The sequence below is a fragment of the Rhinopithecus roxellana genome, chromosome 15 (assembly GCF_007565055.1).
Source record: "Rhinopithecus roxellana isolate Shanxi Qingling chromosome 15, ASM756505v1, whole genome shotgun sequence".
NCBI classification, from domain to species: domain Eukaryota; kingdom Metazoa; phylum Chordata; class Mammalia; order Primates; family Cercopithecidae; genus Rhinopithecus; species Rhinopithecus roxellana.
Genome location: NC_044563.1, coordinates 48,792,737 through 49,081,094, shown reverse-complemented (window position 1 = coordinate 49,081,094; position 288,358 = coordinate 48,792,737). Strand labels below are relative to the sequence as shown.

Genomic DNA, 288,358 nt, shown 5'->3' with positions numbered 1-288,358 from the left:
TTCACACTGTGGGCAGCACTTGCAATGCTTTCGCAGCTGACTAGATCGTAGTACCATCATAATGACTGCCATTTATTAAGCATCAACCATGTATTACATAGATGGAAGTTACACACATATCACAAAGATTAAATAAATTGTGCATGCAAAGCACACAGCCCAGGATTTGGCACATATTAATTATTCCATTAATAGCAACTTTTGGTATTATTTCTAATTCATGCAACTCTATAATCAATGAATTTTATCTCCATTTTTCAAATGAGGAAACTGAGGATCAAAAAAGCTAGGTAACATGTCCAAGCCCACATAATCAGAAAGTAGCAGAACCCAGGATTCCAGCTCAAGTTTGACCAACGCCAGAGCCCCTTTGTCACTGGGACTTTCTCTGATGCAGAAAGTCAGAGTATGCACATTTAAAAAAAAAGAGAAGTATGCTATTAAAAATTATGAGAGGACATTTTCCTATTACCTTGATAGGCCAAGCAGGCAAAGGCTGTAAAAAGTTTGATACATAAGGATAGTCCACCATTGCCAGATTCACCCAGGTTTCAGAGATCCAGTCTTTCAAATGTTGGATGTCCTGAGAAGTTAATGGGCTGCATAAGTGAAGGGCTCCAGTAAGCCACTGCAAACCACTGCCTGGGAATAGAATCACATTATTGGAATCTAAAAAGTACTGGTCAACAGATGGCTTTACAGATAATTTATTCTTCACATAGTATTTTCGAAAACTCAATCTTTTATACCCCTTCTCCCAGGATATTTTTAGAGCAACTGGAGAATCCCATGACAGACAAGTTGCCTATCCTCATAGAGTTTACCAGAATTAGTATGCAGAATTATTCTCCCTTTTTAAGATACTACTAAAATGAATAAATAGGAACACCATAGAACAAGACTATATAAACTACAACTAAGTAAAACAAATGGATGTATCTATCAAACAGTGCTGAGCAAAAGACAGTAGACACAAAAAAAGACATGCTATGTAATTCCAATTACTAAAACATTTAAGAACAAGTAAAAATTAACCTATGGTTCTAGAAGTGAGGATGTTTTTGCTGGGTAGGTATGGAGGTCGTGACTGAAAAGGCATAAGGAGATTTCTGAGATGCTGGCAATGCCCTTTATTGATTTAAATGCTAATTACACTGTGTCCTTGTTTTGTGAAAATTCATCAAGCTATGCATTTTGATTTGTATAATTTTCTGTATGTACATTATACTTTAATAAAATGTTTACTTAAAAAGTGACAACTACTGAATTTAACAAATGAAAGGCTAAATAAACACACAATTCCATTCTCTTAATTAAAGCTTACCAGTATTTGAGAGTCGATTAATGGCATCCCAGGACCTGCGGATGCTCTCTGAACAATGTGGACCACTTTTCCTAAAATCTGTAGTTACAATCTTCATAAATACACCACAAGGTACTAAATCCTCAAACTGCCAGATAGGGGCAGAAGCTGCAAGAGCTCTAAATGACAAGAAAATCAAAGAAGGAAAAAAGAAAAGAAAAAAAAAAAAATATATATATATATATGTCATCTAAATCAAGTTTTACAGTTGAAACTTATAATAAAAATAGTGAGAAAAATAACACAGCTGTTAATGAGACAGAAGCCAGAAATCTCAGTGTAATAGAATGAAACATGTTTCACCCAAAATGAATCTCTACGTTTCCCTTGATAATCATTAAGAAACACTCATGTCCAGTATAAATGCACTTACCCAACTGCCATATGAGGATATTTCATCCTAAACCAGGCTGCAAGCATGCCACCATAGGAGCCTCCTATGGCAATGACAGGTTGATTTTCAGCTCCTGGGATTGTTCTTTTCAAGTGTTTGATTAACTCTGCAAAATCAGCCAGAGCTTGTTCTGATGTCAGAAAATTCAAGTGTCTGGAATCCTAAAGAAAAATAACAAAGAACATGGGTATAAATGTGCACAGAATAGCAGCTTAGGAATAGCATGGATCCAGAAGAGAGCCAGTGTCAGATAAGCTTTTCTCCAAATAGAATTTCTAGGCGGCCGGGCGTGGTGGCTCAAGCCTGTAATCCCAGCACTTTGGGAGGCCGAGACGGGCGGATCACGAGGTCAGGAGATAGAGACCATCCTGGCTAACACAGTGAAACCTCGTCTCTACTAAAAATACAAAAAACTAGCCAGGCGAGGTGGCAGGCGCCTGTAGTCCCAGCTACTCGGGAGGCTGAGGCAGGAGAATGGCGTGAACCCAGGAGGTAGAGCTTGCAGTGAGCTGAGATCCGGCCACTGTACTCCAGCCCGGGCAACAGAGCCAGACTCTGTCTCAAAAAAAAAAAAAAAAAAAAAAAAGAATTTCTAGGCAATTGTACTAAAACGCCTAGTCAAAGCAAGAGCTGTGTGGATTTAAACTCAGGAAAATGATTTTAAGTTTGTGGAAGAACATAATGTACTTTGCATGCAAGTGTAATTTCTATTAAATGCTATTTACCAAAGACTTTGTTTAAGGTTGTAGAAACAATAGAAACAAATTGTAGGTAAAATTTAATAGCAAATATGATAGAATATAAACTAAGCTTAATAACTGTTGTAACTTTTGTTTTAAATCTTGGCACATTTAAAATGTCTACCACATAGGCAAATATAAACTAAATCTAGTGGACAATTGAGGTAAGAATCACCAGTAAAAATAAAACTCACCCTTCTTTATCGGAAAGATTATGTATGACCTAAGCAATATCAACAACTGAAACAAAGTAGCCTACCTATTTTAAACAACTATAAAATTGGAAAGAAAAAAACTATTTTCAGGTATTGGAAAACAGGCAACACAAGACATTGATCTTTGAGAAAAGGAAAACTCATAATGTTAAGTTTGATAATCGTCCTGCTCTCTACATGAAGACAATTTCCCTACTGCAGAAGGTGAAGCTTAGTGTCCTGCTGAGCTGAGAAGGCTAAGAAGGTCTTTTAAAATATGTCTGCAAATTTTTGACACTCCTTCCTTTAAAAGGTGAAGCTTAATTCCACTCCCTTTGAACTTGAATGGGATTTAATGACTTGCTTCTAATTAACAGAATGGGGCAGACGTAATGATACGTGACTACGAAGGTTAGGTCATTAAAAAAACACTGCAGCTTCCACCTTGCTCTCCTGCACTGCCAACTTTGAGGGAAATTAGTTGCCTTGTAATGAACTCAAGTAGGCCCTTAACTGCAGCCTCTTGTCAACATCCAGTACCAGTTTTATCTCTTATGTGAATGATCTACCATATGAGTAGAAAGGCTCTCCAGCCCCAGTCAAGCCTTCAGATGACTGCAGCATCAGCTGATATCCTAACCTCATGAGACCCCCTGAAGCAGAAACACCTAGCTAAACTACTCCTAATTCTTCACCCATGGAAACTATAAACTAATAGATGTTTATTGCTGTTTTAAGCCATAAGGTTTGAGGTACATCTTTACATAGCAATAGATAACTAATACAGCTACATAACTCTATTAGGCTACCCTGTTTGACTTTCATGCTTTGGTCTCACCATTCTGATTCCTTCCATCATCTGGCATATTACTGAATCACACAGATCCCATCTTTCCTATCTCCTGTATATGCCTCCTACTCCTTTAGCTTTCCCCCCTCTTCCAAGATATATGCCTTCTTACCTCCTCTCTCCCTGTCTGTCACTATCCTTTACTTCTAGTTTTTGTGGCACTCTGTACAGTTGAGTGCATTTTTTTTCTAATCCTTGCATAATATCTGTAATATCCCTCATGCTACTGACATATTCTGTGAGCACACAAAGGGAAAGAAGTATATCAAAAAGAGCCCCTGGCTCCATTTTGCTAACACAGTATCAATCACAGAAACCTAGGAGAAGAAGTTATGTTTCTATCTATAACAAGCTAACTGCTTCCCAAGGTTTCAGGACCTGTCAAGTCCCTTAATCAGATATTTATGCAAAATATCAAGCTAAAGAATGAATTTCCCATACAGCCCAACAAATATCAGCAAATTATCCCACTTTCTATTTACAACACAACACATTTACTTATTTTTACTCATGTATTTATTTATAATATGAGATAGTAAAACCTCCCTTTTAAAAATAAAAAACTCCTTTCAAAACAGGCAGCCGAGTAAAGGACTGGCCCCAAGTCCTTATAGCTGAGAGTTCCCAAAAGCATATGTATATACTGGTGGTCTTAGGAAGCACACAAACATTTTTAATGGAACATTTATTGCTTCATTTTAGTGTAATTTGGAAAGAATAACCAGTACATAGAGCCCTTGGTTAAGATAATGCTAAGTTTAAAAAGTGAGTTGATTAAAGAAAAATATTAAGTAAATAATAGTACATGTGGCAAATTAATGTAGCCAAAGTCACAAGGGTAGAAGTACGTGAATGACTCCATTGAAGAAAAAGTCTCCTGGCTTATTAGATACAGAGTCTATGACAAAGGCCAAAGCTCCTGTGAGAACAGGAAATGTTCAAAGGGAATCCAAGGGGCCAGTTGGCCTTAATGCATCATACAGCTTATTTGTCCTTATTTTATTGATTTTATTCTATTAAAAACATCAGATAAATTTGTTATGCCATTTTATTTTTTCCAGTGGCAGGCTCAATAATTTAAGTGTACAATTTATAAAGCGGAATTGTTTACTGATATTTTTGAAATAGTAAAAAGCTCCCTGTACTGTCTCCGCACCACAGAGTAAAATTTAACTTCCTGAGGCACACCAAGTTAAAAACTGATTAACATTAAGAATTATAATAAAATGGCTTTAAAAAAAAACCTCAATCTGTTCAAATTGTATCTAAAAAGAAACTACTAAATATAAACTATTGAGCTTTTAGGCATTTCAAATTAAAGTTATCTCACAGTGGGGCATGTAATTTAGAAACTATTCTAAAATGAAAACAAAAAACTTGTAACTTAACAGTAAAAAGTATCTTTACCTTGAATGAGTTGTCACCAAAGGGGAGAGACTCTCCATAGTATCGATGTTCAGCAAACACCAACATAGCTTTCAGTTCCTCAGCCACATCCCACATGAACCCCTAAGAAGAGTTTACAAAATCACAGGATAAAATCAGTATGTGAAAGTCACTGAACCTTTTGGCAAACCATATGAAATACGTGTTAAGCCAGACCAAAAAGAGCACTCTAAAAAGTTGCACAATTTATGTTTGTTCTACAAATAAATGACATAATTGCTGTCTTACTGTTACGTATCAATCTCACACTTTATGAGTGAAACAATTAAAAATAATCCCAGGTTGCTCATCCACTAGTCATCCATGTCTTTTTATCCTGACACTCTAGCCCTAGAATCAATATTATGTATAAAATGGTCTTCATGTACAAAGAGCCAGTACAAATCCTACTGAAATTATTTTTAAATAAGGAGGAGGGACTCTTCCCTAATTCATTCTATGAAGCTAGCATCATTACAATACAAAACCTGGCAGGGACACAATGAAACAAGAAAACTTCAGGCCAATATCCCTGATGAAAATAGTTGTAAAAACCCTCAACCAAAAACTAGCAAACAAAAATCCAGCAGCATCAAGAAGTTAATTTACCAGAATCATATAGGCTTTATTCCTGGATGCAAGGTTGGTTCAACATACACAAATCAATAAATGGAATTCGCCACATAAACAGAATTAAAAAATAAAAACCACGTGATCATCTCAATAGATGCAGAAAAGGCCTTCGATAAAATTCAACATCCCTTCATGGTAAAAATTCTCAATAAACTAGGTACTGCAGGAATATACTGCAACATAATAAGAGCCATTTACGACAAACCCATAGTGAATGGGCGAAAGCTAGAAGCATTCCCCTTGAGAAGTAAGACAAGGCAAGGATGCTCTGTCTCAGCACTCTTATTCAACATAGGACTGGAAGTTCTAGCCAGTGCAATCAGGCAAGAGAAAGAAATAAAAGGCATCCAAAGAGGAAAAGAGGACATCAAACTATCTTTTTTTCACAGATGAGATGATGCTACACCTAGAAAACCCCACAGACTCTGCCAAAAGGCTTCTAAAAGAGACAAAACAACTTCATGTTTATACATCAAATTCCATGTATAAAAATCAGTAGCATGTCTATACACCAATAACAATCAAGCTAACAGCCAAATCAAAAACACAATCCCATTTACAATAGCCACAAAAAGAATGACATATCCAGGAATACAGCTAACCAAGGAAGTGAAGCATCTCTACAATGAGAATTACAAACCACTGCTGAAAGGCATCAGAGACAACACAAACAAATGGAAAGACATTCCATGTTCATACATAGGAAGAATCAATATTGTTAAAATGGCCATACTCCCCAAAGCAATTTACAGATTCAATACTATTGCTATCAAACTACCAACATCATTTTTCACAGAGTTAGGAAAAATAAACAAATAAACTCTTGAAATCCATATAGAACAACAACAACAACAACAGCAAAAACTTGACTCGCCAAAGCAATCCTAAGCAAGAAAAACAAAGCCAGAGGCATCACACTACCTGACTTCAAACTATACTGCAAGGCCACAATAACCAAAACATCAGGTACTAGTACAAAAATAGGCATGCAGACCAATGTAACAGGATAGAGAATCCAGAAATAAAGCCACACACCTGCAACCACCTGATCTAAAATAAAGTCAACAATAACAAGCAATGGGAAAAGGACTCCCTATTCTATAAAATGGTGCTTGGATAACTGGCAAGCCATATGCAGAAGATTGAAACTGGACCCCTTCCTTTCACCATATACAAAAACCAACTCAAGATGGATAAAAGACTTAAATGTAAAACTGGAAACTATAAAAAGCCCAAAAGCCCTGGAAGAAAACCTAGGAAATACCATTCTGGACATCAGCCTTGGCAAAGAATTTATGACTAAGTCCCAGAAAGTAACTGCAACAAAAACAAAAACTGACAAGTGGGACCTAATTAAACTAAGGAGCTCCTGCACGGCAAAAGACACTATCAACAGGGTAAACAGAAAACCTACAGAATAAGAGCAAATATTTGTAAACTATGCATCTGACAAAGGCCTAATGTCTAGAATCTATAAGGAACTTAAATTTACAATAAAAGGGCCGGGCGTGGTGTCTTATGCCTGTAATCCCAGCACTTTGGGAGGCTGAGGCAGGCGGATCACGAGGTCAGGAGATCGAGACCATTCTGGCTAACACAGTGAAACCCCGTCTCTACTAAAAATGCAAAAAAATTAGCCAGGCGTGGTGGCGGGCGCGTGTAGTCCCAGCTACTCAGGAGGCTGAGGCAGGAGAATGGCGTGAACCCGGGAGGCGGAGCTTGCAGCAAGCCAAGATCACACCACTGCACTCCAGCCTGGGTGACAGAGCGAGACTCTGTCTCAAAAATAATAATAATAAAATAAATAAATTTACAAGAAAAAACAAACAACCCCATTAAAAAGTGAGAAAAAGACATGAACATACACTTTTCAAAAGAAGACATACACAAGGCCAACAAACATGAACAAATGCTCAACATCATTAATCATCAGAGAAATGCAAATTAAAACCACAATGAGATACCATCTCATACCAGTTAGAATGCCTATTATCTAAAAAGAGTCAAAAAATAACAAGATATTGGTGAGGTTGTGGAGAAAAGGGAACGCTTATAAACTGTTAGTAGGATATAAATTAGTTCAGCCACTATGGAAAGCAGTTTGGAGATTTCCCAAATAACTTGAAATAGAACTATCACTCAGACCACCAATCCTCACTACTGGGTATACACCTGAAGAAAAATAGGCCAGGTGTGGTGGTTCATGCATGTAATCTTAGCACTTTGGGAGGCCAAGGCAGGTGGATCACTTGAGTCCAGGAGTTCGAGACCAGCCTGGGCAACATAGTGAAACCCTTTTCTCTACAAAAAATAAAATTAAAAAGTAAATAAAAATTTAAAATAAAAATAAAAATAAACCATTCTACCAAAAAGACACATGCACTTGCATGTTCATCTTAGCACTGTTTGCAATATCAAAGACACAGAATCAACCTAGATACCCTTCAACAGTGGACTGGATAAAGACAATGTGGTCTATACACACCATAGAATACTACATAGCCATTAAAAAGAACAAAATCATATCCTTTGCAGTAACATGGATGTAGCTGGAAGTCATTATCCTAAGTGACCTAATAGAGCAACAGAAAACCAAACACTGCATGTTCTCACTTATAAGCAGGAGCTAAACACTGAATACACATGGCCACAAAGAAGGGAACAATAGACACTGCATGACTACTAGAGGGGCTGGGGGCTAACAGTGCAGGGGGTGTGGGCGTGGAGCATGAGTTCAACAACTACGTATCAGGTACTATGCTTACTACCTAGGTGATGGGATCATTCATACACCAAATCTCAGTACACACAATTTACCCAAGTTAACAAACCTGCACATGTACCCCCTAAACCTAAAATAAAAGTCAAGAAAAAAAAACCATAATGGAGAGAAAACAAATTAAATAAAAATAAAAGGCAACGTCAACTTTAAAAAAAAAATGGTCTTCAAATTGCACTGTTTGCCAAATCTTCTAGGAAAGAGCTAAAGATATCTAAAGCAGCTGTCTACTCAGAGGCATTGACAACATAAAAGAGAAAACAAAACAAACAAGCATACTAAACTCCCTAGGGTTTTCAATTAATCTTATTTATTAGAAAATAAATAGTAGCTCACAATGGCTAAAATAACTCAGTGTTTATAATGTGTCAGGCACTGTTCTAAGCATTTTATATGTATTAATTCACTTAAATATTACAGCAATCTATGAAATAGGCACTTTGATTAATCCCATTTTATAGACAAGAACATTGAGGCACAAGAGTTTAAATAACCTTCAACATTCACACAGCTAGTAAGCAGCAGAGCCATGATTCAAACATAGGTGTCTGGCTCCAGAGCACCATCATCAAGAACTGTTAGATCTCCTTGCTAGAATCATCTATATCTGGTCATTAGCCAATCACTTCATTTTTTCACTTACTCAGTTGTGGCCTCAGAATCTTTTCTCAACAAAGCATTCTAGGTAATTAGCATCAAAGGATTAGATTTAGATTTAGCACAGATTAAAACTATTTGTCATTCCTAGTGCACACTGTTGCTATTTAGTGAGTTCCTGCTCCCTAACAAAGACTAAGAACCTCAAGTGTTTTTGTTTGTTTTGATCAATAAATGAACAATTAGAAGAGTTATACACATGTAAGGATAGAGAATTTAACCAGATATTTGTGATGGTTTCAATAACCCCCACTTTCTCTCTTAAGAATCTACTCATTCCCTGCCATGTAACTACAAATCCTGCAACCACCCAGCTCAAGCATGCCCACCTCTGCTGGCCCCACCTTGGCAGTGCTGATCACTCCCCCTTCTCAACACCACTGTGCTAGGTATATGTCCCTGGTACTGTGCCGCAAATTTTGCTTACATGTATGTCACACACACACCAGACCATGAGTATCTTAAGAGTAAAGATCATCCATTAAAATGTCCAGACCTCTGTGCAATTGACTTCAGGCTTTGAGAGGAGGCAATTTCATTGAACTAGTTCACAAAGTAATAAGTGATCCATTTCAGGAGTATTCTTATTTTTCAAAAGAGGTTCATGTAATATATCAACATCTTTTAACATTATGTGCTTGCAAGTCCCTTAATCTTCTCTAAGTCTTTACACAACTCCATGAACTATTATTACTGTATCCATTTAACAGATGAGACAACTGAGGCACAGAACAAGAAACTTACCCAAAGTCACACAGCAAAGTAGCAAAATCAGCATTCAAACCTTGTCAATCTGGCTGAAGCCTTCACTTTTGACCACTGTGTGATTGCTGCCTCTCAACAAATTAATGTCCAGAAGTGAATGTGCACTGGAACATTTTGGTGTGTAAAGGAAGGTCTCTGGGCCTGGAGACGGGCCAGGATCTGCTCCTCTATGACCTGCCTCTAATCAGTTCTTTGGAACTGTTCCTACACTGAATATCTCTTCCTTTCCACCACTTCTGAGAACAGAGATACCCCAGCAAACCTTAAGTTCTGCCACAGTGTCTGTCAGAGTAATGCCTAGTGAAGGCAGGAACAGCTACCTGCCTATAATAAAAGAGAATGGAAACTGGAAAAATCACTGGAGAGGAGAAGTTACCCTATGGCCTTCACATAAAACGAAAGTCACACTAAAAGGAGAAAAGAGACAAGGCAGCCTCTGTTATTTCACAGAATAACAGAATGGGAATCTGATGGAAAGGAGGTCCTGATTTCACTTGCCACTGATCTAAAAGAAATAGGCATCCTAGGATCTCATTTCTCTGGGAATTATTTTATTTCAGCTAACTTACTTAGATTCTTAACATTCCTAAGGAAATAATCAGAAATGAGAAATGCAATAACAATGTAATTGGGTTCATATCTTTACTTTAAATTCATATATCAGTTCAACAAACATTTACTGAGACCTCCTGACTACCAAGCATCATGCCAGACATTGGCATTGGGGATAAGACATAATTCATTCCCCACTTTAAGGTAGTTCACAACTAATTTTTTGGTAGAAAGTTGACATTTTCTCGTCACAGCACTGACACGTTGAAAAGGGGCATTTCTTCCTTTCACATATCTTTCGAAATTAAGTTTTGTTCATGGATTTCAGCATTATAAAAGGCGATAGAAAATATAGTCAGGGAAGCAAGCTAACAGGCTATATACTATTTTTAACCCTCACAAATAAAAGAAAATGGTAGAACAGGAAAGCTAAACTAAAATGTAGCTACACCTTTACCTTTTCCCATCCTTATTTGTATATTTTTTTCTCATTTGCATTGGTTTTGTTTAGGTTTTATTCACTCATTCATTTCACAGATGTTTATCACCTTCTATATGTCCTGGACACTGACACTATAACACTAAACATAGAAAAATTCCTGCCCTTGTTTTTACCTTCTAGAGACCATAATCAAAATAAACTGTACACAGTAACATTCTTATCTCTGTTTCCTTTATATCCTTGTTCACTCTAGAAATAAGCTGGGATTTTAAAAACAAAACAAAGCCAAACAAAAACAAAAAACTTGCAAAATTCAATTCTCTGGGATGTTCAGGCAGTCCATGAAAAATAAAATAAAATAAAATAAAATAATTCAATTATCCAAAAATTGTACATTATCCTTTTCATTTGTAATTCTTGAAGGCTGAATATGTAGACTTATTGGATATCTGTATTTAATTCTTTTGTGAACTTTCTATTCATGTACTTTTGCTATTTTTCTATTATTAGTGAGTTAATTTTTTTGTTATTTTTTATAGAACTTTACAATTAAGAACAGTAATGCTTGGTCATATACACTGCAAAACATTTCTTCCAAGTTATCATAATAAAAGTCTAATTGAGCACTGGAATGTCATGAATCTGCACATACCGTGTTATTACAAAACCAGATGATGTCCCCTTCATTACCAGTGTAGAAAAGTATCGATCCACCATTTTTCTTCCAGTATTTATCAGCTACTAGGTACCGCTGATTAAAAGTTTTCACAGTATTAAATCCAAAATGATCAACCTGTGATAAAAACAAAACAAACAAAACATATTTCAAAGGAAAGTAATAAAATGAGATCAACACAAAGGTAATTAATTCTTCCATTAAAATCAATCTATACTACAAAAATAATCACAAGAAATTTTAAACTTCATTGTTTTATTATTAATAGTAATACTGATAATATTATTTTGAAATCATTTTCTTTGTATTATAAAATAAAGCAGTGTCTGCTATTGGTAGTCCAGATTTTCAATGTAAAAGAAAAAATACAATTATAAAGTCAAGTAGCTACTTAAAAACATAATGTTAAAATTGAATCATTAATACAATGTGAACCCTTTTTTAATTTTTAATGCATTTTTAATTGACAAAATTTTACATATGGTGTATATAACACAGTGTTCTGAAATACGTATACACTGTAGAATGGCCAAATTGAGCTAATTCACATAAGTATTACCTCACATATTTATCATTTTTTGTGGTAAGAACACTTAAAATCTACTCCCTTAGCAATTTTTAAGTATATAATACATCCTATTATTTTTCAAAATACAGTTTTCCCCTACTATCTGAATTTTCATTATATACAGTTTTAATATTAAAAATTCATGAACTAAGTAGACTACTGAAAAGGTCCATAAACCTTGTCATCCCAGCACACCACAGATATTCTAAGTTATAAGATTTTCATGTCTATACCATTCCCACCAAAAGAAACTAGGGCTTATTAGTGAAGTGGCTGAGTGACATTTGGGACAAGGAAGCTGCAAGATAAGCCTATGCATTTTGCTGTGCAAGGAAGCAAGAAAGTGCTCAGAATTAATGGAGAGTTATATTTAAAGAACATAGGAACCAACTACAAGGGACTATCACTGGCAATCGTTTTAATAAATTGAATGTAAAACAAAAACAAATTAAACATAAAAAGAATAATCACTGTAGTTAACTGAAACATTCAATTCATGAAACTCCATTCGTCCACAAAAATATTTTTAAAAAGGAAAGAAAGGAAAAAGTTCATTTGCCACCATTGAAGTTGTCTATGAAATCAACTCCTTACTTTGAAATTGGGAATTAAAAAGTAAAAAATTCAACATTTAACCTGCCTGTCCAACAGAACTGTATTTGATGGCAGCGAATAGTCCCAGTTAATAAAGAAGAGCTGTGTTTAGTCAAATGACAGCTAATGTAGAAGGAATGACAGAGTTAGAATAATGACAGTTCTGTAAATTTACCGATTCAGGCAATAATTATCAATTGGTGTTAAAAGCATTAGGAAAACAGATAATATGAAAATGAACATTCATATAGCATCAAAATAATACCATAGAGAATACTCTCTTGTCACAAGGGGAAAATATAACTACAATGGAAGGATCAGGCTGTCATCACTTTAATCTAGTAATCAATTTTGTTAGCATCATCAATGGTAGAGCAGGCAAGGATTATGTATCTCCTCATGTGGCACAACATGAAGCCCATATCACCCATGATGTGTTCCTGGCAAAAATGTTCCATTTTATCTTAATCCAGCCTTTAGATCTAATTTCCAGGTTCCAGGAAATATAAAGGTAAAAGAGCAAGTTGAATATACTTTAAACGGACAACAGATACTGAAGGCAGGACATTTTACAAGACAATTGACAAGGCAATATCATGAGAAAGCACTATTTTAGATTAAATGAATTTTAAGGAACATAATAACCAGACATAATACGTGACCCTGGACTGGATCCTAGTTTGAACAAACAATATATAAATAAAGATGTAGGGACAAATGTGTACTTTTAATATGGACTAGTTATTAAATGATACAGGTTGAGCATCCCTAATCCAAAACTCCAAAATCCAAATGCTCCAAATCTGAAACTTTTGAGCACCAACATGATACTCAAGGGAAAGGCTCATTAGAGAATTTCAAATTTTGGATTTTCAGATTAGGTATATTCAATCAGTAACTACAATATGACTATTACATAATCAAAAAAAATCCAAAATCTGAAATGCTTCTGGTCCTAAGCATTTCAGAGAACAAATACTCAATTTGTACTAAAGACTTGTTGATTTTGTCAAAAATGATCATATTGTTTTGACTACATAAGAAAATGATTTCTTAAACTGAACTTTAAATATATTTTTGAGATTTTTTTTACTCTGTGATTTTTTAACTTAATATTGAAAATGTAATTATCAAATACTATAACATGGTAAGATTCCTGTACAACTATCTGAATTTACAGAGTTACCCTGCAGTACAGTCTCACTGAGTCTTTAGCATCATGGGGGCTGAATTCCTCAGTGCTTTGGAAGGACAGAAATGAGAAAGCAGCACCCAGTCTGGATTAGACATATGCTGTTCCAGTGCTGCTCCAGTCTCCCAGGAACAGTGCTTAGTTCTGACCTAAACCAGACTGTAAACCCTGTAAGACTTGCCTAGGTCATTCTAAAACAGATGAGACTTCCTGCACCCAGCTCTATCTACATACACAGTTCCCATTCACACCACAGGTTCCAAAACGCAAGTGTCTCAAAACTTTACCTAACTGCATACTTCCTGGTATCTATGATCATCACCATATGTAGTCCTAAAATATAATATTCTGATCTAAAGACTGTCTACTTTTCAGGAAAATAAGCAGTTTTTATGGACTAGGTATGTAATAATGGTGTCCATGTGCTGTAAACCCTTCCATTATACATGTTAATTTACTCAATCATTCACTCAACAAGAATCTATTGAACTCCTATTCTGGGCCAAATACTAAGCTAAGCAGTGGGATAAAGAGTTGGCTGAGCTACAGTCCCTGAATTTAACTTAAACTAACTCAACTATATCCACTCAGCCTAAAAATGAAAGGGCAAGAAAGGCAGACAGACAGTGAAAGGAAGACGGACAAGTGATTCCACCTGCTTCCATTCAATTAGTACAGTAGTTCTCCATGTGACGTCCCCGGACCAGCAGTATCATCTTCACCTGGGAACTTGTTGGAACTGCAATCCCAGAAACCGTGGGGGTAAAACCCAGTAAACTGTGCTTTAACAGGTCCTACAGGTGATTCTGTAAAGTTCTGAAAACCACTGAGTTAGAATAAGCACCAAAATAAGACATTAATTTGTTATTCCTTCTCTTGTTCTAGGTTTCAGAATAGCTAAAATACTGTAAGCATCTCACCATGCTGAATAAGACTCTGGTGTCTAAAGATTTGAATTACCACTGAACATACCCCCAAATATAAGCTAACTGTATCATTTGAAACTCAACATGAGAAACCACCACAGGAACGCCTTTTGAAGCTCAGCAGGTTTCAACAGGGGAGGAAAAACTGTGTTGGACTTAAAGAAAGGAAGCTCATGGCTCTCTAACAAGATGCCTTCCCATGAGATTCTTGAAGATAATTTTGTCCTAATGATTTTCACCTCACCCACTAACTACAGAACTGAGTCTTCATGTAAACTGAGATATTGCTGTAACCTTTAAAAGCATCCCACAAAGAAAAACATTAATAATCCAGTTTAAAATTTTCAAATTTGAAAACATGGGTATGTGTTTGTATATGTCATGCTAAATATTACTGATAAAAAGTTCTTGCCAGAGAAACACTTCCATCTAGAATCACAAGGGCCACAAGAACTTTAGAACCAGAGAAAGCCAAATTCCCTTGTGTGGCCGTGCCCAAGGTACTCCTGCTCCTAGCAATAGCCTTGATTGTTAAGACTAGGGAAAAGAGAGAGAAACCCTGGCAAGAAAGCAGACTTGGGAGTTAACAGACCTGAACTTGAATCTCTTCTAACTGTGAAGACTCGGGCAAATCACTTAACCTCTCTGAACCTTAGTATCTTCCTGTATAAAATAAGGATAACCACATATAATTCAAAGGATTGCTGTGAGGATAGGGAAAATGTACCTAAAGTACTAGGCATAGTTCCTGATATATACATGCTTAAAAGATGTTAGTTCTCTCCATCCCATCTGCACACCAATCCTAAGCACAGAGTACTTAGGTGGGAGACAGATTAAGTTCTTCATAGAATTACAGGACCTTAGAATGTCAAAATCTCCTATTTTTTTAGTGTTTCACCTAGGTACTAAACAACTGGAAATATGTAGTGAAATGTCCTTTGCATAACATGAATTTACAGAATTTCCTTGGCTCCTTCCTATCATCAAGGATATCAACTTCTGGCTAGATAACTAGATAGTTTTCAATACACAATGGCCAGGCACATTAGGGGCAGTATGCCCTCTGCTGTTGAGAAGTGGGACCCACATGCCACTTCCTGTTCTGGGCTCCTGAATAAAGATGTTATGAAGCACAACACAAAAAGGTGACAAGGGCCTTAGAAACCATTCCATCTGTGTTTCTCAACTGAAGAAATTAGGCTCGAAGAGGTCACATGACTTGGCCATGGTCACAAGGCAGAAGCAGAGCTAGAACTTTATTTTTGCAATTTGGTTTATTGAACCAATTAAAATAAATAATAGCACTGTAAAGACAACACAGTATGACCTCGGAAAGGAAACAAACCTCTCTAGTCAGGCACAGCAGTTCTTTCTAGCATATGGCTCAAGAAATTTCATTTTTTTCTTTTTTTAAATTTTTTTATGGTCCAAGAAATTTCAAAACATGCTTCCCCACTTTACCATGTGGAGGAGAAATAGATCTGTGAGAATGGGTAGGCAAGAAGAAAAGAGACCATTCTTCAAATGATGTTTATTGTACAAAAGTAATTATTTGGACTTTAAAACCGCTCAAGAATAAAGTTTGCATACAGAAAAATCAGTAGCAACATTACATCTGTTAGTTTTGCTGGCAACTTGGGGACAGCGTGGGTGGAAGAGGTGGGGATGGGAGAGAATAACACAGCGCACCTACCACGTGTCTGCCACAGCGCTGTTGCTTTACACAGATCCCTTCGCCATCTCGTCAGTTACCCTCTGGGGCACTTTCATCACCCAGTTTTAAAATAAGAAGGCTAATGCTCAGAGAGGTCAGATAGCTTGCCCAAGGGAATGTAACTAATAATTAGGAATCAAATGTAATTCTTTTCATATGCTTTTAACCCTACCCAATCCCACCTCCAAGAAAACTCAGATCTTTATACTCATTGCATTATAACATGTTCATGCAGGTAAAACTGACTATAAACTTCAATGCTCAGTAGGGGACACTCGGAGTGAGTATCTTTCTCCTAAATTTGCAAAATGAAGGACAAATCTCCCAGCCATTTACCAACAGTTACATTGCAGAATATGTGGAATGTTGGTCTTTTCACTGACCTGACAATAATTGTTACTACACTACTATTGCTAACTCCATTAGGCACTGATAAAACCAAAATCACATTGGCTCCTTCTCAGCAGCCTTTGGTTTTAGAAAATTCAGTTTGCAGTTGGATTTATTCAGGCACCCAAATATCTAATAACAGTTAACTAAAATTTTACTAAACATACAAAAAGTATACCCAGAGATATACATGACCAAAAAAATTAACTAATGCCTCCAATAAATTAAAGCACCTTAAAGGAGTTTTTCATGTGCTCTGGTTTTCAACTCTAATGCAGAAATGCTAAAATAAAATAAGACCTTCTTACTCCCATTTGATGTGTGTGTCCTATATTAATTTGGGGATTGTGGGGTTACATTCCATTAGAGTTCTTAAATGGAGACTGACAACCTTCGGGGCAAGCTTGATATCCCCTGAAAGGATAGACACCTTTATGTTAGAAGAACACAGGTTCCCAAAGAAGGACTAAAACGTGGCAGGAAGGTGGAGTTTAGACAAGCCCTAGATCTACAGTTGGAGAAGGATGGATGTCTAGGAGTGCGTTCCTACTAGGTTGTCCCTCACACATGGGCACCCTAGAGCTAGGACAAGATCAGAGAGCAAGTCACACCCTATGATTCAGATCCCTGGCTCTTGGATGACTCCTGGTTCATTTCTTCTTTATTATGTCAAGGCCTTTCAAAAACCCTGCTTAAATGTTCTAGCTTTACTCATCCATAAAATGAGGATACCAGAAAGTACTGGAGATTAAATTTGACTTAAAGAATTAAAGGGGAAACAGTATCCCCCAGAAAGTGTGGTGGTGGCAAAGGAAATGTTAACAAGTCCCTCCAAGAGGAAAGTGAGTCCAAGAAGGAACTGTCCTCCCTTCCCACAAAGATGCTCTCGTCATTGCCAACCTTAGCGGGTCAAGCTTCCATCTTAACAAAAGGGGGGAAGTCCTCTCAGAGATATCCTTCAAAGGCAATCATCTTTGTATGTAATAAGACACTGCTCCTCTTTACATGCCCTACTATAAGTGTTAACCAGGAGAGAGAACTGCATTCCCTGACTCCTTTGCTTTTTTTCCTAATATGCCTCTAATCTTAAAAATGAGACTCTTAGAAATAAATTTTTGTAAAGAGAAAATGGTAAATGAGAAAGGGAAGAAAATAAATGATAATGGGAGAATCCATCATGGACAAAATTTGGTGCCCCAGCCTCCTATACTCAGATAGTTTGAAAGGCAAGAACACAATAGCTACCGCAGTGGCCTTGTACATGGCAGATACTTTATAGATGTGATGTATGACATGGCATGGTATGGTATGGTATGGTATGGTATTTTATTTTTGGAGCCGGAGTCTTGCTCTGTCGCCCAGGCTGGAGTGCAGTGGCATGATCTCAGCTCACTGCAACCTCCGCCTCCCGGGTTCAAGTAATTCTCCTGCCTCAGCCTCACAAGTGGCTGGGATTACAGGTGTCCACCACTACACCCGGCTAGTTTTTGTATGTTTAGCAGAGACAGGGTTTCACTATGTTGGCCAGGCTGGTCTCGAACTCCTGACCTTAAGTGATCCGCCTGCCTCGGCCTCCCAAAGTGCTGGGATTACAGGCATGAACCACTGTGCCCAGCCATAGATAATTGTTCAATTGATGCAGTTCAAACCTTCTAAGTAAGTGGTTCTTGTGTTTCTGATTATGAGGTTCCCTTGTTAATGTTAAAATTATCACAGATGTGTTATATATTAGTAGCCAGTGCTTGAGAAAATGAGAAGCTATTATAAATTCAATAATGGTATAAATAAATATCACAATAGCATCTATCTACGTGAAAAAAAAAAAATGTGCTTAGTAACCAAATGGGGAGGGAAAACACTCTCTCGAAAAATTCTGCAGTGCTTAATAACCTTTCTTTCCTCAAACCAAGAACTCTGTGCCCCAGAGGGGGAATCGCTAAGTCATCAAAATGCTGTGAAACCAAAACACTCTTTGCTTTACTGCTAAAACAGAGGTGAAAATATCCTGCCCTTGAGAATACCTAAAATGCTCCAGTAAATCGAGAAGTAACATGTCTTATCAAATAACAGTTAAGTGTTTCATTAGAGGGAGATTCTATCTGTTGGCCAAACAGCTCTGTGAAAGCACCACATAATCAATGCCTTCCCATGGCTCAGGAAGCTTTGTACTAAGAGAATTAGCTGGCCACAGCTCAAGCTCCCAAATTAGAGAAAAAGTGCTGCTGTAATCAAGTACTGCATATAAATTTTAGGAAATGTTACACCACTAGAGGGCGCCCTTATATAAGTAGTAAAGTCGGAAAGCCCATTAGGTTTTTTGTTTGTTTGTTCTTTAAGAGACGGGGTCTCCCTCTGTGGCCCAGGCAAAGTGGAGTGGTCCGATCACAGCTCACTGCAGCCTCGAACTCCTGGGCTCAGGCGATCCTCCTTCCTAGGCTCAAGAGTAGCTGGAACTAAAGGCGCACACCACCACACCCGGTTCGTTAAGTTTTAAATTAAGTTTCATAAAATCTTAGGACAGAAAGGGAACTTAGATCTCAAGTCCAAACTCTTGGATAAAAAACAGACGAGGGGATGCCAGTTATTTTAAATCTTTCTTTTCTAAGTAAATATATGTTCACATAATTGAAACATAACAATCATCTCCCTTCTTTTTAAAGTCAGGATTCAAAATCTGTGCTGTCAGAAACCAGGATATTGGTTACCATTGCAGGGGAAAAGTGACTGTAAAAGAGAATAAGGGGATTCTGGAGTTCGGATAATGCATTGTTCTGTATGTATAATAAGATAATTCAAAAGCACATTGATAAACATTTAAAATCTCATTGAAGATATATATTATTTTACAAGGTACATGTTTATATTTCTATTTCACTATATAGTCATATGTAAATTATATTGCACTAAATCACATTAATATTAAATTTTTCTTTCATTTAAAAATACTTATTGAGTACTCACTAAAAGGCAGGTATTAAGAAAAAAACTAAGATACAATTCCATTTCTCAAGTTCTGGGGAATCTAAGAGAAATGATTCATGTGCTAGTAAACAACCAAGCAAGCAGTGGTGTAGTTAAGTTCTGTATACAAAGCACTGTGGGAGCTCAGAAGCCAAAGCCACCACCCTGCCCGTGGAAATTACAGAGGGCTGCACCAAGGAGGTAATATCTGAGCTGAACTTTGACACAGAGAAGAATTTTTTTTTTTCAGGTACAAAAGAGCATTTCAAGCAAAGGAAGAAAAACATGTGCAAGGCTATGATGAGCTATACAGAATGAGCATAAATTCAGGAGCTGTTGTTTTACGGCAAGAGGTTTATGAGGGGAAGACATGGGAGATGAGATTAGACTCACTGGGTGCCACGGTGGCTCACACCTATAATCCCAGTGCTTTGGGAGGCTGAGGTGGGAGGATCAAATTGAGGCCAGGAGTTTGAGACCAGCCTGGCCAACATGCAAAACCTCTTCTCTACAAAAACACAAAAAAATTAGCCGGGTGTGGTGATGCATGCCTATAATCCCAGCTACTTGGGAGTCTAAGGCCTGAGAATCACTTGAACCTGGGAGGCAGAGGTTGCAGTAAGCCAAGATCACACCACTGCATTCCCACTCGGGTGACAGAGCAAGACTCTGTCTCAAAAAAAAGGAAAAAGAAAAACCTAGGCCAGGCTCACTGGCTCACACCTGTAATTCCAATACTTCAGGAGGCCAAGGCAGTAGGATCACTTGAGCCCAGGAGTTCAAGACCAGCCTGGGCAACATAGCAAGACCCTGTCTCTACAAAAAATAAAAATATTAGCTGGGTGTGGTGGTACATGCCTGTAGTCCTAGCTACTCAGGATGCTGAGATCAGAGGATCCCTTGAGCCCAGAAGTTTGAGGTTACAGTGAACTATGATCATGCCACTGCACTCCAGCCTGGGTGATAGAGCGAGACCCCATCTCAAAAAAAGAAGAAAGAAGAAAGAAGAAGGAGAAGAAGAAGAAGAAGAGGAGGAGGAGGAGGAGGAGGAGGAGGAGGAGGAGGAGGAAGAAGAAGAAGAAGAAGAAGAGAAGGAAGAAGAAGAAGAGAAAGAAGGAAGAAAGGAAGGAAGGAAAGAAAAAAAGCAGTATAGAGAGACAGAAGAAAGGGAAGGAAGGGAAGGGAAAGGAGGAAGGAAAGAAGGAAGAAGGAGAGGAAGGGAGGGAGAAAGGGAGGAAAGAAACCTAGCTGAAATCCAAGATTGTTTCTCTAAACCAACAGTGAATGAAAAACATCCACTGGAAATAGACTCAACTAGGCAGGGACATTTTTCTGTTTTGTCCAGTGACTGGAATAAAGCCTGGCATGTAGTAGAAGACCAATGAATATATAGAGAGTAAATGAATGCATGCATGTATCGTGGCTATGCAGTTGGTATACAAACAAAACTGAGAATGGAAAGAATGTTCCCAAGAAGGTCAAGTTTGTGCAGGTTCATTTACTGGGTGGGTCTGTTCCCAGCTTTGGAAGAGTTGCACAACACTGTAGTTGGATGTGCCTTTTGCCCAGTGACAAATCACATGCCTAAGGGAGAACCCAAGCCTTAAATCTAAGGGCAACGCACAACAGTTTGGTCTGCTGAGGAAGTAGGAAATGCATGCCTTCTGCTGGGTGGAGAAACAGTTATAAATAACTACAAATAATACAGACAGAAGGCCATCTTTGCAAGGGGTGCAAGAGAAGGGCTAATCAGCATTTTACCAAAGTATATTACCTAAAACATAATTGATCTTGGTGACAGGGTTATAAGTCAAAGTTTTTAAGACTGGAAAGGACTTTAAAGTCATGGCTGTCAGCCAGGACACAATAACTTTACCTGAGCAACAGCTTTCTGTAAAATGTACAACATAGTAGCTCGTTCAGCAGCCTACTAGTGTTTGGTGAACCCACATGTGCTGCAAAATGTTGATTTGATCAATGTGTAAAATATGTGTTTCCAACAACAGAGTTTTAAGGAAGAAACAGGGGAGAGGTGTAATGCCCTAGGACAAAAAGTAATTGGAGGGAATAGTTGAGACTATAAGTAAGTGAGGGATATGTGATGCAGCCAGATCCCAAGGAGGGAATGGGGTCAATAGCACCAACAGAAAGATCTGACTTGGGCCGAACAAGGAACCGCTTCTCCACTGGGAAACAGAGGATGCAGGAGTTATCTTTCTAATTATCGAGGGAGGAAACTAAAAGGGTTCTAGTTAAAATGCCTGTCATATAACATCTTAGTTTTTAGTCAATGAAGTAAAGAGACAAGGTAATCTATTAAAAGAGATAGTAAAAGAGAGCCCAGGATGGCAATGATTTAAAGACAGGTAAAAGTGCAGCATGGAAGAAAAAACTGATGCCTAGCCCTCCATAAAGTTCCTGAGGTTGGAGATTGAATTGGTAGGCACCATAATCTGCCTATGTATGGGCTTGCTTAGCAGATATTCACAACCCAGGAGCAGAGAAGTTCGATGGTTGGATAAAACCAGGATGAGAACGTCATAAAGGGGTTGTGAGAGGACGGGGGCAAGAGAATTAAGGTCATTCCTGTCTTCATGCAGCCTGAATATATCCAGAGCTATGAGGTCCTGTCCACCACAGACAAATGCTGCCATAATCTGTTAGCTGATTTGCAAGGTAATCTAAACTATGCTGTATGTATTCTATTTTAAGGAGTAAATAATCTTGCCAGAACTCATATATATGATATATAAGCATTTCAATAATAATCTTATAAAAATAATGTAAGGCTGCATATCATCAAGGCCTTACAAGTTTATATTCTTCTGTTTTGCTAAACATAAGATGATGTGTTACTGTTTTTCTTCCTTTATAATCTACTGTTCTAAATCTTTTTCCTTTTTTTTTTTTTTTTTTTTTTTTTTTTTTGAGACAGAATCTGACTCTGTCACCCAGGCTGGAGTGCCGTGCCATGATTTGGCTCCTACAACCTTCACCTCCTGGGTTCAAGTGATTCTCCTGCCTCAGCCTCCCAAGTAGCTGGGACTACGGGCGTGCCCCGCCATGCCCAGCTACTTTTTGTATTTTTAGTAGACACAGGGTTTTGCCATGTTGCCCAGGCTGGTCTTGAACTCCTGACCTCAAGTGATCCACCCGCCTGGGCCTCCCAAAGTGCCGGGATTATAGGCATAAGCCATTGCACCTGGCCTGTTCTGAATGTTTCTTCTATATATACAAAATGATCTCCTGATACCACTGATATAACTACATCACATCTTCTGAGAGATAGAGGCTGGTATCTGATAGTATAATGTAAAAGGACAAAGACCCTTCAACCTCCAAAAAAGGGCAAAAATCACATTTCTCATGAACAGGAGTTCAGACCTGTGATCTATGTAACTCACAATCCAATCCTGCATACTACTTCTCCTGCAAAGAGCTGTGATGACCTCACAAATCTTCTGTTCTCCAACTGAGCAACCCCAGTTCTTACTATTTCCCATATAACACTATATTCTAAAGTCCTCCTAACCCTGCTCCCACTCTGGATTAATTAACATTCCCTCTTACAGATGGTGTGCCCAGAGCTGAGTACAATATATAACATGTGGTCTAATAAAGTGCCTTGCTCATCACTGGCCAGGAATAAATAACCAGTGTGTTTATAGACCTTATCCATGGTTTTGCTTTCTGCAGTTTCAGTTACCCATGGTCAACCATCGTCAGAAATGAGGTGAGTACAGTACAACAAGATATTTTGAGAGAGAGAAAGAGACTGTGTGTTCACATAATGTGTCATAATTGTTTATTATTCATTAAAATGAATCTCTTATTAATCTATTATTGTGCCTAATTTATAAATAAAACTTTATCATAGGTATGTATGTATAGGAAAAAAACATAGTATATATAGTGTTCAGTACTAACCAATGTCTCTGGCATCCACAGGGGGTCTTGGAACTTATCCCCCATGAAGAAGGGAGGACTACTGTATAGCTCCAATAACACAGCCTACTTTTAATTGAAAGTCATGTAGGTATACTGGGTTGAATAGCATCCCCCCAAAATTTATGTCCTTCCTAGAACCTCAGAATGTGACTTTATTTAGAAATAGGATCATTGCAGATGTCATTAGTTAAGATGAGGTCATGCTGGAGAGGGGTGGGCCCTTAATCCAATATGACTGGTGTTCTTGTAAGAAAAGAAGAGACAAAGAGGCACAGAGAGAAGAATGCCATGTTAAGACACAGACGCACAAAAGCAAGATGGCCACGTGACAATGGAAGCAGAGATTGGAATCAAGCAGCTTCCAGCAAAAGAATGCCAAGGACTGCCAACAGCCAGCAGAAGCTTAGCAAAGGACACAGACCAGACTCTCCCTCGGAGCCCAGACCAGGCTCTCCCTCGGAGTCCCCAAGAAGTAACTAATCCTGCTGACACCCTGACTTTGGACTTCTGGTCTCTGGAAGTGAGAGGATAAATTTCTATTGTTTTAAACCTCGTAGTTTGTGATACTCTGCAGCCCAAAGCAACTAATACAGAAGGTCTCTCTATGGAGGTGGCAGTGGAACTGAAGCCTGAAGGAGGCAGACAAGGAAAGAACTCTAGAAAGAAGAAACAGAAAATATAAAGAGCTAGAGGCCAGAAAGAGCTTAATGTGGAAACAGAGATGAGACCAGTGGTGAACAAGACAGAGAATGGTACTAGATGAGGCTTAGAGCTAAGTGGGCTGTGATAGGGAGTCTGAAAGTCTGAACTTAAGGGCAGTACGAAGCCTTCAAAAGTTTTAAAACTTATTCTGATTTAAAAAAAAAAAAAAAAAAAAAAAAAAAAAAAAAAAAAAGATCAGTTTACCTGTTCTGTGGAAGATGGCCTAGAGGAAATTTTTTAAAAAGAAAAAAAAAAGAAAGTGAGAAGAAAGCAGAAGGCTATTGAAAGGTTCACATGGCACATAATTATGAGAACAAGTCAGGCTTTAAGCCAAGGTAGGTCCCTCTTAAATTGCTATATATTTAACATATATAATAATGTTTACTCTCGGCCGGGCGCGGTGGCTCAAGCCTGTAATCCCAGCACTTTGGGAGGCCGAGACGGGCGGATCACGAGGTCAGGAGATCGAGACCATCCTGGCTAACATGGTGAAACCCCGTCTCTACTAAAAAAAAAAAAACACAAAAGCTAGCCGGGCGAGGTGGCTGGCGCCTGTAGTCCCAGCTACTCGGGAGGCTGAGGCAGGAGAATGGCGTAAACCCGGGAGGCGGAGCTTGCAGTGAGCTGAGATCCGGCCACTGCACTCCAGCCTGGGCGACAGAGCGAGACTCCGTCTCAAAAAAAAAAAAAAAGAAAAAAAAAAGAAAAAAAAGAAAAAAAAAAAATAATGTTTACTCTCCAAAGTTGTAATACACCCAAGAAAGATCTTAATGAAGAAGGACTCAATATATGACATCAGCAGTATTCGTTTAACAACAATCAACAAAAGGAAGTCTTTTGAACAGTTGTAGTCACGTATAACAGATTCTGCACTGGTCCTGACTGTGGGCATTGTAAACACTAAACACCCCACTAAATTGGCAAAAGAGTTCCAAGGCCATCAGGCTCCCCCCAGCATTTAGTAGAAGTCAATAAAGCATATTCTATTGCTACCCTTTTCTCCAAAACCTATTAAAGAAATTGATAGAAGGTAATCAACGAATTGTTCTCAAACATTTCGGTCCTGTTCCACCCTGGTGAGATAAAAGACATCAACAGCCACAATCTTCACTGGTTACCTCTGATGAATTAATAAACTACATTTTTAAAAAAGAAAAAGCACATACAAACATAGTATTACAACATAATGCTAAAATACAACTCTTCCTCCCCCATGGAGAATCTTCTGTGAATGATACCGTGAGAACCATTGAAACAGAAAACTTACAACCTCTTTTCAGAGACTGCTTTAAAATAATTTTTTATCGCATTGAAAAATACATGATATTAAAGCACTCTGGAAAATTAAACTTTACAAAATCCCCACATGAATAGCATCCACAAAAGGAAGCAGCTGAGGAAAGTAATGTCTAAGTTTTTTCCTCCTGGAAACTCCAACATCAAATTTGCAGTCCTGATTTCACTATAAAATGTCCTCCAGGGACTTTTTATCATTATCTTAAAGACACACTCTACAGACTACTCATTGTTTTGCACATTCATCCGGTCTAAATGATAACGGCACTGTAAAAAAGATAAAGGAAGGGAAAAGGATATCCTCAGCAGAAACCAAAAAGCTCAGAACAATAACAGCAAGTTGAAATGTAACCAAGTGGCTTCCTTTGATTACTTTCAGGTGGTTCTGCCACCACATCACCAGATAATCAACAACTTCCCAGAGCTAGTAGGATGTGTGAGTATTCCTTGAGTGCCTACCATGGGATAAGTACTAGAGTTACAACAGTGAACAAGCTAGATATGGTCACTCCCCTCACAGGGCTTACAGTCTGGCAACAGACAACAAGAAACAGAAAACAAACAAGCAAACACACAAATAAGAACTTAAAAACTAATTGTACAGGTTTTACCTGGGTGTGGTGGCTCACACCTGTGATCCCAGGACTTTGGGAGGCCAAGGATGGCAGATCACTTGAGCCAAGGAGTTCGAGACCAGCCTGGGAAATGTGGCAAAACCCCATCTCTTCAAAAAATACAAAAACTAGCATGGCATAATGGCATGCACCTGTGCTACCAGTCACTCAGGAGGATGAAGTGGGAGGATCACCTGAGCCCAGGAGGTTGAGGCTGCAACGAGCTATGATCATGCCACTGGACTCCAGCCTGGGCAACAGAGTGAGATCCTGTTTCAAAAAAAAAAAAAAGGAAACTAGTTGTACAGGTTTTATTTTGATAAAGAATAACAGAGGCAGATCAACTTTTAATAGGGTGGTCAGAAAAGAAGTCTTGGAGCAGACAATAGTTAAGCCTTTAATCCACACAGCTGTCTACCCTGTGAAAGGTCCTGGGGGTTCTATTCAATGCCACTCCCTTCATGAAGCATTCCTGCCTTCTTTGTGCTTTCATGGTATTTTAGCTATATTATAATCTTTTCAAATGTAGCCTTGCACTGTAGTTATTTATACATACGTGTCTTATAACCTTCATACTACTATAAACTGTAAAACTGTAAAAAACCCAGATAAAAAAGTTAGAATCTATTGAACACACCACGTATGTTATTTCCTCCTGCCCCTGTGAATAGTGTAAGGGCTGAACTACGGCTATAGGTAAATAATCTCAACTGTTCTTCAGAGGAACCCTATGGAGTAGAGAGGCTGTGTTTTCCTCCCCATGCCCTATTGTCTCTCCCTTTCTGGCTAATCTCTGTACCCACAAAGCGCAAAGCACAATGTGCACAGGCCTTGCTACATCAATGACTCCTGAGTTGAACCGGGAGAGGTGAGAAGTGTGATGTGACACCTGAAGACCAAGTGACCTCACCCAAACTTAGACTACACCAGTTAACTCTGCTCTAGGCCTGTGGGGCTACCAGCAAGACTGTTTTCTTTCTATCAGAGATGTGTTAGCCTCAGGAAATGTGAACAGATACTTCAATTATCCAGTTAAAATCCAACTCAACCTTGAAAAGTAGAAAAGTTGTAAACACATAGGTGACTATAATTAATACTGAGACTCCTCAGCAAAGACAAGGTTCTTTCACTGTCCCACCATTTCCCGAGTGCTTACGCTGTGTGCCTGGCTACATTGGGTACAAGGATAAAAGCCTTATTTTTTGCTCTCAAGGAGGCCACAGTCTACCAGAGGAGACAAGCAAGCAAAGAAATTATTTCCATACAAGGAATGCACATTATGAATGTGGGTGAGAAAAGGGTGATTGTTATGGCAGCAAAGAGGAGACACCACCCAACTAACCAGTGGTACACAAGGCGGTAGTGAAGGCAAGCTCAGAGAAGCTGATAATGTCCATCCTGGCACCCCGCTCACCTCTTTTCCAGCCTCACTTCTACCACATGGCCCTCTCCCACTTCATATTCCAGAAATGCTCTGGACATACGCTTTCTCAAGTCTCCAGGCTTCTCTACATGGATTTCCTCCTGCCCGGAATGCCTTCCTGTCTCGCATCATTACAAAAAAAATTACTACCTCATCCTCAAAATGTTAATTCAAGTGTGTCCCTTCTGCAAAGTTTTCTAGGACAACCCCAAGCCCAAAGGAGAATGCTCCTTCTCTGATTCTATGACAGCTTCCAGAATAGTCACCACCACACTGTGCTGTCACTGTTTTGAAGGTTGGCTCAGCACAGTGAAAACAGCCCAGCTCTATAACCTGGAAGTCCCACGTTGAAATGCTGACTGTGCCACTTTCCAGCTAGGTGATTTCCAGAAAACTCTTTCATATCTCAGTACCTCAGTTGCTTCATCTATAAAAGGGAAAACTAGTAACTTCCTTACAAGGTTGCAAGGATTCAAGGTGGTATGTGTACAAGCCCGACCACAGCAAAGGCTGAAAAAATACTCCCAATGACTGATAACCAACAATTTTATATTGTGGTATTAAACAAAACACACATAACAGCATATTACAACCATATGTGTATTTTTACATTTGGCACGTAATATGGTTTTGCTGTGTCCCCACCCAAATCTCAGCTTGAATTGTATCTCCCAGAATTCCCATGTGTCGTGGGAGAGACCCAGGGGGAGCTTATTGAATCATGGGGGCCAGTCTTTCCTGTGCTAGTCTCATGATAGTGAATAAGTCTCACAAGATCTGATAGGTTTATCAGGGGTTTCCACTTTTGCTTCTTCCTCATTTTCTCTTGCCACCACCTTGTAAGAAGTGCCTTTCGCCTCCTGTCATGATTCTGAGGGCCCCCAGCCCTGTAGATCTGTAAGTCCAATTAAACTTCTTTTTCTTCCCAGTCTCGGGTATGTCTCAATCAGTTGCATGAAAACCAACTAATACAGTAAATTGGTATGAGTAGAGTGGGGCATTGCTGAAAGGATATCTGAAAATGTGAAAGCAACTTTGGAACTGGGTAACAGACAGAGGTTGGAACAGTTTGGAGGGCTGAGAATAAGATAGGAAAATGTGGAAAAGTTTGGAACCTCCTAGAGACTTGTTCAATGGCTTTGACAAAAAATGTTGATAGTGATATGAACAACAAGGTCCAGGCTGAGGTACTCTCAGATGGAGATGAGGAACTTGTTGGGAACTGAAGCAAAGGTGACTCTTGTTATGTTTTAGCAAGAGACTGGTGACATTTTGCCCCGCCCTAGAGATTTGTGGGGCTTTGAACTTGAGAGAGATGATTTAGGGTATCTGGCGGAAGAAATTTCTAAGCAGCAAAGCATTCAAAATGTGACTTGGGTGCTGTTAAAACATTCCGTTTTAAAAGGGAAACAGCATAAAAGTTCAGAAAATTTGCAGCCTGACGATGCAGTAGAAAAGAAAAACCTACTTTCTGAGGAGAAATTCAAGCCGACTGCAGAAATTTGCATAAGTAGCAAGGAGCCTGATGTTAATCCCCAAGGCCATGGGGAAAATGTCTCCAGGCCATGTCAGATACCACAGGGCAGCCCCTCCCATCACAGGCCTGGAGCCCCAGGAGGAAAAAGTGGTTTCATGGGCTGAGCCCAGGGTCCCCATGCTGTGTGCAGCCTAGGGACTGGATGCCCCGTGTCCCAGCCACTCTAGCCATGGCTTAAAGGGGCCAACATAGAGCTCAGGCTGTGACTTCGGAGGGTGGGAGCCCCAAGCCTTAGCAGCTTCCACATGGTGTTGAGCCTGCAGGTGCATAGAAGTCAAGAATTGAGGTTTGGGAACCTCTGTCTAGATTTCAGAAGACGTATGGAAATGCCTGGATGCCCAGGCAAAAGTTTGCTGCAGGGGTTGAGCCCTCATGGAGAACCTCTTCTAGGACAGTCTGGAAGGGAATGTGGGGTCAGAGCTCCAACACAGAGTCTCTACTGGGGCAATGCCTAGTGGAGCTGTGAGATGAGGGCCAACATCCTCCAGACCCCATAATGGTAGACCCACCGACAGCTTGTACTGTGAGCCTGGAAAAGCCACAGACACTCAATGCCAGCCACTGAAAGCAGCTGGGAGGGAGGCTGGACCCTGCAAAGCCACAGGGATGGAGCTGCCCAAGACCATGGGAACCCACCTCTTGCATCAGTGTGACCTGGATGTGAGACCTGGAGTCAAAGGAGATCATTTTGGACCTTTAAAATTTGACTGCCTGCTGGATTTCAGACTTGCATGGGGCCTGTAACCCCTTTGTTTTGGCCAATTTCTCCCATTTGGAATGGCTATATTTACCCAATACCTGAACGTACATTGTATCTAGGAAGTAACTAACTTGCTTTTGATTTTATAGGCTCATAAGCAGAAAGGACTTGCCTTGTCTCAGATGAGACTTTGGGCTGTGGACTTTTGGGTTAATGCTGAAATGAGTTAAGACTTTGGGGGATTGCTATGAAGGCATGATTGTTTTTGAAATGTGAGGACATGAAATTTGGTGGGGTCGGGGTGGTAGGATATGGTTTAGCTGTGTCTCCACTCAAATCTCAACTTGAACTATATCTCCCAGAATTCCCACATGTTGTGGGAGGGACCCATGGGGAGGTAATTGAATCATGGGGGTCGTTTCCCATGCTATTCCCATGATAGTGAATGAGTCTCAAGAGATCTGATGGGTTTATCAGGGATTTCCACTTTTGCTTCTTCCCCATTTTCTCTTGCTGCCTCCATGTAAGAAGTGCCTTTCACGTCCCACCATGATTCTGTGGCCTCCCCAGCCATGTGGAACTGTAAGTCCAATTAAACCTCCTTTTCTTCCTAGTCTCAGGTATGTTCTTTATCAGCTGCATGAAAACAGACTAATACGGCATGTGACCCTGAAGAATGTAAAAAGCTGTTTGATGATCCATTTTCCCCAGATACAATTCTGTCCTGATTTAAGCAATAAAAATAATTTCATACAGCCTTTAAATAAAGGATCTTCTACAAGGGAAAATTGCCACAAAGAATATAACTGAGAAAAGATTTACCACAAAGGCTCATTTCACTAAGAAAAAAAATAATCAGTGGAAAACCAAACAGCACATTTGGAGAGAAACTGACTCAGGGGTAATAATTATAATCTGCCACTACTATTTACTACAGGACATTCCTTCCCTTTAAAACCATAATGTTAGCAGCCTACAATTAAAAGATAATTATAACCATTTGCAAGTGATGGTGTTTTCATCCCATAGCCTCGTACCTTCTAGAACTCCCTATTTTTAAATTGTTCTTTTTTGATCATCCCAAAATGGATGAATATTAAACAAAAGATAAATCTCTTTTATATTATCTCACTTTGCTCTTTTATTATTATTATTATTATTATTATTATTATTATTATTATACTTTAACTTCTAGGGCACGTGTGCACAACATGCAGGTTTGTTACACATGTATACATGAGACATGTTGGTGTGCTGCACCTGTTAACTCGTCATTTACATTAGGTATATCTCCTAATGCTATCGCTCCCCCTCCCCCCACCCCACGACAGGCCCGGGTGTGTGATGTTCCCCACACTGTGTCCAAGTGTTCTCATTGTTCAGTTCCCACCTATGAGTGAGAATATGCGGTGTTTGGTTTTCTGTCCATGCGATGGTTTGCTCAGAATTATGGTTTCCAGCTTCATCCATGTCCCTACAAAGGACATGAACTCATCCTTTTTTATGGCCGCGTAGAATTCCATGGTGTATATGTGCCACATTTTCTTAATCCAGTCTATCATTGATGGACATTTGGTTTGGTTCCAAGTCTTTGCTATTGTGAATAGTGCCGCAATAACCATACGTGTGCCTGTGCTTTATAGCAGCATGATTTATAATCTTTTGTGTATATACCCAGTAATGGGATGGCTGGGTCAAATGATATTTCTAGTTCCAGATCCTTGAGGAATCGCCACACTGTCTTCCAAAATGGTTGAACTAGTTTACTTTCCCACCAACAGTGTAAAAGTGTTCCTATTTCTCCACATCCTCTCCAGCACCTGTTGTTTCCTGACTTTTTAATGATTGTGATTCTAACTGATGTAATATGGTATCTCATTGTGGTTTTGATTTGCATTTCTCTGATAGCCAGTGATGACGAGCATTTTTCAATGTGTCTGTTAGCTGCATAAATGTCTTCTTGGCCAGGCGTGGTGGCTCACGCCTGTAATCCCAGCACTTTGGGAGGCCGAGGCAGGTGGATCACAAGGTCGGGAGATTAAGACCATCCTGGCTAAGACAGTGAAACCCCGTCTCTACTTAAAAAATACAAAAAATCAGCCAGGCTTGGTGGCCGGTGCCTGTAGTCCCAGCTACTCAGGAGGCTGAGGCAGGAGAATGGTGTGCACCCAGGAGGCAGAGCTTGCAGTGAGCCGAGATCATGCCACTGCACTTCAGCCTGGGTGAAAGAGCAAGACTCTGCCTCAAAAAAAAAAAAAAAAAAAAAAAAAAAGTCTTCTTTTAAGAAGTATCTGTTCATATCCCTTGCCCACTTTTTGATGGGGTTGTTTGATTTTTTCTTGTAAATTTGTTTAAGTTATTTGTAGATTCTGAATATTAGCCCTTTGTCAGACAGTTAGATTGCAAAAATTTTCTCCCATTCTGTACGTTGTCTGTTCACTCTGATGGTAGTTTCTTTTGCTGTGCAGAAGCTCTTTAGTTTAATTAGAATCCATTTGTCTATTTTGGCTTTTGTTGCCATTGCTTTTAGTGTTTTAGTCATGAAGTCCTTGCCCATGCCTATATCCTGAATAGTATTGCCTAGGTTTTCTTCTAGGGTTTTTATGGTTTTAGGTCTAACATTTAAGTCTCTAATCCATCTTGAATTAATTTTCGTATAAGGAGTAAGGAAAGGATCCAGTTTCAGCTTTCTACTTATGGCTAGCCAGTTTTCCCAGCACCATTTATTAAATAAGGAATCCTTTCCCCATTTCTTGTTTCTCTCAGGTTTGTCAAAGATCAGATGGCTGTAGATGTGTGGTAGTACTTCTGAGGACTCTGTTCTGTTCCATTGGTCTATATCTCTGTTTTGGTACCAGTTCTATGCCTTTTTGGTTACTGTAGCCTTGTAGTCTAGTTTGAAGTCAGGTAGCGTGACGCCTCCAGCTTTGTTCTTTTGGCTTAGGATTGTCTTGGCAATGCAGGCTCTTTTTTGGTTCCATATGAACTTTAAAGTAGTTTTTTCCAATTCTGTGAAGAAAGTCATTGGTAGCTTGATGGGGATGGCATTGAATCTATAAATTACCTTGGGCAGTGTGGCCACTTTCACAATATTGATTCTTCCTATCCATGAGCATGGAATTTTCTTCTATGTGTTTGTGTCCTCTTTTATTTCGTTGAGCAGTGGTTTGTAGTTCTCCCTGAAGAGGTCCTTCACATCCCTTGTAAGTTGAAGTACTAGGTATTTTATTCTTTTTGAAGCAATTGTGAATGGGAGTTCACTCATGATTTGGCTCTCTGTCTGTTATTGGTGTATAAGAATGCTTGTGATTTTTGCACATGGATTTTGTATCCTGAGACTTTGCTGAAGTTGTTTATCAGCTTAAGGAGATTTTGGGTTTTCTAAATATACAATCTGCAAACAGGGACAATTTGACTTCCTCTTTTCCTAATTGAATATCCTTTATTTCTTTCTCCTGCCTGATTGCCCTGGCCAGAAATTCCAACACTATGTTGAATGGGAGTGGTGAGAGAGTCCATCCCTGTTTTGTGCCAGTTTTCAAAGGGAATGCCTCTGGTTTTTGCCCATTCAGTACAATATTGGCTGTGGGTTTGTCATAAATAGCTCTTATTATTTTGAGACATGTCCCATTAATACCTAGTTTATAGAGAGGTTTTATCATGAAGGGCTGTTGAATTTTGTTGAAGGTCTTTTCTCCATCTATTGAGATAATCATGTGGTTTTTGTCTTTAGTTCTGTTTATATGATGGATTATATTTATTGATTTGCATATGTTGAACCAGCCTTGCATCCCAGGGATGAAGTCAACTTGATCGTGGTGGATAAGCTTTTTGATGTTCTGCTGGATTTGGTTTGCCAGTATTTCATTCAGGATTTTTGCATCGAGGTTCATCAGGGATATTGGTCTAAAATTCTCTTTTTTGTGTGTCTCTGCCAGGCTTTGGTATCAGGATGATGCTGGCCTCATGAAATGAGTTAGGGAGGATTCCCTCTTCTTTTATTGATTGGAATAGTTTCAGAAGGAATAGTACCAGCTCCTCTTTGTACCTCTGGTAGAATTCAGCTGTGAATCCATCTGGTCCTGGACTTTTTTTGGTTGGTAGGCTATTAATTATTGCCTCAACTTCAGAGCCTGTTATTGGACTATTCAGGGATTCAACTTCTTCCTGGTTTACTCTTCGGAGGGTATATATGTCCAGGAATTTATCCATTTCTTCCACATTTTCTAGTTTATTTGCGTAGAGGTGTTTATAGTATTCTTTGATGGTAGTTTGTATTTCTGTGGGATCGGTGGTGATATCCCCTTTATCATTTTTTATTGCATCTATTTGATTCTTCTCTCTTTTCTTCTTTATTGATCTTGCTAGTGGTCTATCAATTTTGTTGATCTTTTCAAAAAATCAGCTCCTGGATTCATTGGTTTTTTGAAGGGTTTTTTGTGTCTCTATCTCCTTCAGTTCTGCTCTGATCTTAGTTATTTCTTGCCTTCTGCTAGCTTTTGAATGTGTTTGCTCTTGCTTCTCTAGTTCTTTTAATTGTGATGTTAGGGTGTCAATTTTAGATCTTTCCAACTTTCTCTTTTGGGCATTTAGTGCTATAAATTTCCCTCTACACACTGCTTTAAATGTGTCCCAGAGATTCTGGTATGTTGTGTCTTTGTTCTCATTGGTTTCAAAGAACATCTTTATTTCTGCCTTCATTTTGTTATGTTCTCACGAGTCATTCAGAGCAGGTTTTTCAGTTTCCATGTAGTTGAGCAGTTCTGAGTGAGTTTCTTAATCCTGAGTTCTAGTTTGATTGCACTGTGGTCTGAGAGACAGTTTGCTATAATTTCTGTTCTTTTACATTTGCTGAGGAGTGCTTTACTTCCAGTTATGTGATCAGTTTGAGAATAAGTGTGATGTGGTGCTGAAAAGAATGTATATTCTGTTGATTTGTGGTGGAGAGTTCTGTAGATGTCTATTAGGTGCGCTTGGTGCAGAGATGAGTTCAATTCCTGGATATCCTTGTTAACTTTCTGTCTCGTTGATCTGTCTAATGTTGATCAACAGACAGTGGGATGTTAAAGTCTCCCATTATTATTGTGTGGGAGTCTAAGTCTCCTTGTAGGTCCCTAAGGACTTACTTTATGAATCTGGGTTCTCCTGTATTGGGTGCATATATATTTAGGATAGTTAGCTCTTCTTGTTGAATTGATCCCTTTACCATTATGTAATGGCCTTGTCTCTTTTGATCTTTGTTGGTTTAAATCAGAGACTAGGATTTTATCAGAGACTAGGATTGCAACCCCAGCTTTTTTTTGTTTACCATTTGCTTGGTAGATCTTCCTCCATTCCTTTATTTTGAACCTATGTGTGCCTCTGCACATGACATGGGTGTCCTGAATACAGCACACTGATGGGTCTTGACTCTTTATCCAATTTGCCAGTCTGTGTCTTTTAATTGGAGCATTTCACCCATTTACATTTAAGGTTAATATTGTTAAGTGTGAATTTGATCCTGTCATTATGATATTAGCTGGTTATTTTGCTCATTAGTTGATGTAGTTTCTTCCTAGCATCGATGGTCTATTACAATTTGGCATGTTTCTGCAGTGGCAGTACCAGTTGCTCCTTTCCATGTTTAGTGCTTCCTTCAGGAGCTCCTGTAAGGCAGGCCTGGTGGTGACAAAATCTCTCAGCATTTGCCTGTCTGTAAAGGATTTTATTTCTCCTTCACTTATGAAGCTTAGTTTCGCTGGATATGAAATTCTGGGTTGAAAATTCTTTTCTTTAAGAATGTTGAATATTGGCCCCCACTCTTGCAGGGTTTCTGCTGAGAGATCCGCTGTTAGTCTGATGGGCTTCCCTTTGTGGGTTACCCAACCTTTCTCTCTTGCTGCCCTTAATATTTTTTCCTTCATTTCAACTTTGGTGAATCTGACAAGTATGTGTCTTGGAGTTGCTCTTCTCGAAGAGTATCTTTGTGGTGTTCTCTGTATTTCCTGAATTTGAATGTTGGCCTGCCTTGCTAGGTTGGGGAAGTTCTCTTGGATAATATCCTGAAGAGTGTTTTCCAACTTGGTTCCATTCTCCCCATCACTTTCAGGTACACCAATCAGACGTAGATTTGGTCTTTTCACATAGTCCCCTATTTCTTGGAGGCTTTGTTCACTTCTTTTTACTCTTTTTTCTCTAAACTTATCTTCTCACTTCATTTCATTCATTTGATCTTCGATCACTGATACCCTTTCTTCCACTTGATCGACTCGGCTGCTGAAGCTTGTGCATGTGTCACATAGTTCTTGTGCCATGGTTTTCGGCTCCATCAGGTCATTTCAGGTCTTCTCTATGCTGTTTATCCTAGTTAGCCATTCGTCTAATCTTTTTTCAAGGTTTTCAGCTTCTTTGCAATGGGTTTGAACATCCTTCTTTAGCTCAGAGAAGTTTATTATTACCAATCATCTGAAGCCTTCTTCTCTCAACTTGTCAAAGTCATTCTCCGTCCAGCTTTGTTCCATTGCTGGCAAGAAGCTGCATTCCTTTGGATGAGAAGAGGCACTCTGATTTTTAGAATTTTCAGCTTTCCTGCTCTGGTTTCTCCCCATCTTTGTGGTTTTATCTATCTTTGGTCTTTGATGATGGTGAAGTACAGATGGGGTTTTGGTGTGGATGTCCTTTCTGTTTGTTAGTTTTCCTTCTAACAGTCGGGACCCTCAGCTGCAGGTCTGTTTGCTGGAGGTCCACTTCAGACCCTGTTTGCCTGGGTATCACCAGCAGAGGCTGCAGTACAGCAAATATTGCAGAACGGAAAATGTTGCTGCCTGATCCTTCCTCTGGAAGCTTCATCTCAGAGGGGCACCCAGTTGTATGAGGTGTCAATTGGCCCCTACTGAGAGGTGTCTCCCAGTTAGGCTACTTGGGGGTCAGGGACCCACTTGAGGAGGCAGTCTGTCTGTTTTCAGATCTCAAACTCCATGCTGGGAGAACCACTACTCTCTTCAAAGCTGTCAGACAGGGACATTTAAGTCTGCATAAGTTTCTGCTGCCTTTTGTTCAGCTATGCCCTGCCCCCAGAGGTGGAGTCTACAGAGGCAGGCAGGCCTCCTTGAGCTGCGATGGGCTCCACCCAGTTCGAGTTTCCTGGCTGCTTTGTTTACCTACTCAAGCCCCAGCAATGGTGGACGCCCCTCCTCTTGCCTCGCTGCCACCTTGCAGTTCAATCTCAGACTGCTGTGCTAGCAGTGAGCAAGGCTCTGTGGGCGTGGGACCCTCCAAGCCAGGCGTGGGATATAATCTCCTGGTGTGCCATTTGCTAAGACTGTTGGAAAAGCCCAGTATTAGGGTGGGAGTGTCCCAATTTTCCAGGTACCATCTGTCATGGCTTCCCTTGGCTAGGAAAGGGAATTCCCCAACCCCTTGTGCTTCCCGGGTAAGGCAATGCCCCACCTGCTCCATGGGCTGCACCCACTGTCTGACAAGCCCCAGTGAAATGAACCTGGTACCTCAGTTGGAAATGCAGAAATCACCCGTCTTCTGCATCACTCATGCTGGGAGCTGTAGACTGGAGTTGTTCCTATTTGGCCATCTTGGAACCTCCTCACTTTGCTCATTTTAGTGTTTAGAAACACAGTTCAAATCAGAAAATCTCACCAAGCCCTGCTATTAGGCAAGAGCAAAAATATTGAGAAGGAAAACAAAATGGTGAATAAATAAAAGCCTAAGGAAAACTAGAGAGGAGGAAATGCGTGTTTTTCCCATCTGCCCTTGTGGAGGCAAAACAAAAACAAACAAAAAAACAAAAAACAAACAAAAAAAACCCTCTGCAATGAATGACTTAATTTTCAAGGGAAAATCTATAAACTGCTAAGCCACTGCCAAGTCCCTTCTCCCACAAACAGAACCATCTTCCTACAATAGGAAGTCATTTTCACCGTGCAATTTTCCCTCCTCTAAACCTGCATACTTTATGCTTCTCTTGCAATACTTTATACTCATAGTAAAGGCTTTTGCTTCCAGGTCTTACCCTTCCATTATGAGAGAAACATTCTTCTTTTTAAGGCCTTTGTGGTCTAGATCAGGGTTTTATAAAATGGAGGTTGTGATCCATTTGTAGGTTAGGAATTCATTTAGTGGGTCATAGTCAGAATTTTTCTTTTAACAAAATTTCGTGCTATTCAGCAACCAAGCTACAGAATTTGAAATTATTTCTATTAAGAAATCTTAAAAATCTAAGTGGCCTGAACCATTATGCCCCGGTGAGGGTCTTAATTCTCACTTAACGGCAGTGTGTGTTCTCTACTTGAGGGACAACCACCTGTTCAATGTCATTTGAAGATGTAATTACAGTTCAGGCAGTCTCACAAAGTACAGCACAATTAACATCCAAATGAGTGCTACAGACAGTAAGTACTAGGGCACCTGGGGGTAGGACAGCCCCTGATGGGCTGAGTCAGCAGAGGAAGGTTTCTCTAAAGATGTGGGGTTTAAGCAGGGCCCTGTAAAGCCTGGATTGGACAAAAGGAGAGAAGAAAAAAACCATGGTGCCAGCTGGCCTGGACTGAAGCTAAAAGAACAGAGGGACTGAAGGGGGTATTATAATAAGTTAGCCTGGAATTAAATGGTACAAACTGGTAACCCTGGGAAAGCAAAGAAGGGGCAGAAACTAGGAAGGAATCTTGGAAAGGTCTTGGCGATTGACTGGATTTTGGTTTGGATGTGAAGGTGAGAGGACCAGAAAATTCCAAAGTTTTCTATCCCATGTGAACAGGAGAGTACAACTGACCCTTGAACAACGGGGTGATTAGGGGCACCAACCCACCCTCCACAACCCACAAACAGTCAAAAACCTGCCTATAACCTTTGACTCCCAAAAACTTAGTAGAGCATACTATTGACCAGAAGCCTTACAGATAACATAAAGTCAATTAACACATATTTTGTATATGTATTATATTCTGTACTCTTACAATAAAATAAGCTAGGTAAAAATGTTATTAAGAAAATCTTAAGGAAGAGAAAATATATTTATTATTCATTAAAGTGGAAGTGGATCATCATAAAGCTCTTTATCCTCATCTTCACTTTGAGAAGGCTGAACAGGAGGAGGAGAAAGAGAAGGGGGTTGCTCTTGCTGTCTCAGGGGTGGCAGAGGCAGACGAAGTGGAGGAGATGAAAGGGGAGACAGAAGAGATGTATTAAAAATAGAAACATGTATAAGTGGACACGTGCAGTTCAAACCCACATTGTTCCAGGGTCAACTGTTGCACCATTAACAGTAATGTGAAAAATTCGGAGAAGTTTTAAAAAGAAGTGTTATGTAATAACATTAACATTTGCTGTAGAAGTTTAACCTGTTTTGGACACTTGAGTTGCACTGAGATATCCATATTAGGGACACTAAGCAGTACAGGCCGAATCCCATTCTTTAGGCACTCACTACCTGGGAAGACCAAAGCTGATATTGAGCCAGTTATTAAAATACTGAAATATTTCATACAAGTTGGAGAAAAACTACCTGTGCAACACCCCCATACACACACATACACACACACACACACTCTCTGCCCTACTGCCCCAGACCCTTTTTTAGATCTCCAGACCTAAAGAACCATGGTACTTCAAAAGGCCTCAACTCCATGACTAGCTTCTGTTCTGACTGGCCAGTGTCTATGCCATATTGGTAGTACAATACTGGCAGACTGTTCACAAAACCAAGTACTAATGGTAGAAGAATAATTTCAGCTTGAGCCAGTTATTTGTCTGAAAAGCTGATGAAAGCACACACTGAGATACACTGACGGGTGTAGTCCCAGCACTCAGGCTGCTCACAGTCCCAACAGGATACCAACATACAAATAAAGCAATGCAATCCAGAGTAGCAGCATCGAAGTAACTATAAAATACAGTAAGAGGCACAAAGAGGAAAGTAGTCAGTTACCTAGCCCATGGGAGGGAGGCAAAGCAGTTCCTAACAAGAAAAGGTGATACAAGACCTGAGCAGTGAAAGATGAACAAGATTTTGCTAGGGAGAGAAAGGAAGACAAACCATTCCAAGCTGACAGATAGCAGCACTATGTAAGCCACAACTCAACATACCGTGTACAAAATAATGAGATGACGAATGTATAATGTCTGGCACACAGTGTCAATAATAAATCACAATAAATAATAAATACTAGAGTTTTTCTGGCAGATTTATTTATCTGATGATGTTTTTAAAGGTTGATCCTAAAATATATTTGCATTGTCTAAGCCTACACTAGCTAAGCAAGGGATGGGCATTCAAGATATCCTGGGAGGCAGGGGTCAGTCAGTTTGGAATTTAAAAATAAAGCACGTAAAAATAAATTCACAACATCAATTAGTGTTGACTGCACTTGTTAGATGTGTGTAAGCAAACATGAGACTTGGTGCTGCTGCAGTCCTCTCAGATGCACAGATAAGTGTGACCCAAGGTTGCTTAATGAAATCACAGAAAGGTGGTTGGTAAGTATAAATTCCCATCTCTTTTAAAGGATTGTTGTTTTTTAGAAATTAGACTACATAAAAAGGCAAACCAACAGCCTGTTTTAGTCTGCACTGGTCACTGTCATCTAGAGCCAATTGTTCAAGAGGAAGGAACCACTCAACGCCAAGGAGAAGGGAGTCATCACCGCTGCTTTCCAAAATTGTTGTATGAGCTGCTCCCTCAAAGGAAGAGGCCATCAGTGCTCAGGAAGAGGCAGAGATTTCCGACAGTTTTAAAGGACAGTGTCTGCAGCGTGACCCACAGTTCAAACTGCATAAAAATATAAATTCACTGACAAACGATAACAAGTACTTCCTTACTTTCCTATCTGCTGAATCACAGCCATTGTTTGGGTTGTAGTTCCTGGTTTAAATTAGGTTATTCAATCACAATGATGCTGGCCAAACATGCTAGTCACATGCCATCAGGAAAACTTATCAAAAATGTCATTCGTGCTGGGCACGGTGGCTCAGGCCTGTAATCCCAGAACTTTGGGAGGCTGAGATAGGAGGATCACTTGAGCCCAGGAATTTGAGACCAACTGGGCAACCTGTAGAAACCCCACCTCTACAAAAAAATACAAAAATTAGCCAGGCATGATGAGCATACCTGGAGTCAAACTACTCAGGAAGCTGAGATGGGAGAATCGATTGAGCCCGGGACGTCGAGGCTGCAGTGGGCCATGATCACACCACTGCACTCCCACCTGGGAGACACAGTGAGACCCTGTCTCAACAACAACTACAAAAAATCCAGTTGTATCAAGTCTTAAGCACATAAACAACATACTTTTGCACTAATAAAATTTAATATATACCAAGGACACCTTTTAAAACCCTGTTTTTTCTCCTTCTGAAGATCACAAATGTTCTGATGTAGTGGAAAGAGAAGGGAATTTGCAGACAGATCTGACTTTCAGTGCCATCTTGGCCATTTATTAGCTACTTAACCAAGCTCATGGCTTTGGGCTTGTTTTCTCAAATGCAGAATGAAAAAAATAACACCTACCAGAGGAGTCTTGGAACGATTTAGTTGGATAATACATGTGTGCAAGTGCCCAGCAAGAGCCTGCAGGAAGTAAGGGCTTGATTTATTACTAATATATTTTGCAAGGTATTACTAGCACACACCTCCCAGTTCAAACAATGTATGTCATCAGTGCCCAATATTATCATGTGAAAGAAAAAATATGATATAAAACTTCAGCAATTTGTTCTGAGTGGTCACTTAAGAAACCATGACTTGCAAAGTAAAATTACTTTTTTAATGGCAGCTATCTTAGAACAGATAACAGAAACAGAGTGGTGTCTTGGTGACAGTAAGAACCTCTTATACACCAAATATGATGTAGCCCGGTAAATGACATGCTTTTCTTTTTCCTTTCTGTTCAGTTACAGTCACCAATGCTGTGACATGTGTAATATATATTTAATATTGTGGGGAAAAGAGAGATCAGACTGTTACTCTGTCTATGTTGAAAGAAGTAGACATAAGAGACTCCATTTCGTTCTGTACTAAGAAAAATTATTCTGCCTTGACATGCTGTTAATCTGTAACCCTACCCCCAACCCTGTCCTTGAAGAGACAAGTGCTGTGTCCAATCAAGGTTTAATGGATTCAGGGCTGTGCAGCCTGTGCTTTGTTAAACAAGTGCCTGAAGGCAGTATGCTTGTTAAAAGTCATCACCATTCTCTAATCTCAAGTACCCAGGGACATAAACACTGCGGAAGGCCTCAGGGACCTCTGCCTAGGGAAGCTAGGTATTGTCCAAGGTTTCTCCCCATGTGATAGTCTGAAATACGGCCTCGTGGGAAGGGAAAGACCTGATCATCCCCTAGCCCGACACCCGTAAAGGGTCTGTGCTAAGGAGGATTAGCAAAAGAGGAAGGATGGCCTCTTTGCAGTTGAGATAGAGGAAGGCATCTGTGTCCTGCCCATCCCTGGGCAATGGAATGTCTTGGTGTAAAACCCGATTGTATGTTCTATTTGCTGAGATAGGAGAAAAACACTTTAGGGCGGGAGGTGGGATATGCTAGCGGCAACGCAGCTCTTTATGCACTGAAAATGTTTATGGAGATGTTTGCATATATGCACATCAAAGGACAGCACTTTTCCTTAAACTTATTCATGACACAGAGATCTTTATTCACATGTCTTCTTGCTGACCTTCTCCCTACTATGACCCTATTGTCCTGCCACTTCCCCCTCTCTGAGATGGTAAAGACAATGATCAATAAATACTGAGGGAACTCAGAGAACGGTGCTGGCGCAGGTCCTCCGTATGCTGAGCGCCAGTCCCCGGGGCCGACTTTTCTTTCTCTATACTTTGTCTCTGTGTCTCTTTCTTGTCTCAAGTTTCCCGTTCCACACCTGATGAGAAACGCCCACAGGTGTGGAGGGGCAGGCCACCCCTTCAAATATACATTTATCATTGTATAAATAACTGAGCTATGAGGAATGGTACATATTGCAGAAATATAACATGAGTGCTTTGGATATTTTATTTTTTAAATAATCTGTGACATCACTTTTATTGTTCCATATACTGAAGATTATAAATCCACTTCTCAAGGGACTATTTATTTCCCCTTAGATGACAGAATAATACAACTACAATCATGGTCCAAACAGCCAGTCTTCTCATAAATGTGGTTAAGGAGACTAGCTTAAATTTTCAGTCTAATATCCTTTTAAATTATATACTTTATTAAATAGAATGATGTATTTTTATTCTAAACAACATGCTAAAAATAAGACCAGTCTCCAGGCTTTTAAAGAAAATAAAATGCTTAGGTACAGTTAACTAGATTTGACTCCCTAATCTAAGAGCTGGTAGACTTTCAAAAGCAGAATGCAAGAGAGGGACATGCAAGGACCTTCCACTCTTCCAAGAGTGAAAGATGAATACATGTCAGTGACCAGTCCAGCAGCTTGGATTAGAGACTTTTACACAAACTCTATAACTTATTCCAAACCAAATTTTATACACAAACTGTTGGGAAAGCTTAAAATGGATAATTTGCTCATGGACTGAGCACCAAGCTTCAGGAGACAAAGTTCTATAGTAGTGACTTCACTCTTGCCTCACCAATGATGCATCCTCCTTTATTCCCTTGAATAGGACATTTTTGTGATGGTCAATGGAGGTCTCTTAACATCCTTTACTCAATGAATTTATGGAGCTACCCAAAATAACTCATAGTGTTATTTTAGAAGTTTTCATAGTCCCCTTCTGATGCTAACATAGTTCCCATTAATTTAAACCTCTTCTTTCTGTAACACAAAGTCAAAGTCAGAAGAAAGTTCTGTATAATTTAAATCTCCATTATATTTTTGCTGTCCAAAATTATCCAACCCAGTATTAGGAGAATTAAAATTCTGCTTATTCTTCAACTTTATTACTGTCTAATATGGGTTAATATCTCTAAATCAGCCATGAACTACCTGAATTTTTTAATTCTTAAATTTTTTGACAGGGTCTTGTTCTGTCGCCCATGCTGGAGTATAGTGGTGCAATCAGCTCACTGCAGCCTTGACCTCCAAGGCTCAAGTGATCCTCCTGCCCCAGCCTCCCAAGTAGCTGAGACCACAGGTGCACACCACCATGCCTGGCTAATTTTTGTATTTTTTTTAAAGACAGGGTCTTGCTTTCTTCCTCATGCTAGTCTCAAACTCCTGGTCTCAAGTTATCCTCCTACTTTAGCCTCTCAAAATGCCGTAATTATAGATGTGAACCACTCTTGGTTGAACTACATGAATTAAATATAAGCCATGAACTGTAAAACCTTCTATTTCTGAAATATAGAGGCAACATAGTACAAGGGCTGTGATGTTGACAGAGACAGGTTTAAATCCTGGCTCTATCACTTATCAGCTATGCAAACATGCATAAATCACTTCAGCCTCTGAGCCCTTTTTCCTCTATAAAACTGTAGTAACTCCCCACAGGGTAAAAGATAAACGTGCATTTATTCAGTGCCATCACAAGATGAATACAAAACAACCATACTCTGATCAACTGTGTTCTATCCCACAGCATCTCAACACCAAGCTATGCTCTTAAAGTCAATGAAAGCTACAAAGAAGGAATATCCACACCGTGTATATGCAAATGGAAATAATGACAATACTGACCTCACAGTGTTGGAAGCCCACCTCCAAGGTCATCATCTTTGATGCCCCCATCTCAGTCTTACTGATCTCTTTTCAGTTCCTCCAACACAGCCTGGTCTTTCCTACCTTAGGATCTTGTACATGATATACCTTCTACCTTGACAGAAATCTTTATCATCTCCCTTCTTCTAGCTCACTCCTAATTATCTTTCTGGTCTCTCCTTTAACATCATTGCCATCTACAGGATTCCCTAATACTCCAGACTTAGGACCTCATTATAGACATCTCGTACTTTCTTAAAGCATACATCACACTTATAATTACTTATGACTATCTTCTTTCTCAGTAAACTGTAAGTTGCATGAGGCCTATGTTTGCTTTCCATTTATCCCTAGCTATTAACTCGGAGTATGGCACAAAGGAAGAGTTCAACAAACATTTTTAAATGAATGTATGACTGTGCTGTTTTACTGTGTAACTGTTATATCAACTATCATAGAGTAATACTTCACTGTTATCTGTTGGGGCTCAGAAAACAATACCCCAAAGTATTGATATGATGTCAACTATCATAGGGTGATACTTCATTGTTATCAAAGTATTGTTCCTTGGGAGTACTTTGAACTGAAGAACACTGGAAGAGTCTCAGAAGCGAAGTCTCCTTCTGGCCCTCTTCTGTCTTTCTCTCTCCTGCTCCTCTTTCTCCACCAAGGCAGGTAATAGAAACTAGGACCCTTCCTCCCGAAAGCCAGTCATGAAGCCCAGAAAAATGAAATTTAACCTTCCCCTTCCTTTCTGTGTAGGAGCTGGCTAAAAAGAAATTATCTGACCTACCTTGTCTCATAGCTGATCTTAGGACCTTTATTCTGAAAGGGGTCTGACACTACATACAGGGAGAAAGAATGCCACACAAAGAGACCAAGAAGAATCAGAACAGATAGACTTTGCTGAGTTTCCCCATTCAGACTATTATCACTAGGATCATTCCCTTTTTGTTCCATCACATTTCTACAGGACTGTCCATTCTTCATCAATCGTAAGCCTAAAAATGAAGATTTTTCCCTGAGTTTTTTGGGTCTTCATTTCTGAAGACTCCCATGTCACATAAAACTGTGCTTAAATAAACTTGTTACGCTTTTCTCTTGTTAACCTGTAATTTATTATAGGAATGTTGACCATGACCCTTATGATGGGTGAGAAAAAGTATTGCACCTTTCTGCCCATACATATCATACAACCAAATTGCAGGGCTGCTCAGAGAAAGCTTCCAAGGAAATCTGCCTTTAACAAATCTGTTTTCTCCTAACCCATATGGGCAATCTCCACAACATGAGCAGCAGGGAAGATAGCATCATGGGCTTGACAGAGACACAGCTGCTGCTTCTCTCCAGCTGCAGCACCACAGGGCAACTTGAACTAACATGTATGCCATAGAAAGTAAGGATTTATAAATAGACACAGTTAAGTGGCTTCCATTTGCAAATAAAAAACCAAAATCATAAAAAGCTTACTGTAACACTCTAATAATAAATACAGGTGGTACACAATTACCACAAAAGTGGCCTGTAAGGAACATTTTTCTCATTGTGTTCATTCTTCATCCCAGCCCTCACCCATACACAAAACAAAGAAAAAGCAAGATAGGCAGCATTCCCTCCCTTAATCCTTTCTCTGTATACATGTTGGAAGAAGGAAAAGCACAAACTTCTAGCCACAGCTTCCAGATCACCAAAATAAGAAAATTAAAACAGGTAGGGGTGTCTTTATCTGACATTCTATCGTGCTCTCCAAAGGATGTGAGACAGCTAGGATTCAAGTTTCCTTACCCTTCCCCTCCTCCATATACACATACCTTCCTTACCTCAGTGCGTAGAAAAATGGGAGAGAAGGAGGGGGAAAGATAGAGATTCATCAGATTTGTGAAAACAATACTCTAGGAAAAACAATGTCACATGTGCTATGGAGAAGTATGGATGTTTACAAGACAGGATTCCTGCTTTAAATGTAGAATAAGAGAGGAGTATAAAAGATTATATATAACACAGGCTAGAATAAGACATGTGCCATAAAAGTATAAAAAAAGATTTGACCAATCACACACTGTCCAGGAGATTTAAAAACGGGCTGGATGCAGTGACTCCCACCTGTAATCCCAACACTTTGTGAGGTGGAGATGGAAAGCTCACTTGAGGCCAGAAGTTCAAGACCAGCCTGGGCAACACAGCAAGACCCCATTTCTTTCAAAAAAAAAAAAAAAAATAGCCAGGCATGGTGGCACATGCCTTTAGTCTCAGCTACTCAAGAGCCTGAGGCAGGAGGTTCACCTGCGCCCAGGAGTTTGAGGCCAAGTCTGCAATGAGCTACGATCACACCACTGCACTGCAGCCTGGGTGACAGAGCAAGACTCTGTCTCAAAAAAAAAAAAAAAGAGGAAGAAGGAGGAGGAAGAGGGAAGGAGGAAGGAGGGGGAGGAAGAGAAAGAAAGAAGAGGAAGTGAGAAGAAGAAGGAGGAGGAGGAGGAAGAGGAGGAGGATGACGCCAGCTCCTGGAGGAGGCAGAGGCAGAAGCAGAGGCAGAAGCAGCAGAGGAAGCTGCAGGAGCAGCCAAAGACGATGCAGCAGCAGGAGCAGCAGAAGCAGAAGAAAAAAAAAAAACAGCTCCTGAAGGAGGCAGTGTTAGAGGCAGGGGTTAAAAAACGGAATGGGATTGATAAAAGAGGTAAGACCCATGGGAGAGAGAGATTCCAGGCAAAGGGAACAATGTGGATTAACTCATAGACAGGAAAGAAATGGGCATATGTGGTGAATAGATTAGCAAAATGGAAAGGCAGTTAGGGCCATAGATTGCAAGGCCTTAAATGCTACAGGATTTTGTTCTTAATAAAGCAAACAATAAAGAGTTGTTGCAGTTTCTGAACAGAACAGTGATTTAACTGGAGGGAGAGGTGATTTATGTGACAACCCATGGGAGCTGTACTGGAGGGGGAACTGCAGGAAGCTAGGAGGACCAACTGGTTTACTCTTCTAGCTGTCAGGGGAGGCAGTAACAGGGGCTGCAACAAGGGGCTTTAATCACTCCCTTGCATGCAGTTCTCACTATCCAGGCCTCTCTCACCTTGTTCTCCACTTGGCAAAAGTGAAATTCACCAACTCCACAACCACACCCAAGAAACTGAATGTAGCTAGAGAAACATACAGCCACATCAAATGGCCTTACTAACTTACATGACAGTTACATCAAATGGCCTTACAAAGTTACAAAAGCTGCCCTGCAATCAAACCATATGTCTCTAGTGCATTTACTTTCCTTCTCTGCTAGAGGAGCATTTTTGTCCTCTCCCTTTCTCATTCTCAGCTGATGACCTTCCATCTTATTTCACTGGGAAAAGAGAAGCATTCTGAAAAACAGCACACAAGCTCTCACTACCATACCACTTTCTTACCTTCATCTGTGCATATATGATGTGCCTAACCCAGTTTGACTATGGTCAAACTGTTCATGTTCTTGTTTTTTCAACTAGATCCCATTTCCTCTCACCTAAGATCTCCCACTAGCATTTCTATTTCTTTCTTGTTCCATCACTTTCTCACGCTTGCGGCTCATTTCCCTTAGTATACATTCCATTATTTCTCCCATCTTAAAAATGGGAACCCTCTTCCCCTCCATCTGTCGCACCATATTTCTGCTCCCCTTCGCAGCAAAATTCCTCAAAAGATTACCACACCCGTGGTCTCAATACAGCTTCTCCCACTCTCTCTTGCATGCACTCCAATGAGGCTTTCGCCTCCACCTACCCTCCAAGGAAATTGCTGTCAAGGTCACCATAACCTCCCTCCACATTGCTAAATCAAGTGGCCAATTCCCAGTCATTTATTTAGGCACTATTGGTTACCTTCTTATTGAAATGCTTTCTTCATTAAGTAATCAGGGTATCACAGCCTCCTGGTTTTCCTCCTCCAACTGTTCCTTCTCAGTCTCCTTAACTGGTTCCCCATTTCCCTGACTTCTAAATAGGCAGTGTTGAGAAGATCACCTTTAAAAGAAAAGACCATCTTCACTAACTCCTTTGTTGCTCTCTTCAATCTCATGGTTTTACATATCATCTGTATACTGACAGCTTCAAATTTGTATTACTTGCCCCACCTTTTTTCTAAATTCTTGATTCAATATCATTCCTGAAACCAAGTTCCTCTTCTCCTTGCTTCCCCAAACCTACTCCTTCTGCAGCCTTCCCCATCTTAGTAAATGACAACTCCAACCTTTTAACTGCTCAGGCCAAAAACCTTGGAGTCATCTTCGACTCTTTATCTCACACCCTACATCTACTTCATCAACTACACCTCAGCTACACCTTCAAAAATATCCAGAATCTGAGCACTTCTCAGCCTCCACCGCTACCACACTAATCCAAACCACCATCGTCTCTAATCTGAACTTTTGCAACAACCTGGTCTTTCTGTTTTCCCCCTTTCCCCTCCATAGTCTATTCTCAACACAATAGCCAAAGTGTTTCCTAAGACTTATTAATCAGAGTATGTCATTCTTCTGGCCCTAAAGCTCCAAAGGCTTCTCATCTCATTTTGATTTGTGGCCAAATTCCTTACAATGGCCCAGATGTCCTCGCATTATCTGGCCCCCTGAACCTCCCTTCTGTGCTCCTCTATTACTTTCTCCCTTGGGCATGTCCCTCCAGACATACCGTCCTCCCTACAGTTCCTCCCACCGGGCGCACACCTACCTCAGGGTTTTTGCACTTGATCTTCCCTGTCTAGACATTTCCTGTGCCTAGAATGTTTTTCCCCATGCCTAGAATGCTCTTTCCCCAATGCTTCGAATATAGTAGGCACCTAATAAAAAATTCGGTAAATGAATTTAGACACACATTGAACATTCATTTTCTATTTTGCTTTTTTCATTTATTATTAATGCATAAACATTTTATCACATTGTCAAAATACTTTAAGACCATAATTTCTGGAGCTAACAATATTCCATTTTAGAGACATACCACAAGTTATTTGCAGTTTGGGACTGAAAAACCAGGATATTTACAAATGGGATATTTTTGGATGTTTCTTCCTTTGATATTTCTGTAAGGATATGTACCTCACAGGATTGCTGTAAAGGCTGACTATGAACTAATAAGTGGACACAGAGACATCAGTTTTGTTACTACTGCTTAGATTACAGAGGCATCATGATGTCAATGAAGATCATAGATCTTGAAAGAAACAGATAAAAACGTGACTCACAATATTGTCGTTTAATAGCTTGATTAAGACACTTAAACCTCTATGAGCTTCAATTAAACCATCTATTTCAAAAAGCGATTATATTAATAATAATTTTAAAAAGATGTAAAAGAGTTTAGCATAATATTGAGCTCAGAGTAGATAATCAATAAATGTTCATTCATTCGCTACTCATAAACAATACCTAGGATTTTTTAAATTATGAACCAGAAAGAAAAAATATTTTTACAAAATTATAATTATAAATTATCCAATTACATACATATTTTTAAACAGATTTTAAATACATAATAAAAATTTTCAACATAGAATTATTCTTTTTAATTAACAATTACTCAACACTTACCAAAATTTTCAGTGCTAGATATAAGTTTGAGTATATGCAATTGGAATGGTCAACAAGTACAATTTGAGCTCCTTCAGGATATAGTCATCTCTGCCTGGCCAGGACCTAGCCCAGTGCCTGACACAGAAAAGATACTGGATCGGCACACTTACCAAAGCACACTTAAGATTACAAAAATCTCTAAATCAATTTTGTTTCTTTTATTATAATAAAGATAGGCAAAATAATTATTTTTAATTACTGAATGATGGTATTAATAAATAAGTTCCTTTTTATCATGTGCTTTAATGTATATACACAACAGGTCAGTAAACTATTATAATGATGACAAGTTAAGCAAGAAAACATTTTAAAAATTCACCTCACTTCGGGGCTATTTCTTAAAGCAATCTGTGTGTTGGAGTCAGATGAATGCCAAGACATTACAAAATCTTCAGTGCTAGATATAAGTTGGAGTATATGCAATTGGAATGGTCAACAGGTACAATTTGAGCTCCTTCAGGATACAGTCATCTCTGCCTGGCCAGGACCTAGCCCAGTGCCTGACATATAAAAGATACTGGATCAGCACTGAGTAGGTAGGTAGGTAGGTAGGTAGGTAGGTAGGTAGGTAGGTGGGTGGGTGGGTAAGTGACTGACTGAGTATGGTAGTCATTAGTCCTGTCTGTCTAGGCACTACAAAGCCAAGACTTTTTGTCTCCTTATCCTGTGATTGGGTACAGTCATTTAACCAGTTCTAGCCAAGGAATTGTGAGAAGTGACATAAGTAATTTAATTTCCATTTTGGAGCATTTATATAAGATCTTCCATGTTCTTTTTCCACTGTTAAGTGTTCATGAAAGCATATGCTAAAAAGGAAACCCCGAACAACCACTTAGTCCCTGAGTGAAAGCAGGAGCACAGCCCCCTGCTCATTCAATTGGAAGTTTATGACAGTAAGGGTCATATACTTTGTTAGGTTAAGTGACCGAAATTTATACATTTTACTATAGCAGCAAAACCTAACCTTTCCTGGATAATGCAAGCAAGGTAATGGCATTCATTTCAGAACTAGAAATTCATCAGTTTAATTTCAGAAAAACAAAATGGTACAGATAAGCAGTATAGCTCAGTAAAATAATTTAACCTCTCTATATGATAGTTCTCTTGCTCACCGAGTTTGACGGCACATGCCTGGAATCCTAGCACTTTGGGACACCAAGCTAGGAGGACAGCTTGAGAACAAGAGTTCAAGACCAGCCTGGGCAACATAACGAGATCCCATCTCTACAAAAAGATTCAAAAATTAGCCAGGCATTGCGGTGTACACCTTTAGTCCCAGCTACCCAGGATGCTGAGGTGGAAGGATCACTTGAGCTCAGAAGTTCAAGGCTGTAGTGAGCTATGATCACATGGCTATACTCCATCCTGAGTGACAGAGCAAGATCCTGTCTAAAAACAAACAAACAAAAAGGATCGTTCTCTTGCCTACAAAATGGAATAATAGCATCTACCTCACAGAACAGTAATAAGGATTAAATAAGTGAATGTCTATTAAGTACTTAGGATAATATTTAGGGTACAATTCAATAAATTGTAGTAAATTATTATCATTAATAATGCATTAGACACATTTACACTACATATGTCATTTTACTTTCATCTCTTACTCCTTATTCATTTTAATTTACAGTCAATTTTTTCAATTCATAATATCTTTATTAAGAAGTACCATATTCTGTCAGAACCACATAAAAAAAGTAAAAAGAAGTACCATCCAAAGCACTAGGAACGAAGACAAACAAGATCTACCATCAAGGTATTCTCCTTACCTATGATGCTCCTTTCTTCTCCAATAGACCCACAACCAAGCAAACTTCAAAATCATAAACACAATGTTCTATTATATTATAAAATAGATCAACTATGCAACGTTATAAATATTGTATCAATTGAAGAGGTGACTACTTTTTAATTTAAAAACACTTTATATGTTATGGGTCTGTGTCTTCTTCAAAGTCAAGACAGTAAAGTTGTTTAGGTCCAATTCACCAAAGACAATTAATGTTCTGGCAAAAAACAAAACTTGTACCTGCATTGCCACTGCTCCTCATGCAGTGCCCAATAAACAGGAGGCACTCAGTGAACAGAATACTAGGTATATCAGAGATTAGCAGATCCAATCCATTTAGCTTACAAATTAGTACAATGAGATCTAGAGGGTTAAGCAACTTGCCCAAGAGTATGATGTGAATTACTGGCAGGGTTGATCCTAGAACCCAAACTTTGAAAATGTTTTAAAAGTCTAAATTCTCTAAAGCACAAAGTCCCTGCAATGTGCTGACAGAGGAATATAAACAAGACAGTGAATAACTTAAAGTTAATTTTTACTGAAATTAAATTTTAGCATTAGTTAGCAAGAAATTTAAAACTCAGCTATCAGAAAGACAGTGTTAGATTTACTATTATTATCAAGAGAAGCAGCTACTTCCAAAAACCTAAAAGGGTAAATTCATTATTTCCCCCCAACACTTTATCAACACTTAAAATAGCATAGAAAGAAAAATAGAAATAGTTTCATATGCTTCTTTTTATGTACAGAATTTTGTGTGAAAAGAATGATTTCAAGCAAGAAAAAAGGTTAATTCCTAGGCCACAAGTCTGTTAAAGTATTGATTATTGTAATCCTATTGATTTAAAAAAAGTGAAGGGGTTAATTAAAACCATGTACATTAGGAAACGGCAAAATAAAAATGTTTATCATTTATAGTTTACTAAGTGTTATGCACTGTGCTAAATAAGCACTTTACACATACCACCTCTTTTTACAACAAAATTATGGGATAGGTAATATAATTATCTCCATTTTGCTGATTATGAAAATAGGAGCTGCCTCTGAGTAACTTACTCAGGTAGTGGCAGAAACAGAACTTGTTCTCAAACCTGTTTGCCTCTAAATGATATGCTTTGGGTTTTGTTGTTGTTTTTTATTTTTTTGTAGAGATAGGGTCTCACTATGTTGCCCAACCTGGTCGCTAGCTCCTGGCCTCATGTGATCCTCCCGACCTCTCAAAATGCTAGGATTTCAGGGGTGAGCCACCACACCCAACACTAAAAGCTGTGCTTTGAACCACCCTCCTATTCAAGCTCTATCAAGTTTCTGACGCTCTATAATTTAGATCAAGGTCAATCCATCATATCTAAGGGGGAGGCTACATATTCACTAAGGCCCCTTCTAAAATGATTCTGTATCACCAAACACATAAATCGGTTCTGAATTCACATAATATTTCCGACAGGATACTCCAGGCCTAAGGGGAAGGCCATCAGTAGATGAACAGACAAGAAGAGGAGAAACGGGAAGAAAAATTTAAAGAAGGAGGAACAAGATCTTTATCAACATGGCCTTCCAAGGTGCCTAACATAGCTAGACATAACATTTTACTAGACATCAGGGCCACTGTGACAAAAGTGGGAAAGGGGAACCTAGAACAGGAATTGAAAGCAGAATTATAAAGGACGTATGTAAATTTAAATAGCTTAGCCCACTGATGTGATCCCCTCATAGCAGATGAGGAAGGAGCTGCAGGAGTCAGTGACCATGAGCTCAATGCTGGGCCAAAACACAGACTTCTAACAGAAACAATGATCAGCAGTTAAATAGGAATGGTGGGGTACTCAGTTTTCAGAAGAGCCTTTACCACTATTGTCATGCATTTGGATGAGAGTGAATTTTCAGGACACAGTTGTAAAGGAACTAACATTTGTTCCATTAAGTTGTTTAAATTCCTACCATGTTCTTTTTTTTTTTTTTTTTTTTTGAGACGGAATCTTGCTCTGTCGCCCAGGCTGGAGTGCAGTGGCTGGATCTCAGCTCACTGCAAGCTCCGCTGCAAGCTCCGCCTCCCGGGTTCACGCCATTCTCCTGCCTCAGCCTCCCAAGTAGCTAGGACTACAGGCACCCACCACCACGCCCGGCTAGTTTTTTGTATTTTTTAGTAGAGACAGGGTTTCACCGTGTTAGCCAGGATGGTCTCAATCTCCTGACCTCATGATCCGCCCGTCTCGGCCTCCCAAAATACTGGGATTACAGGCTTGAGCCACCGCGCCCGGCCTAAATTCCTACCATGTTCTATGCACCATCCATGTGGCTTTCATGGGTTACCACACTGAACTCTGACAACAACTTTGGTGGATGTGATGATTAATTTTACATGCCAACTTTATAGGCCATGGTGCCCAGCTATTTGGTCAACCATCACTCTAGATGTTTTTGTGAAGGTATTTTTTGGATGAGATTAACATTTAAATCAGTGGACTTTAAATCAATGGACTTTACCCTCCATAATTTGGGTGGGCCTTATCTAATCAGTTTAAGGCTTTAATAGAACAAAGTTTGACTTCCCCTGACTTTGGGAGGCTGAGGCAGGTGGATCACTTGAGGTCAGGGGGTCAAGAACAGCCTGGCCAACATGGTAAAACCCTGTCTGTATTTTTAAAACTGCAAAAATTAGCCAGGCGTGGTGGCAAGCACCTGTAATCCTAGCTACTCGGGAGGCTAAGGCAGGAGAATTGCTTGAACCCGGGAGGCAGAGGCTGCAGTGAGCCGAGATCTCGCCACTGCACCCCAGCCTGGGCAACAGAGCTAAACTCCAACTCAAAAAAAAAAAAAGACTGACTTCCCCTAAGCAAGAAGAAATTCTGCCAGCAGAATGCCTGTGCATCCAAACTGCAACTCTCCCCTGGGTTTCCAGCCTACCAACCTTCCCTGAAGATTTTGGACTTACTAAGCCTCCACAATTGCATGAGCCAATTCCTTAATAAAAATCTCTCTTGTAGAGAGAGAAACACACAGACACACACCCTGACAATATAATAGATATTGCTCCCAATTTTACCACTGAGAAAAAAAGATGGCCTGACAAGGACCCATTCTCCCTCTTGACTATATCACACACTAAAATGTGTGATTCGGGACTCACATTCTAGCCTGAGGGGCTCAGGTGGGAGGTACAAGATAATAAGCATGCAACATTGTAACCACAAGCCACACATTCCAGAGAGCCCTTTATGACACTGATACCACACATACTACACATGTACCCAGAGCCTTGATGTGCCCAAGTGATGTACTATCCTTTCTCTGGTCTCCTAATTCAGTTATGTCAGGTAAAAGAAATCAAATATTCCTACCTAAATCAATATTTGAAGACTTTGAAAAAGGAGGAAAAAGTAATTAATAAAGAACTAAAGTAAAAGATAAAAAAAAATAAAAAATGATTTGTGACAATTAAATGATGGTAGCCTTTGTTTAGGTTCTTTTTGGATAATCATGCATTCAGTTTCTCAACAGCTATTTTGTGCTTTATACTTTTTTATAGGCTCTTCTAGGTATTGTAGAGTACTAACTAGCTAGAGGGACACCTACAATATAGAAATGAGCAGGATGAAAAAAGATCAACTAAATTGCCTTAAAATAGTCAGATTCACAGAAGAGGTGACATTTCTGCAGGAATAGAAGTATGAGTTTAAATAGTGGAGAAGAGGGATGTTATTCCAAACAATTTCTGACACAGTAAAAGTCACTTGAGTCTGTTAGGTTGCTAAAAGTGGGAGCTGGGATGGGGGATTATGGCAGAATATAAAGTTGGAATGACCAGCTAGGGTTTCATAGTAAGGAACAATGGATTCCCATGCCAAGGTGTTTGAATTGTATTTCTAAGGAGTGTGGTGGCCAAGAAAGGAATCTACAATAAAGGAACATAAAGTAGGAACTAAGGTACTAACAAATAATTTGTTCCCTTCCACCCTTTCACTCTTTCACTCTCTCCTTTTCTGCTGATAGCTCTCTTTTTCACCAATCCCAATGGGATTTTAGAGATCTTCCATTCCAATAGTCCTCTCCCCATTTTACTTTAGCAGTTGAGCTCTGCAAATAGTTGTATATAAAATCCCAGCATATAAAACAGATAAAAGCCAAAAGAGATCCAAGAGGGGGGTATTGGAACACCTAATTTGGCCTCCGCTTCAGCCTTCATCCACTTTCCCTCTGAAACAGCTCCCCAAAGAGCCCTTAATTTTCCTCAGTAAAGTGTGAAACACATTGGTCTTTGTCCCAACCCTCCCAATTTACAAATGAGGGAATCATGCCTAGAGAATTAATTTAAGGGAGTTGCCTGAGAAAAAAGACTATTTCCTGGTATCCCTGGTAAAATTAAAATGTTTTATCTTCCTCATAAACTTGAACTCAAATGTCTGGGTTAAAAATTGTTTCTTGGCTGCACACAGTGGCACATGCCTGCAATCCCAGCCCTTTGGGACATAGCTTGAGCCCAGGAGTTCAAGACCAGCCTAGGCAACATGGCAAAACTCCATCTCTATTTTTAAAAATAAAAAAATTTTTAAAATTATTTCTAAGTTATTCTGGAAGTCTATGACATCCCTCTACCACAAATTCCCATTCAAAATTCATATAAGGGCTGGGCTCAGTGGCTCAAGCCTGTAATCCCAACACTTTGGGAGGCTGATGCAGAAGGATTATTGAGTCCACAAGTTTAAGACTAGCCTGGGCAACATAGTGAGCCTCGTCTCTACACAATCAACAACAACAAAATTTCACGTAGGTCTATAACCACATATTATATGAGTGCCTACTTGAGGCCAGATACTCTGCTAGGAACACGTTATCTGCTCTCACTTAACCATCACCACAAACCCCAAGAGATCAAGGAACTAGGCTCAGAGAAGTACTGTAACCTGCCCAAGGTCATAGAGCTAGCAGGGTGGAATCTGGTTCTACCTGACCCCTAAAGCCAAGCTTCAGACCCTTGCACTCTTTCTAATCCCAACCCTTTCCAAATCTTTTCCTATTTTTACACAGGCTTTCAGAAATGCTGAACTGTAAGGATTCCTCGTCATTTCACAGAGGATGTACTTTTCCATCAAGACCTGTGGGGGAATGCCTCATGCTGCAGCCAAGCACAAAGGCATTAAGCCTAAAAACCTCTAAAATCACGTTACAAAGCATAGAAAGGCTAATCCCCACCCCCACCACAAGCTCCTACAACTCCTTTTACAACCATAGGCTACACACGTTCAGTCTTATGGGGAATAGGGATTTCAACAATTCTTAATAATAGGGCTACAAAATCAGCTCTGAGCTGACCTCTTATGAGAGGCTGGTTTTTAGGATGGATAACTATCCAATATTATCTAATAGGTAAAGATACTAGAATTTGTATTTAGGGCAGCCTTGGGGCAAAGGATGACTATCACCGCAGACTAGGTAGCAGAGCTGGCATTTAATAATTTGAATTTGAGGGAAGATCAAGGGAGTTCGGATTGGGGCACCCTATGGGAGCAGGCGGAGTTGAAGTGACGGCCGTGTCCAATTGCAGAACAGCCTGAATCAAGAGTACGGAGCCAGAACTACTACCAAATTATTGGTAATGGGAGGAGAAAAATTCAACAAAACTGGGATTTGAGACCACCTTCTGGAAGACATGAGCCAAAGACCGAAGAGATTCCAGGCATCAAGGGGTGTGAATTTCGAGGTAGGCTCCGTTGCCCGGGCTCTGAGGGTTCCCGGCGGTTGGGCCGGGGAAGGCGAAGCCCCCACTCCCCCTTACCTTCTGTTGGAAGTAGAGAACCGAATAGTTCTTGGCTACAGCCGGGAGGGATGTGGGGTTTGTTGGCAAGTGTAGGCTGCCGAGGGCCCTTAAGGCCGGCCGGAGGGCCTTGGTGGCCCAGGGCGCCAGAAAAGACAGAAGCAGGAGCAAGAAGGCTCGGGGGCCCATAGCTCAGGCTGGCGGCTGCAGTGCGGGTGGGAGGGCGAAAAGGAGGCCAGCAGCAGCGCATAGGCTAAGCCCTGCCCAGCCTACAGCTCCGCCTGCCGCAAAACGGCTCCTCCCGGGGGAAACCCAAAGCCAGCCAGCTCCTCAGACACCTCCCAAACCAGGTCACCACAGCCACTCCGCCCCCATCCCCGAGGGCACCGCCTCCACTCCACTTTCATCTCGTGCCGTCTGCTTCTTAGCACTCACCGTCATTGCGGTCACATCCCAAGTCGGCCTTTATCATGCTAGGGCCTCTTCCTACCTCATCGCTGTAGCCCATGCTTTATCTATAGCGCCCCCGAAGCCCACCTGTCCTTCAGGTCACCCTATATCCCCACCATTATAATCACCGCCAAACTCTGCCCTGGCTGCCTCAATTCCATTGCTACACCTCCTGCCCTCCGCAAATCCCACATAAAGGCAATAACAGCTTCCATGACAATTTATTGAAGGTTCACTACAGGCCAGTATATCAGGAGGCAGGGAGGCACAAGCATCATCTCCTCTAACTCAATCGTCACAGCAATCTTGTGCATCGTATTTGATTGTTATTTCCATCTACAGATGTGGAAACGGACGCTCAGAGAGGTGCGGGAACTTGCACTAGATCACTCAGTAGTAAGCGGAGCACGTCGTCGCAGACCGCTGGGTCCATCTCCAAAGACTGTGCTCCTTGCACCCACCTCCATCATGGAGCCTAACCACTCCCTATGATACTCCGTTCTTTGGTAACCCCAAAACTGTGTTGCTTGCACAACCCATCAATTACAGAGGTCGCCCCGGGTCCACATCGTCCCTAAATCCCGCCAAGTCCCGGTCCTTTCTTTCAAGTAACCCCCCTTTCTTCTCCGGCACCCGAAAACCCACTCCGCGCTCCACCTCCCTCCTGCCTCCTGCCAAAGCCCCCTTCCCCCCTCCGCCCCTCGGTAGTGCTAGCCCCTAGGACAGCGCCGGGTCTGGCTTCCAAAGCTCCCTCAACCCTCTTCATCCGGCTTCCATTCCCTCTTTCAGTTACCCCGCCAGACCCCAGGGCGCGCAGGCTTGCTCCACACTTTCCCGGGATCCCTACGCCCATGAGGCTCAGCGCCGCCAAAACCAACTTTACGGACTGTACTACTGATCCACAGACTCTACCCGCAGTTTGACGAAAATGGTCGTTCCCACAAGCTTGTAGGATTTCTTGGCTAAGCGCCACCCTCTGCGGCGCCTTCTTCTGATTGGCTCTGAGTAAACCCAGCCAAAGCGTTACTTCCGGCGGAAAAGGACGCGGGAGATTCGATTGGAAGGCTGCCGGCGAACTGCTGAGTCGGGACGGTCTGAGTCACTGTGTGTCGCCTGGGCCCGCTCCTGGTCTTCTTCCTCAGGTGAGCTGGGTAAAGGGGTTCTCGGGAAGCCTAAGGGCCGGAGACTCCCAAGGAGGCTCTTAACTTCATTATGAATGAGACCCACCCAGAGCCCGGCACTTGTTTTTTCACGAGTTATTCTCTGTAAACGGGCGGACATGAGGGTAAAATATATAAACGTCAGTTATTTTATTTTAGACTCAATGCAGTTGCAATCACCTAACGAACGTTTATTGAACACTTACAGTGCCATCGAGCTAGACTCGGAGTGAGCTTTTAGAATCGGAGATAGAGTGGAAAAGGCGCGACTCTTGCTTCTGTGATGTGCAAATACGTATTCAGCCGGCCACTGTGCAGAGTAGTACGTGCTGAAAGGGGATCTGCCAAACTGGTATCATGGCTTAGAGGGAACATACTTTAACTGAGCCATGTGCTTAAACCAGAACTTGAAAGTTTTCTTCCTTTTCGCATCCAGCCAGTCCCTACCAGCCTCTTGAATATCTCAGATCTGTTCACGTCTCTCCGTTTTTTACTGACATTATTTTGGTTCGACCCTATGACTGCTACATAGCTGTGGCAGTACCCCCACCTGCCCCAGCTGGTTCTCCTGCTTTCACTCTTGCCACATTCCAGTCCAGTCTCCACATTGCTGGGCTGATAAAGTTCATACTTGCCCGAGGCACTCCCCATTGAAAACCTTTCAGTCGCTCCTATTTGCCCTCAGGTTTAAGCCCAAACTCTTTAACATGACTTACAGGCTCTTTCCTGTCTGACTTTTGCCTGCCTCTTCAGCCCCAGTGGTTTTCCACCGCTCCAGCCATATAGAATGTCTTCTGTGTTCCTGAAGTGTACTATCCTCCTTCTCACCCCAAACCGTCTTCTGACCCTGTCCGTGACCTGGCTAATTACTCAGTTTGCAAAGCCTTTTAAATCAGAAACCCTTTCCTGACCCCACAAGACTGGATCACAGAGCACCAAGTAATTATTTGTTTATTCTGCAGATAGTTAAGTGCTTCTTTGGTCTGTGCCAAGAACTGCTAGGTACTGAGATCCGATGATGAACAAGGTAGATTCCTGTTCTTATGGAACTTACCTTGTATGGATGGAATTAAGGAGAATTTACAAGGAAACTATGTGAATTAGACTGGTCTAAGACCTTTCCGAGGAGTTGATATTGATGCCTAAAAGATGAGCATGATCCAACTGTGCAAGAGAGGAAAAGAACAACATTCTAAACAGAGTGAACAGGTTGTGCAAAGGTCCTGAGGCAGGAAAGAGCTTGACATGTTAATGTTCAAGAATCTAAGGAAAGACTAGTATTGCTGGAATATATTCAGAAAGGACAGTTGTATGAGATGAGTCTGGAAAGATGGGCAGAGACCGAATCATGATAAGGAGGTTAATCTAGCACCATAAACAGGAGATAATGGTGGTTTGGATTAAGATGATGGCAGAATATATGAGGGAAAAGTGAATGATGGTTTCTAAGTATGGAAGTAAATTCAAGTACCTTCTGATGAGTGTGATGTGGGATGTGAAAGAAAGGGAGGAATGACAAATGACTCCCAGGTACTGGCCTGAGTTACTGGTTAGTGAGTGGTACCATTTACTGAGATGGAGCAAAATTGCAGAAAAAGAGGTTTGAGAGGAAACTAAGAATTCAGGTTTTTTAACTATTTAACCGTGAGATCCCTATGAGACATCAAATACAGTTGGCTCTCAGGTAAGCAGTTAAGGTATAGAATTCTGGAGCTTGCATATATTATTTCATTGATAGTTATATATTGTCTGTCTTAGCCAATAGATTATAAATTCCTTGAACACAAGAGCCTGTTTTTTCTCTCTTTAACCCTATTACCTTCTCCATCCCTGTAATAAATGTCCCATAAATGATAGTCAACGGAAAAACCGTATTGCACTAAGATTTTCCTGGTTCATGTTTTTAAAGTATTTTTCATCAGTATTTCTCCTTTCACTGGGTTTTGTCTCTTTGTTTTTTTGCTTACTTAATTTTCACTGTCCTGCCTGCCTCTCTTACTTTTCTAGAGTTTTCGTGTTAATGTCACTAAATTATGTTTTAGAGACTAATTATGACCGCCTTTAGAAAAATTAAACAAGTATGTGCCCTTGGAGGAAACCAAGGCACTTAAGAAAACAGTTCAAAATAGCCACCCTTCCCATAACTGAGGCCTCTTGGCCTGTAAAATATGAAATAGAAAATTGGATAATTATAAGGTGACAAAGATTTTCATGCAAGGCAAGAATAGTTTGGAGAGGAATGAAGAAAGGGAGAAAAGTTAGTCATACTTTCTTTTCTTTATGCCATTAGAACTAGGACTAGTTTTTTAAAGGAGTAATTTCATCCTTTGGGCACAGTCTTGAAGCAAATACACATAGTTTCTTTCAAGTGTGAAGCTTGAACAAAGACAATGCTGTACTAGAAAGACTAGTAAGCTACTCATCAGAAGGCATGAGTTCCAGACCTGATTTCTCCTAATTCCTGATCTTTAATTAGTTATTTAACTTCTCTAAGTGGATCAGATAATGATGCAAAAGCACTTTGCAAACTGTAAAGCAGTCAAATGAACTCAAACTGGATTATGAACTTTAAGATAGGATTCATATCTTATACTTTTATGTTCTCTTCAGCCCCATCCCCAGATGCCAGTTTACACTAAATACTTCACTGAACTTTTTCTCTAGGATCTAACATAGAATAAGAATTAGTTTAGATTTTCTAATCTAACCCAGTTATTCTAGATCTTCTAGTCTAGCCCAAAGAAGAAAAAAAGTTGTGTTGGTATGTGCATGTATGGGCACAGTTTTTCATAAATGATTAAGATGCCTTCTTAGAACTTGATTATGAAGTAGTTAAGCTGAAAGGTCACCAAATAATGGATTAGAGCAAAGAATTGCAAAATAATTTAAATGAGACTGAGATGCTGTCAGGCCTTGGGGATTTAACTATAACCATGTTTATCGCAAGTGTTATTCACCATGAGATAGTCTCAATGACTAGGCTACTGGTTTTCCAGTGTGGACAATTTGGCCATTACCTGGGAACTTATGAAAATGCAGATTCTCAGACACTTATCCCAGACTTACTGAATCAAACTCTGGAGTTGGAGTCCAGCAGTCTGTTTTATCAAGCCTTCTGGGTGATTTTGATGTATGATAAAGTTTGAGAAATACTTGTCTAGTATGAAAATGGGATGCAGAGGTTGTAATCGATGAGTTTATATATCTGGTACCACTGACAAAATCATCTCTAGAATGGAAGATGCGTCAGGCATTAGCTTGATTCCATTAAATCGTTGATTCACCACACAGCCCTTCTTCAAGCAACTTTCTGTTTATAATTTGAGTATAATATGTAGTTATACCAAATATTTAAATAGAGGCTTCTGATATGTCCCTTCCCTGTGATGGTAATTTTTCATGGTAAATTAGTAAAACATCTTTGGATTACGGTTCAGCGCCCCATAATGGCTTGTGTAAAAGGAGAGAAAGTATTCCAGAATATTCCATGGTAAATTAGATATGTACTACAGTGTGTCCACATGGACCCCACATATTTTAATAAGCATAAGTCTATCAGAGCCTTCATTCCTGGACATTGACCTGGGTAATCCCTGGGCTTTCAAAACAAAGGCCAACTGAGGCCTTAATTAGTTCTGCCCCAACACTTACACTTTTGTCCCTCTTTCTACCCTCCTTATTTCTACTTTTATGTGTGAGAGATTTAAAGAAAGCAAGCTTTTCTTTGTATATTATTGCTAATGTCCCTCTCCAGTATTTTTATTGTATTTATTGATTTTTTCTAATTATGAAAGCGATACACTTAGAAAATATCTTAAATATATAAAGGAAATAAAAATCGCCCTTAACACTACTACCCTGAGAAAATACTTTTTAAAAATAAGATTATGTATTTTCCTATCCTCTTCTCTTTCCCCATTCCTCCCATCAAAAACTAAATTAGTCCCCCTGTTATATCTTCTCATGGCACTATGCATTTCCGAAATAGAATTTGCCAGAATTGCAGGTAAATTTTTTGTGTGATTATTTAATGTCTGTCTCTTACACTAGACAGTAAATCTACTGACTAGGTAGGGACCTTGTCTGTTTGTCCGTCAATCACACTATCCCCTGCTAGCATTTAGCAGCTTCACAATTAACAACTGACCAATAAATAAATATGTTAGCATATTAAATTGGGATATGGTTTGCTGTGATGGAGCTGAAAGAAATGTAATACAATATCACCATCCTTCTCAATAAATGTTAGAAGAAAGATAAACTGCAAAGGATACCACATATGAAATTGTTCCCAAGTGTGTCATCCTGCCTTCCTAATTTTAGTGTTTACTTATTCCTGGTGTTTCATTCAATTATTCATCAGACATGCATCCACTCTACTGCAAGTCAAGCAGTAGAGAGAGACAGAGAAATAAAACAAACTCTAAAAACACCCCAGAGCCTAGGCAAATAAATAAATAAATAAATACAATAATAAATTAGGTGGCAAGTATGAAGGAAATACTATGAAAACACCAAAGGAAATTAATTAATATTAACTGTCTGAAAGCATCTAATTCTGTTATTGTCCAACAGACAATAAATGGGAAGCCTTTTTGCCAATTTCTGGGGTTCACCAGGTGAAATACAAATAGTAAAAATACTAATGACCCCTTTCATTACAGTTCTCAAATTTGCCGTTTTTATAGATTTTTAGACTTACTTATTTGATCCACTAGAGGGCAATAAACCCTTAAATAAAAATAATGTAACCAATCTTCCTTTAAAAGTATAGTAATAAGTGCTGGCACAATTAATTTAGAAATGAATCCAAAATTTCCTGCTTATTTAAGTTTTTCATTTATTGATGAGTTGTCAGCCCAATTAACAAATTTTTTTAGGACAGACAGTATGTTATTTTCACTTAACCCAGTGTATGAGTCATGTTACAAGTTTATTCCATTTCCTAAAGTTTGAATAGCAATTGTGTAAAGAATATGCTTTGATGAATGCCCATAGTGTTGTGGTACAATATAAAATTCTGTTTTAGAGCCCTAAAGAAAATAGTCTCTGCTCACAATATGAACACAAGTAAAAATATTAGAAGTGAGGAGAAGATGTAAGTAATGATTAAAGTAAGTATTAAATAAGGTACTAGATATGAAACTAGTCTGTGTACTTCGTATACAAATATAAGATAATTTTATGATTTGGTAAAATTGTGTTTTTAACGCTAAGTGACAAAATTGTGGCTTAGGAAGAGGAACTGCAACTCATGAAGAAGATTAATATCTGAAGTTCAGATTGACAATTTCTGAGCTTGGCACTGAAGATATAAACAGATAGTCCTCCTAAGATCTTACTCTGGGTCCAGGAAAAACAAACCATACTGAACAGATAAATTTAATATAATGTGGCATGTGATGAATTAAAGAGTAATTTAACTTCTGGGAAAACGTCCTAGAAAAGAAGACTTCTAAGAAGGATCTTAAAGAAGAATAAGCATTACCAGGAGAGTGAAAGAGCATTTTAGAGAGAAGAATGGAAAAAAACAAAGGCATAGAAATGTGAAACATACTATGGGAGCGGGGAAGCAAGGAACACAACTCAGATTGTTTCCCTTGGCATAAATTACTAGTACATAAAGAGCAAAAAGAAAGTTAAGAGAATAGGCATTAGGGAGAATAAAACCAAATAGACAATACACTACAATAGACAAAACAAATGGTAGGACTACAGAGGTACAATGGTATATGGTGTAGAAAAAAAGAAAAGCCATTCTCTTTGTTAATAAAGAAAGATTTTTTAGGGGAACTTCAAATGAAATAGGAAGAAAATTATGGTATCATATGGCATATGCCTACTCTGTTACAAAAATTTTCTTGAATTGCAAAATTCTGCTTATAGTTCTTCATTCATGCAATAAATTTTGTTTTGAGACTAGTCTCTGTTGCTCAGGCTGGAGTGCAGTGGCACAATCACTGTGCACTGCAGCCTCAATCTCCCAGGCTCAAGTGACCCTCCCACCTCCACCTCCTGAGTAGCTGGAACTACAAGAGTGCACCACCATGCCCAGCTAATATTTTTTATTACTTGCAGAGTTCTTGCCGTGTTGCCCAGGCTGGTCTCAAACTGGTGGGCTCAAGCAATCCTCCCACCTTGGCGTCCCAAAGTGCTGGGATTATAGGCCTGATCCACCACACCTGGCCCTATTCAATAAATATTTATTGTGAACTTACTGTGTGCTGAGCACTGTTCTAAGCACTGGGGTTACAGTAGAGAACAGGGCAGACTAGGTCCCCATCTTTATGAAACTTAGGCTAGTGATGGGTAGAACGAACAAAAATAAGTAAGCAAAGACATATACAGGATGACTGACTATCCAGCACGATTAGTACCATGAAGGATAAAACAGGTGATGCCATAGAAACTAAGAGGAAGGAAGATTCTACTTGAGCTAAAGTGGGGCTCTCTGAGGGGATAACAGAGTTACAGATTGAAGGATGATAAAGAACCGACTATTCCAAGACCTAAGGGAAGAATATCCTAGCCAAAGAGAACAGTAAGCACAAAAGCCTGAGAAGGGAAATTGTTTGGTATGCTTGAGGAGCAGAAAGAAGGCCAGCATGGCTTGAAATACAGTGATTAAGAAGGAGAGTGATATTAAGTGAGGTCAGGTATTGGCAAGATCCAGCTAACCCAGGGCTGCACAGACCGTGGTGAGATATTGAGGCTTCATTCTTTTCTTTTTTTTTTGAGACGGAGTCTCGCTCTGTCACCCAGGCTGGAGTGCAGTGGCCAGATCTCAGCTCACTGCAAGCTCCGCCTCCCAGGTTTACGCCATTCTCCTGCCTCAGCCTCCCGAGTAGCTGGGACTACAGGCGCCGCCACCTCGCCCGGCTAGTTTTTTGTATTTTTAGTAGAGACGGGGTTTCACCGTGTTAGCCAGGATGGTCTCGATCTCCTGACCTCATGATCCGCCCATCTCAGCCTCCCAAAGTGCTGGGATTACAGTCTTGAGCCACCGCGCCCGGCCGAAGCTTCATTCTAAATAACAGGATTTTAAGCAGGTAAGAGACAGCATGTTCAGGAGTGAGCTTTATGCTATTTTAGCTCCCCTAACTCACAGGTAGGTATACCTCCATACTAAACCCTACGCTAAATTGGATTTTAGAATGTGGAGGGATGATGCCTTTGTTGACATTACACCATTGTTGTGTTAACTAAAAGATATAGGAGGCCTTTGTTTTGGACTAAGCTCCTGCACTAGGCCCCAGTAGACCAGACTAAAAATCAAAATAGAGACATTTATACTTAAAGTTCCACCTCACCAAATCAAAACTACATTGTTATCTGACCTTCCTAGAACTCAGTAGAGAGAAATAACCAAATTTCCCACACATGCCAGTTTCAGTTGTCATGACAATGAAGTTCGCTCTGCCTTTGATGCTTACAACAAAAAGTAAGCTTATGTCAACCAGTTATTCCTGTATTTTTCTGTCCCTCTGTTCCCACTTTAGGAGGAAAGTAACTCTGAAATGACCAAGCTGCTTTTTGTTCTTTGTTTCTACTTTCTTCAGCCCTTCTCTGTCTATAAAACCAAACTTCTCTGCTCCGCCCCTTGGGACACTTACTGTATTTTATGGAATAAAGTATTTACCGATTCTAGAATTGTTACAGGAAAGAGGTCCCAATCCAGACCCCCGAGAGGGTTCTTCAATCTCCCGCAAGAAAGAATTCAGGGTGAGTCCATAAAGTGAGAGCAAGTTTACTAGGAAAGTAAAGGAATAAAAGACATAGAACAGTCCCGAGGGCTGCTGGCTGCCCATTTTTATGGTTATTTCTTGATGGTATGCTAAACAAGATGCGATTATTTGTGCCTCCTCCTTTTAGACCATATACCGTAACTTCCTGACGTTGCCATGGCATTTGTGAACTGTCATGGCGCTGGTGGCTGTGTAGCAATGAGGACAACCAGAGGTCACCTTCGTCACCATCTTGGTTTTGGTGGGTTTTAGCTGGCTTCTTTACTGCAACCTGTTTTATAGGCAAGGTCTTTATAACCTGTATTTTGTGTCGACCTCATATCTCATCCTATGACTTAGAATGCCTTAAAGGTCTGGGAATTCAGCCCAGTATGTCTCAGCTTCATTTTACCCGCCCTCTAGACAAGATGGAGTTGCTTTTGTTCAAACACCTCTGACAGAATCATAAATAAAGCCAATTAAGATCTTTCGCAAAATTGTTGTAATTTTGTCTTTTGACAGTTGCAATGGCAAGGAATTTGAGATTTTAGCACTCATAATGGCACTTTTCTTTGACCTTTCTTTCTGCCTTTCATTTGTATCCTATATTCCCTACCCTACTGTGTCCTTTGAGATTGCTATGTAGCCTAAGGTGACAACCAAATCTAGAAATACATAATCGGCTTTTGGCAGAACCTTACTAATGTATACATAAGAATCCCAACAAGGATAGCAAAAAATTAGGATTAGTCTTCTCTTTTCTGTGCTCCCTTTAATGTATACAGATCAGTGACTTATGTAAATTATTTATCTTTCATCTTTGCAAATTTCCATCTTATTGTCTTAGGTGGCAATATTTTATTTTTATAGAAATGTTATTTTGATTGACTAATAGGATTAGTATCACTTTAACATCTCCCTTCCATAGTCACCACATTTCTATGTTTGTAATCATCTTTATGGAGTACTATACCAAAAAGATTTTAGTCTTTTAAAACGAGTGACCTCCACTTTGTCAGTTTGCTGATGCCAGTGTCAAAAACAGTATCACCCATTTCAGAAATTGAAAGCTTTTGCCATGTGCTTAAAAATGAAAGTTTCTTAATACAACTTTATCTCAAACAGTTACAAAGACCTTTGTTGTAAGGCATGTATTTTATGTTATAAATAAGCTAATCCATTTAAAAAATTGGTAAACCAACCAACCTTTTTTTTTTTTCTTTTTTTTTTTTTTTTTTTGAGGCAGAGCCTCAAAGAGATGTCACCCAGGCTGGAGTGCAGTGGCACGATCTTGGCTCACTACAACCTCTGCCTCCCAGGTTCAAGCAATTTTGCCTCAGCCTCCTGAGTAGCTGGGATTACAGGTGCGCACCACCACACCGGGCTAATTTTTTGTATTTTTGGTAGAGACGGGGTTTCACCATTTTGGTGAGGCTGGCTCAAACTCTTGACCTCAGTTGATGTGCCCACCTTGGCCTCCCAAAGTGCTGGGATTATAAGCGTGAGCCACCACACTCTGCCACATATCAACCTTTTAACTTTTTTTCTTTTTCTTTTTTTTTTTTTTTTGAGAAAAAGTCTCACTCTGTCACCCAGGCTGGAGTGCAATGCCATGAATACAGCTCACTGCAATCTTCACCTCCTGGGCTCAAGCGATCCTCCCATCTCAGCCTCCCAAGTAGCTGGGACCACAAGCTCATACCACCGTGCCCGAGTAACTTTTTTTTTGTTTTTTTGGGAAAGATGAGGTCTCACCATGTTGCCCAGGCTGAATTTTTAAAAAGAAAGTATAGAGAACATTGCTACAGGCATACTTTGGAGATATTATGGGTTGGGTTTCTGACCCCTGCAATAAAGCAAATATTGCAGTAAAGTGAGTCACACAAATTTTTTGGTTTCCCAGTGCATATATTAATAAAAGTTGTGTTTACACTATGCTGTAGTCTAAGTATGCAATAGCATTATGTCTAAAAAATACATATCTTAATTTAAAGACACTTTATTATTTAAAAATGTTAATGATCATCTGAGCCTTCAGTGAGTCATAATTTTTTGTGGTGGAGGGTCTTGCCTCAGTGTTGATGGTTGCTGACTGCTTGCGGTGGTGGTTGCTGAAGGTTGGGGTTGCAGAGGCAATTTCTTAAAATAAGATAACATTGAAGTTTGCTGCACTGACTCTTCCTTTCACGAAAGATTTTTCTATACCATGTAGTGCTGTTTGATAGCATTTTACCCACAGTAGAACTTCTTTCAGAATTGGAGTCAATCTTCTTAAACCCTGCCACTGCTTATCAACTAAGCTTATGGAATATTCTAAATCCTTTGTTGTCATTTCAACAATGTTCACAGCACCCTCACCAGGAGTAGGTTCCATATCAAGAAACTACTCTCTTGTTTATCCATAAAAAGCAACTCCTCATAAGTTCATGCCTTATCATGAGATTGCAGCAATTGAGTCACATCTTCAGGCTCCACTTTTTAATTCTAGATTTCTTGCTGTTCCACCACAAATGCAGTCACTTCCTCCATTGAAAGCTTGAACCCCTCAAAGTCATCCATGAGGACTGGAATCAGCTTCTTCCAAACTCCAATTAGTGTTGATATTTTAACTTCCTCCCATAAATCATGAATGTTCTTATTAGCATCTAGCGTAGTGAAACCTTTCCAGAAGATTTTCAACTTACTTTGCCCAGATCCATCAGAAGAAGCATTATCTGTGGCAGCTATGACCTTAGGAAATGTGTTTCTGAAATAATAAGACTTGAAAGTCAAAATGACTCCTTGATCCATGGGTAGAGAATGGATGTGTGAACAGGCATGAAAATAATATCAGTCTCCTTGTGCATCTCCATCAGAGCTCTTGGGTGATCAGGTGCGTTGTAAATGAGCATTAATATTTTGAAAGAAATCTTTTTTTCTGAGCAATAGGTCTCAACAGTGGGCTTAAAATATTCAGTAAATCATGCTATAAACAGATGTGCTGTCGTCCAGGCTTTATTCTTCCATTTCTAGAGCACAAGCAGAGTAGATTCAGCGTAATCCTTAAGGGCTGCAGGATTTTTGGAATGGCAAATGAGCACTGGCATCAATATCAGGTCACCAGCTGCATTTGCCCCTAACAAGAGAATTAGCCTGTTCTTTGAAGCCTTGAAGCCAGGTGCTAACAAGCCTTGAAGCCAGGCGCTGACTTCTCTAGCTATGAAAGTCCTAGATGTCATTTTCCTCCCATATAAGGCTGTTGTGTCTACATTTAAAATCTGTTGTTTAGTGTAGCCACCATCATCAACTAGTTAAGATCTAGTTATCTTAGCTAGATCTTTTGGATAACTTTCTGCAGCTTCTACATCAGCGCTTGCTGCTTTACCTTGCAGCAAGTTATGTTTTATGTTTTGGAGATGGCTTCTTTTCCTAAACTTCAAGAGCCAGCCTCTGCTAGCTTCAAACATTTTTTTCTGCAGCTTCCTCACCTCTCTCAGCCTTCATAGAATTGAAGAGCATTAGAATATTACTCTGGATTAGGCTTTCATTTAAGGGAATGTTGTGGCTCGTTTGATCTTCTATCCAGACCACTAAAATTTTCTCCATATCAACAGAAAGGCTGTTTTACATTCTTACTTATGTGTTCACTGGAGTAGGACTTTTAATTTCCTTCAGTAACATTTCCTTTGCATTCCCAATTTTGGCTGTTTGGCACAAGAAACCTAACTTTTGGTCTATCTCGGCTATCAACATGCTTTCCTCACTAACCTTAATTTTTATTTCTGTCTTCTGTTTTAAAGTGAGAGACATGTGACTCTTCCTTTCACCTGAACACTTAGAGGTCATTGTAGGGTTAATAACTGGCCTAATTTCAATATTGTTGTATCTCAGAATAGGGAAACCCAACAAGAGGGAGAGAGATGGTGGGACAGTCGGATACACATTTATAGATTAAATTTGTCTTACAGGTGCAGTTTGTGGTGCCCCAAAACAATTACAATAGTAGCATCAAAGATCACTGATCACAAGTCACCATCAGATATAATAAAAATGAAAACTTTTGAAATATTGTGAGAATTACCAAAATGTGACAGGTGGAAAGTGAGTACATGCCAATTGACTTGCTTGAGACAGGGTTGTCATAAACCTTCAATTTGTAAAAAAAAAAAAAAAAAAAATGCAATATCTGTGAGGCTTAATAAAGTGAAGCATAATAAAATGAGGTATGTGTGTATTTTATTATTTTACTCCTCTGATTTTTTTGTTTGTTTATTTGGAGATAGGGTCTTGCTCTGTCACCCAGGCTGGAGTGCCATGGCATCATCATAGCTCACTATGGCCTTGATCCTCCTGCCTTAGCCTCCCAAGCAGCTGGTACTACAGGTACGTGCCACCACACTCAGCTAATTCTCTTATATTTTTTGTAGAGACAGTGTCTCCCTATGTTTTCCAGGCTGGTCTCAAACTCCTGGGCTCAAGTGATCCCCCCCACCTCAGTCTCCCAAAGTGCTGAGATTACAGACATGAGCCACTACCCTTGGCCTTCCTGATGTGTTTTATACAAGGATATTAAAACACTTTGAGCTATCGTTTGACATGTAACATTTTGCTTTTTCTGTTTACAAAATCTGAAGTCGCCGGGCCCGGTGGCTCAAGCCTGTAATCCCAGCACTTTGGAAGGCCGAAACGGGCGGATCACGAGGTCAGGAGATCGAGACCATCCTGGCTAACACGGTGAAACCCCGTCTCTACTAAAAAATATAAAAAACTGGCTGGGCGAGGTGGCGGGCGCCTGTAGTTCCAGCTACTCGGGAGGCTGAGGCAGGAGAATGGCGTAAACCCAGGAGGTGGAGCTTGCAGTGAGCTGAGATCTGGCCGCTGCACCCCAGCCTGGGCGACAGAGCCAGACTCCGTCTCAAAAAAAAAAAAAAAAAAAAAATCTAAAGTCTTCTTTTCTCTTGCAAGATGTATAAAATGAGCACACCGGAATCTAATAAAACGATATTTCAGCTAAAAAAGAACCATTTCCACCAATTTAGGTTCTTTAAAAGATTCATGTAAGTTCGTGTACAGATTGAATATACTTTATCTGAAATGTTTGGGTCCAGAAGTCTTGTGAATTTTGCATTTTTAAATATTTGCATACAATTAATGAGATACAGGAATGGGACCCAAGTCTAAACATAAAATTTGTTTCTGTTTTATATACATCTTTTACACATATCCTGAAGGTAATTTTATACAATACCTTTTTTTTTTTTTTTTTTTTTTTAGATGGAGTTTTGCTCTTGTCGCACAGGCTGGAGTGCCATGGTGCAATCTCGGCTCGCTGCAACCTCCGCCTCCTAGGTTCAAGCAATTCTGCTGCAACCTCCTGAGTAGCTGGGATTACAGGCACTCACCACCATGCCCGGCTAATTTTTGTATTTTTCGTAGAGAAAACATGTTGGCCAGGCTGGTCTCGAACTCCTGACCTCAGGTGATCCACCCGCCTCGGCCTCCCAAAGTGCTGGGATTATAGGCATGAGCCACCGCGCCCAGCCACAATTATTTTAATAATTTAGTGCATGAAACAAAGTTTGTGTTAAGTACTTACGTGTGGAATTTTGATTTGTGCCATCATAGTGCACTCAAAACATTTCAGATTTTGGGTTTTGGACTTTCAGATTCAAGATGCTCAACCTGTAGTTTCCTTTGTATTGATGGCAGACACAAGTTTTGTATCTTCTTGTAAAGGTGTGAAGAGGCTAAATGACATCTTTCCTGAATTACTGGGATAGAGCATTTATTAAGAAACGGGATACAAGAATTTGCTTAAACCACACTGTTTTAAATCTGATTTTCTTCCTGTTAATATTTTAAGTAGAGAAAGAATTAATTTTCCAATACATTGACACCACCTTCACTTTGAAAGTGAAACACATGACTTCTATTAGCTTTGCAGTAGAGATTGTGATTTTCCTAAGAAATGAATATGCACTGTAATGAAAGATTTGCCAGTCATCCCAATGGCTATTTTGTTTTGCAGGCCACGGTGTGAACACATGAATAGAAGAAGAAAATTTCTTCTAGCCTCAGTACTTGCTCTCCAGAATTCAAGTTTTATATATCCATCATGTCAGAAGTGCTTCTCTAGGATAATCCTGGTCTCCAAAAGGTAAAAGTAAAGTCTGTACGGGTGAGAGAGGAAATACAAGTGCACACTGTAGATTACCTGTGGCTCAAGGGCAAGGACCAGATTTACCAAACCAGGACATTCGATTCTCTCAGGAGTTGGTTCTTCTGTAAATCCCAGAACAGATTTCACTGCTAATCGTCTATTACTAGAGAAAAGTTTTAAGTTACTGTCAAGTCCTTTGCTAAATGCTTGCCTCATTGAAGAAAAATAACTTCTCAGAGAGTAAGTCGCAATACTGGGTACAAAACTTAACCCATTTCTGGGATATCCCTGGGAATAATACAGGAGGCTTTTGTTTATTGTTTATTTTTGCATGATCCTTAGAATAGTTTTTAATGTAAATAAATAAACTCCTTGAGACCAGAGACTATGTTATAGTGATTTCTATCCTTTAGCAACTAGAAAGGTGTTTGGCATATAATTCTTTATTATGGTGCTCAGATGCAAGCCAACTATACCTGAGAGCCTAAGGTCTTCCTCTGATCTTTATAGAGTAGAAATGAGAGGTTAGGTTTGAAGTTTCTCCAGAACACTGTCTCTCTGCATGGAAGAGAGGATAAGAATAACTAGTAAGTAGCTAAAACTATGTAAGAAAGAGTAGTGTGCCAGCAATGTTCTTAACTAGTCTTTTTGTCTAGTTAGCCTTGAATGGGGAGGCAGAAAGGGAGATGGGCAGTTCTAACTCGTATCTAGACTCTAAGTAATCCTTGAAGTAGTTATCACAGTGTTCCTTTATTAAGCCAGTCTCTCAAGTACTCATTTGTAAGCTCTGAGAGAAAGACCCTGTTTGTGTTATTCATCATTAAATCCTTGGCATCCATCTTAGGGCTTAGTTCATAGAAAATGTTCAACAAGTGTTCGTTAAATGAATGAATAAGTGATAGCATGATAGTGTTTAGATTGTCTTAGGTTCACCCATTTTCAGGTTGCTGCCTGTCATTTGAAACAACTAAAACCCATGGGCTATTTGCCTTTCATCAGAATCTATACTTAGAAGCAGTATGGTATACAGTCCTTACTTAATATTGTCGGATTCTAAGACACCGCAACTTTAAGCAAAATGATGTATAGTGAAACACATTTTTTTCTCATCAACGTTATAATGATGTTATTTGAGAACCTGCTATAAGTAGTTTTGCTTAAAGTCACAGTATCCAAGAACCTATCACTAATGTTAAATGAGGACTTACTGTAATGGAACAATTTCAAGCTTCAGAGAACACAACAGAGTTGCGTGTAGGCTCTGGCTCTCATTACCTATGTGACCTAGGGCAAGATATTTAACTTCTGTGAGTCTAATTACTCATTTGTAAGGTGGGATCATGGTACCCACAATATGGAATCATTGTAAATTAGAGATAATGCACAGAAATGTTCTAGTAGAATACATAACATATATTAGAATTTCCAAAGTGGTAGCTATTATTATTATAATCTATTATAAGTATACTTTACCTTATTGCAGTATATTATCATGATTAAAAGCATAATTCTCTGGAGCTGACTGCCTGGATTCAAATCACAACCCTGCTGTTATAGCTGTGTGGCCTTGGGCAAGTCACTGTAATTATCTGAGCCTCAAAATGGGGAAAGTGATATCTGCCTCATAAGGTTCTTGTAAGGATCAAATAGGTTAATATACATAACATGCCTAGAACATTATCTGATACATTATCAGTAATATATAGATATAAAATATTTTTAAAACTCTTTCCGGTCATTTATTTTAAAGATAATCTGCAACAAAAATTTAGGTTAAACAATAATGCCATTGTTACTTATTTAGACTGGTAATACCAATAGATAACATTAGTGAGTGTTAGCTGTACAGTAGGCACTGTGCTAAGAGCTTTGTGGGCATCGTATCTTTTAATACAACAGCCCTATGAAGTGAATACTGTTGTTAATGCTAGCCTTTAAAGGAGACAACTGAAGCTTGGAAAAGTTAAGTAACTTACCACAAATCATCACACAGCCAGCTAGTTGGGGGTAGAAACATATTCAAGCCTACACAATCTGAATTCTGTCTACCTTCATAATCACCATATTACTTCCAAATTGGCAGCGAAATTTGTATTCAGAATGACATCTTCCTCTCTCTTTCTTAGAGCTTAAAATGCCCTGGGAAAGGAATTGTGACGGAACTCTTTTGGAATATAAAACCCATGGCACATAGTCCTTGCCTGTGGAAACATAGTCCATGGAACTATAACCTGTTTTCTGCATATACTACATTGACACAAAAATTTTTTTAAACTATATCCATAATTTCTGGTGCTTATCTTTTTTTGCCCATAGGTTATTGGGGTACAGGTGGTATTTGGCTACATGAGTAAGTTCTTCAGTGGTGCTTTGTGAGATTTTGGTGCACCCACCACCCGAGCAGTATACACTGCACCCTATTTGTAGTCTTTTATCCCTCACCCCCTCCCACCCTTCCCCCCAAGTCCCCAAAGTCCATTGTATCATTCTTATGCCTTTGCGTCCTCGTAGCATAGCTCCCACATATCAGTGAGAATATATGGTGTTTGGTTTTCCTTTCCCGAGTTACTTCATTTAGAATAATAGTCTCTAGTCTCATCCAGGTCACTGCAAATGCCATTGATTCATTCCTTTTTATGACTGAGTAGTAGTTCATCATATATATATATATATGGGTGTATACACACACACACACACACACACACCAGTTCCTGTATCCACTTATTGATTGATGGACATTTGGGTTGGTTCCACGATTTTGCAATTCTGAACTGTGCTGCTATAAACATGCCTGTGCAAGTATCTTCTTCACATAATGACTTATTTTCCTCTGGGTAGATACCCAGTAGTGCGATTACTGGATCAAATGGTAGTTCTACTTTTAGTTCTTTAAGGAATCTCCACAGTGTTTTCCATAGTGGCTGTACTAGTTTATATTCTGCCAGCAATGTAGAAGTGTTCCTTGATCGCTGCATCCACACCAGCATCTACTGTTTTTTGATTTTTTTATTATGGTCATTCTTGCGGGAATAAGGCGGTATTGCATTGTGATTTTGATTTGCATTTCCGTGGTCATTAGTGATGTTGAGCATTTTTTCATATGTTTTGTTGGCCATTTGAGAATTGTCTATTTATGTCCTTAGCCTACTGTTTGATGGGATTGTTTGTTTTTTCTTACTGATTTGTTTGAGTTCATTGTAGATTCTGGATATTAGTCCTTTGTCAGATGTATAGATTGTGAAGATTTTCTTCCACTCTGTGGGTTGTCTGTTTGCTGACTGTTCTTTGGCCATGCAAAAGCTCTTTAGTTTAATTAAGTCCCAGCTATTTCTCTTTGTTTTTATTGCGTTTGCTTTTGGGTATGCCAGTGTCTAGAAGGGTTTTTACAATGTTATCTTCTGGAATTTTTATAGTTTCAGGTCTTAGATTTAAGTCCTTAATCCATCTTGAGTTGCTTTTGTATAAGTTCATTCTCCTACATGTGGCTAACCAATGATCCCAGCGCCATTTGTTGAAAAAGGTGTCCTTTCCCCACTATTGTTTGCTTTGTCAAAGATCAGTTGGCTGTAAGTATTTGAGTTTGCTTCTGGGTTCTCTATTCTGTTCCATTGGCCTGTGTGCCTATTTTTATACCAGTACCATGGTGTTTTGGTGACTATGGCCTTATAGTATAGTTTGAAATCACGTAATGTGATGCCTCCAGGTTTGTTCTTTTTGCTTAGTCTTTCTTTGACTATGCCGGCTATGTCTTGGTTCCATATGCATTTTAAAATTGTTTTTTTCTAATTCTTTGAAGAATAGTGGTGGTAGGGATTGCATTGAATTTGTGGATTGCTTTTGGCACCATGGTCATTTTCACAATATTGATTCTACCTATCCACGAGCATGGGATGTGTTTCCATTTGTTTGTGCTGTCCATGATTTCTTTCAGCAGTGTTTTGCAGTTTTTCTTGTAGAGGTCTTTTGCCCCCTTGGTTAGGTATATTCCTAAGTTTGTTTATTTGTCTGGTTTTTTGTCTTTGTTTTTGTTTTTTTGCAGCTATTGTAAAAGGAGTTAAATTCTTGATTTGACTCTCTGGTCACTGTAGGTGTATAGAAGAGCTGCTGATTTGTGTACATTAATCTTGTATCCAGAAACTTTGCTGAATTCTTTTATCAGTTCTAGCAGCTTTCTGGAGGAGTCTTCAGGGTTTTCAAGGTAAACAATCATATCATCAGCAAACAGTGACAGTTCGACTTCCTCTTTACTGATTTAGATGCCCTTTCTTTCTTTCTCTTGTCTGATTGCATTGGCTAGGACTTCCAGTAGTATGTTGAAGAAGAATGGTGAGAGTGGGCATCCTTGTCTCATTCCAGTTCTCAGAGGGAATGCTTTCAATTTTTCCCCATTCATTGTTATGTTGGCTGTGGGTTTGTTATAGATGGCTTTTATTACATTGAGGTATGTCCCTTGTATGCCACCTTTGCTGAGAGTTTTAATCATAAAGGGATGCTGGCTTTTGTTGAATGCTTTTTCTCCATCTATTGAGATGATCATGTGATTTTTGTTTTTAAAATTCTGTTTATGTGGTATATCACATTTATTGACTTATGTATGCTAAACTGTCTCTGCATCCCTGGTATGAAACCCACTTAATCATGGTGGATTATCTTTTTGATATGTTGTTTGATTCAGTTAACTAGTATTTTGTTAAGGATTTTAGCATCTGTGTTCATCAAGGATATTGGGCAGTAGTTTTCTTTTTTGCTTATGTCCTTTCCTGATTTGGGTATTAGGGTGATGCTGCCTTCATAGAATGAATTAGGGAGGATTCCCTCTTTATCTTGTGGAATAGCATCAAAAGGATTGGTACCAATTCTTCTTTGAATGTCTGGTAGAGTTCTGCTGTGAATCCATCTGGTCCTGGACTTTTTTTTGTTGGTAATTTTTTTTTTTTTTTTTTTTTTTTTTGAAACGGAGTCTCACTCTGTCGCCCAGGCTGGAGTGCAGTGGCACGCTCTCGGCTCACTGCAAGCTCCACCTCCCTTGCCATTCTCCCGCCTCAGCCTCCTGAGTAGCTGGTACTACAGGCGTCCGCCAGAATGCCTGGCTAATTTTGTTTTTGTATTTTTAGTAGAGACAGGATTTCACGGTGTCAGCCAGGATGGTCTTGATCTCCTGACCTCGTGATCCACCCACCTCAGCCTCCCAAAGTGCTGGGATTACAGGCGTGAGGCACCACGCCCAGACTTTTGTTGGTAATTTTTTAATTGCCATTTCAGTCTTGCTGCTTATTATTGGTCTGTTCAGGGTATCTAATTCTTCCTGATTTAAGCTAGAAGGGTTGTATTTTTCCAGGAATTTATCCATCTCTTCTAGGTTTTCTAGCTTGTGTAAAGGTGTTTACAGTAGTCTTGAATGATCTTTTGTATCTCAGTGGTGTCAATTGTAATATCTCCCGTTTTGTTTCTTAATGAGGTTATTTGGATTTTCTCTCTTCTTGGTTAATCTTGCTAATTGTCTATCAATTTTATTTATCTTTTCAAAGAGCCAGCTTTTGATTTCATATATCTTTTGTATTTGTTTTTGTTTCAATTTCATTTAGTTCTGCTTTGATCTTGGTTATTTCCTTTCTTCTGCTGGGTTTTGGTTTGGTTTGTCCTTGTTTCTCTAGTTCCTTGAGGTGTGACCTTAGAATGTCAGTTTGTGTTCTTTTAGTCTATTTGATGTAGGCATTTGGGACTATGAACTTTCCTTTTAGCATTGTCTTTGCTGTATCCCAGAGGTTTTGATAGGTTGTATCATTATTGCCATTCAGTTCGAAGAATTTTTTAATTTCCATCTTGATTTCATTTTTGATCCAATGTTCATTCAGGAGCAGGTTATTTAATTTCCATGTATTGGCATGGTTTTGAAAGGTTCCTTTTGGAGTTGATTTCCAGTTTATTCCACTGTGGCCTGAGAGAGTACTTGATATGATTTCAATTTTCTTAAATTTATTGAGGCTCGTTTTGTGGCCTATCATATGGTCTGTCTTGGAGAAAGTTCCATGTGCTGTTGAATAGAATGTGTAATCTGCAGTTGTTGGATGAAATGTTCTGTATATATCTGTTAAGTTCATTTGTTCCAAGGCATAGTTTAAATCCATTTTTTCTTTGTTGACTTTCTGTCTCGATGACCTGTCTAGTGCTATCAGTGTAGTATTGAAGTCCTCCACTATTATTGTGTTGCTGTCTATCTCATTTCTTAAGTCTATTAGTAGTTGTTTTATAAATTTGGGAGCTCCAGTGTTAGTTGCATAAATGTTTAGGATTGTGATATTTTTCTGTTGGACAATGCCTTTTATCATTATATAATGTCCTTTGTCTCTTTTAACTGCTGTTGCTTTAAAGTTTGTTTTTGTCTGATATAAAAATAGCTACCCCTGCTTGGTTTTGGTGTCCATTTGCATGAACTGCCTTTTTCCATTCCTTTACTTGAAGTTTATGTGAGTCCTTATGTGTTAGGTGAGTCTTCTGAAGGCAACAGATGGTTGGTGAGTTCTTATCCATTCTGCTATTCTTTATCTTTTAAGTGGAACATTTATGCCATTTACATTCCATGTTAGTATTAAGATTTGAGGTACCATTGCATTCATCGTGGTATTTGTTGCCTGTGTATCTTGGGTTTTTTTGTTTTTGCTTTTTAAATTGTATTTTTGTTTTATAGGCGCTTCATGATTTATGCTTTAAAGAGATTCTGTTTTTGATGTGTTTCCAGGATTTGTTTCAAGATTTAGAGCTCCTTTTCACAGTTTTTCTTTTTCTTTTTCTTTTTCTTTTTTTTTTTTTTTTTTTTTTTTTTGAGACAGTTTTGCTCTTTCGCCTAGGCTGGAGTGAAGTGGCGCCATCTCGGCTCATTGCACCCTCCGTCCCCCGGGTTCAGGCAGTTCTCCTATCTCAGCCTCCCGAGTAGCTGGGATTACAGGCACCCACCACAACGTCTGGCTAATTTTTATATTTTTAGTAGAGATGGGGTTTTGCCATGTTGGCCAGGCTGGTCTCGAACTCCTGACCTCAGATGATCCACCCACCTCGGCCTCCCAAAGGGCTAGGATTACAGGCGTGAGCCACTGTGTCCAGCCTAGCTGTTCTTGTGATGGTGGCTTGGTAGTAGCAAATTCTCTCAGCATTTGTTTGTCTGAGAAAGACTGTTATGTTTCCTTCGCATATGATGTTTAGTTTCACTGGGTACAAAATTCTTGGCTGATAATTGCTTTGTTTGAGGAGGCTTAAGATAGGACCCTAATCCCTTCTAGCTTGCAGGGTTTCTGCTGAGAAACCTGCTATTAATCTGATAGGTTTTCCTTTACAGATTACCTGGTGCTTCTGTCTCACAACTCTTAAAGATTCTTTCCTTTGTCTTTACTTTAGATAACCTGATGACAGTGTGCCTAGGTGATGATCTTTTTGTGATGAATTTCCCAGATGCTCTTGTGCTTCTTATATTTAGATGCCTAGGTCTCTAGCAAAGCCAGGGAAGTTTTCCTCAATTATTCACCCAAATATGTTTTCCAGACTTTTACATTTCTCTCCTTCCTCAGGAACACTGATTATTCTTAGGTTTGGCTGTTTAACATAATCCCAGACTTCTTGGAGGCTTAGTTCGTAATTTCTTATTCCTTTGTCTTTGTGTTTGTTGGATTGGGTTAATTTGAAGACCTCGTCTTCAAGCTCTGGATTTCTTTCTTCTGCTTGTTCAATTCTATTGCTGAGACTTTCCAGAGCATTTTGCATTTCTGTAAGTGTGTCCAATGTTTCCTCAGGTTTTATTGTTTTTCTTTATGCTCTCTATTTCCTTGAATGTTTCTCCCTTCGATTCTTGTATTGTTTTTTGGATTTCCTTCCATTGGGCTTCACTTTTCTCTGGTGCCTCGCTGAATTCTTTTTCAGGTAAATCACAGATTTCTTATTGGTTTGGATCCATTGCTGGTGAGCTAGTGTGATTTTTTTTGGAGGTGTTAAAGAGCCTTGTTTTGTCATATTACCAGAGTTGGTTTTCTGGTTCCTTCTCATTTGGGTAGCCTCTGTCAGAGGCAAGGTCTAGGGCTGAAGGCTGTTGTTCAGATTCTTTTGTCCCACAGGATGTTTCCTTGATGTAATACTCTCCCCCTTTTCCTGTGGATGTGGCTTCCTGTGAGCTGAGCTGCAGTGATTATCTCTCTTCTGGGTCTAGCCATCCAGCAAGTCTATCTGGCTCCAGGGTGGTACTCAGGGTTTGTCTGCACAGAGCCCTGTGATGTGAATTGTCTATGGGTCGCTCAGCCATGAATACCACACAGTATTTGGGGTGTCTCCCAGGTCCTGCAGGAGCAGTCCACTTCCTTCAGAGGGTCTGTGGGTCCTCTTGGGATTCCTGTTTGTTCTTGCAGTTGTTCTGGAGCTAAAATTCATGATGCGAGCCCCTACATGCTGCTCTGTCCGTCCAAGTTGGAGCTGCAATCTAATCTTGCCTCACATTCACCATGATGATCTAAATCCTGGTACTTATCTTTTCTACTGTTGTTTTTGCTTTGCCCTTTTCTTACTTGAAATCAGTTGTACGCCAACATAGGAAACAGAAATTCTTCATGTCCATTTCCCTGTTGCTATAGCACAGCAAGTTTATGACAGAGGAGTTCCATGCTCTTGCCTTTGCAGAAGATCTTAGAGATGCTGAAGAACAGAGAGACCTCCCTAAATATTTTCTTTGAACCTGAAATTTTTAGTGACTGTAATCATAATAAGTATTTTGTGCTTTATGGAATTAACTTTTTTCTTTTCTTAGCCTCCAAGATAAGATCAGTAAATTGAAAGTAGTTTCCGGCCGGGCGCGGTGGCTCAAGCCTGTAATCCCAGCACTTTGGGAGGCCGAGACGGGCGGATCACGAGGTCAGGAGATCGAGACCATCCTGGCTAACATGGTGAAACCCCGTCTCTACTAAAAAATAAAAAAACTAGCCGGGCGCGGTGGCGGGCGCCTGTAGTCCCAGCTACTCGGGAGGCTGAGGCAGGAGAATAGCGTGAACCCGGGAGGCGGAGCTTGCAGTGAGCTGAGATCCAGCCACTGCACTCCAGCCTGGGCGACAGAGCGAGACTCCGTCTCAAAAAAAAAAAAAAAAAAGAAAGTAGTTTCCAATCTATAGGTATTCTGCAGAGCCTTGGGGCTCCATGGAAGTGCTTCTGGAGTGAGATGGGATTAGAGTAGTAATAGTGCATAGTGCTGAGTAGTAGGAAGGACTCCAGGCCCCCAGGTTAGTTTCAACAAGATCTCTATTCTCATCAATATTAGTGTTCCAAATTAAATTTCATTTGAAAGGGGGTGTCATTATATAAATATACAAACATAGGCATACATCTATAAAAGTGTACAAAGTTAATTCGGTCCTTCATGAGAAGCAGTAACTACACATACACACACAATAGTGTATGTCTGTACTCTCCCCAAAATTATAAGCTGGAGAAGGGATTTATTTATCCAGACAAGCTATCCATCCAGCCTAAACAGATAGAAATTGCCCTTCTGGGTGACTAATGGGACCCATAATCCCTTTTAGCCTAGAAATCTGTTTCTAACACTAATAACTTTCTTTTCCTGTCTTAAAATAGGACTCATCGCTCAGAGACTACCTATCCTCTCCCCCATTCCCGAGTACCCAGAGAGCTTATATCATTTACTTAAGCAAGTCAAATTTAATTTCACACATATAGATCATAGTTTTCTTATTTTGTGGGGGAAGTGATATGTGGAAGCATTAAGAGATATGTTTTTTAAAATATGTCTCATTACTTTGTGTATATTTAATCTGGGTCTATAAACTTGGAAGGGGATATTATATAATCATATAGTCAGGATATTCTTAAACTGGAATCTGTGGATACATTATAGGTGTGTATGACTCCTCCAGTCCCTAAAATATGTAGAATATTGTGTTCATATATGTTTTTTGAGGGGAGAGAGTGAGTCCATTGCTTTCATCTGATTTTTTAAGGTTTTCAAGACTAAGAAAACATTAATCCAGTTCTTCTACATCTGGGCTAAATATCAGGACACTAGAAAAATAAACAAATCAGGCTGGGCATAGTAGCTCATGCCTGTAATCCCAGCATTTGGGAGGCCAAGATGGGAGGATTGCTTGAGTCCAGGAGTTTGAGACCAGTCTGGACAATGTAGTGAGACCCCATCTCTACAAAATTAAAAAAAAAAAAAAAAAAAAAAAACATTTAAAACTTAGGCTGGGCTCAGTGTGTCACACCTGTAATCCCAGCACTTTGGGAGGCCCAGATAGGCTTGAGTCCAGGATTTTGAGACCAGCCTAGGCAACATAGTGAGACCTATCCTCTACCAAAAATAAACAAAATTAGCCAGGCATCATGGCATGTGCCTGTAGTCCCAGTTGCTCAGAATTCTGAGATGCGAAGATCACTTGAGCCTGAGGGGTCAAGGCTGCAGTAAGCTGAGATCATACCATTGCACTCCAGCCTGGGCAACAAAGCAAGACCCTGTCTCAAAAAAAAATGAATAAAAATAAAAAATAAGCAAATGAAACTTGGTGTTTTAACTGGGATCAAACAAAAAAGATAGCAAATTACAACCATTATTTCAGATAGATCCTTTCAGAAGCTCCTTGAACTCAAATCTGTTTTCATAATTCTAAGGCATTATTTGGCTTTTCACTCTCAGTCTCTCATGAGTGCATAATGGAGTTTCCCAGAGGCTACATAACATGTACTATCACAACAGATTGAGCAGAGAAGCAGATATGAGAATCCAGCTGTCTTTTTATGAAACCAGACATTAAAGAGATTTGCAAAATGTGAAACAATGCTGGTCTCTTCTTACTAATTTTTAAAATTTGAAAAACGTAACTTTTTCATAAAAGTATGTTTTTTGTGTTAACTGTGTAATGGGTCTGTTTTTAATGAATTGATATTTTTTTGATTTCTCAGTTTTAATTTCTCACTTTCATTTAATTTCTCATTTCATGAGAAATATAGATAGAGGCCAGGTGTGATGGCTCACGCCTGTAATCCCAACACTCTGGGAGACTGAGACAAGAGAATCACTTAAGCCTAGGAGTTCAAGAGTAGTCTGGGCAACACAGTGAGACCCCCATCTCTAAAAAAAAATTTTAAATTAGCCACACATGGTGGCATGTGCCTGTGGTCCCAGCTACTCAGAAGGCTGAGGCAGGAGGATCTCTTGAGCCCAGGAATTTGAGGTTACAGTAAGCTATGATAGTACCACTGCATTCCAGCCTGGGCAGCAGAGTGAGACCCTGTCTCAAAACAAACCAAAAAGGAAATATAGACAGATACAAGAGGAACAAGTTCTGTGGATCTAATGTACAGCATGAGTGGTAATGGGTGATGTGTTAAATAATTTGACTGTAGTAGCCGGGTGCGGTGGCTCACGCCTGTAATCCCAGCACTTTGGGAGGCTGAGGCAGGTGGATCATGAGGTCAGGAGAGTGAGACCATCCTTTAGTAGAGACAGGTGAAACCCTGTCTCTACTAAAAATGCAAAAAATTAGCTGGGTGTGGTGGCGGGCGCCTGTAGTCTCAGCTACTCGGGAGTCTGAGGCAGGAGAATCACTTGAACCCAAGAGGCGGAGGCTGCAGTGAGCCGAGATCGTACCACTGCACTCCAGCCTGACCAATAGCAAGACTCTGTCTCAAAAAAAAAAAAAAAAATTGACTATGGTAATCATTATACAGTGTATACGTATTTCAGATCATCATGTTGTATACCTTGAATATATTCAATCTTTGGCAAGTAAATTATTTTATTTTATTTTATTTTTTGAGACAAGGTCTGACTCTGTCACCTCCAGACTGGAGTTCAGTGGCACAATCTTAGCTCACCACAACCTCTGCCTCCTGAGCTCAAGCAGTCCTCCCACCCCAGCTTCCCAAGTAGCTGGGGCTACAGGCGCATGCCACCACGCTCGTTAATTTTTGTATTTTTTGTAGAGATGCAGTTTTGCCATGTTTCCCAGACTGGACTCGAGCTCCTGAGCTTGAGCGGTCTGCCCACCACAGCCTCCCAATGTGCTAGGATTACAGGTGTGAGCCATCACACCTGGCCCAAGTAAATATTTTTGAATAAAAAAAAATAGATATTATTCACATAAACAAAAGCTCTTTGATATTCTCAATAATTTTTAAGAGTATAAAGGAGTGTGAAATCAAAAAGTTTGAAAACTGCTATTCTGTATCAAATGACATTTTAGAAATAGGGGTGCCTCTAGAAGTTAAATTAGGGGACAGTGATGTGAATATGTTGTCTATGTCCTTGTTTCTCGAAGTATGGCCTAAGGTACATCTGCATCAGCATCACCTGGGAGCTTATTAAAAATGCAGGATCTTGGGCCTCATCCCAGACTTCCTGAATCAGAATCTTCATTTTAACAAGATCTCTGGATGATTTGTATACATATTAATGTTTGAGAAGCTCTAATCTGTATTACACCACACTAACATTTATTTCAATCCAGCATCGTTCCTAAAAGGATTCAAGGAAACTATATAAATAAATATCTGCATTATACATATGTACTTTATAAAAACATATATAGTTTAATATGTAAATGCATTAACACTAATAGACATCGTTTTTTGAGGCTATTATTGATATTGTCATTGCAGGCAATTCTTCATTTTAGCCATTTGGTCCCACTGTTATTATATCATAATATCAGAACTTCATGATACAAGTTCGCAGCCTTGGGTTTGGGTCATATTTACCAACTTTGTCATCTCAGATAAAAATTCAAACTAATTTCTCCATTTGTAAATTTTACCTATAAAAATGAAATAATGTATGTTGAAAACATTTGTAAACTTAATGCTAATGCATATTAATTAGTCTAAGTTTTGCTAGGAATTTTACATTAGACATGTATGCGTTATTATTGCATAGCCTTTAAAGAATTCCAATAAATATTTTAAACAGTTCATTTCACTAGAGTTTGGTACTAATGGAGTTTTATCCCCTAGTGAGTCAATTACCTTTAATTCATTCTATGGCTAACCGACAGCACAAACTCCAGCCGATTTGTGTAGGATTATGTGAATGGGTTGGTATAGATCCATCCTCAGTATGGCAGAAGAATCCTAGCGCAGATCTAATAAAGGTGAGTCACTTTGAGAGCTACAGATTTTAGACTCCCCCTAGTGGCTATCTGGCAACAATCAAATTTATACAACCATCTTTCACCTTGCTTTCTGTTTGCCTTTTGCCACTCTTAAGATCTTTAGCAACCTGAAGAAAAAACAAAATTGTAGTATTAGCCATTACTGTAAAATGTTTTTAGGTGCTTGTTGTATTTCAAAAAAATTTTTAGACTATTCTGTCTATTAAATAAAGTTGACATAACTGAGGGGGTGGAAATTAACATGAAAGATAGAAATCAGAGTTGTAATACATTGCAAACTAGAAAAGAAGGAAACAGTACAAGTGACAGTAATTATCACAATACTTAATATAATTATGAGGGCGAAGCAGACTAACACTAATTTCACAGTATTTGCACTAGACCCTTTATTTGTCTATTTTAATCCTTCAGCCCTGGACTTTATAGATGAGGAACTCAAGAATTTAGTAACTGTCAGACAGTGAGTACATGGCAATAGAATTACACTGCCATGTAGATGTGTACTTTTTCTACTAGAAAGCCTTTAGCCACCATTACATACTATCTTTAAAAAACAAGTTAAGTTGCATGGTTTTCATATCCAGTTTTATAATCTGGTAAGTTATCAACATATTCTAATGCATTAAAGAAAGTAATTTTCATTATGGTGAGAAAAATGCAATTAAGTGCTTTGTGTATAAGTAGGTATTAAATATTTTGAGATTATTTGTTTGTTGTTTGTCCTCTCTCTTTTTTTTTTTTTTTTTTTTTTTTTTGAGACGGAGTGTAACTCTGTCCCCCAGGCTGGAGTGCAGTGGTGCGATCTTGGCTCACTACAAGATCCGCCTCCCGGGTTCACATCATTCTTCTGCCTCAGCCTCCTGAGTAGCTGGGATTACAGGTGCCCACCACCACGCCTGGGTAATTTTTTTGTATTTTTAGTAGAGACGGGGTTTTACCGTGTTAGCCAGGATGGTCTAAATCTCCTGACCTCATGATCCACACGCCTCGGCCTCCCAAAGTGCTGGAATTACAGGCATGAGCCACCACGCCCGGCCTTTTTATCCTCTCTTTCATGCACAGTTCTCCTTTAGTTTTCTATCAATTTGGTATGTATTTCTATCAACTTGGGGCTATTTAATTTAAATCAGTAAAGCTGACTATTCTGAATAGAGAAATTGAAAAGAAGTTGATCTGAAAGAGTTTAAGAAGAATTTGAGTTGTGTAGGAGTGTTTATACACAAAATGTTATTTTAAATTTTTACTCTTCTGGAGTTTTCATCATATGAAAAACATTTAATGAACATCTCCACACTTTTTTCCACCACTTTTCTAGGTCTAATTGTCCGAAATGTGGCTGTACTGGTGAATCTGGAAATGCCAATTACAGATACAAACTTTCCTTAAAAGTTGCAGAATCAAACAAATTGTTTGTTATTACTGTATTTGGAAGTTGCTTAGATACATTTTTTGGTCTTACTGCCACTGGTTTGCACAGGTAAGAATACTTAAAACATCCTTTTTTCCTGACTGCCCTTAGAATTTGAAGATACAAGTTTATAAGGCAATATGCATTTTTGTAAAAAGATCATTCAACCCCAGATCGTCAACTCCTTTAAAGGACAAGCAAGTTAGAAAGATGTTTATTTCCTGAATATATATTATGATGATGTTAAAACAGTCTCCTTTTATTTAGGGTAATTAATCTGTAATTAGAATATTAAATTATAAATCTCTAATCCAAGTTACAGAAATAGAGGCTAAGAAAGTAACATAATTTCAACTTGAAGAATTATCCAAATTGAGGTTAGCATTCAAACAGTTAAGTTCCCTCTGAGGCAGGAGAATCTATTTGAGGGAATATTTGCATATCAGAAATTGAAGTTTTGTTATTTTTTATCTGTATTGCAACTTTATTTGCATAGTTTGACCCTTTATGACATTGTCCTGAGAATATAAGGATAAGCAATTAAAGCTTTTCTTCCTCTTCAATCTTCTGCCCTCCTCCCCTAATCACTTACAAGAAATCTATGTCCACGTTTTTGTGCTTGAGACAATAAAGGGACCACAGCCAGGATTATCAGAGAAAAGGGAAGACGTTTTCCTGCTTTGAAGTGAAGGGCTAGAGATCCCACCACTATTCGCACTGCCGCTTTTATTTTCCCCATAATTATTGCCAGGCCTGATGGTTAGTCAGGTACCTACTTTACTCACACTTGATCAGTTGGTTTTGTTGGTTTTTCTGTGCTGTGAGAAACTAGAGAGAACAAACTGCCTGGCTCTTAAAGTCACTTTTTTTTCCTCTATAAAAGATTCATGCTGCATTTTCAAATTAATTGTGTCTCTGACTTTATGGCAAGTTAAAAGTTCAAAGTTTATATCTTCACTTTTTTTTTTTTTTCCTATCAAGGTACATTCAGGATCCTAATAAAATTCCAGAAACACTCGACAATGATACAACTCAGAATCTATTAACTACAGCCGTTGAAACTTGCTTTGTTGGACAAAGCTTTATTTTTGGAGTGACGGTAATTGAGACTAACTTGCTTTTTAATAATCTGTTAACATTTCCATTGTAATGAATTATGTGAATTTTCTAAATAGTTGCTAGGAGTTCTATAAATGTGAAGGCCTGTGGAAACACTTTAAACTACGTAAAAATAGCCTATAGGTGGTATGTTAAAACGCCATGTGTAACAACTTCCTCTTTCAAAAGTCAGGGGAGCCTACTTCAAATGCTTTCAGAGCTTAAAAATATAAATTTATTATATATTTAGAAATGTTAGATATTTGTTTTTGGTTGTTAGTATTTATTTTGCCCTCCAGATTTTGTTCAAATTATATAGTAAAACTTCCATCAATTCTCTAGCCTTTTAATTCTGTCATCTATAAAAAGAGAATAATGGAACACTGAAGGCAAAGTATCTGAGTATTGATAAGAATACTAAAACTAGATTCAGAAATATGGTCTTAAATAATTATAACAGTGACTGTAGAAGAAGTTAAAAAATGTATTGACTTTGAAGGAGTAATAGTTTTCTGTCTCATCTATGCTAAAGGGAACATAGAGACATTTTTTTCCACACTGAAATCAGGGTTTTAAAAGAGGAAGTAGAGCACTCCACAACAGAAGAGTGAGAAAAATCCAAAGGGAAGGTAGAATCAGTGGCTACAGAGCTTTACTTTGTTAAAATCATAGACAATCCTTTTCTCTCCTCTCTTCTTTTTCCCCCTCCCCTTTTTTCCCCTCCTCTCCCTTCCTCTCTTTCCTTATTTAATGAGAACTGTGATAGTTGCCATTTATTGAGCCACTACTATTTTCTAGGCACTGTGCAGTTTTCCATTTTATTACTAAACAGTAATCTGCATTTTTATTTTTATTTTTATTTTTATTTTATAAATGAGAAAACTAAGACCCCGAGAGGTTAAATAAATTGTCCAGTCTCAACACTATTAGTAAATGTTGGAACTAGGATTTCTTCAAATCAGTTTAAACAAGCTCTTTACTCTAAGGTTTATATTCTCTTACATATGCTACTTTGCCTATAACTCTAACAGAATCGAAATTGGAATTGGGGAGTGGGGGTAATAGTTGTGTCTGTTTTAACCTTTTAAATCTATTTATTTATTTTATTTTTGAGACAGGGTCTCACTCTGTCACCCAGGGTGGAGTGCAGTAGCAAGATCATGGCTCACTGCAGCCTTGACTTCCCTAGGCTCTGGAGATCCTCCCACCTCCACCTCCTGAGTAGCATGACACACACCACCATGCCCAGCTAATTTTTGTGGGGGTATTTTTTGTAGAGACGGGGTTTTACCATGTTGCCCAGTCTGGTCTCAAATTCCTAAGGCTCAAGTGATCTGCCTGCCTCGGCCTCTCAAAGTGCTGGGATTACAGGCATGAGCCACTGTGCCTGGCTAAATCTCTGTTTCATGTTTTAAGTAAAAGGAAGACAATTTTATTCTTACTTAAATTTCTTTACTTCTTTCACAGAATTTTGAAAGCCACACTGGACAAGGTGCAGATGCCAGTAACTTCTTACAGCAATGCTCTGACCACAAAAGAAAAGCCAAAGCACTAGTGGCTTGCCAGATTGTTCTACCGGACCCAGGTGTTGCAGGCTTTACTGTCATTGACTACTTCTGTCAACTTTTGCAGACTTTTAATTTCAGGAAACTTCAGTGTGACTCTCATGCACCTAACAATCACTTACTTTCTTTAAATCACTCAAATAGTGATCTCAGCAGCATATATACTTCTGACAACACTTCTTATTTTTTCAAGTCCTGCAGCAAGGATACTTTTTCAAAATTCTGGCAGCCATCACTTGAGTTCACTTCCATTGTTTCAAAGCTAACAGATAATGATGATTTTTCAGCGTCAGAACAAAGTAAGGCCTTTGGTACTCTTCAGCAGAACAGAAATTCCATCTCCATTGCAGAGGCCACTGGTTCCAGTAGCTGCCATGATCCCATTCAGGATTCATGGAGCCTTGTTTCATATATGGATAAAAAGAGTACAGCAGAAAAGTTGGGTAAGAAACTTGGCTTACAAGCTAAGGAGCTAAGTGCAGTTCACAGCAGTCATCATGAAATTGGAGTTACTGACTCTAATTTATTCTCTTTGGAAATGCGAGAGCCCCTTGAGTCAAGTAATACAAAACCCTTCCACAGTGCAGTGGAAATTAAAAATAGGTCCCAGCATGAGCCACTATGTTTCCAGCATCATGGTATAGATACCCCCACTAGCCTTCAAAAGAGGTCTGCATGTTGTCCACCTTCGTTAGTCATACTTGAAGAGACAGCCAGCAATTCCCAGGATGGCGACCCTCAAATTTGGGATGATCTGCCATTCTCTGAAAGCTTGAACAAGTTTCTGGCAGTTCTTGAAAGTGAGATTGCTATAACCCAGGCAGATGTCAGTAGTAGAAAGCATCATGTAGATAATGACATTGATACATTTCATGCAGACCACAGTAGGTTATCTGTGACTCCCCAGAGAACTACTGGAGCCCTGCATACACCACCTATAGCTTTAAGATCACCACAAGCAATAGTCAAAGCAAACTGTAGCAAAGATGACTTCCTTTTCAACTGTAAAGTAAATCTAAGTCCTAGTGTTGAAAAGGAGTCACAGCCAGATAACAAAGTAGAGGCTGTCTCTGTAAATCATAATGGAAGAGGTACATCAGAGTATTTTCTACCAAATCCTTACCTGTCAGCTCTGTTTTCATCTTCAAAAGATTCAGAAACAATAGTTACTCTTAAGAAGACTATCAGAATCTCACCACCCAGGGATGAAATTCTATTTAGGCCCAGTACTTCAGAGAGTGACCATTTTAGTCTAAATAACAAATATTTGAATGGATGTGGAGAAAAATCACTTTCAGAAATGAATGAAAAGTTGACAACTCTATGTTCTAGGAAGTATGACGATGTCTCTGATCTTTGCAAATTAGAAAATAAACAATATTATAGGTGGTCCAAGAACCAAGATGACAGTTTTACAATTTGCAGGAAACTTACATATCCTTTAGAAACTCTTTGCAATAGTCCAAATAGAAGTACAAATACATTGAAAGAAATGCCTTGGGGACATATCAATAACAACTTAACGCAGAGCTATTCTATTGGTTATGAAGGTAGCTATGATGCCTCTGCTGATCTCTTTGATGATATTGCTGAAGAAATGGACATTACAACAGAGATTACCAAAAAATCACAGGAAGTTTTGTTACAACGGGGAACGTGTTTGGCAGAAAGTCATCCTTCAGAGTCTGACTTTTCACTGAGATCACTTTCTGAAGACTTCATCCAGCCTTCACAAAAATTATCCTTGCAAAGCATTTCTGACTCTAGGTGTTCAAGAACATGCTCTCCAACACCTCAATTTCAATCAGATTCAGAATATAATGTTGAAAATAGTCAAGACTTTGTTCCGTGTTCACAGTCAACTCCAATTTCAGGATTCCACCAAACAAGAATTCATGGGATAAACAGAGCTTTTAAAAAACCTGTACTTTATTCAGATCTTGATGCTAACTATGAAAAAATAAGGATTTTCCCGGAAAATGACAAACAGCAAGCCAGCCCAAGCTGTCCAAAAAATATAAAAACACCTAGCCAGAAAATCAGAAGCCCTATTGTATCTGGTATTTCACAACCAGAAGTTTTTAATCCCTATCCTTTTGCTGAGTGCCATGAAACTGATAGTGATGAATGGGTCCCTCCTACCACACGAAAAATATTTCCTTCAGATATGCTTGGATTCCAAGTCATAGGTCTAGGGAAATGCCTTGCTGCCCATCATTTCCCTGATCAAGAGTTACCAAGAAAGAAACTGAAACATATTAGACAAGGAACCAATAAAGGTTTAATTAAGAAGAAATTAAAGAATATGCTTACAGCAGTTGTTATGAAAGAGAAAACTCCTAAATATAACTGTAAAAGTTCAGGCTGGATTTTCAAATGTCCAGACATTCAAGACTTAGCAGCACCTCAGCTGCACCCTATTCTTGGACCTGATTCTTGTTTAGAATGTTGCCTTCCGTTTTCAGAAAAAGACCCACCTTCAGTGTGTGATACTCATAGTGCTTGGTCACCTGAATTATTTTCACAAAAAGTCACCTGAACCCAATTCCTGAACTTTTTAAATCTGTTTGGAAATGTTTGCCTTCATGGGTATGGAAAGCATTCCTTACATTTTGAACACTTGGAGAGAAGCAAATTGAAAAAGAGGACTGTGCTGGGTGCTACTGTGCCTTTTAAAATATAAAGCCATTGTTTTCCCCAGGTTTTATCTAGAATACTATGATTAGGTAATTGAGCACTTTATCTTATACTGTTTATTTTACTTTAATAATATTGTTAAGATTGTTTTTGAAAGTATTAATATTTGTTAAAATCACCTATACATCCAGAAATAAAGGCTTTGCAAACCAAAACTTAGTCTTTTTTAATTGTTCAGCTCAGACCAGAAAATGCCTGTTATATTATAGGCCAATGAGTGTGCTTGAGTTTGGGATAGAAAGCTACAAGATCACTGATCTCAAAATATTTTAGTCTGCTGGAGAAGACAGACAGATAAACAGGTAATTTCATACAGTGCAGAAAATGCAATGATACGGGTTTGTAATGGGCATGACAAACATTTATGTTGCTATGGGAGCATGGAAGAAAAGCAGCTAACCCATCAGTGAGCTGAGGGTAAGAAGAAACGTTAAAAAAAAAAAAAAAAAAAAAAAAAAAAAAAAAAAAAAAACTGTTTACAAGTTATGTGTGAAACTTGCTATTTTATTTAATACATATACACTGAATGCCTATTCTGCATGCCAAGGGCTATGCTTAGTGCTGGAAACTGAAGATAAAAATCAAGCTCCTTCCCTCAAACTCATGATCTATTGGAGTAATCAGGCAATTAGAATCTGGTGGGTTCTATGATAGGCGATAAGCTTGGGATGCTAATAGGAACAAAAATGAGAAGCAATTTTCAGACACTCAAGTCTTAGCAGCAGCTCTGCTGCACCCTGTGAAATCTTTCACATATCCCTAGTCAGCTTCCTTTGCCATTCCCCACAGCAACCATTCCAAAACAACACTTTCTTCATGCCACAAAGCAACTGCTACTCTCCTTGCCTCCTATCTCTTGAAGAATATTGAGATCACTTGATATTTTCTCAAATTCCCACACCCATACCTACCCACATGTCTTATCTGTACTCCTCTAGTCTCAGAAAACGATGCATACCATATAAGTGCTAATCTTTCCATTTAGACTATTGATCTATTACACCCATCTTTGAGGTCTTATACCAAATATTCCCCCTATATTTTTACCTTCTTGCCCTACTGTGTCTTCCCCTCTCCCCAATTTTTTATTTTGAAAATTTGCAAACAGAAAAGTTGAAAGCGGCCACACGCGGTGTCTCACGCCTGTAATCCCAACACTTTGGGAGGCCAAGGTGGGCAAATTACCTAAGGTCAGTAATTCAAGACCAACCTGGCCAACATGGTGAAATCCTGTCTCTACTAAAAGTACAAAAATTAGCCAGGCATGGTGGTGCATGCCTGTAATCCCAGCTACTCAGGAGGCTGAGACACGAGAATCACTTGAACCCAGGAGGCGGAAGTTGCAGTGAGTCAAGATTGCGCCACTCCACTCCAGCCTGGGCGACAGAGCAAGGCTCTGTCTCAAAAAAAAAAAAAAAAAAAAAGAAAGGTTGAAAGAATAGCACAATGATACGGTATCTGTACATACCATTTAGATTCAGTCATTTTAAAGATTCTGCCTTGTGTGTGTGTGTTTGGTTTCTGTGTGTCTATATAGATACAGTTTTGCTTTGCTAAACCATTTAAAGGTAAGCTGCAGACAGGACATTTCACCCCTAAATTCTTCAGTGTAAATTTTCTTAAAGGCTTCTTTCTACATAGCCACAGTATCATTATCACACCAAGGAAAAATAGCAGTAATTCCCCAATATCATCTAATATTCAGCCCATAATCAAATTTTTCTACTTGTCCCCAAATTATAATTGTTATTTAACCAGAATTTCATCATGGTTCATCCACAGTGTTTGCTTGTCTCTTTTTCTAGAACCTCACCTGTTATTTCACATAATAGTAACTATGAGAAAAAAAAATTAAACCAGTGTTCTGTAGAATGTCCTACATTCTTGACTGGTATGTTTGCTTCCTTATACTATCAGTACATTGTTCCTCTACCCCACCCCAGTCCCCACATTTCCTGAAAATTAGGCCTAAAGACTAGATGCGATTCAGGTTTTGGCAGGGATATTTCATGGCTCATTTGTGTACTTTATGTTGTAACACATGAGGAGACACAATATCAAGTTATTCCACTACTAGTAATGCTAAGTTAGATTGCTTGGTTAAAATGTTGCCCACCAGATCTCGATGTTAAACATACTTTATTTTTCATTTTTAAGAGTAAAGAGTCAGTGGTGGTAAATGAGTTTGCTTTTCCTTCTGTCACTACAGACTCAAGAATGTTTATTTTTCCTGTGAAAAGAACAATCAGCCAAGTCCGGTAGCTTGAGCCTGTAATCCCAGCACTTTGGGAGGCCGAGGCAGGAGGCTTGCTTGAGTCTAGGAATTCAAGGCCAGCCTGGGCAACATGGCAAAACCTCACCTCTACAAAAAATTAGCCAGGTGTCGTGGCACACGCCTGTAGTCCCAGCTACTTGGGAGGCTAAGGTGCACCCAAGAGGTGCAGCTTGCAGTGAACAGAGATTGTGCCACTGCATTCCAGGCTGGGTAACCCTGTCTCAAAAAGACTGGTGCATATTTATTGTCCAACCAGTTCATACAAAGATTCTTAATTCTTTCTAGACTGTTCCCTAGTCTTTGGGACTAGGAAATAGTCTGTGTTCTTTTTGTCAGATGTGCTATTCCTGGCTAATTTCATATCTCCCTCTGTGATAAAAGAGTAACGATGCTGTTAGTATTTACAATGTCATGACTTCAGAAACTTTTGTGTTGAGCTGTATAGATCTTGCCTCAGCAGTTCCCTAATGTCATTTGTTTAATGCTACTTCCTCCTTTATGATGCAGCATTCGTTGTGCTACTGTGAATACTGGTTTCCAATGATCTTTCAAAGGTAGTTACTGTACTTCACTGGCGATTACTGAAAAGCAAGTCCTACCCAGAGAGTGCAGGAAAATAAATAACAATCCATTTTTTGGTCCTATTACCATTTGGACTAAATATTGCTTTCCAACCATGCAGTCTTTTGAACATGTTAGGCTGCAATTACTGCATTCCTATACTGTGATCTCTTTCAATGTTGGCTGCACCCTGGAAGGATAGGCAAAAGACTATCCTTGCTCCATGGTTGGAGCAAGAAGAGCAGTTCCATTTGTGCAAAGAATGTCTATTCCTCCATCAGTATGGCTTAACGCCTAATCTGGAAAGCACAGTGTCACTATCAGTTGGAAATGAGAGGACATTGATTGGAATTGCCCACTGGCATTGTGGACCAACAGTCTTAAAAGGCCTCAGAAGAGATAGGCATGGCCTGCAGAAGCGGGAAGGGTAACCTTCCTGGTATCAGTGGCTGGAGGCAGACAGGGTAAATAACAGCTGCCACTACCCTCACAGACGAGGGAGACCCACTGCATAGGCCTACACACACAACTCAGTCCCGAGGACCCGTGGTGACCTTTGGTAGCCACAACCCTGAACTTGTGAGAGTCACCTAAATGAATATGAGAGTCGCCTAAAAATATGTCAGCACCATTCTGGCAACCCAATCTTGTACTATCTTATGAAAGCACTATTGCCTCAGCCAACGGGAATGACACATTCTCTTAAGACCCAGGTTTGATTTCATAGGTGCCAAGTCCCAAGCTCCTCAGGACATTTGGTACACACCAAACACAATGTAGAGGGTTGGTTAAATAGCACTGTCACAAGCACAAAAGTGAGACTTAGAAAATTCCAAGGGAGGCACTTCTGGCAACTAGCTCCCACATGGGACCAGGTCCAGGCTCAGGGTGCACCTCTACCAGGCGCTAGAGCATTTAGAAGGAACCTTGAGGAAGGCATTCCAAAGCCTTAGTCTCCCTGAAGTGCAGGGGCTGTGACAGGATCCCCACTCACCCAGGCCTCAGAGGTACTTATCATCCCTCCTTATTGTCCTTTTGTGCCTCCTTATTTGCCTGTTTTTTAAAAAAAATGTGCCTCTTTTTTTTTAGCCAGGATCTCACTCTGTTACCCAGGCTGGAGTGCAGTGGTGCAGTCCTGGCTTACTGCAACCTCCATCTCCCAGGCTCAAGCAATCCTCCCACCTCAGCCTCTTGAGTAGCTGGGACTACAAGCGTGCACCACCATACCCAACTAATTTTTTTTATTTTTATTTGTAGAGACAGAGTCTCGCTGTGTTGCCCAGGCTGGTCTCAAACTCCTGAGCTCAAGTGATCTGCCCGCCTCGGCCACCTGAAGTGCTGAGATTACAGGCATGAGCCACCATTTCTGGTCAATTTTTAAAAATGTTTTGTTGGAGACAGGGTCTCCCTATGTTGTCCAGGCTGCTCTCGAACTCCTGGGCTCAAGTAATCCTCCCACCGCAACCTCCCAACATGCCAGGATTAGAGGGGTGAGCTGCCATGCCCAGCCCAATGATGGTGCCTCTTATAGAGTATCTGAATGGATAGAGAAACAAGGGCTAGCTACAGGAAACCCACTTCACCTATAAAGACATATGTAGATTAAAAGTGAATGGGTGGAAAAAGATATTCCACACAACTGAAAGCCAAAAAAAGAACAAGAGTAGCTATATTTACATCAGGTAAAATAGAATACAAATCAAGGAATGTGAAGAGACCAAAAAAAGTCACTATATAACGATGAATAGGTCAATTCAGCAAGAGGATATAACTTTTAAAAATATCTATGCACCCAACACCAGAACTTTCAAGTATATAAAGCAAACATTAATATAGCTAAAGGAAAGATAAACTGTAATGCAATAATAGTAGGTAGCTGGGCACAGTGGCTTATGCCTACAATCTCAATGCTTTGGGAGGCTGAAGTAGAGGATCACCTGAAGCTAGGAGTTCATGACCAGCCTGGTCAACATAAGAAGACCCCATCTCCACAAAAAAATTGTAAAAGTTAGCTGGGCATGGTGTTGTGCACCTGTAGGATAAGGTGGGAGGATCACTTGAGCCCAGGAGTTCACGGTTACAATGAGCTACCACTGGAGTTCATGATTACTGTGAGATACCACACCACTGCACTCCAGCCTGGGCAACAGAGTGAGACCCTGTCTCTAAAAATAATAATAGTAGAGGATGTTAATGCCCCATTCTCAGGAATGAACAGATCATCTAGACAGAAAACACCTAATGAGGCCTATCTGACACATACTGAACATTTCACCCAGGTGCTGCAGAATACACATACTTTTCAACATCACATAAAACATTTTCAAGAACAGACCATATCTTAAGCCACAAAACAAGGCTGAACAAATTCAAAAGAAGGTAAAAACCATATTAAGTATATTTTCTCACCACAATGGAATAAAACAAGAAATCAGTATCAAGAGGAACCTCAGAAACTTTACAAAATTAATTTCCATGGAAATTAAACATTCTCCTGAACAACCAACAGGTCAATAAAGAAATTAAGAAAGAAACTTTAGACCAGGCACAGTGGCTCATGCCTGTAATTTCCCAGCACTTTGGGAGACCAAGGTGGGCAGATTATGAGGTCAGGAGTTCAAGACCAGCCTGGCCAACATGGTGAAACCTTGTCTCTACTAAAAATACAAAAATTAGCTAGGTGTGGTGACACATGCCTGTAATCCCAGTTACTCAGGAGGCTGAGGCAGGAGAATTGCTTGAACCGGGGGAGGGGGGCAGAGGTTGCAGCGAGCCGAGATCACGCCATTGCACTCCAGCCTGGGCAATAGAGTAAGACTCTGTCTCAAAAAAAAAAAAAAAAAAAAAAAAAGAAGAAGAAGAAGAAAGAAACTTAAAATTTTTTTAAACAAATGGAAGTGGGTACACAATATATGAAAATCTATGGGACATAGCAAAAGCAGTACTAAAAAGTTTATAGCAGTAAATACCTGTATAAAAAAAAAGTCAAAAGACTTCAAATAAATGACCTAATGATGTACCTCAAGGAACTAGAAAAGCAAGAACAAACCCAAAATTAGTAGAAGAAAAAAATAATAAAGATCAGAGCAGAAATAAATGAAATTGAGACTTAAAGAAAGCCCAAAAGATCAATGAAAAAAAATTGGTTTGTTGAAAAGAAACAAAACTGACAAACCTTTAGCTGAACTAATTGTATTAGTCTGTTCTTACACTGCTGTAAAGAAATACCTGAGCCTGGGTAATTTGTAAGAAAAGAGGCTTAATTTGCCCATGGTTCTCAGACTTTACAGGAAGCATGGCAGCATCTGCTTCTGGGGAGGCCTCAGGGACCTTTTGCTTATGGCAGAAGGCAAACATGGTGGGAGCAGGAGCAAGAGTAGGGGGCAGGAGTGCTACACACTTTTAAACAACCAGATCTCATAACTCACCATCATGAGAACAGCACCAAGCGGATGGTGGTAAACCACTCATGAAGGATCCACCCCCATGATCCAATCACCTCCCACCAGTCCCTACCTCCAATACTGGAGATTACAATTCAGCATGAGATTTGGTGGGACACAGATCCATATTATATCACTAACAACAAAAAAGACAGAGAAAGAAGAACCAGACAAATAATATTAGAAACAGAAGACAACAGAGACCACAGAAATACAGAGAATCAGACTATTATGAACAACTACACACCAACAAGCTGAAAAACCAAGAAAAAACAGGTAAATTCCTGGACATATATAACTTACCAAGAGTGAGTCATGAAAAAATAGAAAACCTCCACAAACCAATAAAAAGTAATGAGATCAAAGCTGTAATAGAAAGTCTACCATCAAAGAAAAGCCCAGAACCAAGAGCTTCATTGCTGAATTCTACCAAGCATTTTAAAAAGAACAAATACAAATTCTACTCAAACTCTTCAAAAAAATAAAGATTGAAGAAAAAAGAATACTTCCAAAGTCATTCTACAAGGCCAATGTTACCCCAATACCAAATCAGATAAGGACACAAAGATAAAACTCCAGGCCAATATCACTGATGAACATAGATGCAAAACTCCTCAACAAAATACTAGCAAACCTAATTTAAGAACACATGTAAAAGATCATTCACCATGATCAAGTAGAATTTATCACAGGGATTCAAATATGGCTCAATACACACAAATCAATAAACATGACCCATCACATCAATAGAACCAAGAACAAAAACCATGATTATTTCAATAGATGTCAAAAAGCATTTGATAAAATTCATGTCCTTTATGATAAAAAAAAAATCCTCATCAAATTGAGTATAGAAGGAACATACCTCAAAATAAAGGCCACATATGACAAACCCACAGCTAACATTGTACTAAAAGGGGAAAAAAGTAAAGGCCTTTCCTCTAAAGTCTATAACAAGAAGAGGATGCCGATTTTCACCATTTTCACTCAGCATAGTACTGAGAGTCCTGACCACAACACTAAGGCAAGAGAAAGAAATAAAACCTAAAGACTTACAAAAAAAAAAAAAAAAAAAAAAAAAAAAAAAAAACTATCAGAGCTGATAAACATTCAGTAAAGTTGCAGGATACAAAATCAACATACAAAAATCAATAGGATTTATATATGCCAAGGGCAAACAATCTGAAATAGAAATCAAGAAAGCAGTCCCTTTCACGGTAGCTACAAAAAATAGAAAATACCTAGGAATCAATTTAAACAAAGAAGCTAACAACCCATACAAGGAAAACTATAAAACATTGATGAAAAAAATTGAAGAGACCACAAAAAAAGGAAAGATATTCCATGCTCAAGGGTTGGAAGAATTAATGTTGTTAAACTGACAATACTACCCAATGCAATTTACAGATTCAATGCAATCCCTATCAAAATACCAATGACATTCTTCAAAGAAATAGAAAAAAAATCCTAAAGTTTATATGGAATCATGGAAGACCCCAAATAGCCGAAGCAATACTGAACAAAAAAAAAAAAAAAAGAAAGGAAAAAAAAGCTTATCACACTTCCTGACTTCAAAATTTACTGCAAAGCTATAGTAACCAAATCAGCATGGCACTCTTATGGGATCCTTGGGGTGTTGCTTCACCAACCAGAAACCTCTGTAGCCACGGGTGCCTTTACCAGAGTTTTTCTCAGGCCCACTGGGCTCACTCAGCTTGGCAGACTGCACTTGGTTCACGCTACCAGCCTGGATCCCATGCCGGTCAAGGGTGAAAGGAGCAGCAGGGGGTGTGTGAGTGAGCGAGTGAGCATGAGGTCCAGCCACTGCGCACAGCCAGGCATGTTAACTGCAGCAGGATGGGCAGCTCCAGGAACCAGCAAAAGCACCAACTCCCTGCAAGGCTGTGGCTGGACCAGGCATCCCACAAACTACTTCCACAGCTGACATTGGGGAATGTGGTGGGGCCCAGAAGCTTGGAGATGCCAGGAACCGCAGAGCCCCAAAGAGGATGTCACAGCCCTGGCTGAAGGAGCCACTAGGTCTGGGATCCCCAAAGGGCTGCAGGTTTTCTTTCCTTTTTGATGCCTGCAATATGCTGAGCAAGGGGCATGTATCAGCCCTGTTTGTGTTAGAGCTCTTTCATCCCCACCATTTGGTAGGTCCTGGGTTCTTGTCCTGCGCCCAGGAAGAACAAGGTACACAGACAAGCAGAGGGTGGGCAAGGCTAATAGGAGCTTTACTGAGTGATAGAACAGCCCAGAAGAGACTCACAGTAGATAGCTTTTCTCCACAGCCATGGTGTCCTGATAAGTGTTCAGCTCTCAGCAGAGAGGAGACCCTGGAATGGGTAGTTCCTCTCCGCAGTTGGTTGCCCCAACGTCTGCTCAGCTCTCAGCAGAGAGGAGATCCTGGAGTGGGTAGCTATATTAGTCTGTTGTCACACTGCTCATAAAGGCATACCCAAGACTGGGTAATTTATAAAGAAAAAGAGATTTAATGGAATCACAGTTCCACATGGCTGGGGAGGCCTGACAATCATGGTGGAAGGCTAAAGGCATGTCTTACATGGCAGCAGCAAGACAGAATGAGAGCCAGGTAAAAGGGGTTTTCCTTTATAAAACCATGAGAGAACAGTATGGAGGAAACTGCCCCCATTATTCAATTATCTCCCAAAGTCCCTCCCACAATATGTGGGAATTCTGGGAGATACAATTAAAGATGACATTTGGGTGGGGACACACCCAAACCATATCATTCCGTACCTGGCCCTTCCCAAATCTCATGTTATCACATTTTGAAACCAATCATACCTTCCCAACAGTACCCCAAAGTCTTAACTCATTTCAGCATTAATCTAAAAGTCCATAGTCCAAAGTTTCATCTGAGACAAGGTAAGTCCCTTCCACCTATGAGCCTATAAAATCCCAAAGCATGTTACTTCCTAGATACAATGAGAGTACAGGCATTGGGTAAATACAACCATTCCAAATGGGAGAAATTGGCAAAATCAAAGGGCTACAGGCCCCATGCAAGTCCAAAATTCAGTGGGGCAGTCAAATCTTAAAGCTCTGAAATGATTGCCTTTGGCTCCATGTCTCACATTCAGGTCATGCTAATACAAGAGGTGGGTTCCATGGTCTTGAGAAGCTCCACCCCTGTGGCTTTTCAGTGTATAGCAGCCCTCCTGGCTGCTTTCACAGGCTTGTGCTAAGTGTCTGTGACTTTTCCAGGCACATAGGGCAAGCTATTGGTTGATCCACAATTCTGGGGTCTAGAGGATGGTAGCCCTCTTCTTACAGCTCCACTAGGCAGTGCCCCAGTGAGGACTCTGTGTGGGGGCTTCAACCCCACATTTCCCTTCTGCACTGCCATAGCAGAGGTTCCCCATGAGGGCTCCACCCTGCAGCACACCTCTGGCCTGGACATTCAAGCGTTTCCACACATCCTCTGAAATTTAAGTGGAAGTTCTCAAACCACGATTATGACTTCTGTGCACCCACAGGCCCAACACCACATGGAAGCTGCCAAGGCTTGGGGTTTGCACTGTCTGAAGCCATGGCCCAAGCTGTACCTTCATCCCTTTTAGCCATGGTTAGAGTAGCTATAACACAGGGCACTGTCCACAAAACTATTTTTTCCCTCCTAGGCCTCCGATCCTGTGATGGGAGGGGCTGCCATGAAGACTTCTGACATGCCTTAGAGATATTTTTCCCATTGTCTTGGGGATTAACATGGGGCTCCTTGTAACTTATGCAAATTTCTGGAGCCAGCTTGACTTTATCCTCAGAAAATGGGTTTTTCTTTTCTATCGCATTGTCAGGCTGCAAATTTTCTGAACTTTTATGCTTTGTTTCTTTTTTAAAACTGAATGCTTTTAACAACACCCAAGTCACCTTTTGAGTGCTTTGCTGCTTGGAAATTTATTATTCCAGATACCCTAAATCATCTCTCTCAAGTTCAAAGTTCCACAAATCTCTAGGGCAGGGGCAAAATGCTGCCAGTCTCTTTGCTAAAACATAGCAAGAGTCACCTCTACTCCAGTTCCCAAAAAGTTCCTCCTCTCCATCTGAGACTACCCCAGCCTGGATTTCATTGTCTATATCATTATCAGCATTTTGGACAACGCCATTCAACAAGTATCTAGGAGGTTCCAAACTTTCCCACATTTACTTGTCTTCTTCTGAGCCTTCCAAACTGTTCCAATCTCTGCCTGTTACCCAGTTCCAAAGTCGCTTCCACATTTTGGGGTATCTTTACAGCAGCACCCCACTCCCAGTACCAACTCACTGTATTTGTCCGTTCTCACATTACTGATAAAGACATACCCCAGACTGAGTAATTTATAAAGTAATTTATAATAAAGAAAAAATAGGTTTAATGGACTCACAGTTCCACGTGGCTGGGGAGGCCTCACAATCATGGTGGAAGATGGTGGTGGCAAGACAGAATGAGAGCCAAGTGAAAGGGGTTTCCCCTTATAAAACCATCAGATCTCATGAGACGTATTCACTGCCACAAAAACAGTATGAGGGAACCACCCCCATGATTCAGTAATCTCCCACTGGGTCCCTCCCACAATATGAGAGCTACAATTCAAGATGAGATTTGGGTGGGGACACGGCCAAACCATATCAGTAGCTCCTCTCTACAACTGGTTGTCCTGACGTCTCTTCAGCTCTCAGCAGAGAGGAGCCCCCGGGGTGGGTAGCTCCTCTCTGTGACTAGTCATCCTGTCATCTCCCTAAGGCTGGCTGACTACAGGGTTTTTATGGACTTCAGAGAGGAGAAAGTGCGTGCTGAATGGTCCATAGGCGGCCATGGGAGGGTCTGGAAAAAACACCATAAGTTCCCACTTTGGTCTGTGGGACTGGCAGCCTGACCCCCAGGCTTCAGGCCTTCCCCAGTTTGAAAGTGAGGCTTCACTGGGGACCCATCCCTTTCTGCCCCTGGCCCTATCTGCCTCCTGCCACTGTTCGTGGCACCCAGGCTGTTCAGGCCAGGGGGCACCTGCAAGTCAGTGCTGAGCTGCCCTCAGCTCCCCGTCAGCCTCCCTCCCATGCTCATTGGTGCCCAAAGTCCAGAGGGGGTCAAGGTGGCAGGGAGCTAGCATGTCAGCACTGCCCCAAGCATGCAAATACCCAGCTGGGTTATGACAGCCCCTGGGCTTAGCTTTAACTTTGCTCCAAAATTTGAGCAGGCACCAGGAGCAGGGAGAGGCCAGGCAGCAGGAGCAGGCATTTCTGAGTTTTCAGGGACAGGGGGACTTTCCTGGGCCCCCAAGAGCACAGGGATGCCCAGGTGCACAGCTGCAGTTCGGGTGGCTGCAGCTGCACCTGGGAGGGCAGGGTTCCTCCCTGCTCCCAGCCCCCAAAAGCACAGGGATGCCTGGGTCCATAGCTACAGCTGGGCAGCTGCAGCTGCACCCTGGGAGCAAGAAGCTGCTGCCCTGTCAACTCAGAAGTGGGTGGGGCTTCTGCCTGTTCCCAGTTCCTGCAGCTCCATGGAGCATGCAGCCCTAGCTGTGCCTCCCTCACTGCAGTCAGTGTCATGGCAGTGGTCACTCTAGACAGGCCACCACTGCCATCAGTACTGACATAAAAACAGACATGTAGACCAGTAGAACAGAATAGAGAATCCAGATATAAATCTATGCATTTACAGTAGCTCATTTTCAACAAAGACACCAAGAACATACAATTGGAAAAGGGCAGTCTCATCAATATATGGTGCTGGGAAAACTGGATAACAGATGCAGAAGAAAGAAACTAGACACCTAATTTCTCACCATACCACAACAAAATAAAAATGTATTAAAGACATAAACTTAAGACCTCAAACTATGAAAATGCTAGAAGAAAACATTGGAGAAATGCTCCAGAAAGTTGGTCTTGGCAAAGATTTTTGGTGTAAGACCTCAAAATCATAGGCAGCCAAAGCAAAAATAGATTAATGGGATTACATCAAGCGGAAAAGCTTCCACAGAACAAAACAAAAACAAAAACAAAAAAAAAATTAACAAAGTGAAGAGACAATCCACAGAATAGGAAAAAATTTTTGCAAACTACCCATCTGACAAGGGATTAGCAATCAGAATATATAAGGAGCTCAAACAACTCAGCAAAAAAAAAAAAAAAAGGTAAAAGATCTGAGTAGACTACTCAAAAGAAGACCTATAAATGGCTAACAGGTATATGAAAACATGCTCAACATCACTAATCTTAGAGAAATGCAAATTAAAACTATAAGGAGATAGCTCACCCCAGTTAAAATGGCTTTTATCTAAAAGACAGGCAATAACAGGTGCCAGCAAGGATCTGGAGAAAGAGGAACCCTCATCCACTGTTGGTGGGAATGTAAATCAGTACAACAGCTATGGAGAACACTATAGAGGTGCCTCAAAAAACTGAAAATACAACTATCATATTATCCAGCAATTCCACTACTTGCTATATAGCCAAAATAAATAAATAAATAAGAAATCAGTGTGTCCAAAAGACGTCTGCACTCCCATGTTTATTGCAGCACTATTCACAATAGCCAAAATACGGAATCAACCTAAGGGCCCATCAATGGACGAATGGATAAAGAAAATGTGGTACATATACATACATAATGAACTACTGTTCATCTATAAAAATAGAATGAAATGATGTCACTTGCAGCAACATGGATGGAATTGAAGGACATTATGTTCAGTGAAATAACTCAAGCACAGAAAGACAAAGATCTCATCTGTATGTGATAGCTTAAAAAGTAGATCTCATGAAAATGGAGAATAGATTGGTGTGGTTACTAGAGGCTGAGAGGGGTAAGGGGGAAGGAGGATGAATAGAAGTTAGTTAATGGGTACAAATATATAGCTTGATAGAAGAAGTAAGATCTAGTGTTAGATCAGCAGAGTGACTATAGTTTATAGTAATCCATTGTATATTTCAAAACAGCTAGAAGAGAAGGATTGGAATTGTTCTAGCATAAAGAAAAGACAAATATTTAAGGTGATGGATATCCCAAGTATATTGATTTGATCTTTACAAATTATATGAATGTATTAAACTGCCAAATGTTGCCCAAAAAAAGTACATCTATTATGCATCAATTTTAAAGAAAGAGAAGTAAAAGATGGTGCCTTTTAATGTTCTAGAATTGGCCTTTTTCTACATGTACTCGCTGGTTGAATTCATCTGCTTATCTACAGTTACCACCTGTAGGCTGTTTAATCCAAAGTCTATCTTCTATCTAAATTTTTTTCTGAGACCAAACTTGTATGTTAATTTGTTTATTTTCATTCAGTTCAAAATGTTTTATAATTTTCCTGTGGTTTCTTTGACACATGAATTATTTGAAAATGTGTTACTTAATTTCTAAACAGAAAGGATTTTTTTCTAGTTATGTTTTTGGGAACGCTTTGTACCTAAATTACATTATGGTCAGAGTATTTTTTTGGCATATGTTAGATATATTAATCATACTGTTCAAATCATCTATATCTGTACTGATTTTTCCCCTTGTTCTATCAATTACTGAAAGATGTTAAAATCTTCGTCTCTAGGCAACAATTGTTCTGCAAACACACACACACACACATCATATAAACTCTCTATGACTGTGAATGTGTTTATCCTTTTAGTTCTGTCTATTTTAATTTATTTCGAGGTTATGTTATTAGGCACAGATTCAATCTTATGTCTTCCTGATTTCATCATAAAAGTTCCTTTCCATCACTACTAATGCTTTTTGTCCTAAAATCTAATTATTATGACTGTACTAGAGGACTGAGTACAGGGTTTTTATGGGCTTCAGAGAGGAGAAAGTGTTTTATTTTAGTTAGTGTTTGTGAGAGGTCCCACTACTCTTTTTTCAATCTTTCTATATCTTTATGTCTTCAATGTTTATTTTGTAAACCTATAGTTGGGCTTTGTTTTATTGTCCAGTTTGACAATCTTTGTCCTCTAACTGGAACATTTAGTCCATTAACAATGTAATAATTAAAATATATTTGTGTTTATGTTTATTATCTTATTTCATATTTTCTTTTTTTTTCTTTTTTTTTTTGAGACGGAGTCTCGCTCTGTCCCCCAGGCTGGAGTGCAGTGGCGCGATCTCGGCTCACTGCAAGCTCAGCCTCCCAGGTTCACGCCATTCTCCTGCCTCAGCCTCAAGAGTAGCTGGGACTACAGGCACCCACCACCATGCCCGGCTAAACTTCTTTGTATTTTTAGTAGAGATGGGGTTTCACCGTGTTAGCCAGGATGGTCTCAATCTCCTGCCCTCGTGATCCACCCACCTCGGCCTCCCAAAGTGCTGGGATTACAAGCGTGAGCCACTGCGCCCAGCCTTATTTCATATTTTCTCTTTGTCCTGCCTATTCAATGTTTCTTCTTTCTTCTTTTCTTTTTCTGTTACTTTTATTATTTGTTATTGGTTTTTCTCCTAGTTTTAAAAGTCAAATGCTATTTCTTTTGTTTTTACCTTAGGAATTACAACATGTAAACTTAGCTTATCAAAGTATAAAGCTAATCAATACTTACAGTCTTTTCCCAAAGACCTTAAATTATTTTATTCCATTTACTCTTCTCTTGAATTATGTTTGTCATGCAATTCTATATTTTTTAGCTCCAAATACCAATTTCTACCATTTTTCTTTTTCTTTCTTTCTTTTAGATTTACCCACATGTTTACTATTTTCTTTACTCTTTGATGTATCCTTCATCTCAGACCCTATATCATTTTCCTTTGACCTGAAATACATCTTTTAGAATTTCTTTTGTTGAAATTCTCTTAGTGACAAACTCAATTTTTGTTTCTTTGCTTGCTTGCTTATTCATTTGTCTGAAAATGTTTTTATTTGGCCTTCAATCTTAAAATATATTTTATCTGGATGCGGAAGTCTAGGTTGGGAGTTATCTTCTTTCCAACCACAAAGAATCCCCTGTCCTCTGACTCCCATTGCTGTTAGGAAGCCAGCTTTCTATCTAACTGCCTTTTGCTTTTGAAAGGGAGTTGAATTTTTTTTAGTGTTCCTTAGTTCTACTAATCAAGTGTTGTGATATGGATTTCTTTTCATTCATCTTTCTTGAAATTCATTGTTTACTGAATTTGTAGATTGGCACCTTTCATCAATTCTGAAAAATTCTTAGCCATAATCTTTAAAAATATTGCATCTACCCCATTCTCTCTTTTCTCTCATTCTAGAATTACAAGTAAATATTATACACTTTCACTCGATCTTCCATGTCTTTTTAGCATTTCCTTGATATTTTTCATCTTTATATCTGTTTATGCTTCATTCTATGTGATTTCTTTTCATCTCTTCAGGTATGTCTAATTTACTTTTCTACCTATACATTGAGTTTTTGTTTTAAATATTTTCTCGTATTTTTTATTTTATATGTAAAATTATATGTCTTAGGTCAAGTGTATTGGCTCATGCCTGTAATCCCAGCACTTTGGGAGGGTGAGGCAGGTGGATTGCTTGAGCCCAGGAGCTTCAGACTAGCCTGGGCAACATGGTGAAACCCAGCCTTTACAAAAAATACAAAAATTAGCTAGGCATGGAGATGCACGCCTGTGGTCCCAACTGCATGAGAGGCTGAGGTGGGAGGATGACTTGAGCCTAGGAGGCAGAAGTTGCAGTGAGTTAAGATTGCGCCACTGTCCTCCAGCCTGGGCAACAGAGCAAAACTCTTTTTCAAAAGAAATTATATATGTAATTTCTATATATTTGATTTTTCATTGTGTATATTTAAAAAATTATATATTTTATTTCTAAAAGTTGGATATATTCTTTTTCAAATCTGCTGTATCTTAAAGTTTGCTATTTCCTGCAGACATTTTCAAGTTTATCTGTTACTGCTTTAAGCAAACATAGCTGTTTTATAATTGTGTATGACAATTCTAGTAATTAAAGGCTTGGCAGGTTTCTATTTTTTTCTTTTTTAAATTATTATCATACTTTAAGTTCTAGGGTACATGTGCACAATGTGCAGGTTTGTTACATATGTATACATGAGCCATGTTGGTTTGCTGCACCCATCAACTCATCATTTACATTAGGTATTTCTCCTAATGCTATTCCTCCCCCAGGCCCCCAACCCCTAACAAGACCCAGTGTATGATGTTCCCCTCTATGTGTCCATGTGTTCTCATTTGTCAACTCCCACTTATGAGTGAGAACATGTGGTGTTTGATTTTCTGTTTTTGTGGTATTTTGCTGAGAATGATGGTTTCCAGCTTCATCCATGTTCCTGCAAAGGACACAAACTCATCCTTTTTTATGGCTGCATAGTATTCCATGGGTATATGTGCCACATTTTCTTTATCCAGTCTATTATTGATGGACATTTCAGTTGGTTCCAAGCCTTTGCTATTGTGAGTAGTGCCGCAATAAACACACGTGTGCATGTGTCTTTATAACAGAATGATTTATAATCCTTTGGGCATATACCCAGTCATGGGAAAGCTGAGTCAAATGGCATTTCTAGTTCTAGATCCTTGAGGAATCACCACACTGTCTTCCACAGTGGTTGAACTAATGTACACTCCCACCAACAGTGTAAAAGCATTCCTATTTCTCCACATCCTCTCCAGCATCTGTTGTTTCCTGACTTTTTAATGATCACCATTCTAACTGACATGAGACAGTATCTCATTGTGGTTTCGATTTGCATTTATCTGATAACCAGTCATGATGACCATTTTTTCATATGTCTGTTGGCTGCATAAATGTCTTCTTTTGAGAAGTGTCTGTTCATATCCTTCACCCACTTTTTGATGGTTTTTTTTTTTTTTTTCTTGTAAATTTGTTTAAGTCCCTTGTAGATTCTGGATATTAGGCCTTTGCCAGATGAATAGGTTGAAAAAAATTTCTCCCATTCTATAGGTTGCCTGTTCACTCTATGATAGTTTCTTTTGCTGTGCAGAAGCTCTTTAGTTTAATTAGATCCCATTTGTCTATTTTGGCTTTTGCTGCCATTGCTTTTGGTGTTTTAGTCATGAAGTGTTTCTGCTTGCTTATGTCCTGAATGGTGTTGCCTAGGGTTTTCTTCTAGGGTTTTTATGGTTTTAGGTCTTATGTTTAAATCTGTAATCCATCTTGAGTTAATTTTTGTATAAGGTGTAAGAATGGGATCCAGTTTCAGCTTTCTAGATATGGCTAGCCAGTTTTCCCAGCACCATTTATTAAATAGGGAATCCTTTCCCATTTCTTGTTTTTGTCAGCTTTGACAAAGAGCAGATGGTTGTAGTAGTGTGGTGTTATTTCTGAGGCCTCTGTTCTGTTCCATTGGTCTATATATCTGGTTTTGGTACCAGTACCATGCTGTTTTTGTTACTGCAGCCTTGTAGTATAGTTTGAAGGCAGGTAGCGTGATGCCTCCAGCTTTGTTCTTTTGACTTAGGATTGCCTTGGCAGTGCGGGGTCTTCTTTGGTTCCATATGAAATTTAAAGTAGTTTTTTCCAATTCTGTGAAGAAAGTCAGTGGTGGTTTAATGGGGATAGCATTGAATCTATAAATTACCTTGGGCAGTATGGCCATTTTCACAATATTGATTCTTCCTATCCATGAGCATGGAATGTTCTTCCAGTTGTTTGTGTCCTCTTTTATTTCATTGAGCAGTGGTCTTTAGTTCTCCTTGAAGAGGTCCTTCACATCCCTCATCAGTTGAATTCCTAGGTATTTTATTCTCTTTGTAGTAATTGTGATGGGAATTCACTCATGATTTCACTCTGTGTTTGTCTGTTATTGGTGCATAGGAATGCTTGTGATTTTTGCACATTGATTTTGTATCCTGAAACTTTGCTAAAGTTGCTTATCAGCCTAAGGAGATTTTGGGCTGAGACGATGGGGTTTTCTAAATACACAATCTTGTCATCTGCAGACAGAGACAATTTGACTTCCTCTTTTCCTAACTGAATACACTTATTTCTTTCTCTTACCTGATTGCCCTGGCCAGAACTTCCAATACTAAGTTGAATAGTAGTGGTGAAAGAGGGCATCCTTGCCTTGTGCCGGTTTTCAAAGAGTTTGACATGGCAGTGAGCTATGATCACACCACTGCACTTCTGCCTGGGTGACAAAGTAAGACCTCATCTCTTAGAAAAACAAGGCAAAACAAAAGCCTGACACTTAATTTTTTTCACAGTTTTGAACAATTAAAAAAAACACTAATCACCTTTAGATAATGATAGAGAACCAATTTATTATGTTGGTAACTGGTAAAAAGGGAAAAAAATTAAAAAATTTATCTTGCTTTTCTTACATGAATTGTACCATTGGATAACCAAATAGATGAAGGGAAGTTCTCTTTATAAAAATATTTTAATTAATGCATTTATTAAATGGTAGAAATGGAATATTACCATTTTGTAACCCCCAACAAATAATGGATGCACTCAATGAGCATCAGTGGCTGCTGATATTCCAAAGAGACAAGAAGATATTGGCCGGGTGCGGTGGCTCAAGCCTGTAATCCCAGCACTTTGGGAGGCCGAGACGGGCGGATCACAAGGTCAGGAGATCGAGACCATCCTGGCTAACATGGTGAAACTCCGTCTCTACTAAAAAAAAAAAAAAAAAAAAAAAAAGAAGATATATGCTTTCTGATGGAAGAATATACCACTTCCTATAATCTTCCCAAAGGGATTAAACATTAGTGTACTCCTTCCTCTGCATCCAGCTGTCAATATGAAAAATATACAACTGACAGAACATGCAGACTTCCACCATAAATATAAAATCAGCAAAATCCAGACTTCAAGAAACTGTCAGTCAAACAGTTCACAGATGATTGTAAAGGAAAGAAAGGGATAGAGGAAACACCTTTATTCTAAAATTATTTAAAATGTATATTAGTTTTTTTTTTTTTTTGAATGGGCAAGATTAAACTTAAGTGCCTTGAGATACACATTTGGGTGCATCACTTCCTTGATGACTATGAAAGTCAAAACAGTGGTTACTTTGAGGTGGAAAGAAGAGATTCTGGGGTGATTGGCAAAGTTCTGTTTCCTGACACAAATACAAGGGTGTTTACTTTTAATAGTTCATTACATGAACTATTTTTTCTGTACTTTTTTTTCTGAACTATACTTTTTCTGTATTCAGGTTTTAGTTCATATTAAAGATGTTTAAAGATCAATTTTTTAAAAAAAGTAATATGTGCATTATACAGAGGGAAGCAAAAGACTCTGATACGTGGAGTCTCTCCCTCTGAGCCATCTCTTAGATATTTTACATACTTGCTCATTTATTCCTTATAAGTAACCTATGAGGATTAAGGAAAATATTTTTGTAAACTCTGTAAACTGAGTTTACAGAGGTTGAGTAACTTCTTCAAGGCTAAGGCCGTGTCACTAGTAAGTGGCAGAACCAGAGCTCTAATTTTTCCAGTACTCTGCACTGCTACTCATGAGGCTAAAGGAGAATGCTGCATGAACCCTCATCTCTCAAGCTAGGCATGTCTCTGTGAAATACCTTCCTTCCTGTTGATCAATGTCTGCCACTATTTGAATAACTTAAGGTCAAGCATAGGTTAGGTATTCTGTAATGGTTTTCTCTGATCCATCACTTGCTTTTCAGCCTAAAGTAATTTGTGATGTGATTAAAGAAAGTTGCCTCCAAGGAGAAACATAAATTCACCTGTAAAAATATCACACATTTCCTCTAATAGGATCCAGGTTATTTCCTGCAGTTCCCTTTATGTGCCAAGCCGAAGCGCATGACTACTTGGCCCTTCCGCACAGCTCCTTCACAGTCTGAAGCATTTTCTGCTAACTAGAGGCATCAGCTGTGCCAAGACAAGTGTTTGTCCATCCCTTGCCTGCCTTGAGTGGGAAATGATAACATGACATTGTAAAACACAGAGCTGACCGGCAGCCTTTCATTTGGTGAAAGTAACTGCAAGGGCTCAGAGCTGGGTTAATAGATAAAACCAGTGCCTGTAAGCAGATCCAGGTGCTGTATATACTTGTTATTGATTATGACTTCAATAATTGCAGAATCAACCAACCAAAATAATCATGAAAAAAAAATTACACAAGATATCTAAACAGAGGCCCCAAAACCAGCAGTTGCTGGAGAAGTGTTTATCACCCTTTTCAAGATCTAAGCTTAGGGTATTGTATGTTTGGCAAAATAGCTATATTTCAGCATGCCTTAAAGAGATAACTTGTCTCAGGGCTTTCAGTTTGGCTGGTAACAGATGAAGGCAGATTGATTGAAAGCATTTGAACAAATATTAATTTAAACAAGCTGAATGGACATGATTAAGTTAATTAGAGTCGATAAATGCCATTGACAATATGTTATAACTCTTCCTTTATCTTGGAGTATTTCTTTCTTTTTTTTTTTTTTTTTTTTGAGACGGAGTCTCTCTCTGCCGCCCGGGCTGGAGTGCAGTGGCGGGATCTCAGCTCACTGCAAGCTCCGCCTCCCGGGTTCACGCCATTCTCCTGCCTCAGCCTCCCGAGTAGCTGGGACTACAGGCGCCCGCCACCTCGCCCGGCTAGTTTTTTGTATTTTTAGTAGAGACGGGGTTTCACCGGGTTAGCCAGGATGGTCTCGATCTCCTGACCTCGTGATCCACCCGTCTCGGCCTCCCAAAGTGCTGGGATTACAGGCTTGAGCCACCGCGCCCGGCCTGGAGTATTTCTTTCTTATGTAACACAGGGAAAGTGCATATGGTGACTCTAATATTAAACCTGTAACTGAGTAGCCATTTGGCCTAATTAACTAGACACCATCTCTCAATGGCCTGCTAGATAATTAATGTTTTATTTTATACATGTAACATTACTCATCATTTACTGTATGTCTATTATGTACCAGACGCTATGGCATTTGCCCTGTATTTTTTTTGTTTGTTTGTTTAACTTTTATTTTAAGTTCAGGGTTACATGTGCAGGTTCTTTACATAGGTAAACTTGTGTCATGGGGGTTTGCTGTACAGATTATTTTGTCACCCAGGTATTAAGCCTAGTATCCATTAGTTATTTTTCCTGATCCTCTCCCTCCTTCTACCTTCCATCCTCCAGTAGGCCCCAGTATGTGTTGCTCCCCTCTGTGAGTCCATGTGTTCTTATCATTTAGCTCCCACTTATAAGTGGGAACATGCCATATTTGGTTTACTGTTCCTGAATTAGTTTGTTAAGTATAATGGCCTCCAGCTCCAACCATGTTCCTGCAAAGGACGTGATACAATCTTTGATCTTTGTTGGTTTAAAGTCTGTTTTGTGAGAAACTAGGATTGCAACCCCTGCTTTTTTCTGTTTTTCATTTGCTTAGTAGATTTTTCTCCATCCCTATAATGTGCGTCATTGCATGTGAGATGCATCTCTTGAAGACAGTACAGCAATGGGTCTTGGTTCATTATCCAGCTTGCCGCTCCGTGCCTTTTAACTGGGGCATTTAGCCCATTTACATTCAAAGTTAGTATTGAAATATGTGGATTTGATCTTGGCATCATGATGCTAGCTGGTTATTTTGCAGACTTGTTTATGAGGTTGCTTTATAGGGTCACTGGTCTGTGTACTTTACTGTGTTTTTGTAGTGGCTGGTAAGGTTCTTTCCTTTCCATATCTAGTGGTTCCTTAAGGAGCTCTTGCAAGGCAAGTTTGGTAGTAACAAATTCCCTTGGCATTTGCTTGACTGAAAAGGAACTTCTTTCCCCTTTGCTTATGAAGCTTAGTATGGACAGATAGGAAATTTTGGGTTAAATATTTTTTCCTTAAGATTGTTAAATATTGGCCCCTAATCTCTTCTGGTTTGTAGGGTTTCTGCTGAGAGTTCCACTCTTAGTCTGATGGTCTTCCTTTTGTGGGTGACTTGGTCTTTCTCTCTATCTGCCTTTAACATTATTTTCTTTTATTTTGACCCTGAAGAATCTGATGATTATGTGTCTTCAGAATGATCTTCTTGTAAAGTATCTTACTAGGGTTCTCTGCATTTTCTGAATTTTAATGTTGGCACCAGTGGTGTATGGCCATAGGGGCTGCCCTGCTGGGGATCTCCACTGGTCAGGCACAGTCTGCCAGTGCAGAAGCTATGGTGCAGGCCCCCAGGGCACCTGAGAATGCCCTATAAGTAGGTACGGCCAGTCTGAGGCCTCAGGAGAGGCCAACAGACCAAGGGGTGCTCAGGTCAGACCAGCCACATCTGATAGCCAAGACAACCCTGCAGAGATCAGGTCCAACAGTCTCCTAGAGCTAAAGTCTCCTGTGAGAAAAAGTTGAGCCTAGGGGAATGGGTGTCCCTGGATGTGCTCTGCTACAGACAATCTGGCACTAAACTCTCTGGGCTCCACATCAGCTGGCTTGCTGCCCCTACCACCTCTCTAAGCAGCTCTTTCTGTCAACTCAAGTGTCCATGGTGGTTGAGGGGTCTCCTCCTGCCAGGGTTCCAGAGGCCTATAATGAGGGTGAGTTACTCCTTATCAATTCAACTCACCCATTCCTCTGGAGCCATTGTGGGCCAGGAACAAGTTCCAGTGCACAGTAGACCATGCAGGGTTCCCACCATTCTCCTCCTTCAGCTCAGCTTCTGTGTCTTCCCTCTGTTCACTCTTGGTGCCTTCCCTCGGAAGATCTGTTAGGAGCATGCCAGTCATCTCAGTCCCTCAGTGGGAGCTGTCCTACCTAGCTGTGTCTAGTCAGCCATCTTGCCCACCCCTAAAGACGATTTTGCATGTACAAATATTGACACTCAGTGGCTGGGCAGAAATTCTCTCATGTTAAATATCAATTTGAATGGCTAGCCGAAGTTTAAGTAAGAATTTACTTTATAACTGTTTGCTGGTGCTGCTTGCCTCTGTGCGGCACAGCTGGACCATACCCTATAGGTTTCCCACTTCCACTGCAAACACTGGGAATGCCCTGTATCATTTCATTTAATCCTCTGAACACTGCATGGTCAGTGGTATTAGCTCAATCTTACAGATGAAAAAACTGAGGGACAGAGGCAAAATAACTTGTTCAAGGTCACAATCAGTATATGGTAGAATTAGAATTCAGTCTTGTCTATAAAACCATGTTCTTCCCACAACAGTTAAGGCAAAAATTGTTAACTGCCTACTCAGATATTCATTCTCTGCTTCCTTCTCTGTAAAAAAACACCCATTTTACTCACGGTAGCATTATTCCCTATTGAAAGAATATATTTTCCATGCTCCCTTGCAGGCCAAGTCCTGGCCAGAGAGATAAAAATGGAAACGTTGAGTGGACAATATCGTGAAACCACAATACTAGTCCCAGGCTACCAACCTCTAGACTTTCACATGATGACAAAAAACAAGCAAACAAACAAAAACCGTATTTTGTTGTCTCAGGTTTCAAAAATTATATATAGCCAAATAATCCTAACCAACATTCCACCACATTTTGTTTTTGAGATAGGATCTTGCTCTGTTGCTCAGGTGGAAGCACAGTAGCACAATCATAGCTCACTACAGGTAAAAACTTCTGGGCTCAAGTGATCCTCCTACTTTAGCCTTCCAAGTAGCTGGGACTACAGGCACATCCTGCCATTCCTGGTTAATTAAAAAGCTGTGGGTTTTTTTTTTTTTGTAGAGATGGGGCCCCACTATGTAGCCCAGTCTGGTCTTCTGGTCTCGAACTCTTGGTCTCAAGTGACCCTCCCGAGTCGGCCTCCCAAAGTGCTGGGATTATAGGCACACGCCACCATGCCTAGCCCTCACCATGTGTTTTTTTTTTGTTGTTGTTGTTGTTTTTGAGACAATCTCACTCTATTGCCCAGGCTGTAGTGCAGTAGTGCAATCACAGTTCACTGCAGCCTTGACTTCCCGGGCTCAAGTGATCCTCTCACCACAGCCTCTTGAGTAGCTGGGACGACAGGCGCACTACACCATGCCAGGCTTTTTTTTTTTTTTTAGAAATGGAGTTCCACCATGTGACCCAGGCTGGTTTCAAACTCCTGGGCTCAAGCGATCCACCTGCCTAGGCCTCCCAAAATGCTGAGATTATAGGCATGTGCCACTGTGCCCAGCCACCACATGGTTGGGTGTTTGTTTTTGTTTTTGCCTTGCACGATTTTCTAAAGCCAAATAATTCTGCTCTTAATGACACATTGATTAGTAAAACAGCTGTCAGTGTCCAAATTATTAGCACTATCTTAGAAAAAAATAAGCCTAGGCCTGGCATAATACCTCATGTCTGTAATCCCAGCACTTTAGGAGGCTGAGGTAGCAGAATTGTTTGAGCATAGGAGTTCAGGGCTGCAGTGAGCTGTGATTGCGCCACCGCATTCCAACCTGGGCAACAAGAGACATCCTGTTTCTAAAAAAAATAAATAATTAGACCTATAGGTTCTATCTTTTTTAAAAATGCAGAATCCATACTTGAGGATATCAAAGATATATTCAAAACTTTTCAGATACAATAATGATATTATGGTTGTTTTTAAAACTCTTGTCCTTTAATGATACATACTGAAATATTTCTGGATGAAATTGTGTGATAAGCCAGGTGCAGGGGCTCACATTTGTAATCCCAGCACTTTTGGAGACCAAGGTGGGAGGATTGCTTGAAACCAGGAGTTCTAGACCAGCCTGGGTAACAAAGCAAGACCCCATCTCTAAAAAAAAGTTATTAAATTAAATTGAAATTTAAAAATTAAGAAACAAATTGTATGATGCATGGGCCTTGCTTCAAAATCGTACAGAATGGAGAAAATGGAGGGAATATAGATAAAATAAAATTGACCATGAGTTGACAATTATGTGTACATAAGGTATCATTATACTATTTTGCTTTTATTTATGTTGACATTTTCTATAATATAATACAAAGTTAAATAAGATATAGCCAGAATCATGAGCACTTTCTACAATCTCCACCCTTAGTCCTGTGGTACAAGTCACATTTTCTCACCTGCATTGTAGCAGCAGTCTCCCTAGATGGTTTCATTTCTTCTGCCTTTGGCCCTTCATAATCTATCCTCACAGAGCAGCAGAGTGACCATGCTAAAATATAAATCCAAATTGCTCCTCTACTCAAAACCCTCCAACGGCTGCCATTTTACTCTAAGTGAAAACCAAAGTCCTTGCAATGACCTCCAAGGTGCTGTGATCTATGCCAGTATCCCCCTCAAATCTCATCTATCCTTGCCCCTACTCATTGATTTTGTTTCACCCATACCAGAATCACTGATGCTCCTAGAGATCCAGGAATTCTTTTGCCTTAATGCCTGTGCACATTCTGTTCCCTCTGCCTAGAACACATTTCCTCAAGATGTGTATACTATTCCCTCCCTCACTTCTTTCAGGTCTATTTTCAAATGACACATTATCAATGAAGCCTTCCCTTGACCACCCTACATAAATTAGCAACACTCCACCATCATGAACTTTCCCTGGTTTGTTTATTCTTTCTTACCCTCACTTACGCTGGAGTGCCATGGCACGATCACAGCTCACTGCAGCCTAGACCTCCTCCTCAAGCGATCCTTCCACCTCAGCCTCCTGAGTAGCTGGGATTGCAGGTGTACACCAGCATGCCAGCTAATTTTTTGTATTTTGTATAGAAGGGATTTTACCATGTTGCCCAAGCTGCTCTCGAACTCCTGGGCCCAAGCAATCTGCCTACCTTGGCCTCCAAAAATGCTGGGATTATAGGTGTGAGCCACCATGCCTGGCCTCATTTTCTTCATAGTAATTACCACCACTTGATGTACTATACATTTCTTTATTTTCTACCCTTCCCATGCTATGATGCAAATTCCACAAAAGTACCTTTTTAAAATTTTGTTCACTGCTATAGTTCCAGTGACTAGAACACTACCTGGCACATAACAGATAACTGACAAATAAATGAAAACAAGCATTGAGATCCTCATTTAATAAATGAGGAAACCGAGGTGAAAACAGGTTAAATAACTTGTCCAAAGTAATATAGGTTCTTTGGCCTTTCTAAAGCCTTTGTACTCTTCATTCCCTTTGCCCAGAATATTTCCATGTTCAAAGCAGTGTCTTAATCTTTGCCTTGCCTCAAAATCTGTATGCATTGTACTTCAGGAACTGGAAGTACCTCACAGGGTTACAATGAAAGTTAAATATAAATATGAGCATCAGTAAACTTTGTAGAATGTTAGGCCTCATAGAGTTGTTAATTCTTGTGGTTCATCTCTAAGAACAAAGTCAGAAGGACTGTGTCTTCAAGCTTATTTTGATCTAGATGTGAAAATGCAGCCATTCTATGGCCAGAATAAATTCCAGGCATGAAAATACAGATAAGATGTCTTATATTATTAAACATGTGGTTTCTTGCGAGTAATGGAAATAAGATATTTCAGTTCCTGAAATGTACTACAGGTCTTGAAATATTCAGATGTGAGCACCTGGCTGAAAGTACACCCATGTGATTATGGTTTAACTATAGCTCCAGGTTTCACTTCTCAGTTGCAGATACATTTTGAGGTATATAGATAGTATATATCAATTATCGTCTGCCAGGTAACAGACATGGAATAATCGAGTCAATTAATAATACTGATCCTCAATGCTTTTTAAAATACTGATTTCCAATTTGCCAAAGAATTGTGTATCTGTAGCATTACACTGCCCATGTGAGAAGCACAATGATCTAAACATTTTGATATTTTAGGAATAAACTGTATTTATGTTTTTCTTCAGTGATCTGTAATGATTTTTATATGAACGAGCATTTTAAAATTCTATGCAAGTTTGCAATTTGTCCCATTTAACTAGTGGAAAAACCAATTTGCAAGGCAAACTAACTTGTCCAAATTCCCTTAGTGGTAAAAACAAAGCAGAATGAAAAAACTTAAGAGTTTTAATTTTTTTCTACAGCTAGTGGCATTTGCCTGCCAGTCTTTGCTGCTATGACTTACAAGATCATATGAGAATGATATAAAATTGCCAATATCTGGCTGGTTTTGACTTACAAGAATGCCAATTCCATGTGGTTCAAACTAATATTAATAATAGAACACTTAAAAACCATGACACATGCAAATTTAGAAAAGAAATTTCTGCAAACACATCCTTTTAGTGAAGGTGGTAAAATAGCAAAATTAAGAGCCTCTTACCAACTGCAGATAAGCTGCCATAGGACAATAACATAAAATTATAGCAGATGGTTTTCAAAGCCCAATACTTTATAAATATTAAATAATAGTGGCAGAAAGGGTTACAGATTGCCTATGTTCAGTTAACTAAAGAACACTATGCCAGAGAGCCCAAGGTCAAAGGTTTGACACCTTTGTCATCCTGTTAACTCTATCATGTTCCATGACCTACTGTACTCTTAATCTAGGACATTCAACTCTGAAATGCATGCTCAAGGCAGAGGGTGAGAGGCAAGGATTGGGGTGGAAATGAATTTCAGGAAAAGGTGCAAATCTATGACTTCTGCAGTGGAGATGGGGGCATCTAAAAGGCAGACTCTTGTGCCTGCCCTATGGTAGATGTTCAATAAATGGTGAATAAATGAATGGGTGAAGGAATGAATGTCCTACTAGTGATGAGTAGTCTCATTACTAATTGTGTAGAAAATCTCAAGTGATATCATATAATGTGTTTTAGCTGCAAGGGATCTTGAAACTATCTAATCTAGTGTCCATATTTTGTAGTTGGGAAAAATAAAGTTTAAAATGAAGATTCACCTGAAGTCACACTGACTGGGACTAGAATTTATGGCTTCTCAGTGTCAGAACTGGGACTAGAATTTGTGATTCCTAGTTCTCAGTGTAATACTCCTTCCAATATATATGATAGGATAAAGGATCTTTCTCACAATAGAAATAATTAGCATATAATTTTCATATCCTGAATATAGCAGAGTAGTCTCATTTAGTGTTTATAATCGGAGGAGGCCTTAAAGGTTATCTAATCTAGCCTTTTGTTTTATAAAGGAGAAAACCATAGTGCAAAATGTTAAATGACTTGTCCAAAGTTAGCCAGTTAGAAAATCAACATTTAAACTCAGGTCTCCAGATCCCCCAGATCCAGGGCACATTTTGCACCATGCTGAAAGACATTAGTACACTTAAAGTTTGTTTGCTTTTTACATATTTTGATGGCATATGATTATCCAAATGTGGGCAACAGGAAATGTTTATTTATATACAAGTACATGGGAAAGCAATTTCCATTTAGTTTTTTTAAAAAATTGTTACAAATAAAAAGTTTTTAATACATTCATCCTTTGCACACAAAATACATTCTTTTTCTTTTACTCTCAGTATGAATTATTTCTGAATAATAAAAACATAAGCTACAATGAATGGACAGTCATATGGTTTGGCGATTTGACAAATTTTTTTCAAGAAGTAAAGTCCAAACTTTAAAAGACAGACAATATACAAAATAACTTACATATTTAAAATGCTACTTCATTGAATCCTAAAAGATTGAATGAGTACTCTTATCCAGCATGATTGGTAGTTGTCCTTTAAACAATGCAGAGGACAAGAAATCCTCTATGTGATGGCAACTCAATTTCTACAAGACTGAAACAGTCTTCATGAAATTGATTGATTATCACATCTAAATGACAGGCTCATAGAAAAAGTCTTATGGATATATTGGGGAGTTAGTCTTTATTCAGGGGTCTCCTAATTGATCAATTAAACTAAGATCATAAGTTGCACTCACCAAATAGGATTGCAAGAGGTTCTGCTTAAACATAAATGATTTGTTAGACTAATTGTTTTTAAGAGAGATGTGAAAACATACACCCATACAAAAAACTTTTACATAAATGTTCATAGCAGCATTATTATAATCAAAAGGTGGAAACAACCCAAATGTCCATCAAATGATAAATGGACAAATAAAATGTGGCATAAACATACAATGAAATATTATTTAACCATGAAAACAATGTACTGAGTGATGCTACAACATGGATGAGCTTTGAAAACATTATGTTTAGAGAAGCCAGACACAAAAGGCCACATATTGTTTGACTATATGAAATGTCCAGGATAGGCAAATTCTTAGAGACAGAAAGTAGATTAGTGGTTGCCAGATACTGGGGGAAGGAGGAGGAGGAGTGATTGCAAATGGTATGGGGTTTCTTTTGGAGGTAATGAAAATGTTCTGAAGTTAGGCAGTGGTGATGTTGCACAACTTAGTGAATATGTTTAAAAACATTGAAGTTTACACCTTAATAGGGTAAACTGTGTGGTGCATGAATTGTATCTTAATTTTAAAAAGAGATGCAACTTCATTTAATAACATTTTGTTCAAGTTTGTGTTCCCTTGCCCCTTCCCTTTTTTAATGTTGATTGAATTTTTCATACAATCATCTTTCTACAGAATGTTTTCAGCTAATTGGACTCAGGTCATCAGTGGGTTATATTTCTAACAGGCTTTTTGTTAAGTAAAAAGATCAATATATGAACACATAAAATATGATGTAGTATACTGTTAATACTTGCATATTAACATTTAAAATCAAGTACTATTCTTATACTGAAGTTGGTTAGATTTTATATACTGCTGTATACAAATAATACTGATATCCTATGCTTAAAACCAATAGCCAAATATCAAGAATCGAGTTCATAAAACTCAGTGATTAACTTGTTTATTAGTTAAAACTATGTGTGTATTAATATTAAAGATCCATGTTTTAATAGAGTGATAGGAAAGGTGGGGGAGATCAAGGATTCTCTAAGTTTTCATAAAGCAGCTTCTCTAAATATTTTAACTAGCTGCTGAGATCTCCAGAATTATATATTTTGCATTTTATTTCATCTCTATACTAAAAGTCATGCATTAAAAGTGTGTACAAGATATATGGGGCACACTTTTTCCCTTCAGATTATCAAAAACCTCTTTTTACTCCTGTATTATCTGAAATTTTGAGCAGAGTTTGTTTCTTCTTTTTCCTTTTTTTTTTTTTTTTTTTGCTGAAAACAGAAATTTTGTTCACGAGTTAGTTCAAATACATTTATGCAGCTCCCTTATATACTATCAAAGGAGCTCCAACCATCTGGTATGTCTGGAAGACACTTCAGTGAGTAGAAATTAGAAGCCAGCATTTGAAATTTTCTACCACAGGGACATGGAAGTCTAAACTGGCCTTAAAGGGATAAGAGGATTTTACATTTAAAAAAAATAAATCAATTAACATTCATTGTCAAATAGCCTACAAGAAAGTTCCACTAGCATTCTGCAATTGTACAGAATAAGAGAATATTCGTTGCTAATGATTACATTCCAGAAAGCAATATGTTTAGCAGCTGTTTTTCAAAAGACTTGTCAGGTTTTACTATTGTTATTTAATCCAGGCATAACTGTGTAACCTTAAACAAAAACTGTGCATTATTCAACCAGCTAGTGACACATTATCTTAACAAACTAGATTATCTTTTGCTTTTCTGTACATGAATTTTTGCTTTTTTAGGCATTTTGTATTCCAATTTTTGTTTTAGAATTTAGTGCACATGTAGAAAGGGGAAGAAACCCTTTTGGATGTTAGTAATTATGTACATCAAATAATGTCATATATGAAACTAAAAGCAGATCAAAAAACTGAGATTCATGACTCCATTTTTACCAAGGGGAGGAAACAAGAACCATACAGCCAGAATAATTCTTCAGAAGCACACTTTGTTATCAATTATATAACTAAAGAATCAAAGTATATATATATATATAACTGAAGAGTTAATCAACAGTAAGACTGTGATCTACATCTGATACCAGTAAGAAGCTAAGAGTAATAAATACCTATCCTGACATTCACTAAGTAAATAATGATTATCATTTTAATGATTATCATTTCAATGATAATCATTATTTTTTTTCTGACTGTTATTGTTTTAAATAGGCAAAAGAGCAATAATAAATGGCATACGTGGCTCCTTAAAAAGAAGATAGGGATCAACCCAGTTTTCTTCCCATGAAGAATAGGATCAAGAAGAAAGAGGTTTAAATTGCTCTGTGAGGTATTTCAGTTCTAAGATTAAGCTTCCTGATAATGAGTTTACAACCCTGGAATTGTCTATTGGGAGAGAGAGAGACCACCTTGCCTGAAGTTTGTAAAGAAATGGAGGGTGACAGCAATGCCCAAAGGCAAAAGGATGGATCAGATAAATGACTTCCTTTTAAGGCACCCTTTCAGAAATGGAGTTCTTTTCTTTGAAGCCAGGAAAATTTCTTTGTTTTGTCTCTTAAGGATCTACACTTGGCATCAGACCATTCAAAGTCTGCTCTTAATTAAGGAGAAAAGGAACTAATATTTGAGTGCTGTTTACCAAGCACTGTACTTTCAACTTATCTAATTTTCACAATAATCCTGACAGGTCTGTCTCATAGATGAGAAGATTGATGATCAAGACATTGTGCTTCGCCTAAAGTCTCAGCTAATTTGTGGCATACTAGGACTCCTCACACCTAAACTAGTGTTTCCCCTTCTATATAACTCCCCATATCACTCTCTGAAGTGTCGAAGTCACCAACCACCAAAGATTCCATCGGGAACTAGAACACAGTGTCTCCAAAAATTCTGCTTTAAATCAATGGAAAAGTAAAATTTTGGCTCATACCTCAAGAAGTCAAAGAAGGGGTGAAGTCAAAGAAGGGGTGGACTAGCCTTTGTGCTCTGACCTCTTGTCCAAAGGAGTCCAAGAAAGTCTCAATCAAACTCAAATAGATTTGTCACCATACTGATTTAAGACCAATGACTTAAAAAAACAAAAACAAAAACAAACAAAAAAAGACCAGTGAAGAGCCATCTATCAGCCTTGCAAGGGTGAAAGTTATTTTGCAGGTGGAATAATTTGGGCCATAGGCTTCATTAGCAAAAATTGTTTACAGTTACCTCTAATTTTCAAGTCAAAAATACTTGTTTTTATTGCTTTCCACATAAAGCAATTTGACCTCAGTTCTTTTAAACTTATGTATTCTCAAGAGAATCAAACCAACAAAGGAAATGTCATTGAGACTTCTCTAAAATAGATCTTGGGGACTGCTTTATGTCAGTGACCCACCAGCCCATCTCTCTTGGGAGCTGCAAAACTTCTTGTTGGTCTGTTTGTGAGAACTTTAACAAAAGATTCTGCTCTGTTAAAAAGGCATATCCTAAAATCTTGAAGGAGACACCCATTATTTATTAAACAGCAAGGCCTATGTTTGGCAAGTGATAAATGAATAATTTCATGTAACTTCTACTAAAACAATACCTTTTGATTTTAAACTCAAGAACCAATTTGTGATTTCAACAGGACATCAGCAAATGGACTGACAAAGCAAGTCCAGCATAGGGCATAATGGAGGGTCAGTCTCTTGGCCTAACAACGTGCAACCAACCTCTTCCCTGAAAGATGAAGGTGGGGTGCACTGTGGCAGAAGAACGAGGGCCCATTAAAAAAATCATTAGCTATGAATTAACAGACATTTAATTGAACATGTTATGAGGGGCAAAGTACTACATACAACATGAGAATTTAGGTTAATAGGTCACCTGCTCCAATCTCCAACCAATGGGATCCTCTCCACATCTTTGCCTCTTGACAGAGGCTGTCACCTGAGGCAGCCTGTCCCATAGTGAACCAACTTTTCGAGAATGGTCTCCCTGACATGGAACCCAAATCTGTGTCCCTACAGCCTCATTCAGTGGGCCTCATTCCACCCCTCTGAACCACAGAGCATCTTGCTCTAATGCACTAATTGTATTACCCTCTTTTTCCTAACCTAAGTCTCCCCAAATCCTTCAAGTATTCTTTAAATGTCTTGCATTTAAAATTCCTTCACCAGACTGGTAATGCCTCCATTTGTTTTTAATTTCAAAGTATGGCTCCTGGAAATGATAATAACATTCCAACATCAAGGGACTGAGGAGATGATATACCATCTCCCTTACTCTAACGTTGCTATATTAATATGTGTTTTGAAGGGATGATAATTTCTTGATTCAGTAGGAAAAAATTGCCAGTGTGAAGAATGTAAAGGAAGGCATCTTTCCTTCCAAACACAAATTGGCTCATGTCACAGAAATAAAATCCAAAAAGAAAGTAAAGAAAACATGTCCCTCCCTTATCCCAAAATTAGTGTTTAACCATGCTGGTTAAATGGAACACATTTTGTCTGAAGGATGAGAAGCAAATGTTGTTTCACAGCTTTTAATTCTTTAGTGAAGTCTCAAAAGTATCATAGTATAAACATGTCAGGACCACAGTTGAGAAAAGTAACCAGTTGCAGTTAAAACAACAACAACAAAAAATTATAGAAAAAAAGTAATGGCAAACCCTAGAAGATCTCTCCCAGAGGCTAACAGAGCAATGACCCCTAAGTACTCGTTACTGTGAAATACAGAGTTCTACAGGATTAAGAAATAAAAAAGACATTAGATTTTTGCCCTAAATGACAGGTAATAAATCTAAACTTAGGAACATTTCCTCACAGTTCAAAAAGTTCGGCCCACCTCGATTAACTTGTTTTCTGAATACCTTTAGTTGCTCGCTTAGTGGAGAAGGCCATTGGTTTGATATGCCAAAAAAAAAAAAAAAAAAAAAAAAAAAGAAAGAAACATTTTTTCTGATTGTGCTAGTTCATTCATGTGGCTTGATTTAAAAGAAGATGTTTCACTTTAGTAGGAAGACCAATTCAAAATCATTTACAACTGCTATTTATTCGGTATGAGTCATGAACTGAAACTTGGTGTGGGATCTGGTAGAATTATGGGCTAGCTTAAAGGGTAATGTGGCAAATCATTGGCCTAATTCTGTGGGAATCACCAGTGTCCTCCCAAAGCATATATTCATGAATGAAAGAAGATAAGAACCCAGTCCTTTGTTAAATCTCGCATCTCTGGCCAAATCTAAACGGCTTAGATAATCCTGATCCAAATATCTTATTTTGGTCAATCATTTCTACCTTCCTTATTAACTCTAAATCAGAACTTGAAACATTGTCAAATCAACCCATTTAACTTTCATTTTTAGTTTTCTTGCCACTTTACTCAGGGAGAGATAAAAACGTGAAATGATTAAAAGACCGAGAAAAAGAAAGGTCAGGAAGAGCCCATGGCCTAATCTAAGTAATCCACCAAAAAGATCATTGGGCCGGGCGCGGTGGCTCAAGCCTGTAATCCCAGCACTTTGGGAGGCCGAGACGGGCGGATCACGAGGTCAGGAGATCGAGACCATCCTGGCTAACATGGTGAAACCCCGTCTCTACTAAAAATACAAAAAACTAGCCGGGCGACCTGGCGGGCGCCTGTAGTCCCAGCTACTCGGGAGGCTGAGGCAGGAGAATGGCGTGAACCCGGGAGGCGGAGCTTGCAGTGAGCTGAGATCCGGCCACTGCACTCCAGCCTGGGCGACAGAGCGAGACTCCGTCTCAAAAAAAAAAAAAAAAAAAAAAAAAAAAAAAAGATCATTGGCCCTGTAAATTAAAAAAATATTAATATAATTCAACAGATTTAATAAATGCATACAAAGGGAGAAAAAGCCTTCTATGGGCAAAGAAGCACAAAATCCTTTGAGGATGTAGTCTACACAAAGCCATAATAAAATATCATTATCAGCAAACTATTATTTCATAGACTTTCCCAAGCCTGACTCCATGACATGAGTATCATGCATTTTCATTGGAAACAAAAATGTTTTGCCATATATTTAATAACTTTATTGAAAGAAGAAAAAGATCACACCAAAAATGGAGGAATACATGAACCCTGGTAGTTCAAGCCAAATTAAACTATGATAAAGCAGTTTCTCTTTTTTCATCCACCACTAGATGAGAGTTCATTTTTATGTAAAGAAGGCTCATCTTAGCAAACAGTGCCATGACAATAAGACTGTTAGGCAAACCAATAAATTTAGGTTCTGGCCTTGGTTAAGATGACTGTAATTAGTGTCCTTTCTCAAGTTCTACCTGAAGGAATTTCTGTTTAATCAAAAAAAGCTCCTCCCCCCACCCCTCCTTCTTGGCACTTAAATGTTTATTTGACTAATATTTATTGCACCTACAAAATTGTCAGGGATTGTTTTCAAACTTGAGATATATTAGTAGACAAGCATCCGTAAGGCCTAATCTGGAATTCACACAACTAAGAAAAAAAGAAACAAAGTCCCACATTCTCATGTGTTCCTGCTGGTGGGCTGTGGATGGGTAAGTTATGGAAAGGCTGGGAGGAGCAACAAGGAAGAAAGAGGCCAACATCAGAGCTTTTTAATCCCCTTCTGAGTCTAGCCAAGGGTATATAGAGAAGGCTAAACCCTAGGGAATAATACAAGTGTGACCCTAAAAGGTGTTATTTTGCAACTAAATCAGTCCAATCTAACACAGCCATTTCCTCTAAGTTCACAAAGCAACTTTATTTTCAACACACTTGCTACTGTGAGACAAAGTTGGGTCATCATGTGCTGGGGACACTGGATTTTTGCCCTAAATGACAGGTAATAAATCTAAACGTAGGAACATTTCCTTACAGTTTAAAAAATGTTCTTCTGCCCTCCTTGATTAACTTGTTTTCTGAATACCTTTAGTTGCTGACTTAGTGGCGGGGATTTATTTTGGTTTTTATTAAAATGACTTTTCTTTCCTGCAGAGACAGATTCTAAAAGAAAAACAAGTCAAATTTCTGGGATCCCTTTCTCTTTCCCATGGGATCAGGAAAAACACAGTGAGGCCAATCAAAAGTATCAGTCCCTTAAAAAATATGCATAATCTCATGTGCAAGAGACTGGTCAATCTGGAATCTGCTAGAGAAATGCCAGAAATGCTTTATCCACATTGTGTCTTTACATGACTCAATTCTTTACAATTAAATAGCTTTCAAACATCAACATATCAGGACTGAGATTGTCACCATCTACAGCAACAGTGGAATTAAACATCATATCCTTATTCCATTACTCCTCCCTCAGTTATGCTAAGCAGCAAGCTACAGAAACATCTGACAGCATCAACAGCATACAGGTTTAATTATTTTCCCAATTTGCATTTATATCAGTGAACAAATTGGAAGCTATCAAAGTATGGCACTGAAGAAACAGAAACACATATTCAGCAGCACATCTCCCATTTTGAGTCCTGTTTTTAAATTGGCTAAGTAAAGGCATATACACCTCCATTTGAATTGGAGATTTGCAGTAACACATGCATATAAGGATGGGAGGGAAGGAGGGAGGGAGGAAAGAAGAAAAGGAGAGACCAGAAAAACAGAGAGGAAAGGAGAAAGAAAAAAGAAAGAACTTATGGTTAAGCGTCTGAAGGTAACATTATTACAAGAAGGAGGGGATAAATGACAGTTCAATCTGCTTCCACAAGCAGAATTTTTCTAAGGTTATCACAGAAGATACAAAAACAGGTTGTGAGACTTTTCATCTGTTGCTATTCTCACTTATCATACTAAAAAATATACAAAATCCTAAGCGTTGGTCTGTCCAAGATGGAGAGTACCAGGAAGTAAAAGACGTGACCTACTATCGAGGACTGTGCTCTGCTTGGAGCCCTGCACTACAGTCCATTCATCCACAGTATTTTGGTCATATCTGGTCTGTTTCCTCACACTACTCAAAATGTCTTAGAGCTAAGTTTTTATATTAGAATATCATCAACCATTTATTCATTTATTTTTTTCATTTTGCAAACTTTTTCATTTACATAAAGGGCCGGAGACACAAGAGAAGAAAGTGGTAGAGATTCAGAGGAGAACATAAAAGGAAAACTATTCTCTTTTCCCAAAAATCCACCTTTAAAAAGGTAGTAATGAGACTTTGAGAAAGAGTGCTGATTCATGGACTTCCCCCATTTTTTAAATTTCTTTATAACACATTTAAGGACATCAACGTACTAAAACGTTTGGTCTGTGAAATAGTGGAATCATTAGCACCAAAAGGAGTCATGAAGTTTGTATATATTATTAAAACAATGATTGTTACTGTTGGTCATGGGTAAAGGTTTCATTTCATTTTTACATCCCAAAGTTCTTGAAAGTGCCTGTGGACAAGAGAAATAACACTTTTCAAAATCTCCATGGGGTCGTCAATACGCACCACAGAGACTGTACTTGGCCTTCCCAGTTTTGGTTTATCTGGTAGACAAGAAAACCAGGGCCCCAAGATGATTACCACTGAAGCCCTAAAGAACAGCTCCCACATGCACCCACTGATGTGCAGGAGGGATCCCTACAGTACATTTCCCCCTGGACTCTGTTCAGGAATGCGCTTTTACTTGCTTTTTAAAAAAACAAAAGCAACATGCTCTGCAGATCATGGAGTGCCTAGTGCAATTTTCTCCTTGCTCCAACTCCAGACTGCAAAAGGGTGAAACCATTATATGTTCTGCTAATGCTGGCCTGTGGTTGAGGCCCTTGGCCTGCCATGCTTTGTAAGCTCAGGAGCCCACAGGAGTCAGAAGGTCCGAGAGCGGGAGCCACAGTCATCGCCAGATCTCCCCAGCATCTCATGGCCCATCAGGGCAGTTGCTGATTCCTTTTGCTTCTCCGTGCCTCAGCCTTTAGTTGAAATTACAACAAGTCAAATAGCTGATGCTTTTCCCTTCTCCAGGTAAGGGTGAGGATACATTGTTCACAAGTGTGTTCTGTCTGGCTTCACTGATGAGTCGGCATGCTAAGTCAAGGAAGAGTTTCTCCACATTATCAGATTCCTTGGCTGAGGTCTCCAGATAATACATGTCCTGAGCTTCTGAGAATTCTTCAGCTCGCTGCTGGGAAACCTCTCTCCTTTCAGCCAGGTCAATCTTGTTGCCTATAACAGTAGTAAAATCAAATAAAGAATCAGCATTTGACTTTTTGCAGGCTGAGAAGCATCAAAATTCAACTCCAGATCTGAAGTCAAACCAGACAGATGGGCGAGTAAAGCAAAACAAATGTGACTGTGATTACTGAAATGTTTACTTTAAAATATGAGTGCCAGCTGGGTACAGTGGCTCATACCTGTAATCCCAGCACTTTGGGAGGCCAAGGTGGGTGGATCACAAGGTCAGGAGTTCGAGACCAGCCTGGCCAATATGGTGAAACCCTGTCTCTACTAAAAATACAAAAATTAGCCGGGTGTGGTGACACGTGCCTGTAGTCCCAGCTACTTGGGAGGCTGAGGCAGAAGAATCACTTGAACCCCAGAGGTGGAGGTTTCAGTGAGTTGAGATCACACCACTGCACTCCAGCTTTGGTGACAGAGTGAGACTCCATCTCAAAAAAAAAAAAACAAAAAAAAGAGTGCCATTCATAATGGCAAGAACTAGAGACAACCCAGATGTCCATCAGTAGGGCACTGACTGAATAAACTATGGTACATCCACACAATGGAGTATTTGCTGCTGTAAAAATCAATTAGGAGTATTTCTATATGCTGCCATGTAATGGAAACATTGGGATATGCTGTTAAGAAAAAAAAAAGCAAAGCAGAAAAAAAAAGTATATACAATATGCAATTGTCTATCCAAGAAAAAGGGAAGGATATGAATACATATATTACACACGTATTTTAGTTCTTTATTTTTTAATAGAATAAACCAAAATCTTAATTTAAAAGAAAATGGGTACCTATGGAAAGAACAGGGTTGAGGTGAAAGGAATAGAAACCTGATCTCTCTGAATATACTTTGTTTTGTAGATTTTACTTTAGGAACTTAAAAATGCTTTATATAATTATACAATTAATTTCAAAATTAAATTTAAAAAACAATCCCTAAAAACTGAAAGCAAAATTAAGCAAATGAACATGTTCATCATGTGTGGAATAACCACACAGAGTATAACCCTTTTTTTCTTTTAACTGAGACAAAGTCTGGCTCTACTGCCCAGGCTGGAGCGCAGTGGCACGATCTTGACTTGCTGCAACCTCCGTCCCCTGGGCTCCAGCCATCCTCTCTCACCTCAGCCTCCCCAGTAGCTGGGACTACAGGCATGCACTACCATGACCAGCTAATTTTTTTTTTTTTTTTTTGAGACGGAGTCTTGCTCTGTCGCCCGGGCTGGAGTGCAGTGGCCGGATCTCAGCTCACTGCAAGCTCCGCCTCCCGGGTTCACGCCATTCTCCTGCCTCAGCCTCCCCAGTAGCTGGGACTACAGGCACCCGCCACCTCGCCCGGCTAATTTTTTTTTTTGTATTTTTAGTAGAGACGGGGTTTCACCATGTTAGCCAGGATGGTCTCGATCTCCTGACCTCGTGATCCGCCCGTCTCAGCCTCCCAAAGTGCTGGGATTACAGGCTTGAGCCACAGTGCCCGGCCAATTTTTTTTTTTTTTTTTGCAGAGACAGGGTTTCGCCACGTCCAGGCTGGTCTTGAACTTGTGAGCTTAAGCGATCCACCTGCCTCGGCCTCCGGAGTGCTGGGATTATAGATGATTGAGCCACTGAGCTGGGCCAACAGAGTAACTATTTCAAGGTGTTTAAAATACAGTGATCCCATGCAACCCCAGTGGTATATAGCCTAAGGACAAAAATAATTGAAGAAACAATCTTGAACTGTTTCAGTAATCATTCTTGGTGGTGGTGCTGTTGGTATTATTATTCTGAGGTTGCTATCTGTGTATTATGGGATAAAGCAAATTAGTAGTTATGCTGGTATCTTTGGGAATTGGGACTTTTGGCATAGGAAAAATGAAATACAAACATAAGATTAATGAGGTTAAGTAAAATTTCTGCAGTCCTGAATTATAAATAGAAGTATCAGTATGAATAATTCATGATGTATTTTATCTTTAAAAAGTTTTCTACCTACCTCAAATTCTCCAGGAAACCTGACAAAGGTATATCAATTATATTATCTGGCAACAGCACTTATGGTAAAAATGACCCCTCATTGATAAATTACTTCTGGTCTGGGAATTCTATCTATGAGTTATAAATACCTAATGGAAGCCATAGCCTTGAGCTTCCCTGAATGTGGTGACTTCACTTGAAGAGACCCTGAAAGTTATGATTGTGGAGTTGTTATGATAGATTTAGGCTCCTATGGGGTATTGAGGCTGCTAGGCCAAGGCAGATCCTCCATTTGTTTGACATGAACCTTGCTCCCTCATACTAGAATTGTCTGGGGTGTGGGGACTGGGTAGGAGGTCCTGGAAAGTTACGTGGACTGCTACTAGGATTACTTCCACTGAAGAGGGATGCTGGATGCTGATCTGCTGTTAAGCTGTGTTTCCTGTCCTGTGTCCTTCTAAGTGAACACGATGCCATGCGTGGTCTACGGTAGTCTTGTGAGTCGGAACGCTAGCAGAACCTAATAGGAAAACCCTCCTGAGGATGCTACAGAATCCACCACACACATGCACACATATACACAAGCTCTGTCCACTGAAAGGCCTAAAAACAATGGCCAAACAGGAGGGCTCCTAACACCTAGGTTGTGGCCTCTAAATACGACTCCCTATTGAAAATAAAGCACTTCTTGAACAAATGGCTAATTCCAGGTCTGGGGCAGGAAATGCACAAGATGTGACTGGAACACTTGTTGTGCCAGAAAGCAAAAAAATTATCCAACATTCCTGGGGTCATATCAAAAGGACTCAGGAGCCCATTTGAAGAAGCTCCCACTGGTAAAGTTGGAATAATGGGAGCATCAGTAATAATAATTGCAAGGGACTGAAATACATCAAATTTAGTTAGTTAGTTAGTTTTTGAGACAGAGTCTCACTCTGTCACCCAGGCTGGAGTGCAGTGGTGCAATCTCGGCTCACTGTAACCTCTGCCTCCCAGGTTCAAGAGATTCTCCTGCCTCAGTCTCCTGCTGGGATTACAGGCACACGCCACCATGCTTGGCTAATATTTTGTATATTTTAGTAGAGATGGGGTTTCACCGTGTTGCCCAGGCTGGTTTCAAACTCTTGACCTCAAGTGATCCACCTGCCTCGGCCTCTCAAAGTGCCGGGATCACAGGCGTGAGCCATCGTGCCCAGCCCATCAAATCTATTTAAATCTATAAATTTATAATAATATTAAAAATATAAACAGATGTCAATAGTTACTTTTAGAAGATATTGGAGAACCAGCTCATTACCTTGAAAAGTGGTGAATAAAAAAGAATCAAGCATTCTTCTTGCCTGTCCTATGAGAACTACCCCTCAGAGTATGATATATATGTAGTGTTTTGTCTAAAAAGAAAACCAAAAAAACCCTGACTGTCATCAGGCCTCTAGACTTACCTACAAATCTGCAAGAAATACAGGTGATGGAGGTGATATCAAATGATACCTCAGGGGCTATAAAACAAAATTTAGACTTGTAAAGCCTATAGGACAAACAAATGCATTAGCAATAAATTCTAATAGAGAAAAAAAAAATGGGAGTGGAAACTTCAGAAAAAAGAATGAAAAGATGTAGCTGTCAATCACAATGTATGGACCTTAGATGGCGTTCTTTTTTTTTTTTTTTGAGACAGAGTCTGGTTCTGTCACCCAGGCTGAATGCAGTGGTGTGATCATAGCTCACTGCAGCCTTCAGCTTCTGGGCTCAGGTGATCCTCCTGCTTCAGCTTCCTGAGTAGTTGGGACCACAGGTACATGCCATCATGCCTGGCCAATCTCGTTATATTGCCCAGGCTGGTCAGAACTGCTGGGCTCAAGCAATCCTCCTGCCTCAGCTTCCCAAAACAGGTGTGAGCCACAGTGCCTGGCTTCTGGATCTTATTTGGATCTTAATTTGAACAAACAAAAAAAATAATTCATGAGTTGATCAGGGAAATTTGAACTCTGTCTAAGTTTTTAAGGCTACTAAAGAATTGTTAACATATTTTAGGTGTAAAAATGCCACTAAGGTTAGGTTTTCTTTTAAAAAATCTATTAGAGATATACACAGATATTGAAACATGAATTAATACAACAGCTGAGATTTGCTTCAAAATAATCTGAGGGAGAAGGTGGACGCATTGCTAGGGAAGAGAAAATAAGATTGGTCATGAGTTAGTAACTGTGAAAGCTGGGAGATGTGTAGAAGGGGATTCGCTATACTGTTTCTCTACTTTTGCTTATGTTTGAAATTTTCCATAGTAAAATTGTTTTTTAAGCCAATTCTTCTTTCATATTGTACTAATTATCTCCCCTCAAATTTTTGTTTAACTTCCTTAGATAAAATCCCAGGTAGTAATGCTTTGACTCAAGTTCCTGAAGGTTTCTGTAAAACAGAAGGTACACATGTAGACCTCTCAAATGCTTTATGGCAAAGGTTCAACATTGTCCAAAAGGGTTTCACAGGGAGCACTAGCTCATAGAAACACAGATGCTTCACCCAGCGGCTTGAAGGAAGAGTCTAGCAATTTGTTACAACATAACATATTACAGCTGGACAACTACAGGACTTGGAGTTGATCTTACATGCTGTGTGACCTTGGGAAAAGAGCTTCACCTCTTTGAGTCGTGGTTTCCTGATCTGTAAATCAGGGATCATGATACATAAAGTTCCTCGTATCATACCTGGCACACATATACCAATTATAACACTATTCTAAAGTGTTTACTGAGCTTATTATTCACCATAATTTGTAACTTAACAATGCTTCTAAGGCTCTCTACTCAAATTTCCCAAATTCAGGTATTGCTAGACTATATAGGAACGTTCCTTTCTAGGAAGAAAATATGTTAATGATCAAATGGTTACTGACACTTTTCCACTACAGACAGAGAAGTTTTTAATGACTTGGTCCATTTCAATGCATGTATCAGTCATGATAGAAAATCAAGGGTTGTTTTATGCTTTCCCCGACACTAAATAGAGGTTTTATTCTCCTACAAAATGAAACAAACTATAGCATTGCCCTTAGCAGATTCTTTCTGAAACACAGAGTTTCTCAAATCAGGCTAAATGTTAGGAAGAGAAAAAACTTCACCAAAATCCATTTTTAAGGCAATAAACAATTGCTTCAATAATGAATTCCTAATCAACTTAAAAGATACATTTTTCTTCTAGAACAGCCATTTCTTTCATCTTGTAATTAGACTTTTAAAATTTTTAGCAGCTCACATAACTTTCATGGCCATCTAACTTCTTCCCTAGAGCCTGCATTGATAGAAAATGTTTTCTACTTTATTTTTCTAAACCGTCACCATGGGATAGCACCTATTTCATTTTCTCTTCAATTGCAGAAGAACTAAAGGTTGACTGCATGAATTATTAGCTACAGACTATATTCTTGGAAGGTAGCAATGTATGAGCTTTATGTGATTATAAATCCTCTAATGCCCACAAATCAATTTCCCTCCTGGTTAGCCCTTACTTACCCACTAACACAGTGATGACTTTGTTGCTGGCATATTGTTCTATCTCCCGCAGCCACTCAGGAAGGCAACGGAAGGATTCCTCACAGGTAATGTCATAGGTGAGGATCAAGGCATTGGCGCTTCGGTAATAACTCTGGGTAATGGACCGAAATCTCTCTTGACCTGCTGTGTCCCAGATCTGTAGCTGTAAAGGCATAACAGAAGAATCAGGTGGAGAAGGATCAGGTTGGAGAAAAAAAGAAAAAAAAGCTTTGCCTTGCTTTAGTTTGGAAATGTGAACACCTTTAATGGTTTAATGTGTTTAATGGGAACACAAATAATTTAATGGTTACTTTCTGCCCTAAAGAAAAAAAAAGCACTGAAAATTAAAAACAAAAAAATTGTTGGGTGTGTTTCTGGTTAGGAAGAGGGGCTTATTTTGTTTTCTGTGTTTTTTTTTTCTTTGTTAAGAGTTTCCTTTTCATTCTTAAAAAATACATAAAGAAAATTCGTCAAGCATTTATTACGTGCCAAGCTCTATTCTAAGCATTTTACTTGTGGCAACTCACTTATTCCTCACAATAACCCTATGAGGTGGATACTATTACAATACCCATTTCTTGCATGAAGAATCTGAGGCACAGTGAGATTAATTAACTTGCTCAGCATCTCATAGCCAGTATGTCCCAGAACCAATTCAACCAGGCATTGTGGTCCCAGAGCCCACTTTCTTAATCACAATGCCATATTACAAAAGGCATGATACACGGCAAGCTGTTATCCTGTGACTGCTGGCATTTAATCAGCAACTGGAGGGACGGCCAGCCTCACCACTTTTCCAGTTCAAAATTCAAATGAATGTATTAAGGTATTATATTTGTTAAAGAAAACAAGAACCATGCCATGGCAGACAACAATATAATTTCCCTTCAAGTCTCTTAAGCTCTATGACCTTGGTCAAGTCACTTAATCTCATTGGGCTTTGAGTATTTCTTTACAAAAAGTGGTTAATAACACACAATCTGCTGAAGGTTCACTTTTTCTGCAGTTATCAACCAGTTCTAAGTCCTAATAACTAATAATTCTAATAACAAAGAAGACAATACTTCTCAATTTCCCTGAATTTCCCTGCACAGAGTAGACAACTACTGAAAACGAACTATTCTCCAGAGTACAAATCACATGGCCTTGAGAAATAAGAACATCAACGAAAATACTGATCTTTCCTTCTAATTGCACCAATTTTGCAGGTCACAGGTGTATTCGTGTCCAGTAAATAAGACCGCTTCCTCAGGAAGGCTTTCCGGAACCTTCAGATTAGGTTAGGTTCCCACTAAACCCCTCCTCCACCCCACACAGTCTCTCTTGCGATACATCCTGCCATTCTCCCTCATGGCACCTGACATGCCTGAATCACTTATTTTTAATAATTTGTTTAACAGCCATCTTTCCCACTAAACTGAAATCTTCATGAGGGAGACGTCAGGGTCCATTTAGAGCAAATAGAGCACTTGGCAAACAGGAGGTGCTCAAATATTTACTGATGGTCTCATTTAATCTTTACAACAACCCAGTGAGGTAGGCAAGTGTATACCTCCCCATATGAATGGAAACTGTCCCCTAACTAACTGGTTACCCACGAAGCTAGGACTCGGCATCCAGGCCTTCTATTTCCAGTTGAGGATTCATTTCATGCTCCCATGCTGCAGTTGCCACCAAAGACTAACTAAAATGTGCATCTGTATCTAAAGAGGATAAATCCACTGGTGTCACTCTCTGCTCATACCAGCTTAGCTAAAGAGACTGCTGAGTGACCCGTAGTCCCTGCCATGAATCAGCACCACACAAAGGCTCTCCTTTGATCTGCAGTTGCAGCTGCTCTTCGATCATACACATGAAAGCCTGTGTATGCTAAAGGCCACTGTACAGATGTTATGGTTTTTGCTGGGACAAAGGCTATTTCTCTTGTCTGCCTCAAACCTAGGGACACGGTTCCTCTCTGCCAGGATGTGTCTTAGAATATGGGTTATTGTTTTAAAGCTGCACTCAGTGCAGCTTTAAAACACTTGTGACTGCGATTTAGGTACTGTTCAGCATTAGAAATCAGTGTGTTCTCACATCTTGAGAACAGCTTCGAGGGTTAAAGCCACTGAAATATTTTCTAGAACAGCGATTGTGTGAGCATGCCAAGATATGTTACCTTCTCATAGGGGGCTGCCTGTTTCTAGCTGAGAGTTGATTATTGAGAATATTCATATTCTACTGCCTTTGTCACTCAACTTGGTTTCACCATTCTCTGCAATTCATTTGTGCCTTTCAGCATCTATAGGACATTAACATATGCAAGGCACTGTGCTAGGCACATGGAGTATATAAAGATGAGTAAAACACAGGGAGGATATAAAGATGAATAAAATCATCCCTGATTTCAAACAGCTCGCAGTCTATAGGAAGGACACACACAGTTAATTAACTATAGTAGAATACAAGATGTTCTATTAAAAAGGAAGAGAGAGTCTCCTGCTGTTAGTCTCATGCCTGTCAATATGTTTTCAATACTGCAGCCACAGGCTTTCTAACCACTCTCACCTGTAGCATGTGGCTACATTGTTTGTCTACTCTCTTCTTTGCACCACTACTTAACCTCCATTGCCTCACCGTCACAATAATGTACTGCAATCATTGGTTTACTACTCTACTACTGAGTTCTTTAAGAGCAAAGGCTGTCTTCTATTTGACCTTACAGCCCCAGTACCTTCCTAACACAGTACATAGTATGTGGTAGAAACATGTGAATGATGGCTAACTGAATGAACAAAGGATTGTGGAATCACAAGGGAGGAATTGGTCAATTCTACTTAACAGATTAGTAGGGTATTAAAGAAGATGTCACAGATGGAGCTAGATGACAGTAAGTTACTAAGGGATAGTGATGCTTTACCACCACAGTGCTTGGCACAAAACATTTACTACAACACAGGATGGAGGAATGAATGGATGGACAGATGGTTGAAGAAACAAATACATAGAAATACTTTCATGACTCGCCTATCTATCAACATATACCTGATTGGAAGGAGATACAGCAAATCTTCTATTTCTATTATGATTAATCTCCTAAGGCTAAAATGGTTTAAATTGAGCTTAGAATTTTGCTTATTACTCATTAATTTATAATAGACTAAAAATTACATGAGAAAGTTCTGTGTTTTTTCTAATTTTTTATTCTGCTAAAACACACATACAATTTATCATTTTAACCACTTTTAAGCATACAGTTCAGTGGTCTATATATGTTTTAATTATATTTTCTACCAGAGGTCACCTTCATAATGCAGACCATTTTAAGAGAAGGGCCTCTTCATTAATTTTGTTTTTACTGATTTGGTGCTTACTTGGCCTTAATAGCTACAAGAATCTTTCTAATACCTTGGATTCCCTGCCTTCAATCCTGGGAGCCATCCTGGAAAGAATGATACTTGTAGAGGACACTGACGAGGGTGTCAGGAGAGTGGTCCTGCCACTCACCAAGTGGATGATGCCATACAAATCACTGGTGGATTCTCTTATCCACTGACTTTATGAGGCTCTGGGAAAGCCTGCAAACTACTAGCAAAAAGACACTTAAACATCACTGAGAAAAGATATTCAGTAAATGTTAAAGAAGAAGGATGACAGGCTGGATGTGGTATCTCACGCCTGTAAACCCAGCACTTTGGGAGGCTGAAGCAGAAGGATTACTTGAGCCCAGGAGTGATCAATATGGCAACATAGTGAGACCCATCTCTACAAAAAATAAAAATAAAAATGAATAGCTGGGCATGGTGGCACACACCTGCAGTCCCAGCTACTTGGGAGGCTGAGGTGAGAGGATCACTTGAGCCTAGGAGGTCGAGGCTGCAGTGAGCTGTGATTGCACCACTGCACTCCAGCCTGGGCAACAGAGCAAGAGCCTGCCTCAAAAACAAAAACAAAAAACAAAAAAAAGGATGACAGTAAGACAACAACTGTGCAGTTCTGCCCTCTTCTAAGGAAGGATTAAAGAAGTTATTCCTCATATGCCCACATGTTAATGAGGCCCTTAAATTAATGTGATTGAAGAAGGTCACTCTGTATCTTTATTTTATATATTGGGCGTGAAAGAATCACAGGCAAGTTGATTTGGACTGGATGTGGGAGATGAGCCAACTGTCACTTTTTATAAAGTTCTAGAAGCCTGAAAACGTACTGGGGACAGAAAGTGTGCTGTGAATACAAATATGAGTAAGACACAAACCTTGCTCTTGGGGAGCCTGTGGCCTTATGGTGGAGTCAGATGTTATAAAAATATCAATTTTTTGCAGACTGTAATAAGCACTTTAAAATAAGGTTTGCAGAAAGAATAAATGGAATATTTATGCCCGGGAATTTAGGAAAGAAAAATAAGCCTGTTCTTTAACACCACGGACCATTCCTTATTCACCCTTACTTAAGCCAGTGCCTGGAAGGTAGTAGGCACTAACATTTCTGATCAAATAAATGAACTCATATATATATATATGAATGAATGGAAAACTCAAATATCTGGAAGTAAAATGCATGAAACAGTAGTTATCTTTACCCAACTCCTTGGGTAACTACCTCCCCTCCGCTAGGACAACAGAAAGCTACAAAAGGCTTTTCCCATCAATGCCTCCTGAGCACACTCCTGTCTCTCTTTCCTGTCCCCATAGCCTAACTCCTTCTCCCCATCCCCTACACTATTTTTGTTCACTTTTTAGTTAGCATTTATGTGGATTTCATACCCTGCTTTTCTCTTCCAGTGCTCCAGCTCCCCATTCACTGCTGTATTTGGTGTGGATGTCTCTGCAGTACGAGCTATTTTAGTAGTCAGGGCTGGAAGAGACACTGAGAGAGCTTCTGGCCTCTACTCAAGGACCTCCTCCTAAACACTTCTCTGTGATGGCAAGTATCTAGAAAATGCTAAAGAGCATTATGGAGCTTCTCTGCTTTTCCCAAGGCACTCAAAGGAAAGAGAGCATGTACATATGGGAGAAGGATGCAAATAAATGGACCCAAACATAGGATGCTTAGGTTGGGAATCAAGGTAAAACTCTAAAATGCCAGTTTTCATTGCGCTGCCGATGGCTGGGCTCTCCTTCCTTTCCTTCCCTCTTTCCATCTCTCCCCCACACCCCCCCGACTCCATCTGTCTGTCTGTCTGTCTCTCCCTCATACACATGCACACACACACACACACACACACACACACACACACACACACACATGGTCTCGTTCTGTCACCTAGGCTGGAGTGCAATGGCACAATCATGGCTCACTGCAGACTCAACTTCCCAGGCTCAAACAATGCTCTCACCTCAGCCTCCCGAGTAGCTGGGACTACAGGTGCATGCCACCATGACCAGACAAATTTTTATCTTTTGAAGACATGGAGTCTCGCTATGTCTCCAATTCCTGGCCTCCCAAAATGTTGGGATTACAGGTGGGAGTCACTGTACCCGGCCTTGGCTATCACTTCTTTCCATAAGGCCCAGCTCTGAAGAGCCAATTGTGGAACTTCAGTAACTCTGACGGCAGGTAGAGCACAGTGCCAAACATCAGTATATTTACCCTCCTTCCAGGTGATTTAGTCTCGCTTCACATTTCTTTCCATCACCTTCCTCCTTTCCTTGCTCCAGGTGACAGGCCTAGTGTGCCTTTCTTCCCCTCTTCTTTCATGGCAGGGGAGACCCCAGAAAGGCAGTGGTGTATATTGTTTGGTTAAATGGGTTCAAATCCTGCCTGTCCCCTTTCCTATACTTATCTATGTGTAGCCATGGATAAGTAAGTTATTTAACCTCTCTGAAGCCAGTAAAATGAGGATAATACCACTTACCCCATGGGTTTACAGTGAGGACTAAACTAAATATAACATATGTAAAAGCACCCAGCAGAGGCACTGGCAGATTGTAGGTACTCAATAAACATTCTCTCCTTTGTCCTGTTCCTGGACACACCATACGTCTTCCAGGTACTAAACCATCCAGAAGCCACAAAGGCTGGAGGGGAAGGAAGCAGGGGGTAGAGAGCATGTATCCTTTCCCGTACTCCTCATTTAGTGTCTTTCCTTTTTAGAGACAAGGATATGATAGGAGACAGGATAATTTAAATAAGTGATTCATAATGAAATATAGAAATCAGGAGGCTTTTTCATGGGGCTGCTGTTTAGAGGAGGTAGCACCTGCTTATTGGCCCATCTCAAGAGATTCAAAAAGAAATTTCTTCCTTGTCTTTATGTCACTTGTGACACGACAGGAGACAGGATAAACTTGCCTTAGCCATATTCTGTCTTCTAATTTGTAAACACGTCATCCAAAATTCCTTCCTTCCCCCATAAAAAAGACTAGAAGAACTCTGGAAATAAGCTGTTATGGCTGAGTGCATTGTTTCAATGTGGGTTTCAATTAGGAGATTTAATAAATGTTATGAAAGCACTACTTCCCCTAACCTCTCACATAGCACATGACAACCTCAGTGAATATTTAGCACCTTACCTTTACTTTTTCACCGTTAATCTCCACTGTCTTAATCATAAAATCAACTCCAATTGTGGCTCCTTGACCTGGGGGGAAAAGACCCTGAAGAAGAAATAATAGAAAAGAACAGCTAAGCAAATATTTCCATTAAATGAAATTCTCCTCTCCCCCAGCAACCCCTATCACCAGGTCCTTCCTTCAGCTGAGTTGACTGGTAGAAAAGAGAACTCTGGTTACTCTCAAGGGAGCCCTGTGCAACTCTGTATGCATGTCTTAAGGGAAAGAGAAAAGAGGGAAAAAGTGTGAGAGAGAAATGCTGAAACAAGAGGAAAGAGATAGGAGGACAGAGAAAAGGAGATAAGACAGGTGAAGGAGAAAACTGAGAAAGGGCAGGGGAACCTGATTTTAAGAATGAAACAGAAAAATCAGACATGAAGATAAGATTGAAGGGCATGCAACCACAGGGATGATATCAGAATCGGAAAGGTCAGGACAAACCGGATAGGTTCTTTCTAAGAGGTAAAATCAAGGGTACTTAAAACTAGTTATCAGTCTTGAGCATGGACAGCCATGGGAGTGGGCAACAATATGAAAAAACAAATAAAAACTCAGCATGAGAAGCAGGAATAAGAGAGTTTTGGGATCTGTCTTTTTGGATCTCCAGAAGCTTCTGAATTTTCCTTTGCCCCAGGGTGATCACTGTTTTCCTCAGTGCAATGTACCATGCATACGTAATTACATGGATCAAAGCCAATGACATTGGGAAGATAATCTAAGAAAATTAAGTCATCAAGGGGACAGTAGGGTAGAAACAGCATTAAACCAGGAGGCAGCAGCCTTAGGATCTCTGTGTAACCTCAGACAAACCACTCACCCTCTCTGGGCCTCAAATTCAATGAGTTTGAGGCTGATGTAAGCCATTTTAAAACAAACAAACAAAATGCTTTACTTCAAACTGGAAACTTAACCAGAAAGATGAGATTTTAACAAAGGCACAAGTATAATTTATGCAATTTACTATTACATAATGTTTCCTATAAGCTTAGGGAGGGAGTTGGGGGTAGCAAGAAATTCTGTCAAGAAAGAACTCTTCACCCAGTTTCTCTTCCCTCTTTACTTATATTCCAGAATTTCCAGAAATTAAAGTAAAATTGACTTTATTAGTTCTGGCAACTATGACGCAGATATCTTTAATTAAGAATTAATTAAAGTTTTAACTTAAAAGATTGAACTTCAAACCAAAAGAAAATGTTCTACTGCATGTCTGCAAAAGATGTAAATATAAACATTCATATCTTTACTTTCAAATATTGAATCAATTTTCTTCTGTTTTGGTTTGGCTCAGAAACAAAAGCTGCCAAGCTTCAAGTTTTATAGTTCCAGATGTTTTGCACCTCAATAATGCCAAAAAGTTAAACAAACTCTTCCCAATGTTTCACCCACCATTTTGTTCCCCAACCCCTGTGCCTAAAAAACAGCTAGATCTGATTCATTTTAACTGTCTGCTAAATAATAAAAACAAACATAATCTTGCCTCTGAAATATGAGTTTATGGTGGAGTTGAGGGGATGGGAGGGGTAAAATGTAGACACAAAAGACAGAAAGAAGAAAAATGTGCTTGTTGGCAAAAAATTACTGTTGAAAATGGAGACATTTTCACCTCTAATGACAGAGTTTGTGCTTTTAAAGAGAATGGTCTCAGAAGTTAGAATGTATAGGAGGTAGAAATTATCAGGCTTAGAACCTGGAACCCGGGTTCTAATCCCAGCCTTGCCACTCTATCTAATCTCACAATATAAGATCCTAAGCAAGGCATTTAGCCCCTCTAGATCTGACCTTTCATCTATAAAGTGAGAGAGGTGGGTTGAACAATGTCCTAAGTGACCTTTCAATACCAAGACAAGGTCAAGGTCAAGGAAACTTTTGATAAAGGGACTGAAAACTTTGCTACATCTCTGCAGTCTTATCCTTTTGTCAAAAGCAGAAAATATGACTAATGTTAGGTAGAAGTAAAACCAGTTGGAGTTTCCCATATATCTCCATGGCGGTTGACTGAGCCCAGATGCCTATTAGCTTGTTACTTTTGGTTTCAGCAGGCCACGGCTTAAAAAGCATGGGTTCTATTCACTTATCATGGGAAAAACCCTGACATTGCCAAAGTGACTCTGGCCCCTCTAGCTGTTTGTTATTCAATCTGCCTCTCTCATTCTCCACAAAACCACAGACTGTCAGAGCTGGAAGGGGCCTTGGAGCTCACCCAGCCCCTAACGTGCAATAGGCAGCCCCAGGAAAGGGAGGTAACTTACCCAGGCTCACAGAGCAAGCCAGGGGCAGAACCAGGACTACGACCCATGTCTCAACTCCCAAGCCAGTGCTCTTTCCACAGCGCCAGGTTATCCTATGCCTTAGATGGGGGGCAGGTGCCAACTTGCTGAACAAATACTTTATGAAAATTCAAGATATGTATGTAATGGTCCTACGAAGGGTGCCATTCATATTTTTCAGGGGAAAACACACAAAAAAGGTCAACTTCGGAATGAGTTCTCACTCGTTTCCATATGAAAGCAGTATATAATCTCCAGCAGTGATTCTCAAAAGGGTAGTCTCAAAGGGAACTTGTACTTAGATCATACGATAAGAATCGAATCCAACCCAGAGGGACCAATCAGTTCAGTTCAGATAATTCTTCACTATTTTCATGTCGTTCCCACTGAAGAGATTTAGAAAATTGGCCTATTTGCTCCTAAATGAAAATGATTCACTCAAGTTTCCTGGGAGGATTAAAGGGGGCATAGGCAGAATTTGACTGGTTTAATTTGTATTAGAGTTTTAAAAAATTTAGGTTCAGTTTGATGTCCAGATTCATTTGTTTCCACCTGGGGATTATTAACTAGTAACTTACTTTTATCCAATAATTTAGTTTTGATACTGCACACTGACAGCAAAACCACTTGCCTTTGTCATTAAAGGAAGCAAGAAGAGGCGTGGGAGGGTTGGTGGAGACTCCCAGGGCCATGCTCCCAGGAGGTGGTTTAAAAACCCCTTGTTTAGGCTACAAAGCAGATGCAGCTTTCAAAGGGTGCATCAGGAACCCACTAAGCCCCTGGCATTGAAACTGGTCATCCATCTCGACAGATTCCCCCAACCCCTTAGGCTAGACTGACAAACCCAATCCTGGGCTTACGAGTTCCCTTACCTGAGTGAATCTTCGGACGAGGCACGTCTTCCCCACACCAGCGTTGCCAATTAAAACAATTTTGAACAGGAAATCATAATCTTCCATACTCATTTACACAGCTGCAAGGCAAACACAGGCAAAAGTGAGAAGGGCCCAGTCAGACTTGCCCACAGAGCTCAAGCTGCACCAGCCTCGTCTCCAGGGGAACAGGTCTGACTCATTTAAAGAGCAATTTAAAGCTCCCCTCTGGTGACCCTGCCAGCGAGACAGAAACACAGGTGTTTGGTCACAGACGGACTTTATTCCTTCTCAGCTACCTCATGCCACAGAGAATAAATGACGCAGATGTCCTTTCACCTGGTAACCTTTATTCCTCCAAGCTATCATGTCACAGTTTCCTCCTGCAATAAATCTGTTTTCTTTCAGCATGAAAAGGAGATGACAAATCCATGTGCAGGCAAGCTGGGGTGCAAAAAAGCAAGGACAATAGAAAGCCCATCCAGAGCTTAAAGGACATTTACGGAATGTATATGACTGGAAAGAAGTGCTAGTGACGGGTAGACTGAATGAAGGGGAAGGAACCATAAAGGGCCCTTTTAGTCTCCTGCTTCTGGAAGTCTTAGGGTCCTACCAACGGTAGTCATAGCCATCTTTCCCCTCTACCTCCTATACATCTCCTGCCAACATGCTGATGCTACAGGGCCTCCCAAAGTGCCTGTCTGTGCACTCCTCTGGGCTTTGGTATGTGCCATTTCTTCTGCCTGGGATGCCCTCCCTTCCACCCATTCTGTACCTTGAAGTCCTTGAAGTCCAATGCCAGCATCTCTTTCTCTGTGAATCTTTCACTGATCTTCCCCAGATAAAGCTAAACACTTTCACCACTCCTCTGTCCTAAAACTTCACTTGCTGTATACAATTCTTTGTTCAAATATCTGCCTCATCCTTAAGGGATGGGATTATGCCTTTCAGCTCTATTTCCTAGCCTCTGGGACAGAGTTACACTTTGTAAATGTCTATCCTATTGAAATAAAAAATTAGTTAATGGGCATGTTGCTTATGTGTAGACCTTAGTTTCTCCAACGGTGCTAGAAAGACTGTGACTAAAAGGGCATACTAAAAGAATGCTCTGTCTACTTCAGTGGACTGCCGTTAAGATTTTTAAAAACTTACAAAAGAACCTTATACAAAAGTTACCCAGGTGTGGTGGCGTGCTCCTGTAATCCCAGCTACTCAGGAGGCTGAGGCACAAGAATTGCTTGAACCCAGGAGGCAGAGGTTGCAGTGAGCCGAGATCACACCACCGCCCTCCAGCCTGGGTGACAGAGCAACACTCTGCCTAAAAAAAAAACCAACCTTGATACACATAAAGCGCTATCCTGGTAAAAGGAATTTTAATCTACTGGGTGCCTACTATAGTACTACAGGAAATACAGAGAAGAGACAATGTCTGCCCTCAAGACCAACATGAGAAAAGTTAAATAATGGGGAAAAAAAAGCTAAATAACAATTTGCGCCAACAGTGGAGCTCTCTTCCTAAGGTGTAGGCAGAACAGACGCAGTAGACTCTGGAGAGACAGGAAATGGGCAATAAGGGAGCTCATGAGGGGAAAGGTGCTCTGGAGAGTAGGGAAGCCTCAGGGTCACTCCTACCAGCAGACCTGGAGCTCAAATGCCGGTAGCCTTGTAGGGCAGAGAGTAGAGCCCAATTAGCTGAACCTGTCAACTAGCCAGGGGAGTAAATTCCATGTGTGCAAAGATGATGCCTGTGTAGATTTCAGTTAATCCTTGGAAAAAGAACTGACAACCAAGCCAACATGTAGGTGGCAGCTCATGGGGTTCCATCCCAGTTCACTGGGACTGTGAAGGAAAAACATTTCTCTGTACAAGAATCTGGGTCCATGAGCAGTGGTAGCATTATACTTGGCCCTTTATGTGTATTTCCATTTGTTTCTACAAGTATACGAGGTTTGTATTTACTAACACATTATCTATTTTACAGGTTAGTGAACTGCGGTTAAAGGAAATTTAGAAGGTGGCCTGAAATCATAAAGCTAAGAGCCAGACTTCATGTTCCAAAGGCATATAGTATCATAAAAAAATGAAGCCAGAGAGACCGAGGTTCATACCTGGCTGCACTGACCTTCTAAGCCTGTGCCTTTGGGCAAATGACAATTTTTCAAAACCTCAGCTTCCCCATCAACAAAATGGGGCTAATAACACCTATACCACAGAATTGTGAATGCTTGAAAGAACGCATGGGAGCCCCTAAGGACAGTACCTGGCTCTTTGTCACCCAAACTCCTTAAAATGATTCTCAAATTTCCCATGATCTGGTTCCTGCTGTCACTGCCAGCTCTGTCTCCTACCACTCTCCTCACAATCCACATTCTAGGCTCACTGGATTTCCTCAGTTGCTTAAATACGATGGGACTGCCTTTCTCCTCAGACCTTCACATATATTGTTCCGTCTGCCTAGAACACAAAACACAATTGAACCTCGCACCTTTGCCCACCACCCCAAACCTCCTCTAGATCTCAGCTTCAACATGACTTCCTCCAGTCTGCTCCTTTAACCTACGAAGGGCCTGGGCCTCCCCGCTCTAGGCTCCCACAATGCCCTCCTCCTCTCCTGCTGTAAACTCACCATGCTACCTGTAATTAATTATTCACATATCTCACACTCCGGCCCCATCCCTCAGCACCTCAGTCCTACACACGTGTACACTCATGACTGTGAGCAGCATGAGAGCAATGAGGTGTGTAGTTGAGTCCAGATCCTAACCCCTCCCCATCATCATCGTCTCATTCTATATTACTAAGTCATTTAATCCTCAAAACAACCCTATGAGGGGGATGCTATACTATTAGTATCCTAATTTGGTAGAGGGGGCTGCTGAGACACAAGAGAAGTTAAATAAGCAGTTAAATAAGGTCCCACGGCTGATAACTAGTGGAGCTGAGATTCATACCCAGATAATCTGGCTCTCGCATTCATGTCCTTGAACCACTACCCAAGTGACTTTCACAATGCTGGCTCAGAGCAAAAGCTCAAGAAAGATGGATGAATTACATGATGAAGGGCAGGCACTTAATCAATGTGATCACTCTTTCCTCTTCCCCTCTGGCTTCAAATATAAAACTCTACCACCCTGTAGAAGTTAAATAAGAATCAAAGTCAAACTCCTGATAAACACTCAGGGCCTGATAAACACTCAGGGACATGATATGTAAACTAAAATTCAATAAAGCTATTAGAAAGAAAAATAATAAAACTCACGGAAAGGCACACGGGCAGCAGGAAGGCATGAGGCTCTGTGGACCACAACTCTCTGCTTTCATAAGCCCATAAGAAACAGGAAACACAGGACTGGCCTGCATTCTTTTTCTGTGCCTAGATTGTTTGACACACACTTATTTCTACATCTTTGCTGGAGGTCAAAGAACCAAAGCAGGAAATCCAGAGGAGAATGTCAAAAATAAAGACTTTAGAAACAGGGCTCTTAAAGAAGGTTCACAGTGCCCCAATGATGCACCTTTAGAAAAAGAAGGTGAAAAAAAGGCTTTGTCATAGTGAACATTATCTCATGTGGTTACCACCTGGAGCAGGCTACAGAATAAGTTAAGACACTACCCCTTTCTATAAGAAATTACTCTAATGCTCTGTTGAATGTGTTTTTGTTTGTTTTGCTTTCTTTTGTTTTTGAGGCAGGATCTTGGTCTGTTGCCTACGCTGGAGTGCAGTGGCACGATCACGTATCAAACGACCCTCCTGCCTCAGCCTCCCAAGTAGGTGGGATTACAGACACAAGCCACTGTGCCCAGCTAATTAAAAAAAATTTTTTTTTAGAGACGGGGTCTCACTATGTTACCCAGGCTTGTCTTGAACTCCTGGCCTCCATTAATCTTTCCACCTCAGCCTTCCAAAGTGCTGGGATTACAGGCATGAGCCACTATGCCAAAATGTTGGATGTTTTTTAAATGGACCTCTGGGTAAAAATTGGTCTTTAATAATGCTGGCTGTCTATGGATAAAGCTGGACTGTAAACTCCAGGTTATCTGTTGTAGTTACTGTTTTGCTTCTAATAGAAAACACATTACTGAACGAAAAGATCACAAGATTATCTGCAAAATTCTACTCTTTGAAGAAGCCTTTCTGTTTGGTACATAAAGTAACAGCCCAGGCATCACCAATCCGCATGTGATGAGACAGCATTTCCCCCTGAATAAGGGTGTAAATTCAGAAGCATTTACACCCAGCCCTAAATTGACAACAAAAGTCATGCCTCATCTAGGGAGCAGACATGCCACAAGATATGCTACTAACCAAACACTACTGCAGTATTTTATATTCTATTATTGTTAACATTGATAACAGCTTAACATTGCTAACATTGATATTCGGTGCTTTTTATGTCTTAGGTACTCTTCTATATGTATTTACTCATTTAATCCTCATAACTCTATGATGTAAGTACTCGTATTATCCCTAACTTGCAGAAGAGGAAGCTGAGACAGAGATATCATCCTAAAATCACACAGCTAGTTAGCCTCAGGACCAGGATTCAAACCTAGATCCATCTGACCCCAAAGCCTAGTTCTTTCTGCAACAGGATGCTTCTACCCCCTGCCTTGTAATTGACATTGTCTCTCTGTCATGAGAGCTAGAGGCTCAGCTGAATGAGGCCCCAGGCCCTTTGAACTGCAGTGTTCTAGAATCTCCCTGCTCTGGAAGCAACACACCCACACTGATGGAGCCACACACTGAACTTCAGATTACACAAGCGCTGCTCCTCACCTTGCCCTCCAGCCCAGGATTCTTTCAGGACCTGAAGTCACACTTCAGCTGCATCACTCTCACAATTCAGTCATCATTCATCCCTGTAAGTAAGTACCAGGCACAGGGAATATAAACAGGAGCACAGATGAGCAAGCAAAATCCCCAGTATCATCATCACCACAACAGTTGTAAATAAATGGATACATGCATAAGATTCAAACTGGAAAAATAGATGAGCAAGATAAAAAAATGAATTTTAAAAAGGCACAGGAAATGAAATCTAGTATGAAAAGCTTAAAAAGAAAAACAAAAACCATTCTAAGCAACGTGAATTTGGCAACATTTAAACCATTCTTTAAAAGTGGCCTTTACCAGGCATGGTGGCTCATGCCTGTAACCCTAGCATTTTGGAAGGCTGAGGCAGGAGGATCATTTGAGCCCAGGAGTTCAAGGTTGCAGTGACCCATGATCACACCACTGCATTCCACCCTGAGCAACACAGTGGGACTCTATCAATAAATCAATGAATAAGTGGCCTTAAAAAAGCCTGTATTCACTGTTGCACACCTGTGCATTTTTCCTCTTTCCCTTTGGGGCTCAATGTAACAGATAAAGTCAGAGGCCAGGTCTTTTCCCCAACTTTCTGACACACCTCCAACCCCAGTCCCCTAAAATATTTTGGTGACTTGTCCTTATTCAAAAACTGTGTGTCTCAGGCAGGTCCTTTGGGGCTTGACTTGGTCTGTAGAGGGAGGAGCTGGGTAAACAGGCAACAAGGCCCCTTCCCATGGCAGCAAGTGTGGTTATTCTTTCATACCAAAGAGGCAGCGTAGGCAATGAAGCAAGAGGGCCTGGGTCTGTTAAAGAGCACTGTGTAGTTTCCTTATCCACAAAATGGGGATGATATTAGAACCTATACCACTGAGTTGCGTGAGAGGCAAATAAGATAATATATGGACAGGTACTCCTTTTAAAAATATATAAATAGTTTTTCCCACCATTCTGACAAAAGTCATACATACTGATTGCAGAAAATACAGACAAGCAAAAAGGAAAAGAAAATCATCTATCATCTCCTTCCCTACCCAGACCTTCTCTGGGGAATAATTAGTTAGCATTCTGGTATACATCCTTCTAGTCTTTTTCTTTTTTCTTTTTAGACAGAATTTCACTCCTATTGCCCAGGCTGGAGTGCAATGGCGCGATCTCGGCTCACTGCAACCTCTGCCTCCTGGGTTCAAGCGATTCTCCTGCCTTAGCCTCCCCAGTAGCTGTGATTACAGGCATGCGCCACCACGCCTGGCTAATTTGTATTTTTAATAGAGACAGGGTTTCTCCATGTTGGTCACACTGGTCTCGAACTCCCAACCTCAGGTGATTCGCCCACCTCAGCCTCCCAAAGTGCTGGGATTATAGGCGTGAGCCACTGCACCTGGCTCTAGTCTTTTTCTTTATATATACTCGTTGTCTATGTGTATATTTTATTTCAAATTTATTAATTTAAAAAACAAAAACAACATCATAGGATTATATAATTTTTTTCTATAGAATGGTATTTTCCCAAACCCAAAATCAGAACTCATGGTCTGCAAATAGAACCGATTACCAGAGACCCTCAAAATTCATTCAACGTTTGGTCATATGACCCTAGACACTCAGTAAGTGGGGGGTGTGGAGGATAGCTTCACAGTAACATAACTCTGAGAAATACTAAATATTATCACCCAATCTTGGAGGTTTAAAATGTTCTGAAAATTCCCATAATGAAGGCTAGTTAACTTCATTTAATCCAGGATTTACCAAATATGATTTTAGCTGAGAATTCTTTTCTCCTATAAAACACCTTTTTTTTTTTTTTTTTTTTTTGAGATGGAGTCTCGCTCTGTCGCTCAGGCTGGAGTACAGTGGCCCAATCTCGGCTCACTGCAAGCTCCGCCTCCTAGGTTCACGCCATTCTCCTGCCTCAGCTAGGGCACCCGCTATCGCGCCCAGCTAATTTTTTGTATTTTTAGTAGAAACGGGGTTTCACCATGTTAGATAGGATGGTCTGGATCTCCCGACCTTGTGATCCGCCCACCTCGGCCTCCCAAAGTGCTGGGATTACAGGCATGAAACACCCAGCCGGGCATAAAACACCTTTTATATATGTCTTGTTACTAGGGCTCCATGAAACATTAGTGTAGTAAACACTATCATATTTTATAGCATTTGAAATAAGAGCTGCCCAGGTAGGGTTGCCAGATACAGTTAAAAAAAAAAAAAAATAAGAAGAAATCCAGGTCATGTCACCCTGACCACGTCAAATTTCAGTTTCAGATGGTCAGATGTCAACAAATACATTTTAATATAAATTTGTTCCAAATATTGCATGAGACATATTTTAAAGTTTGTTGGTTATCTGAAATTCAAAATGAACTGGACATCCTATCTCAGTACTCAGATCGCAGTAGAAATAGAGGCCTTAGGCATAACACCATGCTTGCCCAGAAGCTATGGAGGGTGATGGGCAGGGCATGAGAAACAAGATATCCCTGATAAATCCAAAACAACCAGAGGAATAAAAAAGGGCAAGTAAAATTTCAAGAAGGCATCATAGGGGTTCTTTAGAATCTGGGCCAGACTCTGGAGGGTGGGTTCAGACTGGCACAGAGGGCTCAGCAGGTGAGTCTCACCCTCTTTGATGATCCCAGAGCACTGTGGACCTCCCTCCAAGTATGTCCCCACATGTGCGTCTGGCCCGTGGAAGGAGCCATGCTATATGTGTCTCTCACCCTTACTATCCTTAAGGACAAGGACTGTACCTCAACAAGACACCTGTCTCTTCTTATCCCACTGTTGTGTTCAGTAAGTGTACATTGAATTGAAAGCCTTTGATCCATCTTTCCACCTAACAAGGTTCTGTCCCTGGAAGCTCATTATTGCTTAATCACTAGGAGGCAATTACTAACTATTACTATAATCAACTGCTGCAAGCTCACTTGCTTTACATCAGCTGCTAATTTCATGTTATTGCAAGTTAATTATTCTCCTTGGCCACAAATGTCAAACACCCACCTGTGCTGTGGCTGCTCCTTATTCACCAGACTGTAAACTCCAGCATTTTTACATGGCCCTTTATAGTTTACAAAATTCTTTCACAGACATTATCTAATCCGGACCTCCCAACAACTTCAAGAGAAAGCTCTAATCATTCTGCAAGTGAGGAAACTGAGGGTTTAGGTGATGAAGTGACTGACTTACTCTGACACACTAGTGAGTCACAAGGTGGCCTCGGTATCCTGGCCACCTAGAATTTCTCCTCTGCCCGAACATACTATGTGTTCCCAGGTTCCTGGCCATTTGGACCATGATTTGAACACACTGTGTGCTAGGAATGGTGCTAAATGTTTTCCACATGTAATCTTATGTAATCTTTTCGGTAGTCCATCAAATGGGTATTAATATTCCCATTATACAGATAAGAAAATTGAGGTTCAGAGAGATTAATTAGTTCAAAAATCAAACAGCTAATGAGTAAAATGTCTGGATTCAAAACCCAGGTCTTTCTGGAAAAAAAATTAAGTTGGAGGTCTGTCTCACTCCTTATACTAAAATAAATTCTGGATGAATTCAAAATTTGGATCTAAAAAAACTGAAGGCATAAAAGTACTAGAAGAAAACATTATATATAAATATATATATATATATATATACACACACACACACACATAAAATCTTAGAGAAGGCTTTTTAAGAATTACTCAAAATCAAGGCTATAAAGTAAAAAGACTGACAAATTTCATTAAATGTTTCAAAAATTCTAAATGGCAAAACAATAAAAATGAAAAACCGACTAAATATTTGCAATATATATTATTAAGGTCTAACTGATTACATGCATAGAAAGTTCCTGGCCGGGCGCGGTGGCTCAAGCCTGTAATCCCAGCACTTTGGGAGGCCGAGACGGGCGGATCACGAGGTCAGGAGATCGAGACCATCCTGGCTAACATGGTGAAACCCCGTCTCTACTAAAAAATACAAAAAAACTAGCCAGGCGAGGTGGCGGGCGCCTGTAGTCCCAGCTACTCGGGAGGCTGAGGCAGGAGAATGGCGTAAACCCGGGAGGCGGAGCTTGCAGTGAGCTGAGATCTGGCCACTGCACTCCAGCCTGGGCGACAGAGCGAGACTCCATCTCAAAAAGAAAAAAAAAAAAAAAAAAAAGAAAGAAAGTTCCTATAAAATGAATATGAAAAATTCAATAACCCCCTAAAAAAAACAGGCTAAGGACATGAGCAGATAATTCACAAGAAAGGAATAAAAATAGCACTTACATTTTTTTTTAAACTGATCAACTTTACTCACAAAAGCAAATTCAAACTATAGTAAATTTATAATTATAAATTATAATTTTAACTATCTATAGTTATAACAAGAGGCCATTCATCTCATATTGGCCAAGTTTATCCTGTACTGGTGACAGTATAGAGAAATGGGGCACTTGTATACTACTGGTGGGAGGTAAATCAATGCAACCTCTATGGAGAGCACTATCGATTTAAAGCTAAAAACGCTATTACAAACCCTCTGACCCAGCAACTGCACTTCCAGGAATCTATCACATTTATACTCACAAAGGCACAAGTAGTGGGATATTTATTACAACAGTATTTGGAATAGCAATTATAAAAACAACCTAAAAGTCCATCAGCAGAAAATGGTTATATAGATTAACGTAGCCATACAACAATGGACCACCACACAGCCTGCTATGGATATCTGCAAGATATATTAAATGAAAGAAGCAAGGCAAAGAATGGTGTGTTTATAGTATGAAGAAATGGTGGGGGCATATGATTCTATATCTGTATAGGCACAAGATATTTTTGGAATGATACAAAAAAACTGGCAACAGTAGTTGCCCCTGGGGAGGCTATAATATTTAGCTCTTTCTAGGAAAGAAGACAACCTCCAACTCTTAAATTATACTCAGCCCTTTTATTCAGTCTATAGTAGTGATTCAAAAGAAAGACAGTTTTCCTAATACAGGGAGAGAGGCCCTGTTTCACAAAAAAGATCTATTCGGGGTGCTCTGTTTCAATCTTTCTGTCTTTCTCTTTGTCTGCCTAGCTGCACCCCTTCATGGGACACGGACCCCAAGAAGGAATGTCCCACCCAGACTCTGGAGTTGCTTTTCCAGTTCATTGTGTGTATTACTGCCTTCTCTAAACCATGTCTCAGCATAGTGAGTCTCTACAAGGAGGATTCATTCTTTCAGACCAACTTCCCTCAAAACCAAGTATCCACAGTATGGCAGCCAAAACCAATGGATCAAACAATAGCTTGCTTGTGTCATGAATAAAAACAAAACTCTCACACATTTGTACAGCTTAGAAATTACTCTCACTTCACTCTGACACAGAACATTTCTGAGGGAGCAGAAGGAGCTCATCTTTTTCTCCCCATTTTACAGAGATGAGATTTGAAACCAAGATAGTGACTTGCCTCAGGCCATGCAGCATGTAAGCAACAGAGCCAGAAGAGCAAACACAGGTCCGCTGACTCCAAATCAGAGCTGCTGCCAGGACAAATAAGATCTGCAAATATAAATCCCTACTGGGCAAGGCCACAGACAAAACCATCAGGGGAGCTGGCATGAACACATGCCATGGTGTGGGGGTGGAGTTAGGAGGAAGGAACTTAGAAGCAGCCCTTGGAATACTTTTTAAGATATGCAAAAAGTAAAAATGAAAATCAAAAATAAAGCAGGCCTGAGACCTCCACAAGACTATTTTCAAAAATCAAGACAATCAAATATTCAATTTTATTCTTTGTATATTATGTTTGATATTTTCCTAATTCCTAGAAATACAAAACAGATTTGGGATTCCAAACATGAGAATGATTCCACAAAGCAGCATTTTGTCAGCATTAACCCAAGCAAACACCTGAATTATCTTCTGGTGCTCTTTCTGCCGTAGTGAGAAGTTGGCCATAGGGAGCATCCCTGCACTAAGCACAGATTTGGTTTTCCACAGATGGGTGAGAGCAGAAGGGAGGAGGCCACCGCTTAGGACCCACTCAGTTAACTCCCCAGGCAGGGCTAATTTGTTTTGTACCACAGCACCTGGGAGCAGGTGTTTGACAAAGAGGCTCAGATGTGCCTGGAAATGCTCGTGCTTTGTTTCCTGGGGGAAGAAAAAGGATACCCATCCCACTCATCAACCCCTTTCCAAGTTGGAGAACTTCTATCTGCAAAACATGTTTGTTAAACGGCCCTAAAAAAGGACCTTGCAGACCCAACTCGCTGTTTCTGTCTTCTGCACAAGTAGGTGGGGCTCCCTCTGTTGTCCTCCAACAAAAAACAATACCACTGCAAAGAGCTCTGGGCTTTGCCCCATTGCCCTCCCAGTTGTATTCTCTAAATCAGGGACCGTGTCTAATCTTTCCTCTGCAGAAGCTTCCCTGCGCCTGCTTGGCTGGACCGGAAGAACCTTCTTATCGGCTTATTCAGTCTCCTCCCCCAAGGCTGAACACACAAAGCAGCCTGGCCAGGCAGCCAGAGGTCAGAGCCATGGCTCAGAACTGGGCTCAAGTCTTTCCCCTGATGGTCCTCTGCCCCGGAGATCAGAGGCCTACCAGGAACAGAGATGTCTTCTCCCTGATGGAAGACTGTCATACCAGGCTGGACCCCTCCCTCAGCTGTTCAGATTCCCTCCTCACTGGAAGCAGGAGAAAAAGTGATACGGAAGCAAGTATCCACATGCTCAGCAACCTGAATAGATGAAGACAAAAGAAGAACTCTCCCAAGTTTGTCTCTCAAGTTTGTGACAGGTCCTGTGTCAAGCAGAAGAATGACTACTTGTCTAGAGCTTTACACACAGCAGACCATTATTGCATCCTTGAATCAGCCCCATTGAGCAGAATTTCTTACATACTGTCACTATCAATATGTTTTTTCATCTATAGAGCACTTTTAGTTTCCTAAGTGTTTTCCAGTGCATTATGTTGGCAAATTCCTGTATCATGTCAAATTCTTATGCAGAAGATAGGGTACAAATTTTCCGTCAACAGGGACGGACACACACACACACACACACACAGCATACCATAACCTATCTGTCACCAAGTCCTGCTTGACTACACCCCTGCTTAACCCCTGTCTCTACTGCACCAACATGGCTCAGGGCCTCATCCAGCTCTCCCCCACCCAGCCTCCTGCGGACTTTTTTTTTTTTTTGCGACGGAGTCTCGCTCTGTCGCCCAAGCTGGAGTGCAGTGGCCGGATCTCAGCTCACTGCAAGCTCCGCCTCCTGGGTTCACGCCATTCTCCTGCCTCAGCCTCCCGAGTAGCTGGGACTACAGGCGCCCGCCACCTCGCCCGGCTAGTTTTTTGTACTTTTTAGTAGAGACGGGGTTTCACCGTGTTAGCCAGGATGGTCTCGATCTCCTGACCTTGTAATCCGCCCGCCTTGGCCTCCCAAAGTGCTGGGATTACAGACTTGAGCCACCGCGCCCGGCCTGCCTCCTGTGGACTTCTAACCTGGTTTCCTGCGGCCAGTTTATGAAGTGTTTTCCCAAAAGTGCCAACTAATTATCAGCCTTGAGGATGCAGTTAAACTCCTTAGGTAGGTTGGTGTAACAAGGCTCTTCATAATCTGGCCGAAATTCACTTCTTTTCAATTCCCATATACCTTAGACTCCATCACATAACAATGAACTCTGGGCTCCTTAAACTTGAATTCAACAAGTATTTATTAAAGAAATAGCCAAAAAGCGGGAACCTTTTTTTTCTTTTTGAGCAGAGTTTCTTGTCATCCAGGCTGAAGTGCAATGGCGAGATCCCAGCTCACTGCAACCTCCACCTCCCAGGTTCAAGCAATTCTCCTGTCTCAGCTTCCTGAGTAGCTGGGATTACAGGCACCCACCACCATGCCCAGCTAGTTTTTGTATTTTTAGTAGAGACTGAGTTTCACCATGTTGGCCAGGCTGTTCTCAAACTTCTGACCTCAGGCAATCCGCCTGCCTCGGCCTCCCAAAGTGCTGGAATTACAGGCGTGAGCCATCACGCTTGGCCAAAAACGGGGAAATTTTTAAGCCAAAATAAGTAGTCTCTTTCAAAGAGTTCTAGATTTCAAAAAGTCTATGAAATCAATAATTCTGTAACCATGCTGCAGGGTACAGTTTGAGGGCTGGGTGGAAGATGTGGATGTGTAAAACTTACCAACAGATGGAACCTGAGGGAAATCCTAAAGAAAATATAAATTCTGGCATTTTAATCCCAGGAACAACATGCCCAGGGAGCCAAAAACACCAAAAATAAATAAATAAATAAATAAATAAATAAATACAAAGAACAAAAGACTAGAGAGGTCCAAACTTATTTCAAGATAAGCAGATAAATAAGTGGCCACTGGTGTTAACTTATTGAAGGCAGGAATGGCATCCAAACATTAACAGGTGAAGTAGAAAGAGGCACGACTTTCCTCAATAGCAACTTTTCAATACTCATCAATACTCATCAAAAGCCTTTCAATACTCATCAAAAGCCTTCACAAGGTCCACGCACTTCAACCCAGCAAGAGGAAAATTCGGCTTCTGGGAATTTTCCTACAGAATGCTTCCTAAATGTGCACAAAGATTTACTTATTTACTTACTTTTACTTTTTGTAGAGATGTGTTCTCACTATGTTGTCCAGGCTGGTCTCGAACTCCTGCTCTCAAGTGATCCTCCTGCCTTGGACTTTCAAAGTGCTGGGATTACAGGTGTGGGCCACCACATCTGGCCAAGATGACCCCCAAGATGGAGGGAGAAGTAAAACCTCTAAACAGCAATAGAGAAGGGCTAATAGAGAAGCCACATGATACAACATTATGAAATAAATATTTGGACTGGGTATGGTGGCTTGTGCCTGTTATCCCAGTGCTTTGGGATGGCAAGAAGGAAGGATCAGTTGAGGTCAGGAGTTTGAGACCAGCCTAGGCAACACAGCAAGACCCAACCTCTACAAGAAATTTAAAAATTAGCCAAGTGTGGTGTCATATGTCTATGCTCCTAGCTACTCAGGAGGCTGATGTGGGAAGATCTCTTGAGCCTAGAAATTAGGCATTACAGTGAACTGTGATCATGCCATTGCACTCTAGACAGAGTGAAATCCTGTCTCTAAAAAACAAAAACAAAAATAAATAAATAAATAAATACTTAGAAGGAAATATATTTTTAAAATTCTTACCTCTGGGTGATGAGATTATGAATAGCTTCTTTCCTTTTTTTTTATATTTATATCTTTTCCAATGCACATTATCAAAATATCTTAGGGGCTCAATAGTGGGGAGGGAAACATGGGACAGGTACACATATATGAAGCCAGTGACCATCCACATTCAATGGGCTCTTTCAGAAGGCAGGGTCTTACTTGGCACATACCAAAAGCCATAAAAGAATTCAAACCTTTCATGCAGTTAGTTCACTGCTGAGAATTCACTTTAGGGAAATAACTGAATGAACCCAAAATGCCAAATGAACAAAAATATTCATTACCTCTTATCTAAAAGAGTAAAGAACTAGAAGCAATCAAAATGTCCAAAGGAAAGTTCCATATAGAACATCAACACCATGGAATGCAAGGCAGCCATTAGAAATGCCAATTATGAAAACTATGTAGAAAAATGAAATAATGTTGACAATAGGCTGTAAAATGAAAAGAATTCACAAAGTTGCATTTGTCAGGACTGCAGCTATGAAAAATACGCATGTATATCAACAAGAGCATTTCAAAAGTAAAAATGTGTTATGCTAGAATTATGAGATTACAGAGAGCTTTTATTTTTGAAGTTTGTTTTTTTTTAAAAAACAAGTTGTTAACATTTTGCATGTACCATAGACACATTTTCAAAACTTTGGAAACACAGAAAAGGGAAAAATAAAATTGCCAATACAAATGCAATCACTGTCAGCATTTTGATGTGTTTCTCCTAGTTTCTTTTTCCTATGTACTGGCTGGTTTTGTTTTGTTTTGATCGTCGTTGTAATCGTATCAACAATTCTTTAAAGCAGTTACAAAATCATTTCAATTTTGAGAAACCAGAGAACTTAATATAAATCTTGTACTATAACATAGTGGCGGCTATCAAGAGACCTCATATAATGTCAGTTTGTAAGTAATAAAACAGAATATTGTACCACTATGACAAAATAGATGGACCAATCAAGGTTCCTAACACCTGTAGATGACTTTTAGGCCTATTTCAGTAGCCATAAGCGAAGAGCATGGTGAGTACTGTGCATTAAAGCTGTAGAGTGCATAACGTAGTTGGAATTAGAAAGGCATTTAACAGACTGAAAACAAAAAGATACAATGAGGTACTAAGTTTTCAGATCAGAAGAAAGCTAAAGGAAACCAATTCAATTGGTTATTAGGTCCAGAATATTTAACTTCCTTTACATTTCTCATACCTTTACTCTCCTGGTCTCCTGCCCGTCCCTTCACCAAGGCCAGACTCCGGTAGCTGGGCAGCAGCTGCTGTGTTCTGCTTGTTTTCCCTGCCTTCCTCCTGCCTCCCCACTTGCAGGCTGTCCTTCTTCCATTCTGCTGCCAAATGCAATGCAGACCATCACAGGCCTAACGCGCACCCATATCACTATGGACTTCTCTAGAGAGAGAAACAAGGGCAGGGAAAAACACTATCTAAGCAATGCACAGGCTTGGCCATGCACTAAATGAGGGGAGGCTCAGTCTGTTGTCACCATTGAGGGGCTCAGTTTCTGCAGGAGTGTGATACTTTTGTGCTTCTCAAACAACAGGGTCCCTCAACACAAACTGATGATTCATCTACTATATGTAGGTCTTCCAAAGACTGCCCTCTGTCCTAAGGATAGAGGAAAAAAGCTCCTGTGTTGGACTGTCTAAGATGTGGTATGCCACCACTAGCATAGCAAACCTCACTCAGAGGCAAGAAGAAATAGAACTTGGCATTTTTTGCCTTCAATGCTTTTAGAAATGAACACTTGTACAAGATGCAATGCGACTCCACTGCAGTCTCTCCAAAGAACTAATCTAATCATGTCATTCCCACACTTAAAACTCTTCCAGGGCTCTGGCTGCCCCCACCAAGTTGTCTGTAAGAAGTAGTACAGTGCCCTGGTTAAGAGGGCAAACTTTGGAGCCACACTGCCTGAGTCTGAATCCTCAGACTGCTCTTTCTGAATGCTCTGAATGCTCTTGATGAGTTGGGTGACCTTGGGCAAGTTCCTTGTCCTCTCGGTGCCTATATTTATTTATTTATTTATTATTTTTAAGAACAAATTCAATACCTATCCTATGTGTATTTATTTACAAATAGGGATAATAACAGTATTTACCTCATAGGACTGTTGTGCAGATTAAAGAAATTAATACAATAAAGTTCAAAGAAGAGGGCCTGGTAAAGAGGAAGTACTCAATAAATGTTAGGTGCTGCTACTGTTACTGTTATTGTTGGTGAAAGTTCAAATTCTCCCGCAGGGCATGCAGAGCCCTCCACAGCCCAGCACCTCGTATCTTTCAGACTTTGCTTCTCATAACCTGTTACCACTATGACTACTGTTATGATCACACAGTCTTGCCAAGTTCCCAGAGCATGGGCCCCTAGACACCTTTACTCACAGGGCTCATCTCTCTTTACTGGGTGGTAAACAACCAATTATCTCTCAAACCGTACCCACCCTCCCTGTGAACTGGTCACTCTCTACTTTGTGCCTCCTCTATGTTCTGTAGACTTTCTCCATAGACAATTTTTTTTAATTTATTTTTTAATTTTAATTTTTATTGTTTTGAAACAGAGTCTCACTCTGTTGCCCAGGCTGGAGTGCAATGGTGTGACTTTGGCTTACTGCAACCTCCGCCTCCTGGGTTCAGGAAATTCTCCTGCCTCAGCCTCCCCAGTAGTTGGGATTACAGACATGCACCACCACGCCTGGCTAATTTTTGTATTTTTAGTAGAGACAGGGGTTTTGCCACGTTGGCCAGGCTGGTCTCAAACTCCTGACCTCAAGTGATCCGCCTGCCTCAGCCTCCCAAAGTGCTGGAATTACAGGCATGAGCCACTGCGCCTGGCCAGACACTTTATTATTCTTGTTGGTTTATGTATCCTGTTTCCTCCACTAGGCCTTAAGGACAGAGGCTCCTGCAAATTCCTATCTGTATTCTCATTGCCTGACATTTCAGTAGACTAAATATTAAATAAATGCAAAAGAAAAACCAATCAGTACACACAAAAGCTGAGAGTGCTTTTCAGAGAAACTAAACACTAGGATGAGGAAATCAAACCCCAAAGCACTTTGCTCTTAAGGAGAGTTAATTGGCAAAGATCATATAACCAAAGAGAAGAAAACTATAATTTCCCAAGAGAAAGTCAAACCTTGCTACAATGCAGTGTCCCTGTGTGTGCTGGGGGACCCAAAGTGCAGGTCAATTAATTATAAAATACTGCAGGTGATCCAGACTGCAAGAAATAAAGAAAGAGAACTAACCTTTGTTGAACGTCTACAATAAGCCAGATACTTAGAAAATAATACTTTCTATAAACAAAATGTGCTAGACACAGACCTATCCACTTTACCTGTTTATCAAATTAGATAATTCAAGTCCTCAACAACTCTGAGACATAAGTATTGGCCTTTCTATTTTACAGGTGAGAAAAACATTCACTCATTTCATACATTTGTCCTGAGCATCTACTATGTGCAAGTTACATATCCAGAAGCAGGGGATACCATGATGAACAAGAAGACAAGGTCCCCCTCCCATACAGCATAATAATAGAGCAATGAATGAATGAATGGGAAAATAAGCATATACATAAATAAACCAGAAAAGTATCAGACAGTGATAAGTGCTAGTAGAGAATTAAAATAGGAGGAAAAGACTAGATAGCTATCACAAAAGTTCTCTCTGAAGTGGGTATATTTAAGATGAGAATTGAATAAGAAAGAGCCAGGCCAGGCTTGGTGGCTCACACCTATAATCCCAGCACTCTGGGAGGCTGAGGCAGGAGGATCACTTGAGCCCAGGAGTTTAAGACCAGACTGGACAACATGGTGAGACCTCATCTCTACAAAAAATTAAAAAATTAGCTGGATGTGGTGGTACACACCTGTAGTCCCAGCTACTCAGGAGGCTGAGGCAGAGGGGTCCCCTGTGCCCAGGAGGTCAAGGCTGCAGTGAGCTTTGATGATGCCAGTGTACTCCAACCAAGGCAACAGACCAAGACCTCTTTCCTCTTGAAAGGAAAGAGAGAGAGACGGAGAGAGAGGAGAGGAGAAGAGAGGAGAGGAGAGGAGAGGAGGAGGAAGGAAGGAAGGGGTGAGTCAAGCACATGAAGAATGGAAGAAGTCCATTTCAGCATAGAGATCAGCAAGTACAGGGGCCCTATGTGACAATGAGCTTGGCATGTTCAAGGAACTGAAAGAAGGGACACTGAGGCTGAGCACATGGTCAACAAGAGAACTGGGAGACTGCCGTGGGACAGGTCACATAGAGCTTGGAAAGCCAGGGGAAGGAGTTTGGATTTCATTCTGAGTTCAATGTAAGGCCACGTAGAGGCTTTTAAGAAATGTGACACAAACCAATTATCATTTTTAAACTTTTTTTCTAGGCTCTATCATGGAGGGTATTATGGTGTGGACACCAGTAGAAACAAACAGACAGACAGGAGGCTACTGCAAATAGTCTAGGTGAGAGATCATATGGCTTGGACCAGGGTGTTGGTAGTGGAGACAGAGAGAAGGGTATAAATTTTGGAGTGTTTTTGAAGACAGAGAAGATAGAACTTGGCAAAGGATTGGAAAGAGGATGGGAAAGAAAGAAAGAAATCAAAAGTAATACCTAGATATTTGACCTGTGCACATGGGGGGGATAATGGCACCACTTTGTGAAGTTGGGAAGACTAGGAAAACAGTGAGATTGGAGTGGAGCTGAATCAAGAGTCTTTTTTTTTTTTTTTTTTTTTTTGAGACAGAGTCTCGCTCTGTCGCCCAGGCTGGAGTGCAGTGGCCGGATCTCAGCTCACTGCAAGCTCCGCCTCCCGGGTTCCCACCATTCTCCTGCCTCAGCCTCCGGAATAGCTGGGACTACAGGCGCCCGCCACCTCGCCCGGCTAGTTTTTTGTATTTTTTAGTAGAGACGGGGTTTCACCGTGTTAGCCAGGATGGTCTCGATCTCCTGACCTCGTGATCCGCCCGTCTTGGCCTCCCAAAGTGCTGGGATTACAGGCTTGAGCCACCGCGACCGGCCAAAGAGTCCTCTTTTGACCATATTAAATTTGAAAGGACTCTTAGACATCTATGTGGACATGAATCTGAAGTTCCAGAGAGAGTTTGAGGCTAAAGATACAAACATAAGGGTCACTAGCAAATGGATGTTATTTAAAGCCATTGAATTATCAGAGGATATCTATGGAGAGTGGATAAATAGAGAAGAGGGCCATTTCAGAACCTGGGCATATCACCATTTAGAGATTGAGGGAAGAAGGTGACTAAAGAAAGCTTAGAGAGGTAGGAAGAGAATCAAGAAGTAGAGTAAAACCCCGTCTCTACTAAAAAAAAAATACAAAAAACTAGCCGGGGGAGGTGGCAGGCGCCTGTAGTCCCAGCTACTCGGGAGGTTGAGGCAGGAGAATGGCGTGAACCCAGGAGCGGAGCTTGCAGTGAGCTGAGATCCGGCCACTGCACTCCAGCCTGGGCGACAGAGCCAGACTCCGTCTCAAAAAAAAAAAAAAAAAAAGAAAATGGTGATCAGTCTTGTCAAATGCTGTTAAGAGAATAACTAAGATTAAAACAAAGACAAGGGCTGGGCATGGTAGCTCATGCCTGTAATCTCAACACTTTGGGAGAATGAGGCAGGCAGATCCCGTGAGACCAGCAGTTTGAGACTAGCTTGGGCAACATGATGAAATCCTATCTCTAAAAAAAATACAAAAATTAGGTGGGCATGTCGGCGCGCGCTACTAGTCCCAGCTACTAGAGAGGGTGAAGTGGGAATATCATTTGAGCCTGGGAAGTAGAGGGTGCAGTGAGCCGAGATAGTGCCAGTGCACTCCAGCCTGGGCAACAGGAGTGAGACCCTGTATCAAAATAATAATAATAATGTAACAAAGAGATTTTTATTTCCTTTTTAACTTTTTTATTTAAATAGTTTTTGGGGAACAGGTGGTTTTTTATTACATGGCTAAGTTCTTTAGTGATAATTTCTGAGATTTTGGTGCACCAATCACCCAGGCAGTGTACACTGTACCCAATGTGTAGTCTTTTATCCCTCACCCCCCTCCCACCTTTCCCCAAAGTTCATGTCATTTTTATGCCTTTGCATCCTCATAGCTTAGCTCCCACTTACAAGTGAGAACATACGACATTTAATTTTCCATTCCTGAGTTATTTCACTAAGAATAATGATCTCCAACTCCACCCAGCTTGCTGCAAATGCCATTATTTCACTGCTTTTTATGACTGAGTTGTATATCATGGTGTCTACCACATTTTCTTTATCTGCTCATTGGTTGATGGGCATTTAAGCTGGCTCCATATTTTTTCAATTGTGAATTGTGCTGCTATAAACATGTGTGTGCAAGTGTCTTTTTCATATAATGACTTCTTTTACTCTGGGTAGATACCCAGTAGTGGGATTGCTGGATTAAATGGTAGTTCTACTTTTAGTTCTTTAAGAAATCTCCGTACAGTTTTCCATAGTGGTTGTACTAGTTTACATTCTCACCAGCAGTGTAGAAGTGTTTCATTTTCCATTGGGCGTGGTGGCTCACACCTGTAATCCTAGAACTTTGGGAGGCTGAGGCAGGTGGATCACAAGGTCAGGAGATTGAGACCATCCTGGCCAACATGGTGGAACCCCATCTCTACTACAAATACAAAACTTAGCTGGGCATGGTGGCACGCGCCTGCAGTCCCAGTTACTTGGGAGGCTGAGACAGGAGAATCACTTGAACCCGGGAGGTGGAGGTTGCAGTGAGCCAAGAATGCACCACTGCACTGTAGCCTGGCAGCAGAGCAAGACTCCATCTCAAAAAAAAAAAAAAAAAAGTGTTTCCTTTTCACCACATCTGCACCAACATCTATTATTTTTTGATTTTTCAATTATGGCCATTCTTATGGGAGTAAGGTGGTATCTCATTGTGGTTTTAATTTGCATTTCTCTGATGATTACTGATGTTGAGCATTTTTTCATGTTTATTGACCATTTGTATATCTTCTTTTGAGAATTGTCTATTCATGTACTTTGACCACTTTTTGATAAGATTGTTTTTTTCTTGCTGATTTGTTTGAGTTCCTTGTAGATTCTGGATATTAGTCCTTTGTCAGATGCATAGTTTGTGAATATTTTCTCCCACTCTGTGGGTTGTTTGTTTACTCTGCTGATTATTTCTTTCACTGTGCAGAAGCTTTTTAGTTTAATTAGGTCCCATCTATTTATTTTTGTTTTTGGGTTCTTGGCTATGAATTCTTCGCCTAAGCCAACATCTAGAAGAGTTTTACTGATGATATTGTCTAGAATTTTAATGGTTTCAGGTCTTAGATTTAAGTCTTTCAATCCACCTTCAGTTGGTTTTTGTATAAGATCCAGTTTCATTCTTCTACATGTCGCTTGCCAATTATCCCAGCACCATTCATCAAGGTGTCCTTTCCCCACTTTACATTTTTGTTTGCTTTGTTGAAGATCAGTTGGCTGTAAGTATTTGTCTTTATTTGAGTTTGTTTTGTTTTGAGACAGAGTCTCACTCCGTCACCCAGGCTGGAGTGCAGTGGCACAATCTCGGTTCACTGCAACCTCCACCTCCCAGATGATTCTCATGCCTCAGCCTCCTTAGTAGTTGGAATTACAGGCATGTGCCACCACGCCCGCTAATTTTTGTATTTTTAGTAGAGATGGGGGTTTTGCCCATTGGCCAGGCTGGTCTCAAACTCCTGACCTCAAGTGATCCATCCACCTCAGCCTCCCAAAGTGCTGGGATTACAGGCATGAGCCACCACGCTGGGCCAAAAAAAATAACAATTATGTATTTATGTTCAGCAAAAGTGAAGATGGAAATTAAGGTACAGATCATTTTGTTTCTTTCCTCTTTGCCTGGCTATCTCAGGAAGCAAGTGGCTAGGAAGTGGCCTCTTGTCACCTGTTTTCCATGCCTACCCTGTTTTACCATGCGGCAACACAAACCCCTACTCCCCTGCCCCATGTTTCTCTCATCTAGCTTCCCATTAACTGTTCCAGTTTGCTTCTTCCTTCAGGGCAGCAGAGATGTCATCTCCCCCAGGAAGTCCTCCCTGATCTCTCCATCTCTGAATCTTTGTAACACTAAGTTACTAGTACATACAAATTTAGCTCTTGATCATATTTGGTCTTATAATCATTCTCTGATTCAAATATCAGAGTGGGAGCAAGAGTACTTTTTTTCAGTAGGAAATTCATTACAATTGTTGGCTATTGTTACTGTGAGAGGTAGCTTAATGCAATGATTCAGATAGATTTGGGTTAAAATTATGGCTCTGTTCCATCACTTACAGGCTGAATGATTTTGGGCAAGTCATTCCCTGAGACTCAGTTCCCCTAACTAGAAAATGCGAATAATATTGCCTACTGATGACAGTGGTGAGCTGCCTGGAGCAGCCGCTGCCATCACGCTGGCTACAGGTGGAAGGCGTGGCCAGGACTGCATGTTCCATGGAGCCAGCGAGTGCCAGGGACAAGCAGGAGCTCTGCCCCTTCTGAACTGGGGAGGGAGCTACTCAGGTGCCACTGCAACTACCCAAACCATGGCTGCAGACCCAGGCCTCCTGCTCCACGGAGCAGGCAGAAGCCCCACCCTCCCGGGCACAGCTACAGCCACTCAAATCACGACCGCAGACCCAGGCATCCCTGTACTTTTGGGAGTCCAGGAAGGTCCCCACTTGCCTGTGCAGGCTCAGAGGTGCCTGCTCCCACTGCCTGGCCTCTCCCTACTCCTTATGCCTGCTCTAATCTTAGAGCAGGGTTGGGGCCAAGCTCGGGCACTGTCACAGCCTTGCTGGGTGTGCTCACGCTAGGACTCTGTTGCCTCAGCCTCCTCCAGACTTTAGGCACCGACAAACATGGGGAAAAGCCGAGGTGGGGGCTAAGGGCGGCTCTGAGCTGGCCTGCACTTGCCTGTTGGCACGAACAGCCTGGATACCACGACTAAGGCAGGAGGCAGAAAAGCTCCTGGACAGAAGGGGGCGGGTCCCTGTTGAGACCCCACCTTCAGGCCTGGGAGCTGGGTTGTGAGTCCCACAAACCAGGGTGGAGATTTGTGGTGCCTTTTTCAGCCTGCCCATGGCCACCCATGGAACAACTGCATGCACTTCTTCCCCTCTGAGACCCATAAAAAGCCCTGGGCTCAGTCAGATCACAGAACAGAGGGAGGATGGGACAACCAGCTGTAGAGAGGAGCTACCCTCTCTGCTGACAGCTGCAGACAATGGGACAACCTGCTTGCAGAGTGGAGCCACTCACTTTAGGGCCTCCTCTTTGCTGAGAGCTACAGAGAGGAGCCACCAACTCTAGGGCCTCCTCTCTGCTGAGAGCTGCAGAGACAATGGGATGACCCGCCCACAGAGAGGAGCCACTTCCTCTTTGCCAAGAGCTGCACATGACAGGATGACCAGCTGCAGAGAGGAGTTACCTTCTCTGCTGATAGCAGGAGCTACTCTCTCTGCTGAGAACTGAACACTTGTTGGGACAACCTGCCTGCAGAGAGGAGTTATCCTCTCTGCTAGGAGTTAAACACTCATCAGGACATCCTGGCCATGGAGAGGAGCTGCTCACTGCGGGTCTTCTCTGAACTGTTCTATTGCTCAGTAAAGTTCCTCTTTGTCTTGCTTACCCCTCCGCCTGTCTGTGTACCTCATTCTTCCTGGTCATAGGACAAGAACTTGAGACTCACTGAATGGCGAAGCTAAAAGAGTTGCTGTAACACAAACAGGATTGAAACATGTCCCTTGCTCACCAGGTTATGAATGAAGAGGAGAGACGAGCTGTGGCCCTCCAGGAAGCCCAGACCTGGGAGCTCCCTGATCCAGGGTGTGACTCCCTCTTTGGGGCCCCGTGGTTCCTGGCGCCTCCAAGCTTCCAGGCGCCACCTCATTCCCCAGTACCAGCTGGGAAAGCTGCTTGCGGTGCACCTGGTCCAGCTGCAGCCTCATAAGAGAGCTGGCACCTATGCAAGCACCTTGAGCTGCCCGCCTGGCAGCAGCAGCTGGCATATCTGGCTGTGCAGAGGCCAGGCTCCATGCTCACTCACACAACTCTCTCGCTTCACGCCTGACTCCAGCCTCCCTTGGAGGCATGGGATCCAGCCTGGTAGCATGAGCTGAGCACAGCCTGCCAGGCCGAGTGGGCAGAACAAGCCCAGAAGGCCTCAGCAAAACTGGGGCAAAGGCCCCACCGGCCACAGGTTTCCAGCCAGAAAAGCGACACCCCAAGATCCCATGTCACTACCTCAAGGGCTGCTGTGAGATTTAAATGAGATATTTTTGTAAAGCATCTGTCACAGTACCTGGCCTATTGGAAATGCTCTATAAGTATTAATTCCCTTCCTCCTAATGACTTTGTGAATGTCAGTTTTATCTCTCCAACAAGATGTTCTTGAAGACAGATCATATATTTTATGTATTTCATTAGATCATCCACATTCTTAGAACATAGCTCAATGCATCATAGGCACTTAATTAAGTACTTCTTGGTTTGATCACAAGTAAAAATCATGGCTGTAGGTATGCCTTACAATAGACCAGTGTTTCCTAAATGCTGGTACCAGGTGAACTACATTAAACTCATCCAAAGAGCTTCTTTTTATTGGAGGTGGGGATGAAGGGGTTGGGGGAGACAGGGAACAGGGCCTTGCTCTATAGCCCAGGCTGGAATCCAGTGGCATGATAACATGGTCAGTGAAGCCTGGACCCGCCAGGCTCAGGTGATTGTCCCACCTCAGGCTCGCTTGTAGCTGGGACTATAGGCACATGCCACCACACTCAGCTAATTTTAAATTTTTCTAGAGATAAGGTCTCGCTGTACTGCCCAGGCTGGTCTTGAACTCCTGGCCTCAAGTGATCCTCCTGCCTCAGCTTCCCAAAGTGTTGGTATTACAGGTGTGAGCCACCGCACTTGGCCCAAAGAGCTTCTTAAAACTAAAAGTGCTAGATCCCTTCCCTAGATATTCTTATTAAGAAAGTCTGTTCCATTAACTTTCAATAACTGAGAAAGGTCTTCCAATTTTTACTTTAGATATTTTTATTAGATATTTTTGCACTGCTTGAATTTTTAAATAAGTATCCTTTATTTTATAATTTTAAAATAAAGACAACTTTTAAATAAAAAAAAGAAAAACTGACCAGGATCAGAAGTGAAATCTAGAGTACTACAAAACGTTTCTTTCATAAGTAACGGGCAATTAAAAAAAAATAATAATGAAGTAAAAATATCCCCTGGCCACAACTGGGGAAATATGAGCATGGCCTGATACCAGATGATCATTTTGTTTTTTGTTTTAGATGAAATTTTATATTGTATCAAATGTCTTTATTCTTAGAACACACATGCTGAAATGAGAATTTCAGGTGAAGTGTTATAACATCTGCAACTTTCAAATGGTCCAGCATATATGTATATATGTATATGTATGTGTGTGTGTGTATATATACACACACACACACACACGAGAAATAAGGCAAAATGTTAACAATTGTTTAATTTAGTTGGTGGGTATTTGGGTGTTCAATTTATTACTCTTTCAAATTCTCAGTATGATTAAAATTTTTCATAATAATAGTTGGTGGAAAATATTCTCAGTTGATTCTGGTGATAACCTAGCTTGGGAACCACTGTTTTACCCAATAGATTCGTTCCTGAAGTTAGAAAAATAAGAATTCTGAGATATACAACATATAAATGCTCTGAAGGCAATAGTATTTAAAGAAATCCCATGTCACAATCTCTCCATAAAACACTGTCTCCTAATTAATTGTTCATAAACCTACATTTCACATAAGATTTGCTTAAGGTCAGCGCTCAGATAAGGGCAGACTTGAAATGTTGGTTAAGGGAAGAAGAGGCATGCACAAGCACAAAGCCTGAGGGTTGTACTTGACTTCTGTCTGCTCCCTAACTCCTGTCTTGCTGATTTACCTGTTGAATATTTATCAAACCAGTCCCCTCCTCTCCTCCACTCCTGTTACTACCTTGGGTCAGACTTCATCCTATCTCCCCTGCACCAGTGCTGAGAGTTCCAGCTGATGGCCCTGCCTCGGGTCCTACCCAGCTCAGATTCACTTCCTCCTTGGCTAATACATATCCAAAACACATGCTGGCTCATTGCTCTTCTACTGAAAACCCTACAATGGCTTCCCACTTCAAAATCAAGTCCAGAACTCTTCAACCTGTTTATAATATCCTCTCAACTTTGCCAGCCTCAACTCTCATCAAACTCACATTTTATAGCCCAGTAACAGTGAATTCCCCATGATACGTCTCACCTCCATGCTTCAGCCCACGCATTCTTATTTCACCTTGCTCAGGCATCACTCTCCTTCTGAAAGCTTTCTTGGATTTACCACCTGCCATGCCTTCCCTCCCATCTCCCATACAGAGGTTAGAGTCTCCTATTTGGTTCTCCCACAATACCTTGACAGAGTTTGATCTGTGCAGTTACCCAACTGCTCACAATTATTTACTTATAAGACTATTTACTCCATATCCTGGGACCTCTTGGGGAAGGACTGGATTTTATTCATCTTTATAGCCCCAGTACTTATTTCTGCTTTGCCTTTCTGATGCCCCATTTTCTCCTCTAGAGAATCAGAAGAATATCACCAACTTGAAAGGCTGGCATTAATTAAGTATTCAAAGCTTACCACAGGCATACAATAGGCCTTCAGCACATTTGATTTATATGCTCAGCATCTCTTGTTTTTCGCTTTCCAATTCTGCCCTTCAGGACCAGCCTCTTACACTGGCCCTGTTTCCAGCAAGGACACAGCAAGTAAGCTCCCCACCCCTCTACATGCCAAAATAATGAGGGTCTCAAACTCCAGATCTGCCTCAGGCTTCCCCACCCTGCCAGTGCCCTCTGGACTCTAGGATGACTCAACTAAGGAACCAGCGCAGTACTGCAAACATTTCTTGAGCAGTTTTATGCAAGGCAATGTCCCTGATGCAGTTGAAAGTGATACAACATGTACAAAAAATGTATGACCTCTTATTGGGTTGGGGAAGGGTGAGGAGACAATTAGACAAGTGAAGGCAGTAAAATTCAAAGAAGAAAAACGTTGTATGTCTCTGGGGGTAGACAGAAATGCCTTAGAGGAGGTGGCATTTGAACTAGACCACAAAGGATGGATTTAAGCTAAGAGGCTGTTTCCAGAATTGTGTGTGTTCCATAAAACACAACACTGAAATGCTACTGTTACTCAGATGAAAAGTAAAGTAAATTTAGAAAATGCTGCCTACTATGTACCCCTCTAGGAGATCTGCAACGCACAGTAACAAGCGTGAAATAAGGAACCCTATTTAACTGTGTTGAACCCAGCATCCCAAGTTTGTTTGACTACTAGTTAATTCCCTATTTCTTTCCTCCTGGAGGAGAGAGTTATAGCATCTTTCAAGCTCTGAGGTGTCTTGAAGTAGGGAACCCTATATAACTCTGTTTAACCCAGCATCCCAAGTTTGTTTGAACACTAGTAAGTTCCCTATTTCTTTTCCCCTGGAGTTAGATGTATAGCAACTCGGAGAACACACTTTAAAAACAACAGGTTAAATGTTACCCTTTCAAAGCTATCCATTTGCATTTTACCAGGACTTCACATTGATAATACTTTCATATCTGATTTTTTAACAACACAATCAGCAATTTTTAAAATTCTCCTGACATTTTATCAGAAGAGAAAAAGCAATGGAAGATGCTGCAGAGCCAAGAAATTTCTCATTGTGAAACACAGTGTAGACCATAAGCCTTTTTATCAAGCGAAGGGAACAACACATCTCTGACTGAGTCCATTCATTCTTTGTTAGGATGTTTACACTTTTATAGCTGCCCTCACTCCCTCTGCAACCTGCTGACTGGGTAAACAACACTAGACTTGAAAGCAAAGGGAACAACATTGCATAACAACAAGCCCACAGGGCATGTTTTGCTCCTTTATATTTACCAAACAGTTGTGCTTGTAAAAGACAAGAAGGAAAGGGGCACTGCAGCTCATCTGTCCCCACTCCTGAAATTACAATGCTGAATTATCCAGTCTGAGAGTTAACATGTTTACTGGGAGTGAGGCACTGTGCTCATGATACAAAGAAAAATAAGGTGTAGTCGTTACTTCACAAGCCAGGGCAGACAGGCAAACAAAATGTAATGCAGCAAAGTGCAAGCAAACACTTCTACAGTAAGAGGGGAGTACACAAAAGCCAGGACTCCTTACCTTTGCCTGGGCTTAAGGTCAAAAGAAAGCACATTAAAATAAGGAAAAACTCCTCTTCATTCTTAAATAATTGAAAAGGAATTTTCCAGGCAAATAAAATATATGGACAGATATAGATATACAGATATAGATAGATGATATAGATATATAGATACAAGGCCAGGCATGGTGACTCACATCTATTAATCCCAACACTTTGGGAAGCCAAGGTGGGGGACTGCTTGAGCCCAGGAGTTTGAGACCAGCCTAGGCAACATAGTGAGACCCCCATCTCTTCAAAAAGATTAAAAAATAAGCCAGGCATGCTGGTGTGCACCTGTAGCCCTAGGTACAAGGGAGACTGAGATGGAAGGATCACTTGAGCCTGGGAGGTTGAGGCTGCAGTGACCTCTGATCACGCCACTGCCCTCTCACCTAAGCTACACAGGAAGACCCTGTCTCAAAAAAAAAAAACAAAAAACAAAAAACCAAAAAAGGACATAGATATAGATACACATACATACATTAAAAAAAAAAAATAGGCCGGGCGCGGTGGCTCAAGCCTGTAATCCCAGCACTTTGGGAGGCCGAGACGGGCGGATCACAAGGTCAGGAGATCGAGACCATCCTGACTAACACTGAAACCCCGTCTCTACTAAAAAATACAAAAAACTAGCTGGGCAAGGTGGCGGGCGCTTGTAGTCCCAGCTACTCGGGAGGCTGAGGCAGGAGAATGGCGTAAACCCGAGAGGCGGAGCTTGCAGTGAGCTGAGATCCGGCCACTGCACTCCAGCCTGGGTGACAGAGCGAGACTCCGTCTCAAAAAAAAAAAAAAAAAAAATAAGGCCATAGGGCTGAGTAGAATAGGATACATGATATGATTTGGATATCTGTCCCCTTTAAATCTCATGTTGAAATGTAATCCTCAGTGTTGGAGGTGGGGCCTGGTGTGAGGTGTTTGGATCATGGGGATGGATTCATCATGAATGGTTAGTACCATCCCCTTGGTGATGAGTGAATTCTGGCTCCACTAGTTCATGTGAGATCTGGTTAAGAGTGTGGCACCTCTGTCCTCACTCTCTCTTGCTCCCACTCTTGCATGTAACATTCTGGCTCCCGGTCACCTTCTGTCCTGACTGTAAGCTTTCTGAGGTCTCACCAGAAGCAGATGCCAGCACCATGCTTCCTGTAAAGCCTGTAAAACTGTGAGCCAATTAAATCTCTTTTCTTTATAATTTTCCCAGCTTCAAGTATTTCTTTGTAGTAATGCAAAAATGAACTAACAATAGGATAGGACAAGATTGAAAAGAAAAAAAGAGCAGCCAGTCTGGAGAAGGTGTCAAACTGAACTACTGCATCTAATTTCACTTATTCCAAAAATCCCACAAAAATTCAGTAAAGTGCTTTCTTCTTATTAACAAAACCTTACAAGTACAGAGAAGATAAGAGAGGACAATGGTGTCAAATTTCGGAAGCTTGGGAAGCAGATGAACAAGTAGCAACTGACTTAGCATACTCACAAAATCTGGAATTCAGCTGATTTAAACCACAGAATCCTTAAAAAGTACAGGAGTACCTTGTACTCCTAGAGCAGGTGTATAGGATGCTAGAATAAAGAACACAAGAGAGAAGGCTAATCAAGGAGTTAGATACCTAGATTCCCCCTCCTCATTAACAAAACTCCAAAGGCTTGTCTCTGGAGAGTGCAAAACAGAAATATCCAGTATTTGCTTGAAATAATCTGAGGAAGGGGATTGGGGGATACAGAGCAAACTAAAATATCCATCAACTGAAAACTAGTGAACCTTAAAGATGGGTAGATGGGGATTCACTGTATTACTGTCCATACTTTTGTAATCTTTAGCATTCCCCATAATAAAAAGTAAGAGTGTCTCTGGCCTGGCAGTATCCAGCATGATTGAGGGGGAAACACATCATAGATAAGGTACTATGTCTACAGAAGGTAGAGTGCAAATGTTCCCACATTCCTTCTGAGTACCAAAGCACAGTCAGATGGAACCCCACCATCTGAAGAAGAGTGAAGACTCTTTGCTGGTGAATGTACCCAAGGGAAAACCTGAAGATGTTAACATCAGGGGAGCCCAACAAACAGCCCATCCAGATCACCCTACTGTGAGGCTCAGAGCTAATTATCTCCATTCTGTATTCAGAGTTTCCTGATGGTACTTTTTAAAAAGAGCTTTATGTCACATAGCATATAATTCACCCTTTTAAAATACACAATTTTGCTCTAGGAACTAAATGAAAAATAAAATGTATATTTCAATGGTTTTTAGCATATTCACAGAGTTATACAACCATCACCACAATCAATTTTAGAACATTTTCCATTCCCCCAATGAAAATCCTACACACATTAGTAGTCACTCTGCATTCCCCCGACTCCTGCAAGTAACTACTAATCTATTTTTTTGCCTCTATAGATTTGTCCATTCTGGCCATTTCATATACATGAAATCTTACACTGTATGGTCTTTTGTGAGTGACTTCTTTCACTTAGCATAACGTCAAGGTCTTGACAGCTTTTTTTCTCCCCCTCTTAATCAGGAGCAACACAGTCAAGGATCACATTTTAGAATGACATCTTGGGAAAGCCTCTAATAAAGATACAGACCATGGCAAACACACAAAAAAGTGACTTGAAGGAAACAGACAATATGCAAGGACAGAAATACCATTAATATTCTCACAAAAATGAAATAAAACTACATCCATGAAACAAAAATAGGATGCTATATAAAGGAAACAGAGAACAAAAAGAGCTCTTAGACATTGACAACATAATAGCAGAAATTTTTAAAAATCTTCAATGAAAGGATTGAAAGATAAAATCAAAATCTTCTAAAGAATAAAATCAAAAGACAAAGATATGGAAACAGCAGAGAGAAGTTAAGAATATTCTAAAGGCTCAGTACAGGAGGTCCTATATCCAAGTAAGAGAAATTCCCAGGAAAGAACAGAAAAAAGAAAAATCATAACAATATAATTCGATAAAATTTCAGAGAACTGAAGCATGCAAGTTGCCAGCTTGAAAGGGCCCAGTACACCAAGCACACTGTGAAATTTCAGAAAGTTGTAGACAAAGAGAAGATTTTACAGACTGTCAGAGAGGAGAGAAAGACAAATAGGTTATATATAAAGAATCAGAAATCAGAACACTTCCAACTTCTCTACAGCAGCAATAAAGACAATAAAGCAATGCCTTTAAAATCTGAAGGAAAATGATTTTCAACTTAGAATGCAACACCTAGATAAACTACCAATAAAGCATGAGAATAGAACAAAGATACTTTAAAGTACACAAGACTCAGAAATTCATATTCCATGCACCGTTTTATAAGAAGCTCCTACTTTGGGAGGCCAAGACAGAAGGATTGCTTGAGCGCAGCAGTTTGGGAGCAGCCTGGCCAACATGGCGAGACCCTATCTCTACAAAAAGTGAAAAAATTAGCCAGGCACGGAGGCATGCACCTGTGGTCCCAGGTACTTGACAGGATCACTTGAGCCCAAGAGTTTGAGGCTACAGTGAGCTGTTTCACATCACCGCACTCCAGCCTGGGTGACTGAGTGAGAACCTTTCTCAAAAACAACAACAACAGAAAGCTCCTGGAGGATGTCCTTCACTAAGTGGTATACAAGAAACATCTAGAGATCTAGTCCAAAGACAAGCAACAGAGGACCCCAACAGGACCCCAACATGACTACCACAGGAAGTAGTCAACCAGACTAAAGAAGTATAACTCAAGAGACGGACTCATTGGGCCGGGCGCGGTGGCTCAAGCCTGTAATCCCAGCACTTTGGGAGGCCGAGACAGGCGGATCACGAGGTCAGGAGATCAAGACCATCCGGGCTAACACGGTGAAACCCCGTCTCTACTTAAAAAAAAAATACAAAAAACTAGCCGGGCGAGGTGGCGGGCTCCTGTAGTCCCAGCTACTCGGGAGGCTGAGGCAGGAGAATGGCGTAAACTCGGGAGGCGGAGCTTGCAGTGAGCTGAGATCCGGCCACTGCACTCCAACCTGGGCGACAGAGCGAGACTCCGTCTCCAAAAAAAAAAAAAAAAAAAGAGAGACAGACACATTGAAGACAGCCATCACCAACAACCCCACTGCCTTTAAACCCTCTTTTGTGTCATGTTCAAATATTTTAAATATATGATTATAAAGTTTTCAAACATACATAAAAGTAGACCCCTGACACCCATTACCAAAATTCAACAATTACCAAGGTTTTGACATGTTAACTTAATCTATCCCTTTTCCCCCCTATTGTTTTCTTTGTTTAAATATTTTATATTATTATTACTATTATTATTTTAAGACAGGGTCTCGCTCTGTTGCCCAGGCTGGAGTGCAGTGGTGTCATCATGGCTCACTGCAGCCTCAACCTCTGGGATGCAGCAAACCACCTGCCTCAGTCTCCTACAGCGCTGGGATTACAGGTATGAACCTCAGCACCCAGGCTGTTTAAGTATTTTTAAACAAATTCTACATCATATCATTTTATCCCTGTGTACCTCAGAACTCATCTCTATATTACTCATCTTCTTACATTATACTACTATTATCACACCTGAATAAAAGTAACAGTAATTCCTTGATATCATCCAATACCTAGTCCATAAAATTTTCCCCAACATCTCAAAAATGTCTTTTTACACACATTTACATGCATACTTGTAGCAGCACACCTCACGACTGCAAAGATATGGAACCAAACTAAGTGCCCATCAACCAATGAGTGGATAAAGAAAATGTGGTATATATCCACCATGGAATACTACTCAGCCATAAAAAGGAATAGAATAATATCTTTTGCAGAAACCTGGATTGAGCTGGAAGCCATTCTTCTAAGTGAAGTAACTCAGGAATGGAAAACCAGATGCCTTATTTTCTCACTTAAGTGGGAACTAAGCTATGAGGGCACAGAAACAATACAGAGCAATATAATGAAATTTGGGACCTGGGGAAGGAGTGGGCAAGGGGAGTGAGGGATACAAGACTATATATTAGGGGCTGGGCATGGTGGCTCACACCTGTAATCCCAGCACTTTGGGAGGCTGAAGCGGGCGGTCACAAGGTCAGGAGATAGACCATCCTGGCTAACACAGTGAAGCCCTGTCTCTACTAAAAATAAAAAAAAAATTAGCCAGGTGTGGTGATGGGCGCCTGTAGTCCCAGCTACTCGGGAGGCTGAGGCAGGAGAATGGCATGAACCCGAGAGGCGCGCTTGCAGTGAGCCGAGATAGCGCCACTCACTCCAGTCTGGGTGACAAAGCAAGACTCCGTTTCAAAACAAAAAAAAAGACTACATATTGGGTACGTGTACACTGTTTGGTTGACAAGTGCACTAAAATCTCAGAATTCACCACTGCAGAATTTATCCATGTAACCAAAAACCACTTGGAACCCAAAAGTCATTAAAAAAATTTTTTTTTTAATGTCTTTTCAATGCCAGGTGTGGTGGCTCATGCCTATAATCCCAACATTTTGGGAGGCCAAAGCAGGAGGATCGCTTGAGTCCAGGAGTTCAAGAGCAGCCTGGGCAACTTGGTGAGACCTCATCTCTTCAAAAAAAAAAAAAAAAAAAATTTGTTGGGTGTGGTGGTATATGCCTGCAATCCCAGCTTCTTGGGAGGTTGAGGTGGGAGGATTGCTTGAGCTTAGGAGGTCAAGGCTATGGTGAGCCGTGTTCATGCCACCATACTCCAGCCTGGGTGACAAAGTGAGACCCTATCTCAAAAAAAAAAAAAAAAAAGAAAAAAAAGTCTTTTTTTGGCTGTGTGCGGTGGCTCATGCCTATAATCCCAGCACTTTAGGAGGCTGAGGTGGGCAGATCACCTGAGGTCAGGAGTTTGAGACCAGCCTGGCCAACATGGTGAAACCCCATCTCCACTAAAAATACAAAAATTAGCTGGGCATGGTGGCACGCACCTGTAATCCCAGCTACTCAGGAGGCTGAGGCAAGAGAATTGCTTGAAACCAGGAGGCAGAGGTTGTAGTGAGCTGAGATCGTGCCATTGTACTTCAGCCTGGGCAACAGAGCAAGACTCCATCTCAAAAAAAAAAAAAGTCTCTTTGCAATTAAACTAAATTGTGTCCCCCCACAAGTTCATACCTATGTTGAAACTCTAGTACCTTAGAATGTGACTGTTCATGTATTTGGAGAGAGAGCCGTTAAAGAGGTAATTAAATTAAAATGAGGTTGTTAGGGTGGGCCCTAATCCAATCTAACTGGTGTCCTTATAGAAAGAGAATAGGACATGTAGCAGGACACTGGGAGTGTGCATATACAGAGAAATGACTATGCAAGGAGGTGACAAGAGGGCAACCATCTGCAAGCCAAGGAGAGAGGCCTCAGAGGAAACCAATCCTGCCAGCACCTTGATCTTGGACTCCTAGCCTCCAGAACTGTGCAAATATTAATTTCTGTTGCTTAAGCCACCCAGTGTGTGGTATTTTGTTATGGCAGCCCTAGCAAACTAACACATAGACTATCCGAATCAAAACAAGGTTCACACATGACATCTGGTTATAATTCTTAAGTCACTTTATTATTTTTTTCATGTCACTGACTTGTTGCAGAAGCCAAGTCAGTTGTCTGACAGAATGTTCTACATTCTAAATTTTTCTGTTTGTTTCCTTAGAGTGTAATTCAACTTGTCATCCTTTCCCCCATCTTTCCAATATATTAAAGTTAGCTCTAGAGGCTTAATGAGATTTTAGGAGTCAATGTTTGGGTAAGAATATTCCATAAGTGGTGCTGCAGATTTTTTTTTTTTTTTCTTTTTTTTGAGATGGAGTTACGCTCTTGTTGGCCAGGCTGGATTGCAATGGCGCAATCTTGGCACACCGCAACCTCTGCCTCCCAGGTTCAAGTGATTCTCCTGCCTCAGCCTCCCGAGTAGCTGGGATTATAGGCATGTGCCACCACACCTGGCTAATTTTGTACTTTGAAGAGAGATGGGGTTTCTCCGTGTTGGTCAGACTGGTCTCGAACTCCCAACCTCAGGTGATCCGCCTGCCTTGGCCTCCCAAAGTGCTGAGATTACAGGCGAGAGCCACCAGGCCCGGCCTGCATATTCTCTTTTTAACCTGACAAAAAACGCATAGGTAAACTTGGTCCAGGTTCTTTCTGCCTCTATTTGTCTTGACCATATGCTGATGAAGTACCTGCTCGTCTCCACACTATTTGTTTGGGTTAGTTGGTGACATTCACTTTATCCTACAGAAGAGTTCTGCTTTGACCTACTCCTTGAGAGCTGAAAGGAGGCCAAAGAGAGACTGGAAGTAGAAAATACAGAGCCATCTACTCTCTGTGACCATATTCCATACGTCCAGTGTGTGCCCACACTACAACCCTGTCAGATGTCTCAATAGTAGTGATCCTTATTTCCTAGGATTCATTCACATCCTTGCCCACTGACTTCCCCATTAGAGTCTTTTAAACCCCCTGGGAATCTAAAGTCATATTATGACCCAGAGTTTAGATCTAACAGTGACAAAGCTTGCTAGGTTTGTGCTTGCTTCTTGGTTTTTTAAAAAAACATTTGTTTTAGTAATACAAACATAGGTGGTTAAACTGTACAGAAAAGTAAGAGAACGATGAACACAAAAGTCAGGATAATCATTATGTCTGGTGAGGAGAAAAGGGGGTATGATTTCAGGGCAGAGAGTGGACAAACAGCTTCTAGGACACAAATAATGTTCTATCTGATAAATTGGATGGCACATTCACAATTTTCTTTCTTTTATTTTTTGAGACAGCATCTCACTATTTTGCCCAGGCTGGTCTTGAACTCCTGGCCTCAAGCAATCCTCCAACCTCAGCCACCTGAGTAGCTGGAATTGCGAACATGTGCCACTGCATCTGGCCACAATTTTAATATTCATCTTTCAACTGAAAATATGTATTTAAAACATTCTTTCATACCCATTGTATATTTCGCATTAATTATTTTTATGTAAGCAGTCCACCATAGCTAGAACACAGGGTTTGAAGAGTAGAGTAAAAGGAGAAAAGACTGGAAAAAGAGTTTACTCTAAAGGCAAATAGGAACCTTAATCATGCTCTCTTGGAAGTAACATCAGGAAACATTTATACCCAATATCAATTAAAATGGTTGTCTCATAATCTATCTATCAAGAATGATAGGGAAAAAATCCATTTTTTCTAAGTTACCTAAATATGAAATACTCGACATCTTAAACATCTCACTGGGGAACATAATAATATGGTTTTGATGCATTTTTCCAGGGAGAGGAGTTTCAGCTTGCCCTAGGGAACATGTTTGCCTCAAATTCTTTTTTTTTTTTTTTTTTGAGACAGAGTCTCACTCTGTCGCTCAGGCTGGGGTGCAATGGTGCGATCTCGGCTCACTACAACCTCTGCTTCCCGGGTTCAAGTGATTCTCCTGCTCAGCCTCCAGAGTAGCCAGGATTACAGGCACATGCCACCATACCCAGCTAATTTTTGTACTTTTAGCAGAGATAGGGTTTCACCATGTTGGTCAGGCTGGTCTCGAACTCCTGACCTCAGGTGATCTGCCCACCTTGGCTTCCCAAAGTGCTAGGATTAAAGGTGTGAGCCACTGAGCCTGGCCTGCCTTAAGTTCTTAAATGACACAAAGCTGGGAGGGATGCGGAACAAATGTTTTACATGACAGAATTAGAATATATCTTGGCAAGCTGGAGTGACAGGTCAAATCTAGGCCAATTTCTAATAACATCTCTCATTTGTTGAGAACACTCGATATGCCAAGAGCTTTACATAATTTATCTCATTTAATCCCTACAACCACACTGTGAAGTTGAGATCCAGGAAAGTAACTTGCCCAAGGTCATAAAGCAAGTTAATAGCAGAGTCATGATTTGAACCTAGGTTTGCAAGCTCAAGTTTCAGTCTCAAGTGAGATTCCTTCAACCACTAGAAATTAACATTCAAAACTGAATCCTCTTCTAACACATTGGGAATTAAGAAAACAATAATAAATAAATAAAAATCTCAATCCTCTTTAATTCAGCCTGTCACCCTCAGAAAACCGCATCACCCAACCCCAACCCCCTTGGGCATATGAGGGTATCAAGTACCTCCAAAGAACGATCAGATCAAATGAAAAAACAAACAAAAACAAAAAAGAATAATCAGATCAGGCCATTTTCATTAATGTAACACTTGGGGACCCCCAACAGCTGCCAAGAAACCTCCATCTGTCCTCAAGAGCAAGTCCATCCTCAAAAGCAAGCTGTAACAGGATTCTCTCTGCAACCCATTCCCAGCTCAGCCATGTCTGCCTCCCTATCTGTATTTAAGACTTTGCAAAACTCAAGCTCTGCAGTTATAAATGGAGGCCCCTTACCACAAGGTTGCTCAGCAAGACCCCTCAGCCAGACTATTCCCTACCTTCAATTTTCTCTCGTCCTCAGGGGCACTGTGATTTGATGGGTGTGTATAGCTGAGAGAACAGCACAACCGGCTCCAGTGCACAGTCATATCCAATGGAGCTATCCCGAAAGACAGCCAGAGAATTTTAATGAAAACCAGAAAACCCCTGACTGCTAAGTCCAATTGCAGTTCAGGCCTGCCAGCCCCTCCCGCTGCAGCTAAGACTCTCTGAGCCAGCTTTGCCCCAAAGAGCAGGGAAGAAAATCCTTTTTGCATTCAGTAAATCCTTCCATAGCAGCCATTCCCAGGGTCATTTAGGTTAAAGGTGAGGCATATGATAACTGCAGTGGGACCCAGGGACCCTGAGAGGCACAGGGTGTGGCAGCAGCAGATTTGAGCCAACAGATTATGAAACAGTCATTTAAAAAAAAACAAAAAGTCTTTCCTTCTGCCAAAGCTCTCTGCCCACAGCTGCATACAAGGCTAGTGAGGAATCTTAACAAGCTTAAAGGGGCCGTATTTCAGATACTCGAGAACCAAGACAGGAGGAAATAAGTATTTTGAGCACTTACTATGTATCAGGTGCTCTGATCTCATTTCATCCTCACTGTGAGATGGGAACTGTAAACTGCATGTAACAGGTAAGAACACTGACTCAGAGAGGTTCCGTAACTTGTCCAAGGAACACAGTTAGCAAAAGGGGAAGCAAGACTGGAAAGTTCAATGTGGGTGAGGCTCATCAGAAGTATCAAACTTTTTGTTAGCAGAGAGCAGAAAAAAAGAAAAAGAAAAGAAAAAAAAAGAAAAAGAAATACTAAACTCAAAATCCTGACCTGTCCTGACTAATAAAAAGAATGATCATTTACTGAACACTGGCTATGTGCCAGGCACTAAGCTAATATTTTTACATGCACTGTATCAGCTAATCCTCACAGCAACTAGGTAAGATATAGGTCGTTATTCCCTCCATTTAGTAATAAGCAAACTATGGCTTAGACATTCAATAACTTGATCAAGGTCACTGCATCACCAGGATTGGAACCCAGGTCTGTCTAATTCCAGAGCACTCACCTTAAAACACTCACCCTAACAGCCTTCAGAAGGGAGCCATCTAGATCATCATGCCAAGCACGCAAGTTGCAGGGAGATTTCTGCTCCCCTCCCCAGCAGGTAATGCACATTCCAGACTTGCCTTTCAATTCCTCCCAGCACTCTTCAGTGGAGGCACAGAATCACTCGCTCTGGGAAAGCTGATAGCTATGTTTCCACCTTCCCATGTACCACGGACTCTGCTGTCCCGACATGAGTGAAGGAGAAGGCCACCACCATGATCCAGAGACTCACGTGAGTATAGAAGCAGACAGCTTCTTTCCCCAGGCCCTGCTCCATAGGCCCATGCAACCTCAAGCAGCAACCTCTTCCTCAACAGCTCACAGGCCTGTTTTGTATTCTTAACAGGAGACCACGTGCCTCCTTTTTGAGCAACTGTGATTTCCCAAGGGAGATGACTGTCTAGACACAGCATCTATCTTGACAACCAGACTGGGCCACACGATGTTAGGTTTGATAATTTCGATTTTAGGGTCTGTGTTCAGCTCTCCAGTGAAGGCTCTGTGCTTGGCACCTCTGGGTAATCAGATTGAGTATCATTCAGTGCAACAGCTGACACCCTGGGTTAGAACCGTCTTCCCAGCCAGGCAAGTGTTACTTGAGGGAAGTCACAGGCATCTTATGGATCACATACACACAGGCACAACACACAAACAGTTCCATTAATGAGGCTGAAACTTGATAGAACTCTTCTATGCATGTTTAGAATTAAGTGCCAGGCTTTGACTGGTGGTGGACTGAATACCTAATATGGATCAGGTACCATGGTGGGTACATTCACAGTCAATGTCTTAATTGACCTGCACTACATTCTGTAAGGTAGATAGAATGGCTATTATTCAGATGAGGCAACTAAAGCGCAGAGAGATAGCATAATTTGCCCAAAGTCACACAGGAAGTGGCAAAGCTCAGGTTCAAATTCTCTTTTTTTTTTTTTTTTGAGATGGAGTCTCACTCCATCTCCCAGGCTGGAGTGCAGTGGTGCGATCTCAGCTCACTGCAACCTCCACCTCCCAGGTTCACGCAATTCTCCTGCTTCAGCCTCCCCAGTAGCTGGGAATACAGGCAGGTGCCACCATGCCCAGGTAATTTTTGTATTTTTAATGGAGACAGGGTTTTATTATGTTGGCCAGGATGGTCTCGAACTGCTGACCTCAAGTTATCTGCCAGTCTCGGCCTCCCAAAGTGCTGGGATTACAGGGATGAGCCACCACGCCCAGCCTCAAATTCATTTTTAATGTGATTCCAACACCCTTTCAGTCAATTATGAGGCCATTCATTTATTCCTCAGATAATTATTGAGCACCATCTATGAGCCAGCTACTGTGACACTTACAGAGGATACAAGTGTTAAAGTAAGGTAGGTCCAGTCACCAAAGAACTAATGTTCTCGTGAGGATAGATGACAATGCAGATAGATAATTACAGAATGATGAGATGGGGCCTTAGAGGAGTGATGGGGTCAGGCGTCTCTGAGAAAGTGAGATGTGAGCTAAGACCTGAATGATGAGAATGAGCCAGGCATTTGCAAAGCTAGGAAAAGAGCGCAGGCAATAGATACAAGAAGTGCAAGGGTTGGCTACCGGAAAAGGTTTGGCGTGTCCAAGGAACATAAAGGAGAACAGGGACCAAGGCTGGGTGAGCAGCAGGGAAAAAAGAATGGTTGAGATGATACAGGGCCTTGTTGACTATGGAAAACACTTTGAATTTTGTTCAAAGGGCAATGGGAGATGAAAAAAGAGTTTTAATCAGGGAAATAGTGTAATCTGATTTGCGCTTTAAAGAGATAATTCTGGTTGCTGTGTGGAGAAGTGAATGTAGGGAGTGGGCAAGACTCAGGAATGGGGGAGAGATAACGGTGGCCTGGACCATGATAATGGTAGGGGAGAGGATTTTATATTTGGGAATGAGAAAGAAAATACTTGAGGTGATACTGTTTTTATAAAAAAATAAAAATAAAAAATTTGAAATTTAATTACAATGTAAAAAAATAAAAAGACAAATGAATTTTTTTTTTTTTTTTTTTTTTAGAGCAAGTCTTGCTCTGTCACCCAGGCTGGAGTACAGTGGTGTGATCTCGGCTCACTGCAACCTCTGCCTCAGTCTCCCTAGTAGCTGGGATTACAGGCGCCCACCATCATGCTTGGCTAATTTTTGTATTTTTAGTAGAGACAGAGTTTCGCCATGTTAGCCAGGCTGGACTCGAACTCTTGACCTTATGTAATCCACCCGCCTCGGCCTCCCAAAGTGCTGGGATTACAGGCATGAGCCACTGCACCCAGCTGAATGAATTTTTTAAAAAAATAATGAAAATACTTGCTGACGAATGGCATGTGAATGGTGAAGGGAACAAACTCCTGGGTTTCTAGCTTGAACAACTGGGTAGAGGGTGGTACCATGTATTAACAGAGACTGGAGGAGAAGCAAAATGCTCGTGAGATAGCCAACTATATCACACTAAGAAGAAAAAACAAGTGGACCCCAGTTGTTTATTCAAGTGGAAGCTAGGAATTAAAGGCCTGAAGCTGCTACTCTGGTGAAGATAAAGTGTTTGGGGGTTATGATAGAGAATAAAGTGCAAGAATCTGAAAGGCTGCCTTAGGAAACAGGGGTTCCACTTACTTCATGTGGCCATCACTGCCAAACTGGAACCAATGTGTGGAAGACAGACATAGGAAAGGAATTCAGTCTGACGTAAGAAAGGGCTGTCTCATGGTCAGAGTGAAATGAGCTGCCTTGGGAGTGGGAGAGGGTGACTTTTCTGTCATTGGAAGTGTTAAAGAAAAATACAGATGACCCCTTGTCTACAGGGTTAGAGAGAGAATTCAGTAATTGAATAGGGAAAATGCTACATAAAATCCTCCTAAACTCTGGAATTCTGTGGTTTAAAGATAAAATCTTAATTAATGTAACCTTCAGGACTGGAGTTTCTCCAACAGGGCAGAACTCCCTTGGTATGTCCTACCTCTCAGAAGGCAAATGAGAACAACGTTAGCTAATTTTAGTCACTATAAAGTGACTCCTAGTTCATTTCTAAGTGTCAAACAAGATGTTGAAAGGCTTTTTGGTGTAGGTGAAAGGCATAAGCTATGGAACTGGGTATCGCATATCTGCAATTGATTAGCGCTGTGTCCTCTGGCAAATTATTTAAATCCTCTGAATCTCAGTCTATTTCTTTGAAATACAGGGAAAGCAATGCCTACTTCAAGATGTTTACTGTGAGGACCAACGCCTTGTGCCTGATACATTCAATTAAGAATAATAATGAGGCTGGGTACAGTGGCTCACGCCTGTAATCCCAGCACTTTGGGAGGCCAAGGTGGGCAGATCACCTGACGTTGGGAGATTGAGCCCAGACTGGCCAATGTGGTGAAACCCTGTCTCTACTAAAAATACAAAAATTAGCCGGGCATGGTGGCGGGCGCCTGTAATCCCAGCTACTTGAGAGGCTAAGACAGTAGAATCACTTGAACCTGGGAGGCAGAGGCTGCAGTGAGCCAAGATCGCGCCACTGCATTCCAGCCTGGGCAAGAAGAAAGAAACTCCATCTCAAAAAAAAAAAAGGAGAAGAAAAATAGCTAACATCTCTTACTACAGATCCATAACTATATGCTAGGCATGTACTATGTGCATTTTTAAAAATCCAATCCTTACAACAACCCAGAAAGTAGCCACTATTATTATTCCGTTATAAAAACCAGAAAATTGATTTCTAAAGGTAAAGTAACTTATCCAAGAGTCACACAATTAGTAATTGCCCAAATTAGGAAAAATCATATTCAACAAAGTTGAAACAAAAAGATAAAGAAAACCATATTTAGATAATTTGAAAAAAGTTACCTACTGTCGAATTAACAAACAATTCAATTCACCAACTAGTCATTTAGTAAATATTTATTGAACATATAAATAAATAACTGAATGAATGAATGATTCCAATGAACATTTATTGAGTTCCTGCCAGGCACAACATCAAGAAACTAGGGTTACAGAAAATGTACATCAATTTTTTTTTTTTTTTTTCCGAGACGGAGTCTTGCTCTGTCACCCAGGCTGGAGTGCGGTGGCCGGATCTCAGCTCACTGCAAGCTCCGCCTCCCGGGTTCACGCCATTCTCCTGCCTCAGCCTCCCGAGTAGCTGGGACTACAGGCGCCCGCCACCTCGCCCGGCTAGTTTTTTGTATTTTTAGTAGAGACGGGGTTTCACCGTGTTAGCCAGGATGGTCTCGATCTCCTGACCTCGTGATCCGCCCGTCTCAGCCTCCCAAAGTGCTGGGATTACAGGCTTGAGCCACCACGCCCGGCCGAAAATGTACATCAATTTAATTGAGAGTTTGCCATTAACACCACAATCTTCAAACTGCAAATAAACTGCCAACTTAACAACACTTAGTCCATGATAAAAAGTCCTAAGAAATGCCATTCTCAGCTAAGCACTCATGACTCACGACTGTAGTCCCAGCACATTGGGACGCCAAGGTGGGCAGATACCTTGAGCTCAGGAGTTCAAGACCAGCCTGGGCAACATAGCAAAACCCTATCTCTACAAAAAATACAAAAATTAGTCAGGTGTGGTGGTGTGTGTCTGTGGTCCCAGCACTTGGGAAGCTGAGGTGGGAGGATCACTTAAGCCTGGAATGTTGAGGCTTCAGTAAGCCGAGATCACGCCACTGTACTCCAGCCTGGGGAAGTCAAAACTCTTAGGGGAGAGCTCCGAGCAGTAAGCAGAGAACCAAGAGCACACAACAATGGATGCTGAGGAAGGAGGCAGTCTCAAAGAAAAGATGAGTAAGACTTCCAAAGGAAGCAGAAATCCAAAAGAATAAAGGCTGAAAAAATGGCCGACTTAATAAGTAGGAGTTTGTCAAAGGACTTCTCTGGAACTGTGGGGAAATAAACCAAGTTTCAAAGGGCAACTGGATGAATGGGTTAAACAGGAAGATGAGGCACTCTTTTAAGAATTTTAGCAATAAAAGGAGGGAAAGGGAAAGAAAAGTAAGTAGTCTGATGAGGAGAAGCAGCAAGACTGTTATTAAGAGTATAAGGTGGCCGGGCGCGGTGGCTCAAGCCTGTAATCCCAGCACTTTGGGAGGCCGAGACGGGTGGATCACGAGGTCGGGAGATCGAGACCATCCTGGCTAACATGGTGAAACCCCGTCTCTACTAAAAAATATAAAAAAAAAAAACTAGCCGGGCGAGGTGGCGGGCGCTTGTAGTCCCAGCTACTCGGGAGGCTGAGGCAGGAGAATGGCGTAAACCCGGGAGGCGGAGCTTGCAGTGAGCTGAGATCCAGCCACTACACTCCAGCCTGGGTGACAGAGCGAGACTCCGTCTCAAAAAAAAAAAAAAAAAAAAAAAAAAAAAGAGTATAAGGTAAGGAGCAAGAGCCAAAAGAAAAGGAAAAGCTGAAGACAGAAGATAGATGCAGAAGATGCAGGAAAGAAACAGGATGACCAGACCCCAGCACGTCAAGAGGGGATAGCTACCCTTGGAAAAAAAGTCACCTTCTGCTCTAAGACAGAAATGAAAGAAAAGAGATTTTGACAAATGGACATGGTGAAAAGTTACTCTGAATCAAGCTTGAATACAGTATAGAGAGTGATCAAATTGAATAACATTATTTTGAACTTAAAATAATATTGATTTTTTTGAATCGCTCATAACTTGGTATCGAAAAGGACAATCACCATTTTGGATATAAGTTCTATACAGTTAAAAATCAGTATCCTTTTTTTCTGGACAGGAAGTAGGATTTATTGGTGGGTAGTAGGAGGGAGCAGCACAGTGGAAGCCCTCATGAAAGCAGGGCCTATCACTTGCCCAGAGGAATGTATTTGACCCCACAGCCATCTGGGATGAGCCACTTCTCATCCCAGAGCCACCATGTCTTCAAATTTATCTGCTCTGGCCAGGTGCAGTGACTCACGCCTTTATTCCCAGTACTTTGGGAGGCTGAGGTGGGCGAATGACTTGAGGCCAGGAGTTCGAGACCACCGTGGCCAGCATGGTGAAACCCCATCTCTACCAAAAAAATACAAAAATTAGCTGGACATGGTGGCAGGTGCCTGTAGTCCCAGCTACTCGGGAGCCTGAGGCAGGAGGATTGCTTGAACCTGGGAGGTGGAGGTTGCAGTGAGCTGAGATCACACCACTGTACTCCAGCCTGGGAGACAGAGCAAAACTCTGTCTCAAAAAAAAGAAAAAAAAAAAAATCATCTGCATCGAACTTCATAAAGCCCACTTCTTTCAGATGTGGATCTTCTGGTGGCCAAGGAACTTGAACTTGGCCCTACGGCGGGCCTCTATCACATGCTCCTGGTTCTGTAGCCTGGTGTGCATAGACATGATGCCTTGGCTAGTATGAACCCTGGCCAAGGCTCCCTGAGGCTTTCGAAAGGCACCTCCACTGTTTGGAGCCCACACAGAGACATAAACATATATTAGAAAGGCCTGTCTCCAAGGTCCCTTAGAGCAACCCATACAAGAAACAGGCTGCATACACTACCAAGGAAGCTGCTGTTTGCAGCTATTGCACACCAGGCCCCAAGGAGGAAAGGAACTCAGTAGGCTTAATTGGCTGCAGAAAAATCAGTCTTACAGAGATGTTGGTTATGTTGTTTCTTAATCTGGGTACTGGTTACCCTAATGTGTTCAGTTTGTGAACTTCATTAAGCTTTAAAAAAAAAAGGGGGGGGGGTTTTATAAACTCTTTAACTTTAAAACTTTTTTTAAAAAATTTTTAACCTAGGCAGGGTGAGGTCGCTCATGGCTATAATCCCAGCATTTTAGGAGGCTGAGCTGGGTAGCTTTCTTTTTTTTTTTTTTTTTTTTTTTTTTTTTTGAGACGGAGTCTTGCTCTGCCGCCCAGGCTGGAGTGCAGTGGCCGGCTCTCAGCTCACTGCAAGCTCCGCCTCCTGGGTTCACGCCATTCTCCTGTCTCAGCCTCCCGAGTAGCTGGGACTACAGGCGCCCGCCTCGTCGCCCGGCTAGTTTTTTGTATTTTTTAGTAGAGACGGGGTTTCACCGTATTAGCCAGGATGGTCTCGATCTCCTGACCTCGTGATCCGCCCGTCTCGGCCTCCCAAAGTGCTGGGATTACAGGCTTGAGCCACCGCGCCCGGCGAGCTGGGTAGCTTTCACTTGAGACCAGGAGTGTGAGACCAGCGTGGCCAACATGGTGAAACCCTGTCTCTAGTAAAAATACAAAAATTAGCCAGGTGTGGTGGCACACGCCTGTAATCCCAGCTACTCAGGAGGCTGAGGCAGGAGAATCGCTTGAACCTGGGAGGCGGAGGTGCAGGGAGCACTGCACTGCAGCCTGGGCAAGAGAGTAAGGCTCTGTCTCAAAAAAAGAAAAATATTTTCTTGGTATTTTTAGTAGAGACAGAGTTTTTAACTTAGAATCACCACTCCTCTCCTATTTGTTCAGTTTTTAAAAGAGCAACTCAGGAAAATTATATATTCCTTCAGACAGGGAACATTCCTTACCATTCTTTTAGATCCCCATAGCACTAAATCAGACTAGATATACAATAGGTATCTAACAAATATACGTTGATGTGATTGGAAGAAGGCTAACACCAAATGTCCACACTTAAAACAAATCTAGGCCAGGTGCAGTGGCTCATGCCTATAATCCTAGCACTTTGGGAGGCCAAGGTGGGTAGATTGCCTGAGCTAAGGAGTTCAAGACCATCCTGGGCAACACGGTGAAACATCTCTACAAAAAAAAAAAAAAATACAAAAAATTAGCCAGGCATGGCAGTGCACGCCTGTAGTCCCAACTACTTGGGAGGCTGAGGCAGGAGAATTGCTTGAACCCAGGAGGCGGAGGTTGCAGTGAGCCAAGATCGCACCACTGCACTCCAGCCTGGGCGATAGAGTAAGACTCTATCTCCAAAAAACAAAAAAACAAAAACAAAAACAAAAAACAAAAAAACCCACAAATCTTTCTCTAGGAAATGGCACCTTCATGACTGCAAAATCTGGCAGCTCCCTAATTTTAGCCAGTAATTCCACTTAGCATCACTAATGATCTGGACAAACTAACATTATGTGCCTCCTTTTGTGATGAAATGGGAAACATACAACCTCAGCTTTAGAATTCTTGCCCAAAATATTTAACCTGTATATAATCATGCAGAAATAATTATACAAATTCAGATCATGAGATATTGTTAAGAAAACAGACCTGGAATCTTAAAAATATCATAAAACACAAATAAGGGGGGAGACTCCTATAGATTTAAAGAGACTAAAGAGGCATAACAACTAAATTTAATGTATAACCTTGTTTGGATCCTGGATTAAAAACAAACCGACAGTTATAATAATTAATATAACTTTAACATTATTATTAACGGTATTTGGACAATAGGGGTATGACAGATTGCAAAAATGGCTGTGATTGTTCATGCCCCTGTATCCATGCCCTTGAGCAATATGACTTTGCAGTTATTCCCATCAAGAGGAGCGTGTGACTTGCTTTGACCAAAAGATTGTGGAAGTGATGCTGTGCCAATTCCAAGCCTAGGCCTTAAAACGCTTTGCACTCTTCCACTCTGTTAGAGCCCGCCCATAAGCATGGAAACAAGCCTGTTCTAGATTGGTGGAGGATGAGAGAACCCTCTGGAGCAAACAAAAGCCATCCAAACTGAGGCCCACTTAGACCAGCCAGCGCCTAGTCAGTCCAGCAGCTGACTCCAGAGGTATAAAGGAGCCCAGATGATCAGCTGAGCCTAATCCACATTAGAAGAACCACCTAACTGGCCCATGGAATTATGAGCACTAATAAACTGTGGTTGTTTTAAGCCACTAAGTTTTGACATGATTTGTTTATCAGCTGGTGGATCAAAGGCAAAATGTAAATATGGACTCTATATTAGATGACATTATGGAATCACTGTTAAATTTCTAAGGCATGATAATGGTATTGTGGCTATGAAGAAGAATATCCCCCTTACACTTAAGAGAATACTGATATATTTAGAGAGAAAGGATCATGATATCTGCCCTACCCCCTAGTGTAAATATGAATTTCTAAAGAAAGATAAATCAAATGTGGCAAAATGTTAGCAATTAGTAAACCTAAGTAAAGGGTTTTTTGGTTGTCCTTTATACTAATACATTTTAGATTTTTCAAAATAAAAAATTAGATAGAAAAAAACCATACACCCCTATTTACCCTGTAACATAACAACCTATCATGCAGTGAACAGATTATTTCCATCCCCCACCCCCTGCCCCTTTTTACTGGAGGCAGCACTACTACTGCTGATGGGGGAGGGGAGCAGATATAAAGTGCAGTAAACCAGGGTTATATTATGATATAGTTAAATGAAAGACTCATTAGGAAACCAAGAAATGTTTAAAGGGAGGTGTGTTAACAGCAAGCAGCCACTGAGGTTTTATTCCTGATATAATCAGAAAAAAAATTTGTGTAGGTTGGATGGGACTTAAAAAGAACAAAGCTTTGGCAAGAAACATGGGCAGGTCTTTGAATTATTTTGTGTTGGAAAACAAATATTCCTGTGTTTCTCTATATTAAGAGATTTCTCAAACGCCTGCAAATGAGAAGGGTATCTTGTATTCATCTCTACCCCGTGAAAATCCCTAAAGAATCCTACTGTTATAACCTAAATCTGTTTATTCCCAACCTCATGAAAGCCTTCTTTATTTAATTTGGATTTTTCCCTCAAGTCATATGCAGCAATTATTAATGCTGTATATTGACTTATGTGAACAAACCCAGAGGCCTAGGTTCAAAAGATACGGCTTTCTGAACTAAAATCTACGAACTTCAGCTTTATTATGCCATATAGAAAAATTCTTAGAGTGAATGGCAAACAAAGCCCATTCTCTATATAAAAAACAGAACCCGGGTAGGAAGTTTGTTTGTTTGTTTGTTTTTAGAACAATCTCTACAAATCTGTTCAAAGATCTTTGGCTTCGAAAAAGTCCAGTAGAGCTATCCCATGTATTACCATTGTCAGATGAGGAAAACATTCAACTTATATAAGAAAGGGAGAAAATACTGCCAGGTACTGTACATTTAATGAGTTGGTTGTTCTTGTTCATCAGAACTGAAAAAGTAATGCAGCAAAGAATTTGTTTTAGGCATCATTTGGCTCAAAGCCAAATCCATGCCTCATTTTTCTTATAGAATTCCTTGATTCACTAGCCCACAAACCCCAGGATGCTTCAGAATATAGTTTGAAACTACAGCTTTAAATTAAAATGGCTGTGCAAAAGGAAGGTACTACATACAGAGAGAATCTTCCAGTTGCCTCTACAAACTTCATCAGATTCAGAGAAACCAAGCAGGCTATCAGGTCTTCGAGGAATCTTTGATGTTCAAAGAGAATTCTACTGTACACATTAATTCTCAAAAATGGTCAGGGGCACTGTAAAAACAGCTGCAGGGCAATAGGCTCTCCTAGCCCAAATCTGCACATTAGCCTACCTCATGAAAGGACTAGCCATCAGCAGATCTAGACATGGTCTAATACAGACACTGAATTCCCATTCACTCATCACCAGAAGTGCCAACTGGTTAAAGAAGTGTGGATTGATTAACTCATTTATTCGTATATTCTGTAATCATTTTTTTTTTTATAGAGACAAGGTCTCGCTTTGTCACCCAGCCTCCCAAGCAACTGAAACTACAGGCATCCACCACTGTGCCCATATATATACATTTTTTTCCTAGAGATAGGATCTTGCCATTGTGCCCAAGCTGGTCTCGAACTCTGGGCTAAAACGACCCTCCTGCCTTGACCTCCCAAAGTGCTGGGATTACAGGCATGAGCTACCACACCCAGCTCTGTAAACATGTATTGAACAAGTTTTATATGCCAAGCCCAGAGTAGGAAAACACAGATGAAAAGGGCATGCCCACTGTCCACCAGGAAGTCACAAACTAATGGAGAAGTACAATCCAAGCACTTAGTCAAACTGCAATAAAGAGCTTTGCCATGGTTAAACACTTGAGCCTAGATCCTGACTCTACCACTTAATTGGCTTGGTGGCTTTGGACAAAATTGACTTAACCTCTCCAAGTTTTGTTTCCTCAGCTGTAAAATGGGTACCTATTACATTGAGTTACTATCAGAACTGAGATTATGTATATGACTATACATATTATAGTAAATTTAGGTAAACATTGGCTAGAATTATTAATCTTTATTATTATCTGAGTGGTTATACTAGGTATCTATTTGTATCTAAAATCCACTCTGAGATTCTAATAATTAGCTGTGTGACCCAGAGTAAGTAATTTAAAATCTCTGGGCTTCACACTCTTCATCTGTTAAATGAGAGGTTATAGCTAAGTGATCCTAAAATCCCTTCAAGCTCTGGAATATTAAAAGGCTCTATGATTGATCTTATACGGTTTCATATGTATCTCAATGACACTGCTCAGATAAACTGATGAAACAAAGCAACTGCCAAGTAAATCACCTTTCTTCAGTAGTAGTCCGAATCTTTCATTTTACTTCCTTTAACCTCATTACTTACCCAGCCATATATGGCATATGCATAAGTAACAGTCCCCAAAGAAAGAAACAAGTAACTGGGGGAAGCCAGACCCCGATCTGTCCCATTCCTTTAGATTGGGCAGATACTTCCAAAGTATCAGCGAGGGGGCGGGGGTGTGTGCAATGAATGAATGAAGTATCCCATCTCACTGCGGGAGAAGTGCCTTGCTGTGCTTCCACAGTACCCATTGCTTGTCTCTGTATGCCACATTCCACATGGCCATCTCATCTGCCTGCACAGACTAAGCTGACTGAGAGCTAAAACTCTGTTGTACCAAATTGTGCATCCTTAATCCCAAACACAGTCCTGGAAAGTGATAGGCACTCAGTGTCTTAAAATTAACTACGATTCATACTTCCCTCGGAACCAAAGCTATACATATGCAAGGTGACTGGACACTCTAAGGTGTGGGCCTGACCCCTAGGGATCCTTTTCTAAGTGTCACCACTTAGAAAAAGGGCTGGGAGGGGGGCGGTATTTCACCTTTTGGCTTTCAGTTTCCTCACTGGTAAAATGAGGGGAATCTATTAGATCAGGGGTTGGCAAACTATGGCTCATGGGCCAAATCCAGCCTATATCTCTACCCCCAGCTTAGAATTATTTTTACCATTTTTTTTAAGAGACAGGGTCTCACTCTATTGCCCAGGCTTCAGTGCAGTGGCGTGATCATAGCTCACTGCATCCCTGAACTCCTGGGTTCAAGCCATCTCCCACCCTAGTCTCCTGAGTAGCTACAACTACAGGTGTATACCACCATATCCAGCTAATTTATTTGTATTTTGTAGAGATGGGGGTCTCACTTTGTTGCCCAAACTAGTCTCAAACTCCTGGCTTCAAGTAATCCACCCCACTCGGCCTGCCAAAGTGCTAGGTTTACAACTGTGAGTCACAGCACCCAGACCATTTTTACATTTTTTAATGATTGTAAAAACAAAGAATAATATGCATCAGAGACTATATGTGGCCCCCAAAGCCTAATATATTTACTTTCTGGCCCTTTTAATAGAAAAAGCTTGCTGCCTCTGGATTAAAGTCCCTTTAAACTCTGACATTTTAGCATTCTAATTCTGCTCAGTTTCCTTGAATTGTCTGATTCCAGCTCTTCACGCAGAGCAGTACCAAGTCTGAAACAATACCAAAGGCACAACAGGAACTCAACTGTGATTTGCTAACTGAATAAATGAATTCTGCAGTAGCAACCCTAAGAACTAACTCCTCTACCAAGGGGGCAAGTGGGTCAATGTGTATCAAGTGACTGCCTAATAAATGTCCCCAGAGTGGACGCCACAGTGAGAGGAACAATTCACTCTATTGGCCTTTTGGATGACAGTGGCACCTGGAAGGGCCTGGAGCTCAGATAACCAGGATTAAAACTTACTTCATTCCACCAAATAAAAAATACATGGAGCCATCCCCTGAACAAGCCCCTTGGGCAAATTATAAAGCTATCTCGAAATAGCTATCAGAAACACAGATCATCTAAACTGATAATCTTAATAGTCATGGACCCAAGGGAATAAATTCCATCCACAATAAGGCATATAGAATAATTTAGCTCACAATATTATTTCTTTTTCCCTCTATTGTTGTTAAAAATACATGATACCAAAACAAGGAATTCAAACAATTATGTCAGGGCAACAAGCCAAGGAAAGTCTTGAATATATGATCCTATTAACACTAATGGAAGATAGAGCAAGGTAAAAGAAAAAATAAAGCTCCCTGCCTCGACTCTTGACTACACATACTTTCCCAAAATAAACAGCCAGCAATTATTCTTTTAATGTTCCTCCTCTATTCACCCATAAATCACTGCTATGTATAAACCTCTTGCTGATTTCAAAGGATGGTGTTTTTTTTTCTTTCAGTCTTCCTCTTTTTGATTGCTAACAATGAGTTCTAAAAAGGGCTGAGGGTGCTTTTCCACCATCCCTCAGTAGAGCATCTCCATTTACAAGTACAATACACTCCAACCACACACTTTGTCGTCATACTGTTACTTATAAATCACGAAGTTGATCTAGAGATTCCGCCTTTTCTCCTTTCCTCTAAAGAAGCAACTTGGGGCTGGGCATGCTGGCTCATACCTGTAATCCCAACACTTTGGGTGATAAGAGGATGGATGGCTTGAGGCCAGGAGTTTGAGATTGGCCTGAGCAACATAGCAAGACCCTGTCTCTACAAAAAATAAAATGATGCTCACTTCTCTCCACAAGGCCCTGTATGCCCAAAAATGACATGGAGTCACAAATCTCACCCTCTCCCCAGGCACCCTGCTCTAGACATACTGGCCTAGAAGGTTTAAAAAAAAAAAATCTCACCTCTAATCCCAGCACTTAGAGGCCGAGGCAGAAGGATTGCTTAAGTCCAGGAGTTCGAGACCAGCCTGGCAACATAGTGAGATCCTTAAAAAGTAAGAAATTAGCCAAATGTGGTGGCATATGCCTGCAGTCCCAGCTACCCAGGAGGCTGAGGTGGGAGAATCACTTGAGCCCAGCAAGTCAAGGCTGCAGTGAGCCGTGATAACACCACTGCACTCAGCCTGGGCAACAGTGAGACTCTGTTTCAAAAAAAAAAAAAAAATCCTGAATATCATAATGTTCATTGCCAAGCTCTTTATAAACCAGAAGAGAGATGAACACTTAAAATCTGAATTCTTTCCCTGACTCAGTAGGTACACTTTTTCTTTTTCCAATAGTCAGAGGACGCAGACAAACATTGGCGCCTCTGCTGACCTTTCTATGAACCTCAAAAAAAAATCTCTTTACTTCCCAACCTTGTGGTTGTCTTTGCACGTTTTCTAACCAATCAAAACGAGTTTAATGTTAGCCTGCATCCTTGTTTGACAGATAACGAGCCTGCACTAGGTTCATGCTGAGCTCTGCAACCTCTAAGGAAAGGTCGTGTCACGGCTGCTCGCAGATTCCAGGCCCAAACAGCCTCATCCACCGTCTCTCCAAATCCCATTGCTGTAAGTCCTGCTGCTGTGCCCCAGGATGTCCCTGAGTGGCTGCACTCCACCCTTCTTAGATGCTCTGCCCTTCTCCCTGCTGGAGCATGTGATCTGGAGCATCCACTCAATGATGCTCCAATTAAATGATGGAGTCATTATTAAATGACTCCATCATTTAATAATGGCGTGATCACAGCTCAAGCTGGAAAAAGAACCACATGGTTAAAAAGAATCTTTTTAAAGTAGGTAGATAATTAATGTAAAGAAGGGCAGACTGCCTCTACAATAAGATAAATCTGATATCGCCTTGTTGTGTCTCTATAAAAGTCCTTGCAAACTATTTATTAATGTTTGCAAAAAGATGCCGGGCGTGGTGGCTCATGCCTGTAATCCCAGCACTTTGGGAGGCCAAGGCAGGCGGATCACGAGGTCAAGAGATCAAGACCATCCTGGCCAACATGGTGAAACACCCATCTCTACTAAAAATACAGAAATTAGCTGGGTGTCATGGCGTGCGCCTGTAGTCCCAGCTACTTGGGAGGCTGAAGCAGGAGAATTGCTTGAACCTGGGAGGCGGAGTTTACAGTGAGCCGAGATCGCGCCACTGCACTCCAGCCTGTCAACAAAGCGAGACTCCATACCAAAAAAAAAAAAAGGAGGCCAACATGTGCCTGGTTTTTTTTTTTTTTTTGAAGGGGGAAAGGGGGAACGGGCAGTTTTTTTTTTATTGTTTGTTTGTTTTTTGAGACAGGGTCTCACTCTGTTGCCCAGGCTGGGGTACAGTGGCGTGATCACAGCTTACTATAGCCTCAACCTCCTGGGCTCAAGCAGTCTTCTCATTTCAGCCTCCCAGGTAGCTGGGACTACAAGGTATATGCCACCATGCCTGGTTAATTTTTTTTTTTTAATTCTTTGTAGAGACAGGGTCTCACTATGTTGCCCAGGCTGGAACATGTACCTTTTGAAGGTAAAGTTCAATCGAAAATTTGAGGTGATTCAAATAGGCTTTGGAAAACATCTTGGCCAACTTATTGATTGTTATCAGGCATCTTTGGAAATAACTACACATTAATTATCCAAAGAGACTATTACTCTTTTAATAGTGTACAATCATTTTAACAGTAAGAATAAGAATGATATAACTATTCTCACTCCTCAAAGTAGAACTGGCCATTTCCCTTCCTTTTGGGGCCCACAGTACCCTATATAGATTTTAATAATGGGGCTAGGCATGTTGGCTCATGCCTATAATCCTAATGCTTTGGGAGGCTGCGGTGGGAGGATCACTTGAGCCTAAGAGTTTGAGACCAGCCTGAGCAACATAGAGAGACCTCGTCTCTACCAAATATTAAAAATTAAAATTAGCTGGGCATGGTGGTACAGGCCTGTAGCCTCAGTTACTTGGAAGGCTGAGGACTGCTTGAACCTGGGAGGTTGAGGCTGCCCTGAGCCATGATTGAGCCACGGCACTCCAACCTGGGCAACAGAATGAGACCATGTCTTAAAAAGAAAAAAAAAAAGACTTTAATAACAGGACCTGGACCCCTTTATTTACTTATTTGTTTGCATTATTGTCTCTTAACCCCCCGCTGCCCTTACTACCCAACTATAAGAACCTTGAGGTTCTATAAGAACCATCAAATTCCTTCTTGAGCCCTAGTGTTCAACAGACTATCTGGCACACAAGTAGTTCATAACAACAGGATGATGGAAAAGGAGGAGAGGGGATCACTGCAAATGAAAAGGGGAGAGGCAGTAAGAGTTTAAGAAGGCAGAAGCTGAATTTGTTTTATTCATTATTACCTGGCCTGCAAGTATTGTTTAAATGGACTGAAAAAACTAAATGAGCAGGAGTACCAAGGCATGAAATTATAGAGCTTTGTTTTAAAGTGATAAATATGATCCTTTATCAATTCTAAAAATACTTTTTCTTACATTTCTGACAGGCTGGAAACTAGGATGCATTTTATAATGGCATCTTAGCATTTTGTGATATTATTAGGAACCTCATTTTCGTTTTCTCAGTGGTACATAAAATAGTTGTACATGTTAGAAATGATGGTGACATAGATTCCATGAAATGCAATCATTTGTTGTGGCTGTGGTAATAAGGGTTGGAAAGAGGACTATAAAATTGATCTAAATTTTCCACAAGAGTAGAAACTAAAGGAGAGGTTGAGCCTTTTTAGTGGATGGCAAATAGGGTGACTTTAAAAAAAAAAAAAAAAAAAAAAAACATAGGCCAGGCGCGGTGGCTTACGCCTGTAATCCCAGCACTTTGGAAGGCCGAGGCAGGCGGATTGCCTGAGCTCAGGAGTTCGAGACCAGCCTGGGCAACACGGTGAAACCTTGTCTCTACTAAAGTACAAAAAATTAGCTGGGCATGGTGGTGTGCGCCTGTAGTCCCAGCTAGTTGGGAGGCTGAGGCAGGAGAATTGCTCGAACCCGGGAGGCAGAGGTTGCGGTGAGCCGAGATCGCACCACTGTAATAGCCTTGGCAACAGAGCGAGACTCTGTCTCAAAAAAAAAGAGAAAAAAAAAAGATAAGGTTTCGCCCTGTCACCCAGGCAGGACTGCAGTAGCATGAACATGGTTCACTGCAGCCTTGAACTCCTGGGCTCAAGGGATCCTCCCACCTCAGCCTCCTGAATAGCTGGGACTATAAGCACATCACCACAGCTGTCTAATTTTTATTTTTGGTAGAGACAGGGTCTCACTATGTTGCCCAGGCTGGTCTCGGACTCCTAGGCTCAAGCCATCCTCCTACCTCGGCCTCCTAAAGTACTGGGATTACAGGTGTGAGCCACCACACCTGGCCAAATGGGACAACTCTTTATCTCACAGTGATTCACCTTCACTTCACTAGCAGCAGCCCAAGAGGGGCTCCCAGTGGCCACAGCTATACTAAATCACCCTGCTCTTCTGGCCACTGCTGATTGATCTAGGGGTGCTCACAGGATCCAAACTGGTCCAATCATTACTGATTGAGATTTTTTTTACTGGAAGCCAGTGTGAGTGTGGGTCAGTCCTCTCTGGTGGTAACCACAGTAAGATTTAGTGTTGTGGAACAATCCATGGCCATGCTCCTTGCGATGTAGGAGAGAAGCAAAGGCAAGGGACGAAATCTTAATAGCTTTTGAGTCCCTGTGTGGTTCAAACTAGCTAGGTGCTCACTGAACCCATTTTGTTTTCTTCCTGGGCAAACAGGCCTTTCTCAGCTGTTATTGGGTCACAACTAAATTATGGGGTCACAAACTAAATTATAATCGATAGATTGAGGATAGAAATGACATAAGCCACTTTCAGACCTGGCCCATGGAATCCTTCCATGTGAGATCCTTCTTCCATCTCCTTCTCCATTTGCAGGTTAAACGAGGAGAGCTCTAAGAACAAAGGAATCACAAGATGGAAGGAGCCTGGGTGCCCGAAACATTAAAGGCAGCCTAGCCAGGAATAACCATGTTGAACTGCTGTACACACAAGAAATAAACTTCGTTTGTATTGAGCCACTGAAATTTGGGGGCTGGTAGGGAAGTTACCTGCTCTAAAACCTCCTGGTTCCGGCTGTACCTGTTCTTTTCATGGTTACATAAAATACGTCAGTATCCTTCCCACAAATTCCCTCTTTACCCCAGTTAGAGTTGGGTTGCTTCCGTCCATAACTTAAAGAGTTCTAACACAGCCAGGAAGAATGAAGAGCTATCATTTGAAGTGGCAAGAAGGTGGAAGTAAGCAATGATCCCTAAGTGTCTAGGGAACACCTAGAAAATTTGTCAGAACAGGGTAATAATTCCAACAAACTGATGACAGTCCACAAAGACCCTTTTCACTTTCCAAGGGCTTCTAGCTTTAAACTCATACAGCACTTACAGTAAAAAAATTTTTTAGGCCGGGCGCGGTGGCTCAAGCCTGTAATCCCAGCACTTTGGAAGGCCGAGACGGGCGGATCACGAGGTCAGGAGATCGAGACCATCCTGGCTAACACAGTGAAACCCCGTCTCTACTAAAAAATATAAAAAAAATTAGCCGGGCGAGGTGGCGGGCGCCTGTAGTCCCAGCTACTCGGGAGGCTGAGGCAGGAGAATGGCGTGAACCCGGGAGGCGGAGCTTGCAGTGAGCTGAGATCCGGCCACAGCACTCCAGCCTGGGCGACAAAGCGAGACTCTGTCTCAAAAAAAAAAAAAAAAAAAAAATTTTTTTTAAAATACCCTCTTCCCCACTCTTTTCATTCTCAGAATTATGTATGAAGTTGTAATAGCCCTGAAGTAGGGCTTACCTACTAAGATACCTTCAGGAGTTCTCAACCATCCAGAATTTTAGCAAGTGAGATATACCTCATTTATGATACATAGCCAGCTCTGCTGTCCCAGAATTTACTGGAAAATGAATCACACATAGCTCTAAGAACTCAAATAATTACTCTGGGGTAAACAGTTCTGGGTATGAGTGTACAACCCTGGCTCGAGTTTTCAAAGATAAATATTCAACAATCACCAAAGCTTCTGGTAGCATTTACAATACTATAAATGAGCTTATAAAAATAAACAGGAGAATGATGCCACGAATGCCTCCTTGAGCAATAATCAGGTTTGCCAGGAACTGGAGACCAGTGATGACAGAGCAGGCCTCCTGCTCAATTTCCAGAAACATTTCTCTTTGAGCCAAATTTAGTCTTTAAGAACAAGCTCTGGCATCTGTAAAACATGCTATAGGCTTGTTATAAAGCCCATTTATACTATATATTGAGTTATGTGACTCAGAACAGCAGCATGAAGCTGGGATTGTCATCAGTCCTTCACTTTCAGCAATAAAAACAGGCTCAAACAGATCAAGTGCTCACAGCCCCAGGATTTGTGACTTCAGCCAAGACTTGAGCTCTGACCTCGGATCCTCTATCCATTTAACTATAGCCCAAACTATGGAATACCAGGGAAGAGAAATGGCCTGGCTAGAGGAGACTTTTCCCCACTGCCATAATTCATCAACCCATGTTGGAAGCTAGTTTTCCATGTTGCATGCAGCCACGTGTGGGAACTTAACAGCAAGGGCTAAAGGGCCTGAGAGAGATGTCTGGCCTGCCTCCAAAGCCAGCTGGGAAAACATTCCCTGACAAGACACTGCGCCCACAGGGGACCTTGAGAGAAGGAGGAGCCTGAGGCAGAAGATTAGAAGTGCTGAGCCTTCCATGTGGTCCTGTCATAATCTTATAGTTCAAGGCCTCTAAGAACCAGGTGACCAAGGTCTCTCAGAGCTGCAAAGATAGAATCTGGAGCAAATGAGCTGAAGTTTTCCTTTGTTGGGGAGGGAGAGGGGATCCACTACAAACCTAGCTGACCTCAGTCAGCATTCTCTCAGACGATTTTTTATGAGCCACTTCTAAAAGACAAACTGCCAAGATCAAACATGCACACATTGCCTGGGAAAAGAGAAAGTGGGGTGCAAGGCAGTATTAATATATTAATGTTTTAGTAAAAAAACATTTATCCCTGGGAGTTGGTGATCTACCACCTCAGAGGGAAGACACAGGGAATTGGAGCCGTCCTTCAGTGTGTCAGAAAAGTTGAAGAGCTGGCCTCCCCTAACTATCATGAATTCCCTAGGCTCCATAGATGAAAGGGAGGCGTCTGTGCCCTGTACCCTGGTGTGGCTCCTCCAGAAATAGAAAGTCTAGTGTTTTGAAGGAGCACGAAGTAGAGGAAGAGCCTTAAACCACTGCTTAGTCTCTTCCCAGCTGTGACCTTAAGCAAGTCACAACCTCTTTGAGCCTCAGTTTTTGTACTTATAAAGCAAAGATAAGAACACCTGCATTACAGGATTGTGGGGAGGATCAAATAAAATTATAAATGCAAAGGGCATAGCAGAGCTGCTCAATTAATGGTTAGTGCCTAACTTTTGCCCCTCAACCTCCACTTCAATTTCTTAGTATTGAAATTGTATATTTAGTAATTCTAATCCTTAGTAACTCAGCGGTACTTAGTAATTTTGAGAAAATCCCATATATTACCCAGTGTCTTGGCAATTTCACTTGCTTTTTTGAAGCATAACCATCTGTGACTTTAGTTGTGAGCATCTCCAATAACTCTGGACCCTTGAGTCTCTTACTGATCTGCTCTGTGCTTCTTAAATTCCTTCAAAAAAAAAATAATAATAATAATCCACAGGTCCCTTTTTAACCTTATAATCTTTCTCTAATCTGGAAGAGATTCTAAACCTTACAGATATTTGGCATATTGCTGGGCACTTAACTGTCATATGTGGCTAAATTTTCCACAAGACTTAAAATAAAAAGTTTGCCAGAGCTCTCACGACTTTAATAAATACGTGACCAAGTGTTATGGTTCATGCCTGTAATCCCGGCACTTTGGGAGGCCAAGGTGAGCGGATCACTTGAGGTCAGGAGTCTGAGATCAGCGGCCAACATGATGAAACCCCATCTCTACTAAAAATACGAAAGTTAGCCAGGAGTGGTGGCGTATGCCTGTAATCCCAGCTACTCAGGAGGTTGAGGCAGGAGAAACGCTTGAACCTGGGAGGCGGAGGTTGCAGTGAGCTGAGACTATTCCACTGCACTCCAGCCTGGGTGACAGACAGAGGGAGACTCTGTAAATAAATAAATAAATAAATAACATGCTTATGACCACATGGACAACAGGAAGGATGAGGTTCTTGTGGTCTTCTTCATTATCTTCCTGGAGTCATTTCTTCTTAACATCCTCTCATCCTAGACAGGGTCAGGTGCCCCTCCTCTATGCTCCAATAGTTGTCTGTATGTACACTGCCAGCATTATGACCATACTGTATGATAATCATCTCTTTTACATCTCTTTAATTAGCCTACAATCTCCTTATAGTCAAAAACAGTGTGCTGCCGAATCTTGATTGCTACTACCCATGAGCACGGTACCTGGTATAGAATAGATATAAAATTAATGTTTGATGAATGAACAAATTAGGTTTTTAGATCTGGGAGAAACTTTAGAAATAATCTGGTCTAATACAAGCCTTCATTTCACAGATAAGAAAGCTGAGCCTGTCCCTGGTCATCTAGGTGGCTAGGAAAAACAACATTAACAACAACAAAAAAGAAAGTTGAGGCCACATATGGTGGCACACATCTGTAGTCCTAGTTACTGGAGAGGCCAAAGAGGAAGGATCACTTGAGCCCAAGAGTTTGAGACCAGCCTGGGCAATAGAATGAGACCCTGTGTCTACAAAAAAAAGAAAAAAAAATACAAAAACCAGCCAGATGTGGTGGTGTGTACCTGTAGTCCCAGCTACTCAGAAGGCTGAGGTGGGCAGATTGATTGAGCATGGGAGGTTAAGGCTGCAGTGAGTCGTGATCATGCCACTGCACTCCAGCCTGGGCAACAGGATGAGACCTTGTCTCAAAAACAAAAAAGAAAAAAGAAAGAAAGAAAAAGAAAAGAAAGCTGAGCCTCAGAAATGTAAGGTATCCTCAAAAGCAGCAACAAGATGGCAAGTGGTAGCAGCCAGGTGCCATTTTGATTGTAGTTCAAAAGCAGACATCACTTGGCACTCACCTCCAAGGAGGAGCACGTGGCTTAGTGGACACAGCATGGGCTCTACAGGAAAAGTATTGCTCCTGCCACCTACCCGTCATGTGATTTTGGACAGGTTACTTCCCCTCTCTGAGTCACAATTTCTGCATCTGCATCTGTTAAATGGAGCTAATAGCTCCAGAGTTGTTAGGGTTATTAAATCTGCCAACATACATAAAGTGCCTAGCATAGTACCTGGCACTATGTAAATGTTTACTGAATGAATCATGAATGAGCACCTGTCCAGCACACCACAACTTCATGAACCTGGTTTAGACTTTGCTTTTAGGTCTCTGACCACAGCAAAGACGGCTGGGACACCCACAATTATAGAACCATGAACCTGGAGATTTGTTCCTTGCAAAGACCAGACTTTAAAGCATGTCTATAACTTCGCTCATTGTTCCCTTCTCCTGAGTTGCCCTTCGTACCTCCCTCATTGACACACAAATTTTATCCATCTTCTGTTGCACAGCCAGATCTACCCTGTCTTGGAGGCCATTTCCAACACTTACTACTTCTCATTCCTTCCTGTCTCACTGATCACTTTCTACCAAGTAGTAAAGGAGTGCTATGATTTGAATGGTTTGTGTTCCTTTCAAAATTCATGTTGAAACTTAATCCCCAATGCATCTGTATTTAGAGGTGGGGACTTTAGGAGGTAATTAGGCCATGAGGGCTCCATCCTCATGAAGGGATTAGCACCTTACAAAAAGGGCTTGAAAGGGTGAGTTGTCCTTCTGTCCCTTCCACCATGTGACCACACAGCAGTCATGCCCTTTGGAGGATGCAGGAACAAGGCATCATCCAAAGGGCACAAGAGTAGAAAAGCAGAGGGTAGCCTTCAGCAGACACCAAGCCTGCTGGTGCCTGGATCTTGGACTTTCCAGCCTCCAGAACTGTGAGAAATAAATTTCTGGCCAGGCGCGGTGGCTCAAGCCTGTAATCCCAGCACTTTGGGAGGCCGAGACGGGTGGATCACGAGGTCGGGAGATCGAGACCATCCTGGCTAACATGGTGAAACCTCGTCTCTACTAAAAGATACAAAAAAACTAGCCGGACGAGGTGGCGGGCGCCTGTAGTCCCAGCTACTCGGGAGGCTGAGGCAGGAGAATGGCGTGAACCCGGGAGGCCGAGCTTGCAGTGAGCTGAGATCCGGCCACTGCACTCCAGGCTGGGCGACAGAGCGAGACTCCGTCTCAAAAAAAAAGGTATTTTGTTATAGCAGCACAAATGGACTAAGACATAAGGTGTATCTGTTTGGTTTTTTAAATTGGGGTAAGATATACATAACATAAAATTTACCATCTTAACAATTTCTAAGTATACAGTTCAATAGCATGAAGTATATTCACATTGATGTGCAACCAATCTATAGAACTTTTTCATCTTGTAAAACTGAAACTCCACACCCACTAAATAGCTTCCCACTTCTCTCCTGCCCCCAGCCCCTGGTAGCCACCGTTCTACTTTCTGTTTCTTTGTGTCTGACTACTCTAAATATCTCATATAATTGAAATCATACAATGTATTTTTTTTGTGACTGGCTTTTATTTCACTTAGCATAACATCTTCAAGGTCATCCATGTTGCAGCATGTGTCACAACTTCCTTCCTTTTTAAAGCTGAGGAATATTCCACTGTATGTAAATACCACACTTCGTTTATCCATTCATCCTTCAGTGGGCACTTGGGGTGCTTCCATCTTTTGACTATGGTGAATAATGCTGCTAGGTGAACACCTTAATCATAAAGATGTGTTTCAACCATCTCTATAGTTCTCAAGGTGCCTGACATGTGATGGGCTCTCAATAAATACTTATCAAGTAAAAAAGGACTCAGTTTTAAAGATTATAAAGTGAAAAAATGAATCATCTTCCACATGAAATTGCAAATTGTCCAGCAGAAAAATCACACAGCACAGGCTCTTCAGTAAGACAGTCTTGATTTCTGGTCCTGGATCTGCCTCTTAGCTAGTCATACGATCTTAGGCTTGCTACTTCAGTTTTCAGAGATTCCATTTTCTCATGTGATTTTTGCCAAAATTAAATGATATAACATGTTAGCATAGTGTTTGGCAGGTCATAAACTAATAAAAAGTTTGCCAATATTATTATTATAAAGTTACAGAATGAAAGTAACTTACTATACTTGCATTTTGCTTCCTGACCATAATTTTAAGAGCAAAAAGCATGCAGAATTCTAAGACCAAACAATTTGTGGCAGGTAATAGTCAAAACAGGACAGTTCCACAGCAGTAACAGTAAGTACAGATTTGTATCACTGAATTTGGAATCTTGAGTTATACAGTTATAGCTCCTCCAGAAGGTAGACATTTTGTGACTTCAAAGGCACAGGCTTAAATGTTACACTAAGGATCTTCTTACTCAGCAAAATAGTCCTTCTGATATCTCAAAATGTTTTAAAATCCGGATCACTTGAGGGTTTTTGTTTTTTTTTTTTTTAGTGCTAAATCTATTTTGAATTTAATCATTCATATTTTGAGGCTGTTAGCAAAAAGATGAAAAATAGATATTTATTACTATTTCAGACAGAAGTATATATTTTAATCTCTCTCAAAAGAAATTGAGCTCTCTATGCCACTTCCAATTCCTGTAGGACATGAATTCCTTTTCAGGTTGCTACCTAAATTTTCCAGGCCAGAAACATTCTTTCCAATGTTAGCTCTTAGAAAGCAAAGTTCTTGAGGTTTGGAAGGAAAAGCTGATTCAAGTTTCTTTTGTCTGCCAAAACAATTAACATTTAACATGGCTAACTAAAATAGCTCTCTGCAACAAAATCAGAAACTGGGTGTTGGGTTGAGGGAGAGGAAAGGGAAGAAAAGGTCAGAGATAGTTGCTCAAATGCTAGTACTGGCCCCAAAATAGCCCAGATGGAAAGTGACCATTACCTCTAGCTTTCCTAGGACAATCACAGCTTCACATAAATTTAACACTATACTGAGATGATTTGTTAAGTGGATAACTAAATGTGATTTGATGTGTGTACTTTTAGAAACTTTGCAATTAAATGAATTTATAAATAAGAGAGAAAAGTATTCGTCAGACCATGAATTCCAATTGTGGATTCAGAACAATACTGTCACCATATGCCACAGGCCAATTTTAATTTGGCTCCCACATAATGGCTAAGAGCTACTGTTGGCTTTGCCCATCCCACAATGCCAGCCTGTACTGGGAGTCACACCAGGTGACAGGCACCATGCTGAGACCTAAGCCTTGTTTTACCCTTGCAACAAACCTTGTGCTCTAAGTATTGGCATCTCCCCTCTCACCATCTTTACCTCTTTATTTTTAATTAATTTCAGACTTAACAAAAAGCTTCAAGAAAACTATTAATTACCCTTCACCCCGATTACTCAAATGTTAATGCTTTACATTTTCTTTATCATTCTCCCTCCGTGTATGGACATTTCATTACCCTGAAATACTTAGTATTTCCAAGAAAACAAGGACAGTCCTTGTGTTTCCATGGTATAATTATCAAAATCAGGAAATTAAAATTCATCCTATACTATTATCTAATCTCAATCCTTATTCAAACTTCACCAATTGACCAAATAATGGCCTTTATGGCAAAAAATAAAATAAAATTTTTCTAAGATTCAATCCAGGATCATATGTTGCATTTAGTTTTTAATGTGTTTTTAGTCACTTTAAATCTAGAACCATTCCTCAGTCTTTGTTTTTCATGACCTTTACCTTTTTGAAAAATACAGAAAAAAAATTATGTAGCATGTTTCTCAACTTGGGTTTATCAGACATTTCCTTAGCTATTTCTGATTAGATCAGGTTCTGTATTTTTGGCAGGAATGCCACATGAGTGACAATGTGAACTTCTCAGATGTTGATTTGTCCCATCACTGGTGTAAACCTGGATCACTTAAAGTGCTGTCTGCCATGTTTCTCCACTGTGAAGTTACTATTTTCCTCATAACTTGTAATTTCCTTGTAACTATTTTCCTTGTAATAAGTACCTTGTGAAGAAACATTTTGAGACTAGACATCCCCTATTATAGTTGAAGAACCTGAGTCTCAGAGTAGTTATGACTTGCCCAAGATCATGCAGCATGAAAATGCCATAATACAAATTTAAACTCCAGTTTGTAGGCTCCCACACTTGGGCTCTTTTTAAAGCATCCCTCTGTCTCCTGACCAGCCACCAATGGCTAAAGCAGCCTTCTCTAATGTCTTTTTGAGACAGTTGCACTCTGTTGCCCAGGTTGGAGTGCAATGGCATGATCTTGGCTCACTGCAACCTCTGCCTTCCAGGCTCAAGTGATCCTCCTGCCTCAGCCGCCCGAGTAGCTGGGACTACAGGCACATGCCACCATGCCCAGCTAATTTTTGAATTCTTGTAGATCTGGGATTCTGTCATGATGCCTAAACTGGTATCAAACTCCTGGGCTCAAGTGACCTGCCTGCCTTGACCTCCCAAAATGCTGGGATTATAGGTGTGAGCCACCGTGCCTGGCCTCTTTCCAGGGTTTCTGTGTGCAAAATCGAATATATTTTCTTATCCCCAACTTATTTCACAAATATATACTGTTCTGTACCTTCCTTCCTTCTTTTCATATATCCTTGGAGATTTTTCCATATCTGTACTTAGAGAACACCCTAATTCTTGTTTGCAGTTTCATAGTTTTCCCTTGTATATACATACCCATTTATTTAACCAGTTCCCTACTGATACACACTTAGTGTTGTTTCCAATTATTTGCTATTAGCAACAACGATGCAAGGATTGTGCTTTCTTTTTACATTGGTTTCAACAAGTGACATTCTGTTCCTGGTCCATCACGATGCAGTGTGGAGTAGCAGAAACCAAGTAGCAGGGTCCGCTTGAGTTAATAAAAACTGGGTTTTCATCTGGCCACCTCTGCTAACTAGGTATATGACCCTGGGAAAGTTACTTGTAGTTTCTGAGCCTTCATTTCGTCACTTGTAAGTGCAAAATCTCGCCTACTTTATCAGATTGCTTTTGAGGCCAAATAGATAAGACAGGCTCACAATAGCTACATTTGGGACAATTTGAATATCAGAAAGCATAAGGTTGAGGGGGGAAAAAGGCAAGAAGATTAGTAATAGATTATAATACATTGTGAGAAAAAGACACCATGAGTCCAAGTGATATTTAAAAAAAGGGGGGGTGGGGTGAGGGTGGGGCCAGGCATGGTGGCTCATGCCTGTAATCCTGGCACTTTGGGAGGCTGAGACGGGCAGATCACTTGAGGTCAGGAATTCGAGACCAGCCTGACCAACATGGTGAAACACCATCTTTACTAAAAATACAAAAATAAGCCGGGCATGGTGGTGTGTGCCTGTAATCCCAGCTACTCTGGAGGCTGAGGCAGGAGAATTGCTTGAACCCGGGAGGTGGAGGTTGCTGTGAGCCGAGATCATGCCATTGCACTCCTTCCAACCTGGGCAACAAAAGCAAAACTCCGTCTCATAAAAAAAAAAAAAAAGGGCAGGGGAGGGGTTGGGGGGTTGGGGGCTGAAAGCTAATCTATCAGATAATAAATATAGAAGGAAAGAGAGAATTAGAAAATCATCCCTTCATAAATACCAATTGACCTAGGCCAGGATTATCAATAGATGGTGGTGGATCTTCCACACGTAGTCCACTGAGACATGCTAATCTCCTCTGGAAACATTCTTGCAGACACACCCCAAAATAATGCTTTATTAGGTTTCTAGGTATTTCTTAATCTAGTCAAGTTGACATCTAAAATTAACCACCACAATACCCTTGCCTTTTTGCCTTTCATGATATTGAAATTTTTGAAGATTCCAAGTTTGTCGTCTTGTGAATTGGATTTGTCTGATTGTTTTCTCATTATTAGATTGAAGTTAAACACTTGTGGTGAGAATTCTTCATAGGCGATGTTCTATCCCTCCCCGTGCATCATCGGTGACACCTAATCTCAGTTTGTAACATCACTGGTGACATGAGGTTTGATCATTTGGTTGAGGTGGTATTGCCAGATCTCTCCATTGAAAGGGCTACTTTTTCCCTTTGTAATTAATAAAATTATCTGTGAGGTGATATCTTGAGATTGTTTGAGTATCCTGTTCCTCAATAACTTTAATTCAAAAGTTTTAACATCTATTGATTTTCTTTTTTTTTTTTTTTCCGAGACGGAGTCTCGCTCTGTCGCCCGGGCTGGAGTGCAGTGGCCGGATCTCAGCTCACTGCAAGCTCCGCCTCCCGGGTTTACGCCATTCTCCTGCCTCAGCCTCCCGAGTAGCTGGGACTACAGGCGCCCGCCACATCGCCCAGCTAGTTTTTTGTATTTTTTAGTAGAGACGGGGTTTCACCGTGTTAGCCAGGATGGTCTCGATCTTCTGACCTCGTGATCCGCCCGTCTCGGCCTCCCAAAGTGCTGGGATTACAGGCTTGAGCCACTGATGTTACAAACTGAGATTAGGTGTCACCGATGATGCACGGGGAGGGATAGAACATCGCCTATGAAGAATTCTCACCACAAGTGTTTAACTTCAATCTAATAATGAGAAAACAATCAGACAAATCCAATTCACAAGACGACAAACTTGGAATCTTCAAAAATTTCAATATCATGAAAGGCAAAAAGGCAAGGGTATTGTGGTGGTTAATTTTAGATGTCAACTTGACTAGATTAAGAAATACCTAGAAACCTAATAAAGCATTATTTTGGGGTGTATCTGCAAGAATGTTTCCAGAGGAGATTAGCATGTCTCAGTGGACTAGGTGTGGAAGATCCACCACCAATGTTGGTGTACACCATTCAATCTGCTGGGGGCCTGGAGAAAACAAAAGCAGAGAAAAGGTGAATATGTCAAGCTGTCTGCTGGAGCTGAAATACACTACACTCTTCCTCTCCTGTCCTTGGACAACAACTCCAGGATACCTGGCCTTTGGACTCCAGGACTTAACACCAGTAGCCCCCCAGTCTCTGGGTCTTCAGCCTTAAACTGAGCGTTCCACCGTCAGTTTCCCCAGTTCTGAGGCCTTTCAACTTGGACTGAACCAGCATCCCAGGGTCTCCAGCTTACAAACAGCCTGTCATGGGACTTCTCAATCTCCATAATCACATGAGCCTATCACCCTAACAAATCTCTTCCCATCTCTCTCTCTGTCCGTCCGTCCGTCCGTCCATCCATCCATCCATCCATCCATCCATCCATCCATCCATCCCATCCATCCTATTGGTTCTGTCTCTGGAGAACCCTAATACAGGTAATATGCTATATTAAAGGAAACTAAAGAACACAACTGTATTATGTAAGTAGTCTTGATAAGATTCTGGATCAGAAAAATTTTTTTATGTTATAAAGGACATTGGAATGACTGAGGAAACCAGAAAAATATTACGGTTTCCAAGTAATGGTATTGTGATTACATGACAGAATGTCCTTGTTCTTAGGGGATATGTGCTTAAGTGCCTAGAGACAAAGTATGGTGATATCTGCAACTTACTTTCAAGTGGTTTAGAGAAAGTATCTGTGCCTGTGCATGTGTGTGTGTGTGTGTGTATGTTTGTAAAGACAAAAGCAAATTAATCCAGATAAAAGGTGCATGGAATGTTTTTTGTTTGTTTTTTGTTTTTTTCGGTGGGATTTTTTTTTTTTTTTTTTTTTAAGATGGGGTCTTATAATGTTGCCCAGGCTGCTCTTGAATTCCTGGGCTCAAGCATTCTTCCTGTTTCTGAGTAGCTGGGACTACCAGTGTGCACCACTGTGCCTGGCTTCACTGTACTATTTTTGCAATTGCTCTAAAGGTTTGAGAGGTTTCTAATTAAGTTGGAAAAAGAATCAAATAAAACATAAACCACCTGGCACCCAGTAGATGCTATGGCAGTTCACATTATGGCTTCAGTGAACAACAGGTCTACAGAAAACTCTTCCCCCGTGCCTGAAAATAACATGAATCATCTGAAAGTAAATGCCACCAGACAGTCCTGCCTTCATGAAGCTTATATTTTCTTTTTTTTTTTTTTTTTTTTTTTGAGACAGAGTCTTGCTCTGTCGCCCAGGCTGGAGTACAGTGGCCGGATCTCAGTTCACTGCAAGCTCCGCCTCCCAGGTTCACGCCATTCTCCTGCCTCAGCCTCCCAAGTAGCTGGGACTACAGGCGCCCGCCACTGCGCCCGGCTAGTTTTTTGTATTTTTTTAGTAGAGACGGGGTTTCACTGTGTTAGCCAGGATGGTCTCGATCTCCTGACCTCGTGATCCGCCCGTCTCGGCCTCCCAAAGTGCTGGGATTACAGGCTTGAGCCACCGCGCCCGGCCGAAGCTTATATTTTCAATTAGAAGGCAAGGCAAGAACAGGAAGCAGCTAGAGAAACCGTATAGTTTTGGTTTCAGAAAGCCTACCTAGGGTCTACATCTGCATTTTTCGGAGTGGGAGGGAACGGCTAGGTCATGTCAAAAAACAAAACAAGTTTACTTAACCTTACTAAAACTTGCTTCCTCATTTGTATGTAAAAAATTGAACTAAATTCTACTGCCTAGAATTGAGAGAATAAGACAGCATCCACAATGCAACTTTGTAGTGCATCTTTTATTGAAGACTCTCATTAAAAGATATTAGTTTCCTACAATAAAAGTGGTGAAGAACGAAAGCGCCCAGATGGTTCCACCTTTGTTTTCCTAAGAATACTCAGCACAGGACCTCGCATTTAGCACACAAACACTGGTTGAAGAACTAACAATTAGACAACATGAGACAGAATTCCTTTAAAAAGTCATTCAGCCTACACAGGCCATTGGAGTTAAAGGGAAGGCTAGTGTGAACTGGCTCAGTTTGAGAGTTTGAGACATGAGCCCTTTGACAACAGCATATATTTATGTGCACATAAATTTGCCAAAGCCCTTTTATACACATCATCTCCTTTGAGCCCCACAATAATCCCCATTTTATAATAAAGAAACTGAGGCTTAACAAGATAAGTTGTCGGCTGGGCGTAGTGGCTCACGCCTGTAATCCTAGCACTTTGGGAGACTGAGGTGGGCGGATTCCCTGAGGTCAGGAGTTTGAGGCCCACCTGGCCAACATGGTGGAACCCCGTTTCTAGTAAAAATACAAAAAATTAGCCAGGTGTGGTGGTGGGCACCTGTAATCCCAGCTGCTCGGGAGGCTGAGGCAAGATAATCACTCAAACCCAGGAGTTGGAGGCTGCAGTGGGCTGAGATTACGCCACTGCACTCCAGCCTGGATGACAGAGTGGGACTCTATCTCAAAAAAAAAAAGGTAAGTTGTCCACGTAGCAAACAGCTCAAATTTTTTGTTTGCTCCACCCAGCCACAATGGCTAAAGAGTGAAAATAATTCATGGCTGCGATCCTCACAATCTCTTCCCCAGGGTTCCTGTTAGGGCAGAGTGACTCACTGATGGCCACTCCTAAGCTCACACCTGCTTCTCTAAAGAAAAATGCCAAAATCTGCCCTTTGATTGCTTCTGCTGAAATTCAGAAAAATGAACACTCATGCCTTTTAACCACCTGCTTCAGATATTTTAAAAGTAGAGGTTAAATTCTCCCTTTGCAATGTGGTTGCATGACTGAGATGTAGAGGAAGTGAGCAGAAGGTATTATTTTCATTTCAAGGTTGATGACGTCCACATTTTAGTGAAGTTAACTAACCATAACTAGAAAATAAAATTTTTCTGCAGAATTCTCTGGGGAAAACTCTTGACTGCTTCACTGTTTCAGTTCACTTTTTAAACACTGTACTGTGTTGCAGGCAGGGATAACGTATTTCTCTCTTCCAGGGATTTCTACATTATTTACACATCAACCTTTATTACCACCATCACAAAGACGAGCAGGAACTCCGTAACCCAATTTTTGCCCCCGTTCTGTTCACCCTTCACAACTAGCTTCCCTTAGTAAAAGAGTTCAGCCCAAGTAGCTAATGGACTTGGCAAAAGTATGTAGAGTTAGCCCTCTCAACATTGCTGACAAGAATTTAAATCAGGGGGCAATGCTAGTGTCCTCGGACTCAGCATTTCTACCCCCTGAAAGATATCTTACAGAAATATTCCCACAAATTCATAACAAAATGAGGTACTCAAAGGCTCACTGTGGCACAGTTCCCAACAACCATTAAAACAGGTAAGTTGGAGCACTATGCAAATACATGGGGGAAATGCCCAAAATATATTAAGCAAAAGAGAACAAGCAGAATTACATGTATTACAATAATATGGTTAGTATACATATGAGGAAAAATGACAGAAGAATACACATCAAAATCTGAAAGTTGACTATCTTTGTGGGTAGAATTAAAGAGGACTTTCCCTATACAGTCCATGTGTTTTTCTGTAATGAATTTTAATTAATCGTATGTTATTTCTTTCTTTTCTTTTCTTTTTTTAAGACAAGGTCTCATGATCAGGGCTCACCGCAGCCTTGACCTCTGGGGCTTAAGGGATCCTCCTGCCTCAGCCACACTCCACCCCATAGCTGGGACACAGGTGTGCGCCACCACACCCAGCTAAACAATACAAAAATATCTTTGTATTTTTTTTAGAGACAGAGTTCCACCATGTTGCCTAGGCTGGTCTCAAACTCCTGGACTCAAGCAATTTGCCTGCCTCAGCCTCCCAAAGTGTTGGGATTACAAGCATAAGCCACTGCACCCAGCCAATCTTATATCAATTCTAGAATCAAAAAACAAATGTGAGATATATATTTATGTACCTTTTCCCTTCGATTTGGAAACAGCTAAAGTTCCACCTGCATTACTCCCTCTAGTAATGTCAAGCATAGAGTGCCAGCTGTAGAAGTTTCCAGTCACAGAATACAGGATTGTATTTAGAAAGGATATAAAACATCACTTACAATGTCCCAAAAAGTGGTATCCCAGCTCATAGGCTCCTGAAGCAGCCCTTGATGTATTATAGCTTGCTATTACATTCCTGAAGACAACATTCAGGAACACCAGCTGATCACATACCAATACCTACAACATGTCAGGTTAAATAAATGGAATCGTTATCACATCCAAGAAAACTAACATTGTTACTGATTATCTAATATGTAGCTTCCATTCAAATTTCCCCAATTACCCTGAAAATGTCTTTTGTAGCTTTTTTTTTTAAGTCCAGGATCCAATCTAGGACTACATGTTCCATTTGGTTGTCATATCTCTTTAATATAGATCTGTCACTCATACCTTTTATTTTGTTGTCTTTCATGCATGACATTTTGGAAGATCACAAGCCAGCTATTTTGGAGTATGTCCCACAATCTGGATTTATCTGATTATTTATTTATGGTTAGATTTTTTTTCTTTTAATAGAGACAAGAGCTGGGTACAGTGGCTCACACTTTGGGAGGATAAAGTAGGAGGACCACTTGAACCCAGGAATTCAAGACTAGTCTGGGCAACATAGTGACAGTTTGTCTGTACCAAAAAAAATTTTAAATTAGTCAGGCATGGTGGTGCACACTTGTGGTCCCTGCTACTCAGGAGGCTGAGATGGGAGGATCCCTTGAGCCCAGGAGGTAGAGGCTGCAGTGAGCTATGATTATGCCACTGCATTCTAGCCTGGGCAACAGAGTGAGACTCCGGAAAGAAAGAGAGAAAGGAGAGACAGGAAGACAGGGAGAGAAGGAAGGAAGGAAGGAAGGGAGGGAGGAAGGGAGGGAAGGAGGGAGGAAGGGAGGGAGGGAGGGAGGGAGGGAGGGAGGGAGGGAGGGAGGAGGAAAGAAGGAAAGAAGGAAGGAGAGAGAGACAGAGTCTCCCTGTGTTGCCCAGGGTGGTCTTGAACTCCTGGGCTCAAGTAATCTTCCTGCCGTGGCCTCCCAAAGTGCTAAGATTCCAGATGTGAGCTACTATGCCCAGCCCCATGGTTAGATTTAAGTTAAGCATTTCTGGCAAAACTTGTACCCCAGTGATGTTGTGTACTTCCCATTGAATCAGGTTGTGTACTTACAGTAAATTATCTTTTTCCTCATTTTGTCACTGTGGATACTAAACAAGCATCATCCAATAAATAAAATGTTTAAAAGGATAAATAATGTTAAAAACAGCTACCATGAGCACCAGTTATACCAAGCATAGTGTCAGACATTTAAAACACATGATCTCATCATGTGAACCTCACAACAGTCTTACAAAGAAACAGAGGCTCAAAGAGATTAAGTAATTTGCTCAAGGACACACACATACTGATAGAAAAATATGTGCATGTACAAATGAACTCCAGCACATAAACATGTACACGTATACAATTCAACATGATCTCAAAAGTTCCTGGTCTTCCTGAGGACCTTTCAGGGATGAATTAAGAACTGCTATATTAGGCTAATCTTGAGGAGGCCTACCTAGTTCTCAAAAGTTGGCTTCCTATAGGGAAAAAACTAAAAATAAATTAACCGTGGTCCATATTAAATTCCTCCATACTTGGAAATGCTCTTATTTGGAGATGGATCACATTTCCACCACAGCCAAGAAAATAGGGCAATGGTTCCCTAAATTATTATATTATTCTGATGTTTCATTTCTGCAACAAAATGAGAAAAAAACACTGCAGAGAATTTTTCATAAAGCTAAATATATTTTCTATGAGATAAAAGTGAGGAGGCATTTTCAATTTACTACAGAAAAATAACTATTGTTCACAGTACATTCAATTTTTTTTTTTTTGTAATTTTACTTTTCTATATAATTCAAAAGTCTGAGACTCATTGATTTAGGGAACTCTATGCAATTAGAATTTTTTTGAGAAACTAACTTGAATAAAGGAAGTTCAACCCAAAAAGAAACCAGATCTGAAATATTTCTGAATTTCCCTAAAAGTGATCACAAAATATCTCAAAAGCTGAAAGTGTTAAGAATACTTTTTGTTTTGAGACAAAGTCTCACTCTGTTGCCCAGGCTGGAGTACAATGGCACCATCTCGGCTCACAGCAGCTTCCACCTCCCGGGATGAAGTGATTCTCCTGCCTCAGCCTCCTGAGTAGCTGGGACTACAGGCGTGCACCACTACACTCAGTTAATTTTGTATTTTTAGTAGAGATGGGGTTTCACCACGTTGGCCAGGATGGCCTCGAACTCCTGACCTCAGGTGATCCACCCACCTCAGCCACTCAAAGTACTTGGATTACAGGTGTGAGTCACTGTGCACAGCCTAGAATACATTTTAATGGGTCTCTTAAAAGCATTTTACATTTGGCATCTGTATTATTACTAATAGTCCTCTTCCAATGTGTTGATATTTCCTGCTTCTAAATAGGCCCTTAGTGACTTAGGTTAATTCACTCACTCTACAAACATTTAGAGTCCCTAATTTGTGTGAGGCATTCTGTTAGGTGCCTGGAAACACAGTCTGGAGAGCTTTTGTTTGCCTTCATGACTAGGGTCAAAGGTGTGGATGCCTCCCGCACCCGTCACCCCCACCTCCCAGCCTAGTATTGCCAAAGTACCTCCTTGTACATGATTATTTATGTTTGTCTCCCTCAACTGAGTGAATTCCTCCAAAGTAAACAGTATCTTCTTATTCAATGTTGTTTTCCTAGCATAGTGCATGGAAAACTGTTATAATAAATAAGTAAATTGAGTATACTGTTGTTTTCCATGCTGGGGATAAGTATAAATTAGTGGAATAAATTGTACAGATGAGGAAACTAAAGCTCAGAAAAAAAATGTGATATGTCCAACATCATACAGCTAATAAATAAGTAGTGCCCAGTGTAAGAAAGCCTCATCCAGAGCTCTCTTCTACTCCATCATGCCACATCCCACACATGGACAGGAAGAGTGAAAGATCTTAGATGTCTTCCAGGAACCTCAAACTCAGCATGTCCAAGCCTCCTGCCTTCTAGAAAACAAAACGATCTGGTTCCCATTCAGTGTTCTCTTTCCCTGAAAACGTCATCCCCAGTTGCTCAAGAAAAAACTCAAGTCATTTCATGACTCCCTTTTCTCCCTATTCTCCCATCCAATCAATCAACAAATCTTATCAATTACAATTTTCAAACTTAGTGTCAGCCAAGCATGGTGGCTCATGCTTGTAATTCCAGCACTTTGGGAGGCCGAAGCAGGTGGATCACCTGAGGTCAAGAGTTTGAGACCAGCCTGGCCAACATGGTGAAACCCCGTCTCTACTAAAAATACAGAAGTTGCCGGGCACGGTGGCTCACGACTGTAATCCCAGCACTTTGAGAGGCTGAGGTGGGTGGATCATTTGAGGTCAAGAATTTGAGAGACCAGCTTGGCCAACATGGTGAGACCCCATTTCTACTAAATAGACAAAAATTAGACAGGTATGGTGGGTGCCTGTAATCCCAACTACTTGGGAGGCTGAGGCAGGAGAATCACTTGAACCCAGAGATGGAGGCTGCAGTGAGCTGCTGTGACTGCACCATTGCACTTCAGCCTGAGCAATAGAGTGAGACTCTGTCTCAAAAAAAAATAAATAAATACAAAAGTTAGCTGAGCATGGTGGCGGGCACCTGTAATCCCAGCCACCAGGGAGGCTGAGGCAGGAGAATCACTTGAACCTGGGAGGTGGAGGTTGCAATGAGCCGAGATCGTGCCATTGCACTCCAGCCTGGGCAACAAGAGCAAAACTCCGTCTCAAAAAAAAAATAAAACAACAACAACAACAACAACAACAAACTAGTGTCTCTCTAAACCCTCTGTCACCACTCTAGATCTAAGCACCATCATCCCTCATACAGACAACAAAAATTATTTGCTACTTGGTCTCTACACATTGACTCTGACCAAGTCTTCCCTTCAATCTCCTCTACTTAACAGCCAGGATAATACTTTAATATCATCCTACATATGCCATTCATCTAGTTTATTAAAGCCGGGCTAGGTGCTCATTACCCTTAGGATAAAGACCAAAATTCACCTGTAGCTCAGAGAACTGCCTACTCTCTAGCCTCTGCCCACCTCTCCAGCCTCATTCTTCATTCTAGTCTTTCTCCTCTTGCTCTGTCTCTAACTTCCTTTCAAATCCTCAGGTTCACCACTCTTCCCTTTGAACTTTGAACATGAAGTTCCCTCTGCCAGAAACCTTTGTCCCACTATAAGCATCTCCCACTGCCATCCTGAATTACTGCTTCCACTTACCCTCCAAGTCTCTTCAAGTGTCACTTCCTATAGGAAATCTTTCCTGATAACCCCAGACAAGGGGAAAGTACCATGTCGGGCACTCCTACTCAATCCTTTTGGAAATGGCATTCATCACACTTGCAATTATTTATTAAGTATATCCCCTATTCGAATATAAGCTCCATGAGGTCAGGGGAAGCATTTCTTCTCACTGATGTAGCCACAGTGCTTAGCACATGGTAGCTGCTCAATCAATATAAATTGTCAGAATTATAGGTTGGGGCCATATTATAGAGGGCCATAACATCAGTAAACCAAAGAGCAAGGATCATTATCCCTTTGCAAATAAGTAAACTGAAGCAGAAAGAAATGAATAGTTATTTAAGGTCACAGAGACAGCAGTGATGAGGCCAAATCTAATGCTGCATTCAGCCCATTTCTCCTTCCTGGGACAATAAAAGAAACCTTGGTGAGTAAGGAAGTATTTCAGAAGAAGAAAATAAGTTATGAGAAGATGGTGCATAAAAGGTCTAAGAGAACAGCTTCTGAATCTGCCTGTCACACTAGTTGCCTCCAGATGGATAGCAGTTAGACTTTCCACACCTAGAAAAGCACTGCTGTTACATAAACAAATATAGCCACTATCACACTCTTCCCCTTAAGAGAAGAGTATAAAATAACAAACTTCTTTCCTGCACAAAGGAGAAGAAACAACCAGGTGGGGGGGGGGGGGGGGGGGGGGAGGGGGGAGGGGCAGTGGAACTGTTGTCCTCCAAGTATCATCAAAAAACCAAACGGGCAGTTTGGCCACCTGGATTGCACAGGGAACAGGAAGGAAGAGTGGCGAAAGAACAGCCTTCCCAAAGAACAGCCTTCCCACCACCAGCTGCAGCAAGGATGAGGGGAAAAAAATGTATTATATAAGGCAAGCCATTTGAAGACTACTTATGCCTTGGGAATTATGAGAACATTTCATGTAGAGCATTTAAAAACCTGGCTAACCCATAGGCAGTTCCTAATACAGGTGCCAGTGAAAGGAAAAGTGGCATGAGCCCAACTGCAGCATTTCATTGTTCACACGCTGCTGGGGCTAAATTATGTCTGTCACAGAAACTACAAACCAGACCAGGGGTCAGGCTCATTGCTGCTCATCCTGCCAAGCACGGACTGCAAGAAAAAGAAAAGGCAAAGAAATTCTCCTCAAAGAGGATTCAGCAAAAATATTCACATAGTCTACATCCACCCAGGAGTTCCCAGGTGAAGTGAAGGAGGACCAGGGAGGGTGTTCTGAGACTGGAGAGAGATGGAGAGAAAGAGATGTGACATGCTGGTGATAAGGGAGAGATTTTGAAATAGAAAGGAAAACTGTAAACTGCAAATGGAGAAATAGGGAAATAAACAGAATTTTAAGAGATGTGGGTGGGGTGGGGTGGGGGGAAGAAAGGAAAGTACAGGAGAGAAGGGTAGGGTGTCCAGAAGAGCAGAGAGTTATCAACAGAGAGACGTAGAGGCAAAGGCTGACTGTTGATCTTTTCCCAAATCCAAAAGCTGCTCATTGGCATCCCAATAAATCACTCTACTACAAAGCCCATACAATGGACTGTCCTTTGCATGCAGCATCAAGCAGCGTTTAACGAAATATCACACAGCTACAACTTTGGAGACCTAAGGATCTGAATTTAAAATGAATAAAATTGGCTTAGCAGCAGAAGACAACCAGTAAAGACTTTCCCTCATGTCTGACTCAGCTATGAAAAGGTTTAGCATTCTAGAGTTAAGCAAATACTCTGGCATTTCTCCTTCTTTTGACATTCCAAGAGGGGGTGTGGTTGACCCCAGGTCCATTCATTTCCAAGGTTGTAGATCTCTCAGCTAAGACTGGCCCCATCTGTTGTGGAGCCAGCCAGCTGTTTATCTCAAAGTAACATATTTATTGCCTTAATCATCCCTATAACTCTTACAAGAGCATCATATAAGTCAGAATGCTTTCTGTCCTGTTAAATGTCAGTTCGTTTTAAAAAACAACAATAACAAAACAACTACTATGCTCCTTGGTTCCCCTGACCAAAATTACTCTTCCATGGGCACCCTTCAGTAATGCCAAACGAAGGTTAACAGCGCTTCTAACTTTCCCTTTCTCTGATGTGTTAAAAGGAACCCGGCTTCCCTAATCGATCTCTTCAAACCGTTATTTGTGAGTAGTGACTATGCCTCAGGAAACAGCAGCTCGTTATGGTACCATTGTCAGTGGCAAAGAGCCTATGCAATGTAATTTAAAACACACAAGCACAAATCTGTCGGCTCCACTTCCAAACAATCTTGAATCCAGCAGTCGGAGAACCGAAAACATTTAACAAAAACGCTGCTTCCAGCAGCCTCAGAGAACCTTCGTCAGACACGTGAAATGTTTCTGACTGGCACGGAGTGCACCATTAAAGGACACTGTCACCTCAAATCAGCAGAAAAGGCGAGACAAACGACATAGACACACACATATAATAAAGCCCCACAAAACTTAAGCGTTCATCTTAAAAATTAATAACTAGTGCTCGTCCAAGCGACATACAAATGTTCTAAAGTAGTGCGACCACATTAAATCACTGTCTTCATTTCTCCCCACGCATCACCCCTTCCTACTCAAACCTTAGCTCTCGGGCCGTGTGTGACAGGACTGCAGTCCCCCACCTCTGCCTTCCTCTGATTTTCCAGAGCACTCCCCAACATCCTTCCTAGCCCAGCCCCCTCTCCCTGTCTCAAAAATGTTGAGAGGAGTTGCGACTAGGGAATTGGCAGGCACCCGTCCTCTGGCGGGGGAAGGTTGCTGGAGTTGTTCTTTGCAATGACCCAAATTGCACAGAGCTTTTCCCCTTAGCAGCGCCTGCGAGCCTCTCACCAATCCCCCCCACCTCCCCACCGCTCACAGCTTCCCAAAAGAAAACCTTGAGAACTAAGCGGGAGGAATAACTTGGTAGAAGCATTTGAATAAATCACTTCGACTCACCTGGTTTGGGATTTTTCTCCCCACCCCAGGCATAAACAGAAATGATGTGCGAATGAGTCACGCACGCAAGGGAAGGTCTGCGATGTCCTGAGTCCAAGGTCTGGAGTCAGTCCCTGCCCTGGTGCTGCTGCTACTCTTAGCTCAGCTGGAGCGAGCGGCAATCGCAAGCCCAGCAGCAGCAGGGGGTGGAGAGACCGTAGCACAATGAATGCAGTGGGGCTTTTGCAATGACATCATCCCTCTGTCCAAACGTCCCCAATAGCCATGCTCAGGGGCGGTGCTTTCTGGGAACTGTAGTCTTCTTACGTTCTGGAGTGATACCGAGGCAATCGCCGGAACTACAATGCCCAAAATGCTCCAAAGTCCGACGCGCCCAGAGTGAAGGAGCAAAGGGGACCCGGCCGCCATGTTAGGAGTAATGGGACGATTCCGCGGAGCCGGGCAGAGGTTTTAGGGGTACGCGGGAGTCAAGTGGTGGTTCAGTGGGGACGGTGAGGTGGAGGACGACCTGGTCGGATAGCCGCGGGCGCGAACCTGGGAACCAGAAGGTGGAGGCCGTGCTGGGGACTGATGTAGGGCGGGACCGACTGGAAGCCGCATCAAGAGGCCCAGTGAGCCTCGGTCTCAGCTGCTCCTGAAGGCGTTGCATGGAGCCCTACGCTTCCTTCTCCATTTTTTAGCTAAGAGATTGAGAGAGTCGGTTTACTTTTGGGCTTGGAGTATCATTTAGATCGGTTAACGGTGCAGTTGAGAGAGTTGGTGTCTTTTGTTGAGGTACGAGGACCCTAGGCGGCGACCCTCGCCTCTATTCAGAGAAGCCCATTTCCACTCACGGAGTTGGGGTAGTCCTCCCAAATGCATTTTTGTTTTGCCGTTTGTTTTCCAACCCTCCTTCCCTCTCCCCAAGGTTTCAGATGCACTGATTTTTCATACAGGAATGATTAACAAAGGCGTCCGAAGAAATCGTTGTTGGAAGGTGGCCAAGCTGGAAAGAGACGTTGCTTTGGCCCTGCAAGTAAGAAAGGAGGAGCAGCCTGAAGGAGTAACACTAAATTTAAAATGACACTTTTTTTTTTTTTTTTTTTTACCAACCAGCGAAAGCAGATGTTCAAAGGGGATATTGGCCAGGTGCAGTCGCTCATGCCTTTAATCCCAGCACTTTGGGGGCAGAGGCAGGGGGATAGCTTGATTCTAGGAGTTCAAGCCCAGCCTGGACAATATACGGAGACCCCCGTACCGTCTCTGCAAAAACATTAAATAAAAAAATTATCTGGGCATGGTGGCGTACCCCTGTAGTTCCAGCTACACTGGAGGCTGAGGTGGGAGAATTGCTTGAGCCCAGGAGATTGAGGCTACAGTGAGCCAAGATCGTACCACTGTGCTCCAACCTGGGCGACAGAGCGAGCCCGTGTCTCAGAAAAGTGGGGAGGGGTGGGATATTATTAATGATAGGCCTTCTGACGTCTGGCAATAGGTTCTAGAGTAACATCGGTCATGGATAAATTTTTTTTTTAACTAAGTGACTGAAACCAAAGTTACTTGTCTTTTGAGTGATTTCGCACAGTATCTCAAAATGAACTGTACTTTTTTTCTTGTGCCACTGAAACAATGCTGTGTGTTCTTTTTCAGAGTCTGTCACACTAAGATGAGAAATGTGTTTTCTTCCTGAAGGTGTCTGATGTGTAAAAATACTGATATACTTGGTGCTGTTTCCTCCCTTCCCTTTTGCACATTATTCTGAAACAAAATTAACTAGTTACTTTGCGTCATTGAAGGTATGCACTTCCCCTCTATGTTAGGAGTGAATAAAAAATAGATCCTCATATCAAAGAAAGGCTAGATAGAATGATTAAAAATGACCAAAACTTGTTAGAAACAGTCTCTCAGATGTATGCAGATGGTAATTACAAAAACACTTTTTCAAAAAATGATTGTATGTGTCATGTTTCTGGGAACAAGTCAAGATGAATGAGTTTGATTTTTAAGCAGAAGTAGTATGTATTGGTGTCATCCGTGAATACCACAATGAAAAAGGCTCAAAGTTTTTGTTACTTAGAAACTTCTCTAAGTAATGGTGGTAAGTATAGGAAAAGGAACAATGTCTATCATTTTCTTTCTAACCTTCATTTTAACTATTGTAATGTTGTAAGCTTAATAGAGATTTACACTTAGGCTTAATTTCAAGCTCTTCAATTATTTTTAGTGGTTGGTGATTCAGGTGTATTCTCATGTCTTATGTAAATTTATCTTGAGTTTGTTCATTTTATAATATACTTCTTTATGTAAGCCATAGCCTTGTCAGTTTGAGTTATATGGAAGACAAATTGTAGGGAAAAAGAGCAACAAACTACTCAGAAACCTTCTGTCTGAGCTGGGCATGGTAGTGCATGCATGTAGGCTTAACTACTTGGAGGCTGAGGCAGGAGGATCACTTGATGCATTAGTTTCAGGCTGCAGTGTACTATGATTGTGTCACTGCACTCCAGTCTGGGCAACAGTGAGGCTATGTCTGTTTTTAAAAAAGAAAGAAATCTTGTGTTTGAAAAGTGATAGGTGTAGAATACAGTGATTTCTATAATTTGTCATGTGTTTGAGTAGTTTGAAGTTTTTCTATCCTTATATCTAATAGACATCTGAACATAAAGATGGAAGAAATCCTGCACTCTTTAGAGATTTTATTTATAAAATTAATATTTGAGGAGTTGGGGAGGCCAGCTTCTGAAAAAATAACCTCAGTGTCCCGGAGAAACACTGCAGGTTAGGAAAACATTGTTAAAGTGGAATTAGGAATGTCTAGAGGAGGTAAAACTTTTCATCTCTCAAAAAAGAATTAGGGCCAAGTGCAGTGGGTGACACCTGTAATCCTAGTGCTTTGGGAGGCCGAGATGGGTACATCACTTGGGGCCAGGAGTTCAAGACCAGCCTGGCCAACATGGGGAAACCCCATCTCTTCAAGAAGTAGAAAAGTTAGCCAGGTGTAGTGGTGTACGCCTGTAATACCAGCTGCTAGGGTGCCTGAGGCAGGAGAATCACTTGACCTGGGGAGGTGGAAGGGGCAGTGAGCAGAGATTGAGCCACTGTACTCCAGCCTGGGCAACAGAGCAAGACCCTATCTCAAAAAAATAATAAAGAGAATTAGGACATTGATTTGTATTAAAATTATAGGTAGCTCATTTAAGAGTATGAAGCCAATTGCTGTTAGAGCAAGGGTTTTTTTCAATAGAGGTGTCAGGATAACCTAGAGAGCTCTAAAAGTATATGGCTATTACCTACCCATCCCTGTTGACATCTCCAGGGTTAGATCCAAGTATTGTGTTTTTAAAACTATAGGTGAGTCTACAAGAGTTGGGTGGAGTAGTAGTCCTCTACGTCCTGTATTTGTATTTTTGCAGCATGTCACACAATAACAAAAGCTTTGAGAAAGATTTTAGGTTTATTGCTAATTATACCCATGAATCAATTCTGAAAATGTGTAGATAAGGAATTTACCTGGTGAACTGTTTACACATGGCAGTTGTGGGAGGGAGAGGGGAGTGAGAGATGAGGTGAGATCAGTTTTAGCCTTAAGAGGACCAACCGGGCCAGGCACGGTGGCTCATGTGAGCCTGTAATCCCAGCAATTTGGGGCCAAGTCGGGTGGATCATGAGGTCAGCAGTTCGAGACCAGCCTGACCAACATGGTGAAACCCTGTCTCTACTAAAAATACAAAAAAATTAGCTGGGTGTGGTGGTGGGCACCTGTAATCCCAGTGACTTGGGAGGCTGAGGCAGAAGAATCGCTTGAAACTGAAAGGCAGAGGTTGCAGTGATCCAAGATTGTACTGCTGCACTCTAGTCTGGGCAATAAGAGCAAAACTCCATCTAAAAAAAAAAAAAGAAGGACCAACCATGATATCCTGACTAACCTGTATATTTCTTAGAATTAGGGTTTAGCCTAATATTAAGGAAGTCTAATGTTAAGAGACACCTAGTAAGAGCTCAATGCTGTGGTAAAATTATGATAGTTATGGAGAAACTTAGAAGTTGAGACTATGTTTTTTAGAATTTTCTGAAAATAAAAATTTTCCTGCCCTAAGTCTTGAATTTTTAAGTTATTGATGTTATCTTAATGTTTATGATATTTGAACAAGGTGATATTATAATAGAGTATCTTTTAGGTCATAGTGACCCTTTTTTAGAGCTGAGAAATCTTACAAATTCTTTAGCCCATGTTTTACAGATAAGGAAATGGGCATGCGCAAAGTGAAATTAAAACTTGCCAGTGGTCACACTGTACATTGATGGTAAAAGGCAGGGCAGAATTAGAATCCAATTATCTTACCTGTTCAGTATCTTTAATGCTACAGCAAGCTCACCACTGTTTCTCTTTACTCTTTAAACAGTGGATTTTTTTTGTCATGATACTCTAGGAATTTGATTTCTTGTATAATGTAGTTCAATACTTGTTTATATTTTATGTTTCAACCAAAAAATACACATTTTACTTTTAATAGAGGAGCTTAAGTTCCTAATGTAAATAATTGAGTGTGAGCTTCAGATACTTCAGGGTGGTGTTAATAAACTTTGCTTTTCCAGATAGTTTCAGATAAGCATTTAATATTCAAAGCTTCCTCTTTACAGCTTAGGAAGTGGACTGGTTAAGTGACTTGAGTTCATACAGGAATATATCGGTATGTTCCTAATTCCCATCAAGTGTACCATTTATATAATCTTGCTAACAGATCTAACAGATTACCTTTTTTTTTTTTTCTTAGAGATAGAGCCTTGCTCCGTCGCCCAGGTTGGAGAGCAGTGGCGCGATCTTGACTCACTTCAACCTCTGCCTCCCAGGTTCAGGCGATTCTTCTGCCTCAGCCTCCCGAGTAGCTGGGACTACAGGCAGGCACTACCATGCCCGGCTAATTTTTGTATTTTTAGTAGAGACGGGGTTTCACCATGTTGGCCAGGCTGGTCTCGAACTCTTGACCTCAAGTGATCTGCCTGCCTGACTCCCAAAGTGCTGGAATTACAGGAGTGAGCCACTATGCCTGTCCTCTAGGGAAAATCTTTAGTTCATTCTGGACAATGAGAAAACTTTTAACATTTTTACTTTTAGTTAACAATACTCAGGAAAATAAAAAGTGCTTTTTAGTCTTAGTGACCCAGCTTGAGTTTGAAACAAATTTACGTAATTTTAGCTGCTTAATATGCTGCTGAAGATAAATGCAGTAAATATCCCAAGGTGAAGATTTGAAATCCAAATGTCTATAGTAATGATTAACAGGAAAAGAGGGTCCTCTTTATTATTTTATTTCTCAATTTTTAACAGGTTTGGATAATTAAGGGAGCACTAGAAAACTTTTTTTTTTTTTTTTTTGAGATAGAGTCTCTGTTGCCCAGGCTGGAGTATAGTGGTACAATTTCAACTCACTGCAACCTCCGCCTCCTGGGTTCAAGCAATTCTCCTGCCTCAGCCTCCTGAGTAGCTGGGATTAACAGGCGTACGCCACCATACCCAGCTAATTTTTGTATTTTTATTAGAGATGGGTTTCATCATGTTGGTCAGGCTGGTCTCAAAACTCCTGACCTTGTGATCCGCCTGCCTCGGCCTCCCAAAGTGCTGGGATTTCAGATGTGAGCCACCGCGCCCAGCCAAAAACATTTCTTTGCAAGGATAAATATGTGAAGATGAACTTACCAAGCGTAAATATGTTCATGAATATAGCCACTTAAGGAAATTCAAACATGCAGAGCTGTTCAGCTGTATGCAATTATGTAAGTAGGTACATATTCATGAACCCTAATTTGATGTAAAATCTGAGGGTGCTGCCTATACATAAACTTGCTTAAAGGTTAAAACTTTTAAGGAATGCTCATCAAAGTCACCCTCTTATACCTAACTCCTGATTTCATGAATATGGCGCATAGGTGCTTATCAAACTGAATACTTTGGGGACTTGAGCTGCTTCAGCACCAGAAGATAAAATTCAGTAACTGTAATCCTTGAAGTATGTAAGTGATACATTTTTTTTAAGACTAAGCCAAAATAAAACAGCTTTCCTCCTCCCCTACCCTCTCCAACCAAACTTTTAGCCATTTTATTTATTTATATATTTATTTATTTATTTATTTGAGATGGGGTCTAGCCATGTGGAGTGCAGTAGCTATTCACAAGCATGATCATAGCAAATGACAGCCTCAGACTCCTGGGTGCAAGCGATCCTGCCTTAGCCACTCAAGTAACTAGGACTACAAGCGTATACTGGGGCTTCTAGCCATTTATGTAGTATTAAGTGGCAGCTTCTATAGTTTCTTAGTACTTGTCCTTGTAAAACTGCAGTGTGTATTCTCTTGGCTCAATTATTAGCATATGTAGAGCCATTTCCTTGTGAATGTTTTGTATTTTCTATAAGAAAACCAGGAAAACTTAAGTGTTTTAATATGCTGAAATAAAGCAACTGAAGAATTTTGTTTTTGCTTTTAAGTGGTAATGTATAAAAGTATACTATTGCAGATACACTTACAGAGTGCTTTCATCGCAATTAAAATACTGCAGCTGACTAGTATGTTCCATATGTGTAATCTAAATGACTTATACTGGTCATGTGCTGTTTTTATGGAATACTAACAGTAGTATGGTACATTTAAGGAGTCTTAACAGTTTAAAGTGTTATTTTGATGATAAACTGTTTACATTTATTTGTTTTTACATTTGGCAGTCTAAATGCGAGAGTCTCCATTTCAGCTGTTTACTCTGTATATCTTTAATGTTGGGCATTATGCCTCTTTCTTGAGTTTCAGTCCTATGACTGTTCCATTTTCAGTATTCATGTTTATGTGTCTTTCTAAAATTGTTTTGCTTCTCTTTCTTACTGCTCTTGAGACAATTTATGGGCAAATTTTGTTACTTTTCAACTGGCAGTGTATTTCCCTGTGAAGAGTTGCTGGATTGCCTCATTTTTCAGATAAACTGAATTAATGTAGTAGTGAGGAGAAACCAGATTTCAGAGGTTTGAGAAGTGAATGAATGGGAATGAGAAAAGTAGGTACTTAAAGTAAACTTCAAAGAAGTTTGGCTCTGAAAAAGGCAATGGGTTAGAGAGGGCAGGATTGTAAGGATTTAAGATGGGAGAAGAGGCATAAGCATATTTAAATTTCCCTACTTAGGGGCCAAAAATCATACTGTACCTCAGTCTGATAACTTTGTAAAAGAATTCAAGGACACAAAATTCTGCCCTGCCCTGAAATCTAGCCAGGAGGAAGGGAGAGGAGCTCTGAAGTACTTTTGTAATTTTCTTCTACATAATAATTGATTTTTGTTTGATTATTTTTCTTTCCCATAGCTCCTATTTGCCAGGTTTTTCATGGCTGCCTATTTAACCAAACTTGTACTCGCAAGAATAGTGCATATTTATGATTCTTAATTCCAAAAACACATGGCGATGATAATGTCTCTGCTTCTTTTGAGAAATTAACTTGGTTCTGAAAGATGGCGTTTGCTTTTCACACCTGCATCATTAATACTTCCTTGCCAAACCTAACTAGGATCCTCCCCACCACTATTAGAGAACATTGATGCTCGGTTGAACCAGGGTGTTAAATGTGAACAGGATTTGTCTGTGTTGTTGCCCAAATATGTTTATCAATACACATTACCCGGAGGAAGAGAAATCTGAGATAATTGAATTCATTAGATTACTTACATGAAGAAGGTTTAATTGTATAAATACAGAAAAATGCACAAGGAAAGAAACTGACACCTTAAGGCAACAAAGCCCTCCATAAAAAGTAACCCAGTTCTGACAGTTGTGAACTAATGTCCATTACCTGAAGTCCTTCTCATTCCATTACCCAATAACATAAATAATATGAATAATATAAATAATAAGCAGCTTTATGTCTTGAGAGATTTAACTGGCAGAATAAATGGAAAGAAGTCAGTAAAAAGGGAGCAGTTAACCAAGCACGGTATCTCACGCCAATAACCCCAGCACTTTGGGAAGCTGAGGCAGGCAAATCACTTGAGGTCAGAAGTTCAAGACCAACCTGGCCAACATGGGGAAAACCCGTCTCTACTAAAAATGCAAAATTTAGCCAGGCTTAGTGGCAGGTGCTTGTAACCCCAGCTACTCAGGAGGCTGAGGCAGGAAAAATCACTTAAAACCCAGGAGGTGCCGGGCGTAGTGGCTCACGCCTGTAATCCCAGCACTTTGGGAGGCCGAGGTGGGCGGATCACGAGGTCAGAAGATCGAGATCATCCTGGCTAACATGGTGAAACCCCATCTCTACTAAAAATACAAAAACAAAATTAGCTGGGCTTGGTGGTGGGCGCCTGTAGTCCCTGCTACTCCGGAGGCTGAGGCAGGAGAATGGCATGAACCCGGTAGGTGGAGCTTGTAGTGAGCCAAGATCGCACCACTGCACTCCACCCTGGGCGACAGAGTGAGGCTCCGTCTCAAAAAAAACCCAAGAGGCAGAGGCAGTGAGCTGGGATCGTGCCATTGCATCCCATCCTGGGCAACAGGACGAGGCTCCATCTCAGAAAAAAAAAGGCTGAGCTTGGTGGCATGTTCCTTTAGTCTTAGCTACTCAGGAGGCTGAGGCAGGAGGATCATTTGAGCCCAGGAGTCGTAGGTTGCAGTGAGCTAATATGGTGCCATTGTGCTCCAGCCTGGGTAAGAGTAAGGCCCTGTTTTAGTAAAAAGGGAGTAACCAAGACAGGTAAGGATTCAGTATAATAAAAGTCGAAAGAAGTTTATTACTAGAGTGTGGCCCTGTAACCCAGTATGTCCAAATGTGATTTAATTTGCTCTCATGAGATGTGCACCAGAAGGAATAACCTGAGAAATTTCAAAGAAAAAACAAAATGTGACCTGCTAGTTCTGTTATTCTGCCACAAGTTAACACATTTTGAACTTCAGTTAAGTGCAGAGTCTCAAAACATCCAGTGTGACTCCCCAAATCTCAAAAATTTAGGCTAAAACCTAATTTTGTGTCCAAGCCAGTGCCTGCGTGTTCTGCTGAATGTAAAATTTTGGTCCAGCAATCTTCTTACCAGTGGAGGGAGGGAGAAAATAAGGTTTAATGGTAATTGTTTATTGTCATGGGCCCATATTATACCCAGATTTAGAGAGCTATTTGACACACCTGTAACCTAATGTTAATTTTAACTTAATATCTGCTGAGGTAAGACATGAAACTTCATACAGGTCCATTTAACGTGCCTAAACCTAAGTAGAAACACAAAAGCTATGTATAGTCCCTTGTTGTTTGAGATAACACTAAATTTTTAAAGAATAGCTTGGTGCTGTGGTAGATAGAGTTCACTTAAAATGCATTTAACAATTTACAGATAACTGGAAAGTAATTCATCTTAGAACCCTGGTAGGGACATGCTATTAAAATATTTGTGTACTAGTTGAAGTCAAAATAGAACTACAGCCTATCGCACGGTATTTATACTACTATACATTATGATTAATAAAGCCACCTAAGGTCGTTACTCCATGATCATGGGAAGTTGGTTTAGTCATTAAGAGTTTGGGTTTAGCAACAAAAATCTTGCGTTTGAATCTAAACACATTACATGATTTTAGGCATGTTCATCATTCTGAGATTAAAAAAGAAGGAAACATATGAAAAATGCTTAATAAGTACTCAAAAGGTAGTATGGTGTAGCAACTTAGAATGTAGACTTCAGAGCCAGTCAGCTAGGATTGAAATGACACTTCCGCCAATCACTGTTGACTATAAGCAAGTTATTTAACTCTGCCTCCATTTTGTCTGTGAAGTAGGGATAAAATCTTCCTTGCTAGGTTGCTGTAAGAATTAAATGGATATATCACATGTGAGATCACTTTATTTGAGGCCAAAAAACTTTTTTTTTTAACTAGGATTAACTGAAAATAATCTATTAAAAACATTCTTTATCATGAGAAGTATGATTTTCTGTACCTTAGGTGTTATAAAGCAATGTCCCCTCAGTTTTGACTTTACCAAAATACCTATCTTAGTAAATGATACTATATATACCAAATATTGCATGTGTGTATATAAACTTCAACTGTCTACTTCTATCATTGATGGTTTAAAAATTGAGATAAGGTAAGTATTAGCTGAGTAATAAAACCATTTTCTATATTTATTTATTTATTTAGAGAGTCTCACTCTGTCACCGAGGCTGGAGTGCAATGGCGTGGTCTCAGCCCACTGCAACCTCTGCCTCCCAGGTCCAAGCAATTCTCCCACCCCACCCTCCCAAGTAGCTGGGACTGTAGACGTGTGCCAACACACTTGGCTAATTTTTGTATTTTTAGTAGAGATGGGGTTTCACTCTGTTGGCCAGGCTGGTCTCGAACTCCTGACCTTGTGATCTGCCTAAGGTTCAGGATCACTTGAGCCCAAGAGTTGAGGCTGCAGTGAGCCATGATCATGCCACTGCACTCCAGCTTGGGCTACAGAGCAAGACCTTGTCTCTCAAATAAAATAAACAAATTCACGATGCTTCCCAAAAGCTGATTCTAACATCTAAGAAATAATTTTACCTTCTAACTCTCCTTCCCTTTTAACACAATGCTGCTGGCTCATAAACCACTAAGCTGCCTTGGCAGCCACATGTTACTGTTACCAGTAGGTAATATGCTATTATCTTCTGCTTGGCACATATGCAGTAGGCATGAAGTAATTGCTTGCTGGATAAATAAGTTGTAAATTCTAAAACTCTGATGGATTGCTTAGTCCTTTAACAATTAATTTACATCCCCCTCCCACTCATCCATTTCTTTTGTGACAGATTTTGCACTAGCAAACTGCACTGTTTCAGACAATCAAGAAAATATAACATTTCTTGATGAAATCTTACCTTGCCTCAACAGGAGACTGAATTGGAGTCCTCGATTCTCAGTACATCAGAACTAGTCTGTGAAAGGATCAGGAGAGGACCATAGTATTGGAGAATAAAACATCATGTATTGATGGTTGAGCTTTATGTCATCCTGTAGTTAACGCTATGACCACAAGGCCATTACTGTTAACACTTAAGTTTATCTTCTGAAGGAAGCCTGTGAAATATCTCCAGAAAGACTACGGGATTTTTTTTTCTGTTTGTTTGCGATGGAATTTGCTCTGTTGCTCAGGCTGGAGTACAGCGGTGCGGTCTCAGCTCACTGCAACCTCTGCCTCCCAGGTTCAAGTGATTCTCCTGCCTCAGCCTTCGGAGTAGCCAGGACTACGCACTGTGCCACCACACCCAGCTAATTTTTGTACTTTTGATACAGAGAGTTTCCCCATGTTGGCCAGGCCGGTCTTGAACTGGCCTCAAGTGATCTGCCCACCTTGGCCCAAAGTGCTGGTCACCACGCCCAGTCAGACTTGTTTTTTAGTGAAATAAATTGTTTTCCTTTAGCACCTTATTCTTTATGATAACAGATTCCAAGAATATGTAGTCTTGTCAACAGCTGTTTCATCCTCAGTTTCTTTAAAAATAATATACAATTAGAACATTTTTAGATAGGCCATATCCAGTCTATTTTCCTGTCACCGAGTAAGGTTTTCTGTCATCAGCACAGGCCTATGGAAGGACAGTAAAGGGTCTCCTGTTACATACCCCAGCACTAATGTTTGTAATAGAATGTTGAGATAAGTTGTTGCCATGTAATTGAACTACATTCAGTCTTTCTCTACCCTTTGTCCTCTGTTTACCCACCTATGTGTGTTGTGTGTGTCCTACTAATTATATTGACAGTACATGACCACTAAGTTCTTTTTTTTTTTTTTTTTTTGAGACACAGTTTTGCTCTTGTTGCTGAGGCTGGAGTGCAGTGGCACGATCTCAGGTCACCGCAACCTCCGCCTCCTGGGTTCAAGCAATTCTCCTGTCTCAGCCTCCTGAGTAGAATAGCTGGGATTACAGGCATGTGCCACAGTAGTGGCTAATTTTGTATATTTAGTAGGGAAGGTTTCTCCATTTTTGTCAGGTTGGTCTCGAACTCCCGACCTCAGGTGATCCACCCGCCTCGGCCTCCCAAAGTGCTGGGATTACAGGCGTGAGCCACCACGCGCCCAGCCCATAAGTTCTTTTAAAAGCAGGAGCTCAACCATATTTGTATTCACATTTCCTTCAGCTTAAAACAGGGCTTTTGTTTCTTCAGTATATATTCATTCGGTATCCACTAGGTGTCAGATAATATACAAGGTAGGTTCTAGGGATACCAAGATAAACACAGACTTGCCAACATGAGTCTGACAGTTTTGGCGGGGAGAGATGGAAAATAGATCTGCAAGCCAAAAAAGCTGCAGTAGAATAATATAAATATTGTAATGGCAATACAATACAGAACTATTAATTTTACATTTAGTAATCAGTATCAATTAAATGGGTAAAATGGATATGTTGGCATGAATGACATATCACTGAGAAAAACACTAAGAACTGTATAGAAATTGAATTAGACATATCACTAATATTAGTAGGAAAGGAAGAGAATATTTGATTCTAGGTAGGCTATCAATCAGGATGCTTTTCCAGCACAGCCCTGGAGTAAAATCTGTAATCTTCAAAAACAGTCACATTTTTGTTCTTATGCAATCTTTTTTAAAAAATCATTTATTGTTTTGGCTCCAGTCCCTGTATGTTAAAATTTTAGTGTCAGTCTTAATTCTCACTTATCTTCCACAGACCTTATTCCCTAATTTTCTCATTTTCATTAGTCTCAATAAGTGCCAACCTTACCTTGAGTAGAATAGTGGATTTCCCAGCTTACAATGACTAAAAAGTCGTCATTTCCAAAAACATCTGTCCAAAAAGTCTGCCTCAGTGACTAAATTTCTAGCATTAGAATGTCATTCTTAGTACACTGATTTGATCTTTACAAATTACATAAATGTATAAAATTATCACATGTACCCCAAATTATATACATCTAATATGTATGTGTCAATAAAAAAATAATTTTGTATGCTTTTTCTCCTGTTAAAGAATTCTTTTCTTTTTGAGACAGGGTCTGGCTCTGTCACTCAGGCTGGAGTGCAGTGGTGCAATCTTGGCTCACTGCAGCCCCCGCCTCCCAGGCTGAAGTGATCCTCCCACCTCAGCCTCCTGAGTAGTTGATACTACAGATGCATGCTACCATGTCTGGCTAATTTTTTGTAGAGACAGGGTTTTACCATGTTGCCCAGGCTGGTCTCAAACTCCTGAGCTCCAGCAGTCTTCCTGCCTTGGCTTCCCAAAGTGCTGGGATTACAGGTGTGAGCCACCACACCTGGCCGATTCTTTAGAAGACCAGTATTGCATTGTGATTGCCCCTGGGCAGGAAAACTAAGGGGCATCAGTAGACTATGCAATTACTTTTTTCCTCTTTTAAAAGTCTTGTTAATTTTTAAGTTTGCATATTTTGGTATACAATTCTATGAGTTTTGACAAATGCATAGAATCATATAACCACCACCATAATTGAGATACAAAATAATTCACCTCAAAAAAAATCCTCTTGAGCTGTTTCATTTATAATTTTTGTGATTAAAAATTGTTATTTTTCAAAAAGTAACGTTTGGGCCAGTGCACCTGGAGTGCACCAGTAGTCCCAGCTACTAGGGAGGCTGAGGCAGGAGAATCGTTTGAACCCAGGAGGTGGAGGTTGCGATCAGCCGAGATCACACAACTGCACTCCACCCTGTCAGTGGGCTAGAGAGTGAGACTCCGTCTAAAAAAAAAAAAAAAAAACTTTAAATGTTTCATATAGTTACTCCTTATTCAAAAAGTATGCCTTTTTGGGTTAAGACAGTACCGTTTCAAATAGCCTTGTAGAAATATCAGCAAGGAAATGCTAAATTATATCATTATTGATCATTAGTACCTTAGCTTGTAGTTTAAACTGTTGAAGAAAATTAGGACTCCATCTGGTCTTGTGGCATAAGCCAGTAGTCCCACCTACTCAAGAGGCTGAGGCCTGAGCTCAGGAGTTCAAGACCAGGCTGAGCACATAGCAAGATCTTGTCTCAAAAAATAAAAGAAAGAAAAAGAATTAGGACTCAGAAAAGGTAAAAGGTGTGTGTGTTTGGTTAGGTAGAGGATGGGATTGAAGGTTTAAGAAAGAGATTAGGGCCTGAGATGGAACAATGTGCATGGAAGGATAGATATGGGTAGTGTGTTTTGAGTAATATAAGAGACCTGGATTCTCAAAGATAGGAGGCACCAAAGAGGATGAGTCCTGTAGAGTGGTGACCTTCATGTAAAAAATCATCTATCTTAATTGGGAGCTACAGACCTGAGATTCTGTACTGAACTTACACAGAATAAGTAACTTACTCTTCAAAAGTCACTTCCCCAGCCGGGTGCAGTGGCTCATGGCTGTAATCCCAGCACTTTGGGAGGCTGAGGCGGGTGGATCACCTGAGGTCAGGAGTTCAAAAGCAGCCTGACCAACATGGTGAAACCCTGTCTCTACTAAAAATACAAAAAATTAGCCAGGTGTGGTGGTGGGTGCCTGTAATCCCATCTACTCGTGAGGCTGAGGCAGAAGAATCACTTGAAACAGGAGGCAGAGTGAACAGAGATGGCGCCATTGCACTCCAGCCTGGGTGACAAGTGCAAAAACTCCATCTGAAAAAAAAAAAGTCACTCCCCCTTTCTGGGCCTCAGTTTCATAATCTGTAAAATAATAAGATTGGACTGAGTATATACCAAGGTCCACTTCAGAGTTCTCCAGCTAGAAGCAAAACCCTTGTGTGTATGTGTTAGTTTTTTTCCCCTAAGGTTTTGTCCTCTAGTTTTTTTTTTTTTTTTGAGATGGAGTCTCGCTCTGTCGCCCAGGCTGGAGTGCAGTGGCCGGATCTCAGCTCACTGCAAGCTCTGCCTCCCGGGTTTACGCCATTCTCCTGCCTCAGCCTCCCAAGTAGCTGGGACTACAGGCGCCCACCACCTCGCCCGGCTAGTTTTTTTGTATTTTTTAGTAGAGACAGGGTTTCACCGTATTAGCCAGGATGGTCTCGATCTCCTGACCTCGTGATCCGCCCGTCTCGGCCTCCCAAAGTGCTGGGATTACAGGCTCGAGCCACCGTGCCCGGCCTGTCCTCTAGTTTTAACTAGAGAGACACATTTGGGATATCGGTAACCGAATTCTAGTAAGCATTATGATCTCTTCAGATTTCATGTAGTTTGATGTCAGAAGTTGCATAGCAAAGTTAAGGCTGATCTAAATTGGCTTCAAGTGGATAGAGCTATGTGACCCTCAGTCTTCTCATGTATAGAAAGACTTATGTACTTTAAACTTCCTTGTAGTTTTCATATTTTATGAGTATGAAACCTAAGAAAACTTACCAGTGTTTTTTCTATTCACACTTCCTTTGAGTCTGCAGCTGCTGTTCTTCTGATTTGATTTTTTTGTTGTTTATTTTTATTAGCCACTATTCATTCAGTACCTTCTATATGCCAAAACGTTTGATATTTAACCTACATTATTTAAGGGCTTTTGTACTGCTGCTGTACTTTATAGGTGCATAGATATGGTAAAATCACACCATGCCTCCTCCTCTGACTCTGGATAACATATTCCTCCAGCAGGATCTCATTTCAATAAAAATTAAAAGAAACACTGGAGAGAGTAAGAAGGGGAGAAGATAAATGTGGCTTTAAATTGATAAGTGAAAGGCAAGGAACTAACATTTGAGGATCTGCTACATGTTAGACACTTTATAATGTGGATCTTCTTTAGATCATTGAGATAAACAGGTAGAAAGACATCACATAGGGAGTCCGCTTGTATTGATAACAAGAAGAAAAAAATGACTTCATGCCATAAATCACTGGAATTATTCAGAATATTTGTTTTGCGTGTTATCCTCCATTATGAGGACAAAGACAGCATAATTTCTCTATGTAGTGTTTGGTGAATGTTTATTGAATAGGGATTTTTCTCATGCGTATAGTAGTGTTTCTTAATGTTTTGGATCCATGGACCTATAAAAATTTTATAAAAGCTATGACTACATCCAGGATGTTACCTCCCCACCCCGCCACACACAAAAGGAAACAGCCAAGTCCCTCCCCTCACTCTAACCATTCCCACATCTATATTTGTGTAAAACCCACGGTTTTAAACTGTTTGCAGCCCCTCTGTAATCCATTCACATGACCCAGGAAGTCAGACCTGGAAACATCTCTGGGTATCCATAGTTCCATTAATTTATAGTGTTATATGGTTCTGCCATGCTTTATTGGTCCTTTATAGACTTGAGAAAGTCACACCATGCCTCCTGATCATTAACAAATGGTCATGTTCCATCTTCCTTTTTATGAGTGGAAATTGCATCCAATTTGCTTTCAGGTTCAGTAATATGTACTGCAACCAAAAGATCAGCATTATATACTTTATCTTTTTTAGTTTTTTGAAGTACAAATTATGCAATTTTACAGATAAAGAAATTATCTCATGGGTAGCATATGTCTGGCTTTCTAGGCAGAATGATTCCTATTTCTTTTTGTACTTCTCCCCATTCAGAAGCTCATTTTGAGGCCAAGCATGGTTGATCAGACCTGTAATCCCAGCACTTTGGGAGGCCGAGGCAGGTGGATCACCTGAGGTCAGGAGTTGGAGACCAGCCTGGCCAACACAACGAAACCCCGTCTCTACTAAAAATAAAAAATTAGCCTGGCTTGGTGGCACACCTGTAATTCCAGCTGCTTGGGAGGCTGAAGCATGAGAATCACTTGAACCTGGGAGGCAGAGGTTGCAGTGAGCCAAGGTTGCACTGAGTCGAGATCACGCCACTGCACTCCAGCCTGGGCAATAGAGGGAGTCTCCATCTCAAGAAGAAGAAAAAAAAACCTTACTTTGGACTCTGCTAGGCCATTGTCCTTGTATGTGAAATTTTATCTAGATAGAAGAAGATGAGGAAAAAAATTGTCTTGCCTTTTAGTGGAGGAAAATGACATGTAAAACAAGTATTCTAAAAGAATTCCAAATATGGTATGAGAACTACCCCATAAAGTCGTGAAGGTCAAATTGGTGAAAGGAAAACTAAGTGCTGTGTAAACTATAAAGTTTTCTAAGTACCCACCTGGTCCTTACCTTGCTATAGAACCTTATTTTATTTTATTTTTTTTGTGTTTTTTTATGAGACAGAGTCTCACTCTGTCGCCCAGGCTGGAGTGCAGTGGCGCAATCTCTGCTCACTGCAAGTTCTGCCTCCCGGGTTCACACCATTCTCCTGCCTCAGCCTCCCGAGTAGCTGGGAGTACAGGCGCCTGCCACCACTCTAATTTTTTTTTTTTTTTTTGTATTTTTCATAGAGATGGGGTTTCACCGTGTTAGTCAGGATGGCTTTGATCTTCTGACCTTGTGATCCACTCGCCTCTGCCTCCCAAAGTGCTGGGATTACAGGCGTGAGCCACTGCACCCGGCCTACCTTGCTATAGAATCCTTAGGGCCTAATATAGTCTAGCCAGAACAGCTATTTGGTTTCCCTTTTATACATGACTGCAAAACTGACTCACCTAGGTTTGTGATGTTAGAAACGCCAGTTGTTTACTATTATTATTAAAGTGGGAAACAGGGAGTTCATTGATCAAATGGATTGATGTTTTGAGTACTTACTATACACCAGGGGCTCTTAAATTTTTACATAAACTTTCTGGATGGAGAGTTATAGAATCTCCATTGTTCACTTGCCGCAAGCCACACCATTTGTAGCTAACATTTGAATGCTTACTATAAGCAAAGGCACTGTTCCAAGGGCATTACATGGACATCATTCATATTTCTCGTTTAATCTTTATAACAACTCCTTAAAATACTGTTAATATTCTTGTTCCCTAATTTGTCAATAAGAAAACTGAATTTAGAGATTATAGAATTTGCCGAGCAATATTGGAAAGCTGGGACTTTGAACCCTGACTGATTTGACTCCAAAGTCTGCACTCTATTCCAGTAGACTGCCAGTGCCTCCAGAATTAATTAGCATTAATCTTTTCTGTTGTTTATGATCTAAGTATGGCTGTCCATAGCAGGGAGTCAGTGAGGGAGGCATTAATGGGGAATCACTGGGCCACTTCTGAGAGATGTGGTGCCCTCCCTCACAAACAGGTTTCTTGTGGTGAAATCAGATTGGGAGGATAAGAGAAGCTGAAGAAGGTGGAGGTGGCGTGGTTGGACCTGTTTAGGAATTGATTACATCTGAGCCTCTGGCCCTTTTTCCTGCCAGCTGACTCAGTCAGAGCTGGCAGATGGGTCAAAGTCCAGGCAGGTTGATTTCGTGGGCTGTATACTTCAAAGGATCTGATTCCTGGTGCTACTAAGCACATTGGAAGGAACAGTCTTATGGGGGAGGGAACAGGATGGTCTCCGTGAGGTGTTTGTGAAAGCCCTAAGCAATGTTTACTCTAATCCAAATATATACAGCTTGTTTTAAGTTTGGCAATAAAACACAGAGCCAGCCCTAAGCAGGGCTGAAAATTGAGTAGTTAAACCTCGAGTATTCTGCAGTACAACAAAAGTTAAGTTTATGGGTCCTAGAGTCAGATAGAACTGGAATCTAATCTTGACTTCACCACTCAGCTGTAGATAAATTACTAGACCTCAGTTTTCTTGTTCATAAATAGTTGTAGAGTACCTACTTCATATGGTTGTCATGAGGATTAAACAAAAATGTATACCACAGTACCTGAGATGTGGTAAACACTCTTGAAACGTTAGTCATTACTCATTTTTTAAATTTTTCCTTCAAATACTTTCCTATCCAATAGTCATTATTCATTGAAAACTTCTATTTTATAAGAGGATCTCAGCACTTAAACAAAATAAATTGATTCATCATGTTTTAACAGACATTCAAAAGGCATTTATTATGTGTTGGGTAGACAGATGGAGAAAATAGCAATAATTTTTGTTGAACACCTAAAATGAGCCAAACTTTAAAAAATATTGTCTCATTTTATGTTCACAACAGCTCTATGAAGTATTTTCCTATGTTATAGATGAGATCATGGGCCAAGAGAAGATTAGCAACATGCCTAAGATCATATAGTCAGCCCTAATTCTGAAGCCTATGAATAAGGTAGCATTTATCCCCACGGAAGCATGGTATTCAACAGGCAGGCAGACACATAAACAAGTACAGCTGGCCCGTCTAGCCTCAGGTTCTGCATCCATGGATTCAACCAAAAATGGATTAAAAATATTTGGGAAAAAAACAAAACGATTAAAAAATACAAATTTTAAAATATAGCATAACAACTACTTACATAGCTTTTACATTGTGTTAGGTATTATAAGTCATGTAGAGATGATTTAATGTATACAAGAGAGTCTGGACACAGTGGCTTATGCCTGTAATCCCAGCTTTTTGGGAGGCCGAGGTGGGTGGATCCCTTGAGCCCAGGAGTTTGAGACCAGCCTGAGCAACAAGGCAAAACCCTGTCTCCACAAAAAATACAAAAATTAGCCAGGTGTGTTGGTGCGTGCCTGTGATCCCAGCTACTCAGGAGAGTGAGGTGGGAGAATCACTTGAGCCTCAGAGATCGAGGCTGCAGTGAGCTGTAATCACACCACTGCACTCCAGCCTGGGTGACAGAGTAAGACCCCGTCTCAAAAATAATATTAAAGTATACAAGAGGATGTTCATATGTTATATGCAAATATTATACCTTTTTTTTTTTTTTAGGCAGTCTCTTGCTCTGTTGCCCAGGCTGGAGTACAGTGGTGCTATCATCATAGCTGATTGTAACCTCAAACTCTTTCCTGAACTTGAATGATCCTCCTGCTTCAGCCTCCCAAGTAGCTGAGACTACAGGCATGTGCCATCACATCCAGCTGATTTTTTATCTTTAATTTTTTTGTAGAGATGGGGTCTCACTATGGGGCCCAGGCTGTTATGCCATTTTATATATGGAACTTGATTATCTGCAGATGTTGGTACCTAAAAGTAGGGGAGTGGAGTGCTAGAACCAGTTCCCTGCAGTTATGGAGGAAGGACTGTACCTACATTCAAAGTGCTGTTGTTGAGGTTTACACTAGGTGCTTGGGAGAATGGAACAGAATAGGTGAAATCTGGGGATGAAGTGAAGGTAGTCCCCTTCACAGGAATCAATAATAATGCGGCTTCAGGTGGGAATGAGGAATGAAGCCTTTGCTGGTGGAGGAGTTAAGGGGGTCCTTTCTGGGTTTCCCTAAGTCACTCTAGAAGAAAAGGGTTACAGGGAGGCCTTTCTGGAATTCCTCAAGTCAATATGACAGCCTTTTAGATCCAGCATTACAATTGCAGCACATTTTAATAGCTGCAAACAAAGAAGCTGTCTCCAGAGAGACATATTATGTTGTTCACTTGAGGCAAAATGCTGGGTGTTCTATATAAATGATACGTCTGCATCCAAATCATCTATACCTTCTTGGGCTTTAGAATCAAACCTAATAGTAATAATAGCAACCAATTCTTAACTGCATGATCGTTAGGTACTAATCACTGTTGTGTTCACAGGCTAGAACTCTTAACTGGAGAAAGGTGGAAATGATTTGTCTAAATCAATAATCTCAAATATCAGATTTGAGCATATACCCCCAATATATGTATATTACTTTATAAGTTATACACATCCACTACTGGGCTAATATAAAATATACATTAGGCCGGGCGCAGTGGCTCACGCTTGTAATCCCAGCACTTTGGGAGGCCAAAGCGGGTGGACCACAAGGTCAGGAGTTTGAGACCAGCCTGGCCAATATGGTGAAACCCCGTTTCTACTAAAAATACAAAAATTAGCCAGGCATGGTGACGTGTGCCTGTAATCCCAGCCACTTGGAAGGCTGAGGCAGGAGAATCACTGAACCCAGGGAGACGGAAGTTGCAGTGAGCCTAAATCGTGCCACTGCACTCCAGCCTGGGTGACAAAGTGAGACTCCATCTCAAAAAATAAATAAATAAATAAAATATACATTATGAAATATAGACAAAAATTTTGAAGGAATAAAATGAAAATGAATAAACTATTTTATCTCAGGGAAAATATATACTTAGGTTTCTGTATCTTGTTATTAAGTGGATACAAATTAATACTGTATTTCGAATAGACTTTTTAATAGTTTTGGATGTTTTGGGTCAGGTGGTCAGATTTTGTTAGATAATCATTGTATTTAACTTCATAATGTGACTGATGAAGGGATCATACTAAGTAAAAGTGTCAGTTCTGCCATTTGAGAGTGGGGGATCCTATGTATCATCTTCAATTCACAGGGTTTTCTTTTTCCCAGCAATTTTTTAAACTAATTATTCACTTTGTAAGATTTCTTTTTGTTAGATTTTAAAAATCCATAAATTCCCTTTTGAACCACAATATGTCACTAATCCTCAAAGAAAGAAACTCCATTTGTACCTCATCTGACATGAGCATCAAATATAGAGACAGTGTGGGGATGCCAACCTCAATCCATATGGATTAATAGGGCTTAATTTTCTCATGATAAACATAAGTAAAAGCTATGAAAATTCTTATCACACTTCAGTGAATTGTCTTGTATGCCTCTAGAGTGAGCATATTGCACTTTGGAGATCAGTAGTCTCAGCAACAAGACTTGTGGCCATAAAGTGGAAATAAACAATGCCATTTTTAGCAATGGTTGGCCTGGATTCACTTATGAGTGACAAATGAGAAAGGTACAACATGATTTTCCAGGAAATCAGAAGAGCTAAGTGTATCTGAATCTTTGAGAGTATGGCCTGTCCATACAAAGGCAGAATTTATATTTGTCCAAGTGCCTTCAAGAAACATTCTACCCAGATATGCACCTCCACAAAAGTAAGAAAAAAAAAATAAGTTAAAAATTTTATTTTTAAAAAATCACACCCACACACACACACAATACATTCTAGTTTTTAAGAAAATTGACTTAGATTTAATCCCAGCTCTGCTATTTAAGCCATGCAATTTTGGGAAAGTAACAACCAATTGGAGCCTGTTTCTCATCTTGGAAGTGAGAATGATTAACGCTATGCCTACCTTACTGAGAAGAAGAGTGTATCATGGTCATATTGACCCCTCACTGTGTGCATAGAGATGCTGAACTAAACTCTTTACAAGCGTTTATTTAATCCTCAATATACTAGTGAGTAGAGGCTAAGTAGTTTACCAAAGCATTTTCCTTTTCCTGAGCACACAGGACTATATTTCCTGGCCTCCTTTGCAGTCAGATGCAGCCACATTACTGTGTTCTAGCCATTGAAATATGGAAAGAAATGATCAGTACCACCTCTGGCCCTGACCCATAAAACTTTCCTTGCCATTCTTCATGCTCTCATTCTTCCTTCATCTGCCAGAGGATTCAGCAGAACCATTAGGTGCACGGAGCTCTTCCCTCCTCCCACTACTTCCAGCGTGCATTGAACTGTGATGTGAGCCAGAAATAAATTTTTATTGCGGTAAATCATTAAGATGTGAGAATTGTTTGTTGCAAGAGTTAGCGTACACTGACTAATACAGCAAGGTTTGACAAGAACCCAGAAAAGGGAGAGAGAAATTGTTTACAGTGTCTGCTAGATAATGTAAAATAAAACGGGCAATAAGCATCATTAACTTAAGGAAGATGAAGATTACCTTCATGAGATAAGAGCAAGTGTCTGTAAAAGTCCTTTGGGTAAAGTGTGGAAAAATGTCAAGAATCACAGATTTACACTCTGCTTTCCAAAGCTTTTTGCAGACACTGGGGACTCCTCAATGAATGGAAACACGACCCCTTTAGTATCTCATGCTCTACAGCCTACTAAATCAGTTCAACATATTCCTCTGAGGTTTTTTTTTAAAGAATAAATATAAATGCATTTTTTTATACTGGGAATTTTGGGAATCCTTCCTCTACCTTAATAATGTTTTGTGTTTATTCAGATTGAAGAGCTGAAGTGTGTTTAAGATTTTTTCCTCAAGTCGGCCTGGACGTAACCCATAGGTTTCCTTTACTCTAACAAATTTTCAGGACATTACAGTACTTAGCTGGAGTCATATTTTTAGCTTGAATCATTGTATTCCTGTTATTTGGATTACCTTTGGTAAACTAAATGATCTCATGGCATATTTTTCAACTAGAATATATTGCTATGTTTTTCTCTTTTTCATACTTTCTTGCAAAATTGATTTCTATGGAATTGCCTGGATAGCTAATTAGGCTCTTGGTTCATATTTTTTGTTCAAATGCAGATGAATTATTTATTGTTGACTTTGATGAATCAGAACATCAACACAGCCTTTCCAGACTATCTGTTGCTATCATGCTTATCATGCTACTTCCCTCAATCCTATGACTTTTTTTTTTTCTTTAGAGACAGGATTTCACTATGTTGCCTAGGCTGGTCTTGAACTCCTGGCCTTAAGGAATCCACCTGCCTTGGTCTCCAAAAGTGCTGGGATTAGAGGTGTTAGCTACCACCTGCAACCACAATCCTATGCTTTGGAAACATTCAGGACCTGGGCGGTGAGTTTTGAAGCCTTGATAAATATAAATGTTCATGGAAGCTATATGGAGGTTGCAGGGAGCCAAGATGGTGCCACTGCACTCCAGCCTGGGCGACAGAGTGAGACTCCATCTCAACAACAACAGAAAAATATAATTTACACCTTAACTGATTGAAGGCATAAACACATAGGGTCATTTCAATAGACACAGAAAAAAAAAATTGTTTGACATTTTTTCATTAAGAGGAAACAAACAGACTTCATGTTTAGACAGACCTGACTTCCAGTCCTGACATAGCCACCAATTAGGTATACATGACCTTGGCAAGTTATTCAACCTCTTTGGAGTCACAAATACAATGGAGATGGTAAAACCCACTTTGCAAGGTAAATGAGATATATAGACTGCTGTCACTTTTGAACCTGGGTACAAAGGTCATAAATAAAATACTAGCAAACCAAATTCGAAGTACGTATCATAACCAAGTATATCAGAAATACGTTTCATTTAATATTTTTAAAAATTAAAAATGTAATTTACAGCCGGGCACTGTGGCTCACACCTGTAATCCCAGCACTTTGAGAGGTCGAGATGGGCAGATCAACTGGGGTCGGGAGTTGGAGACCAGCCTGGCCAACATGGCAAAACCCCATCTCTACTAAAAATACAAAAAATTAGCCAGTCATGGTGGTGGGCGCCTGTAGTCCCAGCTAACCGGGTGGCTGAGGCAAGAGAATCGCTTGAACCCAGGGAGGAGGAGGTTGCAGGGAGCCAAGATCGTGGCACTGCATTACCAGCCTGGGCGAGAGAACGAGACTCCGCCTCAAAAAAAAAAAAAAAAAAAAAAAAATGTAATTTACACCTTAACTGATTGAAGGCATAAACACATAGGGTCATTTCAACAGATGCAGAAAAAAAATTGTTTGACATTTGTTCATTAAAAACAAAACTTGGCAAATTGAGTATAGATTTCTTAAACTGATAATGGGTATCTATAAGAATATGGCAAAAAAAAAAAAAAGCAGAGCTTTATTAATTGATAGAGTATCTCTTAAAAGTATATCATTATACTTAAGAATGAAAAATTTCCTTTTGATACCAAACTCAGGCAGGCATAGTAGTGCATGCCTGTAACCCTGGCTACCCGGGAGGCTGAGGCACGAGAATCGCTTGAACTCAAGAGGCGGAGGTTGCAGTGAGCTGAGATTGCGCCTCTGCACTCCAGCCTGGGCGACACAGTGAGACTTCGTCTCAAAAAAAAAGAAAAAAGAAAAAAAAAATCCTTTTGAGACCAAGAATAAGAGACTTCTTTATTTACCATTGTCCTGGAGGTCCTAGCCAGCTCAGTAAAGCAAAATACATATAAATAAAAAGTATTAAGGATTGAAAGAGAAGAAACGAAATCTAAAAACAACTAAGGTATTAGACTTATTAGAAACTTAGAAAGTTTATTGAATACAAGGATAATATGCAAAAATCAATTGCATTTTTATATACCAGTTACAAATAGTTTTTTAAAGTTTTAAAGATAGAAAATTTATCATAGCATTAAAAATACCAAGTACCTAGGACTCTAACAAATGATGTATATATCTCTAGAGGGAAGACTAAAACTTTGTTCAGAGACATTAAAGAAAACTTAAGTCAATGGAAATATGCCATCTTCAGACTCACTGTCTCCTTCACCCTGCTTTTTGTTGCTCTGGGTATAGTACCCTACCTGGAACTCAAGTCCTATGCTTCAGAAAACTTCCTGCCTCCAGTTCTTCCACGTGGAGGATCAGTCAGCTACAAACAAGTGTCAGTATAAGAAGGAAGAACTCGGTGGCTCACACCTGTAATCCCAGCACTTTGGGAGGCTGAGGCGGGTGGATCACAAAGTCAGGAGATCAAGACCATCCTGGTTAATGCGGTGAAACCCCATCTCTACTAAAAATACAAAAATTAGCCGGATGTGGTGATGGGCGCCTGTAGTCCCAGCTACTCCAGAGGCTGGGGCAGGAGAATAGCGTGAACCCAGGGGGCGGAGCTTGCAGTGAGCCGAGATTGTGCCACTGCACTCCAGCCTGGGCCACAGGGCGAGACCCCGTCTCAAAAAAAAAAAAAAAAAAAAAAAAAGGAAGAACTAAAAACTGTTCAGAAACAGCTCCTGATAATCTCAGCACTGTTGTATCCAGTCCTGGACATGAGGTTACTTTTAGTAGCGGGGATGGCAAGGAACACTCTGCTGGGGCTGCATGGTGGACCCTGATCTTAGAGAGTTCTCCAGACAGAAGAAGAATAGGCCGCATTTGTAGACTGGTTCACTCTATCCAAATCATATTATTTCTTTTGACCCTTAGTACAACCTCATGGGGAAAGAATTTGTATTATCTCCATTTCATATGCGAGAAAGCTAAGATTCTTCAAGGTTAATGCCAGCCAGTACCCACAGTCACTCATGGAGCTAGGACTCAGACTAGGCTCTTTGATATGAAATTCAATGCATTCTCATCTATAAAAGCAATATTTCTTTTTGAGAGTAGCCCTGTCCTACCACATTCACCAGGGAAAATACAGTCTTATGGATTCCTGAATTTTGGATGACTGCACAAACCTTTTGCTGGTGCCTCTATTTTCAAACAATGAATTTCTGTAGGGATTATATTTTTATGTCTTAAGAAGGAAAGGAAAGAAGAGAAAAAAGAGAGAAGAGACTTTACAGTATTTGTCTTACAAATTGGCAGTTGCTATTTTTAGACAAGCCAAAACCTCCCTTCTCTTACCTGTGAAACTGAGACAATAGATGTGCCTCTCTCTCAGGCTTTGGAGGATTAAATAATGTAAAGAAAAAGAGAATTAGCCAGGCACGATGGCTCACGACTGTAATCCCAGCACTTTGGGAGGCAGAGGCAGGTGGATTGCCTGAGCTCAGGAGTTTGAGACCACCCTGGGCAAAACAGTGAAACTTTGTCTCTACTAAAATACAAAAAGTTAGCTGGGTGTGGTGGTGTGCACCTGTAGTCCCAGCTACTTGGGAGGCTGAGGCAAGAGAATTGCTTGAACCCAGGAGGCAAAGGTTGCAGTGAGCCAAAATCACGCCACTGCACTCCAGCCTGGGCAACAGAGCAAGACTCTGTCTCAAAAAAGAAAGAAAGAAAAATTTTTAAAAAGCGTTCACCACTGTGCTTAGCCCATAGCATGTGTTCAATAAGTGCTAGCTATTGCTATTGACAACTACTACACCATCAGAAGATAACCCTGTGGGCTTTACAACCAGAGTGCTCCCCAAAGCAGGGCAGAGGAGACACAACACCAGACTGACTATAGCCTTCTTTTGCCAGGTCTTTGTGCTATTCTTGAAGACACATCCCATTCCTGGTGAACTGCAGTGGGGAGAAAGACCCCCGGGAACTAAGTGTTTTGACTTTCAGTACATGATTCACAGAGAAAATCATATTGTTTAAAATATCTTCTCTTTGTTCATTTGTTCATTCTTTCATTATTTTATTCAATATACTCTTTTATTGAAGAGCCAGCTATGTTCCAGGCACTATGCTAGTATGAAAAGAAATATGTCACAAGATGGCATTGCAGAGGAAACTGTGGCAATCATCTTAGGCTTCATAGTATGGGGGTTCTGGACTGTTCATTGGCAGGAAGAGGGGGCAGAGTATCAGGTATGGTGGAAAAAGCACAATCTTTGGCATCAGAGAGATCAGGATTTCAAAAAGGGTGCTACTAACTTTCTGTGTGAACTTGAACAAATCCTTCACATCTCTAAACCTCCATTCTCTCATCTGTTAAATAGGAATGACACATATACATTCTATGATGGGTTATTATAAAGATTCAGTGAGTTCATGTAAGTGAAATACCTGGCCCCTAATGGAGCCTCCTTCTCACAAAAGCAATATGGTGCTCTGCCTCTACAACTTCTGCACTCCACATTGAATTTTTCTTTTTTTTTTTTTTAAGACAGAGTTTCACTCCTGCCCAGGCTGGAATGCAATGGTGTGATCTTGGCTCACTATAACCTCCACCTCCCAGGTTCAAGCGATTCTCTTGCTTCAGTCTCCTGAGTAGCTGGGATTACAGGCATGTGCCACCACGCCCGGCTAATTCTGTATTTTTAGTAGAGGCGGGGTTTCTCCATGTTGGTCAGGGTGGTCTCAAACTCCTGACCTCAGGTGATCTGCCCACCTTGGCTTCCCAAAGTGCTGGAATTACAGGCGTGAGCCACCATGCCCAGCCTCCACATTGCATTTTTATCTTTCGTGTCTTCTTTTTCCTTTTAAGCTTGACCTTAATTTGCTGTAAAACCTGCTCTTGTACACTTCATGATCATCATCATCATCATCATCATCATAAAATAAATGGAGAAGTGGGTAGAATACACAGTGTACTTTCTCCCTAACTAGGAAGCCACCTTCCCACTTCTCTTCCCACACAGCCATTATTGCTTCAAGCACACGTTACAGGATCTCAAAGGCCAGCTGTCCTTAATTGTCCATAACCAAGCGTTTCAGGCCATTTCTGATTAGTACATCAAACGCATCCATTTGGTGCAGGTGGACTATTTCCACATTTGCTCTTTATACTTCAGTAACTGGTCAGACTACTTAGAGGGAAAAAGAATCTTGCAAGGCAGTTGGCTCTAAAGGAATGCTGAATATTTCATTCTTGGGCTCTTGATGCATCAGAACAAATCCCCTTTGTCTTCTTCTGGATAGTGAGTGATGGCATTAGTTCTTTATGTATATTCAAACCCTGCCCTAAGCACTGAGAAAGTTGTTTTGCTCATTTATTTACATATGCCTTTATTCATTCAGTAGCCATTTATTGAGCAACAACTATGTTCCAGGCCTGTGATAGATCTTGGGGATATATTGCTGAGAAAGACCAGCAGACTTACATTCCCCAGGGTAGGCAGACAAAAAAACATATCAAATAAGTTAACAAGAAAATTGTGATAAGTACTATAAAGAAACTGTATCTGGATAGTGTAATTGGGAAGAGAGGGAGGCAAAGAGAGATGGGGTGGTCAGAGTGGACGCTTCTGAGGAGAGAATATTTAAACTGAGTCCTGAAGAATGAGAAGCCAGTTATGTGAAGAGCCAGGAAAGAGGTTTCTTAGCAGGGGAAAGGTTAAATGCAAGGCCTCTGAGTTGGAGAAGAGCTTGATATGTTTAGAGAAATGAAAGAAGAGTAAAGAGGTTGGCAGAAGACAAGTTAAGCAGGGTTTTGTAAACTAGGACTGTAGATTTTACTTTAAGTACAAGTCATCACGCATTCAACAAACACTAATTAAGTGCCTAATGTGTGCCAGGCACTGTTCTAGATGCTGGACATGGAGCAGTAACAAAACATAAAAATCTTTCCCTCTTGAAAGTTATATTATAGTGGGGAAGATAAATAATAAACAAAGTAAATAAGTAAAATAGATAGCAATTTTAGATAGTGCTAAGGAGACTATAACAAACCAAGGAAAGGAGTTAAGTAGTGTAGGACTATAATTTTAGATAAGAATAGCCAGATATGGCTTCACTGAAAAACTTACATTTAAGTAAAGGTTTGAAGTGTCCATGTGCTGCCCAGGAGCAAAATCCTGGGCCACTTCAGTATTTAAAGGTCAGGGAGAAGACCAGGAAAGGAGAACAACAAGGACCATTAGGAAAAGTAAAAGAAAAATTAGGCACATGTCCAGAAAGCTGGAAAATATTTCAGGGAGAAGAGAGAGCAACTGTGTAAAATGCTACAGATGGCAAATAAACATGAGGACTGAAACATGATCATTTGTTTTTTATTTGTTTGTTTGTTGAGACAGAGTCTCACTCTGTCACCCAGGCTGGAATGCAGTGGCATGATCTCAGCTCACTGTAACCTCCACCTACCAGGTTCAAGCAATTATCTTGCCTCAGCTTCCCAGGTAGCTGGGATTACAGGTGTGTGCCACCACGCCTAGCTAATTTTTGTATTTTTTAGTAGAGACGGGGTTTTGAATGTTGGCCAGGCTGGTCTCCAACTCCTGACCTCAAGTGATCCACCCACCTCAATTTTACATTTGACCTCCCAAACTGCTGGGATTACAAGCATGAGCCACAGTGCCTGGCCCAACACATGTTCATTTGATTTAGCCATGGGGAAGTTATCAATGACCTTGAGAAGAGCAGTTTCACTGCTATAGTGGAGATTAAACCTGGGTAGGAATATATTCAGGAGAGAGTTGGAGAAAAGAAACTGGAGATTCAGAGTATAGACAACACTTTTAAGGAATTTGCTGTAAGGGTAAGGGATTTGAAATGGGTCACCGGCCACAGGAGAATTTAGATCAAAAGAGGTTTTTCTCCAACTTTAAAAAAAATGTTCAAACATACAGAAAAGTTGAAGAATAGTAGAATACTCATATACCCTTCATCTTATTGCAGCAATTGTTGACATTTTGCCATATTTGCTTTCTCTCTAGAGAGAGGATTTTTAAAATCTTTTTTCAAATTTCTAAGTGTAATGCATATACAGAAAAATCCACAAGACAAAAATATATAACTCAATAAATGATCAAAAACAAGCACATGTATCCACCACCAATATCAAGAAATGTGCTTTTGGGTTGGGGTTTCATACATAGCTGAGCAGCTCCCTCACTGTGATCTATTCAAAGTCAGCCCTCAACACAAGGATTTGTAAAAAACAAAACAAAACAAAAAAAAACTGGTGGCATCCTCATAGTCCCCTTGTGCCCCCTCACTCCCATCAGCACATAACCGCCATCCTGAATTTCATGGTAATAACTTCTTGCTTTTCTTTCTAATTTTATTACATAAGTTCCTAAACATGACAGTTTAATTTTTGCTTGTTTTTGAATTTTAAAAATCAAATCATTCATGTAGTAATATTGTTTTACATTTGACTTCTTTAGCTCAATATGTTGTTGTATATTTATTGTTCCACTGTAGTGTTCTGTTTTAAAAATATGCCAGCTTTTATTTATTCATTCTACTGTTATAATGATGTTAGTTGTTTCCAGTTTTTTGCTCCTATGAATAATGCTGAGTGCTGCTATAAATATGCTTGTTTATGTCTCCTGATACACATATTCATGCATTCTTATCCAGTACATTCCTAGGAGTAGAATTGCTGGGTTGTAGAAATGTATATATTCAACTTCCATAGCTAATACAGAGAGTTTTCCTGATTGGTTATACCAATTTACATTCCCATTAGCAATGTATGAGAACTATTGCTCCATGTCTTCTCCAGCAGTTGGGATTGTCTGTCCTCTTGAGTGGGTGCACAGTCATATTTCATTGTGGCTTTAATTGACATTTCCCTGAATACTGACATTCATTGGCCATTTGGATATCTTCTTTTATAAAGTGCCTGTTCAAGACGTTTGCCCACTTATAAAATTAGATTTTTTAAGACTTTTTCTTATTGATTTGTAGCTGTTTTTCTTGTATACTAGGGATGAGTCCTAGTAGATTATATGTGTTGCATATATCTTCTCTCACTCTGGTTTGCTTTTTCGTTTTCCTAATGCTATCTCTTGATGAATAAAGCTCTTCATTTTCATGTAGTCAAGTTATCAGTCTTTTCCTGTATTGTGCTTTTTTGGGTTATGTTTAGGAACTTATCATCTGTCTCAAGGTGGATACTCTCCTATGTGATCTCCTATAAGGTGTATTGTTCTATCCTCCATGTGTAGGAATATACTACACCTGGAGTTTTTATATTGTCTTCTTTTTTAGCATTTGGATATCTAATGACCCAGCATCATTTATTGAAAAACTGTCTTTTTCCTACTGTTCTGAAGTGTCATTTTTGTCATAAATTAGATGTCCTTATGGAAGTTCATTTCTGGGCTTAGTATTCTATTCTATGGCTCTATTTTCTATCCTTGCACATTACCATACTGACTTAATTGTTATAGCTTTGTAGGTCTTGATATTCAATGGACAATTACTCCTACCTTGTTCCTTTTCAAAAGTTTCTTTGCCATTCTAGGTCCTTTCCATGCTTCTGTAAATTTTAGAATCACCTTATAGAGTCTCACAAACCAAGTTCTCTTGGGATTTGTATTGGAATTGCTTTGAATCTGTAGATAATTTGGGATGAATCAGTATCTTTAGTGTCATTGGGTCTTCCAATCCATGAATATAGTATAGCCTCTCCTTTATTTAGTTTTTTTTTTTTTTTTTTTTTCAGGTGGGTTGGGGGAGAAGGAGCCAATTCAATGTCTAGTCTTTATTGGAAAGAAGAAACTTGACAGCACATTTTGAGCAACCTAGTGCAGAGGCTCAGTGGATCAACTGGTGGGGCACCAGATGGTAATGAATTTCACAGTTAGGGCATTGCTGGATCTCACCTTTGTGCAGCCAAAAACTAGAGGACAGCACTGTTGTACTCTTCACAGATGCAGCCCATTATTCACTTGTTGGTGATGGAGGAGACTAAATTAGCGTCTTCTTTGGTGCCAGAAGCTTCCTTTTGGAGTAGTGTATTGTATGGGTCCATTCCCTTTCATGCAGCCATTATAACCTACATCTCCAGTCCAGACACATCATCATCAGTAGGAACACCACTTTCACATGCCATGGAGCACATCAAGGCCACCCCACTGGAACCATCGGCCCTCACAGTCTGCAAAGCCAGCACTCCAGTTCTGTAGCATAGCCTTGAAGCCATATGCTCATGACAAGCAGCAGCACTTCTGGGAACACGCTGTAGAGACAGCTTGAGTTCTTCCTTAATTTCTCTCAGTAGGGTTTATAGTTTTCTGTGTACAGGTTGTGTACTTTTTCTTTGTGTGAATTTATTCCTATTTGAAACTTCAGATGCTGTGGAAATTGTATCTTTTTTAAAAATGTTCTAACTGTTTATTGTTGGTATGTAGAAATATAACTGATTTGCATATTAGTCCTTTATCCAGCAACCTTCTTGAATTCACTTTTTAATTCTAATAATTTATCTGTAGATTGTTTTGGATTTTCTATGTATGTAACTGTATCATTTGTAAATAATGACAGCTTATTTCTTCCTCTTCCTCACTCTGACATTCCAAAATGTCTCCTCTTTTCTATAAGTACTTTAAAAATAATGATTAAATAATTTATTTATCTGGAGTTTATTTTGAGCACTGAGTATGAAGTACAGATCTAAGCTAACTTTTTTCCCAGATGGATATCCTGATTTTTGTGTAACAGTTATTAAATAAGCCATCTTTCCTCAATAATTTGAAATTATACCATTATAATAGATTAAATTCCTATGTGTATTTAATTTCAATTTTTTTTTTTTTTTTTTTTTTTTTTTGAGACGGAGTCTCGCTCTGTCCCCCAGGCTGGAGTGCAGTGGCACGATCTCCGCTCACTGCAAGCTCCGCCTCCCAGGTTCACACCAGTCTCCTGCCTCAGCCTCCTGAGTAGCTGGGACTACAGGCGCCCGCCACCACGCCCGGCTAATTTTTTGTATTTTTAGTAGAGACAGGATTTCACCGTGGTCTCGATCTCCTGACCTTGTGATCCGCCCATCTCGGCCTCCCAAAGTGCTGGGATTACAGGCGTGAGCCACCGCGCCCGGCCTTGATTTCATTTTTGTGGGTTTTTTTTTTTTTTGGATCACTGAACTTTTTTCTGTTTTGTTATTATAACTTTAAAATGTTTTAATATTTAGTAGATCTTCTTATTTATTTTTGGAATGTATATTTCTATTCTTATTTAATTTTTCATATAAATTTGAGAATCAGCTTATCTAATTCCAAAGTAAAATTCTATTTAGATTTTTATTAGGAGAGCTTTAAGTTATAGATTGTATTTCTAAAGTTGAGCTTTCCAGACAGGTCCAGTGACTCACACCTGTAATCCTAGCACTTTGGGAGGCCAAGGCAGGTAGATCCCTTGAGCCCAGAAGGTCAAGGCTGCAGTGAACTGAGATTGTGCCATTGCACTCCAGCCTGGGTGACAAAGTGAGACCCTGTCTCAGAAAAAAAAAAAAAAAAACCGTTGAGCCTTCCTATCTTTTTCTCTGTTTCTTTTTTTTCTTTTTTCTTTCTTTTTTTTTTTTTTTTGTTTGGCAGAGTCTCACTCTGTTACCCAGGCTGGAAGTGCAGTGGCACAATCCCAGCTCACTGAAACCTCCCCCTCCTGCGTTCAAGTGATTCTCCTGCCTCAGCCTCCTGAGTAGCTGGGACTACAGGCGTGCACCACCATGTCTGGCTAATTTTTATATTTTTAGTAGAGACAGTCTTGCTATGTTAGGCAAGCTGGTCTCGAACTCTGGACCTCAGGTGATCTGCCTGTCTCGGCCTCCCAAAGTGCTGGGATTATTGGCATGAACCACTGTACCTGGCCAAGGGCTACTTTTTTAATGGTTCAAATTGTTTGTGTCACTTAATACTTTAATATAGGTCTTGTGCATATATCAATTTATTTCTAGACATTCATCTTTTTTGTTGGTACTGTTGATAAAGTTATTTTCTTCATTATGTTTCCAAACTGGTCATTGTTTGCTTGAATGTTGCTTATTAACTTTTCTGTGAGTTAATTTTGGGTTTTTTGTTTGTTTTGGTTTGTTTTTGTTTTTGCTTTTGCTTTTTTTTTTTTTTTTTTTTTTTTGAGACAGGATCTCACTCTGTTGCCCAGACTGAAGTATAGTGGCACAAAAATGGCTAAATGCAGCCTTTAACCTCCTGGGCTCAAGAGATCCTCTCTTTTCAGCCTCCCAAGTAGCTGGGACCACAGGCGTGCACCACCATGCCTAGCAAATTTGTTTGTTTTATTTTTGTAAAGATGAGGTCTCACTATATTGCCCAGGCTAGTCTCAAGTTCCTGGGATCAAGCAATCCTCCTGCCTTGGCCTCCCAAAGTGCTGGGATTACAGGCATGAGTCACTGTGACCAGTCATTCTGTGAGTTAATTCTGTAATCCAACCACTGAACTAAATTTTCTTCTTGTTTGTAATAGTTTTCCAGTTGATTCTCTTGTTTTTCTCAGGTAAGCAATTTATACAATTTTTAAACAACATGTAATTCACTTCTTCCTGCCTGTTTTTTATTTCACTGATTTCTGTTAAGAGATTTTAAGCAGGAGAGCCCTCCTGCTTAAATCTAATCTGATTACAACATCAAAAGATTACACTGGCTGCAAAGGTGGAATCTAGAAAATCATTTAGGTGTCCAGTAACAAAAGATGGTATACTGGGCTGAGAGAGTGGCAGTAGAGGTAGAGAGAAGTAGAGAGACTGGAGATATATTTTGGAGGTCAAACATGTGGCAGAAAACAGGTTAATCATGTTATTCTAAAGATTTGGAAACTTCTTGGAAATCTTAGAATGTAAGTATCATAGTTTATTAGAAGACACCATAAATATAATCAAGAGTCTCTAACCCGATGCATTCTCAGTTTCACTACAATTTCCTGGCTACTTCCAGTGGTAGAGAACTCACTACCTCCCATGGCAGCCATTCCATTTATTCAATTCACTCCACAAACCCTGCTCTTTGTTCAGGTACTGTGAGGGATCCTAGGAAACATGGATAATGAAGATTCACTCCCTTCTCTGGGGAAGCTCAGAGAAAGGGACAACTCTTTTGGAAAGTCTCTTTCCTGGCTGGGCAATGTGGCTCAGGCTTGGCTACCTTTCTAATGGTTTAAATGATTTGTGTCATTTAATACTTTAATATAGATCTTGTGCACTTCTTATCAATTTATTTCTAGACATTCATCTTTTTTGTTGGTATTGTTGATAAAGTTATTTTCTTCATTATGTTTCCAAACTGGTCATTGTTTGCTTGAATGTTACTTATTAACTTTTCTATGAGTTAATTTTGGGTTTTTGTTTGTTTTGGTTTGTTTTTATTTTTCCTTTTGTTTTTGTGTGTGGTTTTTTTTGTTTGTTTGTTTGTTTGTTTGTTTTGAGACAGGATCTCACTCTGTTGCCCAGACTGAAGTATAGTGGCACAAACATGGAAGAATGCAGCCTTAACCTCCTGGGCTCAAGAGATCCTCCCACTTCAGCCTCTCAAGTAACTGGGACCAGTGACTCATGTCTGTAATCCTAGCACTTTGGGAGGCCAAGGCAGGCGGATCACTTGAGCCCAGGAGTTGGAGACCAGCCTGGGCAACACATGGTGAAACCCCCATCTCTAGAAAAGAATTAAATACATAAATACAAAAATAGCTGGGCCTGGTGGCATGTGCCTGTAGCCCAATTAATTAAACCAAGGAGGTCAAGGTTGCAGTGAGCCATACTCATGCCACTGCACTCTAGCCTGGGTGACAGAACCAGACTATGTCTCAAAAACAAACAAACAAAAATTTAAACTGCAAATTTCCATATGAATTCAATACAGAAGACATTTAAACCTTGTACTGCCACATAATTATTTTATAAAGAAAGACATACTTTTTGAATATGTATACATTAAAACCAAAAATTAAATGTTTACTTTTTCATTTATTGACAACTTTTTGTTTGTTTCTTGTTTTTTGTTTTGTCTTTTGAGACAGGGTCTCACTCTGTTTCCCAGGCTACAGTGCAATGGCACCATCAAAGCTCACTGCAGCCTTGATTTCCCAGGCTCAACTGATCCTCCTGCCTCAGCCTCTCCAGCAGCTGGGACTACAGGCATGTGCCATCATGCCTGGCTAATTTTTTCCATTTTTTGTAGAGACAGGATCTCCTTATGTTGTCCAGGCTAGTTTTGAACTCCTGGGCTCAAGCGATTCTCCTGCCTCAGCCTCCCAAAGGCTGGGATTACAGGTGTGAGCCACTGTGCTAGGTCTCTATTGACAACTTTTTTTTTTCTTTTTTTTTTTTTGAGACAGGGTCTCACTCTGTTACCCAGGCTGGAATGTAGTGGCACAGTCTCCACTCACTGCAACCTCCAGGTTCAAGCAACTGTTGTGCCTCAGCCTCCCAAGTAGCTGGAATTACAGGCATGCACCACCACGCCCAGCTAATTTTTGTAGAGACAGAGTCTCATCATGTTAACCAGGCTGGTCTGAAACTCCTGGGCTAAAGCAATCCCAAAGTGCTGGGATCACAGCCTCCCAAAATGCTGGGATTACAGGTAGGAGCCACTGCACCCAGCTTTTACTAACTTATTAAGTAACTGGAGAGTTTTGTCCCTACAGTTTTATGATGCATTTTTAGGTTTCAGTTCCCAGAGGGCATTTTTTACAGATCTTGAAGACATATGTCTGTCCAGCCTGCCAGACGTTTTCTGTTATTTCCTTGACTGTGTTCATATATATTCTGATTATTTCCAGTTCCTTCCTGCTTTACTAGCTGTTTCTCAGTATTAATTCCTTGAGTTGGCAAATAAACCCAAAACTTTAAATTTAATGTGTATGTAGAAACTAAATCCACTTTCACTTGTTTAAGTGGGTCCAACTTCTGCAACAACTCATTTCAAGAAACAGACATCATAGTCTTTAGCATATCATCCATAGCACCGATGTAATTCTCAAGCATTGACAAATATTCATGAATTTCTACTGGATAGACTTCATTAATTTCTTCATCTGCCATAATGACTGACTCACAGCCTTCAACTCCAGTCTGCCAGAAAGCGGCTAAGCAATGATGGTATCAATTCATACTTCCGTTTTGGTTAATGTTTATTTATTTATTTATTTTTTTATTAGAGTCAAGGTCTCACTCTGTTCCCACTGAAGTGCAGTGGTGGGATCATGGCCTTCTGCAGCACAGAACTCCTGAGCTCAAGCGATCTTCCCATCTCAGCTTCCCAAATAGGATTATAGGCAGAAGCCACCAGGCCCAAACTAAAAACAAACTGTCTTTTTAGGAATTTATATATCAAGTGTGTGACTAGCTTTGGAAACAATATACTAAACAACTATGTAATCAATTACCTTGCTAGGCTCAGCAAACACTAGCTGGTTACCATTACAAAAGTATTTGTCCACTGAAAAGTCTGAGAATAAAAGTAATAACACATATGGAAAGAAGTTGATAAATGTTGATAAATGTTACAAGTGAGATAGAAATATATGATTTATCCAAGATAGGCAATGATACAAAGTCTGCTTTTACAGACACAACTGTAACATCCATTTCCAAATAATCAACCTTTTTTAAAATGGACGACAGTCCACTACTCTTCCAATGTATTAATAGTTATGTTAATCATGTGTTCAAAATCCTCATCCTATTTAACAGTCAATATATTTAATGAAAATATTATCTTCTTGATGAGGCATTTTAATGAAACATTTGAATAGGACTAAATTTACAGTATCAAGAGTCTTAATACAATTTGACATGTTTTCCCAAATGAGTTGCAGAAAAATGACAAGGGGAGAAGAGTGATTTTTCTATAAAGAGGGTAGCCCTGGTCAATTCAGAATTGGAGACAGCTGTGAGTTATAATGATTCCTCTGAGAATTGTCATATTTAAATTAAACTGATGATCTGATAGCTCAGGGAATAATTTCTGGTGCAAGTGTTGTGGGCATTTTGCTTCCCCGCATGATGTAACATAATTTTTCTCCCCAAATGTTTTCTTTAAATCTAGGTAATTTGAACTAGTATAAAGAGCATTGGTGGCCAGGTGTGGTGGCTTATACCTATAATCTCAGCACTTTAGGAGGCTGAGGTGAGAGAATCACTTGAGCCCAGGAATTCAAGACCAGCCTGGGCAACATAGTGAGACCCTGCCTGTAAAATAAAATAAAATAAATAAAAATCATTGGTTATCCTATCAGAGATGTCTGACTTTGAATTCTGATATGAACGTTTTGGAGAAACCTAATAGTTTTTTATTGTGCACATGTTACTTTTCTAATTTTTTCATACTTAAATAGATTATAGTATTTCCCTAATAAAGATGCTGTGAAATCGGATAAATGCAATGTGTTTATTTTCACTCATTTGATTTTCATATACATAAATGTATATATAACTAACATGAACCCTTACTTAGTAGGTGTTTAGTAATGTCACAGAGCAAATTCCTTACCATGTATTCCCTTTCTTTTTAAGCCATTCATCTGCCTGAGTAATTTCTCTCTCTCTTTACCTGACATTTATTGTGTCATCAAGTTCTTTTGATTTGGCTTCCGCAATGCCGTTCAGATTGGTTTCATAATTTTCATTCTTTCCTGAATCCTCAGTTCAGGATTGCAACGACATTTTAACTAATTTTTTTCACTCCCCCTAGTCTTGCCACTTCCAATCCATCTTCCACACTGTCCAGACCTTCTCAAAACACAGTTCTGATTATCAGTCAACATTTCTTGCCTAAATAATTTTAATGACCAATCTTTATATTGCAGAGATCTTGTCTCCTTCATCTTACATCTCCATAGTCAAACAGCATGTTCCACGTTTACCACCCTCTTCTATCAGCTTCTAATGTTTTCTGTGATTGGATTAGGTTATAGCAAACTTTCTGAACAAAAGATCTATAACTGACTTTTTATTTTATTTGAGACAGAGTCTCGCACTGTCACCCAGGCTGGAGTACAGTGGCGCCATATTGGCTTGCTGCAGCCTCTGCCTCCCGGGTTCAAGAGATTCTCGTGCCTCAGCTTTCCAAGTAGCTGGGATTACAGATGTGTGCCACCACACCTAGCTAATTTTTATATTTTAGTGGAGATGGGTTTCACCATGTTGGCCAGGCTGGTTTCGAGCTCCCAACCTTAAGTGATCCGCCCACCTCGCTCTCCCAAAGTGCTGGCATTTACAGGCATGAGCCACCGTGCCCAGCCTATAACTGACTTTAAAACGCATGAAAAAGATGTTCACTTAAAATAAGGGATCTGCAAATTAAAACTAAGATATTGGCTTTCATCAGTTTGGCAAAGATCAACAAGTTTAACCATAAATATTTTGGCCAGGATGTGGGGAAACGTTCTCAAAGTTTATAGGAAGACAAATTGGTATCATCATTTTAGATAACAGATTTTTTTGTCTTTTTTTTTTTTTTTTTGAGACAGGGTCTCATTCTGTCACCCAGGTTATAGTGCAGTGGCCTGATCTCACCTCACTGCAACCTCTGCCTCCCAGTTTCAAGCAATTCTCGTGCTTTAACCTCCCGAGTAGCTGGGATCACATGTGCATACCACCACACCTGGCTAATTTTTGCATTTTTAGTAGAGACAAGGTTTTGCCATGTTGGCCAGACTGGCCTCAAACTCCTGGTCTCAAGCCATCTGCCCTCGCTTCAGCCTCCCAAAGTGCTGGGATTATAGGCATGAGCCACCACATTTGGCCTAGAGAATAATTTCTTAATATTTATCAAGAATGACCAAGGCCGGGCGCGGTGGCTCAAGCCTGTAATCCCAGCACTTTGGGAGGCTGAGACGGGCAGATCACGAGGTCAGGAGATCGAGACCATCCTGGCTAACACTGTGGAACCCCGTCTCTACTAAAAAAAATACAAAAAACTAGCCGGGCGAGGTGGCGGGCGCCTGTAGTCCCAGCTGCTCGGGAGGCTGAGGCAGGAGAATGGTGTGAACCCGGGAGGCGGAGCTTGCAGTGAGCTGAGATCCGGCCACTGCACTCCAGCCCGGGCGACACAGTGAGACTCCATCTCACAAAAAAAAAAAAAAAAAAAAAAAAAAAAAAGAATGACCAAAATTTTGACCCAGCATTTTAATTTATCCTACAGAAATACACATGCAAAGATATATACAAAGAACATTCATTGCAGTATCATAACATAAGCATCCCAAAAGATGGGAAATAGCCAAAATGCCTATCAACAGGGTAATGGTTATGTAAACTGCAGTGTATCCATAAAATGTAATCCTACAGAGCCATTAAAAAGAATAATGCAGGCTGCGTGCACTGGTTCACATCTGTAATCCCAGCACTTTGGGAGGCCAAGGCAAGCGGATCACTTGAGGCCAGGAGTTCCAAGAACAGCCTGGGCAATATGGTGAAACCCCGTCTCTACTAAAAATACAAAAATTAGCTGGACGTGGTGATGCACGCCTGTGATCCCAGCTACTCAGGAGTCTGAGACACAAGACTCACTTGAGTCCAAGTGACAGAGATTGCAGTGAGCCGGGATGGCGCCCCTGCACTCCAGCCTGGGCATCAGAAGGAAACTGTCTCGGAAAAAAAGTGATATGGAAAGAGCTCTGAAATAAAGTTTAAAAGCAAAGTGCAGAGCAATGTATGTAGTATGTTATAATCTTTATACAATTTTAAAAAATATGTACATATATATTAAGTATTAAAATATCTCTGGAGTGATATACAGGAGTTAAAGGGAGTGGTTGCCATTGAGGATGTGAGCGAGGGACAAGGGATTTGGAGTGGTAGAGAGACCACTCTGGCAAAGTTTTTTCATCAGGCACAGAGCAATGGTTAAGCAAGTTATGGCAGATCACCTTGATGATGAGTCTGGTAAATCTCATATATCAATCCTGATGTCTATTGCATCTCAAAACAGTCCTGTGAGATGGCATTGTTTATCTCTAACAGAAAGGCAAATTGATGATGGATGAGATTGAGTATCTGGCTGAGGTCCATGTATTGTTAGAAGCAATAGGCATTATGAATCCAGGCCTATCTGGCACCAGCTCCCTGCAGCCTGGCTGGAAAGTATCTCAGCTGTAAAAGATACCCCATTGTATTCCAAGTATCACTCATGTCTGTGCTGTTTCCCCACTAGACTGAGAGCTTCTTGAGGAGAAGAGCCACCCATCACTTCATCATCAGCCACTATCACAATGACTGGCATGTGACAAGTGTTCAGTAAAAGTTTATTGACTTGAACAGTTAGATGATTTTCTTTAAGCAATCAGATATTTATGAGATGTAAATGCCACAATCTGCCATCTTTTCTAAAAGGTAGACCATTTTGATTTGTGTCCTCATCACACCAAGCAATTTAAGAAAGAAAAAACAGGATGGTGAGTGTAAAAACTACAGCTGCAGAATTCAGGAGCAGGTTGTTTTCTTTGATGGTGTTTGGTTTTCCAGGGCATGAGAGAAGAATTCAAAACTTCCTACAAACACTTGCCTCTCCATAGAACTGACAAGGCTAAGTGTGAAACAGACTCTGCACTTTATCCTGTGAAAGGTTTTACTAGATGGCTCTTGTTTCTAGCTCCATTTAGACTGCTCAGAGCAGAAGTTGGCCTCAGCCTGTTTGCCCCTGGAGGATTCCCATCACATGTCAGTGATGAATGTGTCCCCACTAGCTCTAGTGACCTGCCCCTGCAATGTGCTGCAAACACTACACTCAACGGCAAAGTGTCCAGCCTCTGGAAAACTGGTATTGAGAGACTTTCCAGAGCATTAAAAGCTCTTAAAGGGCACTCTAAAGTTACTGGGAATTTTCTAGAACAGTGCTTAAAGCAATATTTAGTTTCCTGAATCTGTAAGAAACACACTCTTTTATTGGTCTCCCCTAACTTCCCAGCTTCTCTGAAAGCATGAGTCAGCCAATGGAAGAACAGTGGGGAGGTGAGTCTATCAATTTAGACTCAACCTTTGGGATTATTAACTTAGAATCTCAGAGAATTCCTTCCCTAGGATCACTGGGACAAAGCAGAATGGTATAATGGAAATAGCACAGATAGAAAGCAGATTAACCTGAGTTTAAAACTAGCTTCTGTCAACAACCAGTCATGTGACCTTGGGCAAGTTACTTCACTTCTTCAAGGTTTTGGGTCATCATTTTGCAATATTCTTGTGGAAATTTGATAGGTCATCATCAGCACAGTTCCAGGGACAAGAAACCTTTTTTTTTTTTTTTTTTTTTTTTGAGATAGGGTCTTGCTCTGTTGCCCAGGCTGGGATGTAGTGACACAATCAAGGCTTACTGCAGCCTCAAACTCCTGGGTTCAAGCCATCCCCCCACCTCAGCCTCCTAAGTAGCTGTAACTACAGGCATGGGTCACCATGCTCGACTACTTTTTAAAAAATTTATTGGCCGGGCATGGTGGCTCATGTCTGTAATCCCAGCACTTTGGGAGGCAAAGGTGGGCGGATCACCTGAGGTTGGGAGTTCAAGACCAGCCTGACCAACATAGTGAAACCCCACTACTAAAAGTACAAAAAATAGCTAGGTGTGGTGGTGCGTGCCTGTAGTCCCAGACACTTGGGAGGCTGAGACAGGAGTATCGCTTGAACCGCAGGCAGAGGTTGCAGTGAGCAGAGATCATACCACTGCACTCCAGCCTGGGCAACAGAGAAAGACTCTGTCTCAAAAAAGAAAAACAAATTATTTTGTACAGTAGGGTCTCACTGTGTTGCCCTGGCTGGTCTCGAGGCCTGGTCTCAAGTGATCCTCTCACCTCAGTCTCCCAAAGTGCTGGAATTACAGACATGAGCCACCACACCCAGCCTCCACCAACAATAAATCTTGTTGAGCAAAATGAGTGAATAACATACTTAAGATGACAAGCATATAGAGGACCTTAATTATTCATCTGGATAAAGGCCAGAATTTTAAAATAAATACATGAAATAAATAAATATTCATTATCTTCCTACTCTCTGCCCTTATCACCTTCATTTCAGGCTATATGTAGTCCTTCAGTGAATTTTTCCCCTTCAAGGCCACTTCCAAAGGTCACCAAGACCTATCTTTAACCAGAAAAAAAGAATAAATAAATAAACAAGAATTAACGAAACACCAGCCTGGCCAACATGGCGAAACCCCGTCTCTACTCAAAATACAAAAACTCGCTGGACATGGTGGCGCGCAACTGTAATCCCAGCTACTCGGAAGGCTGAGGCAGGAGAATCACTTGAACCCGGGAGGTGGAGGTTGCAGTGAGCCGAGATCACGCCACTGCACTCCAGCCCGGGTGGCAGCGAGACTCTGTCTCAAAAAGCAAAAAAGAATTATTGAAAGCAAAGAGGAAACATGAAGTGGAAATGTATTCACTTTCAGTTTCTAAGTCCCTAAAAATGGCCTTGTTTTTCTGTTTGTTTGGTCAAGAACGGACCTATCCATGTTGTTTAACAGAGAAAAAGTTTAATTTTGATTTTAAAACCCATTTATCTATAGTGTTGCAAAATGGGTTTCAGATAGACAATAGACAGCAGCCATTGCCAAACAGTGCATTCGAAACTCTTTATACTTTTCTTATGTAGTCACCATGGCTCAGTAGTTCAATATATGACTTCAACCTCTGACCAACCTAGATTAGAGTCCAAATTTGTCACTTATTTTCCGTATGGGCTTGGGCAATATTCTTAATCTGTCTGACCCTCAGTGTGCTTATCTGCAAAATGTGGCTAACAAGGATACCCACCTCATGATTTTCATAAGGATTAGATGAAATAATTGCCATGCCTACTATGGTGCCTGACACAAGGTTCCTGTCAACTAATTGTAGCTATTATTATCATCATCTCATTAATATAAACCCATGAGGGAGCTACTTCTATTTTACAGGGAAAGAAACAGAATCTTGGATGATGAATATAAAAATATTTAGTAGAGCAGGAGGCAGTGGCTCATGCCTGTATTCCCAGCACTTTGGGAGGCCAAGACAGGTGGATCACTTGAGGTCAGGAGTTTGAGACCAGCCTGACCAACATGGCGAAACCCCATCTCTACTAAAAATACAAAAATTAGCCAGGCGTGGTGGCATACACCTGTAGTCCCAGCTAGTTGGGAGGCTGAGGCAGGAGAATCATTTGAACATGAAGGCGGAGGTTGCAGTGAGCCAAGATTGTGCCACTGCACTCTAGCCTGGGTAACAGAGCAAGGCTCCGTCTCAAACAAGCAAACAAACAAATGAACACACAAAAAACATAAAAATATTTAGTACATCACCAAGCAAATGGTAAAAACCCATAGGTGAGCTTAAAAAAAAAAAAAATTCAACAGTCTTCAGCCTGGAGATCAGGAGTACTGACCCTCTATTCTTTGCAGGCATTTTGTGTAGGAAGAAGAAACTGAAAACAGCCTGTCGACTTGTCTGTCTATCCTTATATGTTAGGAGGAAATGGTCAGAGTTCCTGTACAGCTAGTATGTAGGCACTGCAGTTGTTCAGTAAGTACTTGTTAATCAAATAAATGGAGGGGTGAGCACACAGGAGCTCTGGTCTGGATGTTCCCAGTCAGGAGCTGCACCCGCACTCATTTCTGCTCTAGTCCCCCTATCTTCATTGCTACTTCATTCCTCACCTTAAAGTTTCAGGAAAATCCACAGAAGGTCTTCATTGGAAGATGAGAGGATGTAAACAAAAACCTGAGACTTCCTTGAGATATCAATCCTGAAAATTATATCCAAAGTCCAAAAAAAATGTGCCACACACATCTAATTGAGAAACTGTGGTAGACTATTAAAGTTGGGGACTAGAAAGGCTGTAACAGTCTTGGGGATGAGCAGGTCTCATATTGCTTTAGAAAGAAACAGTTTAAAGTCTGAATAAATCAATGGTTAAGCTTTGGAGACCTTAGTTTAAACAAACATATCTTGACCTACAACAGAAGTATAAACATGACCCTAAAAACACGTTTGCAAATGATTTTCTTGGCCACAGACATAGAAGAGTACAAAACTACGATCCTCAAAAGAACCCTTAAGTTTAGACTTCATTTTGTAAAATAAATTTGAGAGGGATCATAGTTTTGAACTGTTTTATATTTGTGACAGAAGAAAACATATAGGAAAGAAATTTTAAAATTTAAACATGAAAGCATGTTTGTGAGAGAAACTTTAGAAGGAAGAAAATGAAAGTCTATAATAGTGGCTTTAGGGTCAGACAATCCTAGGCTAGAATGCTAGAATTCTGGCCCAGTCAATTACTAGTAGGTGAGACTGAGCAAGTCATACACATATACAACTACACACACACACACACACACTCACACACGATTGTAAGATTAAATAGACGGTTACTGTTAATTACTTACCACAATGATGCATAGTACACAGAATGTGCTTAGTAAATAATCTTTTTTTCTGCTTTTTTATTTTTATTTTTAAAGAAACAAGGTCTCAGGCTGGTCTGAAACTCCTGGCCTCAAGCAATCCTCCTGCCTCAGCCTCCCAAAGTGGTGGGATTATGGCATGAGCTACCACACTCAGCCAATGATAGTTTCTATTATCAGAGAAAGAACAGAAAGAGAGGCCAATCCCTTGACAATAATTTCTCATATCCACCAGAGTTCCCAGACTGTTGCCAGAAGCAGTGTTTTATGGCTATGTTTACAAGGAATTGCCTAGAAGACAAGCACCTGTGATGTGGAGACAGCATGAGATTTAGGATTAGAAGAATCTAGGCCCCCAGTTCTGACCCTAACACTTTCAGGCAATGTGTACTTGAACTAATCACATATCATCTCTGAGATTTGGATTCCCCATCTGAAAATGAGTCCCAGGATTTTTCTGAGTACTAAGAGAAATAATGTGGGTTTACAGCCCTTTATAAATTGTGACACTCTTAACCGTAGCAAGTCCTTTAGTCTGGCCCTGTAATAGTCTTGCCCTAAGAAAGTACATATAGTCCTGTAAGGTAAGGTGCCAGGTTTCCATGAGATGGGCTGCAGAGGTCTCATGACCTACCAGCCACACTTATCTCAGATGCCAGGCCACTGACATTTCAGGGTAGAAGGGGACATAAAGGAGAACTCTGACACAAAAAAAGTTCAAAGTCAGCTGTCCCAGGCCAGTCAAGCAAGGAATCTTTCACCATCTCACCCTGATCAGAAAAGCTCACCTGTACCCTCAACATTTTCACATAAGAAATCTTTTTTAAGGGATCCAATAATTTGAAGGAAAAAGAGGGGCTAGAGGAAGAATGCTTTTGCTCAGTAGTGACAGCAGACTTTTCATCCTCATACCAATGCAAATAGTTAGCATGTTTCCTGAGCTATTTCTTACAGCAGCAGTGTGCTGTCATGCAAAAAAGCTTGAGTGACTCAAGGCTTGGCTAAAACCCTCCATTCCTTAATTAATGTGTGACCCTCAGTTTATTGCCACTTCCTTTGAATTATGGCTGCTTCTTGAAGCTAAGCAAAGTCACCATTGTAGAGGAGACACATCTTCCAAGTTCACCCGGTTGCTCTTAAAAGGCAGACTTTTTTTTTTTTTTTGAGACAAGGTCTCACTTCGTCACCCAGACTGGAATACAGTGTTGCAATCATAGCTCACTATATCCTCAAATTCCTGGAATCAAGTGAACATCCTGCCTCAGCCTCCCAAGTTGTAGGGATTACAGGGGTGAAACAGCATGCCCTGCAGAAGTCACATTTTTAGTTTCCAAATAGGTTTCACCTCTAATTGTTCTTTGAATGTTTTTCTTGAGTTAGTCTAGTGTCCCCCCTTTTTTTGTAAGCTCCAGCTCTATCTTCTCTTTTTTTCTTTTCTTTTCTTTCTTTTTTTTTTTTTTTTGAGACGGAGTCTTGCCCTGTCGTCCAGGCTGGAGTGCAGTGGCGCGATCTCGGCTCACTGCAACCTCCGCCTCCCGGGTTCACACCATTCTCCTGCCTCAGCTTCCCGAGTAGCTGGGACTACAGGCGCCCGCCAACTCGCCCGGCTAGTTTTTTGTATTTTTTAGTAGAGACGGGGTCTATCTTCTTTATTTGACAATTTAGTACCAAGGCCTGAACCCAGCACATAGTATGGTCACAATACATATTTGTACAGTGACTGCCTATAGGAATTAATCTACAACTCACTGTAATCTCCTTGATCAAGCCCCCAAAGTACCCAGCAGAATGCATAGCAGATGCTGAAGAAACATCAATTGATTAATTTATCTGTGTCATATTTATCATCTCTTCCTCCTGCTTCACTGGCATCTTCTCTTCTTTGGGAAGTTGAAATTTCCTGCTGTGTTTTTCACTTCTCAACTTCCACCAACCACTGGTACAAACTGCCATACTCTTGAAGACTTCTGGAATCTCCCTTTATAGGAAGGGTTGCCCGATTTAGCAAATAAAAATATAGGACACCAAGATAAAAATGAATTTTAGATAAACAATGAATAAAAATTGTATAGGTATAAATATGTCCCATTCAACATTTGGGTTATATTTATACCAAAAAAATTTTCATTGCTCATCTGAAATTCAAATGTTACAGTGCATTTTATCTGGCAACCTTATTTACAGGATCTCACAAGTATTGACACTAACATAGAAGTTGTCATTTCTCATAACTACACCTTTTAGACTCTGTGCTATTTATTTATTTATTTATTTATTTATTTATTTATTTATTTATTTATTTATAGAGATGAGGTCTCACTTTGTTGCCCAGGCTGCTCTTGAACTTCAGGGCTCACATGATCCACCCTCTTTGACTTCCCAAAGTGCTAGGATTACAGGTGTGAGCCATCACACCCAGCCTAGGCCCTGTGCTTATTAATTAGTCAGTTCCAAATACCCTAAGGAGACAGAAAGGTGCTTTATCTTCTTCAAGCACAGGCCTTGCTCAAAGTAATGTGTTGGGGAAGGGAGAATCAAGTATCTCAGTTTTTCTCCTTAATTTGAAGTTTCCTTCATTCAACTAGTGAGCTGCCCTCTCTTCTCTCAGCTGAGGGATAGATATTTGTGTATATTCCACCAAACCCAAATTAAGAGCATCCAAACACTAAGCATAGATTTCCTCCTTTGCATTGCGCCTGACACAGTTTATCCTTCCAGATCACCTGGCTGTTGCCACTGAAACATAGAAATCTTACCTCCTTCTCCAAATATCAGAGACCTTTAAAACTCTCTCCTTTGTATGCTTCTTAGTGTACTCAGTTACAAAGTCCTGGTTTTGTTTTTATTGCAGTTATTTATTTTCTGTTGTTTTCCCTACAGAAATACTTCTCATATCTGCCTCTTCCTCTTTCATTCCATTTCTCCAGCCTGTCCTGCCCATTTAATATGTCATCACCTGAGGCCTAGATTGCAGCAACAGTGTCTTAGCTCTTCTGGCTTCTTGCATTTGTGTACCTCCTAGAAAATGTATCTTTATATAGTCTCCTTTTCCCATCTGGGATTCCCCTTTGGGGAAAGCTGGCATAAATCTTGATTTTCTATTTAACAAATCAATACCAGGCTCCACAGCCCAGGCTTCAAGTTCCCCCAGCCTTTCTATTTTCTTCACCTTGTCTGTCTTCCATAGGCTGATATAGTCCAATTTCTATTTGCTCAGATCTGGGCCTCATCCCCACATCTGACTGCATGAGCCCCATCATTGCTTCTGCCTTGAATACTCAAATCCCTTCCCTCCTTCTCTGGACCAATCCATGTCCCTTACCTCCTTCAAAACCCAGCTTATTAGAAGATAATATAGCCAATCTTGGGGTGGAGAAAGCCTTTTCAAAGAGAAGAAAACAAAAGAGGAAAACGCAAAGGGAAAAGTTTAGTAGATTTGATTACACAAGAATGAAAAGATTCTCTATGTCAAAAAGTACTATCAACAAAACAGAAACAACTAGAAAAAGATTGCTACCTATAATATACAATGTTAGTATTCTTAATATAATTTGCAAATCAGTAAGAAACAGACATTCCAAAAGAAAATGAAGAGCAGGTATATTTGTGTGACACACACGAAGTAGAAGAGGCCAAAAACATGAGAAACCACAAAACCTCAGTAGTATTAGAGAAACACAAATTAAAAGAATAATGAGTTTCCTTTTTCTTTCATCAAACACATTTTTTATAGAATGATACTCCATGTTGATAAGAGTGAAAGAACAGGATTTTTCTTACATGCTTTAGCAGTGCTCTTTCTTATACTTCTTTTCTTTCTTTCTTTCTTTCTTTTTTTTTTTGAGACAGAGTCTCACTCTGTTGCCCAGGCTGGAGTGCAGTGGTGGCATCTTGGCTTACTGCAACCTCTGCCTCCCAGGTTCAAGCAATTCTTCTGCCTCAGTCTCCCAAGTAGCTGGGATTACAGGTGTATGCCACTATGCCTGGCTAATTTTTGTATTTTTATTAGAGATGGGGTTTCACCATGTTGTACAGGCTGGTCTTGAACTCTTGACTTCAGGTCATCTGCCCGCCTTGGCCTCCCAAAGTGCTGGGATTATAGGCATGAACCACCACGACCTGCCTCTTATACTTCTTTAAAAGAGCATAGATTAGGAAAACCTAATTGTTTACTTTGTTAACAGTGTTTTCCAATTTTCCTACAATAAATATGTATCCTTTTTAATAATTAACACAATATGTATATGCACTTTTCAAAATCTTATGAAAGCTGAAGGGAGGATGAGGCAGGAGAAGAAGGAAAGTGCGTTTTTCTTAACCAGATAGGCCTGGTTTAAAAATCCCTCATTGCCACTAACTAGCTGCAATTGACTTCTCAAGCCTGGGATCCTCACCTCAGTGAGCTGTTAAAACAGAAAAAAGTGTGTAACTGTTATTATAATACCTGGCACTTTGTAAACATTCAAAAAGTGGTGTTATTTATTGTTATTTTGTTGTATCCTCAGAGAGCATATAGTTTCAGTCTTTTGCATGTAGTAGATACAAAATTAAAATACCCACTAGATGGTCTGAGTTTTTATTATTATTATTATTATTATTATTATTATTATTATTATTATTATTATTTTGAGGGTGAGTCTCACTCTGTCGCCCAGGCTGGAGGACAGTGGCCTAATCTCGGCTCACTGCTACCTTCACTTCCTGGGTTCAAGCAATTCTTGTGCTTCAGCCTCCCATGTAGCTGGGATTACAGGCACACACCACCATGCCCGGCTAATTTTATTGTATTTTCAGTAGAGACTTACCATGTTGGCCAGGCTCATCTCGAACTTCTGACCTCAGGTGATCCACCCACCTCAGCCTCCCAAAGTGCTAGGATTATAGGTGTGAGCCACCACACTGACCCTGATTTTTTCTTTACCTTTGATATTCTTCTTCACTAACCCCATTTTTTCCTTCCCCTTTTCCTTTCCTCCTGTCTATTCAACAACTGTCCTATTCATTCCCTTTCTTCTTATCACACTGTTTCTTATGGACCAATCTTTCGCAAGTTCTTTGAATAGCATTTTTCAGGCATGGACGCATGTGCCTGTAGTTTCCAGCAACTTGGGAAACTTAGGCGGGAGGATTGCTTGAGCCCAGGAATTCGAGGCTACAGTAAGCCATGATTTTACCCCTGCACTCCAGTTGGAGTGACAGAGCAAGACTGTCTCAAAAATAAAAAAAATAAAATAAAATAAAAACCCAGTTCCAAAAGCTGCTGGTTTGTCAGACTTACCTGAAGTTCACCAGCAATGACAACGGTCTCCAGTTTCCCCTTACTGTTACTCCTTATTTTATTAATATTTTGCTTGAAACTCATCTGTCTTTGGAATGCTTCCTATGCTTGACTGCACCTGAGTCTACTAACGTCGGTGTTTCCTGGTAATCTGTGACCTATTTGTCTGCTGACCTCTTTCCTCCAGGCAGAAGCTAATTCTGTGTTTCTTATGATGCTTCTTGCATGTTCATATTCATTCGTGTTATAAATTAAATTAATAGTATTTCAGATCAGCAAAATAGCTTCCCTTCCCTTCCTCTTCTTTTCCCCTTTTGTCCCTTCTACTCCTTTGCCCTCCTCCCTGAAAATATAATTATTAATTATTCCTTTTCTCTGACATAAATCTATATTTGCTTTTGGAAAGTAGAATGAATACTTTTTTACCTATAACCCATATTGAAATATGTCTTTTTAGTATTTGGGAAACACGCACTAAACACTTTAGGACAGTTGCTAAGAGATTTTAACAACAGCAGAATGTGATTATGCAACAAGCACTGGATTCTCCCCTCCATGTCTTTATAACTATTAAGGTCTATGATTACGGGGCTTGGCATTAGACCAGATGTGAATTCTGTCTCCAATGCTATACAACCTTATTCACCTAACCTCTCTGGGATTTAGCTTCTTTGTCTATAAAAAGTTGATAACATCTATAACAGAAGATGGGAGTTAAATGTGTATAAAGTATATAAGAAACATGGGAGTTAAATGTGTATAAAGTATATAAGAAACAATCTAACACAGAGTAGATGTAGGGATACTATCTAACGTAAAGAGAAATGTGCATTTCCCCTTCCCTTTAGGAGATTCATTCATTTCTTAGGGGATTTATAATCCAATGGGAAAAGTCAAGATCTACATAAACAAACACTAAACATAATCAAAATGAATTTATTAAGCACGTAGGACTTAAAATGTGTCATGTATTCCACTAAAGGAACTTTGCAAAGATGGTCTTATTTAATCTTTATAACTGGTACTATTATAACTTTATTTATTTATTTATTTATTTTGAGGCAGAGTTTTGCTCTGTCACCCAGGCTAGAGTACAGTGGAACGATCATGGCTAATTTTAGCTTCTACATCCCAGGCTCAAGTGACCCTCCCACGTCAGCCTCCCAAGTATTGGGACCACAGGCGCGCACCACCACGCCTAGCTAATTTTTTGATTTTTTTGTAGAGGCAGAGTCTTGCTATGTTACCCAGGCTGATCTCAAACTCCTGGGCTGAAGAGATCCTCCTACTTTGGCTTCCTAAAGTGCTGGGATTACAGGCATGAACCACCATGCCCAGCCATAACCCCAATTTTAGGATGAGGAAACTGACATCCCTATAGGTCCTGTAGTTAGTAAGGGGTACAGCCCATGCAGTCAGGTACCAGTGTCCATGCTCATAACCAATCACATCATATTGTTCTCACTTATGTCTTGCACAGAGTAGGAACTCAATAAATATTTTCAAATATCTCCTCTAATTTCTTTTTCCAAAGCAAAGAATAATCACCACACATCCCAGAAAAGCATATCTTACCTAATCTCTGATCAAAACAATTGGCTGTTTTGCACAGTCTAAAACTCAGATACAGTTTGGTGCAAAGAAAACAGGGGAAAAGGCTGGGCGCAGTGGCTCATGCCTGTAATCCCAGCACTTTGGGAGGCTGAGGCAGGCAGATCAGGAGGTCAGGAGATCGAGACCATCCTGGCTAACATGGTGAAACTCCATCTCTACTAAAAATACAAAAAATTAGCTGGGCGTAGTGGCAGATGCCTGTAGGCCCAGCTACTCAGGAGGCTGAGGCAGGAGAATGACGTGAACCCAGGAGGCAGAGCTTGCAGTGAGCCGAGATTACACCACTGCACTCCAGCTTGGGGGACAGAGTGAGACTCCATCTCAAAAAAAAAAAAGAAAAGAAAAAAAGAAAACAGGAAACTTGGGTAACTTTTACTGTTGAAGATCTGGTTTCCCTAAGGCTAGTGACTCTGTAATAATAAACAGTAGAGTATGAATAAATGACATTTTTTATTAATGGTCCTTTTGGACTCCACAATCTCTTTCAGAGAGAATTCATTTAGCATGTTCCTTTAATATTTGTTTCCTCATTTAATTCTCACAACTACCTTATGAATAAGTATCATTTATAGACCTAATTTATACTGGAGAAGCTGTATAAATTCAACATAAATGTTGAATTTCCCAGGGTCAGCAAAACTGGGAAGTGATAGGACTTGAACTTTGAACTCCGCAAAGTTAATGACGTTTCTGTCATCCTACTCTTAGAAATGGCAATATCTATAAGGTTGTGCTGGAAATCTTCCCTTTTATTAACACTGTGCCCCGGCACCTCACCTGTAGGCTCAGAGTTCCGACTACTTTGTGAACTGAGGTGTGTTGTGATGGAGTATAAATCTATCTTTGGAAACATTTGAAGCCAGGCGTGGTGGTGCATGCCTGTAGTCCCAGCTACTTCGGGGGCTGAGGCAAGAGGATCACTTGAGCCCAGGAGTTTGAGGCTGAAGTGATTGCAGTAAACTATGATCATGCCACTACACTCCAACTAGGGCAACAGAGTGAGACCCCATCTCTAAACAAAAAAAAAAAAAAAAAAAAGAAGAAGAAGAAGGAAAGAAACATTTAGAAATTTGGAAGGGGCAGCTGGGCGTGGTGGCTCACCCCTATAATCCCAGCCCTTTGGGAGGCCAAGGAGGGTGGATCACGAGGTGAGGAGATCAAGACCATCCTGGCTAACACGGTGAAACCCCGTCTCTACCAAAACTACAAAAAATTATCCGGGCGTGGTGGTGGGCTCCTGTAGTCCCAGCTACTCAGTAGGCTGAGGCAGGAGAATGGCGTGAAGCTGGGAGGCAGAGCTTGCAGTGAGCTGAGATTGCATCACTGCACTCCAGCCTGGGCGACACAGCGAGACTCCGACTCAAAAAAGAGAAAGAAAGAAATTTGGAAGGGCCAGAAGCAGTGGCTCACACCTGTAATCCCAGCACTTTGGGAAAGCGAGGCAGGTGGATCATCTGAGGTGAAGAGTTCAAGACCAGCCTGACCAACACGGTGAAACTCCATCTCTACTAAAAATACAAAAATTAGCTGGGCATGGTGGCACATGCATGTAATCCCAGCTACTTGGGAGGCTGAAGCAGGAGAATCGCTTGAACCCGGGAGGCAGAGGTTGCGGTGAGCCACGATCATACCATTGCACTCCAGCCTGGACAACAAGAGTGGAATTACGTTTCAAAAAAAAAAAAAAAAAAAAATTTGGAAGCACTCTGTGTTCTCAACCAACAATCAGGGGTGTAACTTTGGCAATAACTGTTTATCTTAGAACATTTAGAGTAAGTCTTCAGGACACCAAGTTAGTAGCTCTGATTTGAGGCTATGATAATGGGCAGAAAACGTTTTGTTCCAGCCAGTCTGTGGCTCTGTCCATCAAAATTAATGATATCAAAACACTTTGAAGATTCAGACTGCTATAAAAAGATGAATTGTAAAAGCCGTGGACCTCAACTGTATTTAACCCTGTTTCAGTATTACTAACATTTCATCCTGCTGGCTAGGTTTTACTATGAGTGCCCCATTAGGACATTCAAGAATGTGGCTAGAAATATGGTTGACACCACTGATGTTGGTGTTCCTTACTGAAACCATTATGGACACTAACTTTTCTTAAAGTAGAGATAAGGTTTCACTATGTTACTCAGGCTGATCTCAAACTCAGGGCCTCAAGCAATTCTCCTGCCTTGACCTCCCAAAATGCTGGGATCATAGGTGTGACTACCATACCTAGCCATGAATTTATGTATTTATTTATTAAGACAGAGTCTCACTCTGTCACCCAGGCTGGAGTGCAGTGGCCCGATCTCAGCTCACTGCAACCTCTGCCTTCCTGGTTCAAGTGATTCTAGTGCCTCAGACACCCAAGTAGCTGGGATTACAGGGATGTGCCACCCAACCCAGCTAATTTTTGTATTTTTAGTAGAGACAGGGTTTCACCATGTTGGTCAGACTGGTCTTGAACTGCTGGCCTCAAGTGATCTCTCACCTCAGCCTCCCAAAATTCTGGGATTACAGATGTGAGCCACTGTGCCCAGTCGAATTTATATTTTTAAAGAGAACCTACATGCTATCCAAAAATAAACCCGGAGTGATTCCATCTTAAGGCATATTTTAAATGAGTAAATTATCCAGTTCTAAGATGAAGATCAAGTTTATAGCAAGATGACAAATTGATTCTGAACTCTTATTAATGTAGATATCATCTATTTAGACTTAGAGATAATTTTTACAGGGTTCAGGGTAAGTATATTTTGGCTTAGCAAACCCTTTCTTCTAAATATTAAGTCATAACATGGGGTTCCTGGATATTTAAGGGATCTGTAGAAGTGGTAAAGGAGGTTTCAGAACAAACGTCAACCTCAAATTGGGCTGTGCAGGCTAAATCACATGTTAACTTAGGAGCTGTGGCAATCAACTCAGAGTGACAGATTAGCTCTGATGGGCACTCACAGTGTTCCTGACTATGATCCATGATGCAAAGGATAGGGTCTATGTGTATCAAAAAATGTACTTGATGGTGAAATATTTGGAAATAACTTTCCCAGAGTATGAATTAATAAAATGTTAAGACCATAGAGGAACATTTTAAAATACAGTATGGTTTTGGGAGTGATGTCAGCTAGATGGCAGAATAGGAGTTTTTAGTGCCTGTCTCCTTGCAGAAACACTAATTTAAATAGCTATCTACATGCAAAAATACTTTCATAAGAGCTAAGGAATTCAGGTAAGAGATGACAGTATGTAGGTGGAACACAGAAATAAGAAATGATGCATTAAAGAGGGTAGGAAGGACAGTTTTACATTGCCCACATTATGTCTTCCAAGCCTTCTGAGGGAGGAAGAGGAGGGAACACCCAGTTTTACCATGAACCACAGCATCAGGCCCTCCCCAGTGAACCCTTGTGGCTGGCTGGTCCCTGTGGATCCAGACTCTAGGCCGCCCCCTGCACCCCTAGGCTCCAGGCAAGACCCCACATCCCAAAGACCCAAGCTCACTCAGTACCAGGCTGGCCCCCACATCCTCAGGCTTTAGGCTGGCACCACAGACCAAGCCTCTAGACCAGCCCCACAGACCCAGGCTCCAGGACTGCCCCAGTGCCATGCCACCAGCCCCCATGGCCCTAGCCACCAGGCCGGCATCTGTGGCCCCAAGCTCCAGCAGACCCAGGCTCTAGAATCACTCCCATGGACCACCCCCATGGACCCAGGACCCAGTCCCAGCTCTGCAGACTCAGGTTCCAGACCTGTCCCAGCACCAGGCAAGCCCTTGTAGACCAGGTCCACCTCGAGAACCCAGACACCAGGCCTGCACTAGCACCAGTACACTCCCCAGCAGACTCAGGCTCAAGACCCATCCCAGGGTCAGTTTAACTCCAATGGACCCGGGCTTCCTGTCAGCCCTTGTGGACACAGGCTGTAGGCCTATTCCTGCAGACTCAGGCTCCAGGCCCTCTCCAGCAGGCCCAGTCACCGGGACCACACCAGTGAACCCCAGTGCCAGGCCATCTCCATGGACTCAGGATTAAGGACTGTACCACCCACAGACTCAGGTTCCAGATCCACCTCTGCAGACCCCAGACACCAGATCAGCCCATCTGAGGACTTCAGAAGTAAGCCTACCCATGAACTCATCAGATGGTCCTTCCAGAATCACAGAATAATAATCAGGGAAACATGATACCACCAAAGGTAAAAAAATTAAAGCACTAATAACTGACCTTAAAAATTGAGATACACGGCCAGGCACAGTGGCTCATGCCTGTAATCCCAGCACTTTGGGAGGCCGAGGCAGGTGGATCACCTGAGGTCACCTGAGGAGTTTGAGACCAGGCTGGCCAACATGGTGAAACCCCATCTCTACTAAAAGTACAAAAATTAGGCAGGCGTGGTGGTGGGTGCCTGTAATCCCAGTTGCTTAGGAGGCTGAGGCAGGAGAATCACTTGAAGCTGGGAGATAGAGTTTGCGGTGAGCCCAGATCGTGCCACTGCACTCCAGCCTGTGTGACAAAAGCGAGATTCCATCTCAAAATATAAAAGTAAAAATAAATAGAAAATAAATTGAGATAACACAAACTTCATGAATTTGTATATCAAAATAATTTGTAATTATTTGAAAATTTGTAAGAGTTCAAAATAATCATCTTAAAGAAGCTCAAGGAGCTATAAGAGAACACAGACAACTAAATGATTATTAGGAAAACAATTCATGAACAAAATGAGTTCAACTAAGGGAGATCTTCACCAAGACACATTATAGTCAAATTCTCAAAAGTAAAAGACAGAGGCCAGGCAGGGTAGCTCACACCTGTAATCTCAACACTTTGGGAAGCTGAAGCCTTTATCTCATACCACATACAAAAGGCAACTCAAAACCAGGCCAGGCGCAGTGGTTCACGTCTGTAATCCCAATATTTTGGGAGGCCAAGGCAAGCAGATCATTTGAGGTCAGGAGTTCGAGACCAGCCTGGCCAACACGGTGAAATCTTGTCTCCACTAAAATATAAAGATTAGCTAGATGTAGTGGTGCACACTTGTAATCCCAGCTATTCCAGAGACTGAGGTGGGAGGATCACTTGAGCTCTTGCGGTAGAGTTTGCAGTGAGCCGAGATAGTGCCACTGCACTCCAGCCTGGGTGACAAAGCGAGACCCTGTCTTAAAAAATAAAATAAAATAAGCTAGGCATGGTGGCTCATGCCTGTAATCCCAGCACTTTGGGAGGCCAAGGCGGGCGGATCACCTGAGGTCGGGAGTTCAAGACTAGCCTGACCAACATGGGGAAACCCCATCTCAACTAAAAATAAAAAAAATTTAAAAACCCTTTTATTAGATAAATACAATTGCATCAAACTATACAGCACAAATTATACTGCCCACCAAAGAAAATGATCAACAGAGTAAGGAGACAACCTACAGAATGGCAGAAGATATGTTCAAGCCATTTATCTGATAAAAGGCTTTTTTTGGTATTGTTTGTTTGTTTGTTTGTTTGTTTTTCAGATAGAGTAGTCTCATTCTGTCACCCAGGCTGGAAAAAAATTATATATATATATGTGTGTGTGTGTGTGTGTGTGTGTATAGCCGTTGTAGAAGAAAAGCATGAAATTTCCTTAAAAAAAAATTTAAAATAGAACTACCATATGATTCAGCAATCTCACTTTTGGATATACATCCAAAGGAAATGAAATCAGTATGTCGAAAAGATATCTATACACATGTTCATTGCAGTGTTATTTTCAATAGCCAACATATGGAATCAACTTAAGTGTCCATCAACAGATGGACAAAAAATGAATAAAGAAAATAGGGTATACATAATGGAATATTACTCACTCCTCAAAATGAAGGAAGTCTTGTCATGTTCAAGAACATGGATTAACCTGGAGGACATTATGCTAAGTGAAATAAGTCAGGCACAAAAGGCAAATACTGCATGATCTCATTTTTATGTGGAGTTGAAAAAATTTAAATTCATAGAAGGAGAGAGGAGAGTGCTGGGGGTGAGAGAAGTGGGAAAATGTTCATCAAAGTGAGCAAGGTTTCAGTTAAGCAGGAGGAATAAGTTCTGGATTAATAAGTCCAGCATAATAACTATCGCTAATAATATTGTATCGTGTGCATGAAACTTACTAAAAGAGTATATCTTAAATGTTCTTAGCACCAAAAAAACATTGTAACAATGCAAGACGATAAACACATTCATTAGCTTAATTGTGGCAATCATTTCACAGTGTATATACATATCAAAATAATTTGTATCACATTGTATAATATAAATATACACAATATGTATGTATGTATGTATGTATGTAAGTATGTATGTATGTATTTATTTTTGGAGATGGATTCTCACTCTGTTGCCGAGGTTGGAGAACAGTGGTATGATCTCAGCTCACTGCAACCTCTGCCTCCCAGGTTCAAGTGATTCTTGTGCCTCAGCCTCCCGAATAGCTGGGACTACAGGCATATGCCACCACCCTTGGCTAATTTTTTATGTTTTAGTAGAAACGAGGTTTCACCATGTCAGCCAGGCTGGTCTTGAACTCCTGACCTCAAGTGATCCGCCCACCGCATGAACCACCATGCACAGCCTAATATATACAATTTGTATTTGTCAGTTATACCTCCATAAAGAGAAAAAAAAAAGTAGCAGTAAGAAAAATAAAATAACATTTTATGTGATTTTATGTATATTATTAAAAATGGGATGGAAATAACTGAAATGGAAAAAACGCAGGCCAACCTAAGGTCCCCAGAAGGGCAGGCACAGGTTTGGCGGCCAGAGAGGTTGTGGTGGATGCGTTGCCGTATTTTGATCAAGGTTATGAAGCCCCTGGTGTGTGGGAAGCTGCTGGGGTGCTGGTGGAAGAGCAAACTCACCTACTAAGAACTACCTGAGCTGCCTATCAGCCCCAGATTATTCTGCATTTGAAATTCTAGAGAGCATTTAACCCAGAGAATAATTAGGGGAAGGAAAATAATCCATTATAATGACTGACATAATGAGAAATGAATTTGCAAGACTGGCTGCCTGACAACCAATTGAATTGCTCGGTATGAAATGATATGAGCTTCCAGCCCCTTTCTCCCATCAAAAAAATGACACTACTGCATGGTAAGAATGTGTAAACAATTTTATTGCCCAGTTAAAGCAGCAAGCAGTTAGAATTGAGAATCTGGAACTAATGTCATAGCATGGGTGTAATGCCTAGAAAGTTTACAATGAAAATCTAGTTCATATGATTGAACATTCACAGAAAGAACTTCAGAAGGTAAGAAAACATATTCAATAGTTTAACAGGGCAGAGAAAGAACATGCAACTCACGCTGGATCTAAATTGAGAGAAATGGAGTCAAATTGGGGATCCCCGGTCAGTAAGAATTACAAGATTGAACAGACTATTGTTCAACTAGAAAATGAAATCTGTGTGGCCGGGTGTGGTGGCTCACACCTGTAATCCCAGCACTTTGGGAAGCCAGGCGGAGGCAGGTGGATCACGAGGTCAGGAGTTCAAGACCAGTCTGGCCAAGATAGTGAAACCCCGTCTCTACTAAAAATACAAAAAATTAACCGGGAGAGGTGGTGGTTGCCTGTAATCCCAGCTACTCGGGAGGCTAAGGCAGAGAATTGCTTGACTCTGGGAGGCGCGAGATAGCCCCACTGCACTCCAGCCTGGGTGACAGCGACAGAGCGACACTCCATCTCAAAAAAAAAAAAAAGAAAAGAAAAAGAAAATGAAATCTATCAAATTAAGGAGCAATATGGAGAAGCAAAGAAAACATTCCATGAGACTTCTGAAAAGACAATTTCGTAGGTTGAAGAAAAGTTTGGCTTTCACAGAAGGGATGTGAACTTTCAATGAACTATGAAGGACAACAGCATCTTCCAGAAACCATTGATATTTAAATGTTTAGAAATCATAGACTGTGTGGGTCGGGCTCGGTAGCTCACGCCTGTAATCCCAGCACGTTGGGAGGCTGAGGAGGGCGGATCATGAGGTCAGGAGATTGAGACCATCCTGGCGAACACGGTGAAATCCTGTCTCTACTAAAAATACAAAAAAAATTAGCCGGGCTTGGTGGCGGGCGCCTGTAGTCCCAGCTACTGGGGAGGCTGAGGCAGGAGAATGGCGTGAACCCGGGAGGCGGAGGTTGCAGTGAGCCGAGATCGCGCCACTGCACTCCAGCCTGGGCGACAGAGCGAGACTCCGTCTCAAAAAAAAAAAAAAAAAAAAAAAAAAAAGAAATCATAGACTGTGTGGATGGTTGTAGTAATTCTATTTGTATATCCTAGCAAAATAAAAATGTCTGCCTTGGTGGTTAAAAAAAAAAGAAAGAAAGAACTGAAATGTAACAGTGGTTGTTTTTGGTTCGTAGTCCATAGGCAACCAATTTGTTCTTTTTAGTATTTTCCAAATTATATTTAATGTGTGTGTATTAACTTATAATGGGAACTACATATACTTTTTATAGTTAAGAAGTTAAATCATAATTTCTAAGTAAGTATTTTGGAAAACACTAATTTATACACATTACATATTATCCTTATCTGTTTCATTTAATCAAGAACCTTAACCCCTCTACCTTTCCCCTATTTCATCTACTTTTAACCTACCTTAGTCATTTAATGCTTTTAGATTAATGGTGAAATGACTCACTGGGGCCCAAGTCTTGATCTGATCTTGCAATTTTCAGAAAATAATGTCAAACCTGTCAATTGATTGGGATTCATCTGAAAGGGGATAGACCAAAAGTGTACCCTGTAGACATGGCTACAGAGTATGCTAAAAAAGTAACTAAGTTTGCTCCAGCACCTAAGGGAATGAGTGAGTCAATTAAACTCTGTACTGGACATAGCCAAAAACTATTCTTCCAGAACATAACCTGGAAGCTTTATTAATTAATAATATTTTTAAAATATATTTTTTAAAAAATTAATTTTTGTGGGTACATAGTAGATGTATATGTTTATGAGGTACATGAAATGTTTTGAAACAGGCATGTGAGATGAAATAAACACATCATGGAGAATGGGGTACCCATCACTTCAAGCATTTATCGTTTGTGTTACAAACAATCCAATTACATTATTTTAGTTATTTAAAAATATACAGTTAAATTATTATTGACGATAGTCACCCTGTTGTGCTCTTGTATAATAGGTCTTATTCATTCTTTTTATTTATTTATTTTTACCCATTAACCATGCCCACCTAACCCACACAGCCCCCAGTACCCTTCCCAGCCTCGGGGTAACCATTCTTCTACATTCTATGCCTGTGAGTTCAATTGTTTTCGTTTTTAGATCCCACAAATAAGAGAGAACATGTGATGTTTGCCTTTCTGTGCCCTGAAAGCTTTATTTTTAATAAAAATAAAATATTAGTTTTTCTTTTCCCTTTCAAAAAATTAATACTGTACATGGTCAACATGAAAAATTAGAAAGCAAAACAAAGCTGTAATACAAAGTAACTTTTCAAAGTTACCCCAGAAAAGTTTTATTTTATTTTTTTATCTTTTGGATACACTTTTAAAATGTAGATTCCAAAGTTGTCTTCTTAACCAATTGAATGAAAATATCCAGGGTGGAGCCCAGAAATCTGCATTTGTAAACAAATATGCCAGGTGAATGGGTGGTTCTATCTAGAGAAGACCCTGGTTAAAATGTAGTCGACATTGTGCAAAGCACCTACAGAGTGTATCACTAAAGAAAAATTGATTGCATAATGTACACCCAGGTTTTCAGTGAATTATCTTGCCCTATAAGGTAATTTAGCTTTATATTCCCTTCTTGCTTATTGTCATTTGGACTTTTTACCTTCTTTTTGGATACTTTGGCCTAATACACCTATGGAAGCCATGTAAATAAAAAATTGAGACACATCTGATATAGGATTATAGGATTATTATTACTATTATTTTATTTGGGAAATTGAGGCTTAGGCGGTGAGGTAACTTGCCTGAAGTCACACAAAGTGGTTGGGACCATATTGAGACTAATTCTACTAATTCTGTTCTAAGTATATAAATACTGAAGTTTTAATGGTGGTTTCTCTATAGAATAAAATAATTATGATCTTAGGATTTGTTAACTTTAAATCATTGTATTATTTTTAGAAAAAATGAACAGCTTTGGTGGTGGAAGTTGTAGTTACTGACTGCACAGACTGCCCACAAAAACCAACCATAAAAGAGAAAATTCTCAGAAATGCTCGATCTTTGCTTAGCATCCAAAGTCTTTCTCCTAGGATTTGTGGTTACCCCATATGCATTGATATTTATCTGATAATCAGATATTGTGCCTGGGTTGACCTCCCTGTTTCCAGGACTTATTTATTGGATTCATTATCAGTACCTTCAGCAGGGAACACCAAGACAGTGATTGTTAAGCCTGAGGAAGTATTTATGGGTTTTTAAAATTATTATTAGCTGACACCTGGAATTAAACTATCTAAAAAAAAGACCAACAGGACACTCCAATTAATAGCAGATTCGAAATAAAATAGTAAAAATGCAAAATGATGACCAAAGTTCTGAAATTAGTCATTAGTCTAAAATTGAAGACAGCTGATCTTTAAAGTAAATTTTCATCATTATTCATGAGTTCTCTATACTTGAGATTTTGTGAATTTCTATGAAGTTTGGACTGTCTTGTTCCCAGGATAGAAATAGATCAAAGTGGGAACTCACCCCATGAGGATAGTTTCTGTGTCAGGGAGTGTTTAGTTCTAGATCAAGAGGTTGGAAGTGAAGTGTTGTCTTTCGGATAGGCCGAACCCAAATCAGGAATAGTCAAAATAGTATAATTAGCAACAGGCAGGGAGAAAGCATAGGATCATTAAAGAAGGAATACAGAGGAGGAAGACCTGTGAGACAGAAAGAGGACTAGATGCGAAACACAAGGTGTAACAGAATGTTCATTTTAGCTGGGCCCATTCTACCCATCTTAAAAAACAGTAATAACAAAAAACAATAACAAAGAAAAATTCTATTTTTCAAGTTTCCCTTGTAGCTACGTTGGGCCATAAGTAAGTA

The 288,358-nt window shown here is 40.5% G+C and overlaps 3 protein-coding genes, 1 long non-coding RNA gene, 1 other non-coding gene and 2 pseudogenes across 17 annotated transcripts in view; 3 read left to right on the top strand and 4 right to left on the bottom strand.

Moving 5' to 3' along the window:
- Positions 1 to 58,213, bottom strand: part of PRCP (prolylcarboxypeptidase) — an 82,067-nt gene extending 23,854 nt beyond the window's left edge. Inside the window, exons 1-6 of the mRNA XM_010362877.2 lie at positions 57,847 to 58,213; positions 11,447 to 11,587; positions 4,949 to 5,050; positions 1,737 to 1,918; positions 1,325 to 1,482; positions 473 to 642 (exon numbers count right to left, since the gene is read on the bottom strand). Of these exons, the coding sequence (XP_010361179.1) occupies positions 473 to 642; positions 1,325 to 1,482; positions 1,737 to 1,918; positions 4,949 to 5,050; positions 11,447 to 11,587; positions 57,847 to 58,014 (921 nt within the window). The 5' untranslated portion in view covers positions 58,015 to 58,213. The remainder of the gene's footprint in view (positions 1 to 472; positions 643 to 1,324; positions 1,483 to 1,736; positions 1,919 to 4,948; positions 5,051 to 11,446; positions 11,588 to 57,846) is intronic.
- A 1,076-nt stretch (positions 58,214 to 59,289) lies between these two features.
- On the top strand, positions 59,290 to 93,375 carry DDIAS (DNA damage induced apoptosis suppressor). 3 transcript variants are annotated; one of them, XM_030917974.1, is made up of 7 exons: positions 59,290 to 59,417; positions 71,422 to 71,521; positions 73,167 to 73,295; positions 87,768 to 87,929; positions 88,842 to 88,959; positions 90,426 to 90,966; positions 92,074 to 93,375. In XM_030917974.1, exons 3-7 carry the CDS (start codon positions 73,183 to 73,185, stop codon positions 93,060 to 93,062), a joined length of 1,923 nt encoding a protein of 640 aa, XP_030773834.1. In that variant the 5' UTR covers positions 59,290 to 59,417; positions 71,422 to 71,521; positions 73,167 to 73,182; the 3' UTR covers positions 93,063 to 93,375. The 3 variants fall into 3 exon arrangements, with proteins under 3 accessions (XP_030773834.1, XP_030773833.1, XP_010361177.1); XM_030917973.1 differs by having other exon boundaries at positions 90,426 to 93,375; XM_010362875.2 differs by lacking the exon at positions 71,422 to 71,521 and having other exon boundaries at positions 90,426 to 93,375.
- Positions 93,376 to 127,884: 34,509 nt separating this feature from the next.
- On the bottom strand, positions 127,885 to 225,411 carry RAB30 (RAB30, member RAS oncogene family). Of its 11 annotated transcripts, none has more exons than XM_030918577.1 (6): positions 225,180 to 225,384; positions 176,116 to 176,145; positions 146,356 to 146,456; positions 143,178 to 143,261; positions 136,666 to 136,849; positions 128,083 to 131,194 (listed from the first exon to the last, which is right to left on the bottom strand). In XM_030918577.1, the coding sequence occupies exons 3-6, from the start codon at positions 146,446 to 146,448 to the stop codon at positions 130,944 to 130,946; spliced, it is 612 nt and encodes a 203-aa protein (XP_030774437.1). In that variant the 5' UTR covers positions 146,449 to 146,456; positions 176,116 to 176,145; positions 225,180 to 225,384; the 3' UTR covers positions 128,083 to 130,943. The 11 variants fall into 11 exon arrangements, with proteins under 11 accessions (XP_010361170.1, XP_030774437.1, XP_030774434.1 ...); XM_030918574.1 differs by lacking the exon at positions 176,116 to 176,145 and adding an exon at positions 151,133 to 151,215; XM_030918573.1 differs by lacking the exons at positions 176,116 to 176,145; positions 225,180 to 225,384 and adding exons at positions 151,133 to 151,215; positions 161,547 to 161,743.
- On the bottom strand, positions 191,504 to 191,638 carry LOC115893752. The gene has a single exon (XR_004053807.1). It is a non-coding gene; the product is annotated as a small nucleolar RNA SNORA70 (small nucleolar RNA).
- A 172-nt stretch (positions 225,412 to 225,583) lies between the features above and the next one.
- On the top strand, positions 225,584 to 227,107 carry LOC104662000. The gene is made up of 2 exons (XR_004053748.1): positions 225,584 to 226,194; positions 226,809 to 227,107. It is a non-coding gene; the product is annotated as an uncharacterized LOC104662000 (long non-coding RNA).
- A 34,597-nt stretch (positions 227,108 to 261,704) lies between these two features.
- On the bottom strand, positions 261,705 to 262,099 carry LOC104661999 (annotated as a pseudogene).
- A 3,803-nt stretch (positions 262,100 to 265,902) lies between these two features.
- LOC104662006 lies at positions 265,903 to 288,093 on the top strand (annotated as a pseudogene).
- The last annotated feature ends 265 nt before the right edge of the window (positions 288,094 to 288,358 follow it).

Coding starts and splice junctions, on each gene's coding strand:
- DDIAS (XM_010362875.2), top strand. CDS start 73,183: ATGAATAGAAGAAGAAAATTTCTTCTAGCCTCAGTACTTGCTCTCCAG. Junction 73,296..87,767: donor ATAATCCTGGTCTCCAAAAG/GTAAAAGTAAAG, acceptor CCACTTTTCTAG/GTCTAATTGTCCGAAATGTG. Junction 88,960..90,425: donor GCTTTATTTTTGGAGTGACG/GTAATTGAGACT, acceptor CTTCTTTCACAG/AATTTTGAAAGCCACACTGG.
- RAB30 (XM_010362868.2), bottom strand. CDS start 146,448: ATGAGTATGGAAGATTATGATTTCCTGTTCAAAATTGTTTTAATTGGC. Junction 143,262..146,355: donor TCGTCCGAAGATTCACTCAG/GTAAGGGAACTC, acceptor TTTCTTCTTCAG/GGTCTTTTCCCCCCAGGTCA. Junction 131,195..136,665: donor AGTCATCACTGTGTTAGTGG/GTAAGTAAGGGC, acceptor CTACTGTTATAG/GCAACAAGATTGACCTGGCT.